Below are 288358 nucleotides of genomic sequence, written 5' to 3'. Positions count from 1 at the left end.
AAGGCAAGGCAGGGTTAGCCCTGCTGGATGATGGCTCCATGGATATCCAGGTGCCATAGGCTGGAATCTTCCTGCTACAGAGGTCCCCTGAATCCCTGAATCTCAGATGGCCTAAACAGTAGGAGAGCAACACTGCATACTTGCCTGGCTTTGAGCTGTCGCTGCATCCCAACATCCATGGTTTATCAGCCACCTGGATAAACCACCCACGGGTAACTGGGAGTTGACTGTGTAAGTACATAGGGAGAACAAGGAACCTATGGATGGGACTCGGAGAAAACAGAAAGTGAAGAGCATTGACAGAGCTAGTCAGTGGTAAATTTTGAGGATGAAGGTATGGCAGAGCTTCTGCTCTGCAAGGTCACTTCTTCCTGGCCAGAGACATGTGACTGTCTGTGGGCTTCTGTTGTGCAACATCACTGCTGGGGGGCTGGGGGCTTCATCCAGGGCAGTCCTATCTGGAAAGAGAAACTTCCCTCCTCCATCTTCTGTTGATGCTATCAACAGCCCTGTGCTCAGGATGACCTCTGGCGGGGTGAAAGCCCTGCCATCAGTCATCACAGGTGATTTGGAGAAGTCTGAAAGTAAGCAACCCAATCACTGAATTTTTATTTAATAAATCTGTATTAAAACTTCCGTGTCCTGACCTGTGTGCTTCTCATTTCCTTATTTGTAAATGGCAAAATCACAAAACTTCCTTGTTCTGGGATGAATGCTTTGAGACCTGCTCTCATTACCAGAACCACTTAGGCTAACTGCACCATCCTGGCACTGCAGAGTGAAAGGGGTTCTTGAAGACGTTCTGGAGGAGATGATTGCCTGAGATGCCCTCTGTGAGATAAACACCAGGATCCCACTGGGTCCTCTATTCACCTTCCAAACATTACACATATACCACACCCTCCAGAGAAATTCAGGCAGCTTGAAACTTGGGGTGTTCACCAATACAAGAGAAGCCTGAAAAGGTTTCACAAAGCTCCCACCCACTTGAAAAAAAAAAGAATACCATATAATTAGTGGAAATTGGCATTGAATGTTGACTCCACAAAGTGTAATAGAGTTTTTCTCTCTCTCCCTGCCCCAAACTGCTCCAAACAGTGTTTGTGTGCATCCTGACACAAAATGACACAGTATGTCATGATTTTTCAACTATATTTTATTGAGTTTGCATGCATTTCATAAATTTTTATTAATTCTTAGCACTCTGCATGTTAGCACAGAGATTATGATGGCAGTTACTAAAAAAAAAAAAACCCAAACCCACCAAACCAAACCCAAAATCTATTGCTCTTTTAAAAGCAGTACTTTTAATTAAGCAGCCAGTGTGTAGTTGAAATCGTGTGCCATGCAGTGAATAGCTGGCTTGCGTGACTCTGTAAATCCTGACAGAGAAACTGAGCAGCTCACCAGCCCTGAAAGCCCTTTATTGCAGGTACAGCAGTCATTTCACCATACACCGTAGTTAACATTCAGGAAATAAAATTATTAATATTATTTAAATATTTGGCTCCATTTAAGAAATTTTAACTTTGAAACAGAGCCGAACCAGATGCTGGCTTTCTTCAGTGAGCCAAAACCAGCATATGGCCTTCCAGATCTGGCTGCTCCCCCAGCTAGCACCACATATTATTCCTTTCAAGGAAGGCAAGCCCAAGAGGTAGTGCGTTCCTTCTCCTTCTCTCCCAAGGCAAAACTCTTCAGGATCTCAGCAGCAGGATATTTGCCTTTTCCTACTTGCTGATTACTGCAAAAGACCCCAAGAAGTTTGTAGGTCAGGCCTCTGTATTGCATGTTTGTCAGGGTGAGCTAATTGTGTGGAGTAGATTGATACTTCCCCTCACTTCTGTGCATGGAGAGCAGGACTGTGATTTTCCCGATGGAAAGAGGTCTGGCTTGATCTGTCATTGTCAAGCAAAGTCTTGGCTATGTGGGATCAGAAAAGTGCTCTGTGGAAATGGAGGAGCTGGCTTGTGCACCCTCTCCAGATTCACGGAGGGGCAGGGAAGGGAGCTTCACTTTCCAACTCCACAGATGTGCTCTGTGGCTGGGCTCGCCCAACCCATGCAACATTAACCCCAGAAGGTCTCCACTTCCAGCTGCAGAGCACTGTGATCTGCTTCAAGGACAATTTCTCATTCCCATTCAAAGAGCAGAGGTTCTGCCAGCAGCCCTTTAGCAGGTCAGAGGAACCTTCCCAAAGACAGGTGTGGGTACAAGGCTGTAGAAACTGTGAAGATTCACAGCTGCAGACTATGAATCGCCATAAATTGAGAGCAAGTCACAAATACCTAGTCAACCTCACATGTGTGAGGCTTGATCTTTCTAGGGTCCCTGCCTAAGGCCCAGTGCCCATGTCACTGACACCACTGCATCCTCAAGCTTACAACTTTGCTCTTGATTCTGGTGGAAATAAATCTGGTGAGATAAATCTTGTACTTACCTAGATAATCAGGGCGTGGAAGAAATTTGTGTCAAGAGGACAGAGCCAGGCTCTTCTCAGTGATGTCCAAGGACAGGACAGGGGGCAATGGGTGCAAGCTGAAGCACAGGAGGTTCCATGTGTACATAAGGAAAAACTTTTTCACTGTGAGGGTGGCAGAGCCCTGACACAGGCTGCTCAGAGAGGTTGGGGAGTCTTCTTCTCTGAAGACATTCAAAACCTGCCTGGATGTGTTCCTGTGTGACCTAATTGAGGTGATCCTGCTCTGGCGAGGGGTTTGGACTAGATGATCTCCAGAGGTCACTTCCAACCCCTGGCATTCTGTGATCCTGTGATGATTCTTGTTTGCACTGCTTTTATCTAAAGGTCCAGTGAACAGAAGGGATTGAGCCTGTGCTTGAGAAAAGCCCCATTCAGCAAAGCACTTCATACATGCTGAAATTTAAGCCTGAGCCTCATACGCTGTTCACTTCTGGGCCTGATAGAGGGGACAACCATTTGTATGCACCAGGGTGTAAGGTCTTAAAATGATGGAATTGTGTAAGATACATTCAACCTGGGTCAAGTCCAGAGGGGAAACAAATCAATAAGTGAAGTTTATTATAGATTTTCTTGAACCTTTTGTTTGGCATTGTTTCTATACAGGAGAGGAAATCCAGGGTGCCTTAAAGTTGCTCCAGAAAGAATAAATCAGTCTGCCCATTTGTGTAATATTCTTTGCATTTCTGAGCCCATCACAGAATGGGCTTTTTATATATTCATGCATGCATATATGGCTATGTATATATAAAAGTTCCCTGAAATACCTTTGCTTGTTTTGTAGAAAAAGTCAAGTACTTTTCAATCATTTTTTAGAATGACAGATTAATATTTTTTATTATAAAGTTTTGGAACGAGAAATGCAGGTTTAGTGTCATATACTGATCTAGGTCTTTGTAAACATGTCTATGCTATGATTCCACAATTTAATTTTGTCAAAGCACCACATTTTCCAGGTAGAAATGTGGGCAACCAAGGCCCAGGTAAAGGGATAATTCTACAGTATTAATTATCTTACACCACAGAGACAGCTCTGTGCAAATGATGGTTAGCTAAAGTATTTGGTCCAAAATACATTTAAAAAATTGACATTAATGGCATCTTTCACAGGAGTGAAAAGTTATTGCTATTATTACCATAAAGTACGTGGAGTGCAGTGCTTAGGAGAACCTAGGAAGCGCTCTGGAAGAAGAGACTTGTTACCAGTAATATTGCAGAGTTTGTAAGGAAGAAGATGAGATTTTTTTTAGAATATCTTTTACATGTCTCTCTTCTCAAAATCACGTGCAAAATAACAATAAGCTATCACAGGGGTTTTTTATTGTTTGCTGTTACTGGGAGTATCCAGACTGATCCAACACAGCACCAAGAACTGTACAGCCACAGAGAGAGATTCAATCAGTGCCTCATGGCACACATATCCTAAAGAGGAAAAAAACAAACAGGCAATGTGAGCAGAGGACACAGGAAGAACTACAGAGCAATAATGTAATGCTGAGGGTGAATCAACAATGAAGATATGTCGCCCAGGCAGGAATGGATGTCCCACATCTCCTAGGCCTCAGACCGGTACCTTCTACAAAAAACATTCTTGGTTTGTTTCCTGGCCCCTCTTAGACCTACTGCTCATGTTTTGAATATGTCCATAGATTGGTTCGATGACTGTTGTACTGATCCAGTGGAAAACACTCTAGATACAGCAGCAGAATTTTCCAAGACACATAAGGAAAAATATGGCAGCAGATGGTGTTGGTCCTCCCATCCACCCCTTTCCCAGAAGAAAGGATGCCTCAGACCCTTAAAACAACAATATACACCAGGTGTATGACCAAAAAAATGGTGGCACTGGCATAATACCAGCCTTTGGCATGCCTTCATGGTGCCTGCCTCACATCTGGCTGAAATGGAGCCTGTGGTGGATCAAAAAGGTGCTCCTCCCAGAAGGACCATTGCTCTTTTCTAGAGCAGGACATTGGGCTGTTCCTTGCTAGTGCTAGGAGGAGAAAGGTTCACGTTACATGAAGGAGAGCCTGGCTGGCCAAAGGAAAATCTTTAAAACTTATTAAAAGAGGTCATGTTCTGCACTGTGGATTGGGGCCTGAGGCTAGTGCAGCAGTCTGGCCAGAAACCAGTTCCTCAGAAACGAACACAGACAGCACCTATAGCTGCGAAAGAAGAGGCTAGGAAACTTCCCCTAAAATGAGATAACGACAACACAGCAGAAGCTTAGCCTCCCATCTTCCATGGGAGATGAGCATTGTTTAAGAAGATACCTCACAGCTCTTGGGTTTATCAAGGCTATCTACAGAAAGAGGCCTTTCACATAATATTTTACCTGGAATCAGAAATTACAAGAACTTGTGGATGCCAGGCAGTCAGGTAGGTATTTTTTTTGGAACTTTGTAAATGCTGGCTTCAGGCATTGGTAAAGTTTCAAGCTAGTAAGACATTCCAATGTATTTACTGGTCCCTATTGATAACCCAAAGTCAGCAGGTCATATTTTACTCTGGCATAAAGACCTTCCCCCCCCCGCCCCCCCAACAGGTTGTGTTCATATTAGTTTCTGCAACATCATGTGAACCGCTTTGTTTTATAACTTATCCCTGTTAATTATCACGTTAGCAAAGCTAACCTTTCCCCAAATCCCAGGATCATCTGTAGCGGCCAAGGTATTTATAACGCAGGCTCTCCAGTACAGTAGTTGATTTTAATGCTAAATTATACATTTTTGTAAGCAGCTTTCCCCTCAGTTCTCACCCACCTTCAGGAGTGTTGGATGAATGCCATTCAGTTCTGCTTTCAGACAATAAAGCCTGGTCTTACAGGCTCTGCCTTCACTACAATTTTAACTGTGTCAGTCAGAATCAAATATTAGGGAAAGACTGAGGGGAAAGATGTTAGCCGGGACCAATCCCATTAACTTCAATACTTCTTCCCTGTTGTAAGCTGAGCTGCAAACTAAGCAGAGCTACACATGAATCTCACCCTTGCCTGTTTAGAAAATGTCGATTTTATTTATTTAATTTTTTTTAAAAACTTGGTTTAACCTTGTATGCGTTAACCAGGGACTAGAATTTTCCAGAAGGGAACTGTTTCCACTAACATGGTTACTCCTCCAAAGCAGATAGTGGCAGATGCATTTTTCCTTTTTCTCTCTGCTGGACAGACCCTTACGAGGGATCGCATTTTAAACTCATTCCACTGTATAGTCTCGAGTCCTTTCCTCAATCATGCGCTCCTCTAGCAGTTCAAAGGGTAACATTTCAAGGGTTTCGCTCGCCTCTCCCCTCAGTCTCAGCAGAAGTTTGCAAAATCGTTTTGAAAGCATTTTTCTTCACAACAGATCTAAAGATGCCCGATACTTCAGTAATCTGGTAAATAGCAAATAAAACTCTTGGGCATACTCCCTTGATACTTCCACTACTTTGAAAGACAAAGGCAAATTGACTGCCAGATGAGAGTTCTCCAGTACATAAATCCTTGTCTGCAAAGCCACAGAAACTTTGCACAATGCCTTTATCTTTCCCCTCTTTGACTGTGGTGATATAATGGGGACACTGTGTTCAAACAGCTATTTGCTGGAAAAACTGCAAACACTCCAAAAATTAAACCTAGCACAATTGCACCCAGGCTAATGAAAGCTGGGAATGTTACAGAGGTGACGCTCTCCATCTTCGCGATGAGGGTGCATTATGGGACCTGTCATTCCCCGGCACTCCTGGCTGCCAATCTACTGTAGGGAGCAGTGCTAACAATACCCAGCGCCTTCCCGACCGCGGGGTTCGTGTCACAAAAGGGCAGCAGGCTGACGAACAGGGAGGGCTGGCCGAGGGAGGGAAAGCGCAAACACACGATGATGCCACTTGAGCGGGACTAACGTCTTGAGCCTCTCCGCCTTGGGTCTCAGGGCATTGATAACTGCTTTAACACATGTCCTCAGGCGGGACAGCTGACACGCTGGCTGACATGGGGAGCTCCTGCTAAAAGATAAAGGGGAACGGGTGCTTTTTGTCTGTATTGTCAACTACTGTTGCAACAAACTGTTATACAAATACTTTAATTACCTGCTTCTCCTCCTACCTCTAAGGGAAATGGGCCAGAGACACAGGCTGGCAGATTTCAAAATACTTTTTCCAAGTACTGTATAACCATACAGATGCCATTTTCTCCAGCATTTATGAGAAAAACCAGTAAAGGCAAAGCTACCTGTGACAAATAGGTCAAATAAGCGATATTATTCTCAGATGTTTCGAGGGAAATTGGTGTCTATCCAGAATTTGCTCACTTGCTGAACCCTTGACTCTAACAGCTGAAGGTGTGCCGTGTCAGGTGTCAGAGTTCATGAGGGTATCAAGTATGACGCATTGTTCAGCACATCATTAATCTCCCGAGGAACTCCATCTGCGGCACACAGCCCTGCGCACCGGCAGCGAACAGCGGCAGAGAGGAGCTGATGGCCAGTGCTAGCACGCCAGGCAACTGGAAGTCTGGATCAAACAAAATTAAGCAGTCTTCTGGCCAGGCTGGGCTGAAATAGGCTTCAGCCTGAGGCTGGGTGATGTGGCAAAAGCTAATTAGAGCTACCCTTAGGAGTAGGAGTCAAGACCTCTGAACTACGGGAGGGACCCCTCCTGTCTCCTGTGACCAGTGGTTGTAGGAAGACTTTCACTGACTTTGAGGTGCTTTGAATTTGTCCCTGCATTATCAAGTTTCATATTTTCAAAAGGACCTCAGAATTGTTTTAGGAAATGATGCAGACACTTAGCAACTGAAGTCATGCAGGAAGTCAGCATGAGACCCAGGGAATGACCTCAAAGAAAGGGAGTTATCAACCACCGTGACAGACCTGGTATCTTGGAAGGCTTAAGGCTGAGGCAGCGTGTGTTTTCAGTGAGGTATGTTAATAACAACCAGCACTTGACCTCCTCTGTTTCCGATACATTCACCCAAAAAGGCTTCCTCCTCCTGCTTTACAAAAAGTCGGGGTCATATGGGGGTGATGCATCTGCCTGACAGTTCAAGCATATGGATTTAACAAGGGGTGCTAGATATTCCTGGGACAGGGAGCCCAGAGAGGAGGCTGTACATGGGTGCAGGTGTGTACTACGTGGCCTTTGGGGCTGTGGACAGGTCCGCACAGAGTAAGCACCCAGTTGGCTTCCCACAGATGTGTAGTGTGGTCTGCCCACAGAAGACCAGTCACCTGGAGTAACAGAGGATTAGGGACTGACACACCTCTTCAGCCCACGGATTTGTTGACTACGCATGAAATTTGTTCCTAGTTCTCTGTGATTCTGGGTGACTGTTGCAAGACTGACAGCCTTTTCTGATAAACCTTGTAGTGGAGTGTTAGCATTGCGCTAGGGCCTCTTACATCATCCTAATTCAAAAGCTAAAGAATAGTGAGATGTCTGCCAACTAGCCAAAATAAAAACAGCAGCAGCAGCCCTAGTTACCATTCATTCCCATATATGCCACAGCTCCATGCAGAGTGTCCTGTGGCTGCTGCTGCTGCCTACAGCACCAGTGCCCAGCACAGGCAGCCGTCAGGTAGCGGGCAGGAGGGGCACTCTTCAGGGCCGACATTCGATTTGATGCTCAAGGCAGGATGATGCACCTCTGTGGTCTCTGGGTTTGCCGGGACAGATGAACTTAGAATCTGTGGGTGGACAGTCCTCTATGTCCCAGTGTCGTAACAGGATCTTAATTAAGGCTGCAGTTGATTTTTTTGATTCCCAGATCCCCACCGATTCACCTGTCACAGAGCCCTCCTTACTCGCACACTCAGCGACTGGTTAAGCTTTTTACCAGCTGAGTAACTGTGGTGGGAGTTGAAAGGAAGATCCTATCCAGAGTGCTTCATCCTAGCTCAGGTGAAGAGAGGCCACTGTGGGACAATGTCTTGTCCTTGTTTCCATATATTTATTTAAAGTATTTTGAAGAAGGTATCCAAGGGAAAGAGTGAGAACCTTTCTCTGTATTTCATAAATTGAAGTACTGAGGTATCCTTGTGAAATCTGTGCAATATGAGCTAGGGAGCCTGCTTTGGCAGGGGGGTTGAACCCGATGATCTCTCGAGGTTCCTTCCAACCCCTACAATTCTGTGATTCTGTGATGTCTCAAATCTTGAAGCAGGAAATAAAATTAAATTTGGTCTTCTAGATCCCAACAGAGTTAAAAATGATAATCTATGGACTAAAGCCACCATGAGTCATTGGGCTGAGTACCTTACACTCTCATCTTTCTTGCAAAGAAAATGGGAATAGCATCTCCCATCCTCTCTAAATACTTTTCTTTCACAGAGTTACTCTTTGGTTAATTTTCTTGTAACTAAATGTTACAACTTGGTTAGAGAATGTTACAGACCACTACATTACCTCTCACACTTACACAATGACTGAAGAAATATATTTGGCTTTCTGCTTTGTCTAGTAAGAAAGTTGTTACCTTGTTGACATTTTCTCAAGGAGCAAAACCCGATGAAACAGAATTTAATGCAAATGAGGTTTTCATTAATGGTTCCAAAGAGAGAGAAAAAAAAAGGCTCTTTAAATAATCTATATTACAAGCACACAGTAACACTATAACTTAAAATAATGAAGTAAAAATCATATAATCTATAGTGGATGATGCCAGAAAATACGTTTATGTATACGTTTCTAGTGCAACAGGTGTCTGGTACTGATCAAGGGTATTTGAATTTACCTCAGTTTAAATGTTTGAGAATTATTATTATGGTGACAGCCCGATGCATAAAGAGAGAGTCATCTTACACCAAAAAAAGGTTACTAATCACAACAAAGCAGACAGACAGCAAAGGACTTAAGGATGTATTGAACCCTTCTTCCGTATTTATTGGGAAAAGATGTGCTCATTAACAGTGAGGATTTTTTACCCTGAGCATCCTTTTAGCTTTCTAGAAATCTTAGCAAGAGGGAATATATTCATGTAGGAAAATAAACTCAGTTTCAAGTATTCTAATGGTGGGCTAACTTCTTCCTGAATCTGATGGGCTGTTCCTTCTATGCTGCAGCAGAGGTTAGCACAGAAAGACAGACGAAAGCCTGGGTAAAAGCAGCAGTACATTACAAAGCCACATGCTGTAAGGTTCCTCAAAGTGTTAATCCATGAGCATGTAATATGATCTTAGCCCATTTTGGTGAGGTAAGTACTTTATGGGCTTTTTTGTAAGTGTCCATTCTCAGGTATTTGGACTATTCAATTTCACAGTCCCTCAGCATCTAGTGAACTTGGAGGACAGCAGGGCTTTAGGAAGGGAAGGATGTTAATCACAAACTGGACACTATTACATCCAAGAGCCACAATACAGCAGCATCAATCACCAGCTCTTGTGTATTTGGAAAGCAAGTCCACAAAGTTGCATTGAGGTGGTATAAACCCATCTAAATCCAGAAAGACAGCTCCTCACTGGGTGTAACTTAGAAAAATGGCTCAACAACACCCTGTCTGCTTTGCTTCAGTACTCCATCTTACTTGGATTTAGTCTTGTTTCACTTCATCCCTGCAGATGCTCAAGGCGCTGTTTTTGCCTCCCTTGTGAAGTTTTTGAAGGAAGGGAAGAAAATACACTGTTTATCTAGCCAGCTATCAAGAGAGACTGCCAGGCAATTACCCGTCGGAACCAGTTGGTCTCATTATGAATGTGATGCCTCATTGAATCAAATGTGTGAGCTTCTACAGCAGTTGAGACATTCTCCAAAAGAAACATTTATTGTCAGATCACCTTTTGGGTCACCATCGCCGGGCGCAGGGATGGCACCACGTACACAGCGACAAAAGCCAGTCAGCGCTTTGCCCAAATGTGCAGCCAGCACTTTTGTCTGAATGAGCCTTTCCAGTTCCTTCCTGCAGCCCTGGAAAAAGAAAAAGCAAAGCAGCCATTGTGCAGGCACGGAGGAAAGCCACCACTCGCGCCCAGCACCTGTGCAAGAGCTCAGAGTGCATTATACTTATTCAAGTTTGCAAATAAGGGCCGCCACTGTGATTCCTGAACAAAAGGAGCTATTAAGATAAGCAAAACTCTTGCTCCCTTTCCTGCCAGCTGAGTAGCATCCTTATCCCCTGGGTACCTCGGGAGACTCCCTGCGCCCAGCTGGCTCTGCCCTCCACAGAGGCAGGGGCGAGCTGCTTGGCAGCCCAGGGTTGGAGTTCAACATTTCCTCCCTTCCTGATCTCATTAGCATGAGATTCAGACAGAGCTGCTCCATTCAGAGCCCTGGCCTCCACTTGGTTTGGGGGTCTCTAATTCCTGTTTCTGGCCACCGTGCAACCAAAGAGAAAGCAGGGGGTGAAATTATCTGACACTGCTCCTTTTTGAGGGAAACAATGACTGCTGGTAGTCAAGCAAAATGCCATCAGCTAACGAAGCTCTTATGAAAAGTACACATTGATATTTTGGTAAAGCTACATCCGCAGGAGTTAGTATTTCTCCTCCCAGAACAACTTTATGGGGCACAGCAGACCAGGAGGTAAATTACAACCATCCCAAAGTTTCTCTTGCAACTGAGAAGTTGCAAATGGGTAGAAATGGAGAGAAGGATAGCACAGACATTACAGTCCTTTAAAATCCAGTGTCTTATAATGCATGACTGTGTCTTTTTCACACTGAATTGAAAAATCATTCATGATGATGTTTTACAGCCTCATATATGCATTTTTAATATATATATTTAAAGAGTATACATCTATCTTTAGAGGATTTTACAAACGTCATCTGGTAACCTCTCCTGCAGATTAGGACATGGCAGCATTTCTCTTTGGAGAAAGAAATGAGGAAATAGAGACTCATATGAAGGTGTGACTCTCCTTTCTCCCTAGCTGTTGATGAAGTCAACATCTGGCTTGGATATTCTTATATTCTTCTTGTATTTCTAAGATAAGAAAACAGATGATAAAACAGTTACGTGACTGATACGCAGATCTCTAACCCAGCATCGTCTAGTTCCTGGGAGGTAACCGAGCTAAGAGCTGGAAAGCCCAGGTTCTGTGCCCAGCAAGCCAAGGTGCTGTGCACGAGTTTGCCTCCCCCACCTATTTGGACTGCAGACCTGCTTGGTAAGGCACCTTCTCTTACCGTGTGCAGGCTGCCTGGCATAATCAGTGTAACGAGCCTGTGCAGCGTCATTCCCCATTACACTGCAGTCTATGCTGTTAATGCACAGTGTTAATATACTCTGTACACTCCGCTAACAGACTGATGCACTGTACTGTGTTACGCACTCATTTCTGTTTCTACATAGATGAATGTCACTTAGTGAGATCAATGTCTCATCAGGACAGATCTCAGGCATGACAAGTGATTAACATTGCTCAAGAACTTGCCCTTCTTCTTCCTAAAACCATCAGAGATTGATTTATTTTCCTTTGTTGCCCAACCTTTGCTCCCTCAATCAAATACAATCACCTTTCTTTACTTATGTATGCTCATCAGTCTTTGGCACCTCCTGTAGGTTCCCCTTGCTTCTTCAGTCCTGCCTACCTTTGAAATGTTAGGACTGGCTTTTGAAAAGGGTGTCAGCTTCTCATTCAGCTTCTCAGAGGAGCAAATCACCAGTGAACTAAGGAAAATGTGTACCTTAAAATCACGCTACTTCTATTTCTGCCAGTAAACTCACAGTTATGGCTCTTTTGACTGCCCTCCTTCATGTGACAGTTGCTTAAAGGCTCCTTGAAAACAGAAAATAGTTAAAAGAAAGTTGCCACACTTTAAAATGTGTAACTCCATTGGCATAAATCTCCCCCATTTGTGGAGGAACCCAAGTGCTCCATTAACACCATGTGTGAGTCCCCGCACCCCTGCTGCAGCTCCTCTTTCCTCTCTGCAGCTCCTGCTCACATCAAGGCGCAGCTTTTTGCTATTTAAATAGGCTCCATGAGGAACAAGGCAGCTTTCAAGTTTTAAACAGAAAAGCAATCTTCAAAGCATCCCAGAACCTGCTTCAGGTAGGAATGCGAAGGGATGGAATAAAGAGCGTGGGAGGCATGGTATTATTTTGGAAACAGGGAAATCCCAATTTTATTAACAACTCCAAGGAACCCAAATCTTTCTGCACCTGGGATTTTCCCAGGTGGGATGGGGAAATGCATTTTTCCATACCTGGATGTAGGGCCAAAGTGAAAAATTCAGGTAAAACAGAATCTTTCTAGTCTGAAAACCTGCTCATGCTCATGATATACCTGTGCTTTGTTTGGGAATAATTGCTTCAGCACTATCACAGTTCTAGATTTTGCTTTGCCTTTCTTGTGACTACCATATGCTTTTCTGTTACATGCCTTGCTAACCAAAAAATATTGCAAAAATAGTTTATAGCTTGATACCAGCTTACACAAAACCATGAAGTCTGGTGCCTGGTAGCTTAAGTGGTACCTGAGTGTCCCATGGTCATGGTGGAGAGCTCTGACTCTGATCTAGGAATTTCTGCCCCTTTGTTACCCCCTTGGCACCGTTATATAGGGCAGATGCATCTGATGAACTGTACCAAGGCTGGAGGCCCCTGTGTGGGACTTCCCCAAGATGTACTGCCTGGCATGGGAACTTGCATGCACCCTCAGGTGTTGCCACTGAAGAGGGTGGTTCTCCATTCTGCTGCTGCTTCTCAGTGTGTGAAGGGACCCCAAACAACAGGAATCCTCTGTATGTTCATGATGTATTGTAATGTAACAACCTAAAGTCCATCTTACTTCTCGAGAAATGGACCATAAGCCGAATTGCCTCACTTGTCTCACAGCCTGGGGTAGCCCTGCCTGGTCCTCCATGTAGGAGTAAATTAATTAATTAATTAGTTAATTAATTAAGAAACAAGGTGAGCAAAGAGTAAGGACTTCCAGGAACAAAGCTTTTGAGTTGTCGGAGACTCTTTATTGTCACCCTTGGTATTTAGAGCCGGTGCCCACAGCACACCTGTAAATGCAGGATAAATGAAATAAAGCAATAACAACAAATACGTGCATTTCAATTACTAAAATGTTCCCATGCGCCGGGCCACAAGCTTAAAAAACTCCCATCTGTTTATTTAATTGCAGTTTACCGGGATCATGGTAATTAGAGATAAAACAGATCTGTCAGATTATCCGGTTTATTTTACTGCGAGAGCGGTAACTTAATAAGAGATATTAACATATTAAATTCATCCCGCCCTAGATCTCAGCCAAAATGCTGAAGAGATAAGATGTGTTAGTGCAGTTTGCCTTCATAATAAAATGGTTGGTATCTGCTTCGTTTTGGCTCCCAGTGCTACGGTGAGTCATGTTAAGAAAAGGCTGCTTATTTTTTTTCCTTTCCTTCTTATTTTGTCCTTGTTTTACCTGTAATCCCAACCTCCCTGCATTGTTCAGAACACCTCCTGACCATATTGCCCTGGATGTAATTAACCGGGGCGCACAGCGCCTTGGATTCCTGATGCAAATCATCTCCCAGAAAGTTACTCTGGATCGAACTGCTATTTCCCAGAGCGCTCCCAATAGTATTTCATTCTGAGCTACAGGTTGCAGCTGGTCTGTCTCTCACTGTGTGCTGCTAAGTGCTTAGACTGGCACTTTATTATCAGAATAGAACAAATCTAGGCTAATGTGTGTAGTATAAAGAGTCCCAGGGAGCCAGGGCTCCTCATTCTCCAACCATTCTTTCCAGTTTTTCTGCTGTTGCACTCCGGATAATTGCAGTTTAATTGGGTGACATGAAATGAAAACTGTGTCCACATTATCCAGGATTATCTCTTTTTCCTGAAGCCTGCCACCAATTGAAAGGAGCCCATTTATCAGCCCAAAGAGCTGTGCTCGGTTGCTTTTACGAGCTGGGAAGAGTGTGAGAACAGGCTGGAAATGGGAGAAAAGGACTTGACAGCTAAGAAAAATTATTTCAGTTGTTTATCACAAGGAAAGTTTATCTGATTCTTTACAAAATGATATGGAGGCTCAGAGTGTCAAGCCATGAGTAATGAACATTGACCAAGTTTGCTTCCTCAACTTGATGTGCTCAAACACTGCCTCCCTTTTGTGTGGGCACAGATCAACTTTAAAAGCTTCTTTCAGGCAGCATGAATGCACTTCATTTTACCAAAAAGAACTTTGTATTGATAGCTAGGAAAAAGGAAGGTTGTTTAAAAAGGAAGGGTAGACAATCAGGACAAAATGAAGAGCTTTCAGTTTCCATTATGAGCATGTCGCTCTATTCTTCTCAGCTGTTTATACATTCCCAGCACAATAATGCCTCTTTGCAGTAATATGTTTCCCCTTTTACACTATTCATATTGAAAAAAGCCCTCACATCATGACCACAGTAATAAATACTATAGAAATGTGGGTATAATGTCAATTTGCATTCTGTGAGAAGATCAAGGTAAACCTAAAGGCCAAAAGAATATTCCACTAATGCTCATTCATCATTCTACAGTTCCAGGTAACAGAAGGACCTTGTCACTACACCGCACACCCTTTCAATTGCTAGTGCATCTGTGTGAATATTTTAGCCTAATGCACTGATTGTTAAATAGAAAGAGCAGTCTTTGAAATTGTCTACTGCACTCAAATCCCTAGCTGCACAAGGTCTGGGCAGGAGTGGTTTCTATTCAGAAGGAAATAGAAGGCTTTAGTTCAGTAAGCACACTGTGTGTGTGAAAGCGACTGAGGATATTAGGAGTTATTAAATTAAAGTTTGCAAGGAAAAAAAAGCTCATGAACTATAAATGGCTACTGTAAATATGCTGTAAATACCTCACATAGATGAATGAAACCACAGTAGTTGTCCAGGCACTTCTGATTATAAATCTAACCAAGAGAAGGGATTTGAATATGTACATACTAATAAATATCATCACTTATGCCTCCTTAAATCATCGGTCAGCTGCATTAATTAACACCTACAGCACACCTCTATAATAGAAGCACACACACACGGAGGTAGAGCACAGCTGACAATCTGTCCCCCTTGCTTGAGCACTGGCCTGCGCCCTGCTCTAAATATCCAAAACATTAATGTCAAAGCCAATCCCAAGTCCGTGGACAGCAAATGGAAGGTCCTTTCTTCACAGGAGTGGCCCTGGGACCATCCCATTCCATGTGTTCATTGGTGATCTTGGCCTGGCAGGGGGGTTGGACTAGCTGATCCTAACGTTCTGTGATTCTGTTTCTGGGTGCTGGGTGCTCTCTAAGAAATACAAAGACCACCCAGGGCTTGCATTTCCACTTTCCTTTAATACTTAAATGTCATGCTTTGCATCTTAAAGATGATCTCTAGCTATCAAATGAGACTTGATGCAAGGGGCTTTATTCTGTATTTGCCCTCTGGGGGTTTGTACACGCATCTTCAGGGTTTTGAGTACCTACTGCTGTTGGGTATGTGTTCCTGGACAAGGTGAAGCTTGGGACCTATCCAATGTGACAATTTTGGCTTGCCTGCTACTGTGGTAAGTGATACTCTTCTCAATGTTTGGAAAGAGAGAAATAAGTATACCTCAGGATGCCACAGTCAAGGGTATTTTGCACTCAAAATACCTGGTGGAGATGTCATCTAACATGAAACCTGTGCCCAAAAGGTGGTTGTTCATTTCGTGAAAGTCAAACTACTCTATATCCAGCCATAGTCCAGCTAAATTCCTCTTTCCCTAGTCCTCTGTCGTAAACATTTATCCCTTTGGTTTAAATGAAGCTTATAAGACCCATAATCTGTTCTGCCTCTCTAGAGGCTAGCTGTGGAGGCAAACCACAAAGAGACTGGAATTTCAAATGAAGGTGCTCAGATATTTACTATTAAAATGTCACAGGGTAAACACTCGGCCAATTAGGAGCATAAAGTGCATAACCCTGGGACAATGTGTTTTTAATGTTTGTGGATTGCAGTTGGACAGCCTGTGTCTGGCCAAATCCATTCCTGTACCGTCTCCTCCAGAAAACATATATGTGCTGAACACTCATAAACAACCAATCAAAATAGCCAACCCAAACTAATCCACACTGAGAAGTCAAACAAATACCCTCTCATTATAGCATCTAGCCAAATACAGGAAGGTGAAACTTGTCTTTATCCACTGGAAAGGCACACATTCCTAACTGGGAAGAGTGGAGAACATTTATCAGGGCTGGATATTACATGTCTCCCAGGCAGCATTCTCTTTTTTTTGTGAACAACAGATTACAAAAGTTACTTCCTCCTCCTGGTCTGTGACTCACCACTTTTTTTTTAAAGATCTGCAGGAATTGTTTGTCACTCAAAATTGTATTATAATTTATCTCTTCTTTGCGGATCCATATTTTCTGTACCTCAGAATAATGGAGGTCAGAGAAATAGTTCCACAGCCCTCACAGCAAATTTTTACTGAGCTACAAGGAATTTAAAAAGAGAGAGCTGAAGCCAAGAGGAACAAGTACAATATTGTACGTGTTTCCTTATGGGCCAGGGAAGGTTAGGGGCTGCTCAAAGTCATTAATTGCTGGTTTTTCCCTCACCTTTGTACCCACCAGGCCATCAGAAGGTGGTCATTACCTTTTATGGCTGACAGAGTGTGTAGGGAGGTTCAGCTGACTCTCCTTTACAAAGCCTCTGGGGTTACAAATGCTGGAGGAACTGATGAGAACACCAGGAGGTCCAGGAACACTGCCCGGGAGCCTTCATGCTGCCTAAGTACAAATAGTATGTGAAGCACGGTCACTCCTGTGTACAAAGATGCAAATAGGGTGTTTACACTGCTGCAATGGATTTTTGGTGATGTTTTGGGGTTTTTCTCTTATCAAGGTGAGCAGCCTGTTATATGATCAGTGATGGGAATTTGACTTTGGTTTTTATAGATATTTCAGTGAGAGCCAAGCCAGCTACGTGCCATTGTATTTCTCTCGTGCGTTTTCAGTACAAGTAAGTTATGTCAGGAAAATCTTACAGTTATAAAAAGGAGTGTGGAAAGTCTGTTTACATGCAAATTAAAGGTGACCTGCAGCTATTTGTAAATATGCTCCAACACATTCCCTTACGCTCATTACTCAGCAAGGCAATTCCATTTCATTTGGTACACACCATCCTAAAGAAAAGTAGGTTGGCCCATTCATTCCACTTCTGCTTGGTGAGATATCATCTGAGATGAAGAGAAAACAATTCTGGGATTATGAAGGACAAGTGGCAAGATAATTATAGCAAGACACCTATTTTAGCTTTGTGAATGGCGGCGTTATAGGTTTTGCTAGCCCAAACTACGTCATTTATTCAGAATTTCCCTGTTTCTACTTTAATGGGGATAGTGATCCCTAAGAACCTTTCTTGCATGTTTCCTCATCTTGATGAAATCTAGCTATTTTTCAGAATATATTTATGTAAAATCCTTTAACACCCTAGTTTCTCTTACAGAGCTCGGGAGAGTGCAAAATTATCCCAGGCAGCCCCACCAATGAGAGTGAATCATAGAATCATAGAATGGCCTGGGTTGGAAGAGACCCCAAGGATCATAGAGCTCCAACCCCCCTGCCACAGACAGGGACACCAACCTCCAGGCCTGGATCTACACAAGGTTGCCCAGGGACCCATCCAACCTGGCCTTGAACACTGCCAGGGACGGGGCATCCACCACCTCTCTGGGCAGCCTGTTCCAGCACCTCACCACTCTCTCTGTAAAAAACTTCTCTCTAGTATCTAATTTAAATCTTCCTTCCTTTAGCTTTAATCCATTCCCCCTTATCCTGCCATTGTCTACCCTTTAAAAAAGTTGATTCCCCTCCTGTTTGTATGCTCCCTTCAGGTACTGGAAGGCTGCAATGAGGTCCCCCCGCAGCCTTCTCTTCTCCAGGCTCAACAAGCCCAGCTCCCTCAGCCTCTCTTCGTAGGGGAGCTGCTCCAGCCCTCTAATCATCTTCGTGGCCCTCCTCTGAACCTTCTCCAACACTTCAACATCTTTCTTATATTGGGGGCCCCAGACCTGGACACAGTACTGCATATGGGGCCTCACGAGGGCAGAGTAGAGAGGGACAATCACCTCCCTGTCTCTGCTGGCCACCCCTCTCCTGATGGAGCCCAGGATACCATTGGCCTTGTGAGCTGCAAGAGTAAAAGTGAAAGGTAAGTGGTTTGTTGTGTCACCAACCCATGGATCTATAAATGAAGAAACACGGGTCTCTTGATGTAGGAAAAAGCCCTGTAAGCATATTTCACCCAGTCTTTAATTTTGAATGACCACTGTCTGCAAGATGTATTTTATTATGATGTGTAGTTGCACGACTCTTTGTTTTGCTGAGCTATCTATATTTTTAGCTGGGTTATCTTTCACCTCCAGTTCAAGAGGTTGCTACTGAGAAGCAGAAAGAGACATAAATTGCCTCTTTGTTTAATGGATTTCTTTAACTACTGACTGTACCCTCAAGTCCATGGCCTGTCTCTACAGATACTCAGGATTTTCATTAGAGTTTTAAGAGTCGCTCAACAAGGAAGTGTGAAATGACCAGACTGCACTTATGAAAAGAGATACTATTCTGTTTTCCACTTATAAGAAGGGCTGTCTCCACTTTTTAATAATTAATGAGCTGAGTCAAAAGTGTGGAGTAAGGAAATCACCGTAAGGGCAGAATATTTATCTCTAACATTTATAGGTCTTTAACAAGCCACCATCATTTCTTGTAAGTTATCCTGACTTTCACAAGGTGTAAAGCAGATGACTCTTCAGTTTCAGAAGTATTTGCTGATGACACAGCAGGTGTGACATGCCTTTCATAACATGTCTTGCCTGTCTTTGTAGTTGACTCTTCACTAGATTGCGTGCAAACTCTCTTCAGCTAAATTACAGGTGCTTCCCGAGAACTGGTAATGGAAGCATATCCAGGAAGAAGACACTCAAAATAGGGCAAAGAAAGGAGAGCTTCTACAGGAGCCACACTTGCACATCCTACTTCTGTAGGACAGCTCTGTACAAGAAAGGTTTCCAGGTGACTTTAGTTAAGATCTTTAGGTTGGCTCTGGGTTCTGACTTCAGCTTACCCACTTCCAGTATTGAATATGCCAAGGTATTTACAGCGATGGGAAGAAGAAAGGACTTTGGTAACACCTCATTTTGAATGTACTGTTTTAGGCATAACGATCATGACAATTCAGTCCCCTGCAGCCAGAGAATCATTAGGAAAAAGCGATTCTGTTCTTATCTAAGGACCTAGAAGAGACTGGCTTCATTAGCTGCTTGTAACACAACGTGATTGATCTCCACTGTTGATGTTTACCCCTCCGATATGTTTACAGAGCAGAGTTGCTTCACCTGAAGAGAAGGTTGGCAAAAGAACAAATAGACTTAAACAGGTAAACTTTGCCTGGGAAAGAGGGTTCTCTGCTGTCAGATGGCAGAGGGTTTGGATCAACTTTTTATTTGGAAGAGGGTAGGCAAAATGCTTGCAGCACTTGAAAGGGAGCTCTGTGAGCTTATTAAATACATTATGAGGCTTGCAATAGCAGATGACTGAACTGAATGACTGGTCCCTACCTGTCCTTTATTCCAGCATGTTTTTTTATCACCTTCCTTGTTCCTGTTTTCCACGGTTTGTTTCCTTCTTGCTTTTTCTCTCTTGCTTGTAAGAAGTCAGGTGATTCAGAGGAGAAATAAGGAGATGCTGTTGGATGATACATGATGGCCTCAGTGCCCAGGGGTCTGAGTAAGCAGTGCCCAGGGGTCTGAGTAAGCAGCCAGCAATGTTCTGCAGTAAGCCATGGTGCTCAAATATCTCGAAATTTTATTCCATCAGTGGAAGGTACTCAGGGTACCCCTTTTTTCCTGTCACTTGTAATGGCACAGAGCATGCCTGCAACATGAGAGGGCAAGATGTTTCCCCATCTAGATTGAGTCAGCTGACTTCATCATAGGCAGGGGAAGGTAAAGACAACTGAGGCATTGTCTGAAACAGTTCACCAGGAGAGATAATAGAATCATGTTGTCACTTAACTTTTACACTCTAGACACCTATCAAATAAGAATTGCACTGAAACCAACAATCCTCTAACAAATAGCCCCACAGACTGCAAATCTTACAATATCTTATTTATATGTACATGCCAGAGTTGTCATACTTGCTTCAAACCATGAAATTCGTAAATCGGGATTTGAAAAGGCATACATTATAGCTGGTTTCAGATAACAATATTATGAGTTAGTGATGAGAGGGAGCAGGTTGGCCAAACATCAATCCATTCCCAAACTGGCCTTTCCTTTTCTAAAAAAAAAAAAGAAAAAAACATTAAAAATATTAAAAAACAAATGCCTTTATCCTTTTTCAACCAGTTTCACATTTTTAAGGATTTGAAGGCAGTTGACTTTACAATTCCGCACATAGAAGGGTATCCCTGCTTGCTCCCTTCATCTCAACTAACTGCAACCATCTGAAGTCTATAGTGTTGATGTCTAATGTAGGCTGGGTGTTTGAGATCTCCATTGCGGTCAGTGGAGATCATGGATATCATTACATAGACACGAACATCTAGTGTCCTTCGAGCCTGATGATATCTGAGATATCTTCATAGTGCTGGCAGGTATGACTAAGATTTCTGGATACTGGGAGTGGCAGCTGAATGGATGCTCCAATTGCCTAAATTAGACGGCTGAAGCCCACCCCTAGTCGGTACAGTCCCTGGATTCCTCCTTGCCTTCTGAAGATCTCATGCTGAGAGATGCCTTCCATTTCCATGGACTCAGCTACCAGTTCAGATGCAAGGACCTTTCCTCTTTCCAGTCCTCTATGCTTCCCCACTTCACTGGGGTAAACTCCACTGTACTGCACAGCAGCTCACAATTATCACGATAACTTCATCTTGTAATCTTTTTTTTTTTCCCCAACTACACCACTTGCTCCCTTTTTGGTTGAAAATATCCCCTTCTGTTTCATTATCAGGACCCAGAGACACAGAGACATCCTTCACTTTTCCCTCTCTGCCTTCTGCCATACCTACACTGCCTCCATGTTCGATGGTTTCTCTTTTCAACAATGTGCTAGGTTCCTTCCAGTAGCCAAGGTCCTAAAATATCTCCTAATTTTCATCCACAGTCCTAAAATATCTCCTAATTTCTGCATTGTTCTTTGAAACCTGCATTACACCACTCCATCTCTATCTGAGCACTACTGCTGTTAGGAAAAAAAAAACAACCCCAAAACCCAAAGCCGTCTCCTTGGACAGATCATTTCATGCCATTTACCAAGTCTTTTCCTTTGACCTCAGCTTCTAACAAAATTAAGTGGAAATTTCTCACGCTGACTTTCCTGGACCTCAGTCTTTTTTTAGCCCTGTCATGTTCCTCTTCATGTTCTTCATCCTGGCAGTCCTCACCTTGCTAGTCCCTTTATTGTTTTTTTCCAGACACATAAATGGTGTCTCTTACCAGACAGTGTTAGTAGTGACCTTCTACCCTTTCCCCCTTTCTAGTGTCGTATGAAAATCCATTTGTATGAAACAACCACAGACATTGGGTCACAGTGAAAATGTTCACTGTCCTTATGCTGTGTCCTGGGTGTTAATGGAGAAGGTTAGCCACTTGCCTCGCAGAAGGTTGAGGTGGCTCTTAGGAACGAGACCTCTGAAAGGAAGCTGCCTGAAATTGAGAATAGCATGGAAAACTAAACATTTTTGGTCAAAGCCATGAAATGCATCACACTCTGAAACTGCTGTGAGATAGTCTCCTACTGGGCAGTACAAGGGCTGGCACTGTCTTGTGACCATCCTACTCAGTGGTCAGGGATTGCCTCATACTTAGGATGGGTATGATACTCTATGTCATTTCCACCATGAAGCCATTTCAGTGTTCTGATGGGAGGAAAATATGTGACAGTTATTGAAACCCTACTGGGATCCCATAGGTCAAGAGAGGTTCTTCTCCTCTGCCCTGGTGAGACCACATCTGGAATATTGTGTCCAGTTCTGGGCCCCTCAATTCAATAAGGACAGGGAACTACTTAGAGTTCAACGCAGGGCCACCAAGATGATTAAGGGAGTGGAACATCTTCCTCATGAGGAGAGGCTGAGGGAGCTGGGTCTCTTTAGCGAGGAGAAGAGGAGACTGAGGGGTGACCTCATTAATGTCTATAAATACGTAAAGGGTGAGTGTCAGGAGCCAAGGTCTTCTGAGTGATGGCCAGCGATAGGACAAGGGGCAATGAGTGCAAGCTGGAGCACAGAAAGTTCCATATGAACATAAGGAAAAACTTTCACTGTGAGGGTGACAGAGCACTGGCACAGGCTGCCCAGAGAGGTTATGGAGCCTCCTTCTCTGGAGACATTCAAAACCTGCCTGGACATGTTCTTGTGTGACCTAATCTAAGTGATCCTGCTCTGGTGGGGGGGTTGGACTAGATGATCTTTCGAGGTCCCTTCCAACACCTTAACATTCTGTGATACTGTGATTTAAAGCTAGATTTGTGATGGAGTCTTTACAGGCTTCCAGCTACATCTCTGACTGCAATAGGTTAGACATCAGACAACATGCATTAATATTATTGTGAAATTTGGTGATGGTATTCATAAGCTGGTTTTAACAGCAGTTTCTTAGCCTGTAAACTCATCAGAACAGGCATTGCATTAGTGTCAATAAACTTGCCCAGATGAGGTCAAAAGATACTTTTTTTTTAAAGTGTTAGAAAAAAATGATTTAACTCACATTTAAAAGCTCACATAGCCTGGGCAAGTAACAATTTACCATTGTAGCTACTACAAATGAATCTTGTGCTCCACCTTTCCTTAATTTTATTATGTATGACAATACGACCTGTCTTTCACTCTGGGCTCGTTAACACTGTGTCATCCTGGGAAGCGCCTCCAGATTGCTGACTACCACTTGGGAACATCGGAAGAACAGGCTGTTCCCAGTCCATGCTTTCCGAGTTATGTGCCGCGCATGCTGGGACAGGACTTTGGCAGCGCGGGAGAATAGTTTGGTAGTGGAAGCATCTGTACGCCTGCAGTTGGTGTTTGCCTCAGTACTTGCAGTGGTTTGACCATGGATTGAGGCCAGATGCTCACCAAAGCCACACTATCACTCCCATTTCCAGCTGGACAGGGGAGAAAATGCATATTGAGAGGCTTGGGAGTCGAGATAAGGACAGGGAGAGATCATCCCGCAATCAGCGTCACGGGCAAAACAGACTCAGCACAGAATAAAGCAAAGAAAACTCTCTAATTTATTACCCTGCACTGCACACCCAGTGACACCAGAGTCGGGTAATAAATGTGACCAGATCTTAAAGCACCTCCCCCCACCCCTCCCTTCTTAGCGGACTTCACTTTAGTCATTATTTCACTCCCTTCTTCACCCCAATTGTGGCACGGGGAGGGGCAGGGAATGGGGGAATGGGGGTTTCAGTCAGCACCTCATGAGCTGTTTTCCTTCTTAGCTAGGGGGGGGACACACACACATTCCTCACATACTTCCCCTGTTGCACCATGTGGTCCCACCCATGGGACACAGCCCTCCCAAACTTCTCCAACATGAGTCCTTTCCCACGGGGCTTCAGCTCTTCACCAGCTGCCCCAGTGTGGGTCACTGCTATGGGGTGCAGTCATAAATCACAGATTGTCTCTCAGGCCCAGACTGCTCCAGCCTGGTCTCCCACGGAGCCACAAGCCCCCCCAGCCTCCAGCAAACCTGTTCCAGCGTGGGTCTCTCTCTCTAGCTCATCTCTGTGTCTCTGTCTGTCTTAACAGGCTGCAAGTTCTGGCAGAGGCTTGCTCCAACGCAGGTCACAGTGTGTCTGTATGCCTCCCCCTGCTCCAGCATGGAGCCTCTCCACGGGCTGTAGGTGGGGTCTTGGCCTTTTCCATGGGCTGCAGTTGGACATCTGCTCCACCATGGGTTTCTCCATGGGCTGCAGGGGCATCTTTCTCTGCAGCACCTAGAACACCTCCTCCACCCCCTTCACTGGCTTTGGTGTCTGCACACTTTCTTACACCTTCTCACTCCCTTCTCTGGAGGCAAAAAGTGGCTGCTGGCATTTTTCTCTCCTAAATGTGATTCCCAGAGGTGCTGTGACCGTTGCTGATGGGCTCAGCCTTGGTCAGCAATGACTCCAGCCTTGAGATGGCCAGTGTTTGCTGTGTGGGGCCTGCAGAGAGCTTCTGGCTGCTTCTTGCAGCAGCCACCCCTGCAGCCTCCCTCCTCCACCAGAATCTGGCCACACAAAACTACAACAGCACTCTGAAACATAACTAATGTAGGTTGGTTCTCTTGAGCTTGTTGTGTGGAAATCTGCATTATTGTTTTCTTAAGACCCCACCATTGCTTTTACTGCCCAGAGACCACCTGGATGAGAAAAAAGCCTGTGAAGAAAGCCAAGCTACCTAAGAAACGCCACTCTCCCATTCAGACTTTGCCTCTAGCTGGAGGATAGCCCTTGGGAAGTACCAGGTCTCATCTGTTCTCTGCTGAGCACCCGTTGTTGCCCTGCTTGGGCAGGGACTCTCAGGCACTCATCAGCGTATGTTTGGGCTAATGTATTTCAAGAAGGGGGAAAAAAATGGGCTGCAAAGCCCCCCAGCTCTGCTTGTGAGTTACACAGCAGATATCTTTGGGGGTATCCTGGTAAACAACGTGCACAAGGACTTCCTCTGCCACAAGCATCTTTGGCTCCTTATTGAGAAGTGGCTCATTTTTCCACATCCGATAGCTATTCCAGAACTTCATAACTGTCAAAATCCTTTGACTTTTAGCTGCAAATTAGCAAGGATCTGCTCAACCCTATTTATTCTTGTGCCAACATTGTCCTTTAAACCACTATTCTCCCGCCCGACGCGTTACTCCCCCGATGTATTTACAGAGAGCAGACACATCCCGCCTCAGCTTTGTTTAGCTGGGCCAGGCAAGACAGGCACTTGTAAAATCTTCTTTTAAAAGTTCTTCATTTCCCCAGTCACCCGAGAGCCCTCCCTCTGTACTCGTTCCCAGCCACTGCTGCCCCCCTCTCACCAGCCCCTCTGCCCGCAGTCCAGGCGACCAGCAGCCCGACCGCCTGCATGGCAGCAATGGCAGCAGCTGCAACAGCGTGAGTTTATTTGTCCCCATTTGGCACGTCTTTCCTTGCTCTTTTACTGTTCTGGCTTTAGTATTTCTCTGCATTTACTGTCAATACCTTGGCTGGTGCCTTTGAGCTTTTTCTTGGCTTTTTTTTTGCTTTCCCCCCTTCCTCCCCCTGTTTTTTTCTTGGCTGCTTCACAGCTGGCAGCTCAGTTGTGAAGCTCCGACCAGCTGACATACCCAAGTCTTTCCCCTCCTCGCTTACTTCCAAATAGGAATCTCCAAGCTGACAGCAGAAACTCTGGTGAGTAATCTCCCAGCTCCCACTGTTGCATCGTCTATTTCTGTGTTTTTCATCGGACTCCGGCACCAAGTCACCCGTTTTGTTTTTGCAGGATATCCCACTCATCCTCCCTATTAATGATACTGCCTAATGAGGCCAAAAATCAACTTCAGATGGTGCTGACCTGATGTAATTCCTACAATAATTAAATTCTTTCAAGATTGATCTTTTCTGCATTTTGCACTGCTGGGTGTATGTAGCAGCCTGGGCCCAACCTAGGAAGAAGAAGAAGTTGAGGAAATAGTACATCAGCCTTTCTTGAAGGTCTGTCTGCACCCTAGGGCAGGTGTTTCCTCTTCCTATGGGTCCTGGGGCTCACAGAGCTGGAAAATTCAGCCCTGGATTCAGAGGAAAGCATAGCTAAAGGAAACAACTTCCCAGGACTGCTACTGCATTCCCACTTTTTCCATATGAAGAGGGGAAGAGGTTTTAGTATATCAAGCTATGAGCAGATGCAGAGGACCAGATTCTCTGGGTTAGCAGCGAACTGTAAGGCAGCTTTTCATTCTCTTGATGCTCCCCTTGGATTGTGCAGTGAGACTGAACCTCTGCAGATCCTTCTGCAATTAATCTGTATCAGGCTGCAAGTCCAGATACTTTGCTAGCAACTGATAACCACCTCTCTACCAACACTTGGACTCACCCAAGAGTAGCACCATAATGAAGGGTGCTGGTACAAAACCGATCACTTACATGAGCTGAGTACCACAGAAGGGTTGCAGCAAGAACTGGAGGCTGCTTGACAGCATTTGAATTCTCAGCAGCTGTGACGTTGCCACCACACTGGACTGAAGTGGTTTAATTTTTATCATGGGATCATGTGACCATGCATCAGCCAGGGCCATTTGTAGCTGTAAGTATCCAAAATATTGGCCATGAGAGGGAAGTGCAAATGTTAAAATACAGCCAGTGACCTTCTCAATCAAGTAACTTTGTTCTCAATGCATATAAGGCACACAGGGTATATATGTCATAGGGATTTTAATTATATTTCTAAAACTGTGGCCATCTGGGTCCAAATCTTGGCTTAAACAAGAATCAAAAATTAGTTTGGCAGTGCCCACCTCTTGCTTTTCCATCATGAGGACTGCTCTGCATTTTGTGCATCCCAAAATGTACAGTGCAGTTTGGGAGCTGGTGGTGACTGCCCCAGAGAAGCATGGCTGGTCTGAAACAGCAGAGGTTTTGTAGGCAGGTCTCTATATGTGAGCTCATGCGGTTTTGTCCTTATGTAGACTTCCTAACCGCCCACAATCAGCAGATTCAGACACCAAAATCTAACAGAAGAGGATGTAAAAACACAGTTCACCACTGGCAGAAGTGCTGTGTGAGCCGTTGCTGTTGTCAGGGCTCAGAATTCCCCTGGGACACCCACCCACTGCCCTGGTCATGAGCACCCAAGGCCTGTTTTGGCTCAGCCCAGGACACCCTGAGCTTGCTTCCAGAGCAACGAGATGAGGAGCAGGGTGCTGCAGGGACACCACAGCCAGCCATGTCACGCCAGTGGGTGGGGAATTGAGGATCCCACCAGGAACAGTAAAGCCTAGTGGTGCTCATGGTAACCGAATATAAGCTTTTAATTTCTCAAACTAAGATTTAATCTGGTCTGCCAAAATTAGCATCAAGTTGGCTGATGTGTGTAGCTTCAGGTGAGACCAACTTTTGGAAGACAGAAGAGCAGCCCATCCCCAGATCACTATGTCTCCTCGGCCTCCAGCCACACCTGTAAACCTTCCCCATGACATTGGTCTTCATTTACCTGAAGTACTTAAATACCTCAGCACTCACCATATGCTCCACTTATAAACACAGGGCAACCTCCAATTAGCTTGGAAAAAACAGAGGCAAGATAACAACTGCAGACACGACGACAGCCGGTGTACAGATAACTGCCCTGTTAAACATATAACTCGGTGTATTCCACTCGCTGCTGAAGAAATGGTCCATCAGCTTATGTCAAGTCACTGCAGGGACTGTTTAGCTGTCGCCTCCCTTTCCACCCTCGCCGGGGTGAGCAAGAGGGTAATGGAAGGGGCAGTCTCCTGGGACAAGCAGCTCCCTCCCACCGACATGGCCTTCGGAGGCTTTCCCAAAACCCTTTGGAAAGGCAGGTACAAATTAAAGACAAGCTTTTCCTTGGTTGTAACAAGGCCCTGGGGATTGTTGTTAGAGCTGCAAAATCTTTCCCGCTGGCCTAAATAAATAAAGACGAAACACGTAGAAAATGGCTTCAAGAGCAGGATGTCAGGCACAGGAAAATTTAGCGTGGCAGTCTGAATTGCTGTGCCATAAGAGTGCAAGATTTTTTTTTCCATAATAAATGTCAAATGTGGAAAAAGCTAGCATTCCCAATGACAGCCTACCTTCCCTCAAAAAAAAAAAAAAAAAAGGAATAGTTTGCCAGAATTAGGGACAATTGCTGAGATCCTTTTTCAGACCTACTCCCACCGAAACAGAAGCCCCATTTTCCCTGAGCGAGGCCTGCCAGGTCCAGATGCTTGCACTCTTACCTCCTGTCCCCACACAGACATACAAATTCCTATTGACATCAAACAGCTCCCAGCATGATCATTTTGAAAGCCAGCCTAAACTTCTCATCGATATTAACTCAAAACTGCGTGTGCATCATGATAAAGAAAACCCCATGAGCGATATCATTTTATTAACTGAAATAAAAGGTTGGAGAAAGAATTAAGATAAAGAAACAGCAAAAGCAGAAAATGTATCTCCTATTCTTAGGGAGTCATTCAACCTATAAATGGTCTGCAGGAGTCTCTTAAAACACATTTTTCCAATCTATTTGAGCTACAAGAACTTGTACGCCACGCAGCTCTGCATTGTTGCTACAGGCACTTAAATACCCAGCCATCTTCTGCTTATCCTGATGCTGGTCCCGTTGCGCCGCTCTGCAGAAGAGCCCTGTCACCTCTGTCCTGCTTTGCGTAGGGCACGCTTTACGTTGCCATTGCCTAATTTTTCAGTAAGACTTGGGGAATCAAGGTGTCACTGGGTCTCTGTTTTTGTGTCAGGGCCAACAAAGTGCTTGTGCTCAGCTTTGTGATGAGGAGGAAGATGAGGAGCTGTCTTTAAGAACCAAATACGTGGTGCAGCATCCTCATATACCTACACGTCACGGCTCTGTCCGAAGAAACTGCATTGCTGCCATAGAACCAAAGAACAATTGTATCACAAAGTGTTTTGTCGTGACCAATTGTTCTCATGGAACTCAGCTCTTGTGTTCTGTCAGAGGTGATTGCTGTGGGCTTCAGAAAACAAGGTGAAGGAAAAACCTTCTGTTTGCAGGGCAACGGGCTGATCTGACACCCTCTGCAATGGGTGGAAGGATCCCACTTCTTTTCAGGGTGACTGGGGTAAAATTGACTTTGACTGAGAGATCCATCAGACCACAATTTTCTCTTTTCCAGCCCAGGAGTGAAATTAAAGGTGTATAAATAAACCCATAACTCAGCCCGCTGTCTTGCAGATGTGAATTTCCTCGACACTTGTTGTACAGGTAGCTTAAAAATGCTGAAGCTAACCAGATATTTTTGTCATGACTTAATTCTAATCTTTCAGGTATCATAAAAAAAGAACAGCCGGAAGATATGATATATGTGTCAGAGAAGCCCGTGTGCAGCCCCTCGAGCTGTGCTGGGGCAAATGCTTGGCTGCCTCAGCGCAGCCTTAGCGCGGGAGCCGAGTGAGATCCAGTTGCTGGCTGTGACCTGGCGAGCACAGTTGTTTGACAGAGAAAGATTGCACGGTGTGTTTGGGGATCCCGAGATGGTGCCTGCATGACTCTGCTTGGTACACATTGCAAAACGCTTTGGGAATCTCCTTCTGAAAGCCGTTGACCTGGACAAGAGTCATACTCTCCCAGCGATCAGCCAAGGAGACTGGGTGTAAACGTGGTGATCCGTGAGCTTTCAGGACCGTGGGGTCTAAAGGGTTACAGCTAAAATGTCTGTAGAAAATCAGCTTTCAAATGTTATACAACAAAACATGTTATTGCTGGTATTTGAGTCGGGCTTGATAATGCATTTCAGGCTAAAATATTTCTTTGATTGTCACAGAAATATGTGGAGAGCCAAGTGTTTGCTTTCAGTGTGCAGAATATATTTGGTTGCATTTCATTACCAGAGGCTAATTGTCTGAGAAACAGTTTTCACATCCAGAATTCCTGATACGGTGCAGGGGAGGTGGGAGTGGGGGGGATGGGGTGTGTGTGTGTGGAGTGGGGGGGGGAGGCAAAAAAGGCTACTGGGAACCAAGAAGCCTTATGTTGCTGATTATTTAAGAGTGAAAGGATTAGTAGTGCCAGCGAGTATTTAGGCACTTTTTGAAAGAAATGTAGGTTAGTTCTTGGATTGATGTGGGTGCCCAGGAATCCTACCCAACGCTGCTGGAGTTAAAGCACTGTGTGTGCACTGGCTGTTTGTTTATAAATACCTCAATAGCTGTTTTCAGTAAAATATGGAAATTCCTTCATTCTGTAGCCGTTCTCTGTTAGATCATTAAGCATGTCAATACTGCTGAACAATCAAATGGGGGGGGGGAAATGGTTTAATCTGCTTATGCTGGAGTGCTTATTTATTACAATCATTCATCAACAAGACCTGAAAAAAAAAGGAGGGGGGGGAGAGGGTGTTGATTATATCCATTGGTTAAATACCGCGCGGTACACAAACGTGGCAAACACAAGAAAAAAGATGGGCATCCTGCCTGATAAAGAATTACACTGGAAGTGAAAGGCTGACCTACAGTCAGCAAATGTTAATCATTTTTACACCAAAGTGAGTGTAACGTTTCTATAGGGAAATTACTTCAATCTGGTCAGTGCAAGGAGCAGTTTGTATAATCGGATTGCAAATAAGGTTTGATCACATTCCAGCTTAATCTACTCTCTGAGCACCATTTACAGCACTAAATCAAACACTGGGAAGCTGCAGGTGCTGCTTTACAGTCATTACACCCAAGGGGCAGGGACTTGGTAATAAACAGCAAATAAATTGAAGCACTGACTTGCCTGCTACGGGGCATTTCTAATTATCCTCTAGTTTAGCTGGAAATTGTCATGCTCTCATCACAGCCTATTTTAACTGCTGCTGAATAAGTGTGACACTTTTAGACTGAATTAGCTGAGAATATGAAGAAATGCTGCCTTCTTTCTTTCTTTCTTTCTTTTTTTTTTTTTTTTTTTTTTTTAAGATGTTGGATCAGAAGTAACTTGCTGAGATCCAAGGAGGACATTCTGTTTTCATGTCCTTACACTGGAAGGAGAAACGTAGCAACTGTAAGCCTCATATATTTTAATTATGGGCTGAAGACCTGGTGAAATGAACAGCACTTGTCATGATAACTCACACACATTACCAAATAGGCTGATAAGTAGGGCTGCAGCCTCCCGTGCTGTAGTTGATCCGGGTTTGCTGGCGCGGTGGTGTTTCCCGGAAAAGTTGATCTCGAGAATCAGTGGTGGTTAAGAAAGCAGCACGCTGCTGTTGTGATATATTTAATAAGCTTAAGAAGAAGGGAGGAAGGCAGGAGCCCTTGCTTCTTAAAGAAAAATGAAAAATAAGAGTTGTTTGAAAATGCAAAGATAATTGCAATGATTAAAAGCCGCAAATATCTTTGCCATTTGTGATACCTCCAGATCCTCCCACTCAGGTTGCATTCTAGTAACTTGTCAACACAAGTAGTACTCGGGAGGAATGTTGATATAAAGAGGCATCTCTGCTGGGAACCACTGCACCATAGCAGCAAAGGTATGTGATGCACCTTGGTGAGAGGTGATGTGGTGATCATTTTCAGTGCTTCTAATAGGATGTGTGACGTGCAGGTAGCCTGACAGCTGCAGTTAAGAAGTATAGCTCATATCCAAACTAAACAGTTCTCTGTGGAGGCAGGGGGGATACAACAGGGCTGATGCTAGGCAGCTTTCTAGCTTTTCCAGCTAGAAAGAAAGTAGTTATAGCTAGCTAAGACGTATGTCTTTCTGTTTTAAAAAGAAGTAATCGTGTAAAATTCGAAACCGGATCGAAGCCCCAATTTGTGAACATATTTTTACCTAGATGTGATGCTTTTTATTAATATACTGTGAAATAAGATTCATAACCTTTAGGTAAATTGTTCCCCCTAATATCCCTAAAGTAGTGTTTAACAGGTAATAATAATGCCAGCAATTGGATTGCCGCTCTGCAAACATCCTCCTTCTGCTTGCTAATGAACACGATACAATAGAATAATCCTTAGGTTTGCATCTTTTCCGACTTCAAACAATTAACAGCTTAAATGATTTATTACAGGAAAAAAAATGTGAGTCTGCCTTTTTTTTTTTTTTTTTTTTTTAACAGATCTCAGTGGTTCACCTTTGGAAGGGGAGAGAGAGAGAGTACTGCAGAGTGCAGCATAGCTCCTCTCATCCGAGCTGCAAATAATCCCCGCTCGCTGACCTCGGCTTCCAGGCTCCGGGGAGCAAATCAGGACTGTGCGGCCACAGGGCCACAGTATTTATTTCGGTAGGGGGTAAATGGATCTTCTCTGCTGGATAAACTCAGTTGCAGGCTGGAGTGACAGCAGAGCAGGGACTGCCCCAGTGCCCACTGAAATCCTGCTGGAGTTTCTAAATCGGAGGAGCAGGGGCTGGGCAGAGAACTGGAAGCAGTTCTCAGAGGAGCAGAGAACTGGAAGCACCTGCTTTGAGCTATTTTACAGCAAGAAAAGACTAGAATCGAGCCCAGAAGATAATAAAAATAAATGTTGAAGGCCCAGAATGACTGGGATTTCTGTCTCTGTTGAGTCCAGTCATTTTTCACCAATGAACAGTCTTCAAAAGTGCGTATTTATTTGTGGATGTTATCACAGAGGCACAAAGTATTACCCTGCCCTTAATACTTGTTTCCTCCCCCCACTCCACCCCCCAAAATAGCTACTGTTATTTCCAGTGTCCACAACCAGGACCACTCAACATTAGCTGGCAACTTTATTTTATTTTTTTTCTTATGGAAATGCAAAGAATGTTCCTTTGTTACATGTTGATTTGGTATGGTATCTGCATTTAAAGTACCTCCATGTTGTAGATGAGCTATGCTTTTCACATTATGTTCTTTCTTTTGGTTTTCAGGCAAATTAATTAACATGATACAGAAAAGGGAGAATACAAATGCTGAAGCCCTCACTTTAAGCCCTCATACTCTTTTGTTCTCCATTATTGCACCAAATTATTTAATTGGGTCTCTCTGATTGTGCACAGACACAGAAAAGAACACAGTCTATTGTGAGAAGCCCTACAACCATAATGCAGTATCAAATTCAATTCCCATCAAAAGTGCTTGCTGCTAAAAGCCTGTACTGTGGCTGCAGATTAATGAAGATCTGCATTGAGCAAAGTGGTGGTCGTAGAGACATTATTTTTCTCCAATAGAAGGCCTATTCTTGAAGAACAATAAAAGCATAGAAAAGCGTTAGTCTGCTTATGGATGGAAATAAATCAAAATGAATAAGAGGGTTGATGGAAATAGTCTGAAAGCAGTAGAGTGGAATTCTGAAAATACTGTTTTTGTTTTGTAAGGATTTTTTTTCCCATAGTCTCTCAAAAATGCTGCTTGATGGAGGCTCAAAAGCCTTGGAGTGAAGGACAAATTTGAAAAATCAGAAACTAATTGCAGAAAATCAGCATTTCACAAATGCATTTTTTTCTGCAGATAAGTTGCACAGAATCCAGACTCAAAATAAGAAGAAAATGTAAAGAAGGAGGGAAATCAGTCATGCTAACTAATACACAAGTCTGACCCGAAGAACAACGAACAGCTCTGAAACAGCAGTCACCTTCACATGAACTCTTCTTCTTTCCTTTTTCTTGACAGTTTTGTATGTTAATTTTCTTTTTAATTCTTTCAGCATCAAAATCAACTTTGTGCTTACTTGCTTCAATGATTAGGGCCAAATCCCCTGGTAAGTTACCAGCAATTGGAATGTCGCCTTTGACTGTAGCTGGACAAGCTCGTGACTGTAATACTAAGCAATTTCCTTTTAGACCCACGTGGTTCCTCCATTCATACTTAACAGGTGGTATCACCTCGGCATTGCTCAGTGCTGGATGGGTTTGAACAACAAGCAGAGTACTTGGGTAGAGCTGCGGTCAGCCAGTTGTTGTCAGGCTCTGCAGAGAGGAGGGGACCCGTGCTCACATCTCCTGAGGTCGTCCAGGGAGTGGAGACAGCCAGGCTAGAATGCTGAACAGGCTGAATCTCCTCTCTGGAAGTCTCTCCTCCGCCGCCTTTGACTCATGGCATTTGGATTCCTGACTTGAGTGAACTGTTAAGTGCCTAAAAAAACCCAGGATGAATCTGAAACAGAAATACCCATTTTAAATAACACTGTAAGTCCTGCATTGCACTCCGAGCATCCCAGCTGTTCATACAATGGAATGCCCGAGTTATGTCAGTTTACTCAGGAAATGGTTCCACCTCTGCACTCAGGGTACAGGTTTAGAAACAAGAAATCCAGAAGCAAGTCCAGGACAAGAAATGCTTTATTATCACCATGTTAGGCTACTTTACACCAGATCTTTCAGGCCCAAGACACTCACAGACCTGAAACTCTTCTTCAGGAAGAACACCTGTTGTCCAAAGAAGTCATCAGTGTGAAAGCCAGAGCAGTAACAAAACCTCTTTCCAGAGCTGGAGCTGCTGGTGTGTGATTCTGTGCATTGCTGTGATTCAGAGGCCTTGTCCTCTGTAATGAACTACCCCGTCCTGAATGATACTGGCCCATTACTCAACTCACTGCTTTATATAGGATAAATCAGAGCTCATCATAACCATTGTATCATAGAATGTGTTAGGCTGGAAGGGACCTTTCAAGGTCATCTAGTCCACCTTTAAGTAGATCAGGTTACTCAGAGCTTCATCAATCCCGGCCTTGAAAGTCTCCAAGGATGGAGCCTCCACCACCTCTCTGGGCAACCTGTTCTGGTGTCACACCACCCACATAGTGAAGAACTTCTTCCTAATATCTAATCTAAACATAACCTGCTCTAGTTTAAATGCATTGCCCCTCATCTTGTCACTCCATGACCTTACAAATAGTCCCTCCCCAGCTCTCCTGTAGGCCCCTTCGGGTACTGGAAGGCTGCTCTAAGGTGTCCCAAGAGCTTTCTCTTCTCCAGGCTGAACAAGCCCAACTCTCGCCACCTGTCTTCATAGGAGAAGTGCTCCAGCCCCCTGATCATCTTTGTGGTCCTCCCCTAGACTCGCTCTAACAGGTCCCTGTCTTTCTTGTACTGGAGACCCCAGGTCCGGATGCAGTACTCCAGGTGGGGTCTCATGAGAGGTGAGTAGATGAGGGGAATCATTTCTCTTTATCTGCTGGCCACACTTCTTTTGATGCAACCCAGGATACAATTGGCTTTTTGGGGTGTGAGCGCACATTGTTGGCTTACCTTTTCATCCATCAGTACCCCCAAGTCCTTTTCCACAGGGCTGTTCTCTGTCACACCATCCCCCCTATTGTCCCTCAGCCATTGAGTGAAAAGAGATGCAGATTTTTCTTAGGTGATGCTCAAAAGTATGTCTTGAACCCACCTTACAGAGTTAATTAGAATTTCAGCAGTCACCCCAGATTTGCATTGCTGCTTACTATGAGTGCATTGGAGGTGGAAACAAAGTGGAGATGTGCTTCTTGATCTGTATTTTACCCTGGATTATGTCATAAAAAAGCATGAAGTAGTTTTTAATTATACTTAGCAATTTGTCATTACTCTGAGCTCTGCTCTTTCTTTTTATTCATTAGTATCTCCAAGTCCGAGCTCTGTGTAGATGAGAATAGTTTCTAGAACAGTTCCAAGAAGCCACGTCCCTTGGCTGAGCTAAAATAAACAAAGTCTCAATATTTGAAAGGTCCCAGACCCAATACCCTTTACCCTCTTAGAAAAACTGCCCTGACTGCTTGATTTCCAAATTTCTATGGAAAGGAACCTGGCTTAGAGACACTGTTAGAAATTGAGGGAGTCCAAAGACAGGAGAAACAGATGCTTCCAGGTTTGTCACCCCAGAGGCCAAGAACACATATGAGGACTGCCTGCCACTCCGGGCTTGGACATGGGCAGTTGTAACTCTAAAACAGATCTGTGCAACATGTGCACTGCAACTTGATGATTTGAAATACCTCATCATGGCTACGGTGTCCCATGTCTGTTATGTGCAGATCTTTGCATGGAGTTAAGAGCCCCTAAATAATTATGCTGAATAAAAAGGCCTGAAGATGTGAGAGAGTTAAGCCACAGCACACATCGCTTTCTTCAGTGAAAGATTTGATGCCTGTGAAATGCCCTGTGGATCCATGCACAGACTGGAGGAGAAAGCACAGGACTAAAGGGAGACAGGCGCTCTCCTGGAGACACAGCTGGAGGCCCAAAGCACCATTGCTTATACATCACTGATTGACATCTCCGTGTCAGCACTGTACCATAGGCCATGTGTTGGCAAAGGGAGCCTTTCTGAGGGGGTTAGACCAGTTAACACTGACAAGCTGATCACATTTTGCAGAACAAACAACGTAGAATATTTGGTTTACTGCTCCTTTCCTAGTTAGTTCTTTCTTCCTAAACTTTCTCATTTTGGTGGCTGATGTTAGCAATCTACCTGAAGTCTGGGGTTTAGGCAGCATCCATGTTCACCATCCTTTTCATCACCACCCTCTCCTCACCATCCTCTCCCCAGAGACCTGAGGTGCCCGGGGAAAACCCTGTCACGGAGGAAGGCATGCTGCGTGGGTAGTGCTGCTCCCAGGTGTTCACCAGGACACGCAGTGAGGACTCAGGAAGCCCAAAACCTCTGGGGACTGAGAGGGTCCTATGTGCTCAGAGAGTGACTTATTCTCCCATCTCCAGCGTAAGTATAATAGCTTTTTCCTGCACCCAAGAGCTGGTTGGACGGGCTCTTGCACAGCCTGAAATGGGAAAAGAAAGAGACTGTGTTTTTTTCCTAAGGTCACCAGGCTTCAGATTGCAGTGATCCTAGTTTTTTGTATCATACCCCTTCTCGTTTTTCAGATTCGCTGCCCAGCACTGTGAGGTAAAAAAATGGCTTGAACAGTGGCCAGTCTCATCCTATGAAAGTTTATTTTTCTTAAAAGTTTTAATTTTAAAGGTGGAAAAACACTCAAAAGGAGGTCATAAAGTGGTACCCAGCCTGTGCTAGTAGAAAGGGAAGCAGGTTTGGGAGAGGGCTGGGAACAGGACTCTATGTCACTGCCAGGGGGTAAGTCCCTGGTCTGAGCTACAAAGCACCCACGCGTTGAGCTTGTTGGGCTATGAGCAGCTGCAAGACCTGACTGTGGCTCCTTGTGGCTATGCTTCCATCCACGTCAGATCACATGGAATTTGTAATCCCCACAAGCCACGCCAAACGGATTAATTACTTTGGGCCGCAGTATTACTGCGGTAACCGATTCTGCATCCGACACCTGAATACTTCTGCCGAACCCTAACCCAAACCCAACAGAAGACGAAGTGGAAGTTCCTCGCCCCACTTGTTTGATCAGACAAGAAAGCCAGCTGAACAAAAAGTCAGACGAAAGTATATTGAACTCATACATAACTCCCTCACCTTCTCGTTGAAATTGTGGCCATTGGGAAGCAGAGGTGTGAAATGACACTTGCAGATCTATACGCCTGCTGTTGTTCTAGCAAAATGAAGGTAGGAGTGGAAATGCACCCCACACTGGGAGAGAACACGTAGCCTTCACTGCAGCCTAACTAATCTCTCCACACCAAGTTCTTGAACATCGCATTTCTGCTCTCAAATTATTTTTCTATGAATTCTTCTGCTAAGCTGTGGGATTTGAGGGTTACCAACCAAACTTTCTCATCGGGCAATTCCTTTCCTGGGCAAAACTTCCCTCAAATAAATGCTGTGAGCATCGCATGCCTGCTCTGTCTTCGACACATCTGTCTCTGGCAACAAAGGCACTTTAGACATAGTGAGCTTTGCACTGTGTTATAACTTTCATATTACCCTTTGCACAGCCATTTTACTTCAGCTGCATGCTGTGTATCATTCATTGCGAGTTTACTTCATTCTCTGGATTCATAGCTGATGCTCTCTGGACCATAAAATTTCAGCTGCAAAACCAGAACATCTCATTATTTCTGAAATATCGAGCTTGTATCTTCTTGATAAATAATTCCTACTAGTATAATGTATCAGACTAAAACATATTTTCTGAGGCCAGTGAGGTTAAAGCGGCAATCTCACCTTTTTTAATTTTTTTGCCCTGAAGACAGTGATTTCCATATATAGAGTGACCCCGGTTTGTGTTGAACATGGGGAATGAGGATGAAGCATGAAACGACACATATTGCTGTCAGAGATTTGAAATGAGGCCTGCTAACCTGTAGGCAGCCTTACAGGACTAATCAGTCCCTCACATTACCAATGTATTCAGATTGCTGCGCGCCGCAGCCAGCAATGGCCGGGGAAGTTTGCCTTTTTTTATCGCTGCCATTGACAAACATTACATTTTAATGTGATTCTTCCCTTCCATCCACTGTCTAAAAAAGAAATAAATATAAAAATAAATAAATAAAATAAATCTTTTGACACCATATCTCTGAGACACTGGTCTCATCTGGTTTCCTTGATGCTTGAAGAGTGGGTGCGACTGTGTTGATTTGCTTTTGAATATACATTAGTCAGCAGTGCTTAAACAGCTGATAACACTTCTTTTTACTCTTGTAGCTGACAACACAAACTCTTTTGGATTCTGCTTGTTTCTTAAACTTTGCCTCTGAAGTTTATGGTAGGCCAAGTCACCTGAGCTGAGCTTGTTTGGAGATGATGGAAGGTTTGTGAGCAAGAATGAAAGCCAAAGCCTGTCTTTTACTCATGAGATTTCTATTTTTTTTTCATATATATTGGTCAAAGCATTAAGAAAAGAGCCTTTTGAATCCATAAACTCCTGACTTTCCCACTCAGAGCACACACCCAGCAAAGACTGGTTTTCCCCTTTTGTAAGACCGAAGTTTCAGTGCTGATAAAATGTAATTTCCATAATGCTCTTTCAGATGGCTGTTGTACTGGGTGTTATTTCATCTACAGGTAGCGGTACTCCTTGTGTTCTTGGTACTATGCGCTGACTCTCCCTTTCAAGGGCTTTTGCAAAGACATCAAAGCAGAAAAGGAGAAAAAACACCACTAAAAATCCTAGCGAGTTGTAGCTGCCCAGTATCCTTCAAGTGAGGACTACATTGCCAGGCTTTTGGAGTGGAAAAGGTGCGGTGGGTTGAGCTGGGGCAAGGGCAGTGGTCATACCCCTCCTCTAGACCCAGTCCAACCAGAAATCCACCTGGAAAAGTACTGTACTATCTAGTGTGATAGTCCCTCTCTTTGGATTCCTCCCATCCCTTCTGCAGGATTCCCTGTGGGTCTGGGATCTATGAGGGTCACTCACTGATGGTGTTCTGGAGCATCCATAATGCTAAAAAATTTTCTGTAGGATGTTTTGCACCCTTCATACTTGGAGGGAACTCCTGCAGGGTGGCTCAGGACACAGTGATCCACCCTCTCTCCCCCATCCTGGGCTTTACATTCCTTTCCCCTCCCTTCTTCTGGCACCTGTGCTCATCCAAACCTCCAGTGAGCTAGCTCCAGGCACAAGACTAGCTGAAGTTTAGCTTGGGATTTAAAAAAAAAAAAAAAAGGTGAATGGAAGCTTAAAACTGTTGCAGAACCTGATCCTAAAGGTGCTCAGCAGCTCTTGGAGATAATGAGCATCCCACAAGTTCAGACCCAACCTTATCTCGTCCTGGAAAAAAGGTAGATGAGATGTGCTAACCCAAAACAGTGATTCCCTGATTTGGTGAGTCCATAGTATATCCTTTAGCATGGTGCAGGGGTGCTGAAACGGGCCCCAGGAAGAGCTGCTCTGGAAATGGCAGTGGTATGGTTTCACCAGCACAGTGCTTTAGTCTGGTAATCCCTCCTGAAGGGAGGTCAAATCCATAATTCTAACCTGGTACTGTCTGGCCTAACAAGGCTCTATCAGGTCATAGCTCTCCCTGAAGTCCTGTGAAGCTGCCAGCTCTGTGGGGACATGTTGAATAATGCCAGAGATGTTGGATGGCACAGCCCATCCATGTGCAGACAACCACACTGAGCACTGGGATCAGACACGCCAAGAGTCAGCCACGGTGTGGATGCTCCCCTGGATGCTCCTCAAACTCCCTGCCTCTGTCTGGAAATCATCTTCCCACATACACCTTGTCACTGTGTGTCATTTCTCAGTGCTTCATCTTCTCTCAGAAGGATGGACCTGGAGGCTCAGTTTACCACGAAACTCAAAAGCAGCTCTGGGGAAATGTCTATTCCTCATGAAACAGAAGAAGAGAAAGTTCCCACTGAGGTTTTACATGGGTGTTATTTCCCCCCCCCCCCCCCCCCCCGTGTGTGTAATGTATGTAGTTGAACTAATTTTTTTTTTCTCCTTGAAATAAAAGAGCTTCAAAGGCAGTTTAAATAAATAAATAAGCTTGATGAAGTGATAGAATTTTTCTGGAGGAGAGATCATCAGCAAATTCATTTTAGAATTTCATTTTTTTTTTTTTTCAAACCATGGCATCTTGTTTTTAAGAAGATGTTTGAAGTCTTTGAATTTGCCCCTTGGACCCATTTAAATCTAATTTCTAATCCCTTAGTCTCTGTAATCATATGAAACCTCTATTTTGGTATTATCATTTCATTCCTAAGTATTTGCCAAATACATACTGTATCATTAAATATTTGTCGTATAGTTGTGATTAAGATGTAGAGCCCTCAAAAGAGGTTGATAACAGTTTAAACAACTTCAGAGTAAATTAAGGGATTTAGAGGATTAGAAAAGAGATAACAGATGTTAAATGTGTATTTTTTTTTCAAAGTTTTGTTGATTTTAAAATACCTGCCACAAATAATGAGAAGTGGGAGTTGTTCTTCCATGTTACATTCACACTTTCCATTCTCCTGCGTGTAAAAAAATACCCAATTAAAAATCAAGTATCCCTACCACCGTTCAGCAGGATGTTTTACCTCAGCAGGATGTTTCCTCTGGTGAAGGTAATAATGTCTGTGAACCAAACTCCACCATTTAAACACCTGACAAAGTTCACCTCTCTCCAGTGAGGCAGAAGGCAAACCTGCAGGCCCCTGGACCCTGCAATCCAGGATAGGGAGCAAAAAACCCTCCTCTGCAGCAAGAGCATTTGTGTTCATCCTGATTTAAGTAAGGGCTTCAGGCATCAACTCACCTAGGGTTACGATGGCTCTTTGAGGCAGTGGGATGCCACAAAAGTCATCCCCCAGAGCTGGGCAGGGGCAAAGGAGAACAGTAGGATGGGGAGAAATGACCGGGTCTCACCTGGAGTGGCACCGGGCCACAACTCAGGCACGTTGCTATACCCGTGGGAGTGCTGGGTGATGCTACCAGGGGCTGAAGTAGCCATTAAAAACTAGATGGGGTTTCATTTGGTGTCCTCGGCACAGGTTACTCTTTTGTCAAATTACTGGGAGGTTGTCTCAAAAAGAGCCTTCAGGGCTGAACTCTTGATGTATCACAGAGGTCTACAATTTTAAAAGCTCGTATAAAAGCTTCTTCCCACAGAGGTTTCATTTTATCCATGTGAAGAAGTGGGTTTTCAAACACTGAGAGAGCTTCTCTCAGCCACACAAGCAAGGCAGCTCTTTGAGTTCAGGCACTCAGCAGATTAACAGTTGTTATTATTATATCTTACAGCAGCAGCCATAATGTGAGGGATGCTAATGCAGAAAGACGGGGTGAATAGTTCTTATCCAAAAAAAATGCCTGGAGTCTGAAAAGGTAAATACAAATAAGAGAGTGCAAAAGGTACCTGGTTGCAGATACTTCCTTGCACAGACAAGGGGACTTTTCATGGATGACCAGGGTGAAGATCCCGAACAGAGCTGCTGCTCCATTGAATGTGATCCAAGACCAGAGCTGAGCAGTTTTGAACTTGGAAACAAAAGTTCTTGCCCAGCAGCAGCTGGAAAAGCACGAGACCACACCTGAAATGGTGTGTTTATACCAGGTGCTGTTTTACAAGACAGGCATCAGAGCAGTAGAAACAGAGCAGAAAAGAGCAGCAAGTATGAGAGGAGGCCTCAGGTGTTTCAGCAGGAAAGGGAGGTTAAGGGAACAGGCGCTGCATTCGTTGCCAAAGGGGAGACAGACAAAAAGGTCCGTGCAATGCTAGAGATGCTGAGGAGCAGCAAAAAGCTGGACGCTGAGGATGCAAGAATGGAACAGAAAGCCAGAGAAAAAGAAGACAAGGTTTTTGCGGTGTTTCTGCACACTCTCTCCCTATAGAGGGTAATTAGTGTGAAGAACACAATAACCCACAATAGTCAGGCAGCCCTGGATGTGTTTACAACACAATGGTTTGCTGCATTGGCAGGAGAAGCTGCAAAGCCTCTTGGAAACCCCCTTGTTAAAATTCTCCCACCAAACTGAGGTTTATATGACAGAGATAGAATCAAAAAAGCTGAGACACAAAATGCATTTCAACTAGCAAGGGACATAAGGGGATCTTCTACAGGACAGAAATAAAAGGAGAATAAAGGGAAGTGAAGCACCCATTAGTAAAAGGCAAAGAAGAGCAACTAAGCAAGCGATGCAGAGCAGACTGAAGTCTTCAATATCACATACAGCCTTCTCTCCCTTTCCCTCAGCCCCCTTTTCCAAAAAATGCAAACTGGGCCCAGTTATTTATCAAAATTAATTTTTTAGGAGGGAACAGGGCCTGCAGCCAGGATACCAAAATCATGTGGCATTGCAGAATATTTCTGTTGGGTAAATACCCATCCTAAAGGGGATGCAGGTCATGCTGCAGCACTGAAGGGATTACCCACAGGGCAATGCTGAGCTACCAACAGGGCGAACCTGCTGTTGGATATGATGGTGACTCTGAAAAGAGATTTTGGACTCCTAATCTGGGCTCTGATCTCCACACCGAGTAGGAAGTTAAGCGTGGAAGTGCTGAAGTCCTTTATTAGACCTAGTTCACTGCCCTTATTTTTGCTGGTGTGTTAATTTTCTAGGTTTATGGGCTGGTCATACAAGATACTGTGGTGGAGGAGAAGGTGTGAACTTCGCATAAGTCAGCTGTCCTCCAATAACTGCCAGTGCACCAGTTCTTCCCATGGGATACATGCGGGAGAACTTCCCCCTCGGCAGGTAAATGAGGGGTAAACAGCCAGCCTAAAGAGGGAGAATTTTCTGTGGGGAGAGGAGCAATTTAAGTGAGCCAGCTTTGAGGCACGTTCACACTTCAGCTAGCTGGCAGTCATAAGTTCCTGAATCCATATCCTTAGCGCTAGGATGTAGAGGAGTATTTCCAAAGGACGTGTTTTCCCTTGTTGTGTTCATCAGGCTGTACTTGAGGAGATGGTCTGTCAAAAGAACTGCGTGGCTTAATTGGCATCCCAAGGCTGTTAGTCTTCATTCCTTGATTATGGTTACAAGTGAGCATTTAACTGGTAACTCATGAGTTAATTGTCTAGGGCATCTCAGCAAAGACATTTCTGGCAGAAAGGAGTAGAAAGTGAGAGAATACAGATGCAAACTTTTGGAGAACCTTTAGCAAAACACCAGAACCATGCTTCGAAAATGAACAGGATGAAAATACAGCACTGAGACTGATTTCCAAGCCAAGTGACCTGGAAGTTGAGTCAACACTTTGGACTACATCCTCAGAAGGATGCATACAGTGGTGTGTTGGAGGAATTTTACTTTGCATCCTTTGGACAAATCTGCCTTATTAAACTCATACTTAAACAGCCCTTTCAGACTGCAGCACTCCACTTGGTTTGGGTTTTGTTTGGTTTTCCCTCAGGTGCCTGTGATATTATTTCTGAAAACTAAGTAAAGTTCTTGCACTTTTGTTGTGATGCCTCCTTGACAGCCTGCTGTCAAAATCAGGCACCGAGAGCTTTTTGCAGTGGTAGTTACTGGAGCCATCAAGGTCTTTTGGAACTTGTCTGGGGCAGCAGGGCATTTCTTCCCCCATCACTTCTAGCCAGAAGCAGGAGGCTGATGATTGCAGCACCTTTTTCCATGAGAGGAGGCAGATAGCTCATGGAGGGGGCTGGCAAAGCTGAAAGCTGTATTTTGCTGCCCGGGATGTCTGGGTTCAGGCAGATGATTGTGCGGGAGCCTGGGGTGAATGGGGTGCCAAGGCTCTGATGGCAGCTGCTGGAGATCTGGTCAGAGGGGCCGAGGGAGCTCAGAGTGGGCAGGCACCTCTGTCTGAGCAGAGCCTTGGTGTGCACACTTTGATTTGGAGAAAAATCCCATTCCTCCAGCTGCAGCGAGCTGCATCCCACCCCAAGCTGGGCTCGTGCCAGTACAGCCCCTTTCAGTCTCCCTCACTGTGTGTGCTTTGCTATTCTCACCTTGCTTGTGTCAGTGGGAGACTTTCTATCTATTTCAGCAGACATGGAAACAGGACTTGAAAGAGCAAATCTACCAGTAAAGCCCCCATTCTGGCTAGCATGGAACAATTTGGAAGGGTGCTGCCTGCTAGAGCAGTGCCCCCTAGGTGAGATGTGCTCTGTGGGCTTTCTATGTTGCCAACCACTTATTGCCCGGCTTCCTAAATATCACACCCTGTCCTGATTAGATTTGCTGGTTGCTACTCTATTTAGTTATCCCTTTGTAAACCAACAATGACTATAAATTTAGGTGGAAGTGGCAACAGCAACCTTTTTCACCATGTGGGGGGGGAAAAAAAAGCCTGTGCCAGCCGCTGGTGATCTGTCTGGGTAGTTTGTTTTATTGGATTTTGTGATATTGAGATGGTTTGGCAACTGTTGGCCTGTCAGATTGAGAGGTCATTCACCAGCCTCCATCAGAGATTTAAAGGCACTGCTAGGAAACTCCTTGTGTCAATTTGACTCAATTTGCAAAGTAATGAGTTAAGCCCTCCCAATGTGTTTAGGGTCAGCTCAGATCTATTTGGGAAATGTTTGACTATTAGCATTTAAAGCTTCAGATGTGCCAAGCCCCGTTTCCCCCTCCTGCTCCCCAGCCCTCTCCAGGTTGCTCCCTCCTTTAATTTCCCTGCAGGTTTTAGAAAGGATGCATTAAATTAAAATCACTAGCTGTTTTGTGAGCAGTCTTTTGTGACCAGTAATGAATGTAATGAGTGAAAAAGGAAAGGGAAAACAGGATGATTAAATGATGCTGGGCTGTTTTTCACCCAGCAGTTTGCAATGTGACACAAATGGACAATTGGGGCTTTTCTTTTCCCATTAATTTGTATCTGTGTTTGCACTTGTCACATAAAAAACAGACTATTTACTAAAACATGAGGTAGGTAACAGATGCCACCTCCTTTGGAGCTGAACCTGATTGACCTTATGTCTGCTAGTACAGTTGCGCAATGTTATTTTGGATTTTCTCAACGTTGGGCACAGCCCCAAGCGCTATGACAGCTAGACTTTACTCTTGTGTGCCTTTAGAAGGGTTGGTATCTTGCCTTTTATAAAAACCCACCGTAGTAATTTTGAAAGAGTTTCCCTCCAGGCATTGAAGAGTAGTCAGGATTCAGATTTTTTTCCTAACTGCCGGCAGAACCAAGAGCTTTCCTTCCTCAGATGCACGTTGGGTTTTTTCCATGATAGGTATTAATAAAAAGCTTTGGCAAGTAATAATTTTCTGAACCAGGGTGTGCTATGAGGTTAGTCCTATTTGAACAAGTGAGTGTGTATGTGTGTGCATGTGTGGTATGTCTTGGTTAAACCAAGTATCTGGATCTGAAATCCTCTGATATCTACGTTCATTAGACCGTTTGGGGACTACCCTGAGAAACAATTTCTGCCTTCTCCAAACATACTCAATTCCTTCTTATGGTTTTCTCATTTCTGTGCCTCTCACAAAACTGCCCACGGCCTGGGAACAACCCAGACCCAGGACCCTAGCTAAGCTAAAGCGAAGGCCACACAAGCCTACCTACACGATTTAAAAGTGAGGTGCTGTTCTGTCTTGGTAGGATTCACACCGAGGCTTTGGGCACGAGTGGGTGTAGAGTTCTTGGAAAGTATCCCATGATACAAGTGGGTGTAGAGTTCTTGGAAAGTATCCCGTGGTACACTCCAGCCTGAGCTCCTGGAAACGAACATCATAATGGTTAAATGGAACTGTATAAAATGGTGCCTATGGGAACAAGAGCATGCTTTGTCTGGTGTTTCACTAGGCATGTATTTATAATCACAGAATCGTAGGGGTTGGAAGGGACCTCAAGAGATCATTGGGTCCAACCCGGTGGGTGCACTGGTCTCTCCTCGGGACCTAACAGGAGGCTGAATCCAGGACTAGTCTGGCTGAAGCAATCTACAGTCAAGGTCAAAATGCCTACAGAGCACCTTTGTGATAATTCTCACAGGGACGCAGAATGGGAGCATTTAACACAGAATTAGGGGAAATAAGCTGAAGCTGGACAGAGTGTGATGGGTTTAAAAAATGAACTTGGATCCACAATGAAAACAGGTCTTTTTAACATGATTGTTTACGGCTGCTGCACCGTGCGAAATGATAGGTTCTGTAGCTGCGATGGGGCTCTAATGAGAGTCATCAATGCCAGAGACAAATGACACATGCAGTCAGCCGCAGTGCTTTAGCAACAGGCAACCTTATCCTACTATTAAGTAAACTCTTCATCCAATTTCCATTTCAATTTTATAGTTGCTGCCGACACAAGTCATTAAAATGCACAAGCTGGCTTCGCAATTATTCATTCAAATAACACTTAAAATTGTGAGGGGGGTATTCTTGCTCTTGAACTTGCCGAGCTGCCATCCACACCTCACTGAAATGCTCCTTGAAAAACACACCGATGAGAAAGTGGCCTTTCCATCCTGATTTGCCTCCGCTTAAAGATCTGTTTCTGTTCACAGGAGGAAAATGAACTCTCATGCAAATAAGGCAACAACGGTAAATACTTTTTGTTTTGTTTTTATTGAATGGGAAAACAAACTTTAATTTGAATACTAAACCATCCAGAATATCTAGCTGAAAACATGTTTTTATTATTTACATTCCTAGGTTTGGCTTGTTATGCTCCTGGCATATCTATTCATATCTCTTGCAATATTTTTTCATTTCATATATTAATATTTAATATTCTTTATACATTGTTCAACCTTAATGGTTGTCTAATTTCTGTTTTTCATCCACAGAGAAGCTATTAATTTATGAGCATATAGGGCAGTAAGTAATAATTTGCATGAATGCCTTGAGCAGATATGCTTCCATAGGCCTCCCATAGCATAGACTTTGGAAAGAGTGATACCATCTATTGGCCAAGCTTCAATGAATGCTCTTTACAAGAAGAAGAAGAAGAAAAAAGTTTTTTAATCCATAAAGAAGTCTACTAAGTGAAAAATCAAGAGAGATGACAGGAACTGGATTGTTCCTAGGGTTTGTTTGGCTTTTTTTTCCCTTTATTAATGTGTTAAATATATTCCTGTGGTTTAGAAAGCATCACAGAAACTGAAGTTTTCTGTACATCCTCAGGATTTACAATGAGCATTAAAAAAAGATTCTCAAAGACTGGCTGGCCTGCAGGGACATCCCCACTCCTGGTGTTCCCAGCCATCGTCTGGGACTCTATTTTCAGAAGGTCAGTGATAATTTATACCCTGTGGTAAGACTAACTTCTGAGTCCTTCTTCCACAGACAGATGTCAATGTAAAGCACTTATAATGTTTACTATATATTACTGTCCCCAAAAGACACAAATTAAGCAAATAAATGAATTTATTTTGCATTCTTTTGAGTATGGGGTGGAGAAAAAACATTGTTTGTTGGCTAAGTCAGCTCATTAGAGTGAAGCTGCTTGCTCTGAAACTTCATGCATACAAAACATTTCTGATGGGAGACCTTTCTGCTGGACTGGAGACTAAAGGAAATTTCAAATTTTTTGCAAGCACACAACATCAACAGCATTTTCTATGTGAATGTGTTGAAACTTTGTCTTCAACTTGTTTAACCCATCAAGTTCTGATTGCATTTTCTTCAGTGCTTTTGTGAATTAAAAATTGATGTTAAGAATTTGAATGGAACATTAAGAAAGGTTTTAATAAATTCTTGCAATATTTTAAAAATGCCTTTTCTTTTTCTAAAAAAAAAATAAATTGGCACAGTATTAACAATAGCTCCATGACATGATGTTACAGTGTGATCAAAGCACATTTCAAAATGCTGGATTTTCTCGTGGAAAGGAAAGCCTGTATTTTGACAGAATTTTTCTGGAAAGTTGGAGCTCTCTACTTGGTGTCAGTGCAACTGAGTAGAGTCCTGCAACCACAAAGACTACACAACACAACACAGGGATAGAAAAGGAAGAAAATGCCTGGTGGCTGACAGGTATCCACCGAAGGTTGCCCAAGTCCATTTTCCCATAATGTTTAAGCAGAGGAGCTGATCTGTACATTTCTTCTCCCGTTATAGGAGTAAAAAGCAGTCCCCTCCACCAAGCAGAGTTACTCCTGCGGTGCATCATCTGTGCTAAGAGACATTTCCAGAACCTTCATTTAGAAACTGGAGTCCGTATCTTATATGGAGTTCACAAAACTCATCGGGGGGTTGGACCCGATGATCTCTCGAGGTCCCTTCCAGTCCCTATGATTCTATGATTCTATGGAAAAATAAAGTGGCGGTGCATGTGCACTTCATCTTGGCTTGATTTGTTGCTAGAGTGCGTTCAGGCAGAAATGCATGCATCTTTTTCTTCAGTCATCCGCTGTTCCTACGTAGTGATAACTCCAGTTCAGTGACAGAACAGTCTGGTTGTATGCATGGGGGTAACAGAGCAGAGTCTGGCTCACAGACTGCTCACCATCCTAGCTTTTCACAGAATCACAAAGTTGGAAGAGACCTTTGAAGATCACCAAGTCCAACCATTCCCATCCTAAGCTAAACCAGATCCCTAAGTACCTCATCTACCCTTTTTTTGAACACATCCAGGGAAGGTGACTCAGCCCCCTCCCTGGGCAGCCTGTTCCAGGCCCTGACAACTCTTTCAGGAAAACATTCGTTCCTACCCAAACAAGCAGCTGCCTGTGTCTGAGTTGTAGATCTGCTGGGTTGAGTCACGAGGGTGATAAAGGAGCTTTTAGGGTGTTCTTTGCCTGACCCATCCCAGGCAGCTGTGTTACCACACATAATATGCTGGGTGTACCCCCTTGACAGAAGTGTGTAGGGAACAAGAATCGCTGGTCTCTGTCGCGCTAATACGATGAAGTTCATTAACTTCCTTTGACAAACCTTTTAACCTGATTTTCCTGGTGTTTGTGTGCTGGGAGAGTATAGAAGTCCAGAAGCAAAGTCTTGATTTAGTTGCTTTGGTGCTTCTGCCTGGTGTCTCAGCTGAGTTCAGTAGTCATCCATGTTAAAGACATATTTATTATTTTTTTTCTTATTGTTGAATAGTAAAAAAGAAGAAGTACATGGTAGAAAATGCAGTTGAAGAAAAACTATCAAACGAAAATTTATCTTCATAGTCATTTTCTACTCAATTTCCATGGTTGAAGAACTAAAACTCTAGTATTAAAGTTCTAAATTAAGCTGTGTATATCACTGTACTAATAGTACTGGGTAGCATGTATAATAATCTGTCACATTGCTTTTCCAACTAATCATTAATGAATTAATGAAAGGGTTTCACTGGTTTTGTACTGTGTAACATAATGAGATATACAGTATTTAAGGCTTTCAAAGATTTAGGACTCTATTAATGAAAAAATAATTATTATCCTACAACAGTAATTAAGTATAATTTGCACGGAACTAACATTTTCTAATCCGTAAACATTAGCGATGTCAACAGTTCCTCATGGAGCTCTGCAACAGTTTTTTTAAAGGAAGATGAATGGGCTAATGTGCTGGCGAAGAGGGATGTGGTTCAGAAAACTGGTAACTGCATCTTAGGCAGAAGGCCTTCGGGCAGATCTGGAGAGGCACATCGGTGCCTGCAGATGCCTATCTACAGCTTTAGGTGCCTAAATACCCCGGGTCCTGGGATTTAGGTGAAATGCAAAAAGAATGTGATGCATATGCCAGGAGTGATTTACAAGGTGAAAAGGGAAGCAGCCTTTTGCATTCATTGTTCATATCCTGGGGACTCTGAGGAGCCTTTTCTTGTGACATAAAGAGCTGTCTGAGGGCAGTGCTAAGGACAGTTCTTGGAAAGGCATCGATTTACCAGGGGTTAAGTGGCTTTCTTTTGCAGCGGTTTTCCCAGGAACACCTTACCTTGCCTCTGTTGCAGGCAGAGAGTACGTCCCATGTCATTTGTGGTGTCTTACTTGAGAGGCAGCAAATGTAAGTTGTCCTCAGACAAGTTAACATCAGATTGCAAGGGGTAGAAACTACCATTTTGTCTGTTTTGCCACACCCAAGAGACACCGGCTCCATATCGCTGCTTTTCAGCACAGGCATGCCAAACAAACACGCAGGTTTGCCTGCATCACCTGGACGGAGCCCGCACCCAGAGTCATGAATAGCACCCACAGATGGTGTTTGCAGGGCTCGTCTGTGGCCTAGCAGGTAATAGATGGAAGAGACTACCATCAGATGGAGTTTTTTCCTCTTTCTGTGTGGCTGGGTGACAAAGAAGAGCAAATCTTGCTTCTTCTGCCACTAACTCTCTTAGCTAAAACACTAACGGCCTGTTTTGAGGGTAGGAAAGTCAAGAAAGTGAGTTATACAGTTCTTAAAAGCATCCCTTATCCTCTTTCTGACTTGCAGTTTTAAAGACCTAAACATTTGCAAACATTACCCCTAGACAAGCTTGAGGTTATAAGTCAGGAACTGAAGGGACCGTGGCAGTGACTGGCGAGAAGTCAGGGGGTGTCTCTAGAGCCAGGGAACTTACAGGCCACGTGAATCAGGCCCTGCTCCAGCCGTACTCCACACTTGCCGTGCAACCTGGGGCAAAATGTTGGGCCTACGGAGGCTGAGACACCTTAAATCGCATTACCAGCTGTTGAACGCTTGGTGTTACACTATAAGGCCCTTTAAGTATTTTGGAGATTTGCGTGCAGTTTTGAAGGAATGGCTGATTTATAACCACGTGATGTGCTGCAAAGAGTATGCGCAAAGGTCAAATTAATAACTGGCAGAGAGGCTAGTGGAACAGAAGACTGAATAGAATTTGCGATTTTATAATCTTGTGATATGTTAATTTTGTGTCTTTTATCTATGTGCATTTTATTAACAGACAACACTACGTTTGCATTGCCACTTCCTCAGTGAGAAGTGCATGGTGAGGGAGGAAGAGAAGGCTATAGGAGGTTTGGAGGTTGATTTAATTTCTTAGATATAAGTCAAGGTGGATTAGAAAATAGCTTGTGAATAGATTTTCCCTGAACGTTCAACGTAAGTTTTGCAGCCTCAGAGTGAAGATCTGAAATCATCTAATAAAAAGAAAGAACAGGAATGAATAAATAATTTAACCGGTTTTAAGATGGACTTAGCTGATATGGTCTCTCTCTTCCTCAGTCTCCTGGGCTTTTTTCATGACCTACCTCCCTCGTTTACAGCTTGTCAGTATTATGTTTGCTTAGCTTCATTCCCCACATCCATCAGGGCCCTCACATAAGCTGCACACGGGGAAAGGACATTTGCATGACGTCCTCCACCCCCTTCCTACATTGTGCTGATAATCTGGGATCCTTCCAGCACCTTTTGTCATCAGTTTTAGGATGCTTGTCTACCTCCTGCTCTCCTTATCAGTCAGAAAGTCAATTTGTGTGTAGAAACTAATGTAGTAAAAAGGTTGCTCTCAGTTTTCTGGAACAATTTTTTTTTCCATACATTTTAATCAGTCTACTTTAATTCTTAAAAAAAAATATTCTGCTATTCTGTATATGGGGAACAAAACAAATCAGAAAAAAAAGTGGACTTCAGTAGCTAAATCTTTTCATGTCTATATATGTGACTGACCAGATAATCATAAAGATAATTATAAAATCTTCTAAAATATCAAAACACCAGGAACAGAAATGTGATCTTCCTGGAGATCTGTGTGTTTTATCCTCTGTCTTTAAACAATCTTTAACCAAACTTTTCAAGGGAAAAAAAAAAATCTCATCTGGGAGTAGATGCAACATCTATCCGTTAAGGGCCTTTGTTCTGGAGTGTCCAAGTGGGGAAGTCTAGACACAATGAATATTTGACGGTAGCTTTCACTGTACTATAGCTGTGGCCCTTGCAAAATGTGCAGCTATCATCTGGTAGATGGGAACTATTTCCTTATTATAGACAGTATTCTTAGAAACTTTGTGTCATATGAATGCATAGAATGTATAGCCAACAATACATGTGCTGGTTTATGCATTTTATAACAACACAAACTTACATTGTAAACTTGTTCCAGCAACATTAAATGACACTATTGTTTTATTTTTCCTCTTTCTACTTGTGTTTAAAAGGAGACACTGAAGCTAATAAGTGGAAATTGCCTCAGCATCTCATCTGTCACCCAGTCTCTGCTTCCACTTATTCACATCAGTATGAACCCGGAGGCTCTGTGAGACCAGAAGCAAGGCTGGCACTATTTTCCACAGCTGAAGAGATCCAGCATGCTCTGCCACTCCAAGGCCATGTTTTGGCTGCCTAAGATGGAGAAGTTGGATGCAGATGCGAGCACTCACATCTGTAATGATGAGCAGGATCGATGAGGGCATTAATTCCCCCAGTTGTTTAATGCAGTGGACGTATTTCTCTAGAGAACTGAGTTCAAATTCAATTTAGAAGACAAGTCAAAATGATGGTGGCCATATTTTTCCCTCCCAAGGAGATATCTATCTACCTCCAGCTACCATGACTTAATTGGCAATATCTTCTCAGGACAAATCAGATCTGAGATTGATAAAGACTGCTGGGCACTGAACCTTGAACCTGGGCTTCCTGCACCATTCCTTACACTGACTGGTGCTGCAAGTTCTGTATAAGCATGAAATCCATATACATTACCTCAAAAGAAAGGAGTGTCTGCTGGAAGGGGTCAAACCTGCATCAACACTGACAACAGGAACTTTCTGTTGGTTTTAAACCCAATTATGCTTACATTTAAGTCAGCCCTTTTCCAAAACGGTCTACTAACTTTTAGGGTCTCCACTGAAACTTGTAGGAGCATGCACCTGACCTCTATTCCCCAGTTATCTCCTACAGGGATTTGAAGACACACTTGAACATAGGCTTACACACAGTTTTAGCACACAACTTCCCTTTTGGTGGGCCCCAAGGCCAAAGAAGGGAAGAGGTGACCATGTGCTTGGCTCCTTCTGCAGGCGGTTCTCCTCCAGGATATATGCCCAGCTCCGAAACCAGGGTCACCTCCCTTCTTTGAGGCCACCTCACTGTTTCAATTTGGGAATGACTGTGGCACTGACGCTCTAAAAAATGCCAACCATGATGTTGAAATCCTTGTATCAAGCCCTGCTATCAAGACACTGAGTGTTCCTTAAACCAAGAAAACCACTAAAGTAAACAACAAAAGGGTTTGGGTTCACCTCAGACTGTAGAATTTTCCATTCTTTTAAGAGGTAAGATGAATACTCATCCTCCTTACCCCCAGCTGCAATCGTGGCTCTGATCATCATTACTGTGCCGATGCTCCATGTCAACCTCTGTGTAGATGGAGCTGAGTAGGAAGGGGAGAAAGTTTACTTCCTTGAGTTTCAGACTTTTGGCACTAGCTGTTAAAAAACGTGTTTTATTCACTATTTGCATGTGGCGAGACATTCAAAGGAGTCTTAGCATGCAGGAGCAACAAAATTCAATCTTCAGCATTCATCTGCCCCTCCAAGAGAAGGACTATGTCATCTCTGGGTTCAGGAATATTAAAAGATGTGAATTCCTAGCTCTAATAAAAAGGACATTTCCCACCTAGTCTCTCTTTCGATGTACAAGGGTTGTGCTTAGCAATTCAGTAAGACCACCTTGACATTTAAACATATGTCACTCACTTCAAAAATGTGTCTAGCCCTCCACCCTCCTCAACCCCCTGGCCTCTATGAAAAGGAAACTGAGCCTTTTAAGGGCATCTGTCAAATGTCAGGCAAGCATGCATAATCTGCAGTGTGCTCCCAGGGTAACTGCTGAATAGTTGCTGCTAAACCCTTCTGAAACTAAGGAAGGAGCTAGACCTGTTGAAATGAAGTACAAAACGGGAGGAACTTTTAAAAACGATCTGTTGGTACAAATGCAGAGCCCTCCACTTTGAGTCTGTCGCTCGTGGCAGCAGACTACTGCAGCACACATTCATGATGCTGGCTGTCATAATTAATTTCTTGGCAATCATTGCTGGGAAAAGAAAGTTACAGAGAATTAAGCCAGCACAAAGTACCCACCACCAGAAGAGGAGGAAAAAAAAAACCATTTAGTGAAGCCTTTGGGAAGACCCAAATTAAGCTTGACTTTCTATGCTGTGTAGCTTGTTAACCTTAAACTGTGAAATTCTTGAGAGAATGAGGCTGGAGTATGAAGGGAACAATTGCAAGCCTTCCCTCCATACTGAAATGAAGTGATTATGTGTATCACCGTGGCACATAAACAACAGAGGTGTTGAGAAACCCAGCATTTCTAAGATAATAAAATAAATGGGCAGAGGAAGTTTTCCTTAGCGCGTGATGATTTATAAGGCAAACTAGTAGCCTTTTAATCTATTATTCTTGGTAACAGTTCCCTTCCCACCCAAAGATGTATTTATATATGCAACGTATCCAGTAATATCCAGTCAGAAGATGAATGATTTATCTCGTAGTCTGCAAATTACATTAACAACATAATTAATAACTTAGATATAAAAATGGTGTATGTCAGAGCAGTATGTCATGTAATCAATGGCAACAAATCATTTTCTCTGGTGTTTAATGATTCTTTCAAGAGGGCGAATCTATAAAAACAGAAGAGTCAATCAATGAGGAGGTTGCAGACATTGTGTGTCCTATTTGCAGACTTGAAAACTAAGGTTGCCTTTATTGTTTAAATTTTAACTATTGGAAATCAATCTGGGAACATAAACAGAAAGGAAAAAAAACCCTATTAATGGCAAAAAAAAAAAAAGTTGGTATCTGTAAAATCTCGTCAGAATTGCCAGCTTTCTGGGCATTGCTAAATGCTGATCACATAAAACATTTATGAAACCATTATCACTTGCACAAAAGCACAAACATGGGCAGTACATTGAAAAATTATCTTTTGAAAAGGGAGTGCTCTTCCTCCAAACTATAATATACCACCTGGAAGGGTGCTACAAAAATCAATGAGCTTTCCTGACAACCCTAGTTCATTTCCAATGCCTTCTGCTGGTTAGTCAAAGCCCACCTCATTCATTCTCAGGAGCAAAATAAGGTAACTCATTTATTTGTGAAGGCCTTCCATTGACTGATTCCGGGTGAACATTTGCTCAACTTGTTTCTGTAGGAAGGTGATCTGAACACGGTGGGGAAAAAGCTCTTATCTAGCAACTGCTCTAGACTGCAAGGTCCCTCCTTGGTTTTTGGCAACATGCTTTTCCACTTGCACTGACTCATTTCAGCTGAACACCCTCATTCAGAAGTCAGGGCTGTAATTCAGGAAATGCTTTCATGTTGTTATGACAGACGGATTTTTTTTTATTCATTTTTCACTCTAAGATGGAAGGAATGACTGCCTTCTGTGTAGCTTGGAGGCACTCAGAAGCCTAAAAAAAAAAAGAGAGAGAGAATTAATAAGGACTTCATGCCTTTTCTATGCTATCTATCTGGAAAAACCAGCTTTTTGCTATGGGGCCCAGGAAGACAGCAGAACCTGGAGCTCCAGATCCACACAAGTGCTGAAGTATGTGTGGGTGGGTCTCATCTTTCCAAACTTTAAGATAGATGTCTACAGTGTCCACTTCTGGGCTGGTTATCCTACTATTTGCTAGCAATGGCAAGATATAAGCACCTAAAGGGTGCACTTCGACAGACCGATGTCGTTGGTGGGCACAAGGATGAAGTAAGTAGTCGCTTCCAGTTGTATCTAGAGCGGCAGCTTCAGGTGGAGAAGTCTTCAGGCTGTCTATGGGTGTTCACCCCAGCGCTTCTTGTTTGCCAGGAGCTTCACAGTCCTAAACGCCTTTGTGAATCTGGCCCATAATACCTCAGAGAGGAGCAGGTTATGATGGACCTCCCTTGTTATGCTGATCAGGAGGGCAATCTGCAATGCTCTCCTATGATGCACAGAGAACAAAGTTCAGCCTCCACCTACTCCCAGCCCCACCCTGTCCCCTGCCTCCTTGCTTGCTTCTGGCCATGGAGGGTATTATAGCTTGAGCAGCTAGAGAGTAATAATTACTATTTGTGTGCATTCTTTTCATTGCCAAATTTTTTAGAAGCTACTCTTGATCTTGTTCAAAGCATGACGCATGGAGGGTAACAACTCCTAGGACAACCAAATGGTGCTATTTAGCAGCCTAAGCCTCACTTTCCAGTTGCATTTGTATGTATTTGTACGCTTCCCAAGGCGAAGCTGGAAACCAACTTTAGCTGTGCAGTGACGAGCTTGGTGGGAGGGTCCGAGGGAGGGAAGGGGAACAATAAGATTTTAGATACCTAGAACAGGGAGCACAGGGTTAGACAAGAATAACCCACATACACCGAAAGCCAGAGACAGCAAAGGATCAGTTACACGTTGAGCCTCTAATGATCTGCTTACATCAAAAGCCCTTTCAAGGCACAGCAACATACCTGCCCTGCAAAGGCTCCTGAGCTACGGGATAATGTAATCATCCGTACAATATCCTTTCTCTTTTGTGAGTAGTTTAAGCAGAGAAAAGCAGCTGCTTTGACTCTAGCATTAAGCCTCATCTTGAACAATAACTCGGAACAATAATGCCACCTTATTTGCTAAAATGTGCCTTGCATGTGTGTGTGTGTGTGCATGCAGAATGACCCTACCTGGGATATTTAGGCACTCCTCACCCAGCTTCAGTATTTCTTTTCCTTCTTTTCCTTTTAATTTTTGATTTCTGGGGCTCATTGTGCAGTTGTGTGGGAGCTGGGGCGTAATTCTCAAATCGGTTGGATTCATCTTATTTGTTTCACGAGCAGGTATTTAGATGAGCTTTGTCTCCCTAAACCTCTTAATATAAAGAGTAAACTAGATTGCCTGTGAGTGTATTGACTGCGTTAAGAATGCTGGATTGTATTGCAAAGGAGTTCAGGCCTGTAATGTTATCACTCAGCAGGAATGGATCCCATCAGAAGGCACATGGCGTGCCATGACGTAGCCAGCCTTAGACCACAAAAGCAGACTTTTCTCTGTGAATTAGACAAACCACACAAAAGGCAACAATAGCTAGCATAAACACTATTTAATACTATTCACAGGCTATTGAAGAGATGGGCGTTGACTAAGAATTGCAGCAAAGCCAGTACATTGTTGTCAGATGAAAGGACGCCTAATGAACAGGAAGCATCATTTGAGCAGGCTGACAGTAACCATATAACTGCAGGATTGTGGGACTGGCATTTACCCCATGGGTCTTTACAGTCAAAAAAATAAAGAGAAATTAAAGCATAAGGAATCCTTTTTTTGTAGGCACTTAAAGCCCATAAAGCAACACAAGAAAGTGTACAATTGTCTTTTCATGATTTGTCTGTGCTTCGGCTAATCATGAAAAAGAACTTTCGGGGTGCAGTAACTATAGGTTCTCTGTTGTAAAATAAACCCTCCAAACAATAGGAGATTTGGATATTTGCAAATTGTCCCAATTGAAATAAGAACTATGGGTTTGTTTTTTTTTTCTCTCGGCTATCTCAAGCTAAAGCCTAGCAATGGTTACCTTAGTCACACCAGGGTGATAAACAGTTTTGTACTTGCCTCAGCGACCAGGCTAAGTAAAGGCTCTTGCAGTGGTCCTACTTTATTTGCTGATGTGCAACAGTAGAAGGAACCCAATTAAAAAGATTCCTTTCTGATATAATTATTCCAACTGTGTTCTGCCATCCCCATGGTCACACAGAAAAAATAGCTTTATAGTGTTTTCCCATTTTATGATTTTTAACCTTTTAAATCATGTATTTAAGATGCAAGTGGGATACTAAAACTTCCTGTCGAGACTTCAGCTGGGACAGAAGGGACATAGGTTCTTGGAGAACGGAGATCTGAGAGTTGAATTTTGTTAGTGAGAGTTTTTCTGAGCATGACTGAAAATATTTTAGGACTGGCATGTTTCAAAATGTTCTTTGGGAAACTGACTCTAGAATAGTGTCCACAGAAAGACCTCCAGGCCACTGAGGCCTGTTATTTGGCAAAAGGCTGTGATGAATAGCATTGTGGCCAGGAAAAGGATATTATTATGTTCTGAAACTGAAGAACTGACTCTGCTGTTTGCCACTGCCTGAGCAGGGACCCTGGAGTTATATACATAGAATCACAGAATCATGGAACATACTGAGTTGGGAAGGAAACCATCAGGATCATCAAGTCCAAATCACGCATATACATATATATATACATGTATATACGTGTGTGTGTGTGTGTATGAACCGTGAGATCAGCTCCAGTACCTTTGATTTCCCAGCAGCCTGTCCAAAAGCTCCCACTTTTGGACACTTCAACCACAGAAAGCCCCAAACCGTTTTTGGCACTGACGCGGCGAGTAGGAAGCAAAGTAAGTTTCGAGTAACAGAGAAGTATATCCCGTATCATGATTTGTACCCCTCCTCCACTAGCCCCTATCAGCTCTTTCAATAGGTGCACTGTAATACACTTACAGAAAAGAAAGGGAAAGCAGGTGTCGGGGGAATGAAAACCCAAGATCCTTTTCCACATGAAACAGCTGTGAAAAGGCAATCCGTGTTGAACTGTGTTTCAGAGGATTGCAACTAAATTGCCCCCTTAAGGATTTCATTTTCTTTACAAAAATTCAACTACTTGAAAATTAGTTCTACATTAAAAATTCTCTGAATGAACAAATGAGGGATCCAGCCAGCTCCCTGACTCACTATCAGTCCAATTTACCTCGCCCACGCAAACCTTTTGATATGTTCTGAATTAGAGCATCGGTTATGCAGTTGACTTTCTAACGCTGTTTATTAACTGACAGAAGGAGACCAAAAGAAACGCCGAGATTACAGCACGCTGTGTCATTACACTGTTTTTAAACATCCCCTTTATGTTTGTATAAATATATTTAAACATACATTAGAATAGAGAAGACGGTTTCCACCAATGGAGTCAGAGCGACTGATCTGTCTGGTTGCAGGCACATGTAAGATAGGATTACAAAAATTCATTGAGCTTGAGCTGGTAAGGTGGTGAGTTAACATTTAAGGGGGCACTGCTAAGATTTCCCGGGCAGCACAAAGCAAGTAGGACGTGCATGAAGGTGATGGGACAAATAGCTGATTTCAGCTTTAACCACAGGGTGACTCGTGTAGTTTCTCATACATTTAAGGCTGGAAAAGAAAAACAAAAAGAAAGAAACAAAAAGAAAGAAGAGAAATAGAAGTTTAATTGAATGCCATGGATGCAGCATAATGCAAATCTCACAAATAGAGCATAATTGGTTTAGCAGAGAGATCCAATGCCATAAATAACCATTCATAATCATATACAATTAACATATCAATAGTTCTTTTTTGGAGTTATAGTCCATAAGCTAAGTTAGTTCTTCACTAGAAAAGTCTGGCAAAACCAAGCTGTTAATTAAGCCCTTTTCAGAATTTGGTGCCACATTTCGACTCCTCCACAAAAATCTGAACCTATTATAGTGTCCCTCTTCTTCACAAGCAGAAGGACGCATTCTTTTGCCCATTTAATACCACATAAATCTTCAGAGAGGAGAAAACCAGCGATCTCAAGCCTTTCCACTACAGCTGGCTGGCTGAAGTTCCCCGTGCTGTAGTACAGGACTGGGACGATGTGGCAGAGCGGAGACTTCGGCTTTTTGCGCAGCATTGAACAGAGCTTGTGCTGATGGAAGAAGACTTCATGATAACCTGAAACAGTCTTAAAAGAAACCATTCCCAGGTGAGGTTTTATGTACTTTAGGTGATGATTAGAATAGGTTAAATATCCTCTTTTCCTCAGAATTAATTAGTGCCCCTCTTCTGTGTGTATTAACAATAATTCAATCCTGACCTCTCAGCAAAAGAAAAGAGCTCATTAAAGAATGGCAAAGAGCTTGCCAGTTACCTGCAAAAACTCTGAGAGCTTTCTGAGCACTCCCAAATTAAAGGGGAATTAGGAAAGCTTTAACCGGTTGCACAAAGGGCTGAAATTTTCACCTCAAAACTGCTTCAAAGAAAGGTGGCTCTCTGAGAAGCTGGAGTCCCCACTCTGCTTTGAACAGAAGACGTGCAAGACAGGCTTGCTTTCCAACTTTTCACCTCTCCTGGGGTTTGCCTTTATTATTGACTTTACAAAGCATAACTCTACAAAACAAACACTGCCCCCTTCTTGACCAACTGCTGTCAAGCGGTGGACCTTCTTCCACCCTGACCCCTCTTTCTGCCTCCCCTTCCAGAGGCCACTCCACATTGCTTGATCAGTTCCCACTTCAGCAGGTCTCCACTGTCTTCACCCATTGGAGAGGAAGGTGACTCCGGGTCCCTGACGTGCTGCTCACTTCCCCCTTGTTCAGCCCCCTGTAATGTGAGTGTGGGATAATGCTGGGTTTGTTTCTAATTTGCTGATGTGTTATCTTTTAATGAGAACTCCACTGAAAGGCCTGGGAGCAACGCTGTGGTCTTGAATGTGACAACATTGGATCTTCCACTCATTTTCACCCTCACCTACAAATCAGTCAGGCAAAACCACGAGGAACAATATCTGTATTTATCTCCATTGTCACAACAGGGTTTATTATTAAAACTGCCACTTTTTGAGCTGGCACCCATGTCACCACGAAGAACATAAGAACACAAAAATCTACCAGGATCCTCCCTCAAAGGAACCACATCAAGCTCCAGAATCAGGTATATTTTTAAAAGAAAAGATGCCTTTCTTGTCCGTTGGATGTTGTTACATTATCAGCAAATCTGTTTAAACAGAAATAACAGTTAGCACAGATATCGTAGGAGTTATAAAACACTTTCTGAACTACTGTCCTTTCCAGACTGTTTGTTGAAATGAAATGGGACTCCAAGACAAAAAAAATGGAATAATAAAATGTCACCTTTCACCCCCTTAATTCTAATGCTATACTCGGGTCTGTGGGCTTTCTTACCAACATTTCATTAACAATGCTGTGGGAGGAATAGGGAGTTTGATTGATGGGACCAATGTTACACTGAGCTAGTTGATTATTTCATATTGGATGTCATACAAAGATATCTAATGGCACTTAAATCATTAGCTAATGTAAAACAGAGACCATTTAAATCATGAGATAATGGGTACAGAAGCTGTACTAGTGCTTCCTAATCTCTGAATCAGCTGAACTTTCAAAACCAAACTCTAAATTCAGCATGTCCAAATTCTCTAAAACCAGATCAGAACTGGCAGGCATGGAGCAAACAGCAGCCTGCTAGTCAACACCGCAGCCTTATAACCACAGATCTGTGAGCGTAATCACTTGCTAGGACTGCATGGCATTCCTTATAGATTTAATGTGGGTTTTATCTTCAGGGGTAGAATAGCACACATAGAGGAGTGTATTCCACACACGTCTGTGCCTGCTTGGCACTCTGTGTACTCTACGTATGAACGAAGTAGACAGGCTCACGAGTAGGCCTTAGCAGCACTGCCAACAGCCAGCACCTATGTAAATTCCCACTGACACGTTTTTATGATCATCGCCTGATCAAGGAGACCTTGAGGGGAAGGGAAGGGAAGGGAAGGGAAGGGAAGGGAAGGGAAGGGAAGGGAAGGGAAGGGGAAAGGGAAAGGGAAAGGGAAAGGGAAAGGGAAAGGGAAAGGGAAAGGGAAAGGGAAAGGGAAAGGGAAAGGGAAAGGGAAAGGGAAAGGGAAAGGGAAAGGGAAAGGGAAAGGGAAAGGAGAAGGGAAAGGAGAAGGGAAAGGAGAAGGGAAAGGAGAAGGGAAAGGAGAAGGGAAAGGAGAAGAGAAGGGAGAAGAGAAGGGAGAAGAGAGGAGAAGAGAGGAGAGACCCCTGAAACAGTGTACACTCCTATAACAATGTTTTACCGCTAGCTGGAGCTAGCCAAGCTCTGATTTTATACTTGGATAAGATTTGCCCCCACTCCTGGACTGGAGTCACACTCAGAGTCTTTATTTCACTGCACCTGGTATGTGGGCACAGCAAGAGAGCCCTGGCTCTGCTGCCCCTAACAAGCGGGGCTATTCAACGAGAGTCCTTCGACATCCTAACCCTCAGTCTGGGACGGGCCATTTTGAGCACTTCTGTTCAGACCTTCCTTTTGTCTTAACTTCCTTTCCTCCTTAGGATTTTTTTTTTCCTTTTTCTTTTCTTCCCTCCTGACCCCCCCCAAAAGAAAAAAAAAAAAAAAAGGACACCGTGCAGTCCAGAAATTCCCTGCTCCTTGTGTTGCATGTCTGGAATCCTAACAAGTCAAACCACAGGAGTTAAGCCAAAAATTTGAATGGAGACAATTAAATTCTTCAACACTTGCAAAAATTAAGGGCTCATAATTTATACCGACTTTAAAATCCACCCCATCTGTTAGTACATTTCTAACAATGTGATTTGTCACAGTAAAAAGTTATTAAATGAAATGTATAAAACCGAGTCTCATACTGGTTTATGCATAAAAAATATTTTATTATAATTAGTCACCTGAACAAAGGATGATGAAGCGATTATAAACAGCAGCACTTGCAGAATTTACACACACACAGAAGACATAGCCCATGCAGGGTATTTTCTCCAACGAGGAATCGATTCGCACGGAGTATTTAAAATGGGAAGTTTTATTTAGGTAAAGCCACTGCCTTCGAGAAACAGCAAGTTTTGCCAAAGGAGAGCAGCGATGTATAGTGTTGGGGCCTGATTCAGAGTCAATTAAAAGGCTCCTGCTGATTTCAGTGGCTTTCAACCAGCTTCCTCAGCGTGCCACTATGCTGAAGAGGTCCCTCACTGAGCCAATAGAAGGAATCAATGGTCTTTTACACTAAGAGAAGAATAACCCACCCGGATTAAATTGATCTCACTGGCTCGACTATGTAAAAAGTTCACATTAAAGCTGCCCATTATCATATGAATAAACAAACCTTTCAAATGCTGCTATTGTTTTTGCCATTTCCATGTTGTTTTGTTGTGGGTTGTTGTTTTTTTGTGGGTATTTCCCCCCCCCCCCCCCCACTTGACACTTGCAGACACACCTGTAGTATTTTATTTCTGAGCTGGAAAACAGAAAGCCCTTCGGTTAAGGGTAATACTTACTTCAGCTGTGGGGAGGTGTTATTGTTTGTGTACAGGCTGAAGGAGAAACTGCAAGAGTAAGAAGGAACTTTAGGGATATGATAGTAAACCTAGATGTAATTAAAGGAGATGGGGTTTGTGCCATAAGCAGAAGCAGCAGTAAAACAGAGAAACAAAAAGAACAGCCAGAGTGGGAATGATGAGGAGACCCATTTCTAAACTGACTCAACCAGGAGACTGTCTCTGGCGGTCATTTAGCAAGAGCCACTGATAGTTACCGAACAGCCTTCTCAGGGGAGCAGCTCTCTGCAGCCTCCCGAAAGCAACAAACGACCAGACAAAGCCATTCAGGATCAGAACAGATAATAATGTCTGTCCTTCTAATTACAGACCCGGAAACTTAAACCTCCTCTCCCGCTCACTGCAGCTATAGTCTCTGAAGTTTGCTTCTGCTTTCGGGCAATTAGGATTTTGTTTGTCATGTTGAAAAGACAAAATCCAAAGAACTTTTGCTGGAATTCCTGCAGGGATTTTTTTTTTATTTTTGTCTTTTTTCTTTATTTATGCCTCTTAAACTGAGAACTTAAGTTATGTAAATTGAAATTGCCGACTTTATATTACGCTTGTGCATGCTCTTTGTTTCTTTAGTCAACTCTTGCTCCTATGATGTAGGAAAAGAACAGGCTGCAATAAACAAGAATCAAATTTTCCAGCAAGTAGCACACACAAGAGTGTTAGTGCCGTCCTTCTTTTTACCTATTTATGCTCAGAGTCTCAGCGAATCAACATTACCCACGGCTAAGAGCACCGTAGCCCAGAACATCGCTGTAGTGGCTCCTAAGCAGTAAAAGAATAAGTGACATTGTTCGTAACTCAAACACCAGTACCACATTACACTTCCAACATTTAAAAATAAAAACCAGAACCCCAAACCCTTCATTATTTAACTTAAACAATGAAATTGTTACTGTGTCGCTTGAAGCCCTGCTTTGCTCCCAGTGTCTTAAACATCTTTTTTTTTTTTTCCTGGAGAGTGATGAAGAATACATTTTATAAGACACAGATACATGCAACGCAAGGACTTTTTTAGATCAGCTCCAGGATTGCAAGTTGCCGTGAAATGAAGGAAAAAAAGGAGAGAAAGAGAAGGGATTGTACCAGGAAAACATGTAGAAAAAGCAGTTCCATCTCACTGTTTTAGGTGAGTTACAGGGAGGCAGTTTTAAAAGGCTGTTGCTTTCTTTGCCTTCCCTGTTACCTGGGAAATGCTCAGAATAAAGAGGAAGAAAATGCAAAAATGCCTCAGCTTGTGCTAGCAAGCCAGAGCGGTGTTGACAGGATTACAGAAGTTGCCTAATTAATTCCTTCTTTGCTAATATCCACCCCAAGAACTCCACTTTAACTGGTAAGCAACCGCCAATTCTGGGAGATAAAGTCAGGAGCTTAATACCAAATCTGACTGCTCTTCTTTCCTGCTGGGGCTCCCCTGCCACCAGGTCTGCCCCTGCATTCAGCAGGGCTGATTTTGGGGCAGGGGCAGCCCCCCCATCCTCTTTTTCCCCCTCAACTACCCAGTAATGCCACAGAGGTGGCAGGCGAGGAGCGACGGCCATCAGCCCTACATCCTCCCCAAAGGCAGGGTGACCTTCCTCTTCCCCCTCTTCCACTGGGGCTTGGAAATGGAGAGGCATAATTTAGCTTTGATTTTTAAAAAAATTCTTCTTTAAGGGACCAGGGATTGTTCATCAGGTGTGTCTGTGGGCTTTTGGGAGGTTCGCTTTCCACACAGCCTCATGAGGAGAGGGATGGGTGTCCCTCCCAGGGGATGCAGCTGATGTGCTATCTGTGTGAGTCTCATACTAAAACCAGGTCTGGCAGTGACCAGCAGTGAGATTTCTTATGTGGCTTGAATGAATATGCACATGACTTGTAAATTATGGCTGATTCCTTGGCACATTATTGGTGATAAAATCCCAGTCCAATGTTTACACATCCAAAGAGGCAGAAATTGTGATGAGTTATGTTATTCCCTCCTTCCTCTGTTATTAAAAAAAAAAAAGGAAAAGAAAAAAAAATAGTAGAAAGTTTTAATAAACCTGCTTTTCTGAAACAAAAATTAATTCCAGTCCCCTAGAATTTCCCAGTGACTTGATAGCAACCATTGTGTACCTTTATCTCTTCCTTAAAGGAATAATAAAAAAAAAAATCATCTTACAATTCACAAAGCTGCCCCAATTCATCACTATACTCATTTGCATGTACATTTTATTCCCATTCTCCTACCCTTTATTTGTGTCCTCTAGATGGTTAACTCCACAGGGAAGGGATTATATCTTTTCTTTTTTATACTGCTCTGTGCCTAATGCTTCCCTACCGGTTCCTTTGGACACTGCCATAATATAAATATAAATATTTACCACCACTGCTAGCACCGCAGAAGAATGATCCTGAATAGCTGCACAACCATAGGCGGTAGAATTACAAAGGCCCTGCTCTGGCCGAGGCCTGTGAATTGCTGTTACCTATTGATCTATATGGGAGCGATACCTGTAAGACCCACAGCTGTATTGATCTATAGGGGAGCAATACCTGTGAGACCCGCAGCTGTATTGATCTATAGGTGACCAATACCTGTAAGACCCGCAGCTGTATTGATCTATATGTGAATGATACCTGTAAGACCCACAGCTGTATTGATCTATATGGGAGCGATACCTGTAAGACCCGCAGCCATATTGATCTATATGGGAGCAATACCTGTAACACCCACAGCTGTATTGATCCATATGGGAGCGATACCTGTAAGACCCGCAGCTGTATTGATCTGTATGGGAGCGATACCTGTAAGACCCACAGACTTATTGATCTATATGTGACCAATACCTGTAAGAACCGCAGCCGTATTGATCTATATAGGAGCGATACCTGTAAGACCTGCAGCTGTATTGATCTATATGAGAGAGATACCTGTAAGACCCACAGCTGTATTGATCCATATGGGAGCAATACCTGTGAGACCTGCAGCCATATTGATCTATATGTGACCAATACCTGTAAGAACTGCAGCCATATTGATCTATATAGGAGCGATACCTGTAAGACCTGCAGCTGTATTGATCTATATGTGACCAATACCTGTGAGACCCGCAGCTGTATTGATCTATATGTGAATGATACCTGTAAGACCCACAGCTGTATTGATCTATATGGGAGCAATACCTGTGAGAACCGCAGCCATATTGATCTATATGGGAGTGATACCTGTAAGACCTGCAGCTGTATTGATCTATATGTGACCAATACCTGTGAGACCCGCAGCTGTATTGATCTATATGTGAATGATACCTGTAAGACCCGCAGCTGTAGTGATCTATATGTGAATGATACCTGTGAGAACCGCAGCCATATTGATCTATATGGGAGTGATACCTGTAAGACCTGCAGCTGTATTGATCTATATGTGACCAATACCTGTAAGACCCGCAGCTGTATTGATCTATATGGGAACGATACCTGTAAGACCTGCAGCCGTATTGATCTATATGGGAGCAATACCTGTAAGACCCGCAGCTGTATTGATCTATATGGGAGCGATACCTGTAAGACCCGCAGCCGTACGTACGGGTTAGTTACCATTACTCCTCGGCGCTATCAGGGCTCGGAATCACTTCAAACTTAGGTGTGCAGTAGGCTACACACCCCACACCACATGAATTATTCTTCTGTTTCCTGGGGCTCACCATTAATAAGGGGAGAAATGATAACCTCTGTCTGGGAAGCCTGCTGCCCATGCAGCCCCCCTCCACACCCTCCTTTCATTTGCAGAGTGGCACTGCTGAAAGCTGGCAAGACGGACTGCGTGCAAAGCCACTCGGTAATAATGGTGCAGCACAAGGGACTACTTGTACATGACTGATTTTGTTCCTTTCTGCGCAGCTCCGAGCCGTATACCAGGCATTACAGCCTGGTGTTACAGGGAGGTTATAGACTTGCCACATGGTAAAAGTCTTCGTGACCCCCAACTCCACTTTCCGCAGTGAAATCTGCCGTTTTCCTAACGCACGCCGGCACACGTGTCCTCTTAAAGTCAAACCCACACTTGAATTACAGGATCAAATGAAAATAATATTATGGCAGGTGTCTCGGTTCCAAATTGTTTTTCTTAGATTGATAGCAAGTTTTTACTCTAGGAAAAAAAGTCTGCCTTGCCAGTATTTTCTTTTTATTATACAGAGTTTTAGGTAGAACAGCTGTACGAACAGTGATGGAATTTGCTTTCTCCTTTGATCTCTAAAATGGGTCCATCTCTAACTGCTATAGTTACAGCTATAGCTATAGCTGCTCCTAAGTGCTGGAAATCAGGTGGTAATCCTTAGAGGCAGACACTTTCTTCCCTACCCAAAAACTGGGGCAGGTGAGTTGCACTCGGAGGGTCTTCAGCGGATGTTGATGATTTGGTCTTCTCTGCAAAGCCCCAGGCTGATGTTATCACACCAAAACCCACAAAGTGATGACTGGACATCCCTTTGTCTGTGTTGTCTTGGTGGCTTTCTGACCACATGGAAGCCTCTGTTCCTCAAAACAAGCACAGGGTCTGGATTTGCCTCTCAGATGAAGATGCCAGCTTGAGTGTCCCTGTTTGGATGTCCTCAGGAAACAGAAAGCTTAGTGTAGTGCATGGCTTCTGCTCAGTGGATAGACTTTACCATGAGAAGAAGATACAGAGGCTTATGGACAGCTTTCTTCTGCTTAGCAGGAAACATCTGCACCACGTTTCCCTTTCCTGAGCTTTAGATGGCTGCACAAGCCAACTGTCATGAAGTTTCATCATAGTCAAGGGAGAAAAATGTGCACTTTTTATGGAGAAGTTCATTAAGATGTCTCTTTCAGGCTGTGATGAATCTCTCCCCAAGCTGCTTATTTCTGTGTCTCATTCATGTCTGGGAAAATGCCACCTCTACCTGGCACACCCCTTTCAGAGGAAGAAGTGTCTCTAACATCATAAACCTGCACACTTTCTTTTTGTCATCTGTTTCTAAATTGAGAACTATACACCAACCTTACAGCCTTTGCAGCAGTATGAAGTAAAAATGAGTTGATTTACTCAAGCAATACAAGCTTATTGATGTTTGCCACTTGCTTTGTCCTTGTCCTTAGACTGCCATTGAGTCATAGACTCATGGAATGGTTTGGATTGGAAGGGACCTCAAAGACCATCTAGTTCCAAATCCCTGCCATGGACAGGGACACCCTCCGCTAGATCAGGTTGCCCAAAGCCCCATCCAACCTGACCTTCAACACTGCCAGGGATGGGGCAGCCACAGCTGCTCTGGGAAACTTGTTCTAGTATCTCACCAACCAATCTAAACACACCCTCCTTCAGCTGAAGGCCATTGCCCCTCGTCCTATCACTCTGTGCCCTTGTAAACACTCCTTCTCCCCAGCTTTCCTGTAAGGCCCCTTCAGGTACTGGAAGGCTGCTGTAAGGTCTCCCTAGAGCCTTCTCTTCTTCAGACTGAACATGTTCAATTCTCTCAGCCTGTCTCCACAGGAGAGGTGCTTCATCCCCCGATCATCTTCATGGACCTCCCCTAGACTCACTCCACAGGTCTCTGTCTTTCTTGTACTGATCCTGCTGCCCATGTTGCTGACAAAGATGTTAAGCAGTGCCGGTCCCAATACTGACCCCTGAGAAACACTACTTGACACTGGTCTCCTCTTGGACATTAAGCCATTGACAATAACTCTGTGAGTTTGACCATTTGCTATTTGACTATTTGCTCTTAGTGAAGTCATGTTGGCTGTCACCAATCCTTCCTGTTTTTCATGTGCTTTAGCACTGTTTCCTGGAGGATCTGCTTCATGATCTTGCTGAGCACAGAGGTGAGACTGACCAGTCTACAGGCCCATGAGTCTTACATTTTTCCTTTTTTAAAAATGGGGGTTATGTTTCCCCTTTTCCAGTCAGAGGGAATTTCATGAAATGGCTATGACTTCTCAAATATGGTGGATAGTGGCTTAGCAACTTCATCTGTCAGTTCCCTCAGGACCTATGAATGCATCTCATCGGGTTTCACGGACTTGTGTCCCTTCAGGTTCCTTAGATGTTCTCAATTATGATCTTCTCTTACAGTGGGCAGTATTTCTTTTTCCCAGTCCTTGACTGCCCTCTGTGTCTTGGGAGATTTAGCTAGAGCACTTGATGGAGAAATTTGAGGCAGAAAAGTCATTGAGTACTTCAGCCTTCTCCATATCCTGTTTTTGCATTGCTTCCTGGGAAAAGTTGTCTTTCTCCTCCTCAGTGTTCTCTTACATTACTCTATATAGGTAGTTAATAAAGTTATCTAGACTGTACCTCAGATGCTGTGGCCATCCCAGGAGATATCCTAAAATTAACCAAAAATGAGACTGAGAATACATTTTTTTTTCTGTCAAGTTAGATCGATGGCTTGAGTCACAAATGAAAATTCATGACTTTTAAGTAGTGACCCAACACTCTGCCTAACAAGAAGCCCTCCTATTTGATGGCTTATTCCATATCTATGATTCAGTACACAGGGTAACAACGTTTGGCTTTATCAGCTGTTAATGAAGATAATTGGTGTCTGTCCAGAGTCACTAAATATCACTTAACTTTACCGTGAGGGTGAGTTTGGCTACTAGTTTAATTTCTCAAAGCTAGTGGAACTTAGTTGCATTATTTTATTAGCATTTCATTAGCATGTCTAGATGATTGTTTTTCAACATGTTCAACCTAGCGTTTGAGGGGGCTACAAAACTATTTGGAAAATCAAGTCACCTTCTGTTTTGATGACAGAAGCCATGTCCTCACTAAACTTTGTCTGTGCATCGTGATGCTCCCAGACCCCCGGTGGTCACGGTCCCCCCAGATTTGGCACTGATTAGTGTATGCTGGGTCTCCCAGCAGGACCAGGTACCATAGGCGGCCAGTGCGGACATCACGCCCCGGGCTGGAGTCAGGATGCAGAAGGGTGGGTACACACCACGCACAGGCGCTTGGCAGCACTCCCAGGTCCTGCAGTCTAGACGCAGCCAGCGGCTTAATTAACAGCTGAGTAAAAGTTAGGCTGAAACTTTAATGTTCCTCGAGTACTTTTGTTGTTTGCTGGCAGACTTTCCGGCCCGTGTGGAGGAACACCCGTGTACCGACGTGCTCCAGGCTGACATGGCTGTCTGAAACAGCTCACAGAGAGTTGCTCTGGTGGGATTCACAGCCTAATGAGAGGTGTACAGGGTTGTGCCAGCTGTTTTGGGGTATTTTACCTGGCTTCCATGACCTCTTCACCGTGGGTATTGGCAGTCATGTGTCATACCTCCCAGCCCACATGGACATCTTCAATGCTTTTAGATATCTAAAATCATGCTCAACACATGTTCAGACACTTGGGTGACTTGCTATGTGACTTTTTACCTAACTTCCCTGCATTCAGAGACACCGAAAGTTCCTGTTCCTCGAAGACTAGTTTTGGTACTGAAGGTGAGTACATGCACAAACACGGGAGCCAGATCAATGAGATGTACAAATGTTTAGCCTTTCCTTGTTTAAGTATTAAACAAATTGGTACTATCAGACCAAGGAGGAGGCTCAGCTTTGGGTTAGGACTTTGTTTTGCTGGGTGCTGTGCAGTCTACAGAAACTTGCGATGTTTTTGCTCCAAGGAAAAGGTGGGACCTGGAGAAAGAAAAAGATTCAGTGTTGACTGATAACCTTAAGATCATCACAGGAGACACTTCCCAGGCACTGGAGAAAGTCCCAGGGTACCTGTGCACAAAGTTAACGTGGAAAAGAGGAAAGTTTTGCCCAATCAAATCTTATGTGGATTCTACTTAAAATGGACATGGAAGGTTGGGTGCCAACAGGTTGTGAAAGCCCTTACCAGTGAAAACAAGAAACTTTTTTTCATGCAGTAGAAAAGAAAGAACAAGTAGGAGAGAAAGAAAAATGCCTGTCTAGGTGGGACAGGGGCAAAAAATAATTTTTGAAGTTCACAGAAAAGGAAAATGCAGGATTTGTCCTTGCATGGAAAAGCTGGGCATCCTGGGATACAACATTCTCACCAAAGGTTGTTTTTCCTCTTAAAAATAAATACTTCTCCTTTGTCCCTTATGCTCCTTCTCTGCATGTGCCCCTCAATAAAGTTCTCTGCAGAGGGCTACTGGATGAAGCACATTCCCTGACCTGAGTGGCAGAGCTCCTATTCTGTGAGATAGGGCAGCATCTTCAGGTCCCCTTCCCAGCTGATATGCCTAGAAGCATTTGTGCCTTTAAATAAAAATATTATTAAAATGCAGTTTGTGCTTTATATGTTGCTGGTCTTATAAAACAAGCAGATGCCACGTGGACAACAGAAAGAGCTTGGACAGTGGTTTCGCAGAGTCACAGAACTGTAGGGGTTGGAAGGGACCTGAAGACATCATCAAGTCCAACCCTCTCAAGTCAGCTCCCATTTCAGCTCCCACTACACTAACACAAGGCTCTCTTCAAGAATGTTCCAAGAAGAAGTAAATGTAACCCACTGATATCCTTAAAAATCTTAAATCTTTTCTGTTCTCAATAAATTTCATTAATGTTTCTTAAAAGTAGAAATCTGTACTGTTGTAGCTCTCTTTGACCTTACCAACACACAGACAGCCAGGCAAGGAGACACCATCGTGTCATCCTCTCTGAGACCCTCTGTCCCATGGGCAATGTGACTATCCTGCACACATTCCTGTGTGGATTGGAGAAGATATCTTTAAAAACCAACCAAACAAACAATGAGCTTCGCACACATGAGTTTTAATTTGGATTGTGGAAACCACAACGTATGGGGAATGCTGTCGTCTGCACAGAAAGCAATGGCTCCTCTGGTTTTGTATGTGAAAATCAGACTTAGCTTTGTCAGAAATTAGACCAAAAAAGGACTATTTTTAAAGAAAAATGCATCAATGAGCTGTACTTCAGTCAGAAAAAAAAAGAGCAGCCATTTGATTTCCATTAATACTGCCCATTCAAAGCCTGTAGTGAAGACTTCCTACTTTGCCAGACAGTTGGCTGAGTCAGCCATGCCAAACTCGGCACATATTTAAGAGATATACAAACACAATGGATTAGTGGTATTTATATTTTACCCTTCACCTCTCACGGGGGTCACGTTCTCAGAAGAAGGTGACATCATTGTGAAAATTTACCCCGCTTAAGCCCCAAGCAACATGTCTCCTTATTTAAAGATCAGATTATCCCTCCTTCATTGTTTTGCGTTTGATTTTGTTTCTTTTCTCCATTTTGGGGAAGGGCAGCTCACTATTTTGAAGAGGTGATGGAGCATGTCAGGATTTAAGGAGTGAAAGGGAAGAGATTGGTTTGGATTTTCTGCCTCTCCTTTGTGTGCTCTGAAGCTCAATATACTTAAAGTGGTGACTGCAGGTACATGGGCAGAAGAAAGCTTTTGTGCTCTTATAAACCCCAGCCTTCGTTTGGACTATACCTCTATAGCCAGAAGACAGGAAAGAAGTTCAAACAGGTTTTTTTTTTTCAGCCACTTTCCATTTCAATGGGTGTTTATTAGCAATATTGCCTAGTCTCAAGTGAGATCAGCGTTTTAAAGTGCTGATAGGGAGCTTGATGCACATACAGATAACACAATGCAGAGAGCAGTAGTCACTACGGATGTCCCTCTTCTACAGAAAACAGGAGGTCTAAGTCCTGCTCACATCTGAGCTTATAATTTGCTGCAAAGGGTAGCTGGGTGTTAATAGATGGGAAATGACTGCAACCATATCGACTCTCCCACTGACTGCTAGTTTCTTACCCCACTAGACACAGACAAGCTCCTTGACTTCAGCAGGTTTGTAATCTGGGTGTAACTGTGGAAAACACCTGTCTTTCTAGGTCATCTCTATCTAAAACTAGTTCACAGAACAAGGAGAGCGAATCCCAGCCCCACGTCATGAATCAAAGGGGTTTCTCAGGGCAAGACTTTTTAGCAATTTGAAAAGATATCGCTAATATTAATTCATTGTATTTTATATTAATGGATGTGACAAGCAGAGCAGATACAGTAATTTCAGGAGAAAACAGTTTCAAAGAAATATGGTTAAGCAAGTGACTCAGTGAGATATTGGCAATTCTGAGGGGAACTCGTGTCATTGACCATATGGAGGTGACAAAGTATCACCTCAATGCACTGTTCAAAGATTAATATGAGAATAATATCATCTTAAATGTCTGCTGAAAGCACGGGTTATAATTATGTGAATATTTTGGATACTGTCTTCTTACTAAAGGTGGGTGAATACTGTCATGAATGTTTGATTAGACATTTAACTGGATTTGCTTCTGCCACTCTCACACCTCCTTTACACTCACTTTCCAAGCGCCGTGGTGTATTTTAATTTTTTCTGATATAGGCATTTACCAAAAAAAAAAAAAGAAGAAGAAAATTTCAAGGTCATATATTTAAGTATTCATTGGAAAAGGCATTATAATTTAGCATGCATGACTATTCATGCTAGAAATACTTGTATAATTATCTCATTTGAGCCAACAGTGAGGTTTGAAATCAGAAAAAAAAAGAAAAATTAAGAGTGCCCTTAAGAAAAGCAACTCCTTTGGTACCTTCCTAGTCTCACCCATCCGTCCTCTGATCGGGTGGATCACCAACAGGGAATCAAGACTGGGGAAATCTCCATGTGCATTTCGATCCTGGTCTTGCTCCCACACAAGTCAGTGATAAAACTTTCATTGATTTCAGAAGTGCTGCATCAGAGGCTTCGCCCCCACAGGCATTAAGGAAGGGAAGAAGAATGGCTCTGTACAGGGTGTGTGACCCATCAGGATTTACTTAGGAGAAAAACACATTAACAGGGACTAACAAACACTTGGAGATATACCTGCTAGCGTGCGTTGATCTACATCCTGCTACCTCCTATTTCTTTGTATCAAGTTCTACATTTTTTCTGTATGTAGAAACTAATTTGGGCTGTTGCAGATCTGCAGTGCATTAGGCAGTGTGTAACCTAGCCCCTGTACTGGTGGGCACACACACGTGTCTATTTTTATTTATTTAATTTTTACTTATAATCGTTTTTCTTTTCCCTCTGAAGCCCTTTTTTTTTCCTACCAGTTTTGCTGAGGTAGGAACAAGTTCACCAAAACATGGCCCTAGAGAAAAATACTTCTTCAGGGAAGGTGATGGAGAAAATCTCATGATGTCACTTTCAGTTTGATGTGTGCAATGTGTATTACATCTACAGGTATTCCTTTTGTTTGCCACCTTTAAGTTTTTGATATGAGGGGTGGCGTTTCTGTGGCTATTTCCACTCTATTAATTCTTGGAGTAGCAGTTGCTTTGCCATTTTGCTCCCTATCAATAACACAGGCTTTCCTTCCTCTGAGCCTTCAGGGATTTCATCTCGCAGAGTTCCTGAGGTTTGGTTTCTCTAGGTAAAGTACCCTTTTTGTGCTGTTCCCACCTGAGCATCCAAACAATGTTCAGAGCGAGAGGAAGGTGAAATTAGGAGTGAATCTGCACATTACAAAGTCTGTTTGAACGGGTTTTAAGGGAAAGGGCAGAGAGTCATGTCTGGTGAAGGACACCTGGTCAGGCAACATCGGTACATCAGCTCATGCATGATATCCCTGCTCTGGCTTGTAGAAATTACCATGGAGGGGCAAAGTTTGAGGATGCTCATGGAGGGCAGATTTCACCCCTGTAAATCAACCTGCTACATATCTAGTGCATGCATGCATGAACCTATACACACAAAGAAAGAATGATCTGACTTCTGGGAGTTTCTGAACAATCTGCTGTGAGGTATATCCTCCTTGCCCTCTGTCAGGCCAGAGACTGAGAAACAGGACCCTCATGAAGATGTGGATGCTGAGAGAGCAAGGGTCTTGTGCTTACAGCTCAGAGTCACGATCAGGAGTCCTTTAGATCCTCTTTCTGCACCCTAAAAGGAGGGGTAAACTCTTGCAGACATTAACAACTGCAACAGTAGCTGTGGGAATGCAGCATTTGTGAAAATAAAGGCTTCCCTTCTATGTTGTATTATGGGAAAAGATTAAAAAAACCCAAACCAAACAAAACCCAAACAACCCCCAAAACCTAAAAATACATGAAAATAGCTACATAGCTGATGACTGGTTGAAATACTACCCTCTGCTATCAGCCCAAAGCAGCCCTTGATGCGAAGGTTCGGGAAGGTGCAGAAGGAGAGTCTCCCAGTGGTGACATGAGGAAAACTCCAAGTCTGATTCAGACTGCAACCAAATATGGAAATTGTGCTGATTCCCCAGAGAACATGGCAGTTGTCGCCAATAAATACACTGTCGAGGCCTGACGTGCTCCGGTTTGAGTAACCCACCCACCCATCCATCCCAGGCTCATACGCACCCTGAAAAGCTTCCCAAATTCTCTTTCCAGGGCCTGATCCCTGCAAGGGTGGAGGGACACAAATAACCTCGCTGCATGCCAGTAATCCCATTATCAGGCAGGATCAGGCCCTGATGCTGAACATACCATCTCGCCGGTTCTAATCAAAATGCAAATGGCTCACGCCGCCTTTGGGTTAAGCAACAAACACCAGGAATACGTTGAGACTCCGTATTCCACCGAATTAAGAAATCTTGGAGGGTCCTTGTAGAAAGGAGGTTGCATCATTATATTTTCCTGTGTTCCAGTTGCGTTAGCCATGTTAATGTATGGCAATTTCTAAATCGTGTTTTGTTCCCAAACCCTTCTATGTTGTTTTTTTTTTAACCAAAAACATCTCTATCATTACATTTGCATTTTAAAAGACCGCGGATGTTATACTTACAATGGGTATTATTTACATTTCAGATTTCCATATATCTGCACCAACTGGCTTTGCAGGATCTCTGATACAATCACGCTCTCCATTATCCCTCGTCTCCTGCTACAAAGATAATCCACGTTACCTCCAAACTTTGCTCGTCGTGCTTTGTACAATAACTCGTGTCTTACTACCCCTCACAAGTTCGGTGGCTCGTTAATATAGCGCTTACAGAGAGGGTGCACTACATATTGATCTAATTAAACGTTTTTGAATCGGGACAACAATAGTAATGGGATTAATTATTGTAATTTGTGCAGCAGAAGTATATACATAAATAGGCAATCTTTTCCCCCCATATAGCCGGCAGAAAATGAATTTCAGACATTAGGACCTGAGAGACCAGAGAGCTACAGCTGCTGAGCTAGTGTCCCTCCCATAGTCCTGGCCAGCAGCTCTGACATCCCTGCACAAAGTAATCACAGATCACAGCATTTAATCACTGAAAACAAGCACTCCAGAGGACAGCAGTGTCAATATCCCACTCTCTCATTATCTGTTTGGATTGCACATCCACACTGTCAGATAAACAGAGTGGAAAATTAAGATTAAAAATATGGTAATTTCATTTCAGGCAGCAGGCACCACTCACTGCCCCTATTATGCTATTGATTACCTCTGAATTCAATTTTTCTTTCAATGCAAACTTTAATCTGTTTGCTACCCAGCAATTCAACTCCCCAAGGGCTATTTGAGAGTAAGTAACCATTTAATCTGATGCTAACTGAAAAATCACCGTCCTTAATGAATTGTGTAAATCATTCAGCTCTAAAGCACCTTTGACTTCTATTTCATTTTTTATTTTCTACTCAATATAGGAAGGGATCGGCGTGTGAATAATTACAAAGTAGCAAGTATTTTTAAATAGAGCAAATATGATAAAAACCCTATTATAGTGGGGCATGTGTAATGAACAGTACTTTTTAATTTCAAAATAGCTATTCATTAAAAAAGAATGGGAGATTAAAAAGAGAGGCTCAAAGCTCAAGGTAAAAGTTGATAGACATTGTAATTACATGGTTAATTTCAAAGATTTATATGCTGTTATGATTTAAAAGGAATTTTTATGACCTGACATTTTCATTTGAGAAGATTTTTTATTTAAAATTAATCTTCTAGCTCCTATTCTTAATTATTTCTTGGCAAGCGATAAATGGGAATACAAAAAATGCCCTATATCAAATTTTCAGCAGAATAAATGCATGTGAATTTGTGAACAGCAATAAAGTGGTCCTACTTACCGTAGTCGAATCACTTTACATTGAAATCCCAGGCTAAAATAAATTCTTTGTGTATGGAAATTATTGACACTTTTGGGAAGGCTCTTAAGCTGCAGAGTCACACCGTGCTTTTTATTTTCCCAAGTCAGAAATTCAGGACACTTTGGCTCAGCTGAAATTGCCTTTCTACTTTGCAATTCAGTTTTCGGCACACCTTTCCTCCTCCTCCTCCTCAACTTCCACGGCTTGCTTTTGGGTTGTTTTTCTTCCCCCCCAGCTCCCCAAAAAAGGGACTGGCAGTCTAGGGAGGGATTTTGTCTCCCAAATTTCCTCCAGCCTTGGTGGCGAGGAGGGAAGCCAGGGGCGGACTCAGGCCAGACACAGGCTCAGGTGCTTGTTTACAGCCCGGCTTGTGAAAGCAGGGGCACATCCCTGTCCCGGGCTCTCTGGGGCTGGGCAGCCTGTGCCTGGGGGACGCTGCCCCATCCACATGTTCAAGGTTGTTTTCCTCAAGACCGGTGGGCTCAGGCCAGTGCTGCCGTGCAGGCATTTCCTTGACACCGTTGACTGTGCCTTTTGTTGAGACTGAGCTGGACACGCAGGGCAGCCTGCTATTAAAGCAGCCCGGGACCCCTCTAATTTTCCCAGCACCGAGGGAGTGCACCCTGTGACACACCAGGCAGGGGTCCTGCTTCTCCCTTCACAGGGTCCCATGTGGGATGTGGGCTGTGGGGTGTAGGAGGCAGGATGCTTTCTCCCTCACAGGGTGGCAAGCAGCATATCCCAAAAATGTGTCTCCCATGGATGGCCACAATAGCAAGCCTGATGCTGGCCTCCGTTCCAAATCCCGGTCTTGGCTCTCCCTCTACAAAATGGATCAAGCAAAAGCATGTGGGGACTGGGGGGCTTTTTTGTATGACACCTGCCAGAAGGTATGGGTCGCCCTTCCCTCCTCTCCGCAGCCTCCCCCAAATCCACATGGCCCTGCTGCTTTGCTTTCAGATGGAGCTGCACAGCTGCCAAGGGAGACCTGCCAGGTTGGAGGGGTTGGCAACATCTACCTTCTCTACCGCAGCAGCAGGTTGAGTAAGGAGAAGGATGGGCTTTGCCTTCCCAGTGCTGCACAGAGGGAGCCTGGAGGCAGCGGGGCAGGAGCCTGGGGCATTTTGCTCCCACACCACTGGTACCCCAGTGAGCAGGAGGAGGCAGCACCTGCTTTGCTCCCTCACCCAGGTGAGCAAAGTCGTCTGGCGACCGCTCAGGACAGCACGCTGCTCCTGTCGTCCTGCCGGTGTGTAAAACCTCCTGGGAGCGCCTCGCTGCCCCCAGCCCCAGAGAGGCAGTGGGGATGGTGGTGACAGCAGTGGTACTTGAGGCACCACAGCGGGTCCCTCATGGCCCCATTGTGTGCACATGGGTCCACGTGTATCCACATGCCCTCAGCATCCTCCCATCTGTTTGCACAGGCTCATCCACAGCGCATGCAGGGTGATCGGTATGTGATAAATTGCAAAGCTGCATACTAAATTACGGTTTTATGCCCTCCAGATATAGTCACCTGCATTTTCTGTCCCATCTCATACCCTTCTCCATTGGCTTTGCTCTCCCTATTCCCAAGCACAACACAGCTAACAGCAGCTGCCATTTCATTTTTTTTTCTTTTTTTAATTTGACCCACAAGGCAAAAAAAAAATCCCTCCTATCCTACCAAATCCCAGATTCTGCAGGTGGTTAGAGGTCTACATGTACTTCATGTCCTCAGCTAGCCTAAGAGACAACCACCACCGTTGCCCATGTCTCCTGCCTCCAGCTGACACCCAGGCTCCTGGCTGCAGCAGGCATTAGGTGGGGAATCCTATACATACAGCTACTGCAAATGCCCAAAGCCATTGGGCTAAATCCTCTTGTCAGGCCCCCCATGACTTCAGGACAGCAACAGCCAAGGCTTACTTGGGACCAGCTGGAAGATTTTCCATACAGTAAATGGGGATGTGGAGAGGTTTCCTCCAAGCCAGGAGGACTTTTACCTCTCCTGCAGGAGGCTTGCTTGTCATCCTGGAAATTCCTGAGCTTTCTCGCAACATAAAACCGTGACAGTGTGATGTACGGCGAAAGGATTTAAAGTTGGAGGGGGGGGAAATCCAACCACCTATTCATGTGGTTGAGTTGCACTCTCGTTTTCGCTACAGGTACTGTACAGAGTTGAAGTCAATAAGGTTACCAACATGAAGAAAGTGTTGCTGGTGTTTACAGAGCCCCGAGTCATCTGGCGTTAGAGGGAGGAGGCTGGAGTGCCAGTAACGTTATTAAAAACTCTCTGCGATTGTTCCAAAATATTTCTTTAATAAAAGATCTCATACACAGAACAGCCCGTGTTGGGGCAGAGCATAAAGGTTCTGCTGGCACTTGTCTGGGGAAAGGATGCGTTAACCAGTGTCTTATGACCCAAAGCGGGATTGGAAAAAAGAAATGTGATACCACACAGAAAGTGCTTCGTGGAAACACAGTCGGACTGGGAGCCAGCACGGGCTGCACGCCTGCCTGGCAATGCACGGCCCTTAAGCAGCCTCATTCTCCCATCACAAACGCTCCCACATAATCACAGGCACCGGGCACTTCAGATTTAAGCTGAATTTTGAGCGGTTTCGCACCGCAGTTGCCCGCTGTGTCTTTGCTTCATTCTCCCAGCAGAGGCCCTGGTGTCTCCCACCTGAGCTGTTATCTGTGTGAATAAAATTTCAAAATATTACATTCAGAAAGAGGCTATAAATAAGCATTTTCAAATACTTAAATACTTAAATAATATATATAAATATAAATTTAAAAAAATATATAAAATTAAGTCCAGTTAGGAAAAGCCAGCACAAAACTCATTCACATGAGGGAGACCCTATTTCTAAATCGCTTCTGAAAATGAGACTTAGGCTCCTCAGGCTCCAGGTAATTTACATTTTTCTAATTTAATCCAAAAACCCCTGTAAAAAGTATCAAAATGATCCTCTGATATGGACATGCTATACAACACACCCATCATGCAGAATTAAAAACCGTGGTCTTTTCTCTGCAGAAAAATATAGGCAAGTATATAAGCATCCATAGATATATAAAGACATGATAAGTGCATAGGTAATGCACCATATATATCTACGAGAGAGAAATGTTGTGCTGTGCAACCCATAGGCTGCACGTGCCCGCTTTCTGCCATGTGTGTCCCAGCAACATACGATTACACATGAAACACATGCTATGCACGCTGTATATGCTTTATGCACATGCCCTGGGTGTTTATTAAAACCTGAAATAATCTCTGTGAATGGAAAAGGAGAATCTTCCTCTCCCTGGTTTCGTGTCATAGGGGAAGGATCCCCAGGCAGACAAGGAGAGGGGCTGTGAGCAGCTTTCGCCAGCCCAGGAGAAGACATTTTTCTGGCAGAAAGAAGCACGAAACTGTCCCCTGAGTTTCTCCTTCTCTTTAGGATGTGTTGTGCCTGCACACAGCAGATCCTCATTGGAGCAGAACTTGGCTTTTTGGTCTCCTGGATGCCGTGCCCCCTCAGCAGCCCTTTCCTCACCTCTCCTGTTGCTGCATTTCAGAGTCTCAGGGAAAGAAAAAAAAAAAAAAAAAAAAAGAAGTTATTAGATTTGTGCTTTCCAGGTGTGTCTGTACCTCATCTGACTTACCAAAGCTTGTCTAGGCAAGAGGCAGCCCAGATCCTCTCAGCAAAGCCCCTTGCAAACAGGGAGCTCTCACCAGCAGCAGCAGCCTGCATTTTTTGCATGTGCTTTTTCTGTCTCTGAGCCCTCAGCCCCCAAAATGCATGCAGCCAACCCCCTCCCCCCGCCCCCTCCCCAACCTGATGGACACGCTTGCTTTAAAATGAAACACAGAGGAGGTGACTGTCTGCCTCCGCTCTTGTGCCTCCTCCAGACCTGGCCCTGTGATTTTTACAACATCCCGTCCCCAGCCATGACTTACAGCAGCTTGGCCAGAATTACAGCCCCAGCCACCAGCCTGTGATTTATTTCGTTTGTTTGCTCGTTTCAGGTGGTGGTTTTATGGTCATCCCAGGCACCAGTGGGATCATTTTAGTGGGGATCAGCATCATGGTATGGCCAGGATCTCCGCCCAAGTGCTGCCTGTACAGACACACACGTGAGCAGTAGTCGAGGGCCCAGGTACCCTGGTGTGAGATATGCCCCTTATAGAGTGAAAAAACTCAAACTTCTTCCTCAGCCTTCTCCAAACCCCCCACGTATTGCACAAACAACGTGTAAAGATCATCTGCTAGCCAGAGACCCCTGATGGAAGTTCCTACTCCCTGCAGTACCTTGCCACAGACGTAGCGTATAAGAGCAGGCTTCCCAACACCCTTCTGCCTCACTCAGGGTGGAACAGGGGTTCATGGAGACAACAGGCAGCACTGGTTTAGGTGAAAGCTCCGGCACTGCAATCTTTTAGGTGAGCAGAGGTTCCAGGCTGCCCTGTGCTTGTCTTATTTCAGCTCAGGACTATCAATGTAATAGGAAAAATATGTGTGTGTATGTGCACAGTTGCCTTTATTTGTCCTACAGATTTCTCCTCTGGGAGCACAAGAGGGTTTGTAATGGATCCCCTTCATTACAGTGGTCAGTACTGATGGTCTGTCACCGTTGGAGAAAAACAGATGCATGCAGAGTAATTTTAAATAAATATCTTTTACCACATCGGTGCTGAAAACTGCCTCAAAAGCTGTTACGATCCATCACGGCAATGAGCACTTACGGACTTTTAAATCCACAAATTAGATGTTGTGCACAGGAACTAGAGGCAATTACATGCAGCTCGATGTGTGGAGCCTCAGCCACACAAACCCAGCTTCAGCACACGCCTGCCAGCACCCTAAAACCCAGAATTTGCTTCTTTACGTACGTATTTATTTACAGGTGGGGAGCTTAGTTTTTAAAACTGTACATATAATAAAGCTGCATTCTGAAAGAGGGACAAAGACTAAATAGTCTCTAATATTTTTCACCCAAAAAAAACCCTCTCCATGAGCTCTAGAAGATTAGGCATCCTCAGCACTGTAGTTTTGAGTTAGCAGAGACCGCAGGTACACAGAATCACAAGGTTGGAAAAGACCTTTACAATCAAGTCCAACCATTCCTGTCCTATGCTAAACCAAATCCCTAAGTACCTCATCTTCCCATCTTTTAAACACATCCAGGGATGGCGACTTAACCCCCTCCCTGGGCAGCCTGTTCCAGGCCCTGACAACTCTTTCAGTGAAGAACTTCTTCCTAACATCTAACCTGACCCTGCCCTGGCACAGCTTTGTGCCATTTCCCCTTGTCCTGTCTCCTGTCACCTGGCTGAGGAGACCATCGCCCACCTCTCTACATCCTCCCTTCAGGCAGTTGTAGGTGGTGATAAGGTCTCCCCTCAGCCTCCTCTTCTCCAGGCTAAACATCCCCAGCTCCCTCAGCTGCTCCTCACAGGATTTGCCCTCCAGCCCCTTCACCAGCCTTGTTGCCCTTCTCTGCACTTGCTCGAGGACCACAACGTCCTTCTTATGGTGAGGAGCCCAGAACTGGTCACAGCACTCAAGGTGGGGCCTCACCAATGCCGAGTACAGGGACACAATCAACTCCCTAGACCTATAAACATGTATATGTGCACACATAAAGTCACACACTCAAACTTCTCACCACTAAGAAAACCTGAAGGGGGGGAGGGGGGGGGAATAAATAATTCTGCACAGGGAATTGCACAAAATTTCATTTTAAAAAATCGCATCTGGGTGGGAACCTCCCAGCTTAGATACCTGCAGAGTTACCACACTTTTATGACTAAGTCCTAAGCCTCTACAAAACATTTAATTGGAAACACCTACAGGCATTTAGAGGTAAAACAATGAAAAATCACACCCTTGAAAGGAATAACATCAGATCATATTTTTGCAAGGGTTTCTGTTAGGTATCTTAGCTCCTGGGTCTGCCACACTGTGTTTCCGCTGGCCAAGTCCAAGCAGCGCAGTGGAGGATATCACCATGAGTATCACGGAATCACAAGGTTGAAAAAGACCTTTACAATCAAGTCCAACCATTCCTGTCCTATGCTAAACCATATCCCTAAGTACTTGATCTACCCTTTTTTTAAGCACAGCCAGGGATGCTGAGTCAACCCCCTTCCTGGGCAGCCTGTTCCAGGTCCTGACAACTCTTTCAGTGAAGAACTTTTTCCTAACATCTAATCTGAACCTGACAGCACCAAAACTTTTCTGGGTCTGAAGTTTGCCCATATTTCTCATGACTTACCACTTTCATGATATCAGTGTAATGCTTTCCTTCTGAGAACACAAGTGTAAAGTGGGAAATGGGGCAAATTCCTTGCTTTGAAAAGCATGTGTTTCTCCCTGTCTTTTCAAAAAGCTTTGTCTAATCACACAATGAAGCAGAAGCTGTGAAACTTTCTGTCATTACCTAAAACCCAAAAATTGGAAAAAGAGGGGAAAACACCACTCAGTAACCCACTGAAATCTTTGACAAGGGTGCGCTTGCTTCATCCCTACTTCCCCAGAGACCCCTGGTTTTACTGGCAAATTCTCCAAAAGTGGGCGAGACTTTGAGTTTTGATAGCCCTGTATCTGGTGGGGGAATCAGGGCAGTCTCAGAAGACAAAAAAAATCCAAGACTTTCTACATGGCATTGGGCATGGAAAACCCCTGAGGGAGGTGGAGGGGAACTTGACTGCTTGGAAATGGGATAGAGTTAGCTGTTTCAAGGCTATTTAGGAAATAATGTCCAAGCTATAACTGAGGAGGACATGCTGAAATGGATGTTGTGCTCACGGCTGATCCTTGGCTTCACAACAGACACGAAGGGAGAGGACAAATTCTTGACTGGAAAATTGGGACATCAGTTTTGAGAAGAAATGAATAGCAGGAAACACAGGTGAGGTTAATGAAATGCTACCTGGTAGACAACTTCTGGTGTATAAATTAAGGAGCTGCTAAAGGAAATACTTCATTACACAACGTGTAATTAATGTGTGGGACCTTAAGCCACAGATACCACTGAGACTAGAAAGAGAGGATTTAGAAATGGGCTGGTATTTAGATGGGTGGCATGACCATTGAGAGTTGCAGTACCTTTGCTAGAATAAAAACCAGGTTACATTCCAATGCAAGGAGTCTTGTCCTACAGGGAAACTGCCTAAAAATGTATTTTGCATTAAGTCCATGCCTCGTGGCTGCAGAGGCCTTTGAGGACGAGCCAAGGGCCACCACCTCAAACAAGAGTACGATACCGCGGCTGGGCAGGCTGGTATGATGTCGCTCCTCAGCAGCACGGGCTGAGCATATCTGCACGGGCTCGTGACTCTGGCCCGCTTGCTGGTAGCCACCTGCTCCGCAGTGCTGCATCAGGGACCTGCCCTTGACCTCCTCTCAAGGCACCTGAAAGGCTCCAGATGAGCACTCCCAATGGCTGAGCCTATCTGAGGGGGCTGAAGAACCGAGAGATGCCAAGTGGAGGTCTTGGGACAGTAAAGGACAGGCATGAAGGTCAAGGCCACACCAAAAGTCAGTCACATACAGCCCAGACCATTTTTCTAACTCACTAATGAGAATTGAAAAGCAAGCTTCCTGTAAGAACAATTAACACCATAATTCTCCACAGTGCAATTTCTTACCTCGTTCTCCACCACGTACAGTGTCTGCATACACGATTTCAGACCGTGCACAAGACTACCTGCACCAGCATTTTTGGTTTTTTTTTCACCATGAAGACATGTGAGGAATGTTACGTCAGGGTGACATTACTTTGCTGCCTTTCCTCCTCCTCTTCTTGTACATGGTGTGGTAGTGCTGTCTAGCTGGACTTTATTTTGCTGAGCTACTGCATGTCTCAAACATGTTTATTGCCATACAGGCAATAAATAAGTATTAAATGCTGTACAAATAACAATAAATATTAAATCTACCAGACCACACTTCTGGAAACCTCAGCAAAATGTCTTGGGAGTGGAACGCCTCTGCCATGCGTGTGGCTTGCTCTTGAAATTAAGTACATGGATGAGCAGTGAAGGAATTTATACAGCCAAGAAATGCACTCCAGAAGACTGTCACCTTCCAAAACAGATCAAAACATTGGTTCGAATGATAAGAAGTTACATCAGTGTGCACCCTGATACCAAATAAGTTCCCCGGGGACATCTCTGGGAATGTCTAAGCTTCGCATTGAAGCACAGCAGGGAAATCTTTACATGAGCAGCAGATAAGGTGGTGGAGCAATTGAGAGCAGTAGAGCTGCCAGCAAAGCTGGGCTGAGAGGGGGCAACTGGGTTGCTCAAGCACGATGTTGTACTGACCTAACCCTGCTGCTCCTGGTTTCAGCCCTGATCCCCAGCACACCAGCAGCTGCAATACACGGCCAGCCTAGCTGACCACAGCAGATGAGCCAACACATCACAAAAACAGGAGCCCAGCACCTAACAAAACCAATGACTGGCACAATGGCATTGCACATACTCCCTTTAGCATTTGCCCACCATCTCCCTGCTCTCACACAATTTGACTGCTTCTCTACACGGTGACTCGCCTTAACTGAGGAGGTGGGAAGATGGTCCCCTCTAAGGTGCACCCAGCATTTTGTGGTTAAGGTGCTCTCTTGGCAACTGAAGCAGCTGGCTCAGGATTCCCATACAAGTTCCTTATAGCTCTGCTAGGTGTCTGAACTCTTGGGGTGCGGGCCATGGGCCTGCACAGCACAATGCCAAAATGCTCTGGTAACATCTTCAGAGAGGGATTGTAATACCAGGGCTAATTGTCCAGGTGGAGCACCATCTTAACACACCTCTGAAGCACCTGTTCAGCAGTGTCCCTGTGCTGGTTGACACTACAGTATGCCTTTCCCTGACTGCTTGCTCTCACACGCTCTCTCCCAACACCCCAAAAAAGATGCTGGCTAAGAACCCCAGCATCTGGAGTTGTCTGACCACATACCAGAGGTGGTACCTAAGCTCCACCTCACTGCTCTGTGTTTCTGTGAGCTTGCTTACACAGCTCTCAGCACTTTACACAAGTTGCTGTGAATTGTATCTCATCCTCCAGCACTGAGACAGAAGCTTGGGACTCTGGAGCATGTGGAGCAAACACTTGTCTCCATCCCCAGGCCTAACCCTACATCAAAACTATAAACAGGTCACTGCCACAGATATATTAAAGCCCCAAAGATGGACTTGCTGAAGAGTTTTAAATAGTGCTTTGAGACTAATGGATGGCTTCACAGGGTGAAATATGCCAGCCTGGAGTAGATCCTCAGCATATAAAGAATCAATGACTGTAAACTAGGAGTGGAAATTGGAAGAGGCAAAGCACAGTGCAGAACTGAAAAGAAATCACTGAGCAACTAATGTGATAGGGAAGGAATTGAAATGGAGAAACGCATCCTATTTCTGTGCCCAAAACAGGTGAAAATGTAAAGAGGAGATTTTCTTTAAAAGAAATAATAAAAAATTTAAAAGTAGTAAAGGAGTTTCCATCAAAAGAAAAAGGTTGAAGGAAACCTTTGCACAGCTATGGGAGAAAAGAAAAAGGTGGCCAATGATCATGCTGCAAAGGAACTTGCCTTCAAATCTGAAAAGCGTCATGATGATAAATGGAAAGAAGTTAAACATCCAAATGCTATGACTATCCTCAGTTCTGTTCTGGACAGATGTTTGATGTATCATATCTCTCTCTGACAGAGACCTGAGGGTTCTGAGCTCTTTTTTTTTTTTGGTTGTTTCTTCTTTTTTTTTTTTTTTGTAATTATTTAATATTTTAACAAAACTTGTACAGCTTGTCATGCCAGCGAGGTATTTTTTAATTAAAATGAAATGCATGCATGTGGGGTGAGCCAGAGTTTATGAGGAGCTTCTTCGGGGGAAAAATGAATCAGTCCAGGATTTTTCAAGAAGGACTCGAGACTAAGCTCGAGCTTACTAACTCGGGAGGAATGTAAATTAGAGTGTACCTACCAGGCAGGGAACCCTGAGATGGGAGTCAGGCTTCCTTTGCAGAAGGCGTCTGCAAGCAAAGCATTTTCCAGCAGCAGGGGCAGAGGAACGGGATGTGCCGTCGGTGAGATGTAGCATAGTGAAGCCGGAGCCTGGTGACGGTTAAGGGACCTGGGTAAGTGCCGTGGGGCTAGCGGCTGGTGAGCACGCTTCCCAGGGAAGGAGAAGGGCCACACTACGCACATGCTGCTTGTGGACTTGAAAAGTGTGGCCAGTCTGACCTGCAAAACTTCAGGCGGGTACTTTTCCCTTTATTCCACCTAAAAGATCGTCTTGCTGCCTGGATGGAAGCCCTCAGGAATAAGCTGTCCCCTTGTGCTGAACATTTTCTGAGGGTGTAAAAGAAAAAGCTGCGTTTACCAGGCCTGATGTGTTTGCACCGCTTCCCTCTGCATGAGAGGCTGTTCATACAAAATAATATGTAGTATTATGTATTTTTATATGCAGTGCATTTAGCATTATACTATATAATGTTCATACAAAATATATAGTATATCTTCCTGTAATCACAAAAAGGAGTCCTTATTGTCATAAAATTACAACAGGAGGTGTTAAAAGAGCCCTACGTTCAGCTTTCCAGCACCAACACTGCTACGTTTTATTAGGACCAAACCTGCAGTTTTCCCATCGCCCTGATTCCTGGAGTTTACCAGTGAATTTGTCTCTGAGGGGGATCTCTGGAGACATTCAAAACCTGCCTGGACGCTGTCCTGTGTGGCCTGCTCTAGGTGATCCTGCTCTGGCAAGGGGATTGGACTAGATGATCTCCAGAGATCTCTTCCAACCCCGACCCATCTGTGGTTCTGTGATTCTGCTCATCACTGAGCAATCTGACTGAGAAATGGCATTGCACCTGAGTGTAGCACAAGGATTAGAGACTAATGAACAAGGGAGATGACGCTTGTTTGTAAAGGCAATTGTGTATAACCGTGCACTGGGAAAGAAAAGAAATGTAACTGATGGTAAGAGCAGAAGATGAGAGGTATAGGCTTGTTTCTTTCAGATTCACAGAATTGAAGGGGTTGGAAGGTTCCTCCAGAGATCATCGAGTCCACCTCCCTCCTCACAACACTTAACGAATGCTACGAATATATTTTATTTTCATATAATTCATATTAATTTTCTGAATATATAATGCGGTTTGTTTTCTCTTGTCCTAGTAAATTAATGTCTTCCTCGGGTTTTTTTTGTTATTTTCTGTGGCTTTTTGTTTTTTCTTCTTCCATTGATTTAATAACGTGATAGACTTGTAATAAGCAGTTGTCCTCTCTGAAATCATTCTTGATAAACAATACATATGAATCATCATTTTTCAACCTTGTTCTGAACCATTTCAAAATTAATAGACTAATTAGTAACCTGGTAAATTATTACCATAACCATTTTAAATAAAACCAACCACTTTGGTGTGGCCAGAAATTGCTACTGAGATAATATCCATGACAGTCTTTTGCAACCTTCCGCCACAACCCGAGACTTGAAAGCTTCTCTGCTATGTGCTGAAGCATGCTCTTGTGGTGGGACCCAGAGTGCCAAATATGAAACGGTGACTCACATTCCCGGGGATCCGGCGATCCTCTCCTCAAATATTTTGCATAGCTGGATCCCTAGTCATCCCGCCTAACTTGAGGCGCCTGGCTGAGATCCACGGAGAGGTGCAGGCGCAGGCCCTCGCCCCACCAAAGGCACCTGAGGTGGCAAAACTCCTCCAAGAGTCGTCTTGGTATAGGGACGCACCTGGCCTGAACTGGGCCTGACATTCAGGTGCTGGGCAGGGGCAGGGCAGCCTGATTCCAGCTTCGGCCTAGCTAAATTTTCCTGGAGTTTTTTTTGTTCTTGGAGGGCTGGATATCCCCCTCCTGGTACTACATGGATACCCAGCCCCTGTCCTGGATTTTACCACCTTTTCTGAAGTTTTAACTCTTCAGTGACACCAGCATCTGTGTTAGTGCTATACCACTGAGAGATTTTTTAATGCTGCCAAAAGCATGGTGACAGCCACTGTGTGATGATCCTATATCCAGCTTCATCTTCAGTCTCTCCCCACTACCCAGGGTGCTAAACAGATTATATTTCTATCCATCTTGCGCAAGATGAATGTTTCTAAACTGGCTATCCCAGTCTGCAGCACTATCTGCATCCGCAGCATGCATATTTCTATTTAGTTTCCCATCCTTTGGGAGTGATTTTTGCCTTACCCTCCCCTAAGCAGCAGCCTCTCTGGAGGTGTCTTTTCCTATTACACCTTCTCAAACACTCACCTTTAAACCTATGTGCAGGTGGGCAATGGGGAGCTTCTCTTGGATGGTGACACGCTTCTGCCCGCTCAGGGACTCCTCTGCGTACTGCTCAGTGCCATGACTATTTTACACCGTATCTTAGGACAGGGCCGAAACTGTCCCACCAGTTCTGCTGCTTCCACAGTCACAGCAGCACTGGTGGCACAATGAAACACAAGCTCTGCCTCTGTCACAGTCCTTGCCTGGTTACCTCCAGGAGTGACCCCCCACCTCCCGCTCAAGCCATCGCAAAAATGGCAGCTTTCCCATAATGTCCTTCATGTTGCCATGGTGGAGGAGAGCAACCAGCTTTGACTTCCTCTTGGTTTTGCTACTGAAAGCCCAGAGTGCCTCAGTAGTGGCATGCCATGTGCTGGGAGAGGTCTTCCTGCAGACTTTTATAGTTTTTGCCATTATTTTGCCAGCTGACTTCTTGGTAGCAATGACCAGGAAATGGCTTCCACTCCGTCCCCGGCCCCAACCTTTCCCCCCCCCCCCCCAACCCCCCTGCCTTCCAATTAATTTAATCAATGTAATCAGGCTACGAATCCTTTTTGGTACTTCCTGTGGGCTCTAATTTTTTTTTCCCATTGGTTGTCTCTACAAAATTTTTAAAATATCCTTTCTCAATACACCATCTGGTTTTCCCCATGTATTTTATAGGAAAAACTCATGCAGGAAAGCCTTCCTTCCTCTCTCCTTCCCTCCCTCCTTCCTTTCCTCCCTCCCATCTATCCATGGCATCTGTCCGTCCTCCTTGCCAAGTACAAAATCCCTTGCTGCCAGCTCTCCCAGGCAGTTTGTGACCCTGAGCCTTTGGACATACCAAGGCTGCTCACTTGATCCCGGCTGTTGCTCAAGCGTCCTGTAGCCACGTGTCCTACCATTCAGCCCCATGTGATACTCCCAGGTGTCACAACCGTGGTACCTATATCAGGTAATATGCAGCTATCTACGTGTGTGTGTACATTCTGTAAGAGGCAGGATTTTCTATCACAAAGTCAACACAAGTGCTGTGTGCCGTTTCCATCAGTGGGTTCCACATAACCAATGACCAAGGCAGTGATATCTCTTGCACTTTGAGAGTGATGAGGCAAAACCAGAAAACATAATTTGGCAAATTGGACCAGAGTCACTTTGGGGGAGGGACAGGACCTTGTTCCAGCATATCAGCAGGTACAAAATGAGCTGAGCACCTTGCACAGGAAAATGAGAGGAAGCTGTGACAGCAACAGCAGCTGACCACCATCTGGCAAGGCCCAGGCTGTTGCAGAAGAAAAGGCACCGCAAAGCTCCAGAGGAATTTACTTCAATGGACTCTCTGGATGGAACAAATCCTTGCCCTTCCATGTGAACCAGTCACCAGAGTGTCAAACAAAACGTGTGTACATCTTCAGCTCCCAGGACTCATTTCCTCCTTTGACTACCTGGAAATATGACTATCTTGTCAGGATTTCCATTTTGAGTCCTTTCTTTCATATCATTTGAGGGAGAAACCCATCTCTTAATGAGATTTCCACAGTATAACTTTAGCGACAAAGTCCCCTTCAGGTTTTCCACAGGCTTACAAAAGGTGATGTGTGCCTCTCTGGAAATGCATTGCCAGGTTTCTGTGGGCACACTTGCATGCCTATATGTCTCCATTGGCAGCACCTACAGAGTCAAAGGCAAGTGGTGTCACTCAAGGGCTGAAGTCTCTGGTCCCAGCTTCCCCTATGTTGTGGAGCAGGTGGTCATGACCTGGAAAACTTTATGTGGGAGTCCATGAAATCAAGCAAGAGAGACAGAAAGAAAAGTTTATATGGTGTAAAGCACCCTGTATATTCCCTAGAAAGCATGTGCTGCTCACAGCAGGACTGCCAAGGAGCAGATGACATTTGCAGACTTCTCCTGGGGAGCTGTGTTGGGTCTCTGTACAGTCTGGGAGGAAGGAAATAGGAAGACAGGTTTGTTTTTGTTTTGTTTTTTTTTTTCTTTCAGCTTTCTCTGAATTAGAATATGTAATTCCTTCTCTTGGTAGAAGGTAAACTGTGGTCTGGGTAAAGGGGTTTTGTACGGTGTCTGCTTCTCCTTCTTCCCTCTCCTTTGATGCCACACGCTCCTGATCTTGAACACCAAGATATATCTACACATGACCACATACATTTGAACACTCATAACAGCATAAGGAGAGATTATGGTGAAGATTATGACCTTCTGGTATTGAATATGGAGAAAATGAAGATTGACAGACTAGCACAATTCATGCTTACTGCAGGCTGGCCAAAAAGAGCTCAGGATCAAAGGCTGTGGAGGTGTTGAGGTGCCACTTGGCCTACCAACTCAATTACTCAGCACAGCTGGACAGAAAAGGCATGGCAGAGAAGACGGCATCAGTGTTTCCAAGTTCTCAAAGGCTAATTGTGGAGAGGGTAAAATCTTTTGGGAACTATTTTAAACCCTGCACATTGTGTACTCATTGTCGACCAAAGAAAAAATAAATGCCATTGATACACTATGGGACACTTCCAAGTGGGTGTAATTGATGCATAAATATACCCAGGGTACACATGGTGAAACCTTTTACCTTTTCAGAGTTTGAAGGTTTCCGTTGCATTTGTAAACCTGTCCATTTGCACTCCAAAATCCTACTGTAACACCCATATGGCTGGGACCCATGATCGTCACACAAATGAAGAGGTAAGTATGAGTTTTGTCCCAAATAACTGAGACATTAAGGACCATAGCTCAGCGTCTGAGAGCAGTAGGTCATTTGGCATATTTAACACCAAAGTAATGTCTTTCATGAAGTTACAACATTGATTATAAAGCTCTTAATTACAGACCCATCAAGCCCAGGAACAAGGCTTTCATATCTCTCAATCAACTAAAGGAGCCTTCCTGACTGCGGCAGTGTCTTCAAGACAGATATCAGAGCTGAGTGTGGTCTGAGTGTGGTCACCAGGAGAGCAGCGCTGCGTTATTCATAGAAACACGGCAGGTATGCAAACTCCTGCTGAGTTTCCAAATCGCACTCAGCTTTTCCAAGAAGTAGTCCTGGCATTTATATTTATTTATTTAATTCAGAGAGGAAAGGGACTCCCATAAAACAGATCAAAGGGAAAGGGGAGCTCACCGCTCAGTCTAAGGATCCTTTCCTCCTTCCTTGTCCTTTCAGCATAGGGAAAAGTGACAAACAAGTTCCTGCATCTCCCACGGCGAGGTAGGCAAAGCACAGCACCTGAGAGACACCATATCAAAGGGACAAGCATGAGGCAGTGCTCCGTGTCACAAGCACTGCTTGGCCTCCTTTTACCCCAGCTGGTACCAGCTCTCCAGGTAGTGTCTTACAACAATTTACTCCCATGGCTTTCAATGGGAAGCGTTAAGGCATTCCTTTACAGGAAGAAGAAAAAGACCTCAAAGTAAAAGGGCTAAATTACCTGGACACGCCAAGAAAAAATATGAAAGGATGAATTTAAAAGATACTGCATGTCATGTTGGGTTCTGTCATCAGATGACACTGCTGCTGGCCCTGGAAGGTTGGAGCAGGACCTTTCTACTCAGGGAATCGGCTGAAATGAAGCCTGGGACAGTGGGACTCTGTGGTGCCAAGTGAGTTTTGATGAGTCTCAAGATCAAAATCTCCATGTTTTGGTGCTAGTTTTTTTCCTCTCCTAATTTTGAAACCAAATGCTGTGAGACAATCCTGTATTTTCTGCAACTGGTTAGAAAAAAAAAAAAAAAAGAAAAAGGAAATGATGAAGAAAAGGGAAAGTAAAATAAAGAATTTTCTATGACAGAAGCAGACAGGGTAATATATTTTCCTCCCATTTGTGTCCTGCAGCCCCAAAGGTGAGGGAAGTTTCAGCTGCTACTTTAGGGTCTCCAGCCAGGGCAGTTCATTGGAGACACTGTGAGATGGAGCTGGGAAAAGAGGTCCAGATCTATCAGAAAGTCTTTATGGCATTGAATCTTTATACCTGATACTGGCGCAGATGTGGTGGCCATGGCAAAGCCCACAGCCCCCCCAATGGGAAGGCATCCTACTATGAAGCCAACCTTTTTCTGGAGCTGCCAGGTCAATAGGAAGGTGGTGGGCACCAGGGAGCTGGAAAAGCAGGGTGAGGGATGAGCAGGAACGTATCAAAGACAATTACATGTAAGTAGTCGTTTTTTTTCCCTAAGTTTTCTCTTCCTCATTCTGCAATGGAAAAATCCTGAGGGATCATGGATGGAACATAAAAAAAATGGATAAAGGAGAGGGCTTAATTTATAGGGGAGCTTGAATTTTTAATCCTGTGCCCCAAAGAAACCACTGCCTAGGCAGCCAAATCCTATCTGCAGTGACTAATGAAGGCAGGAGGTACGGCGCAGACCCCCACAGCAGCCCCATCTATCTAAGCTGGTGAATAAGCAGATGCTTTAGCCTTCTCCGCCCAGGAGGCTGAAATTCCCCTCATGAAGGGCCCTCTAACATTAATTGCAGAGACACAACCTGCCTTTTTATAAGACAAATTAATAATTTCCTTAATCCATCATCAGGCAATGGAAGGCTTTGATGCTTTAATTCCTTTCCTGTGACCATGGCAACAACAAAAAAAGGAGGGAGGGGTGTTAATTTTCTCATCCATGAGAATTTTGGCAAATAGTGCGTTAGCGTTCTTTGTCTGTAAGTGAGTCTTTGCTGGAGAGGAGTCCAGAGAATTACACAAAAGGTAGGTGACAAAATCAGGTCCTTGGGACATGATGGTGCCATGATGGGAGGGAAGGCAAAAGGTAGGCTTTAGCAATCCTTCTCTGGTCAGAAACAAAATGCAGAGGGGCCACAGTGTGACAATTATTCACCCGGGTCCCATCATCCTTGAGGGAGCTCACAAAAGTGTGGTGCTGAGGGTGTTGAAGGCCACTGATGCTTAGAAAGGGAGACCCGTTAAAATTAGCGTGGGTTGGCCTACCTTCTCCAAAAGAAATAACCCCAAAGGTTCGTAGTCTGCAGTGCAGGCAACTGTAGCTCTGAAATTGGGTATTGCACAACAGTGCAGTGCAAGCACACACGTGTGCATGCATAGACATGGATGTGCCTATGGATACACCTACACTGTGGGTCCCGCGTCCATACCTCGCAGTCTGCTGCGTATTTGCATGCAGGCACTACCAGATGCTAAAGAAGTTTCTAGCACCAGGATGGCAAAGCCTTTTTATGTGATGCACGACTTGCAGATGAATGGGTAAACATTCCTTTCCCTCCAAAACACTTGGCCTCGCCCATATGGCCCCTGAAGAGTGGAGCCCGCTCCGTGCTACACCCCGTGCTACCTAGGAGAGCGTTATCCCTCGTGGCCCAAAGCTGTGCCAGGGGGTGCACCCATTTCACAGCATGCCTGTCTGTGGCACAGAACTCACACTCTCTGTGTGTCACAGACAAAACCTCCACGCTCTTTTGTTAGGAGCACAGGCCCACACCCTGTGTCCGCAGCCTCATTCTTACAAACCCCATGGGTCAGAGTAACACAGGGCACGCTCCTGCTGGCCGGGGTTCAAAAGGGCCATGATTTCACCCCTGCGGTTCGAGTACAAAAATGCTCGCAGAGCTGATACCAGAGGTGACTCCGCTTCTGGAGCTGATGTTGGTTATTCTGCAATGAGGAGAGGCTGGATTCCCAGCACGTGAATCAGGCTGCATGGTCTGAGGGAGGCTGATTCACCCAAGTTTGACTTCTCCAGAGTGAGTGGAGCCAAGGCTTTGCCCAGGTGAAGGTATCAGGGCAAGGATCTAACATGCATAATCCTCAAATTGAGCATGCCGTTTGCTGGGAGGAGTCTGCTACTGCGAGGAGGCCTTGTCTCTTCAGGTCTTTGGTGGTGGGGTGCCTGGTCTCCTCGGAGGAGATGCTTCTCTGAGCTTGCTCTCTTTTGTACCTTGGGTGTCCAGCTTGTGCTTTCTAAGACACACTGCTGGCACATGCTCCTCCTTCCAGCCGCTGAGGCACTGAAAGCACGATAAATGCTGGATAGTATCTGCTTTCACAGGTGTTGGATGAAAATGGTTTTCGCTCTTGGCTGCTTTGGAATGTAACGTGACTACAGGGAGACGTGGGAATATGTTCCCAAGCTTCGAACGGGCGAAGAAGTGTCTGAAGGGCACGTCTGTATTCAGTGCTGAGCACCCTCTGAACAACTTTGTGAATACCTTGGTGACAAAGGCTGGGACACTTCCCTTCTCTGGGGAGCGAGCCTCATTTGCTAAGGCTTTGATTGTCCATGTCAGGACTCAGCCAGTAGGCACCGTGAAGCTAAATTTTACTAGCTTCATGAAGCAGCCTTCTTGAAACAAGAGTCCATGCAATCAAAGGAGGAAAGCGCCTCTGAAAGACACTGAGCTTGTTCGGCTGCTCCTCAGGGTTTCCTCACCAGTGGGACACCTCCCCAAGGATCATGTCCTACACAACTCCATAGTTTCTCCAGACAACTGCTGCCTGTTGCATTTTTCTGGATCATTAAAACCCAAGGCAGTGCTTTGCCGGTAGCGCTGAGAAATAGGAAATTGTTGTTGCAACCCTGCATTTCATAAGGCTGGGGAGAAATTTCCAAAGAGAATTCTTCATCAGTCCTGAACTAATGGGACTTTGTTTACGTTCAAAGAGTAAGAAAAGCTCGTAAAAAAAGTATCCTACCTCTCAGGGAACCAGAGGTGCAGAAAGTCCCTAAATTATACAGTTCAGAGACAGGACTCTCAAACAGCAGTGTAACTTGATGGTGATTTCTCTCAGAAATATGAACACCCACATGGTATTAAGATACCTGCAAGTGGTTCAGTTATTCCGACATTGTGAGCTGAACTTCCCACAGCAGAATTACAATTAAATGCATTTCACTTTCACTGGGTGCTTAATCTGCATGTCTTAAAGCACATGTGGGCCCATTTAACCTCCAGGGAACATTTATTCACCGAAGATGGCTCGTCACTAAGTGATCCCACTTCAGCTCAACATCTCACCTTTCGTACTTCATTCCAGCTCCAAAACCCAGATATACAAAAGGTGCATGCCTGTACCCTTCTACCAGCACAAATCCCAAATGAAGATTTTGAGTGTCCCTACTGGATATCATTTAGATGAGATGCCCATTTCAAAATCCAGAGTGCCCACAGAAGATTGGCAAACAAGCCTTGGACACTCGAAATGCACTCAGAGTGTGAGCTTGAGTTACACAGTGGAAGTATCCTCCGAGCACCCACAGCGCAGAGCGTGGGTCTGTTTAACACAGGACTGTTTGTGGCAAGGTCTCATGACACTGTCATGTTTCTGTGAGCTGCAAACAGGGACCAAGGGTATGTACCTGTGGGACTCAGAGCCCTTTGGAGCCAGTAGGCAACCTATTTGCTTGGCTGCGTGGGTAGAGCCAACGCACCTTGTAGTTTAGGCAAAACGAATGTTCTCAGGAGAACGGAGAGAGGCACAGATGTATATTTTGTTTACTGTTAGGGAGATTAGTTTTAGCACATGTGTGTGTGTGTGTGTGTGTGGGCTCAGGGGATTAGGCATGATTGTGCATTGACGGTCAATATTATTTGCATTTTATCATCTGCAAATGATATTAACACAGAAGTCATGACGCAATGCATAGCAAGTTTCATTATCCCTCATTAAAGCAGCTCTCCCTTGCAAGTGCAAATGTACTGGAAGGCTGACCTAAATGTAGGAGAAGCTGAATGCTGATCCTTATCTTAATGAACAAATACAATTAGCCAAGTGTAAGAGTGTCAGGTATTGAAATGATCCTGTATAATACCTTCTTTCTTTTATTTCACTGCGATGAGCATCTCCTGATGGTATCTGAACAGCATCTCATCACAGCACCTGGCAAAAACTACCCGAGGGTCCATGAAGCATCAGTTGGTCGAGGCTCAGAGCAAGGGTAGCCAACCATTTCTGCTGCAGTACACTAGCCTTTTGGGACAACCTGGGAAAGGTTTCTATTTAATGCCTTTCCGCTTTCTTGACTGTATCCAAGAGCGGAGAAAGGCTCATTCCCCTCTATAAGAGCTGGTGTCCCGCATGTAGCAGCGATCCACACTGAAAAACACATCCAGATAAAATAGAAAGGAAATAGCATGGCTGAAAAAGACTCTTAATTTATGGGAATGAAGATCACAGAATCACAGAATTGTAGGGGTTGGAAGGGACCTCAAGAGATCATTGGGTCCAACCCCTCTGCCAAAGCAGGTTCCCTAGGACATATCGCACAGATAGGTGTCCAGGCGGGTCTTGAGTATCTCCAGAGAAGGGAGACTCCAAAGATGTTAATGAAGGGGCTCAAAGGGGTCTTTGCTATCCTCTGTGGCCTTCTCTTGACAACACTGTGGCAAGTACAGTGACATCCTTTCTTCATCTGGGTTGTCTGATCTCCTTTGATTTGCAGAATCTGCTGCCATAAAGCCAAAGACTTTAGTCTTTCAAGAAGACCCTACTGCTGAATTGGCCTCCTGCCCTCTGGAGCAAGGTTTCTGCCTAGAAAATGAGGAGGAGAATAAAAATAGATTTCCATAGATGGAATGTTTTAAAAACAGGTTACACACAAAATTTTCAGGGTTGCAAAATTGCATTTGCATAAGCTTTATTTGTATAATCTCACCGCTGAGTACACGTTATAGGAGTTGATGCTGATCCAGGCTTGGCTCCATTGATTAATAGGTACCATATGCAATGTACTTATGCTTTGGGAAGCAGAGACATCTTCCCCATCAGTTAGGGCAGGGGACATTTTTCTTGATCAGAGCAATGGAAACCTGAATCTCTGTGTGACTGCATCAAAGAGGCATCCGGGATTCTCTGGGCTTTTCCAGCCAAAGAGCTACATCAGGACTGACTGCCCAGACACTTCCAAATGAATCCTGGGAGTGTGATGATTATGACTACTTGTGCAGGCTTATTGCTAGGCTAAAGTCTTCTAAAGTTTTCAAAGCAACAAAAATTGTCTCACCTGCTTATGCAATGAGACAAGCACATCCTGCTCCATCCAGCCTTTTCTTCAGAAAGCCAAGTAATTTTGTCTGGATTTGACAACATGATTTAACTAGAGAAATTAAGGCTAGATTCAGGAGAGGCTCAGGCACCAAAATCCCTGATTTTTAGGTGATCTGGCCTCCAGCAGCTTGTAAGCCGCACTCAGTCTCCCTATGTGGTTGAATGGCAAAAGCTGGGTGCTTCAGAGTTGAGCCCAAAAGAGCTGGCAGGATGCAGTGGGATCTTCTTGAAGGGAGCGTGCAGCTGCCTACATTCAAGCAATAGGAAAAGTGGAGGACGAGGGTGTATCTACACGCAATACTCTCTTGCACTAAAAGCCCCTTGAGGCTGGAGTGAGGCAACCCTGTCTGCTCGGGATCCATTGTCTGAAATCTTCTCCTGGAGATTGGTACCTACGCCCTTTCTTTCAGAAGACTCCACACAGATCAGCCTTTTAAAAACAAAGCAGGAAGAAGAAAAGGTGGTGATAGCTTTTATTATATAATGCCTTGGTATTCAAAGTATACGCTGAGGAAGTGGGAGGCCTGGGTTCCTCACCCGCCTCAGCCCGAGGGGCCCAAACCCACATCTCCCACATCCCATGAGAGTGCCCCAACAACCAGGCTGGAGGCTACCTTGGGCGGAGGATCCTCCTCCACCCTGGCTTTGAAACTGCAGCAGGGCTCTGCAGGGAGGAATGTCAGACTCGGGAGGGCAGAGGGGGCGGGTGCGTGAGCCTGTGAGAGCGAGGAGGCCGCACGTGCCTGAAGCCGAAACCTTCTTGCCCTGAGCCCCGTCAGCAGAGATCAGGAAGCCCAACACTGTCTCCTCACTCCCTTGATGTTTGCTGCCCAAGGAGGTCTGCATGCTGACCATGGGCTACGGTGTCCAGCTTTCTCCCCTCTCCTTGGCACCATGACTCTAGAAACAGCTTCTGGCAAAGTGGCACTGTGATGAGTGCAGAGTCCTCCTCTCTCCGCCCCCCCCCCCCCCCCTACCCCCACACCCCAGGCTTCCTGGTATGAAGTGCTCTCAGGAAACTTTCCCAGAAGGCAGCAGCTGAGGTCCTCCTTTGCCCCTCTGGCTCAACAGGTGCCCACATGTGCCATCTTTTGGAGCTGGAGCTGCATGGGGAGGTACTGCATGGGGCTATTGGCATCTGCTGAGCCCCTAAAGACGTGAAATACCACTTTTCTCCATGCCAGGGAGGCTTAGGTGGGCGTGAGGCACGAGGCTGCCTGCGCTTGGCAGCTCTGGAGACCCCACAAAGTGTGGCTCTGGGCACCTGGGCAAGCACCAAGGTAAAGAGTTGGGTGTTTCTCGGGTTTAAGAGGCAAACACAGGGTTAAGTGACAGTAGACTTGACTTTTCTAGGCAAGCTGCCCATACACATGGACTTCAGTTTGGTTTATACCCTTTGGTTTTGATCCTACCTACGGCAGAGGTGGTTCCTTTCTTTGCATGCTGCGTGGCAGGTGGGGAATTGATGTCCCTTCCCTCATGTTAGGCAGTAAATCAACTCCCTCCCTAAAATTCCACACTCTGGGATGCCCAGGTGAAGCAAAGTGGGAAATGAAGCTCTTTCCTCAACGTCAAGGCAATGGGTTAGAGAAGAGGGGCACACTAGGCCTGATTCACTCAGTTATGATACGATTAGATGTTAAAACTCTTAGCATGGCTGATATTTCTCCCAGTGTAAGATCAACTTTCCCACTAAAAGAAAGAAAAAAGGGGGGGAAAAAGTAAAAAAGGGAATTATGCAAACAATTTAGCAGCAGGGGCCAGCCTTTATTACAGTTCCCTCAGGATGGGCAGATAAAAGCCCTGAACAGCTACCAACAACAGTAGCCACAGTTACAGCAACAAGGCTTAAATATCATGTGAGCTTGGCAGCTCTCACCCAGCAAGGAGAAGTCACAGAAAGGCACGTCACACAAGTATCTGATAGACGCTTGCTTCAGTATCAGTTCCAGGGAAAGGATAGACTGATAATTGCTTCTTTAGGAAAAAAAAAAAACAACCAACAAGGCTGGAAGGGAAAGCAGCCTTTCTGGGAAATCCGTGACAACAGCATTAGCAGCTCCGACTGGTTTGTTGCCCATTCCTTTTGGCAGCCCAGATCTACCAGACTCTGTTAAGTAATCATTGCACTCACAGTCATTAGGCTGCAGCAAAGGCATCCCCATTAGCCAATTAACCAACCCATTAGGAGGTCCTTGTAAGCACTGTGGGCTGTTACACCTTCCTCACAGAGCACCCAGGATCTCTGAGGGCCAGTTGCTCCAGCCCACGCCCTGAAAAGAGGAGAAACGAGCAAATTCTGGTCTGCGAGACAGACACCTCCAAGCAAAACCTCACAGCTACTTCCTTCACACTCCAGGAAACTCTGTCTAGAATTTTTTACTTGTCAGAGGGCTCCTCCTCTTCCAAAATGAGCCCAGCCACTCAACATGGACAGAGGCTCAGCCAGCCAGTGTGCTCCTAAGAATGACAGGTGAGGAGAACAGGCTTCAGCCTTGCCTGGCACGGGATGAGCATCTCCTCTTGCTCACTTACCAGCAGCCCCTGGCCTTCACTCCCTACTGTCACCAACCAGAACTGGCTCTGTGCAGCATCTGTTGCACCCAGGCAAGTCAAACCACTGCAGGGAGAGTCCTTCCAGCCCGCTCCATCTCGGCAGGCCACTAGTTGCAACTAGTTGCTCTCTGCGTTCCCTTAGCATGTGCAGAGGCACCTTCCCACCCTCAAGGCTGCAATGGTGCCTGTCGTTTGCTTCTTAGAAATGGCAGCAGAGACTTTTCTGTAAAAAAATATTTGAAAAATGCAGATTCCCTTCCCTGCTGTGTTGATGTGCATGCAGGACGTGACACGCCGCTCAAGTAAAGCTGGCTTTACTGACAGGGATACTCGCAGGAACGAACACACGCATGCCTGCCCCAAACCAGCTGGGAACAACATTTTAAATTCAGAGAAATTACTATTTACACCGACCAATACAGAGACAATGTGGTGCAGTTCCTCTGAGCTATGATGAATACAACTCAAAAAACCTCAATAAACATTAGCCCTATAGATAAATGTGTGATCTACACAGAAAGCATCAATGTAATGGAGAGGAGAGGAGAGGAGAGGAGAGGAGAGGAGAGGAGAGGAGAGGAGAGGAGAGGAGAGGAGAGGAGAGGAGAGGAGAGGAGAGGAGAGGAGAGGAGAGGAGAGGAGAGGAGAGGAGAGGAGAGGAGAGGAGAGGAGAGGAGAGGAGAGGAGAGGAGAGGAGAGGGAGAGACAAAGGGAGGAAGGGAGGAAAAGAAAGAAAGAAAAGAAAGAAAAGAAAGGAAAGAAAGGAAAGGAAGGAAAGGAGGAAGGAAAAGAAAAGAAAAGAAAAGAAAAGAAAAGAAAAGAAAAGAAAAGAAAAGAAAAGAAAAGAAAAGAAAAGAAAAGAAAAGAAAAGAAGAAAAGAAAAGAAAAGAAAAAAGAAAAGAAAAGAAAAGAAAAGAAAAGAAAAGAAAAGAAAAGAAAAGAAAAGAAAAGAAAAGAAAAGAAAAGAAAAGAAAAGAAAAGAAAAGAAAAGAAAAGAAAAGAAAAGAAAAGAAAGAAAAGGAATGACTGTCAGAAGGCGACCTGGTTGTGGGAAGAGGCACTTAATTCCCTGCATGAATGACTCACGGTGAATTACTCACGTAACTCCACTCGTGGAAATCACTCCTCTGCAGAAGTGCACACATGTGAAATCAACCAAAACACAGAGCGGTCCATATTCCTGGTACAATGCTGTCTTCTTGCTGGCACGGAACAAACGAAAATCCTCTCAGCTGGGCAGAGATGGGGGGTGGGGGGGAAAGAAATCCTCTTTTTTAGTATCCTGGCAATGTTCTCAAGAGACAGTTTGACAGTGCTCGCTTGCCCTATTCATGCCTGGCATTTATGTTAAAAGGAAAGTCTGGGCCTGTAATATTCAAGAGCAAGCTCTTGTTGACAATGAAACTTTGACTAATAAATCTGAGGCTGTGTTTCCCACCCAACTCCATTTAATGCCATAAGGTAATTATGGTCCTTTCCTGCAAAACACAGAGCTCTGTGGAGAATGTCAACTGGCGTGAACACTAACTAGCAAGATGCGTGCTTTCTTCAGGCTACTCTGAGGATAAATAACTCCTTCCTTTATTTGCTATCTGTGGTTGAACTGTGAGCTACAAAGCTTTGGCGTACCTGCTGAGGGTGGATGCTATACCCTGTTTAATATCTTCATTGACGATCTTGATGAGGGTATAGCATCCACCCTCAGCAAGTACGCCGATGATACAAAGCTGGGAGGATTGGCTGACACGCAGGAACACTGCGCTGCCATCCAGCGAGACCTTGACAGGCTGGAGAGCTGGGCTGGGAGAAACCAGATGAGGTTCAACAAGAGCAAGTGTAAAGTCTTGCACCTGGGGAGGAACAACCGACTGTATCAGTACAGGCTGGGGGATGACCTGCTGGAAAGGAGCTCTGTGGAGAAGGACCTGGGGGTCCTGGTTGATGACAGGTTGGCTATGAGCCAGCAGTGCGCACTGGTGGCGAAGAGAACCAATGGGGTCCTGGGATGCATCAGGAAGAGTATGTCCAGCAGGTCGAAGGAAGTGATCCTCCCCCTCTACTCTGCGTTGGTCAGGCCCCACCTGGAGTGCTGTGTCCAGTTCTGGGCTCCATGGTATAAAAAAGACAGGGATCTCCTGGAGGGAGTCCAGAGAAGGGCCACGAAGATGATTAGGGGCCTGGAGCATCTCCCATATGAGGAAAGGCTGAGTAAGCTGGGTCTGTTCAGCCTGGAGAAAAGAAGGCTTAGGGGAGACCTAATTAGTGTTTATAAATATCTTAGACTTGGGACGCAGGGGGATTTGGCCAGCCCCTTTTCAGTGGTCTGTGGGGACAGGACTAGGGGCAATGGCTGTAAGCTGGAGCATAGGAAGTTCCGCACCAACATGCGGAAGAACTTTTTCACAGTGAGGGTGACGGAGCAGTGGAATAGGCTGCCCAGGGAGGTGGTTGAGTCTCCTTCTCTGGAGATATTCAAGTCTCGTCTGGATGCCTATCTGTGTAATATGAGATAGGGAGCCTGCTTTGGCAGGGGGGTTGGACCCGATGATCTCTTGAGGTCCCTTCCAACCCCTAAGATTCTGTGATTCTGTGATTCTGTGAAACAAAGGGAACTATTTTTTACTGTCTCCCTGTCCTCCCTTCTTTATTTTCCTTCTTTAATTTCCCACTCAAGTCCCCCCCCCAAAAAAAAAGCCATCACTGCTTTGTAGGACTTGTGTGCCTGCCATGATCTACCAGCCACACTTGAGGCATTAAGTTCCAGTGTTAGAGTGAGCAGGTGACATACAAGCCCTTGGCTGCATAACCTGGGAGCTTTCTCTCTGGGTCCAGTGAGTGCAGCCAGTGGAAAACCTTGGTCTATAGGGAGACTCGCTGCCCACACATGCGCGAGAAGCAGCTGGGTACAGACAGCATCTCATCCAAAGCAGAGGTCCATGCAGCAGTGACAACCCCAAGGGGCACAGCATCCTTGGGGAGGCAGGAGAAATGCATTTGCTTTCATAGAGCTGCCTGATGGCTAAAGCACAAGCCCTGAGGGAGCTGCAGCCTGGGCCACCATTGCCCAGCCAACACGACAAACGGATCCTGCATCCCAGTGAGACCCAGCCCATGCTGATGTGAAGCCCTGGTGTAGAGTCCCCATCTCCTCCTGGAGTGTCTCCTGACAATAACTGAATAAAATGTGTAAATGCTTCCTGGAACAGGGGCCCGAACCTGGGATGTCCTTTGTCCCACTGGAAACAATCCCCCACTTCATTAACTCATAGTGAATATTCCCATCAAGAACATCCTGAATATTACACTTTGGTGATGCAGAAGACAGTAAGACCCAAGGGGCTCATGCTAAGGAAAGCCTGCAACCCTTGTCTCCTGCTTCCCTGCGTGTGCTCCAAAAAACGGGCTGTCCCACACAGGAGAGGGACAAGAGCTCTGGCCCACCTTCTAACCCAGCCATGTTTGAAGAAAGCAAGTATGATCCAAGTACCCTGCACCAAACCCCGCTAGTAACTTTGTGTGGGACATGCTCTGGCTCATGAATGGAAGGACCACTTCCAGTTCCTTCTCTAGGTTATTGTACTTTTGAGCACTTGCTGGATCCATGGCTAAGATCCACAGGGATTTCTGCATCTCAAACTGGACGAAGCTGTCGATTTCAGGCCATGTCAGGAGTTAAGTGGGGCCAAGATGCAGACAGTGAAAACCTGATGTCAGGGCTCAGAGTAGGACCCTGTGCTTTAACCCATTAACACTGCCCCAAATCCACAAACCAGCTTTATACATCGGGCTGATGAAATTCGTGCTTGTTTTGCAGGCAGATTCAGGAAACACATCTTTGGCTTTGCCATTTACCACCAGCTCTCCTTCAGGCAAGCGAACAAACCCGCCTCAGCCCTTTATTTACTGAGAGAACGGTTACGTTAAGAGGGGACCACACAGATTTGGTAAGTGCATACTTCAGGGGGATGCTGCGCCCAGCGCAAGGGACTGTTGTGCTGTGATGACCTAAACCAAATTGACTTCCAGGCAAGTAAGGCAGCTGCATGGTGGTTCAGAGGCCAACTGTTCGTAAAAACATGAGGAATTTTAAACACGTGTTTCAGCATCACAGAATCACAAGGTTGGAAAAGACCTTTAAGACCATCAAGTCCAACCGTTCCTGTCCTGTGCTAAACCGTATCCCTAAGTACCTCATCTACCCATCTTTTAAACACATCCAGGGATGGTGCCTCAGGCAGCCTGTTCCACATCCTGACAACTTTCAGCGAAATTTTTTTTCCTAACATCATGTAATACACAAGGATAGATGATGATCTGCACTGCATCCAGTCCCAGAACCTGCTGCACTGGGGCATCATCAGCAAACGCACAATTCAGCTCGTACTAAAACCCTGCAGCACAAGGGCAGCTGCAAGGGCTTGGGACAGTTGGTAGATATACGGAGAAACTCCAAAACACGTGGTTTTAGAGTGTGTTGGTAAATTAAGGCACAAGCTCCTCAGACAGAAGTACAGGAGTGAGAGAGAACACCAGATTTCAGAGCTGTGCTGCTACACCACTTCCTTTGTGTCCTTGATAACCTACCAGCTCTTGGCTGGCCAGTCCCTTGAACTCGCAAGCTGCTTCAGGCTGAGACCATACCTGATCTGCCCTTGCACGACTGCTGCAGTTCTTCCATCAGAGTTTTTGAAAATCTAGTTGGATCCCTTTTCAGCACTTATCACTGAAGCAAAGCAAGCTTGATATTGTGATCTGAAAGTTCTCAGGCTGCAGTTGACAGGTAAAAAAACCCGGGCTGGAATGGGTTATTCTGTTACACCTCACCCAGTGAGTTGGTGATGCCACGAAGGGGAGTTGGAAGCTTTCAGGCATGACCTGACTTAGCTCAGTCGGGCATCTCTGCCTTCAAGCACATGTCTGCAGTGACGACAGGCTCCTGCAGGCTTCTGAGAAACACCTTTTATTGTATGACAGGGGTTGTCACGTGAACGTCAACAAGAGAAATCATTCTGCAGCAATACCAAAATCAAATTTATTACACAAATGCAAAAAAACCCACCCCAAAACAAAACCAGAGTTAAAATGATGACAAAGCAGCGTGCTGTTACACAACGTAAAACACACACAGAAAGCCACATTGTTCTGCTAGTGTCAGATGCTCATCTCCACCACAGGGAAGAAGTGATTTCAACTCTTTCTCCCCTGCCCTGACATGAGGCAAACTTTGAAGTCAGCTATTTCCAAGGGCCAAAGCAATACAAAAAGCAGCATTTTCAGGAAAGTTGCTGTAGTTTTGGATCTTCTATCCCCTTCTGATTCATTTAGAACATGTATTAGGGAGGGTAAAAGAGACCATCAACATCACTTAACCAGCATTACTGACGGGCAGAAGAGAAGGTCCTTCTTCCACAGGGCTGTACAGATGGTGTCACAGAAGAAAGACATCACCCACCTGGCAAATGAGCTCTGGTTCAGTTTGCTGAAGAGAACTTTGCCCTTAAAATAAGCGAAATGTGAGAGAACCCAACCTTGAGAACTGTGCTTGCTTTGACTCTCCTGGTGGTCCTTTCAGGAGGGGTGGAGCAAAGAATGAACATTTGAAGAACAGTTCTTGAAATCCAAAGCAGAGCCGGTTTCTAGGCTTTTACACCAAACAAACAACAGTTCTGTAACTGGTAATTTTCAGTATTACTGTATAAAATTGTGGGTTTTAGAAATAAGACCCTGGAATACTTTTAAGGCACCTCATGGTGAAGAAATATTTTAAAGGCTCGAGTATCTCAGAAGACGGAGTTCTTTTTCCAAGATCCCCAGAGGAAGAATGTAGCTTACGGTAACCAGCTTCGCTATTTCCATATCAAGCACAAACATTCTCAAAAGTGGGGGTTTAGAACTATCTGAACTTTTCTTTTAAAAGGAAACATAAAACACCTTGCTGGAATGACATTTTGTCCACTTAACTGACCGAAAGACTTCCATCAAAGGCAGGCCTTCCTCATCCTTGATCTGAGTGTTTACATTCAGGTACACTGTACTTTACTCAACTGAAATGAAACACATCAGTCAACCTTAACCAACAGTCCTCTAATACAACCAGCCAACAACGCCACAATCAAAAACATCCAAAGAACTATCTCCCAATTCAAGTATTTTTCTTACTTTCAACCAAAAGCTGATACAAGATCAATGACAGACACAAATGACTCGCTATCAGTTGTTCCACTCAGCAATTTAGGGGTTTCAAGTGTGATTTTGTTAAAAAAAGAATTGTTTCCTCTTATATTGATATTCACTACCTACCAGCACACGTGAAGAAGCAGAATCAGCATTTTCAGAGATACCTAACATTTTTGTGTGCATTCAAAAAAAGCTACAGGATCAAATTAACTCTAGCTAATAGGCTGATAGCTAGATCTGTCAGGGTCTCATACCAGTGAGTCTGCAGCAGCCAGCGTTTTGGAGCTCTGCTCTGAAATATAACTTACCATAGATCCATTTCAGAGCTGAAATGAACTAAAACTGTAATTATACCCTTGGTTTACGCATGCATGTCTCCTGGGTTCTGATAAAAAAAATATAAACCCAAGGCATGTGGCCATGAGAACGCACTGTTCTCTTAGAGTATTTAAAAGTCTCATACATACTGTAGTATGAGAGATGCCTATTTGGAAATAGAAAGAATTCACTGCTCTAAGACACAGACAGACTCTGGGTATGGCCAAGCTGCTGAGTAAAAAAGGTAAAACAAATGAGCTCAAGTGCTAGATTCTATTATGTGTCCACACTGCCTTACTGGTCAGCTCATTGTGAGGGCTGTTTTGGGCTACTCCAGCTACTCCATGACAGCCTGAGCAGAGTTTGGACACGGTTCATACCATGGGTCCCTTATGAAAAAAGGCAGTTACAGAGAAGACCATACAAGGTTGAACTTATGTCATCCTACGCCCTCCCCCAGCATGATCCCACATGACTTTACACACTCAAACACTTCTCTATGTCCTCACATGTCTCTGCAATAGAACCACGCTCTATGGAGCTGCAGAACAGTCTTAATCTCATTTCACACAATTTGAATTGAAGGGAAAATCACAAAAAAACCACACTAGATGATCATTGTGTACTAGATCCCTAAGTGGGCTGCATGAGCCCGGAGAAGACTACGGGCCTGGAGATACAGAAAAGGAAAGCAGACGTGGCTGGTGTGCTCCAGGAAGGAGTAGCCATAAGCACCACTTACATGAGCTGATCTGTGCCACGTGGCCTTGGGACAGGCAGCTGTCCCTGACCACTTGCTCTTTAGCACCAGCTGTAGTGCACGCCTCATGCTGTGCATCATCGAACGAAGCCTCGTGGGATGTGTCATCCTGTAAGCTGCTACACACTGCAGAAGCAGTGTCAGAACCTCACCAAAGCAAGCTAGGGACAAGCGCCTTTCAATTTGCAGCTCCCTGCCAAGGACTGAAGAGGATGTTACCAACAAAAGCAGATGCCTGACGTTGGCCGCCTCGCTGGCTGGTGGGACTGCAGGCAGCAAGAAGAGGTCCTTCCCTCCATCCCTGCTGGGATCTCACAGCAGGGCAGCAAGCCCCACATCGCAGGCAAACTGCTGCAACAGGGGAATGAGGATTCTGCCTCTCACAACTGGGCTAACCCTGAGCAGGACAAAGTCCTTCTAGGTGAGCCTGGTGCTGAGTGTGGCACAGGCCTTGGCCTCAATTTACTTCCCAACAAGGGAAGCGTTGTTTGAATCAGTTATTTGCTGGTAGAACTGCTTGAAACGAGAAACATTTGCGTTTGCCTTACTTTCAGATGACAGGGAACACAACAGGTTAGTAACATTTGCCTTACAAAGGTAATAGCAAGCATCGTTTTTTCAAAAAGCACAGTATTTTTCCATGTCCTGAAGAGATCCGCTGCCTTTTAGAGTCTCTTCTGTGCCCTTTACACTGTAAGATAAATAGATTTCTTTTCTGCTGGACCTCAAAGAGTTGGTATCTCACTAAACATGAAAAAATCTGAAGAGCAGAGTACTTACTTTTTTTTTTTTTTAATATATAAAACCATGGGAATAGTGTCTTTGTGTTAAAGTGCTTTGCTGAATTAGGACATATCTTACGAATACCGAACGTCTGTGTCTCCCCTCTCCCTCTCTCTCCCTCGCTGCATTCCTCTCACTATCAGCAACAGCCATTCAAAACTACAGGCTGTACTTTCCTACCTGTTCTGGTAGGATGGTAACTTCAAACAGCTCGAGTTCAACAGAACCCCCAATGCAAAACTTCAAATATACTAAGTTTAGGTATTTTTTAACATATATTTAACGAATTTCATCGTGTACCCTGCAGTTACAGCTTTGGCTTGAAGGCACAAATATTAAGGCACAAATAAATGCAAATAATGTATACATTTCAATGTGTTGTGTGGAAGATAACTTTGTACTACATGGTATTTAGGTATAATGACATGTCATTCAAACGTTTCCTCAAGTTATTTTAATACCTTTTTTCCTTTGATAACCTGGATAAAGAGAGGAATGTATGTTAAATTATTTAACTATTTCTTCAGTGCAAACGTGGTAATTTTCATCCAAAGTACAGAAGACTGAGATTGATTATTTTTTTTTCCCCAGCATTTTGATTTTAGCAAAACAAAACTAGTATTTACATCCATCTTGAACAGCATTATTTGACTTGTTTATCAAAAAATAACTGTGTAGTACTTTTTTGGCTATTAAAAAGCATTTTTGGCTTGTTCGATTCTTTTTTCCTACCAACCTGTGTAGGTACTTAGGCCAGGCAGAGAGGCAGTGGTACGAGAAGGTTGAGCTGTACCCTACCCAATCTTCTGGTTAGACACAGCCATCGTGCTCAAGCCACACTGAGAAAATATTTTGTTTTTTTGCTTGCTCTCAAAATACCTCCAAAAGGAGGAAAAAGGACGCATTCCAATTTTTAAAGTAATCTCCAAATACGCACCCTAGACCTGCTAGGTGTCCTGCACCTGTTTAAATAAAAGAGATCTCTCACTACCACATCACTTCCAAATAAAAACCCAGTCTGCCTAATTTCCTTAGCAATACAAACACAATCAGTTGGAAAGGAAAAAAAAAAAAACATATTGCACTGAAATTAAAGAAAGAGGGACACCAGAATTTTTTCTTCTCAACATTAAATAGGAAGGATGTCCAGTGCAAAGAATCGCCCCCTCCCCTTCCTCTCCCGTTGACACTTGCAAACGTTGCCACTGAGTTCAGGTGGCCTCATGTTTACATTCTGCGGAGAACAGTTAAGGTCACTAGGAATCACAGTGCAGTTTCAGTTATGCATAATCCTGAGGAAGAATCCAAGGAGGAATCTGTGGCAAGCTGACCGTTCTGAGTGATTTCTGGGTAATTCTTACTGAAGAACACCTAGGAAAAAAATAGCAGGTTCTGTGAGCAATTAGGCACCAAACACCTTTCAGTTTCAAAGAAAATTTCTGGAGATAAATACGTGTCCTTAAGGAATTCTGACAGGAACTTCAGGTTAGTGGCATTCAATAACTGTGGATGACTGAAAAATTAGTGAAATTACTCTATGATCTTGCGTTATAACAAAGCGTGAGAGGAACCCCACTCAACCTGTAGATCCACTCAAATTCTGGTAATTCAGATAAATAGATATGTTTTATCGCCTTACATTAAACTGATAAGTAAAATCATTTTACTAGCTGAAAACATGGAGATAAATTAAAAACAGGGTGACAAAGAAGCTGTGAAATCCTGCGTCTGCACAAGGGTTTCTCATTTTCACACAGAAAATGAGCACAATGGATTTGGATGTTAATATCAGGTTGTAATCCCTATATTTTACAAACTATGATTGACAACCATTGAAACTTGGAGGTACACGTATGAAATACCCCAGCGTTTAATTTGTGCTGCCGAGCAGTTATAGGGCCTATAGAAATGCGATCTCTGGATAGCGAACCACAATAATGAAAGGAGAAGCAAAAGCTTTAACAATGACTCAACCAAGCAACTTCTCTAAAATGTAAGATGATACCAAATAATAGGACAGTTCTTTGCCAAGCCTTTGAGTTCCTGAATTCTACCAATTTCTAGCTCAACTAGAAGAGATACAGGTTTCCTGATAAATGTATAATCAGAACATAAAGGAAATGAAATGCTGTCAAGTTTCACTGTTCCACAATCATCAGTTTTTAGTAGCTGTATCATATCTCTGTTCCTTGACAGATGCGCATAACAAAATGAAATAATGTCAAGACTTGTGTGCTCTTATCTAAAAATGTGTTTGGGTGAAAAAGGACTTCAAATGCAATTTTTTTTTTTCCAAAGAAAAATGTGAAAAGTTTTGTTTGAGCCTTTAAAAACAGAAAATGCGCTATCTTTCTGAGGCTGACACGTGTCACGAGTTAGGTCTCATAGTCGAGCTGCTTTGACTACGGCTTAGGAAACATTTCTCCAGTTTATATTTGAGAGTGTTGTCAACAAAGTTCAGTTTGTTTGATAATAATGTCCTTTTCATATATATGAATACATGTATAAGACAGGCGAGATGAAAAAGAAATGTTCTATAGAAGCATTCCCCCGTAAGTGCTGCTGTCACCTTTTGTGCATGCGCTTTAATGCAGGATATATGCATCACTTTAATGCAGGATATACGCATCTTTCCAAGTTTCAAAGAATATTAAGGTCTGATCTGAATCAACAAAAGACCTGGGAGTCCTGTTAAGAGGCATTCCTCTGTAACCAGCCACCATTGGATGCAACAGAGGGAAGCTAATCGGGCACCTGCCTGCACACACACACACACACACTGCAGAGTCGGCAGCCTGAGTTGTGTATTCCCATCCCGATCCTGGTTTAAAACATAAAACTTTGGCATACTTTTAATGCAGCTTTTGAACATGATATATATATATATATATTTTTTTTTTTTTCCTTAATGGAAAGTTAATAGAAAACCTTGGCACATTACTAGAGACGTAATGGAACAGCAGCTCTTTTTCAACTGTCTCATTGCAATTCTTCCCCTGAGCCCAATCCCTCAAGACATTAAATGACCCAGTCTTTATACAAGTTTCTTCCACTGCCAACAGAGCTTCAACCTTTTTAAAAGTCATTGTTGACATGAGATAACACCTACCATTTTAATATTTACACATCTGTCATGGCTTTAAAATAAAGTATTTTTCCCTCAAAGTACTCAAAAATTGATTGACAGAAAACCAGTCCTATCCTGATGCCACAAAGCTTGTGGTAAAGCCTCTCTCAATGCTGCCAACAAGGGCACAGAGAACACATCAACTTTTTTTTATCTGAATACCTGAGCACCTCTTTATTTTTTCCTTTTTAACTGTCTGATGACTATTTCTCCCTTTCCCATAGCATCTTCTCCTAATAGCTATCTGTACACCGAACAAAGATACAAACACGGTCCTATGACACCAAGCAAACCTCTGCTGCAGTCAGGCTCCCAGGCTGGATAATACATATTCAGCTGGCTCCAGTTTCAGCTGTGCCTGTGTTGGGTCTTTTGCCATCTGCGCAAAAAAATGGGGATACTGAGTGACCAAGAGAGAGGCGTAAAAGCAGCAACGGTGATTTGATTTGGAAGTCTGAGCTAAGGGTCCAGCAACAGCTCCATCATGCAACACTCAGCTAAGATGGCCACAAGAGTTGTTTTTATTTAAAACAAGGTTTCTTCAAAGATGCTCGAGTTAAGTCTTCATATTTAAGGTGTGTAGTCCCTCTTCATTTGCACTTAAGGATATATGCCGAATCCGTACTGTTCCAGGAAAGGCATTTCAAGTCTCACCTTACTGAAAGAAGCTCTTGGTACAAGCTTGTTCTGCGCAAGATTCAGGTCCAGAATGCAATAAATCAAATAATCATTGCCAAAGCATGGCCACATTCCAAACCATTTCACTTAGCAACCCGCTGCAACGCCTTTTGAAAAGTATGTATATATGTCATATTACCATTTCTTTTTATGTGCAGCACGCTGTTTTTCAACAACAGGAAAAAAAAAAGAGCTGTTCTTCATAGAAACAGTTCTCAGTAACCGCAGCAGAAATGTGGGAGCAATACGTGCAACAGCCTTAGGAGTGCAGAAAGAAAAGCCACTGGAATCAGCTCTTCTGACTAAGCAACTTCTGAAAGCATGCGTGAAGCACAGGGGACAGCAGTAACAAAAACCTTGAACTAACATCCAAGCCCTTCAAACAGAAAGAACTGTAACTGTGCTGCTGGTAGCTGCTGACTAGAGATACAGTCTCTTGATTCCCATATTTTTGGGCTGAGAGTGGATAAGCACCATGCTTTGCATTCTTGGCAGATGCTAAAGCTTGTATCTGCCTTCTAGCCTGGGAGTTAGCAAACTTTTTCATCAAACCACATTTCAGCAGAGACTGGTTCCTGGATCTCTTCCCTTCCTGTACAAAATCACATAACATTGATGTGGTAACTGCAGATGACTATATGGGCAAGTAACATCAGGCAATTATTTTTATATATTTTGAATTTTATTTTAATGCAATTGTGCAACTGGGGAGGGCTACAGGGAAGGAAGGAGAGACAGGACGACACAGCTAAATTGCTACAGATGACAGCTGGGCAGCCTCACCTCTTGCCATACCAAGGATTGTGCCTTAGGAAGCCGGCCTTCACTTTACAGACAAATGCCAGTCACATGAACATGAAGGTAATCTGTTTAAATTTCATTTATATAACCTCCAGGTTGTCATCCACATGCCACAAAAAACATGGCTAACCCATTCCTTGTTAGTAGCACAATGTAAGCGGCTACACTGCAACAGCAGAGGAGGACAGCAGGACTCATCACATAGTCTACTTGAGGACAAAGCTGTTTCTTCAGTTTTGAAATTAGCGAATTTAGAGTGTAGACTCCCAGCTGCAAAGCTTCACTTGAAAAATTCTTTAATAAAAAGTTTCAGCAGCTCTAAAAAATTCTGGGAATATCAACAGGCACAGAAATCTCTTCCCTTATCTTCAAAAAGTCCAGTAAAATAGCCTCCAGACATGAGCATGCAGCCTTCATGGCAGCACATTTCTCTTTTTTTTTTTATCCAACTTGCTGGAAATGAGTCTATTTTTACCAGGAAACAGCCAGACACCTGCCATTTTGTTTCCCGCCTTTGTGTGTCCCTTCCCATCTACCGGTCTCGTTTCCCAGGAAACCGCTCGGAGTTTGTGTTCCCCAGGCACCTGCCATTTTGTTTCCCGCCTTTATGTGTCCCTTCCCGTCTATCGGTCTTGTTTCCCCAGGAAACCGCTTGTGGAGTTTGTGTTCCCCAAGCTCCGCTCCACACATGCAGGAGCCAGAGGAGAGGAAAGCACAGAGGCTGGAGACAAGCCCTTGGGAAGGCCCTCTTGGGTCGCTCCATGCCTAACGCGAGTGTCCTGCTTGCAGGCCGAAATGTGACATTAACGTGACTGTGAAGCAAGCTGCTGCCAAAACTGAGAGCTGCCAGTCTCATCTGGAGCTGTACTGAAACTTCACCAGCACAGAGAGAAATAAAACCCTGCTCTGGACATCCTGTGTGGTAAATTATCACAAAGGAAGAAATCAAGCCAAAAGCCAGTTGAAATGAGTTCCCTCAATGACAGGTCATTTTTTCTTTTTATCTTCTTATCTCTCCTTCAGCTTTCCATCTGAAAAGTGGAGATGATATAGCCTCACCTCAGAGGCATATTATGAAAATTAATCCATTGATGTTTCTTAAACACTTTGATTGCCAGAGGAATGCTCACAATTACATTAATAATTCTGTACTCAGAGTAGGATTTGAATAGTAAGCAGTAAATCAGGCACAGAGCCTTATAGGGAACAAGGAAGAAAGAAAACATTCAACAGCTGTTTCTGAATTGAGCCCTGCTCGTCCTACGTGCAGGACAGAGCAGGACAGAGCAGCGGTATGAGAATGAAGGCAAAGCACAAAAACAGGAACACGATCACACACCATAATACAATGCACAGGTACTACACCTTGAACTAAAATTTGATGGTCCCCTTAAAAAATATAGAAATTACAGATAAAGGCTGGAGTCTGCAGCCCTAATGTATTTTTACAGGAAGTTTTTTCCAAGATCAATGCCCAGCAGAGGTATGTCATCTATTACTTACTCTTATCATTGTGTGTACATACAGAAGGATGCAAGAAACCCAGTGTCTTTCAGCTCGGGGTATATAAACACAATTATCATTTGCAAGTGTCTGCATATCCCACTAAAAAAAGGCATTGAAAAGGATTCTTTAGTGGAAGGCTAAACAAATTCTTTAGCACAAGGATAACTGTAACACTGAATATGCTAACTTGAGATAAATGAGCTGCAGAGACAAACTTAATCACTCCTCCCTCTAAAATTACCCGTTTTGCTGTTTCCATTAGAGAAGCTGCTTCAGTCTTGCCCACTTGTTGCACCATTTTGTAAAAAAGGCCGTCTTGTTCTTGCAGCAGAATGTAAGGTTCACCATATTCTTTCAGTCTTCCTGCATCTAAAACCTGTTAAGTCAGCAGAAACCAACATATTAACATAAGAAATTAAAACCCAAATGTCAGACACTATAAGCAAGGAGGGGGGATGTATGCACTTTAAGTGCTACGGTAAATTTTGTATCCTGAAAAGGAAATACGTCCTCTTCCAACTAGCATAGTACCTTCTTTGGTTTGTAGTCCTGTCTTACGATTTTAGAGTGCCCTACAGCCATTCCACCTATAAGAATCCAATGCAAAGTTATGCAGAATATGGAAATACAATGTTTGTGAAGCCAACAAAGCAGATTATAAGATTCATTGTGTAAGAAAGAAACAAAGAAGCCTAAAATGGGCTCTGAAGTAAACTGCTGTGGGTGAAAAACCACGCAATAACCACCAAGACGGTTAAGGGAGAGTAAGTAGGTCTCTTGGATTAGAGTAGGTGAAGATGTAATTAAAGAAAATGAGGGTGTTGCTGAAAAGATAAACAATATCTAGCATCAGTTTTTGCCAACTACGAATTAGAAATATACTTACCCTGAACCTATCCTTTCTACATAAAAAAAAGATGATGTGCAACCAGGGACATAGGCACCCAAAAGGGAGGGAGAGGGAAAAAACAACAGAGAAATTAAAAAGGCATGAAGTCAGTAAGCCCCATGAGGGTATAAACAGTCAAAAATACCAGAAAAAAAATTGACAACAAGCTGGTTGTACCTCTAAGAAAATATTCTCATACCAGTAACTCTACTTAAGGACTGTGGGGTAGCAAATCTTGCGCTTAGGTTTTGAAAAGCCTTATGGGATCCATTCAGGGAACTTTCAGACTAGCGTATATATTCTGAGGTATGATGGCAATTTAGTTAAAGCAATCATTAAAACACAAGTAGCAGACACACAGATCACAGGTAGAATTTGTTCTCTACAGTTCTATCAAAAATAAACTGTATCTCACTGATCTGACACAACTCTTAATGCACCAGAAGAGAACTAAAGGATGAATGGTTTACATGGATTTCCAGAAAGGTGCCTGGTGTGACTACACAGCTACACTATGAGGGAAAAAATTCTTTCAAGAACCTGGACAGAAAACAGAGATTAGAAATAAAAAGTGCTTTCTTCTTTGTGGACAGCTGAACAGGTAGGAACTGGTGGGAAGCACATCGTTTTGGTCTACGTGGTAACTACACATGTGCTGGTCATCAGTGAAAAAGGAGCTATCAGAAAAGTGACAAACCTGCAAATGACACAAAAATGTGCAGGTAAGTCTAGACCAGAGGAGATTCAGATGCACCAAACAGAACGAGAAACACAGTAGCAGGAAACAGTCAACAATGACAAATGTACCAACTGGCTAGATTAATGGTATTGATTCAAGAAAGAGGTTTGGGTATCAGTCTGCAAGTTCAGCAATTTAGTCCATATGTAGGAGCAGTCAAGTTAAAAAAGAAAAGAAAGAATTTATGTGAAAATACAAAGTAGTTCAGAAAATATATAAATATTTTCCTATATAAATAAAAACCTGAACACGCACGGTGTCCTACTGAAAAAGATACTGACACAACAGAGGGACTTCAAGGACTGGTAACACAAGTCATAATTGCAGTGTACATACTTGTGAGAAAGGAAAAAAACCCAAGAAAAATCTAAAAACTGGACCGCTGTTTATTTCAGGAAAGAAATGAATAAAAGGTATTATGAGGACAACTTCCAAAATAGCAAATAGTTTGCAAAGCTCTGTTTGAAAGAAGAAACTCCAATAAGCTTGGAGACAGACTGAAAGTCCTGTGAGGAAACTTTCAAACATGCACTTTGCCCATGCAGCTCGTTAAAATAGAACATTCTGATGGCCAAGAGCTGGGGAGACCTCCAGGCGGCCTGGACCCTGCTTAGTGAAGCAGGACAGCTGAGCTGAACCCTTTGCTGGTACTCATCCTAAAACTGCAAGCTGCCAAGAGGGCTGTCGACTTGTTTGACACTAAGGGAAAGGCGCCCACTCCTCTGCTCTTGGTTCAGTTAGGTCCATGGTACTTGAATGGAAAAATAACTCAGCCTACAAGGGCAGCATCGTTACTTCTAATTCTGTAAATTGCCTGCACAGAGACCTACGAGAAACTATTTGCTGTTTTCAACGGCTCGGAACTTAGAACATCCATCTTATACTATGATTTTCCCTTGCAAGCCGTCTCCAGTGCTGTTTGGTACACAGCTGAAGAAAGCGCTCATGGAAAACAAAAATTAAGTATCAGTAATACTGCAGAGCACAATATATATTAATATACAACACCACAGTATTTCGCCTGCAAAAGTATACTTGTGCACATGGTGATTTTTCAGTATACTTAGTCCTGTCCCATTTAGTTTGAACATTTAAGGATTAATTACAAATACAATTTTAATCACCATCTTTTATACACTACAGTATATGTCACAGTTAAGGGCAGCTTCCTTAAAAATGCAATACATTAATTTATCACATAGAGTTCTACATAATAAGTAAATGGGGCTGCCACACCACAGGACACCTTTTGTGCCTTGAATAAGTGTAGCTGGGTTTTTTTTCAGCGTAGCAGATTATGTAAACCGGTCCTTAAGAAAGAAAACTAAAAGCATCTTCATGACATGTGCCTACAACAGAAAAGTAGAGGGATTTTAAAAATTTATATTACTGCGATATTAGAATTTTAACGTTAATTTTGCAAATATCTGAAACAACCACAAACACGGACATTCTGTCTCCTCCAGAGAACCTGGGAGGGAAAAAGGAAAAATTTATTCTTCCTTGACATGTTTTAAACAGCCAAGTCAGAAGATGAGCGGATCGGAGAGATATGTGTGTCTAGAAAAATTCCATTCACACATTAAACAAATCGTTAATCTATTTATATCCCTTTCCTGGGGAGTAAAGCCAAACTTTATTTATGAAAATAGACAGAAGAAACACAGGGAAAACAAGCCATGTTGCCTTTAAAAAAAAAAATCTGGAAGAAAAAAAAAAAGAAAAAGATTGAAACTGAACAGACAACATCATTCCTACAAGACAGGAATTCTTCCTAAAACCTACTAGTGAAAAACACTGTTTCTACTAACTGCTGTTGGCTACAAGACAACGGAGAGAATTTAAGCTAATCTACTTGGTAGTTACACATTTATATATTTATACATTTATAAAAAAGCGCTTAGACAAAGAGATAGGTGCTCTTCTTCGGAGAAATGCGCTCTGATAACATTTAAATAAATAAATAGGTACTTTGGCTAAGGCTTTGCATACTCTTACTCACTGACTCCAAGCCAAATTAAAATCATTAGGACTTCAAAAAGCCAGCTAATCATTCAGGAAAGGTGGAATCTGGTGTTTACCAGCCACATGTTTTCTGATCAAATTGCATGCAACCCTTATCACTGCACAATATGACCAAATCGAACCCAGATGCGTTCCAAGGCAGTTGTACCAGTGGAACTTGTACAGAAAAGCCAGAGAAGCTTGTAGCTGGTGAAATCAGATTGGCACCGTGATTATGGAAGATGCAGGCAAGAGCACGGGACTCTGAATCAGACTGGGATTTCATTACAGAACCCAACACAGATATTGGGAGAGGGATTTTAGAGAAACCAGTCAACTTTTCAGCTCCTTAGTCTGACCTTTTGTGAAATAGACCAAATAAAGTCTCACAAAAACAAACAGAAAAAAGCTATATAAACCTAAGAAGTCATTCATAAGCCAGGGCCAGATCCTCTACTGTCTGGCAGTGACTCCTCTTTTACTTCGCCTGCATTGTTCTTGCCTTTGCAGTTGGGTCCTTATGACTTCAACAGAACCAGAGCATGAGTTTCTACCTGATCCCAAATTCGCAGAATTTCCTGAGTTGGAAGGGACCCATAAGGATCGAGTCCAACTCCTGGCTCCACGCAGGGACACCCAGGTCAGAGCAGCTGTCTGAGTGCATTGTCCAGACGCTTCTGAACTCAGCCAAGCTCTGTGTTGGGACCCCTTCCCTGGGGAGGGGGTTCCGGTGCCCGACCACCCTCTCAGCAAAGAACCTCTTCCTAACATCCAGCCTAAACCACCCCTGTCGCAGCTAATCTGATGATTCCTGCAACTAATCTATATTGTACGTCTGCACAGGACTTTGGTAAAACAAATGTTAATTTTGTAAGTGAATTTCAAATCTTGTTTGTGCATTAATGTAAGTTAAAGGAGTGTCATTATCCACAGAAAGAACACAGACCCTCAAAGATGCTGTAACAAATACCATGTAGTTATGGCTATCCATAGACACAAAAAAGAAAGTTCTAAATCCTGCATTTTCTAACTTTCAGCAAGAAAAGCAGGCAAACCAAGAGAACAATAGTTATAAAACATTCTGAGAAAAAAAACCCAGTCCAAGGTTGGAAGTGTTCAGCAACAGAGGAGGGGGGCATGGGAATTTATTTCAATTATTACTGAGGAATGACTAGTATTCCTATTCACGTTCATCTTCACCATAAAGCCAGAGGGAAAATGGGACATTTAAAAGTTGATCATAAATGTTTTTATTTCCTATTCAAAAGGAAAATAATTCAAGCAAATTATCTCCTAGGGGATACATCTGATTTAATTTAGACTTGGAGAAGACATCACCAAACAACAAAATTATTATTAAAGTTCAAAACTCTGCTAGGAGTGCAACTTTGAACAATGTTTTCCTCAGAGAGCATACATCAAGATGATCTTCAATACAGTCCTGGGAAGAGGAGAATATTCAGGAGATGCTTCTGGTTACATCATATTGTAAGAAATATATTTACCCAAGACAATACATAGCTTTGTGGGAAAGAGTCAACAGCCTGTGCTCTAGTTGGCATTAAGTTCAGATGCAAGCATGTTCTGTCTCTTCCGTCTCATCATGGTTTGTCAAAACAGATCAGAAACATGTACATACTTCTCTGAAGAATCACTTATAAATATCAACCTATCTAAACAGGTTTGCGAACATCGAAGAACACTGAGAAGGCTGCATACATAATTAAGGAACCATTTTAAACTTTGGGGTTTCTTTAAGGGGTTTTCTTTTTCCCCTCTTCTTTTAAACTTCTGATGGTGGAGCTTTTTTAGCTGTCTTTCAGACTTTTGTTTTGTTTCATTTTTTAGAGTTCAGGTTTAATCTAAGTATTCCCCGGGCTCCTTCAGGGTTCCTACACAAATTGCCAGTAACTCCAGACAAATTTGGTGTCAAACAACACACAATTCACACATCATGTGTACAAACAAAGGAGTTTACCTTCTTATAATTGGAATTACTATTTTCCAACATTCCAGAGTTTAACTTTGCTGTAACAATGCCAAATCTGCCACTCGTCACTGGGATTTGACATGTAGCCCCTCCCCCAAATACCTTCCTCTGCTTCACAGAAAAGGCAACTTCAGACAGTTTGTTCTGTAACCAGCAATAGTGGGTTTCTTTAAACTGAAATCAGTCTTGAGCTGTATCTCTAGAAGAACTGCATGTGCTACACTGCCCAATAAATTGTTCGACATAAGTTGCCTTTACTTTTCTTGCAGGGACTTAAAAATCTCTCTCCTTTTTCTCCATCTGATGGCACCGCACTGTAGGCTGGCTGGAATGTTGGGGGAAAAATATCAATTATGCAGTGTAGTAATGAGTCTTATTCTACTGATAATCAATCAGGATTAACCCCTTCTGCATCTCATTGCAGGAAAGCCTGCTAAGCAGTCACCGTTTCTTGCATGGTTCAGTTGCCTCACCTCAAAACATCTGATATACCAGTGCAAGTTCAACCTTCCCCACAGAGAGTATGAAAAGACCTCATGCCAGTTTTTACCAACAGCTGGACACCCTGACAAAAGTCTCCCTTGGTCAATCAGTAATGACTGTTTCCATCACTGTAAAGCCATGTTTCTCAATGGGATTGCAGAGTGGCTCATGCGTGATCCCGAAGTGACAGAAGACATACTTCAGCTTAAGAAATCCCACTTTTTAGTAAAGCTTTTGAGGGTCTTTGGAAGTTAGATAAGCTACAAGGATATTATACTTTTCAAGAGGTTAAGGGATATTGTTGCAGATGGCTGGGCACGTCTCTTGGTTTTATCAGTTTCTGATGACAATGAACTTGTGGCTCAGCTGCCAGGCAGAGTTTTACCTTATCAGAAACCGTCCGCTCAAAGCATCAGCCACCAGCATGTCCTGTCCTAATTTGCTTTAAAACAGTAATACAGTATTTCTGAGAGCACAAAAAATCATTCTTTAAGATGCCTTACTATTTCTAGTATGGTCTGGATTCCATACCACTGTCTTCAAAGAAACATGATCCGACCATCCTGTCCTTATACTGATGGAAACACATCCACACATAAATGCCTGACGGAATGTGAGATCAAGATTCATCAAATATTGGCCTTGCTTCCAGCAGGAATTCAAATCCAGCTCTTCATTTGAATGCTCCCAGCTGAACTACTGCCTCAATAATTAACTGTTTTACTTAGGCAAAAGAAGAATCTTGTTGGGCAGGCCTTTCGATATTTGGAGCAGATTTAAGAACTCAAAAGGTTCCAGTGTTTTGGAGAGCTGTGGATTAAAACTGGCAAAGAGAATCAACAATCCTAGTACCTTTTCAAGCTTTCGAAAGATCTTGACTCAGTTTAGAGACAGTTGTGCCAGGTGTGATATGTACAACTGCTGCAGACACTTTCATTCAGCTAACAACACTTACTCAGACACATGTCCACAGCACACAGCTCAGTATTTTATGCAAAACTTGGCCTAAAAATCACTATCTTAATGGTAAAGATGCACAAATCACTTAGCTTTGAAAACAATATTGGTATTTGTTGAAGTCTATTATTAAATTCCAAGAAAGAACATGGAAGGATCTGGTTTTCCCTTGTGGTTTGCTTAAACATCACCTCCGTGTCAGATGATCTGAGAACAGTGGAAATTGCTTTTGTTCATATTCAAAACCAAACTGATAATTTCTGAAAAAAAAAAAAATCACCTGATAATTACTCAGCTCTTCCAGACACTCTGCAAGTCTTGTGTTACCGAACAAAAGGAGAAACATCAGCTGGCCAGATGGGCTCCAATACAGCCAAAGCCAAGCAGGAAGGCTGGCATTAATCATACCCAGCATCTGTTGGAATGGCTTAAAAACTCCAAAGAGACTCCCTGAAATTTTTCATCAGCCCTTATAGTTAAATGCTGAGATCTCTCCTAAATTTTCATGTGATTGTTTGGATCCTGAAAACATAGACATGCAGGCCCTTTACGGAACATGCACACAAACTATGTTTTTGCTGTGCACATACTGATATTCAGGTATCTTGAGACAAATATTTTCTACCTCCCCTCTGCAAAGCACCTCAGCTATCAGCATTAACTTTAATCTTCTGCTCCATGCAGGCCCCCTTCTGTGACTATCCTTACCATCACATTTCTTTACCCAAGAGTTTGGTCCCACAGCATGGTTGAGATTTTTCTTACATTGACTAAAACCCAATGAATTTAGTTCCAATATTCCCTAGCCTGTATTTTCAAGAAAAAGGCCTGGTCAAAAAAGCAGTTTTATTAGTGATTATGTCATTAATTTAATAATGACAGCAGGTGCACAACTATGAATGTAGCAACTTTACTGTGGGTTACTGGAATCAGATCCACAAGGTACTTCAAGGTTTACTATGAAGAATTAGGTGCATAAGTATCTTTGGAGACCAGATTCCTAGTTTTGAGTATTTGGCTTTGATTCAAGCTACTGTAATCCAGTAAGCTCCCTATTCTTTTAAGAGAATAGACTTCAATAGCACAAGTATAATATGCAATAATATTTCACCACACTCAGGATACTGGACTAACACAAGGCCAAAATCCTTTCAGCACTGTGCTCCAGAGCGAAAAATATACCCGTTTTATACCCTTGCAGTTCTCCTACTTTTGAATTTGCAAGGACTGAACAACAGCTCTGAATGCAGCCCTAATTACTTTTACGGAACTTCCATGTTTAACCATTCCCAGCTCCAGAAAAACCTAGTCTTGCCCAATGACCTGTCTTAAGACATCTTACGGACTCGAGGGCCTGCATCTGACAGCAAGTAGCTCTCCAGGAAAGCAGCAGTCCTACAAAATGAATCAACACTAATGGTGATGTGCAGAGTTTTTGCAAAGAACTAGGACTGCATATTTATCTTGTGACATACATAATCCTCCCTAAAGGGAACAGTTAAGTTTTGCTGAAAACCTATTGTAAAACCTATGCAAAAACTATTTCTGTACCACAAACAGCGTGGCCAGCAGCAGGGGAAAAGTGACCCTGCCATTCTAATCAGCACTGGTGAGGCTGCACCTCAAATACTCTGTTCAGTTTTAGGCCCCTCACTAAAAGGAGGACACCGAGCTGCTGGAGTGTGTCCAAAGAAGAGCAATGAAGCTGGTGAACAGTCTGGAAACCAAGTCTTGTGAGGAGCAGCTGAGGGAACTGGGGTTGTTTAGGCTGGAGAAGAGGCTGAGGGGAGACCTTATGGCTCTCTACAGCCACCTGAAAGGAGGCTGTAGCCAGGTGGGGGTTGGTCTCTTCTCCCAAGTAATTAGTGACAGTACGAGAGGAAATGGCCTGAGGTTGTGTCAGGGGAGGTTTAGAATGGATATTACGAAAAAAATATTTACTGAAAGGGTGGTCAGTCATTGGAACAGGCTGCCTAGGGAAGTGGTGGAGTTGCCATCCCTTGAAGATGTTAAAAAAAAAGTGCAGATGTGGCACTTTGAGACATGGTTTAGCAGCCATGGTGGTGTTGACTTGCTGACCTTTAGAGGTCTTTGCCAACCTTAATGATTCTATAAGTCACATCAATTTCCCAGCAGTGATATTTAAATGTAGCAAAAATAATAAAAAAAAAGCCACCCAAAACACATGCCATGGACCAGCATTTATGGCTTTAACTCAGCACTAGCAACCTAAGTGTACCACCACTACCATTCTACATTCTCCACACCTCCAGCTGAAGTTGGGCCACTGCAGCAAAAGCTTCTGTGAAGGTATCAGCAGGGCAGCTGGGGCTCCCCCACCCCCTTCAAGAGCTCTGCTTCTCACTGGGCTGCAGATTCAGACTCCCTCATGCTTATTCTCCCTCTAGCTCCATGACACTTATGGCAGCACAGTGCTTCAAAAGGAAGGGTGGAGGCTGGCCTTAATCTGACCACCCTGTATATGCTGGTGGGTATGGCATCTTTCTGGGAATGAGGAGCATTGCATCCAGACCTCTGGAGAGAAGAATCCACAGGACAGATGTCTGCACTCCCTGGAAGAACACTGCCATCCCTAAGCTAAGGAAGGGCAGCACAGCCATCACTATTGTATTTGTTTAGGTGTCCACTGCATCATCTCTGATTGGATGGATGAAGGATACTAATGTGCAGTACTGTGTCAGATTCCAGAACTCTAGAGAGAAACAAGTGCTCAGACCTTGTCTACTGCATAGCATTTTCTGTCTAGCTGTAGGTGACACCCCTTTCACCATGCAGACTGTCAGGATCTCTCTCCAGAGTCTCCCCTTTGCTTCCAAGATGTTTACACCAATTTTTGGTGGACTGACTGCCCTGTTGAGGCTAGATGTTTACGTGGTGCCTGATTTACGAGGCTCAGGTGTTCCATCACAGTATATGTAACGTAACATCAGGAAAATGGGAACAACTGAACTAGGGAGGCTTACCAGAAAGACGTGGGAAGTAATCTTCTACTGACCAAAAAAGCAACTCAAGCCTGGCTGTGAAGCACGTTGTATTGTTACCCTGAACATTAGTCACTTCAGAATGTAACCACAACAGGTTTTCCCATAAATAAAACAAATCTCTTCCCATGATTCTCTTAATCAAAAACTTCCCATTTGAATGACAGTTTTTAATTACTAGATTAAGTTCTGCTTGCATAAAGAGTTTCCATTTCAAAGAAGTATGGCACTGATATGGAAAGTCTCTGTGGAGAAACATCCTCGTCATTGGGAAACGCACACGTTTTGACTACTCTGTGGCTTTCCTATAGAGAGACCATGGCGTAGTGTATGGAGCGAACAACTGCACCAGGCTCTTGCCAGGTGCACATACCAATCCACTATGTCCCTGGGTGCTCAATTTCTGTGTTTCTGTTTTCCCCTCTGTAAAAACACAGTTTCTAAAAAGTATTTCTCAACCTGGAGAAGGAAGCAGAGAGGAGGGGGAGGAGTAGGTGATGGGGATTTTATGAGATCCCACTGGAAAGCTTGGGAGTGGTGCTTCTTGGCTGCCCCAGGTTCCTCCTGGCTGGGCTTAGTGAGCTGCAGATACAATTTAGGTAAAAAAGCCCTCACCCTGGGAAGGTGAGGACAGGATGAGGAAAGCAGCTGCTGTGGTGGTGGAGAAGCTGCAAGAAACAAGGGGCCAGCAGAGCAAGCCTGAGCTGAGCTTCTGCCAGGACCTGCCATCACATAAAGAACAACTGCAGCATTTATCCCACTGTCCCCTTCTGCTGGGGATCAGGGTAGCTGCCTGTGCCAATGTGCTGAAATGGGAACTGCTAGCATCTAACTGGGGGAACTACAACTTGGGTTCTCAAACTAATGAAAAAAGAGGAATGAGAAAATATCCGATGGGACTCTGGAGTAGCACAGAGGGAATAAAAGAGGGGGCGAAAAAAAAAGAGATCTTGAAAACCGCTGGATTATAATTTTATGGTAGTATTATTTGACGGCCTGACTTAACAAGTCTTTCCAACTTTGGTTCCAAAGATTGTATGGATACTTCCCTATCTCACCCAGGTGTTTGAAGTTTAATTAATTAATGTTTGTAAGGAGCGTTACAATTTCCAGATGAAAGGTCCTATGCAAGTGTAATGTAGTATTACTCATTGAGGTGATTGGGTTAGAGAGTATCACGTTACACAATACATCTCTTCCCTCAATGATTTGAAGCGTTTGAAGTTCTGATAAAATGTATTTATCACTAAGATAGATATAATGGAAATACTCTTAAGGCGTGACCTGGATTATGAAACCAGAGGTATGGTTTTGGGAATGGAACAAACGAGAATTAAAACAACTCCCCGGGCCAGATTTGTCTACAGTTGTATAAAATGTATTCTGCTCTTCCTTTTACTCCTCTCCAGTAGGCTTTTCTTCTCTTCTAAAATAGAACCGGTTATTACCATGGGTGTGAGCAGACATGCAACAGTTCATGTTCAGTTCCTATTTCCATACTCATTCAACCTGACATTTTCTCAGGACTTCCTCAAAATTCTTTTCTGTTCTTTTTTTAATCTTTAGATTAACCATAAAGGTGAACATTTTCTTCTTTGGAAAGTTCTGCTTTCACCAGCAATCAAATGGGAGTCAATATGCTCAATACAGGGTTGACATTCAAAGCTATTTAGATGAGGACAGGGTAAAGGACTAGAGCAGCATCAACTTCATGACCCTCAACAATGCCAGATGCAAAGTTCTGAAATCTGGAACAGACTAACCCCCCTGGGGGAGTAACTGCCTGGGCACCAGTTGTGCTGAATAAGAGGTGGGGTCTCGGTGGGCAGTAAATTGGACCAGAATCAAGCAGTGTGCCATAGGTATTGACAGGAGTGCAGATCAAAGGAACTGCTTTATGCAGCGCTCACCAGATTAACTTTCCTCAAAATCTGTTCCAAAAATAACTTTGTTCATTATTTGTCAACAGACAACTGTCAATATTCCAACTGCCTGATTCCATCTTTGTTCTTCTTTCCTCATTCTCTAACCAAGTTACCATGATAGCAAGCAGCAGAGATTAGGGATGGCTTATAGATAAAGGCACTGCTGAATCCAGGGGTCTTGGTTACAGGAGAAACAAACCCAAGGCTTGTAATAATACCAAGTAATGGAAGAACAATGCACTTCAGTTTCTGCATTTTTACTCTTAAAAAAGAATCTGCATCAAGTTAACGTTCAGACATGATCGACTTGCCAAATTTTAAAATACACTCAAAACTTCCTATAGCTGTCTTCTCAATTTTTCTGATATTTAAGTAAATGATTAATTAATTAAATGATTAATTTCCATGAATGCTGTTAATGGCACTCATTAATAGCTAGTCTTCTAGTGGGATATTCTTTTTCCTTGCATTTTTAAACACACATTTTTCTTGTTCTTCAAAAATTCTGCTATATTCCCAGTAGGAGTTACATGCCTGAGTAAACCAAGTAATTAAAAGTGTAACAAAAGCACACCTGCCATAACTGTGATCATTCTAAATATGAGATCATATTTCTGATTTGTCCAGAAACAGAATCAATAAATGAATAAGGATGTAAAAAAAACAGGTTTGTGAAGGGGTCACATATCAATTTCCTCCTCTTTTAATGTCCTACGGTTCTCACCCTGCTCTCTCTCCCCAGCAATACAGAAATACATAAGACAACCAAAAGGGAGCAAAGGAAAAAGATGAAAAATAATTACAAATTACTAATGACTGTGGACTCAAAGGCACATCATCTTGCAAATCTATTCCTTAATACTCTAAAAAGAGGTCAAAGGCATTCAAAAAAGCCTGTAATAGACAATGTATGAACATAAATGGACCTTCAGAAATCTTTATAGTGGCTAAACTGAAATAATATAAGGTTAATAATGTACAGACTCTAAATATGCAATGCAGTAGCTATATAGCTGTAATAATACTGCGCAGTCTGGGGAGACGGGCGATTTCCATGCTTTGTTCCAATGATTTTTGACAAAAAACAATGCTAATGAAACATCTAGTCTTCACTACACCTGCATGATATTAAAGGTAAATAGGAGAAACCATCTTCGCGGAAAGGGCATTCTGCACATAACATGTTAATCGTAGTTGCTGAACCAAAACCCACAGAAATCCCTTTGGACAGCTAACAAACACACAGAGCTATTAATTAGGTCACAGTTGTTTCCTCACAAGCCTTTTGTTCACTTTAGTTGTAGAAAAACACCAACATATCCATTAGACCTGTGGGGAGGTATTCACCAGTGAAGAAAATACTTATTTATTATACGCTAAATGCTTGCAATTATATGACTACTTATGGCAGTTCTGCTGGTTTCTCTCTTTGTAAGTAAACTATAATCACTCAGTTCACAATCTACCCCATTATACCCTGCAGAACACCACTCACCTCGGTAGATCCAATTGTTTCATTTTGTATACTTCAGGCAACCACCATTGTAACTCAATCACAGATTTTAAAATGTTCTGAGCACCCAGTAAAATAAAAAACAACACCAAACCCACATCATGGAAAGAATTAACATGCTTCATTTTCACAGAACCTAAGTTGAAGAATGTATTTTGTGAAGGTTACCACCAAGAGGTGAATTGCAATTTCTGCTTGAAGCCCAGCTAAATTTGAGTTCCACTCATGAGCACTGTTTGCCCACAAAGTCTGTTACTTCATTAACTGGCTGTGAAGAAAACATTTGCAAAGGGCTGCTGATCCTACTGCAGAAAATTGCAGAACTGCAGGCTGCACATCGTTTCAAGGACACAAACCAGCTCCTTTCCTGAGAGCCTAGGGAAGGCTACTGCCTTTAGGAAAATAATCAGCAAGTATTTCCTAATTTATATGTGTGTACAATGCGGCATGGGGCAGATAAGATGGCAGAGAGGGTATTCCTGGTGGCAGAGTACATCACTGCTCTTTTGGGAACAAAGATGGCAGAGTCTGCTAGATTGGTTGTGCTTCACCTTTTCTGTATTAACCTTGCTTTAGAAAGCTGGCCACGTTCATTACCTCACCAGTCTCGTTCCACTTCTCCCACCACCACACCCTTGCCCCAGGGCAGCTGCTGCCTCCTTACCTCCTGTCTCCTGCCCCAGAACCTCTACCACTTCCTCCTCACACGCCCCACACCACCAACTATTGTCACTGCCTCCCTCAGCCCACCGAGACTGAATTAATAAACCTGACCAAATCCAGCTGACTCTGTCCAGGGCCTCCTGGGTGTGTCTGCACAGGTTTCTAGCACAGGCAGAGTTTATTTTCTCAGGTCTGCTGCTGCACTTCAGCTGCAATGGGCTCATACCTCGCAAGCTCAACAACCACAGGGCCGGACAATGTAACAAGTCTTGTCAGGTCACAACTTCTACAGTTTTATGAGCTGCCAATCGTGGTAACTAGGATAACTAGGTTAACCAGCACAAGCCTAAAGTACAACTTAAGCCTCTGCCCACTTTTGGATCAAAATTACTAAGAAAAATAACATTATTCTTCTTTTTCAGAAGAAAAAGCCCAACAACAGTTATCTGTCTTACCATAATCCTGTCGCTGTCAATAATGGTGTTCAGGCGGTGTGCAATGGTCAGCACCGTGCAGTGAGCAAACTTTTCTCTGATGGTCTTTTGAATGAACTCATCTGTTCTGAAACACAGCAAGAGCAAGGCAGACAAAGGTGAGAGGTTTGCATGGGTAACCGAACGGCAGGCAGGTTCCATGACTTCATCAAACAGGACTGTATAGCAGGAAACATACTTATGAAGCCATTACAGTCGTTCGTCCTCTTGTTATATGAGGTGACTTGGAGGGATATCATGAAACACACTCTAAAATCTATCCTCTAATACTTGAGGAGGAAATACTTTCTGCTTGCAAGTAGAATGATAGGTTTCATTTCAGGAGACTAGTTTCCCAGGTTTTGATTACAGAAAGAGAAAAATTCTGTGGAGTCTACAGAATTCCTACACCAAAAAAAATTAATCGTTGTTTTCTTTCAAGCTTTAGTTTGTGAAAGGTGTGAAGAAAAGTTGGTGAAAGTAAATATCCTTCATTGCAAATCACCTGAAAAGCAAACATAAGACAATCTATCTATAACTAAGGTTCTTGATTTCAACTCCAAAAGGGGCTTGAATGGTTGGTAAACTAAACTAGGACTGGAGTAGCCCAAGGAAAAACAAATGCTTTTGATTTACAGAATATGCCAAGTTTAATAGGAATGCACAACCCGATGAAGGGGATAAAAGCTTTCAAGTTCAGAGCTTACATGAATTAACAGCCTAAGAAAAGGCTATCAGAAGGAAACACGACTCAAAGAATGAAAACTAAGATAGAGCACGGACACTGGGTTTGACTGCAAACTGCCACAGAGCTGAGAACCACAAGAAGGAAATAAAATTACACCAAAATATAAGTAAGGCCCTAAAATGTTCTCTAGTTGTATAAACAAGCATTAAGGCAAAAGATGTGTGATACTAATAAAAACCAGAGATTGTTCAAGTAACAAACTGTACAAGAGAAGCGCCAACACCACCTTAGAGCACACCAGCCAGGCTTAAATGTGGAAATCTATACAGTCCTCTCTTCAGCCAATGAAAGGGAAAAGGCAGGGCTGGAAGGTGAATGGAGCACTTGAATTAGGCAGCCATCAGGTGATGAATGCCCTCTAGAGGCACCTGACAGCCCACATTGCACAGGAAGCCTTGGATCCCAACCTGGGTGCCCAGCCAGGCCATGGGTATACTCACGTATTGCCTATCAGCCTTCAAAAACAATGATGAGTGGGGACAATGCAGAAAAACGAAGAGAAACTAAATTTCTCATCCAAGATAAAAGGAAGACACAGAGAAGTAAAAATATACTGGGGTTAGTTGTACAAAGTAAGCTCCAGCCTGGAAGCCAGGCACTTGAAGCCATGGGTCTCATTTCCAGGATTTCTATTAAAACATTGAATGGTACTTTTATATGTAACTCCTGGAGAATAACAAATACTGTAGAAAGGGTTAAACAACACAAAGGAGGTATCTGGATAAACTGGTATATTTAGACAGTCATGTTAGCTTCAACCAGCTGCTTGCAAAGCCTTAATTCTTCTAATCGTTAAAAGTAACTGGAAAAATCAAATAACATACAAGGAAGATTCATGCAACACGTCTTCCTCTGACAAATGATCATTTTTTTAGACAGAAGTAGCACTCTACATTGAATCTGTCTGCACACGATAAATATTTGGTATCACTTCATAAATAAGCAAAAAGAATTGTTCTGATGCCACCACATCAGGAGACATCAACAATAAAAAGTAGACAAAGACAACTTTGGAAGAGCAGGGGTGACTTAGAGCAACAGAGTAACCATTATGTTTCCACAGCAGAAAGCACAAGCTCATGCTCTGAAGGACTGAGTATAACTTCTGTTACAAACTAAGTTTAAGCAATCAGCATGACAAAGGAATAGACAGATCCCTGCCAATGACCCGATGAATCATCAGAGAGAAGTAAGACATGAACAGTTAAGTAAAAGTTCCCATGCATCCTGACTATCATCTTCATCTGGGGACAGAAACATTTAAGCTCTGTCATGAGCTTAAGAGAACTGAGTTCTGGGCCACGCAGCCTGAGAAGGCTTGGTCCTCCTGTTCCTACTTCCTGAAAGAAGCTAAAGAACACGGTGGGAAACGGGTGTTCCTCAACTCCTCCTTTTGAACCAATGCCAGTAGCAATCAGGGCAAGAGGCAGGAGGAGAAGTCAGGACAGAGCCAGGCTCTTTAACTCCGTGTGTTAACGATCTCCGTAGGAAAAGGAAGACATTAATGCCCCACATCACAGCAATACCTGTGCTTTCACCCCCCTGTTCATGCACCTATCTTTTTTTCCTATCTTCTCAGCAATGCCTCGATGACCTGAGTAATCTTACTTTCAAAAGGAAAAAAATCAGGGCCACGCAGGAAACCATTCATTAGGGAAGAGGCTTATACAGACAGCTGGATGTGTTCTCTGCAATGGCTGGAATAGCAAAGCAGAAACAAAAGATTCAATACTCCCTAGACTTATGTGAAGGAAGCTTTTTTCTTTCCTTAAAGTCAAGCTCAAGGTGAGGTTTCCTGCAGAGCTACTACAGAGCACAGAGAATCACAGCTTGCTCATGGATTTTGAAAACAAGTTTTTAAAGGGCTCAAAATGGTTTGTAAACTTCTGGTTATTCCTACTGTTATCTGAGGAGAATCCTTGAGCAGCCCTGTCCTCTGCATTCATTTATTACACCTTCCTTTATTATGTATCTTCCTCATAGCACCACTTCTTCCTACATTTTCAATAGAAACTGTTTCTTGTTCTTAGATAGCTACTACTGAACTATTATCTTAAACAGGTATTTCTTGAATACGAGCTTATTCCAAACAGGAAACTGCTGGCCATATTGTGGGTATGACAAATCTTCTCAAATGAGACTGCAAAGTAATCAGAAACAGACCTAATACCTCCATCTTCAAATAGCACAGTATGAAATCTCATGCATACATAGCCACTGATAAGGACTCAACCAGATCCTCTCTAAGGCTCAGTAGATTTTGGAGCAGTTTTTGGGGTGGCAGGCAGAAGCACCACTGGTAACATCCAGAAAAATCTCAGGAAGAAGGCAGGAAAGACAAGAAGAATCTAAAAGACTAACAAAAGGACCCGTGTACAGAATTATGTAACAGAGCGTAGAGACTCTAACACATGCCAATTAGAGCTGTCTACCCTCTACAGAAGTGCCAAAGGAAGCAACATTCCTGACCTTTTTTTCCAGGGCATAAACACACTCTCTGTGGCACTTACCCACACTGAGAAATAGGCCAGATAAGTGCCAAGTGATTCCATCACCCACCTCAGTGGATCAAACCCCATCATCTTTCAGGCATATTAGGAACCAAAGATGAAACCTGAATAGCAAAACCAGGGCCTGCTGGATGACAAAAAACTCAACCCTAATCTGATTATATGAAAATGGGAACCACGATACTCCCCACTGCAAGGCACAGCACAATAAGAAAGCACAAAAAGGTGGAATAGCTGTCCCACTGGCACCATGGGTTAAAGATCTAACACCAAGTTTCACAGCAAGCCAAGATCTGGTGTAACCTAAATTAGTTGACTGTGTAAAAAGAAAACTATCTCAAGAGCAAGGATAAATATGACCTGAATGAGAAGCAACCAAGCTGCTGAAAGGAACCCTGGTTAAGTCATTATCTTTAGTCTAATGCCCTCCTGGAATTGGCCTGGAAACATATCTCACACTACACAATTCCTGGGTGGCTTTGGATAATTTCTCCAAAAGACAGTTACAGATAGCAAGCAGCTAGATGTAATCCAAGATTAAACCTTGCAAGGTTAAGCTGGCAAATGAACTGAAATACGTGCAATGGCTGTTTTTACCAGACTCAGTGAGCGACCAATGTAAAAACGTGGCAGTGGATTGGTCCCAAAAAGTTGTGTCCTCTGTAAGCAGTAAAAACAACACCACGTAACGACGTAGCCAGTGAGCAGAAAGCTTAGTAAATTCAACTTACTCAGTGTTTTAAAAAAGTCTCAGTTACCAAGGGTTTTGTTTCAGTGCATCACCAAAGCGACTACAGAAAGATTTCAGCTCTTCCTGCTCCAGATTTCATACAACTTTCTAGAATGGTTCAACTGCTTTAGAATGCCTCCACTCCTCGGAGTGAGAATGCTGGCTTCAGGACCGAGGAGATAAGATCAAATTAAGTGTCTGTCACCATATAAAACACCGCCCAAGTGGTCTGACTTCGGGCAGCCTTCCTCACGGGAAGCTCCTCCTCTCTCTCACAAATATGTGGTCACCCCTGCAACATGCAGAGCAGCAGCAGCCACAAGGAGCAAGGGGTTTGATAAGGGTACACATGGGAATTTGAAGATCTGAGAAGGATGAACTCCAAATTCCTTCCCTTTACTCCTTTGCTCAGCAAAGCAGACAACAATGGCCTAGCTGACCCAGAGAGACATGGCGGGGAGCCCCTCAGCCCCGAGGAAGGTACACTGCACACCTTTCACCCTGCCTCGTGCCACCTCACTCCTCCTTCTCCTTCTCCCAGTCCCAACTGCTGCCTCCCTTCTCACATTTGCTTCCTAGTTGAACTGGAGAAGGGACACAGTTGCAGCAGCAGATGAGGCAAAGAGATCAAGAGCCAGAAAAACAAAAAAAGAAACAGTATCTCCAGAGCTGGCGGCAGCTCCCCATGGTTTCCTACCCCAGGTGCTTGATACGATGTGTGCTTGCCACCGGGCTAGAGACAAGGGGGCCAGGTATGGGTGTTGTGCATCAGGAGGAGGAGGAGGAGGTTTTCCTTACATGCCAAAAATGCCTCCCTAACTGCTCAGTTAAGCAACCCACATCAGCATTTCCTGATGAGCATCCTATCAGATTGCACAGCTGAAAAATACTTGGCTCTAGTTTAGCAACACATTAAGGAAAAGGTAATAATGACTGTAATGCAAACTGAATTCAAAGAAGACGTTCCAAGTTATTATTTGTATTGTTATGCCTAGAGTTGATACAAACAAACATTTACCTTATTATAATATATATTGCAGCACACATTAATCAAGATCAATTAAATGGATAGTGTAAGTTGAGAACACACACATGTGAGATGCCAAAATAGGGAGGATGGGTAAAATGGAATTAAATTTCCACAGCTATGATTAATCACAGTTAATCTATCAGTGTGCAGGCAAAAATAAACTAATAGTCAAAGGAAAAAAAAAAGAGAGATAAAAAGAGAACCTCTGGGAAGGGAAAGCACTTCTCTAAAGCTTTTAGAAATACACTGTCAGCTGAACTGCAAAGCTACCCCAGTGGCACCACTTCTCCCCCAAGAAGATGTTATAAAAATGAGTCACGCCCAGATGACATACAAAATCCTTAATGCATCTGTTTGAGGGACTTGCTGTGTTATTGTCCTCTTTGGACTCGGAGTTCTCCCTCAAGCCATAGTTTGTTGGAACTATATATTCAGCTCAGACTAATTGATGCAGTACGTTTGCAGTATTGTTTCCAAAATATTTCCACCAGTGTTTCAAATGTTTCAAAAATTAACAGTGGGGGTACTTAGCTATTGGAACAATTTAACAAGGGTTGTCATTGAATTTTTTTTTCTATTGAGGTTGGATGTTCTTCTAGAAGTACGCTCTAGTTCAAACAGGAATGAATTCAGGAAAGTTCTGCCGGCCCGAGTTGTACAAGACAAAATAATGAATGATAAACGAGTCCCTCCTGTAGCTTTAAACATCTCCAAATCTGTTTTGCAACTCCTGTGTTTAGGACAGTTTGCCTTCCCCCAACCCTATTTTATCTATCTGTAACTTACTATGCTGGCATCGGAGCCATCTGCAGCGATAGCATCTCATAGACAGAATTATCCAGTTTTGCTTGTAGCCATTTTTCACCTTTCTAGGGTTTTCTGTTGTTGAAAATTAATAAATTATTTTTTATTTATTTGCTAGGGACCCTCCTTCCAGAAATCATTAGAACTCAACTTGTTTCATGGCTATTCTAATGTTACTGATGTGCGTTTCCAAGGAGGTTTTTGTCTGCTTGTCTATGGCTGCAGGATAAATAAACTTTGAATATTAATTTTCCTACTCTATGGAGTGCACTGAAATGAGGGATATTTTGAGCATTTAGTTTATATCATCTGCTCTGTAGCCAAAGCTCAACCGCCCCACTTTGAATAGACAATTATGATGCTATCATTAAAAACATAAAATAGGAATACAAACTACAAGAAATCCAAAGCGTTTACATTCATCGCTCCCGTACAGATGATCCTATTAGAAGAAAAAACAGCTGATCTTAACATGCCAGATTTTGTTTTTACCTTGGGTCCACATTTGCTGTTGCTTCATCAATGATAAGGATCCGATTTTTTTTTAGAACCGCTCTGGCAAGACACACCAGTTGTCTCTGACCAACACTAAAATTAGACCCAGATTCTGCCAGCTGCGTCTCCATTTTATTAGGCAGATCTTCCACAACATCCTTCAGTTGCACCTGTTGACATGTCAACATATTGTAGGATGAGTAACTCCCTTTTAAATCAGCTATTGTGTGTCTGATGACACAACAATAAGTATGTGAGGTTTACCTTTTATATTCTGACACAAAATGAGTAAGTGCCAAGTTGGATTACACAGCGTGTCAGTTATTAGAATTCAAAAAACATTAAAGCACATTGTTAAGAATCTATTAATGTTCATTAAAACCAAGATATGAATCAAAATGTAATCAAAGCATCATCCCAAAGGATATTTTTTTCATAAAAGACTTGTATAGCAATATACATGTCTACACACACATGCACAAACACACGCATACACAGGGCGGTCTACCTTCTCCCATCAACAGCTATGCCCTTATCGAACCTGATGGAAACATCTGAAACCTAAAGCACACAAGCCCTGTAGTGTTATTTGGCTTGTAAATATTAGATGTAGATTATTAGATTTAATAAGTCACCTCTTCCAAGGCGTTCCACAGCTCTTCATCGGTGTATTCATTGAAAGGATCTAAATTTTTCCTCATAGTTCCAGTGAATAAAACAGGCTCCTAAAACCCAATAAAATTAGTGTTTCATTATAAATGCAGGTTTTATATTGTGATAGGTGATTTAATAATAACCAGAACTAGCCTATGTCAACAGCAGCATAGAAGTATCTGACAACAAGCTATCTTTTATGAAGACCAAAAGAGTATTTCCCAACAGCACACAAAGTCTGTATGAAAACAGTTTCCCAACAGGACAGGTCTGCAAATTCCTGTACACAGTCAGGTCAGTACTCAAATGGGCATTTACATGCCACTGCTTTGATGCCACAAGCTATATATAAACTTACATGAAACCACTGCTATCCACCCAGTATTGTTAATGAAAACCAGCAACTAACACTGCCAATAAGCTCACACTCCAAAATTACATTTGGGCAGTCTGGAAAATTTGGTTTTGAAGTACCCGGGCCAGAGAGGAATCAAAGAGCTCCCAGTGCCTTTCTGGCAAGTTTTGTTCTGTTTCAGTTCCCGTTCAGACCAATAACAGATCATTAATCCAACTGTCACAAATCCATCCACACTGAAAAATGTAGTGCTTGAGAAGATGACTTCTGGTTCAGAAGTCCTTAAGCAATTTATCAGTGCTCACTCATGTGAGTTGCCAGTGTCATGCACTGACATGACTTCAGGGCTAAACTCCTCTTAATACCACACATAAAGACAACAACAAGAAGTCAAAAACTATAACAGGGCTAATCATAAGCGGAGACCATTCATTACGTTGTCAGTCTGGAGAAATCTCATGCAAAATGTCTTCTTTCTTTTCCCCTCCCCATGGAAATAAAGTCTAATTTACACTGGGTAACTTCAGCTTACCCCGAGTTTAACCCCTGTCACGATTCACGCCCTACCTAACCCTAACGATGCCCAGCTCCAAAGGGCTACAGCAAATCAGAACAGAATTTAGACCTTAACCCTTTTATTCTGCCTTCATTTCTAAACCTCTCTGAGCAGTATAAAAGGATTAACACAGGGACAGAACGTGCCACAAGCCATGTGAAAGAACACGCGCGTTTCCTGACATAACACGCTGATTACTTGAAAGTATCTATTGCACTAGCAGCACCTCACTAAAAACCTGTTGAATGAACAAAAGGATTTAGAAAAAAAAATAAATTAACAGGTTAAAGAACATTTTTCTTCAAAAACACAGAGATAACAATTTGTTTAACAATACCTATTTTAATACGCCATTTGGTGTGTTTTGAAGGTATTGTTACGTTTATTTTCCTTTTCATTTCATTTTTACAGCTTGGCAAAAGAAGAGGCTGAATTCATAAAGTGTTCATAACTATTATAAAAGTCCTAACAACAGACATGTACTGCAACAGAAGATAAGGATATTTTTTAATTACCATTTCTGACACAGATTATTATTTAAAATAGTCTGGTTTACGAGAGGAAAGTAATAAGACAAACCTGTAAATAATTGTTGTAAAAATGCTTGCAGACAGGGAGGCAGACAACATTTGCATAGAAAAGATTTACAAACACTGCCTTCACACAGCGCCATCCAAGCAAGCAATTAGAAGCCTAAGCACATTTTTATTTCTCCAGGTAGGTATTTAAACTTACATATAAGAAAAACTTCAGTCTTGCCTCATCGCTCTCTAGGAATGGTTCTGGTTAGCATGTTTTATGCTATAATTTTAATAAGCATCTCTCCCTCTGGTTTCTCAGCTTCCCACATAATTACGAAGACATTTGCTGCAAAATAACTCTCTGATGTTACATTACTATTTCTATTAGTGACACTGCTACTAATGCAGCACCAGACAATGGCTATCACTATGTTTACTACAGTACGAACCTTATTCCAACCCCTCCTCTTCTTACTATCACCCCAACAGTTTTGCATACTTTAGAGGCAACAAGTCCTCTCTTACGTGGAAGAGAAATGCTACCTGCTAGCCTTGGGACACTTAAACCCCTGTCGGACCAGGATGAAAAGCCTATCACGTAAATGCCAGGAGTCATGGAATTCAACTGGATTAAAATAGTTTCACAACTGTGACAACAGACCACTGTATGAAAAAAAAATGTATAATTAAATGCAATGAACTTCGAGCATCTGCATCGCTCAACATATAGAAACTAGCTGACCAGCAGTTTCCCTGTCTCACTCTGGTTTATTCAACTGGGTTGAATTCTTTTAAAAATCACCCACAATAGCTACGGGCAAGGCTTTCAAAAAGCTGTAGACCTGGAATGAACTGAGGGGAAAAGAATGATGCACACAAACAAAATATTAGAACTTAAATCCACATAAAGTCCTCTTTACATACAAAAGACGACTAGTTCCAGTGAGTACCTCTGCTGTGCAATAACAAAGCCTTCAGCATGCAGAAACAAAAGACATCCTGCGTTAGGCAACAACCTAATTGCTGGGGGGAGTACCTCTATTTTTATTTTTATTTTTTTAATAACAGCATACCTGCTTCTTTTCTCTCACTCTTGTTCTTGTGAAAGAAAAAAACCCAAACAAACCAAAACAGGTAATCAAGAAAGGCTTAGAACAGCTGTTCATTACCATTTTTATCAGATTTTCAATTTAAAGAAAATAATACACTTTGAATGTCAGCCTGCCAACAGGCTAGCAAACATTCAGATACAAAAATGGTGTAAAGATCTGTTATAAAATATGGAGATCCAAGAACTAAGACTATACATGGCAAATATATTCCTCTGGTTTCCAGCCAACCAGAACAACTATCTGCCTGCTAGAACATCCCAGACAAATTACTTGCCCAAAGCATGACTTTGCACTTGCAGGATATGAGCTTCTCCCTCACTTTCCAGTGGAGAGCAAATGATCATGGAAGAGATCAGAACTCTCATGAAAGATGACAAGGGGGAATGGCTTGATTAGATTTGGAATGGCTTTAGATTAGATATTAGGGGGAAGTTCTTTACAGAAAGAGTGGTGAGGTGCTGGAACAGGCTGCCCAGAGAGGTAGTGGATGCCCCATCCCTGGGGGTGTTCAAGGCCAGGTAGGATGGGGCCCTGGGCAACCGTGTGTAGCTCCAGGCCTGGAGGTTGGTGGCCCTGCCTGTGGTAGGGAGCTTAGAACTCTGTGATCCTTCGGGGTCCCTTCCAATCCAAACCATTCTAAGATTCTATGGTAACCTGCACAGGCTCTGCCTTCAGGAAGTTTTGAGCTTATACGTAACCCTGCTTTGATTCAATGTCTCATTCCAAAGACCACGGAAGAGAAGACCTGCGACCTATGGGATTTCTTCAAACATCCCTTCAGCTCCAGCACCAGAGATGAGGCTGTTCCCAACACCATCTTAGGTTGCTTGCCTGCACTGCAGCCTTTCCTGCATTCAGCTTCTGAAGCTCACCAGGTTTTTGTTAATGGATCATAATGACCCACTCTTTTGTCCATTCCTCTGCCTTCCTCCTGTCCAACCTTCCCCAAACAATGGAAAGCCTGGTAGCTCACTTCTAGTTGGCACATTCGCTCTTTCTAGATCTAGCCTCAGTCAGTTTGTGCAGGGGTGACTAGAGAGATGAAATCAGTCCCTCAAATGCCCTTACTAAGGAAGCTTCAGGCAAAGCATCAGGCAGGAACTGCTGCCAACAGATCAAATTACTTCAGAACTGCTGAAGCTGGGAATATTCCTGACATATTTCCTCTGCTCTTTCCCAGACTATAGGAGGTATTGCAGGGTACTGCTAACACCTGCTCACAAGTATTCCAGAGGAACAGACAGAAGACAAAAGTAGGAACAAAATGCTCCTGTCCCCAGAGCTGATTCTGTTTATCTTAAAATAGTCAAGACCTTACTCAAGTTAGAGCAATGTCTCGCTATAGTTTCTGTGTCTACTGCATACAGGAGATCAGGGGGAACATATCCCAGCAAAGCATTTTAAATCATAGAATCATAGAATAGAATACCACAGCCTTAGGCTGAAAGTGTTTCTAGCAGACCAAGTGACTCTCTTACCTGAGGTATAATCGAAATCTTCTTCCGCAGGTCATGGAGCCCTAGCTCTGACGTCAAGTACTTATCAATCCAAATCCTTCCTTCGGGTTCCGCCAGGCGGAAGAGGGCTGCTATCAGAGAGCTCTTCCCAGCTCCAGTTCTCCCCACTATTCCAACCTAGACAGCAGAGCAAGCCAAGCTTGTACAATTAAACCGTGAGCTTCTCGGGATAAATTAGTATGTCAAGTGACAGTTTTACAACATCACAGGATTTATAGTAGAACAAGCACCACATAAAGCTTCTTTATAATTAACATTTTTTCAAGAGGAGGAAAAAAACCTCCCCCCAAATCAGTTTGGATTCAGGTGACATTTGGATACCTAACAATTTCTTGGATTGCATTCAAAGGTAAAAGATTTTTTCCTTAATGTGTGATGTTTTATTGTGTAAACAAGATAAAGTGGCTTGGTGCATAATGTGAATCAAAGTTGCTAATTTTTATACTAAACCTGGTCTGCTGGGTGAAGTTAGGCAAATCATTTCAGGCATGCACCTACTTCTCAATCCAAAACAGGACTCCCATAAAGCACTTCGGGAACAGTGTATGAGCAGTGTACTCATTTTAAGTAACTGAGACTGATTTTGGTTAGTATGGCTAAGGTAAAGTACTTCAAAGCAGTCTAAAGCCTAACTCTAAAGCTAAAATAAAGCCAAAACTATCAGGAGGATTATAAACTGTATTCATGCTTCAGAGAGCTTCAACAGAGAGGACATAAGCATTGAAACTACAAGGCCATGTGAGCAAGCTGCAATTCCTCTCTAAACAGGAGAAACAGTGAATAATAAAATCACAGTGATTCAGGCCTCTATATGTACCCAAAGAAAAATCATAAGCTCTATGAAAGGTGAAGAAATAAAGCTTTCAGGGAAAAGAAGGGAGAGACAGTGCAAAATATGGGATTGCTAACTTTAATGACAAAGAGTTAAGACCTTGAAATATTTCATATGAAAGCAACACTTGGGAGAAAGCAGGCCCATTAATAAATGAGGAGATATAACTAATGGTGATTAAATACTACTTGAACAGCAAATTTAAATTTTTTTTTTATGTTGTCTTCAGGTGAAGGATTCTTAGAGAAAACAACGTACAGTAATCGATTGTATCAGAGAAGGTGATGGGCGTAACCCCCCACGCAGATCTGATCTGGCAGGATCTGTTATTTCCTGCACTCCTTTCTAATCGTTGCTTTTCCAGAAAGAAATCAACACACTGGAAGGAGTTCAGAAGAGTTCAGCATAAAATTAATATGGGATGCAGATACTGATTTGATGAGGAAGGATTTATGAGGATTAAAAGTGTACATAGCCTGGCAAAGTGATTGGGGTGCAAAAGGGAAGAAGAAGCATGAAAAACTCCATGAGTATACGTACAGACACCAGAGGGCAATTACCCACTGCCTGAGACTCAGATGTATGCAGTAATGACTGCTGGAATGAAATTAAGCACAGGAAACATTACATGGAAGAGCAAGGAGAAACTTTCTAACAGTCAGAGGGGCTAAGCTCAGACAAAGCAGCAGTGCCCACATTTGATCAAAAATAGACAAAAGCCTAAAAAAATTAAGACTGTGAGGAACAACTTACACTGCATAATCTAAAAGGTATTTTCTCCTTCTATTTTCCAGTTCAACAATTCAATCCAGCAATTCATTATTATACTATTGTATATAGACTAATTAACATTTATACAGTGCTTATTAAAGATACAGCCTAATTTAAGCAAATCTGTTAAAATAAATGATAAAATGTCTACTCTGCTAAATTATATCAGTGAAACAAAGGAAAAATAGTTCTGAACAGTTACACTACAGCTCAGAAAGAAAATGCTGAATGGAGAACACAGACACCCAGAGTTGTGAAAACAAAAGTTCAATTGTTCCTCTGTAAATGTCAGTGATATAAAGTATTGTATTAAGGATATAAAAACGTTAAAAAATACATTGATACTTAAAATAAAAATGCAGCTGCTCTGCATATTGTCAAAATTCCACTTTCAGTTTGGCATCAAATGAAAGGACTATTGCTCTTCAGTATTTAAAGGAATCTATTTGTATTTTTGGTCCAATTGACTAGAGGCTGCTGAAAATCGACATGAATTTGAAACAGCTCTCAGTATACACATTTAGTATTATTTTTTGGGTGTGCATTGTACTCTTCAGAGGCTCATGTTCATAGCCAGTGCAAACACAGCCATGGTCTGCAAATGGAAGTCTGTCCCAGCCACCTAACAGCGATCGCACGGCCAGGATTCTGCTGCCCGACGTAAGCCGTGCGCGCACGCAGGAGTTACACCTGCTACGCTCGGCTCATCGTTACTCAGGCGTCACTCGCGCTTCAAAGCAGAGCTGCACAAAAAATGAGGGTGAGATTTACAGCGTGTCAGCTACTCCACTGAAGCTGCCTGTGTCTTTGTTATCCCTCAGGCAACCTCCCTTTCGTGCTAAGCTGGGGAGAGCATTTGCGCGAACAGCTGCTGTGCCGTAAATCTAGGCCCTCACCCTCCAAACTTCTTAATGTAGCCATACCCTCAGATTTAGGATCTGTCAGGACAAGGTGCGTTTAACAAGCTATTAGTCAATGAGCATTCATAAGCACCCTGAAACAAAGGTAGTGGTGTTTAAACCCAAGGCTGCACATGCTAACCGCCTTCTGCAGCTGTAGTAGCTGAAGAGGTTAATCACAGCCAACTGTTTGCAGAGCTCCTCCTGTGAGCACACCTCCTCCACTCTCACCGCACCTCCAGCTTCCCAAACCGGGGCGCTGGGGTGGCTACAGGAAAAACTACAAGCAAGGCAGAAGTTCAAATTCATTTATCCTGCCAGTGGCACTGCAGCCACAAGTCTGTATGAGCCAGGGGTTACACTCTGAACAGGCATAAGAGCTCTCACTGTCAGAGCCGCACAGGCAGAGTATCTGGAAACCTGGTTCTTCTCCATAATTAAAACCAATATAAGGAGTACAGATGCTTGGGAGATTTACACAGTGGCAGTATAATGCAGCACTGTGCAAAACAAACCCAAAGGCCTTGGCAATAGTTTCTAGCTGGGCAAATTCACTTCAGGAAGGAAAAATCACAGCACAACCACTCAGCAAAAATAAATACCTCCAGTCATACCTCCTTCTCTTGCCCCCACCAAGGACTGAGTCATACATTGCTAATATATCTTGCTTCCTTATTTTATTTTATATTATTTTATTCAATCTTTATTTATTTAATTTATTTTTATTTCATTTTATTTCATTTCTGTGTCTCACTAAGAAACGTAAATCTCTTCTGCTATTACACTGGAGGGGTATGTAACAGCTAGAGCGATGGCTCACAGGCAAGAAAAGTAGAGAGTGTATAAACATCCCTTTTGCTCTTTTTCTTAAACACCATTTTTAACTCACCCATACCTAATTCCATGAGATCATCTCCATGCAGCAAAGTTGGGTTGAATTCTTGTAACATGCATGTTATTAAAAAGGTCCACTTGAGGAATGAAACAGGTTTGGGACTGAATGGAAAAGCATGTTACAAATGAGGCCAGGGCAATGATTGTGGAGAGTTGAACCAGCCTCCTAGGGAAGATATCCTAATCGAAAAAGTACACGTGCATTTGAAATGTAGCAAAGCACGAATTAACACTGCAGGGCTCTAATTTAATTTTGTCTGTGGGGGAGACCTTCCCTGCAGCACTCTTTCAATAGGGATAGTGTCAAAATTGGGGAGGAAGAGTCAAATTTGCAGAGGAGGAAGAGTTTTATTTCTACGTTTCTTTTGGCTACCAATCTAATTAATGGCAACAGTTAATTGGATTGGTAGCCGAAAGGAACTGAAATAAAATCCCCAATTCTAAAGTTCTGCAACTGATTTGTATTTCTTTCTTCTCCCTTCCATTCAGGGCTCTGTGCTAGAGCATGTACATCCCTTACTCTCAATTGTCTCTGCTCACCCTGTCTGTTGATGTCTTTCGCTCCGTTTACGTTCCCTCTATTGGATCCCCAATTTCCTAATGCAGCTCCATTTCCTTTGGATTGGAACAAACAACTTGTGCTGAGTTTTGAATGTCTGAGGCTTTCTGACACAACTCAAATTTTATCAGGAAACTATGAAATCTGTTTAACCCTTTGTTTTGACAGACAGAAGTTTCATGTTTGCAGATGCTTTTATTCTACACTTACAGGAAATAAACAGGCTCCAACTTTTGTTATAAAATATGACTACAGCTTGTTTTTTAAAAGAACACTTATTAATTTCCTAAAATCCATATGATTATAACTTATATTATCACACAGATTCACGTCAATTTATCACCTTCACTGAATTCCCCTGAGTGGCCCAAGAGAACCATATACATACCTTTTCTTTTGGTTTAATGACAACAGACAAATGTCTTAAAACCAAAGGTCCATCTAGACTGTAAGTGAAGTTAACATTTTCAAATGCTATCATTCCTTGGCTGGGCCATTCTGGTGGTGGATGCTTGTTGGTCTCCCAAGGAGCTTCTTTTTCAAGTTCTGTGTATTCCATTACTCTTTCTACTGATATCATCTAAGGGGAGGGAAGAAGACATATACATACACATCAATTTCAGCTTACTGCAAATACTGCATGCATATATGTGTGTGTGTGTGTGTTTGTGTGTATTTTTCCTATAAAGATTCAATGGCAATTATTCCAGAGTTTTTCTTTTCAGCACAGATGAGAGTATTTGGTACCATCCTATGCTTATTTCATACAACTGAAAAAGTGGAAAGAATGCATCTTATGTTCTACTCAGACCTGAATCTGTCAAGGTACATAAATCCATACATAGGCATTCACTTCTAACCAGTGGGATTAATTACAAATCTAGCTATGTACATAAGTATTAAGAAATCTAAGCTTTGAGAGTTGTCTGTCAGTCTTGGCTAAGATGACACCATTTCATTGTGTGTTGGGAAGACAAAGGTAGACATGAAACTGCCGTATGAGCACGATAGCTACTTCCACCAAGTTCATCATCCCTATTTTGTCCTGCTCATTACCACCATGCTCACCTCCTGCAAATCTTTTAAATATGTTTGTTACAAGCAGCTCCACAAGCCAAGTTAACTGTCACCTTATTACTACTGACTTTCATGCAGCTAAGCTTGCTTTCCCATGTATTTTATGCCAGATATGAAAGAAATTGCAACATTTGCTGGTGCATCTAATCTTACAGGAAGGAAGAGAAACAGAAGCTGAGCTTTCTAGGCGTTTTTTCGTTTCACCCATACATCTTCTCAATACAATTAACTGTATTTAATGGCAGCCACTCACAGATGGATTCTGAAAGGTACCCATAAAGATATCCAGTAGGCTTATCCTGCTTGGAAGGGTTTTAAGGGCAGACGTCACCAGGCAGCAAGTTCTCCGTTGTCACTGCCACCTGCCCTTTTCACATCACAAAATAAGCTCCAATGAAAAGAGTACAAGGAAAGAACAACAGAGTAGAATAGAGAGGAAATGTTCTTGCCTCCCCCAAATGTAGCCAGCTTTTAGTAATGAGGTACTTTTGGTGGATGTCCGCCTGTCAAAGAAGTTGATGCTAATAATCATAGCTCCATAAAATGACCATGAAAGCCAGCTCAGAGAATGGCAAGCCTTTTTCCTCCAAAGTATTTCTGAATCACAGCCTTCAAGAGAGCAACACACTATGCAAAAGTCCCAGAGATTGACACTTCCAAAACTTCCCAACTGGTATGAAAAAGCCTGAAAGCTTTCTTCCCATTCCTCACTGAAGTCTGTCACCACTAGTTTATTCATGTCTGAAAAATGCTCTCAAGAAGCAATGTGCTAGACAAAAAAAATATATAAATCTAGCATTCTTATTAATTTTATCTGTTATTAAACACAGCTCTGGAACTTTTACAAAAGGGCTACATGTATTTCCTAGACCGTGGTCAGCAAATCATAATTACAAGTAAACTTTAGCTGTCAACACAAAGCAAAAAAAAAAAAAGGTTTATGCTCATTATGTTCTTTTAAAAGTCTTTTTTCTTATATATTAACTTAAGAAAGTAAATATGCAAACTAGAACATGCCAGTAAATACTGTAAATTGGTAGACAACATTTTACTTCATACATTTTGGAAAACACATAATTCTCTCATTTGAATATAAACAAATAAGTTCAAATATTTGTTAACTTACAACAAATTAGAGAAGACATAAGCCTTTACAACAAATTAACAGGGCCCTAAAAATGCCACGGGGGATATAAATACAATTTTAAAATGCAATAATAAATAATAATAAATTAAAAATCCCAAATCCAAACTGAAATTAAATTAAAAAGATCTTACTTGCAGAGAGGGATTGCTTTCCTGTAATTTTAGCAAGTTGCAAGGGAATTGACCACAGTGCAACCAGACAGTCTCCTTTCTGCTGTAAAGGGTGATTATAAAGCCTTCCTTACTATGAATGAAGAGGGACAGTCACTGGGCACAATTCAACTGAACAGACATTCAAAATCAGTCAGACAAATTATACCCCAGAAGAGGCTATTTTTCTTTATGGACTGTTAAGTGCTGCCTCAATCACTTGCTAAAGTACTAACGTCCTAAGTTAATTAAGAAGAATCCCATCCTTAAGGTCTCCCTCCTGTCACAGGGAACCAAGAGGTAAAAATGAAGAAATAAACGTTACCAGGTTTTCAACTTCAGCACTCTGCCTAACTCCCCACTGGAACGTTCCCATGAGGGTGATTGCGTAGGACAGCGCCAAACCAACCTGCCCCGCGTTCAAGGCTGCAGAACAAATGAAAAACACAATCAAATAGGTGCACTGGTAATTGCACAAAATCCGAGTTAACTTCACTTTCCTGAGGTTACTTATATGATGGAAGCATCACAGCCAGAGTTTTGTTTGGTTACACCATACATGCCATCTGTTCAATGAGTAACTCCAGGCAGAACAGCTACTTGTGGCACTGTTTTTTGGGGGGGTGGGGAGGAGGGGAGCAGTGGTACATTTTGGAAATTGTCTGTATATTTGTAAAAGAAAATCCCAATTCTCCTTGGCCTGGCATTTTATCTAAAAACTGAAGTTCAGCCTCCAGACTGTACTTAGATAGTATGTTAGGGTCATCCTTATCTAGATGAGCTTTAGTAACTTTTCTCTTTCTTCTAAGGGAATTACATCAGCCCCTAAACCTAAGCAAAAAACGAGTGTAAAAGGATTACAAAATGAGTTACCAACATTTACATCACCTTTGTAGTTCTGTAAGTGATCAGATAAAATAACAGGACAGAGTATTTCTTCCCCTTGTTATGTAAGCATTTATTGTGTTCAGTGGGTCTACTCTCCTAAAATAAATTAATTCTATCTGTCCTGATATTAAGCATGATTGTCTTCTGACTTACTTGAATTTTATCCTAGCATAGCTCTATTGACTTCAAGAGAGCTACTCCTTATCCAGAGGCAATGAAAGATTCAGGGCCATTGTTTTGACTTGTCTTTTTGCATTCTAGTAACAGCAAACCTAGCGCAAAATTTTCTGTGTGGAGCAGCACAGAGTGCTCAAATTTTAAAACACACATGCATACACAGAACTCATCCAAAGGAAAAAGAAAAGAAAGCAAACCAGGAAATTAGCACTAATTTTCATGTCCAAGATAATTATTTCTTCCTTCATATTTTAGATGACTATCTCATTCTAGTACATCTAACCCAATTACACCCTGGATGATGCATACACTAATGACAGCTCATGAGTGACAGTGAACATAAAATGTGTTATTATGAGGTGATTTTCTGTCTGGAACTGGCCTATCCTGCTGATCCAAGATATTAGAAGAGTATCCCTAGGAATTTCAGCCGGCCTTTTGGCCTACTGTGCCACGTGTAGAAAGGAAAAAAAAAGTTGTTAAGAAGCAGCTCTGTGGGTGTTTCAGCATGAAAAGCAAAGCCCTGCAGGCCCAAAAAAAGGCAGTCAAATTTGAGGAAAAAGAAGATTTATTTGTTGCCATTGCTCTGAAATCTCAAAAGGGAAGACTACAGATCTGCAAGTTCGTTTGCACATTTGGGGATGATGGCAGATACGTGCCCAAGATGCGAAGAAGCCTGAACTGCCTCCACTATTTGCAGGAAAACAGAAATAGCCCCATGCCCTAGACTGAGGAAAAGATCATGATCTAGAAAGAAACATTTAATTTAATTACAGTCCTTAAACAATTAGAAACAACAATCTATGAAAAAGAATTAGACATTACTCTACATGGTAATTACTGGGTGAACTTTTTCTAACATTTGTACTTACTCTTGGCAAGAAGCAGGGAACCGAAAGCAACCACTATAACGAAGATGGCACAGATGGCATCCAGACGCACAGCAAACCACCTCGAGGTTGTCAAAAAGAGAAACCAGGCCTCTGAAGTGTGTTTTACAAAGACATAAGAACGGTGGATTATTAGAAAATGAATCTGATCAATTATTATCACGTTAACTCATGTTAATATTATAAGTTGGTTAACGGAACCCAGTTTTCCACCTTCAAGTGCGCCCCTGTACAGACCGATGATGTTTGGAGTATTGCCTGATTTTCTTGATAGGGTCTAACCCAGTTTTCACACTAATGGCAACCACAATGGCAACCACAGTTAGTAGAACATACAGTAATAGGAAAGAGAAAGAAAAACAGTCAAGGACTGAATCATGGTCCATTTCTTTAAAATCAAAAGTCTGTTTTTTTAACTGCAGTGGACTCGGGAGTCTTAAACAAAAGCAGACGTACAACTACATTTGCTGTAGCTGGACTACAGTCTACGGGCTTTTAGCTAGAACATATCACAACACCACTGTCAGAGCCAAGACTTCAGAAGGCAGCTGCAGCTGGTTAAGCTCCCAGAAGAGCTACTCAATGCAGCCTGTGGAGTTACAGAGCCATTCAATTGACTAAAGGCACATAGCTACTTTTGGGGAAGCTCACAGGTGGACATCATTGCACACTCACATCCAAACGTTCAAAAGTTTGGTGCTAAATTCCACCCAGATAGATCTGCCACAGGACAAGATATGGGAAACAGAAGGAAAAGATATTGCAATACAGAAGGGAAAGTGTTTGAATTCAGGGCCAAAACCAGAAGTCAAGTAGCCATAACAAAGTATGGCATTATTTATTGCTAAGGTTGCAGTCAGATGAATTGTTCCAGCTGCAATCAAGTCATAGCAGAAGGTTAACATTCCAACCCTTTCTGCATTGCTTGTCATTATTCCATGCTAAAGGCCAGTGCGCTGCTTCAACTGTTGCACTGTTCCTTAGACCAGCCTAGGAAAGATTAAAAAATTTAAAAAAAAACCCCTCCCTTTTCTAGAAAAAGGGAAGAAGTAAGCCAGATCGTTTTTGATAGCCAGATTACACAGTGTAATCAACAAACCAACCACGAGAACTTTGTGTAACTTATGGAGGGCAGCAGAGGGGAAGTGCAAGGATGAACAGGTTGCCCAGAGAAGATGCAGCTGCTCCCTCCCTGACAGCGTTGAAGGCCAGGTTGGATGGGGCTTTGGGCAAATCCCCCCCAAGGCAGGGGGTTGGAACTAGATGGTGTTTGAAGTCTCTTCCAACCCAAACCATTCAATGGTTCTATAGCAAGAGGCAGCCTGGTAAAGTCCAGAGCTGGTAACCTCTTAGTCCTATTTACATCAACTCTGTGTATGCCTGACCACACATTCAGCAGCTGGTTTCATTAAACAAGACATCTGACACGGTCTCATGGACAGTCATGCACCTAGGTACATGGAACAACGTATGCAGAAGAGAGCACTGCATCAAATCACAAACCTAGTTCCAGAAATTGAATTCACCATGATGATGTAGGTACTTGTCTGAAATCCAGGAGACCACTGTTCCTGGAAACTGCCTATAGCAGCTTCCTGGTGACAGGTATTCTTCCCCTCTACTCTGCTCTGTTGAGACCTCACCTGGAATACTGTGTCCAGCTTTGGAGCCCTCAACACAAGAAGATGCACAGTTAAAGATGGAATCCAGGTAAATGTCAGAAATTATTCTCTAAATATTCAGACATATTTTAAAATGTTAATCTCAGACATTGTTAAAACATATGGGTGGGTATCTCGAATTTTATTACAGCCCAAAGTAAACTCTCAAAATCTAGACAGATAATAATGTTTTTGTTCTAATAGAGAAATTTTACCCTAAAGAGACAAATGCAAAGCTCCCACTGATTTTAATGTACATTCCATACATGTCGCTGAAGGCATAAGACATTCTCCTACAGAGCAAGGTATTTGATTTTTCACGTCAGTTCATCACAAACCTGAGTGGAGGTCTTGGTGTGCATCAAATAATTTTTGAAATCTTTCCTCTGCTTTCAAAGCCCGAATAGTCCAAAGTCCCTGGAGGGATGATGACAAGTGGGAGAACACTGGACTTCGAGCTACAAAGGGAAATGAGAGTAACTTAGCAATAGCTCAAGGACAACATTTAATTCTTTCTGTACCGCACTAATCTTTAATCCTACCACTTTATATTTAAATATACAAGTTACTGCACTGCATCCTTTTAGAATAAACATGCAGTATCTTTAACTAAAGCCCGCTTATACAATTAGAATCAGTCAGACAGCCAGGCAGATTAATTTCTATAAAAAATGTCTTACATTTTTAACAATAGCTGTCACTGAAGAAATTCTTTGAGCTTTATTAATGACACGAGACACCAATGTTTGTTACTCATAATGCTTAATATTTCATATCACAGTCAAGCTAAAGTCAGGCACGAGAGTCAGATTAGGTCAGAAACTCCATTAGGATGTGCATGCAAGGTCCCAAAGACCAGAAATGTAGCCATGTTCTTAACTTGCTTTACTTACAGATACTTAAGCTGACCTCAGCTTTATCATTACGCAAAACAGGAGTTAAGTGTGTAATTCACTAGTTGGGAACCAAGGCAATAAGGAAGTTATTTGCATAGCAAAAGAAAAGGTTCTTTGATGGATTGTCTACAAAATACTAGCATTTCACAGAATAATAAGCAGGGTTCAAACCACCATCAAGTCCCGCCAAGCTACATACTTGTGGATTCTAGACGTTTAATATCTCTTGAAGTGTCTAAAAAATATCGCCGAAGAAAAATGAAAAGAATAAATAGTGGAATTAAGGGGATGAGTATCCAAGGAATCACTGCCACAGCCACAGCCACCACACCAAAAATCTGTAGGAGAGTCTGCAACACAATAGAAACAAAATAAAAAAACTCTTTGCCAGAAGAATTTAATTTAGAACAAGTACAAAACTACTTAATGCTATTGAAGCACTTAAGTATTTAAACATAAACTCCCAAATTTAAGAGCAGAGGCATTGTATAACATATAAGCAACATCTATTTTTAAGCAACTTGAATTTACAAGAATACCTAATTTGACCAACTGTGCAGTTTATAGTTTTCTTCTGCATTGTTCTTTAAGAAGTGTCTTTACAAACTGGTTGACTGAACGTTAGCGCCCGTCTTTGTGGACTGTTCTGTGACTGCTGTCACACAGCAATAGATAATAAAAGGAACAGACTACTAATCTTTAATGAACCCAGGCTATCTGGTGAATCACAGGTAAGTTTTTTTTCAGTCCAGGTAAAAAGTAACTGTTGGAAGACTGACTTATGGTTCAAAGACTTGACAGATGAAAGAGTGACTTTCAACACTGGCTTCTAATTTTTCCCTAAAAGCAACTTTGTCCCATTTAGAAGAAAACCAGAGAAAGTGAGTTTTCTCTTCCCAAGGGACTGCACTAGGAAACGTTACAAATGAGAATAAAATGCTAAACACTGCAAGAAATGTCCTTCAAGAGGCTAGTTGTAGCAGGTTTACTTCAGAGTACAAGATGAATGGCTGGGCTAAACTTGAATATACTCTTAAAAAAACAGATATAGTATTGAATGAAGCTTTGTTGCTTAGGAAGGTGGACACTGGCCTGAGTTTCTGAATTAAATCTCCCATTTCCTGCAGACCACACCTTTCACATCAAACTTTCAGTTTGAATACACTATGAAAAGCATTATCTGCACACAAATTTCTCCCAGAACACCAGCTCCGTGTGTCAGGAGTACAAGCACACTGAAATCAGAGCATGCCCCTTCACTCTTTAAAAACGGGAGGGAAAAAGCCTCCAACAACCTGTACAAAAAGAAATCCATCCCGTACAAACCCCAGACAGCTGAAATTCTCCCTCAACACTCAATTCCTACATTATTGTGATTAACAAATTCCTTAGAAATCATAATGTTTTCTAAAATGTCTCCCCTTTAGGGACTGCAGAGAGGCCACCTTCTTCATCATCACATACGACACACAGGTAGATTCCAGCTGAACTTTGCAGCTGCCTGATTTCTGGATGCCAAAAACACGTTAGTGGCCAGTGGGTCCCAAGAACGTGTGCCTGGCAGCACAAAGGCTTTCGTCACTTCATCCGTGCACTGAGTTGGAAAAGTTAAGTAACACAAAAGCTAAGAGACCAGAGAGACACTTGGATTTTCAGACGCTTTCAGTGGATGTGCCTATGAAACACTGAATTTCCTGTTAGTCTTCTGTTAGCAAACCCTCCCGCCCCCCGGCTTTAAATCCTAAACTGAGCACAACCTCTTCCCCTACATCTGGGGTTTTTTAGGGTTTTTTTTTTTTCTCAAGGCTTTTCTGACTTTACCCTAATCTCACCTGACCAAACACCTTGCTGTGTTACAGCTGCATGAGTCAGCACAATTTAGTCCTCGGATTCAGGCAAGACCTTAGTTCATGACAGAAGATTTATCGTCCTAACAGCATTGCATCTCACAGATCGTGAAAGCACATTACAGGGTCTCATAAACCTATTAGGGAAAATAGCTATAGGGTAGGTATGGGGTAGGAGCTCTGAAGGAAGCTGCATTACCACTACACTGCTCATCTGTGGGTTAAGGTGTTGACAGCATCATGTTGTTTGACCTTCTAGATACACACAGTAGATTGCAAATGTTTTACCTAGATTTCATCACGAGGAGGCAAGGTGGCAGCGAGAGTGCATGGTATTTCACTTGGATCAATTAAGCACACGGTTATGTCAGCACAAAGCAAAAACAAAGCCTCGCCTGACTCCTCATCACTGCTGCTGTCAGCCCTTCTCTACCTTCTACTTCTCCGGCGTTCTGTACAACCCTGTAAGCGTATTTCACTTTTACAAAAGGTGAGGGCAAAGGAAATAATGATTCCCAACGTCCTCCAAATTTTCTCCTGTCTGGACCACTGTCTTCCCCAGTGCTGCTCACTGTCTCTGCCAAGCCTGCCAGCCAACCACACACTAGCTAATTTCTAAAGGCCCCCTTCACCTCCATCCTCATCAACAAATGGAGATCGAAGTCCGTTCCTTCCTTCTGACAACTCAGTCCCAAATCTGCTTCATATGCCTGCTGCCTTCCCCTTGTCCCCCCATCACCTCCCAGACAGCCACAAAAAAAGCAGTTTCTGAAGTACTTCTGTCTCCCCGTACCATCAGCCACAAACCTGAAGTGTTGAGGAAAGCTGCTTCAAGGAAAAGAATTCTGATTAAAAAAATGCTGCTTAATAAAAAATAAAAAAGCCAAACCAAAGTTTTAGTGATGATAATCTACAATATGTTGCAAAGTGCCGGTGGGGGTGGGAGTGGGAGTACAACTATTAGGATCCAGCTAATGTAAACAAAGCCTTGCTACGGTGAAAATATAGGGAAGGAAAAGATGGTTAGGATGAGTAAAGTAAAAATCTGGCACCGCCTTTGGAAGGAATTTTAGATGAGCCTGCGCCACCTTATCATTATAAAAATTTATGATAGGGTGGATCAGTCATGTGTGTTGTTTTTTTGGAAAACCAAACTTGCATATAAATTAACTCTTAATGAAGTAGTCTGAAAGCCAGACACAACCATTTGCAGGCTGTAATCATGTAGTTACTGCGTTGAGGTAAGGCAAAGGTTCTAGCTCCTGAGTTTCACAAGAGAAGACGAACCTCTTCAGCTGGAGACTGCCCCAACTTCTAGTAGCTTCACCGCATGCAAGCTAGAGGACCCAAGATCACCATTGAGCTGTTGAGAACAGCACATGTGCAGTCTGACTGCTCTCCTCTCTGCAGACAAGCAGCAAGCTAGGGATTTGGTTTGCAGAGCAAGAAGTGCTCAGCCAGAGATCCAGACCTTGTCCAGCAGAATCGGCTTCCGACTGAAAATGGCATGAAAAAGCTACGTCGTGAGAATTCCCTACAGGAAAGAATCATGGCCTATAAACCTAACAGCTTTTACTGTATTTCTTAATGTTATAATTTATAAACCTTCTGTAATGACTGTGAAGAAAACAGCAATCACATTACAAAAAAATAGGAGCTGATTAATTACATTTTACAGCTAGCCTGCACAGTGCTGGAAACACGGCCACCTCACACAAAAGGCAACAGATGCACAGGCTACCAAAACTGCAAGGATCTGAAGGGAGAAATCTGATTTTCTTTCTACTGGAGCCATATAGTCCATTGTGCACCTTTAAATTTGCTTCAGTTTCCCTGGAGAAAGAAGACTCTCCCACTCACAGATTACACATACTCTGTCCCTTGAGTATAGAAAAGCATGTGCTGTTTCATTGGAGTCATCCTGTTGCTTGCAAGAGTCTTTAGAGATTTCCATCATGCTTTATTCAGTCACTCCATTCACTGGATGCTTATTTTTCCTCAAGATATCTCCTGTCTTACTGGAGCAAGCATACCCTCCTATAACCCTCTGGGGAAGTGAATGCTCTGATCAGCACATTCACTTGCGAAACAAGTGCTTTCCCTTCATCTTCTGATGACCTACATACTCATACTTCTTACAGGTGCTGAGAGCGATCTCCTGGAGTTTCCATCTTAAAGAGTTCTTAATTTGGGAAGAGCAAGGTATTTCTCTACCACAATCACACTAGAGAAAAGCACTTCATGTGAGGTAAAGAAAAACGAGAAAAAAATCTAGAAAAACATGGGAATTGCAAGCTATCAGCCATACACAGCTCACGAGCCATAAGCCTTTCCCTTGTTGCAGAAACTATACATTTATATACTGTTAGAAATCTTAAGCACCACAAACTGTAAGCCATTTGAAATCATTTAATAAAGCTGAGAGGACAAAAATGCAAAAGTAAAATTTAGAGTTCAAGATGTCTCATAAGAATGTTTACCCTTCTATCCTATAGATCACTGCCCTTCCCCCTATTGGTTATACCCAGAGCTCCATTCATGTTTGGCTTAAGTGTTTCTTTGAAAAGGGCACCTGGCCTTCATCTAGAACACCATTATGAACCCCTCAGGTCTGCTGGCACTTTGCTCCAGTGGGTACTTAAGAAAGTACCTATAAAACACCTCTCCTGCCTTCTCTCTAACAAGCTCAAGAGACAGATCTTTGGGGTCTTCCATCCTCTCCTGTAATGAAAAAAGAAGCTATGCAGTTTTGTTTGTTTGTTTTTAAACGGATCTTACAATGTATTTCAGCATCTCTTATAAAATATAAGGGGTACCATGCAGTTCCCTGTCTGTAAGTTCCTAGTGTGTTTTGCAATGCCAGTCATACCACATAGGTTTGACAGCTACGATATAGTACCTAGTACCACAGGAACCACACCATTCTCGACCTGCAGCTGGTGACCTTGTAGGATCCCAAGGGATGGGATCTGAGACTCAGAAACCTTAATGTGGGAGTCTACATATGACCTACACGATGAAACTCCTGTCTTAGTTTAGAAGTTTAGAAAGTGATTTGTCTACCCTTTAAATTGATACCTTGTGACCCTGTAGCTGAATATTTCTCTAGAGTCTGCTAACTGTATTGACTACACGCCCTCTGACTACAGCAAAGTAAGCATCTAAACCCCAACAAGCAGATACTTAAAAGTTTGATGACTGAATTTGCAGTCAAATTCTACCGAAGAACTGCAGGGATCCAGGACTAGTTTTACCAATATTTAACCAGAAGTCAAACACATCTACCCTGCCCCTGTTCGTAACTCCTGCTCCTTGGACTCCAGTATAGAGTCACAGAATGGTTTGGGTTGGAAGAGATCTCAAAATCACTTAACCCCCTGCCATGGGCAGGGACACCCTCCACTAGACCAGGTTGCCCAAAGCCCCATCCAACCTGGCCTTGAACACCTCCAGGGATGGCACATCCATCCAGTATGCACTCCCAAGGATTATGGCCACAAAGCCATTCTGATTTAATAATAGAAACAGTGCACATCGTACATACCCTGGATTTCAAGTTTGCACCCTTAACTCCATTAATTTAGGGTACTGTCAGCCAGGCCATGCTGTCTGAAGTAAAGCCAGGTCAAGAAACTACAAAACCCCACTCTGTTCACACTTGTTTGGCATCAACTCTTCCTCCTCCTCTCCCCCTGACTCAAGCTGTTTCCTCGTTGGCTCTGCCAAATAACTGCATGCACAATCAATCCCTAAGCTGGTTTTGACATTTGTTTTTTCCTAGAACACTTCCCTTTTTTTTTTTTTTTTCCCCTCTTTCCCCCTAACCACACTTTTCCAAACCAGACTGTTTGGACTGACTGTGCCGCCGCTCTGCTAAAGCGCAGCCGCAGAGCCGGCTGGTCACACTGGCACAGCAGAGGACAAGCTTCCCTGGGGAGGGGACACTGCAAAGAGCAGCTCACGGTGATAAACACTTCACTCAAGCCAGTTGCATCCAGAGCAGCGTGGCAAACCACGACATACATTTTTTCCAATTTTTGCTCCTTTATTACAAAAAAAAAAACCCAACCCAACCAAACCAACATGAAACATCCAGATAGAAACCCTTCATCCCTGTCCTATAATCCTATAAAAATAGGATTAAAAAGAGCTTTACTCCATTTTACTCACTTAAAGGTGAGTAAAACCAGGTTGGATGGGGCCCTGGGCAACCTTGTCTAGATCATGCCTGGAGGTTTGTGGCCCTGCCTGTGACAGGGGGGTTGGAACTCTATGATCCTTGGCGTCCCTTCCAACCCAGGCCATTCTATGATTCTATGAAAGAGGTTGAGTTGAGGCACACAGTTGTGTCTTTAATAAGATGTATGGGTTTTCTTTTGGAACTGGTTCAAAAAAATACATATGGCTGTTTATAATATTGCTTGCATCAAGCTCTCAGGAACAGATTTGTCTTAAGTGAAAAAGTGGTGAGGACTTATGAGTACAGGAGAAAAAGTGCTGCATATAACTCCAATATTTAAAAAAACATGTGGTCCTTTTCTGAAGCAACTGGTGAGAGCAATCCTTGACAGGAATGACAGCTCTCACTCAACAGCAATACAGCTTCAGCAAAACGTGTATTCATGAGAAAATTTGGAATACAAAGACACAGTTGAGAAAGAACTGAAAATTGTCATTTCAGAGAAAGGAAAAAGTAACACCTAAATATTGCCTGCTCTAAAACCTTCAAAAACAGCAAGCCTGTCTTACTGTCTCAGAATCCTGCTCTTTGCAATCAGTCGACAAGAGGTTACCTGATGAAATCTGTGTGTCACTGCAAGTGGGCCGAAATGTCTGCCAGAAATACCACAGATATACACTCAAAACTCCTGATCACACCTTTAACGTTGTTACCTTTTATTTCTTCTTGTCTCTGTAGCATAGTCTTCCTAGATCACTGTTATTCCAAGTGAGCAAGCACACACTTAGCTCTTCCAGGCAAATGTTTTCCACCAACACGCTCACTCATTTGATTTGGCATGCATTTTACCATGAAGTGAGAAGAAGCCTTAGTATTTGTTCAACATCATGGCAAACTCTGTCCAATTGTTCCTTAACAAGCACTGCCACCATCCTGTTGTATTTAAACAGCATCCTGTCATCACTAATCTCTTACCCTACAACAAGGGGCAAGAAATAGGCTTTCTGAGCACCATGGGCCAAGAGGCTTAGCTATTTTATGCAGGTCTTGATCCCAGCAGCAGCTCTCACCCCACCCCACCCCCCCCCCAAAAACCACAGTCCCTATGTTGTCTGAGACTTCCAGATATTGATGCTTTAGAAACAGATCCATAATCAAGCTCTGGACTTTATGACTCTGCCAGGCATTCAAAATCCTCGTCCTTTAAAACTCTGCATTATGTTCCTAAATCTGCATTATGTTCCTGGCAGGGCCAGGGAAGCTAAGTTACTTCCAGCTAATACAGATTTTTTAATGGAAACACAAGATTTTATGAGAGCCAAAGCTATGGCTCCTCTTCTGCATCTCTGTCTGCAGCAGCTCCTGTTCATACCCTCTGCACATGGAAACCAACACTGTCACACAAAAAAAAAGGATGGAGCCAACACCTATTCTTGTAAATGCCTGTGGACAACGTAGTTTTGTATTTATAAGCAGTAAAAACGTGGGGACCACCTTAAATTTCACAGGGTTTTTTTTTTTTTTTCCCCTCAAATGTTCTTCTTCTATTGCACCTCATACCTACTAGGCACTTCTCCACAAAAGTGTTTTCAGGGATTTGGGCAGCAGTGCACAACTTTGCAGTAAGAATCTATATAAAAGTGTGAGGTCCTCTCCTTGCAGTTAATATGGAGCTAGTCATAGTTTTATGCTGATCTCCCTATTAAAATGATATAAAAAGTGAATACACTTTGATGTTCAGCAGTGGTGGTCTTCTCCTGTAAATGTCAGCAGTCCCTGACTGTATTCTTATGCTGTTTTTCTCCCATGGAACAAAAACCCCAATGCAGGCACACGAAACCTATTCACATAAACTATAGCACTCTTTGTACCATGACAAATATGTTATATCTTCCTGTGGAACACCTCAGATGCCAAGCATAATTTTACATGGTAGCTTGAGGAAACAGCATTAATCAGTGAGAGTGTAGAACATGCATACACACATGCTTTGTTTTCTGAACAGCTCTTGCCAGAACCTGCCTGAAACAATACAGAAAAACGTCTGGCACCACCCAACCTTCCCAGAGTTACTCTTCTTCTCAGGTAGCGGAAAGCATCCCTTTCCATTATATTAATTTAGGAGTTTTGTGATTTCTGTGTAAACAAGGACTCCAACACCCCCACCAGCAGCAGCACCACCAGTAAGTGGGATCACTTTGTTGGCTTTTGCATTTGCTTCAAGGTTCCCAGAACAATTCATTTCTGTGTCTCCTCTGCCAAGTGAGCGGCATTTTTAAAAGGAAGCTAAAGAACGGCTCGACTATTTCTGCTTCCCTCCTACCCCTTAGAAGCCATCTCCAAAACTTTTACCTGGCTATGTCAGCCCAATACAGCCCCAATGAGCACACACCCTGATGAAATCAAAATATTTAATTCCATAATTAACACTACTACAAACAGTGTGTTTCCCATTTTGTTCTTCGCTTATATATTCAGCACTTTATATGCAGTGGCTGATTCACCAATATTTATCCTTGATCTTCTCCCAATTCACACCCTCCTAAAAGCAGTTTTTTCTTTCAGTGGCCATCGCCTCCTTTCCATAGAAGTGGCACACATAGAACAAAATAAAAAATGATAATAATCAAGAACTATCTACTATCTATTTCTGTAGCTATTAGGCTGCAGAAGGCAGTCATACAAGCTGATACAAAATGATGGAAAAAATGAGTATTAAAAGGACTGGGAAGGGATAGACCTTTTGACACACCCCCTCCTCCCCCCCCCCACTCCCCCCCCCAGTACAAAACTGTGAATGCTGAGGTAACTAAACAGGGAAAGGACAACAGAAAGCAGCCAGGTTCCCAGGCTCTCCCCAGACAGAATCTCCCACTGCTGCTGCTGGGGAAAGACCACTGACCTTCTTGGACAGACAACTGCTGTGACCCTGCCTGGCCTTACCTAATGTTCTTATGGCCTAGTCCATTCACCTGCCTGCTAAAATACTGTCCGCTGTTCCTGTGAGGAATTCCTCTGAGCTAATGATGATGTTATCCTAAGCTTATCATCCATGCTGTGTGTTATTTCCCACCATTATTCCAAATGCCTAGCAAGTTTTTTCTTACCACAGATGCTGCTGTCCACTCTGCTGCTCTGGCTTTGAGCTATATGGCCTTTCCTGCCTCAGGCCTCTTGTCCCTCATGGCTATAACGGCAAAGCAACCCCCTGCGCTTCCCAAGGATACCTCATTTTCGACCACATGACCTCTTCTCCTCAGCCAAGCTTTAACTTTTTTGCCAGAAGTCAATTCTGGGTCTTTCAGCAGCTTTAAAAGCTTTGTACTATGTCTGACCTGTGGTCTCTTCTGTTAAAGAGAGTATCAGTTCTTCAGGAACAGCTCTTCAGCCTTACAGCTATTACAAGCTTTTAAGCATTTGACTGTTCATTCTTGCTATTCAAAATAAACTATTCATATATTTATTTTTAGGTGGACTGACCACAGTACTAGTACTTCTGTAAGTTCCACAGAAGCCCCTCTGCTCAAGTTAAATGAAAACTATAAAAAATATTAATGACTACAGCACCAGATACTGAAATAAATAAATTGACCTTCTGTTCTTCTCTGGGTGTACTTTTTCATATCAGACACACAAAAAAAATGCTTTTTAGCCTGTCTCTGGGGTTTTGTTCCAAGCTTCTCCAGAGCATTGCCACTCTGAAAGGGTTACAAAATACTACTTTCCTATTGTGCTGGTTTGGCTGGGATAGAGTTAATTTTCTTTATAAAGGCTAGTTCAGGTTTATGGTTTGGATTTGTGCTGGTAACGGCATTGCTAACACAGAGGTGTTTTTGTTATTGCTGAGCAGTGCTTGCACAGAGCCAAGGCCTTTTCTTGCTCCTCACCCCACCCCACCAGTGAGTAGGCTGGGGGTGCACAAGGAATTGAGAGGGGACACAGCTGGGACAGCTGGCCAAAGGGGTATGCCATACCAAATGATGTCATGCTCAGCATATAAAGCTGCAGGAAGATGGAAGGGGGGATGTTTGGAGTGACAGCATTTGCCTTCCCAAGTCACTGTTAGGCATGATGGAGCCATGGAGCCCTACTTTCCTGGAGATGGCTGAACACCTGTCCCCCCATGGGAAATGAGGAATGAACTCCTTGTCTTGCTTTGCTTGTGTGTGCAGCTTTTGCTTTACCTATTGAACTGTCTATATCTTCTCTGAGTTTTTTCACTTTCACTCATCTGATTCCCTCCCAAGGGGGGAGGCGAGCGAGGAGCTGTGTGGCGCTTACAGGCCCACTGGGGTTAAACCACGACACCTATTCCAAACAAACTCGACTCACAGCTCCTCAGCACTACACGCTGTTCAGTGATCGCTCAAGCTCCAGGAAGCTTACTGGTGGTCTGACATTTTCAGCAACCACATTTTAGCTAATCAGCACCACCATCAGATCTGACTCCGTTCCGCTGTTCCCTGCAGGTACAGAACCCACTGGCATCCCAAGTAGTAAAAGGAAACATCCTTGGCAGAGAACAAGCATTGTTTCCTGTGGTAAGCACATGCTCATTCACATTTTGTTACACATATGCTCCCAGACCATCAGGAAGACTTTTCATACCTTTATCACAAATCATCAAGCGAGACACACTTACCAAAGTTAACTAACTGATAAACTGGCCCAGTCCCAAAATTCAGCCTTTCTACTGAGGAGAAGAATGAAAAATTATTTTTCTCAGTATTATATTTAAGAGAAGGATCAACAATTGAATTGGGTACCAAAGGCAGCACGTTTTCAATTGTAGGAGGGAAACTCTAAACCCATTACCTTAGCACACAAATGACTTTCATAGTAAGAACGCTCTGCTTGTTTAAATGTTAGACTCATTTCAAAACCCAATAAAAAACCCAAAGAAAACAAGATTTAGGGATGTGACTGTGGAAGCAAATGCAATCACTCAGCATCCTATTCTTACATAGTGCAGGAATAGCCATTATGACCTACTTGAAAGCACCTTTTTCAACACACAAATTTTTCTGTTTCAAGAGTGAAATCCAAATTATTTTATTTTTTTTTAAGTGATACCAAACTATCCTGTAAGGTAGATGTAACACAAAGAGGTATAAGCTCTCCAGTCACAATTTGGCATTCAGTTCCCAGCTGAACTTTCATATTTTGCTGTATGAACTTGCCCACACTGAAGCCTCTGTTTTTGAAGAGCAAACTCATCTGGAATTTCAAATCGGTTGTAGAGTTCACCAGGCAGGCACAGTATTTGCTTCAGCAAAAAACCCCTCTCTTACATCATGCATGAGATGCACATGAAAGCCTGACAGCATGTTTTTATTAGATATGGTCTTTTTTTTGCTAGAGATAATTCCTTGTCCCACATGTTTGTCTTGGGCATAAATATACCTAATGATTTAACACACACAGGCCAACTATATGACTTCGTAATTCAAATTACCTCCAAGTTGCTGCTTTGCTCTTGAATCAAAAGTGAAATCTCCAGTTCTTTTGCTGAACAGTGAACTTCTGCTTTATTTGTAAGCACACATTGTCCTATCTACAGCATATCAGTAGTTTAAGGCAATCTAGACAATTTGTACTTATCACCATTTGCAACAGGATTGTTACAGTCTATGACTGACAGCAGAATTAAAAGATTTCTAGCTACTGTGAAGTGTTAGAAATGTTAATGATCTCCAGAAATCTCATAAAACACTCACCAGTTTGAGCTACAGACGTTAAAGGTTTCAATAATGCTTAAAGTCAGGTAAATGCTTATAAATAAAAATCCCCACTGACATTAAAAGCCAAAGTCTTGTATATATAGAAAGCTGGACCAAAAAAAAAAGGAGAAAACTACAGAATATAAGTTCTCTTACATCAAAGTATTTCTTTGCCAAGTGTCACAAACGAAAAGCAAACAAGAGAACACCTTCCAACATACATTTAAAGAGACCAGGATGAATGGAATCTCCCTCCAGAACTTTTACAAATTCCACCTTAACCAAAAGAGGGGATATTTCCAAACCACAAACACTGGACTCCCATACAACTGTCCTGTGCTCTAGTCGCTGAAAAAGTACTGAGAGTGACCTGAAGAAGAAAACAGAGAAGCTAATTTGGAGAAGAAACTACTTAAACCTACTGAAATTTGATATTTACAGGTTTTGGCCAAGACATACCAAAATACTGCAAGAAAAACTACGTTTTTGTCTTCCTACCACTAACCCACAATATGTGCATAACGTTAGAGAAAAGAAGAGGAAGACGGCATCTCATGATGTTCCCGTGTTCTGGATAAAGAGAAGTCAGGATTCCACTAAGTGAAAGTTAGCTTTATTTATCCCCAAGTACTATATTGGAAACATCAGTATTCCACACTTCATTGAGGAAACAGAAGGAACAGCCCAGTAACAAAGGTATTCACATTTACCACATAAATGGAGAACTATAAAACCTAAAAGGAAGAGAGTTAAGTAAAATATGAAGGGCAGGAAAGTGGCAAGCACAAAAAGGGAAGATGACAAAAAGCTAATGAAATCACATTTTTCAGTATTATTTTATTTTCCTTCCCTTGTTAGATACAATTAGTCAATTGTAGACTAATTAGATTAATCAATTCTTACTAATACTAAGTAAATACAAACTCTAAATTATTTAAAAAGTTATGTTATGTTCCCACACAAATTACATTTGTTACTGCAATGATACCTGTCTCCTTGACACTAATATGTGGGGAATGACATGCTTACCTACTGAGATAAAAATTCCATGCACTAATGTAAATAGAAAATAAAAAAGGGGGGTGGGAAATGACTGGACTGGATTCCATATGCCTGCTGAGTGAGGCCAGAACTTCAGCCTTCCCTAGAAAGCGAAGGTCCACGTATAAGAAAGAATCCACCTCTTAGCAGCAACTCCAGACTTTATATGTTTTATCCTATACATATACTGCCCTCCATCTGAATAATACACAGTCTGTATTATGCAAAACACTCACCCTTACATTCAAAGGGATGTGATGACAGGTACAGAGTAAAGACCAGCAATAGCTATGGCGTAGATTATCCCCACTGCTGGTCACCATCAAGAAGACTAATTGTCTACTGGGATTTAACAATCAAGGCATTCAAGGACAGAGGAATGAACAGTCAATAAAGAACAGCATTATTTCAACAAGTGTCTGTGCTAAACTCACAGCTCCTGCATATTAGCCTTGGAGACTTGTGCAACCAAAGCATCCTCTTCCTCCTCAACCTCCCTTCCCTCTATTATTTTTTGGGGGGATGGGGAGGTAGGATGATGGCAGCCAGGTAGTCAGGATGGACAGTGTTTTGTTTGGTTTTAACAACACATTGTATAGCTCCTTTTTATTTCAAAGAAAACAGCAAAACTGAAAGCCTGTAGAAATATGAAATGATGACACCAAAAATTATTTTTTAATTATAATTAGAACTCAGAAATAACCAATAAAAATATACATCTATTATCTTTCTTTAAGGTTTTCTTGGTCTTTCATTATGCACTAAGAATATGCACTGTTGAGAACATGCACATCTTGGAAATGTACAGTTAGAACATCTGTTCCACAGAAGTTCTGTAAGATTTCAGCAGTCAAGTGCCACCAGGCAACTGGGTTTTCTTTTAATTTTTTTGTTTTTCATTTAAATCTCAGCAGAGCTGCAGAACCTTGTGATCTAACCATCAAGCAAAACTACTGGTATTCAGCTGAAGGGAAACCAAAAGGTGTCTCCATGACACAGGTCTGCTCTACATACCAGGCTAAAGAGAACATGCTGACATTTAACAGAGGTCCCCCACAACAGGTTATTTTCTCACAATATATTTATGATCATATTTTAAACACACACATGCAAACACGCCAAAAAAACCCTGTTCTTCAATGAATAAAGCTATCTCTTCAAACTCACAGATGTATACATACATAACCTAACTAAACTGGAAAAAACAACACAACAAACCTCCCAGGACCCCATCTCTCAGAGAAATCACAAAATAACAACGTCATTGTTAAACTAAAAGATCCTGGAATTCCTTCTACACACTTTCCCTGACATCTTCAGACAATAAAATGCAGGGGTCAGTGGTACTGAAACAAGGAGCGGCAGTTCCACTCTTGTGCACATACGAAAGCAAGTGACCCAAGCTATTATTCCAGTCTGAGGCACTTTTTGTTCCTAATATCCAGATGCAGCAGCTTTTTTTTTCCCCTTTTCTTTTTTTTCTTCTTTCTTTCTTTTTTTTTTTTTAAAGAAATGACTGTGGACACCTCCTTCACATTTTCCTTTTCTTCAGCATTTTCACTTCATAAAGCTGCAGTCAATGTGTTTTGTGTGTGGTGAGAAGGGAATGGCACATTCAGTGGTGGTCTCAGCCACAGCCTACATTGGTGGCTCAAGTAGTCTCAGGATTAGGTCTTTGTGTGTGATGAAAGGAAATGAAAAGTCAGTTATTTAAACTCAGTCAAGCTGTTGATTTTGGGGAGGAAAAAGGTTTTGCAATTCAGTTTTCCTCAATAAATCACTGCCCTTTTCCAAGGGCAGCTGCAGATAGTTCACATGTTCACAGTGTTCTCCAGAAACAAAACAGATCGTGATTTTTTTTTCTCTCCCTCAGTCCAACACAGGGTAAGGAATCAAAATGAAGGGGGCCATCACATTAAGTTACTCAAATTCACTAGAAACTAAAGCAGAAAATCAACTCCGTTAACAGGTAATAAGATCAGTGAAGAATTAAAAGGGCAAGAAACAACAGAGAAAAACACCTCTCTAAAATTTATCATCATAATTAACAAATAACAAAATGAAATACATTTCACCACCCTATGTATTCAGTGTCTACAGACCTAATTTTCAACCTGCAGCTTATTAGTTTGGGTACTCATCCTGCACCACCTGAGACCACAGTTTAAAGATGTTAAGCCTCTGTGTATCTATCTCCAGTTGAAGTGAGATTTAGGTACTAAAATCAAGCCTTTGACAAGGTCTCAAAAATATTTCAGCATCGAAAATACTGATCACTTTGGAAGATCTGGGCTAATGTACATAAAATACTCTTAAATGGATCGGATTCTTAGTTCCTAGTACACACTCCTTAAATTCTTTTATTCTACCCTTTAACTGGCCTTTTACAAAATTAATACGGTGTGTTTTGTCAGTGCTGAGTTGAGAGAGGCACTGCTATCCATTTTCACCATGTCACTTTAAACTAGAAGCCCCAAACCTACAAGCAAACTCCACATCAACAGAACCTTGTACTCTCACAGAACTTCAGGAAGGAGGAACAACCGAGTCAACTCAGTTTTAACACTGAGTGAATCAGCTGGTGTTTTCAGAGGCGCCTAAGAAAATTAAGTAACAGCATCTGAAAAACCACCTGACTTCACAAGTCCCTTTGGACTTATAGGATGATCAAGTTTGCACCAACTAAAGAAAACATTTGTGCAATTATTTGTGTTTGGGAAGCTCTTTGAGGCTGTTGTCAAGCCTGTCCTCTGATTAAACTAACAAATATATAAAATAAAGCATACATATGTAAAATGAAGTAGATGTTTAAATCCTCTTAGAAAGACTTAAAACACAGTAATGGCCTTCACACAAGCAGTCCTTTACCCGAGGAAGCTGTAACTTGGTTGGAAAACACCTGACAAAAAATGTAACTCAGGATAGGAAAAAGAAGTGGAGGTGAAGAGCTGAGGCTAAGGAGGCTGACAGTACTATGGCACATAATTAAAAATACGCATGCTGACATAAAAAATACCCAACCAAATAACCCCATCTTCACCAAGGAAGTTCGTTCAGCTTTCTGACTACCTGAATCAACCAACAAGCAATAACTGCTACCTCATTTTACAAGCATATCTGGTGCCACATTTAGTAGAAGTAACAAGTATCAGAGTGAACACAGCATTGCTTTTCATTTTATTTTTTAGGAGAGCTGGTAAGGAACCTTATGGGCAGCCAGAATCCATTACAGAAGGCAAGGCCCAGGCTTAGACTGCAGAAAAGTTTATTTTTTACTTTAATGACCTTTGAACTGGACTGCAAATGGACCATTAAAGATATCTCAGCTGAAGTGCCTAACTTAACCAGTGGTTTCTTCTCAGTTTTTATACTTCACATCTACCCACTGAGTTCTGCTCAACAGCCACGTAGTCATACAATGCGCTCTCATAAAAAAGACATTTTTTATTTATTTATCTTGTGGATACAGCAGTAACTTCAACAAAACAGTAAGTCAACTGCACTAACGTGACACATCTCACACTGTTAAAATTCCTGAGTTAAGAAGGAAGGAAGGAAAAAAAAAAAAAAATAGGACTGCCCCCTCCCACTGAGGACTGCCCCTCCTGCCCCATGTCTCTCTGAAGGCAGGTGTGCTGTATTTTGGTGAACTTAAAACCAAAGAAAAAAAGGTGGGCAAGAAGCTTTAAACACAGTGAGACTTGCTACTTTGGGAGCTACTGCAAAGCAACAGTTTTACAGAATCTAGTCATGAAGAATCCGTGAGGTCTAAGGTGCATTTTTGTGCCTGCCACACACCTGCTACTTCTGCTTTAACAGGTAAGCCTACAGTGACTATCCACTGTTTCTCCTTTGCCGACTCAATGGAAGATGGAAGAAAAATCAACTCTTTTAGTTCAAGGAATTAATTTTCATCCAGTATAGCTGTCTAGACTAATCACGCTCATTATGACTGTAGTGCAGTGTATAAATCTTATTAGGCACTCTAAAAAAGGACATTACCAGTTTTTAGAATTGCCTTAAAAGCTGTACTCAGCGTAATGATGAAATTCTCACAATGAGCAGGCGTTAATTATTTATTTACAGGTATTTAAATAGGCTCATTGTAGCTTTTGGGTGTCCAATCACATTGCAGTTACCCGTACAGAAATCATACACTCCCTTGCCAGCAGAGTAAAAGGGTGGAATGCTTCGCAGTGATCCTGGCAATAACGTAGAAAAAGGACCACTTCTTCAATGCAAATCCGCTCAAGAAAAGCTTCTACACACAAAGTAAGATGAACCAGTTACTGCATTGTTTAATAAAGTTTCACTTGATTCCTCCTGACAACCATTTAGACAATGAATGTTGGGAAATGTCTCTCAAAGAATCAGCAACAATGGCTGGGATCAGAGCTTTTATATTTAGCTAATACTGTTTTTAGAAAGGAGAAAATATTTCTTCCTGAAGGGATTATACCAAGTCTTATAAAAGACACCTGCAAACAAAACAAGTGACAAAAGATCTCTATCATAACTGATAACAGTTATCCTTTGTTAAAATCTGTGCTGCTTCAAAATAAATATCACATCTTTGCTATTGAATTTCAAAAGGCATCCACTAACCAAAAAAGCTTGCTGATCAAGAACAGCAAGTTTTAGAAAACCTGCCAAGAAGGAAGTACTCTTCTCTTGTGGAGAGCAGCACATCAGCAGTCAGCGTTAAGTTCCTAATTTTTTTTTTCCTGATACCAAATAGGACCAGGGAGTCAGGACAGAATCTTTTCAATGGTACACTGGACATGTACCTTCTACTTTGTTTTTTTTTCTGAAAAGCAAAACTTTTCACTTAAAATACAAACTTTAGAGCTCGATAAATTACTCAATAGCCAACTTAAGAAGCATGCAAAGCAATCAACATGAGGGGAAATGTTTTACAAAACACAGTTTAGCGTAGGAGCTTGAAAGAAGAAAGCAATCACATCCAGAGCAACAGCCTTCATTCCAGACCAGTTAAGTTTGGTAAGCAGGTGCAGCCTCAAGTATCGATACACTGGTAAAATAAGTAGGTTTTCCAATTTGCTAGCAGTTAATGAAGTCCCCTGTATGTGCCATGCACACAGGTTAGCTCCTTCCTTAGCTTTCTTTTGGAGCAAACCACTTGGCTTCCCCAAGGGGTAAAAAAAAAAAAAAAAAAAAAGTAAAGAGTGTAATTCTCAAGACAGTTTGCTTCAGTGTCTGCTCTCAGAAGGAAGCATGGACAAGACCACACCAATTTTGGCTCCCTCTGCTTACACAGGCTTCTCCATCTTTTTTCCCCAACAAGTTCTGCATCCTCAGACAACTCCAAATGCCTCTAAACTGCATGCCGGGGCATGCCAAACACCCACTCAGTTTCTTGCCATATAAACACCACACAAGTGGGCTGCAACACAACTCTCCTGCTGTTTCACATGCACAGAACTCAGGAAAAGGGTTAATCATTTTATCTCAAACTGTTAGTGAGCAGTACACAGCACGAACATATGTACAGTCTGCTGTAAAGGGGACAAGCCCCTCTGCATTGCTCAGTCTAATGGTCAAGGAGCACTAGGTAGTAGAGATGGTTTTGATTTTGTGGACATAAATCCTATGCTGAGAGAAGAGGATAAGGATTTCAGGACAGCCTGAGCTTCCAGCCAAAAAAAAAAAAAGGCATGTATATGTTGTCCCAAGAGATCAGAAATAAAGCAAGATATTCTGTCTAACACGACTATTAATAAGACTGAAGAAAATCTGTGATCTGTATAAACAGTACCAAACAAGTAGTATTTGTGTAGAAAGATGTTCATGTTGCAGAAAGAAGAAATCTGTTCAGGCCCATGAATACAAAATCTTAATATTCACTACAAGCAACTCCAAAACTCATAAAAAAATCCCAACTGTTTCAACTGTTAAAATACATCACCTTCCTTTCTTCCCCTAAATGACATGTGGCACTGCCATCCTTTGAAAAACAAATACACACCTCAACAACTTCACTAAACGAGGAAAAAAACTTTATCTTAAAAGAATTTCTACTCCCTCCTTGGAATGACTTCCCCCCTTCCTCTATTTTCAAGAGTTCAGCATTAACAACATGATTAAACTGCTCAACCCAAAATGCCTTTGGTTTATTGTTGAAGAATTCCAAATAAGGTTTAGATCCTAAGTAAGTTCTCTCTCAGAGACAAAGCAAAGTTAGCCACAGCACCTTAATAAACATTTCTGACTTGAGCATGACAGGTCTGATCTAAGGGGATCGTTTCTTTCTCTGGCCTCCATGATTCTGTGTATTCTGTGATTCATGTTATTTTGATACAGTACAATCAATTTTTTTGCAGCTTCATTCTTCTGCAATTTTTTACAAGGAAGATTAATAGCAACTGCAACAGAAAAATTACCTTGATGTCATATATAATCCTTTATCCTTTCATCATCATCAAAATCTTAGTGCTTTGTCCATCTTTCTTGTCTGCAGCAACTTATTTCACTTGCTCCTATTAAGGCTATTATATTCACCCTATTACTACTAATCTTTTCTTTGTAAATAGCCACACCTATTTTAATCCAAAATGGTGTGGTAAGCACTTGATTCTTTGTGGAAGTAGACACGTAATTAGGTTAATCTGTGCTATCTTTTCATGTGAGTTGATTGTTTCTTTACTATGGACATATTTCTTATAACAGCAATAAGCTTGCCAGATCGCTGGGAGGCAAATCAGGAGCAATTTACCAAGCATGTAGCTACTACGAACTGAAATCTTGACATAATAGCGAGCTGTGTATAGCCACTCCTACCTGCCAGTTATTACTCATGTCAGCTTTCTACTGACACATTAAATTTCAACCGCACCTTTCTTTCACAAACAAGTCCTTTCATTCAACTCAGCCACCACGTCTGCAGCAAACAGCAGATCTTCACCAAAGCATTCAGGAACCTCAACTCGGAACGCAGCGCCGAAGACTTGGACAGCAGCAAATGAATTACCTGCATGAAGTCCAGAAACGTCAACGGCAGCAAGTCATCCAGGTGGCCAATATCTTTGGAGAAACGATTCAGGATCCTTCCTACAGAAACAGGGTTGGAGAAGAAAAAGAAGCAGAAAGTAAATATAATTCCTTAAAATATCAAAATTATCTGAAAGACACCATACTTCACCATTTTAGTAACAATGAAAAGGAAGCGGCTAGAATCTAAACATAAAAAGGCACTTTTCAAAACCACCACGAAGGGGATCTTTTACAACCACTGCAGTACATTTTGAAGAATAATACTTCTTTACAAATGCCTTTCATCCGATAATACAAAACTTTTACTTAAACTGCTAGGAAAAAATTACAACTGGCTTTGAAGATACTGGTCCAATAGAATTTAACAGGTGAAACAGATACTTTGTATGCTCGAGGTCTGCAGGTAAAGGTTTACAGTTCAGAGAACTCAATCCAAGTTTCGCCAAGTAACATCAGCTAGAATCTGCCCCTAACCTTCACTGAAACTCACTAGTTCACCTGTGTACCAGATAGATCAGAGTTGATCTAACTGATCCATCCCAGTATTTCTGTTCCCACCCTTTCACCATTATACAGGGATTCACATCACAGGCATTTCTGAGATAAAAAAGGTATGCATTCATGCAGCTTTGTGTTCAAAACTTTAACAATCCTCATTTTTACTAAACCAATAAAACAGTTTTTGATCTGCTGTCAGTGAGGCATTTACATTTTACTATGTTCTCAAGTTCTGAGTAGAAAAAAAAAATCAGCTATAGCAAGAGTTCTTTTAATACCTGAAGTCCCAATGCTGCTATCCATAAGTGGAGTAACATCTTTATCAATCGATACCTCTACTTGACAGGGAAGAGGTGAAACTAAGGATGGGAACCTGGCCCTTTCTAAGGTGTGTAATGCCCGTACATGCATTTGCATTGCTTTTTTATCTACATCTATCTTGATTCAGTTATTACTTCTAACTGGTACAAACACATTTATTGCACTGGCAACAAAGTACTACTTTTTTTTTTCTTCTTCTTTTTTTCCTTTCTTTCTTTTCAAAGGAGCTCATTAAACTGAAAGTAGTTAAATTTGAAGTTTCCATGGAACGCTTGGAGACATAATTCAGAGATAAGAGCATTAACTAAAGTAACTTCTGTGGCAACCATCATTCTGGTTTTCTGTTCATAGCTGTCTCGGCATTACGAGTTTTGTTGCATAACATTGATTTCTTTTTTAAAGGAATTTTTGTTCCACACCAAGCAACATGCAAAACATCCTCTCCTCAGGCCTAGGACACAACTCTGAAGAGAGATACTGGTAGCAAACAGCTTGTTCTGCAGTGCTTTACTACCAAAGGCAGTTACTTAGGCAGACAAGAGTAGGATTCATCCTATTTTTATGCTTTGCATGCAGAAAGGAAGGTTATATAGTAGCACAAGGCTCAGCAAAATTTCTTTCATCTGTTTCTACAGGGAATGGCAGCTAGGGACATTCCCTTTCATTTATTTTATGTTGGGGTAGATACATCAGAAGGAACTCCCAGACAGTTAAAAAAAAAAAGTCTTTTCCTGTGATTTCCTTATGCAGAGATTGGTCATGGAAGAATGGTCTAGCACTACTGCATGAATGCCTTAGCTAAGACCTCTTAACATCTCAAAATACAACATTTCAGGTTACTTTCAAATGGAACAAGACTCCATTGGCAAAAGAAAATCATTCAAAAGACGTTAAACGCTTCTTTCTGATGGGACATTCCCAAGGGGCCTGTCCAGGAGGAGCAGAGCAGGGAAAAAAGATGGCACAAGGGATGGGGGCTTCAGGGTATAAGCAACCATCTTGTCTCCAGAGTGACCTCGCATAATTCTACAGAGTCAGGGGCAGAACGAGGGGAGGTGGCAGTGCCAAGCCCGTCCGTAAAACACTGCGAGACCCACCAATGACAAGGTCACTCGGGCTGGTTGCTTTCCATGGCCGCAGTGCAGGTCAGCTCAAAGCTGGCACCTCCAGGAACCAAGCGGTGCCTTCCTGATCTCCCTCATCCCACAAGTGGAAAAGCACATCCAAACTCATTCCTGAGAAAGTGCTGTGCTTACTTTTCCACAGTATGGACAAGGCCTTAAGGGCCAGAGGAGAGAAGCCATTACAAAATGCTTCCTGTCAAAAGGAATTTCAGTTCTGGCAGTAGCTTGGAGGTCAGCCCTTATTTCCCTCCCCTGAGGTTTCTACTGAAGAATCACCCATTAAAGTTGCTCAAGGAAAAATTTTGCAGATTTCAAGCCTGGGTTTGGGTTGGGGTTTTTTTGCAATTGTTTGAATAGACTATTTCAGTCGGAAGGGACAGTCACCTAGTCCAACTGCCTGACCGCTTCAAGGGCTGACCAGAAGTTAAAGCCTGTTGTTAAGGGCATTGTCCAAATGCCTCTTAAACACTGACAGGCTTGGGGCATCCGCCACCTCCCAGGGAAGTGTGTTCCAGTGCTTGACCTCCTCTCAGTAAAGAAATGCTTCATAACATGCAGTCTGAACCCTCCTGACACAACTCTGAACTGTTCCCACACATCCTAACACTGGGTAACACAGAGAAGAGCTCAGCAGGGGACTGTGACAAACTCCAACCATTTCCTGAGAAAGGTTCAGTGTTGCAACAAGAAGCGCTTTAGGCTGCAAGCATGATACAGATCTGTCCTGGTGCTTTGCTGGGGGTAGAAAGTCAGCATAGATATCAAGGATACTTGCGTTTACTCTGCTCACCAAGAGCAACTGTGGCAATGTTCTTCTCTACAACAACACTTCTGCCAGTGAAGTTCTTTGAGGAACACGGTAATGAATGAAAACTTCACTCACTTGAGCTGGCCTCAGTAATCTTCTGCTCTTACTCTCTCTTCCATATATCCCCTAACCACGAACTACTCCAGTTCCCATTGGTAACCAAGCTGGTAATTAATTGCCACGACTGTATTTTTGGCAATCACCTTATGAAATCATTACGTACAACAGTGTTTCTATAGACTCTGTTCTGACAGAGCTGCGAGCTGCCACTGGGAAAGTGGAAATTAATCTGACATTATCGATAAAACATGAGTACATCTTTTAATCTGCCTAATCCTCTTTAAAATGTAAATAGAGTAATTCTGTAAAATGACATGGACTAAACTATGAGTGAGCAAAAGAAATGGTATACCAAAAGGACAAACCTTGAAAACTGCAACCTTTTACAGTCCACCTGATACAATTTAAGCAATTTAAACAGTGGGGACATGAATCAGCTCTCTCCCAAATAGACAAGTGAATCTGTGCTAGCAGATCTTATTTTTTTTTGAATTTTCAAGTTATTGAAAAAAGTAATTTATGGTCTATTTAGGACTTGCACATAGTAATTCTGGAAAGTGACACCTGAAGTCATTAAGCCTACAGAAATACCTCGCTTCTTGCTAAAAGGTCCACATCTCCCTCCCCTAAAATCAATCCAGCAACCATTAATGCTTTTCTACTTTTAAAAGCAAGTGACCAAACCACCAGCCTTAGCCCCATTTTTGCTGATGCTGGTTTTCAGGGACATTACTCCAGTGACTGTGTAAGAGAAAACTCAGGCTGGAGATGTACTTCAGATGCTGTTCATGTGGCGATAACTGAACTGGCGTTCTGCCCTACACAGAAACAAGCTACAGTAACCCACTAAAGCAAGCAAGTTCCCTCTCCATATACCAGAGAGAGCAATGCACCTCCAAGCAGAAGTGCTGCGCCTTGGAAATACCCACAAAATGCCCCATAGCCATCAGGATGTTGCATCCAAAGCGATTGCTACATTTATAAGGATGTCTACAAGTAAATGAGTTCTATTTCGCAAGGTATGAAGAAACAACTGTTTCCACTTACTGGAAGCACCGTAAATCAGTGGCTTGCTTATGTATTACCAAGCATGCAAGAGAAAACATTCCAGATATTAAAGTAGCCATCTTGAGTCAGGACTCACAAGGCTTACAGACTGCAGTTCATACTAGTTTGCAAATCTATCTTTTGGGATGGTTCTTCAAATTAAAGGAACTGTTGCACCTGCTATTCAAGAAGGGCAGGATCCAAACACCACCCCCACCTGCCCCCCCCAATATATTTTTCTCTGTCCAAAGCTTTTAATATCCTTCTCTCCCAAATCTACAGACAATCAACACTGCCTTCTCACCATACTTCATACTTCTCAATGTCCCAGGTTCCCTAAGCAAGCATTTCTGTGACAGAGAAACATGCCATGAGACACTAATTCTTCAAACTAGTCCAGTATATTTAATTTATCAAAATTTTCAACTCGCTTGATATTTGCTCCCTTTACTTATCCCAGTGAGTTTCAGCCTGGGCTTCAAAAGCAAGAAGAAAATACTGAAACTAAAACTTTCAAGGCAAAGGAAATTTCATGAAACCACCACCAAAAAAAAAAAAGTGTTTTAAGAAAACCAGAACTAATGTTACAACAGCATCAAATTTTGTGACTACTATCTGCTGTTTTAATCACTCTCAGGCTTCCACATGGTGTGCAGCATCAGTAGCAAGCTGCAAAACGTGCTCTCTTCAGCAGTCCTGTGTTTGTTTTTACATCAAATAACTTAATCAGAACACACACTGTTGTTAGATTTCTTCCAAAGTAATTAAATAACTATTCAATACCAATTAATCACAGTTAAATAAGGGTCTGTCACCAAAGTGCTATGTACACATTTCAGACTATTTAATGGTCAAATACTTGGCAGTATCAAAGTTAAACAATGATTCATTAAACCTCCTCCACTACACAATAGTTAGGCTAAACTTGAAGTGAAAGAAGCAAACCTCTTTTGTTCTCCATGAAAAAAGACATCAAACCTCAGTATGTGATATTCTTTTCTTCCTCACTCTGTAAACTGCTTTAATTGCATGAATCAGAATGTGTTCAGGTGCTACATACCCACTTTGCTTCTGCAGGTGCCTGCTGATACTCTGGAACAGATATTCAAACCTATCATCCCAATAATGAAAACACTTGACAGTGTGCCACACCTATTTAAAATGTTTATACATACTTCACGATGAAAGAAATATAATCCAAACTGAACCAACACTTAGTATGTAAACACCAGAAAAGAAAAGGTATTTTCTTTTTTTTTTTAAACAAGAAACGAGGAACCTTCACTGGAACAGCCAAATGCCACCAATAGCATTTGGTGTTGTGCAACCTAAATTCCAAACATCAAGGACCTTAAGAGCAGCAGGACGTTATTTCTAAACGTATTTGACATTTCTAGTATAGTATGTTGGCCAGGGCATTCACTGAAATACTTCTGGGTAACAGCACCAAGTGGGCAGATCAATTTATATATATATACCTTGCAAAGTTTACAGAGCTTTTACCCTCAGGTGTTTCACTACAGGACACAGAAATACTTCGTTGCTACTTCTCTAGTCAACTGATTTGCCTCTCTGGAGATGCGAAAGGTCCTGCTCAGGATAGAAAGCTTTGGCCACTGGTGTTTGTGTGCATATGGGTGCATGCTCTGGGAATTTTTCTACCCTCAGATCAAGCTAACCCTCAGTCCAGGGAATTTTAATTGCATCACTTTAGCTCAATAGGCAAATGTTATTAATAAATACTGCTTTGCATACTAACACAAACTCCTTCCACGGCAGTTGGCCTAGATTCCCTTTTTCACATACGAGTACACTGCGCTTACCGGGGTGGGGGGGGGAAATAGATTCAAAACCTCTTGATGTGCTCTGCAAGAGCAAAGCCAGGAGCACTTCCCCACTACTGCCCTGTCTCCACAAAGAAAAGTTAACAAACGAAGCACTGTTCTCTCCCACTCCTTGCTGCAAAGTTGCCGAAACTCGCCTGAAAGCAGCTCGAACCAAATGGGTTCAAGAAGGTACTTGGGTCATACTAAATGTAAGCGACCCCAACCATGGCTGAGCTTTGCTTGAAGGCTGTCATGTCACAGAGGTGCTCTTCTCCTCCCAGACAGCTTTAATTTAGAGGGACTGAAGTTAGAGAGTACAAAGCGCACACTTCACCGCTATCTACTTTACTGAGTGAGGAGGGGAAGCCCCCACCCTGCTACTGACATCACTTGCCCAGGCACCACTTGACCAAGGTGACCAAGGTTTCATCACCCCCTTACCCCACCGAGCCCCGGAGAGGCAGGCACAGACTCTGTGCCTCAGGTTGTGTATACGTACAGGCTTACCCAAAAGAGAGAAACCCTGTACTCCCAACAGTCCCTATTACAGCTTGTAACGCCACAGTGATTTGAAACATACACATAGTAGTAAAATAATGCTCAGAGGCGCGTATGTGGTAACGAAAGCACACTCAAAAAGTAGGAATAAAAGAAACAACTGCACAGGACTGGGTAGGTTTAAACACCCATTGATTTAACTACACTGAATGTTTCCCCTTCTGTCTGTGGTTATGAATCGACAGCTCCTCACGTATCTTGCTGGGAAGCTACAGCACTCAGTGACTGATAAGTCTTTACCCATGCTCACTTCACACACACACGCAGAAAAAAAAAGAAAGAAAGAAAAAAAAAAAGAGAGAAAAAAAGAAAAAAAAAAAAAGTATTGCAACTACAAGCAGCCTTCCATTTCATCAAAGCAGCAACAAAGTGGATTGTCCATATCAAATGTTGGCAGGAAGCAGACATTACATCAACCTTGTAAAATACAACTATGAAATCAACAAAATAACTAAAGATGGATTACCAACTCTGAAAGGAATTGTAAGTTTGTGAAATATTTCTTCAGAAAGAAATCTGGAAATGCATCTCCTGCATAGCTGTCAATAACTGATCTACTCTGGCTTTTCTTCCATATTTCTACAAAGAAACGTCAATAGGTCTGTTATCTTTTTTAATATACGTTTAGCACCACATGTCCACACAAACTGCCATATACAGCATTACTGTCTTCCCCACAGGCATCCTATAAATATAAATATTTATAGGATAAATTCCCCCTTTTTTTTTCCTTTAGCAGCCTGAAAATGACAGGAATATTATCACTTCCTTAGACATTTGCAAATGGGCACAGTGGTGCTGGGCCAAAATATGCTGAGATCATAATATCCATTTATCTAAACTGCCAGCATGTAATGAATTCAGGTGGGATGCCTTCTATCCAAATTAATTTACTACTTGAAAAGGACTTTTTACACGACCGCTGTCAAACAGGAGAACAGTCAGCAAACGAGAAGAAAACGTGCACACTGCGTTTGATCTTATTTTTAAGTGTAGGATTTAAAGAAAGACGGATAACTATGACAAGAGATAAGGATGGAAAACAGGCTCCTTTGCAAATGTATTTCTATTTTTACCACTGATGGAGACATCTACATTACCTAGTATGAATACATTGATCTTAACTGTACAGTTGTTTCTTGAGCTTTCCAGTCCACTAGAAACACACTTTAATGACCTACCAATGAGAGTTGCCTTGCCTGCAGAAAATCAAAATAGGTCCACAGAAGTTGACCTATCCCTTTGCTAAATTATGTGGTACAGTTGATTTGTCTTTTTGCCTGGGTGTACTCAGAAAAGCACGTGTATTAACAGCTGTTATCACCAGCCAAAGTCTTTCTCCTCACAATAAAATGCAGAGAGGATATATAAAGTCTTCATTTAGAACAGAATGACACAAAGAAAAACATCTTGATTGGGGGGGAGGGAAGTGTAACTTTCCTTCCTTCTCAAATGGTTTTCATGAGAAATCTCAAAATACCTTCTGCATTGTAACTGCTTTCACATTACACATCATCATCAATTAACCAAGCTGACCACAATTTCAGCAGCCAACAGAATTTGCACAACAGAATTTAACATCAGTGCTGTATTATACTTGCTAACAAAATGATCTCTTACAAAAGCATGATAGATCTGGGATAATATATTCATTAGGAACTTCCAAATTATTGATGCCTGCAATGATACTCCTACACAATAATTAACACTCACAGATTTTTTTTTTCTTTTGTAATTTATTGTGGAAATCAGAATCAGAATCAAAAGAACAAACTTCTGGCTAGATATAAAGTTTTATCCCCTAACTTGAGTACAAAACTACACCTATGCTTCATAACTGGACTGACTATTAAAGCAGAAACCTGCCTGCCCACCTGCTCTTCTCCTACCAACCCCTGGATTTATAGTAAACCTTTCATACATAATTGTGTGATGACGATCACCAGAACAAAGAAGCTAAGCTCTAAATAACCTTTCCACACCTTTAAAACTCACTTTTATTCACTGGAACTATCTTAAATTATCCTGAGTTTCATGAGTAAAATCTACATTTAAACGTACTGAAACACATAAAAACCTAAAACTGAGCTACTAACTCTAATATACTTCCAAAATGTAGTATACAGCAAAAATTAAGCTGTGCTGCAACAGAAGCAACAAGATATTTTTAAGTCCAACTGAACCAGAAGTATATATAGAGGAGGGGGTACAGGAAGACTCGATGCTGGCCTCCTTCTCCCTCCTGAACAGAAAAATAAATAAATAAATAAATGATAGGTAACCATTTACAACTTCTTATCAACTGGCCTTTAAAAGAAGTCAAGTTTTACACTACCTACAGAATTTTCTTTTGATTTACACCACCTTCTTTTTCTACTCCAGACATAAACTTGGGCAGCCTTGTGTAAATCCAGGCCTGGAGGTTGGTGTCCCTGCCTGTGGCAGGGGGGTTGGAGCTCTATGATCCTTGGGGTCCCTTCCAACCCAGGCCGTTCTATAAACTTACCTACTTCAACTTCTCACCACAATATAAAGCATCCCTGTAATAGAAACCTGGAATAGTAAATATGAAATACAGCCCAATACTGGCTTTTTACTAACAAGATTATGAATTTAATTCTTTGTTAAACTATTTAACCACACCCACTTCTGAAAGCATTTGTGTAGTCTAGTTCTCTTTTCTGCTATAAATCCAATTTGGATTGAAAGTATGTCCCAAGTTTTGTTTTGCTGGAGGGGGGAGCTTACAATGAATTAAACTGAATGCTACAAATCAGGGTGGACTAAAATATCTGAAGAGTATTCTGTTGCTGGAATTTCTACATGAAAGGAGAAAAACAGCTTTTTGAACCACTTTTCATTTTCCATACACATAAACATAAATCAATACGAGGATTAAAATAGAAAAAAATTGAAATATATGTCACCTCTCTGGTAAGGTTTTTCCAACAAGTTTTCCTGTGCTATTTATAGTAGCAAGCCTAGATTCAGAATAGGCTTTAAATACTGTATTTCAGAAAATATCAGAAGTAGGGGAAATCTCACACAGTTCTTGCAAAATGTACTTGTAATTGATAATTTTCTTACTATTCCATCTCCTAAAGATAATTCACTGAATAAGCATCTTGCCTTTTTCCAATGTTTTTCACACCCCCTCCTTCTTTTTTCCAGGATTTGAAGTTAGAAGGGCTCAATCATCACCCAGTCTAAGATGATGATAACTAAGTAGGATATTACTGAATATAAATTCTTTGCATCCTGAAATCTTCATTTGAAACAGATACCTGGCTGATACAGGTGTCATTCAGAAAACCAGTACTATCCTGCATTTTACCAATCATACATATTCAGATCTCCTCCCAAACACTGAAGAGATGACTCTGATGTAGTCCATCCATTTTCTCCCTTTTCTAAAAGCATGGAAAATAATTCTATAGGGACTGTTGCTGACAGAGACAGGTCAGGACTTCCAGCCTCTACCTAGCCTTCAGGTTTGAGCATAAAGCCTTCAGCCAGCTCAAAGAGCAGAAAGATTTCATGTCTTCGTAATCTTCATCTTCTGCTTGGCATGTTCCTTTGGTTCGATCACTTGGTTTTCTTTAGCATTAGTTTCTTTTTGTTTTGTTTTTCAGTTTCCTCCTCTGGAAAAAGTGAATTGTTTGGCAAGTATAGGTTCTCTCTGAAGTTCACTCATCATGCACCCATGCAATGATTCCTGAAATACTTTTTCCTTTTTAATTACTTACACCATAAAAAAAAAATCCACTGCAATAACACGAGTTTGGCTATCCAGATGAGACTGGGTAATGTTCAGTGTGGGGTTTTTTTCCTGTCTCAGCTGAAACGTCATTACTAATGAACTTGAGAGAAATTTTGGTATAACTATCAGAAAATTAGAACTGCATCTCTTGGTTTGCTGTGCAAATAATCCAAGCACTTGCTTGGAAAACTTGCTTTCTGTTAAAAAAGACACATCCATCCCCCATTAAATTAAAAGTTTTCCTTCCATTTAGGACATTTTAAACCACATGTTAGAGAAGCACCAGAGAAAATATGGAGACAACTAGATTCACGACTTAGGTACCATTTGCAAAACCACAAAAGAAGCAGCTACTGGGAAACTTGTCAAGAGAATCACAGAATCACAGAATCGTAGGGGTTGGAAGGGACCTTAAGAGACCACCGGGTCCAACCGCCCTGCCAAAGCAGGTTCCCTAGGAGAGATCGCACAGAGAGGCATCCAGAGGCCTTGTTTACAAAGGTACAGCCAAGCCCAGGGGTCAGGACACTTAACACGGGAGGTGAAGGCTGGGCAGACGCGCAAGAGAACACGTTACTTCTACCCGTCGCGGGGTGCGCGCGCTGAATGTGGGTCGCCCACCACCTCCCCAGCCAGCAGGTTAATTGCTGCACTAGAGGCAAGTCTGCGGTAGGCCTCCTTCAGTCGCTGCCCTGGAACCTGCTCCCCCGCTGGATGAATCAGTAACTATGGCACCGGAAAAAGGCGAATCAGCGGCTGCCTGAAGGCTACGGCAGTCAGCATGGGAGGGACTACAACTGGATTCAAATCCCTTCCCCAAAAAAGTTGGGTTGTTTTTTTGGTTTTTTTTTTAGCCTACTTTAGGGCAAGGAATGGATCCAATCCTGGCGAGCAGGCTGTAGGGTATAAGGAGGGATGACTTCACCTCCTCTTCGGTTTTGTTATTGGCACCAAATTCCACTTGCAAATCTTGCCTGAGAAACAACCAAAAAAATCTTTTGTCTTAGAAAAGCTGAAGGCAACCACAGCCCAAGAGCTTTCTTCAAGCAAAGAGTGCTGTCCAAGGGAATCTAGATACAGCCTGACAATGCATTTCTTTGGGCCATCAGCTTCTGGGGGGAAAAAAACAATAAATCACTACAACGTAAACTTCTTTACAACCTAAACTATAATTAACAACACTGAAGTGGGAATGCGGTGTATAATATCCATGCAAATGAAAGAAAACCAAAATCTGACCTCTTCTCTACTGTTTTTTATATTCCTTACGTTAAAAGAAATTTTAATAATTAAATGATTAAATGCTAAGCACTGTGCGAAGTTATATTGCTCTGCATATGACTTTACTGTACCCCCTCTGCTGGGCAACTGTTAGAAAGCTTCACCTTGAAAACAAAAAGAAGAAACTTAGTAGGAGAAGTAGCTGCTGACCATACTAAAACACCAGTAGTGTATAAATCAAGACAAAAGGACCTTAAATGTTCATGTAGAATGCCCCTAGCTTTGACAGCTGAATGCTAGAGGTTAAATTGTTTTAAAAACATATGCTTACATATCCATCACTTAAAGTTAAAAATCTAGCAGAGGCCTAAAATCTTCTATTTTCCATGGCTCATGACACAAATACATTAGCAGCAATATTTCTTGACTTTTCTATAAGGAGAGAAAAAAACCCCTCACACATCAAGGAAGAAAAAACAGCTTCAGTGAACAGTCATTCAAGCAAAAGTGAATACAATTTACAATCTAGCTTGTCTTAATTCAAAGACAGACTTCGCTGTGAAGCTCTGATTTACAGCTCTCCAGCGCTATGAACTCCTCAAATACATAAACAGGCAAAAATAGAAGGGAACCACCCACAACAAGGGACTTGTGAGAACACTGCTGCTTGCGTGACAGATACACCCCAAAGAGGATTAATACATCTGAAGCGGGAGGCAGAGCCCCCAGTAGGATGCACGCTGGACCATCACGTAGCCAGCAGCATGCCCTGCCCTGAAGAGTCTGTTGTGTCAGTTACGAAGAACCAACACGCTGACTATAAACAGCACAACAAGCAGAGGGAAGATGTAGCAGTAAAAGCTGGAACAAAAAGTTGCAGGACAAGATGTGTGTGTTTCAGCCTTTTTTTTTAAGTATGGGAAAACAAAGGGGTCAGGGAATTAATGAGTTTCTCCACCCATATGTTTAACTACTGCCAGTGTAAAGTTGTACTGTGGTTACAACAATCCCGGTGTATCCTGAGAGATGATTTTAAGGTGAAGAAGAGCCAGACTGTGGATGAACTTTACTTCACAGAGAGCAGGAAGTTGCAAAGATGTAAGCATGAAAGATAAGCAGGCAAAATGATGATGGAGGGAGGAAACGCAGGAGTGTGCCAACAGTTACCAGGTGCAGAAATAGTAAAAGCTTTGAATGGGAAGAGGTCTAATGCTTAAATAAAGCCACACGCCCTTCTACACCTCCTGCTAGACTTCCTCAAAGGATCTGGGGCCATAAGATCAAGAAAAAGCCTCCATCTGGCCCTGGGGAGGAGCTGCAAGACAGAACTGTCAAAAGACTAGCTGGCACTAACAGTCAGGGAAGTGGCTGAATTTGGGATGTCTGGATGTCAAAATTGCTTTGTACATATTAACCTGAATTTCTGCCCTACGCAGACGGGCCGCTTGCACATGGCCTCTCCTTCACCCTCTACTTCATTCACTCCATACTTGCTCCCCACTTCCTCTCTTCCCCTTTCTTTCAACGTTGCTTCATCCATTCCCCTTCCCAATGGAACAGCACATGTCCTGGATACAAACAAGCGTGCTTGAAAATGAGGGGAGGTTATCCCACACACAACCAAGGCAGGAAGGCTGACACAGCAAGGCACAGGCTAGGGAGCATGGAAGATTTTGAGACAAAGCAAGTGAGAACAGAAGGTGGCTGCAACACTTAAACTAGAGAGGTGCCTGAATTAACGTTTTGGAAATGCAGAGTGACAAAAAGAGCCAGAGAGGGGAACTACAGTAACTACACGTGAGCTGCAAAGGCAACAGGAAGGGTGTTTCACACTGAAAAACATGGGAAACCCTCACAGCAAGTGAGAGATCAGTTTCTGAAGCAGTTCCCAAATTAGAACTGAGGAAGCCAAGTGGCCACCGTCACCTGAAGGGAGACTGCAAGGTGCATCCAGGACACACCATACGCATTAGCCCCAAGCATTTGATATATACAGAAGTTATACTTGGTTGCTCTTAGAGAACAATTCAGAGGATTTTAGTTCTTGTTTTAAACTGCTCTTACAAGAGCATATTTCACTCCACTAACTACAGGGGCAAGTCAGTTGAGTCTTGTTAGTCTTTAGACCCTACTCTAATTAGCTCGCTTAATTTCATTCACATGGGGTCTTAAGATTTCACAAAACCAATTAAGATTTCAGCTAGAGGACTTCTCCGTAAAAGTTTTCTTTTTCAAAACATATATGGCTGTCTCTGGGTCTTAACAGTTCCCTTACCAACAATTCACTCTGTTTCTCCCACATCCATTTTCACCTGAATTTGGTTTTGGTTTTTATTTTTAAAACCAGTAGCTTCTCTGCTGGCACTATGCTAGATATATCAGGATGAACCAAGTTCCAGGACTGCAAGGAATTGGACAACTACAGGAGCAATGCAAAGACTACGACAGAAATACCTATCTTTCAAGTATCTGTATCCAACATATAAAAATCTTCTCATGGACCTAAAGTACAAGTTATATTTTGGAATAAATACTACAAACTTGGCAAATAATCACTGATAATAAATGGATCCCAAACGTTTTGGTAAAGGCTGTTTTAAAACAACTGCTTTGCTGGTTTTCTGTGCTAAAAAAGGTATCTAAATCTCTGAAAAGGCAGGATAAAAATAGAAAAATACACGTATAATAATGAAATTAAATGACATAAAAATATCTGGTGTTTTTCTTTCCCTCTTCACAAAACAGCATGAGCACAGAACTTGATTCTGGATCAATCTGTGGATACATCATTAATATATACAAAACAAAAGTATAACTTGGGCCACAAAAACCCAACAAACCCACAGAAGGCAAAATTATGTCAATAACCAGACCACTATTAATATCACAGTATTAATTAGTAACAACTGAGCATTGTAGATATTTAATTATAATATTTAGAGAACAAATGTAGGCTCTGACAGTTTTCAAAATGTAGTTTAACTTCGGAATGCATATGAAATGCATCCAATAAACTTTTCATCACAGCTGAATGGTATTTACAATGCTTCTTAACTTTCTGAATGTCTATTTTGTCCTTGACTGCCTCTGGAAAGGAAGTCCTTAAATAGCAACTCACATTCCAAATATGAACGTTTAATTCCTAAAGTTCTTAGTGGTCAACTGTCCAGTGGTGATGTTTTCAGGAAGAGGTCATGACCACATTTCAGTGTTCGGGTCACTCTTAAAAACCTTTTAGGGACTTCTGAACAATGTCTTTGCTTACTTTTTTCCAAAGAAAAGAGACCAAAACATCTCTTGACATCTAAGTTTTATAATCTCTCATAAGCCAGTATTTTCTGGAAAACTGTTGTATCACAGTTGATACAGAAAACACTGGTCATACGAATCAGAAGTCTCTAGTAGAACGCATGAACCATGTGGTGAGGTCTATTACACCTTCCAGAAGGTTCCTTACCTGAGTGGGGTACTGCCCTCATATCTGCAGAAGTCAGTCCACTTGGCTTAATTAGGACCTCAATCAGGTCAAGACATCACAAATTACCTGATCTAGAAACTTAAATAAATAATGGGAGAAAAAAAATCCCAACTCTGGGCACACAGTAAAACGACATAACTAAAGCGTTACCACTTGCATGGGTCAGCCTTCCCTCCTCAGTGCATTCATACACCCAAAGGACCATTATATTCGGAACAGAGATCCTGGAAGAACTGAAAGGTTCTGACATCAGAGAATTTAAACTAGCTGTGAATCCCATTGAGGAGGTATGACTCATCCCTGAGGTTTAAATTAGATTATCAACCAAGTGGAGCAGCACTGTAAATCTACAATGAAAGACGAGTGCCTACAGGAAAATAATTTTTGCCCCTAGTGGCAGATGCCTGAACTTTAAAGGATCTGAGACTAAGCTCTTTGTCAAGCCTTCCTGACAGAAAACAATTGGAATAATTTCTTTAGTTGGTCCAACTTTGCTCCATATGCCACATGCAAACAATATCTAAACCCTGTAAAAGAAAGTATACTGTCACTTCTAAACCAGTTGAGGATCAAACAATTCACAGAAACCAAGACTTATTTTGCTGACAATTAAGCTCTATCACCAAGACTCGAGATTCAATGAAATTTGACAATTGTGAAGAAAGAGGCTTTTGTCTAAGTAAGTCTGAAGCGTTTGGAAGCCTCAACAGAAAATTGGAAGACTGAACGAGATCGCAGTATCAGAGCCTTTGAGGACAGTCTAGAATTCACTAATTAAAATAACTGTCTGCCTTGCTCTGTTTCCTCTGAATTGCTTTGGTATTAGGGCAGAAAGGCATATAGCAAGGGGCCAACCTGGTCTAAGGAGTAAGTGTTATGTTATACATACATCACACTTCCTCTGCCACCAACAGCATATATTGCCTATGCTGCCAGTCAAGCTCCCTGACGAAGAACCACCACCCCTTGAGCGATGAGACGAAAAGACAAGTAAAAATCATTGCTGTACACCCCATCTGAGGGGTGTGAAGGGCTCTTTAAGCCTTTTTCTTCCATGCTGAAAGCCATCACATTTGCTTTGTGCTAATTCATTCAGGTACAACCCAAAGAAGATGGCAAATTCTGTTGTTTTCTAGCACGGAGAGTCTCTGGCTGGAATAATATTCCTGCCTCTCCTTCCCACGGAGTCAAAGAATGAATATATTCTTCTGTTTTTCCAAGAACCCGAACTTGTTCTCATTTGGCCCATGTAATTGAAAAATACATTAAGATTTCTATTCAAAACACCTCCGTGCCTACTTTGCAATTAATATAAAGCAGTCAATAGGCATTTGAATGCCTTGCATCTCATGAGAAGTACAAACAACAGAAGCAAAGGCATTAACAAATTAAGCGGTGCTCTCAGAACTACATTTTAAGCTGAAAGCATCTCAGATCATTTCAGGACCTTGGGATTTTGTATTTCACAAAATGTTCATGTCTCTATCAAAAGTACATAATAACAGTGCTTTATTGTGTGGTTAAGGTGGAAGAACAATTAATGAAATCCTATTTTTTTTCCACAGGAACGTTTCTATTTTTTTTAAGCAAACAAACACTTCTGGAAAGTGTCAGATTGGACCATTTCTGCTCTCAAACACTCAGCAGGTGAACAAAATCATCTGTATAAGCCCTCATAATCTTTGAGAAACACTTATTTCCAAACAATCACTTCTAAACACAGTTTCTTAAGCCTTTGGTAGTAGCTGAGCAACACTGGTTATTAAATTGAGGTGCAAGAGAGTTTATTTTTTCTTATCTCAATTTGAAAAATATGTTGGGATTGTTTTTTTCATTTTTTTCTGTTGGGGGTTTTGGGGGGTTTAAATATAAGCAGCATTTAGTGAACAGCTTTGAATTCAGTACTAAACCACACTCGTAGCTTAATTATGAAAAAAGATCATTGTCGCTACATATTTGGAATATTAAAACTTGTCAGCTTTATAAAAACCTCAAGGCACTTTTTTCTCTCAAATTCAGTTTTATTTTGAAAGCACTCCTTAGATAAGATTTCTTAATATTGGAACAAGCCTAGTATAACTAGCTTTCTGTTGAGAATATTGGGGGGGGGGAAAACGTTGTCTGTATACTGTTAGTTCCACAGGAAAAAAAAAGATGACACTTTTAAAGCTAAACCCATCTCTATTTCACAATTCCGGTGTTTTCAGTTTGCAAAGGTTTCTGCAGAGACCTTTTGTCCTAAATAAGCATCAAATTATTATTTTTTTTTTCTCCAACTGCAAGGGAACATTAGCTGGCTAAAGGTACCTAACGCCACCTCTTTCTTAAACCATTTCACCATTTTTCAGTCAGGAATTACCAGAAATATCCTGGAAAGCTAACAGCAATTGTTTACTTTTGGCCAGTTGTGGAGACTGGGGCGAGGGAGAATTTTCTTTTGAGAGGAATGAAAGAAGGAAGAAAGGAAAGGAGCATTATACTAACATCAGGCAAAGCACATGGGGTTTATATATATAAAAAATACATATATTTATATATATATATGTATTTTTAATATATTTGCAACATAGAGGTAAGTGTGTGTGCATACATAAAAAACTAAATATTAAAATTATAGTTCATTCCCTTCTCTTAAATGTAGTGGTAAACTCAGAGGACTGAAGATGTTAAGATACCCATCCTTAAACACATAGACAGCTAGGTACCCTGAACCCCCATACTGTAGCAGGTAGAAAACACAGCTATTCTCCAGTGAGATTTAGAGCAAAAGCTTAACATTGGTGCTCTCAATAACGCCCTGGAAGAGCCTGCCTGTCTATCATGCACCTGGTAAACCTAGGCTAATGTAACCTTTGTGAATACCCTTCTTTGCCTGGTCATTTCTCATTATACATACACCTCATACTGGAATCCCAAATGGCTAGAAAATACAAATAATCATGGATTTGAAGAACTTCTATTATTTATGCCAGAAAACTGTATATTTTACTCACTGAACCCATAACCTCTATTACTGAAAGGATAATCTTACCGTAACAAAGATGCCATTTATACTTTACACTTAACAACAGCTTAACCAAGCGATTGCACCACACAGCAAATCTGGTCTGAACAGGCATAGGAGCCCCAGCACCTCAGTTTGATTTTAGTTTCTCCTACTGTAAACCGAAAGAAAGTCAGGCTGCTAACTCATAAGACAATGCATGATTTACTCATGTTTACAGGTCTTAACAAATACAGAAGGCTCTTCATTAAGGTGCTGAGCATGAAGGACCTATTCCCCCATTTCAGTGAGAGGGATGAGAAAGCACACACAAGTGATAGGCAGCAGCAGTGCTCCTGAAACTGTTCATTATCCCACGTAATGAGAAGATCACTGCATACAAAACATTTAACATTCTAAGCTAAATCTCTCTAAGTGAAGACACACACTCATCACTTTCTTTCTAAAGCCCAGCACAACAAGACTATAAACCTGAGTGCACTGGAAGAAGAGGTGAATGAGAGAGTGTAAAGTTTATTTACAGCTTTAAAAGTTTACATTAAAAAGAGAGAATGGGGGAAAAACCCAAACCAACAGTGAGCAAATGCCCATAACATCTAACCACTTACTGTTCCCTGGGCATGCCCCAGAAAGGATGGAGCAGGAAGAATATTCCTGTATGACTTGTAACATCTTAAAAACAGATGTAGGAACCCTGTCTGAAAATTCAGACTCAACTGTATCTGGTTTGGGTTGTGAACATTCAAACTCATGAACATGAAATTATGATGAGAAATGAATACATGCAGGGACAAAGGAACACGTATTCCCCATGAAGGGAAGCTTACCACAAAGCAGAGGGCTTTTTCTTGCCTACACACGAATTAGCAATATTCTGCATTGCATCATTTGCATATTAAACAGACAATAACTTAACTGAGAAAAAAAATAAAACAGGTTTACCACACACACACACAGAAATTTCATCCTATCTGATAAAAAGAAAACCGAGGAACAGAGGAGTTAGGCCATCTATCTATCCTCCATCTATTACACCTTATAATTGCCAGCAATAATGTCTGTGCTCCAAATCTTCACCTTCTCAGTTTTCTATGCACCTTCAGATTATTCTGCACTCTGCTCCCAACACTAACAGAAGCTAGTGAAGATATGTGCTTGAAAGAGGGCAGGACGTATGCAGAAAACAGTATAATGGGGTACGGAGAAATGGAAGAGTATCATTCCCAGACACATTAAACAGAGGGTAAATTCATGTACATAGTGGAGTCTCCTTCTCTGGGGATATTCAGGACCTGTCTGGACACCTACCTGTGTGACCTGTCCTAGGGAACATGCTCTGGCAGGGGGGTTGGACCCGATGATCTCTCAAGGTCCCTTCCAATCCCTGTAATTCTGTGATAGTGGGTGAAAACTGACAAGGACCATACCGGTGGACAGAAAAAATCATGAAATGAGGAGTTTAACTTTGATCTTCCTTTTAGTCTACAAATGTAACAAATGCTGCACAAGTAGCACACATGATAAAAGCTCAAGTTGGAGGAGTACTAATGCTTATAGTTATTTTTTAACTGGCAAATGAAGAAGGATATAGGGATGCTGCAACTAGAAGACAAGGAGGTCAGTAGTCATTTGTGAGTCTTCAGTAGCAGTGAAAAGTCCAAAACAAAACCAAAACACCTCCTTAGTATACAACACACTTCTACTTTGAACCAAATAGTTGAGAATTAAGGCTTTGACACCTTTCTCCTATATACCAGCTTCGCATACTGGCTCTGTGAATACAATTTCTTACTCAGCATTATGTAACAGCTAAAGCAGCCTCAGCTTCTCCAGATGCTTCAGAAATTTCCTCATTCCACAGCCTCTCATTAGGGACCACCACAACTAAATATTCTGCTCAAGCCGAAATCAAAAGCTGTACCAACAGAATACACAGCTGAGAATCACCTCGGATTCAGTATGTTCAGCATGAGCCAAAATGTAAATGAATATTAAAACAAACCTCCATGAACCTGCAATTTCCAGTTTCAAGCTACCTACCTCATGGTTGCTATTGACACAGGCAGTAATTAATGTCCATTATATACTACTATCCTAATTATAGGACTGGACTATTGTCCAGTAACTAATAAAGCAACCAAAAAAAATGTTCTTCATATGCTTGATGCTATTTTAAAACACTTTGTAAATCTTTCAAGACTCGTAGCTGTCAACACACACTGCTTGTCATAACTCTGCTTCCTCCAAGCAGAACATTATCTCGCCTAAAATGACATCAGAAATCAAGTCCAGAAGGAGGTCTGCATCTGTTTTCACCTTCACACAGAACAAAAGTCTCTGACAAAGTACCTACTGACTCTGACAGAAAAAAGAACACGGGCATGATGGGGTGAAAACAAGTAAGTAATACTGTATTGTACTATTCACAAATAGCTTAGTAATTAACTCTATTGAGGCTGTAGTGTTTAAACTACACACTTCAGCACACTAAAGTCAAGCTCAATTCAGCATCCCCACTTCCTAACTGTTAATTTCTATCCTTTGGTTTTTTATTCTGGATTGCCAGAACAGGCAGATTCACATACAACAACCATTCTTTTCTACACTAAAATTTTAATTTTGGATCGAGAAGTGCCTTTTGTTTCCAAATATTCTCCAAGATCACCACAGGCACAAATTAATCTTCACTTGTTGCATAATCTGCAAGATGCTGGCAATCTGGGGGTATATATAAAAAAAAGGACTAATTAATTCACCCAGATGCTGCAGTGCAGATTACCTAGGATCATCCAGGAGAAAGATTTCTGTGCAGTAAAGAGCAGAGCCATTCTGATGAACGGAGTTTGCACTGTGACAGTACTTGCTTTAATTTAATATACAGTTATTCAGATAAAAACAAAACACAAACACCAAAAGGGGATGGGTTTTTATTTCTGCACACACCAGCAGTGTCTATCTGTGTCTGTGTTCCTGTAAGAGCAATGAAAGGTTACAGCAGAGGAAAGAGCCCAGAAAAGCCAAGAGCCTGATGTGTAGGGCTTGCACCTAGGATGGGGGAGCATGTGCTCAAGGTCCATATGCTAAATGAGAGGGAGAAGATGGGGGCTCCCTTCCCCACACTCCTGCTCTCATCACCTGGATATCCATTATTCCTGCCCTGCTCTTCCCCAAAAACATGTTTTGGAAACACTTCTGCCTTGTTCCAATGTGGAATGAATGTGAGTTTTCGAAAAGTGTTTCCTTGTATCCCAAAATTATACCAAAATTACTCATTTTCCACCCATAACAGGCATCCACTAACAGCAGGAGAGGAGGTCCTATCCATGCGGTGCCTCCAATCCCTCCAATCCACAAGTCACAGCAGCATCCAGCAATTTTTAAGCAGATTAAAAATAGCAAAAAAAAAAGTATATATTTAAAACTGTTATTATCAAAACCAAAAACCCCCTCCATTCTCCAGATTATCTCCAAAAGCTTATTTGTAGCTGCATCTCCTCAGCTATGCCCTCCTTTAAGCCCCCTTGCAGTTTTGCCTTGATATCATTGCAGTGTCTCCCTGTTTTCAAGTGTCTCCAACCACCATTGCCTTCCTCCTTGCCACAAATCTCGTCAACAGCCTGCCATCTACGCCAGACTAAAACATAACCCCATCTTTACTTCCCTGCTACACTTGCAGGAAAGAGAGGTCTCTGCCCAGCTTCTGTGCAGTCTTTTAAAGCCAAACACTTTTAATTAGATTTCTCTGTCTTGGTCGACTCCTCCATGCCTCCTTTTTTTGCTTGGCTGAGGTGGGGCAAGAGCAGCTCGCTCTGTGGTTGCATTAGCAAATGAAAAAGCCGAGGCTTTGCAGTATCTGGGCCGGTCAGCATTTGGTCAGAAATGAGTTTCGCAGCAGGCCGTTTTCCTCACCGGGGGATCTTAATGTGAAGGAGATAGAAAATCTCTGTGAAGGGACGTTGAAATCTTGTGCCAGGAAAGCAGGAGACTGCACTTGGAAGTGGCTGTCAGTACAAGCTTCAAGCTATTTCCCTATCAAATAATGTCCCGTTCCCTCCTACAAACAGCTTTTCTGTAAGCCTTTTAATTTTATCTCCCGTATTAAGCGTAAACGGGGTGAGCACTGACTCAGTGAACTGAAAATGTAATGGGCTTGTCTCATCAGTTTACGGCCAAGTTTCATTCAATTACTGTTGCAGAGAAAAATAGGATAGAGTTGAATTGAGTTATGCTAATAGATAATAAAGGCAAGCATAACTCCAGAGTACTATTTACTAACTTTAAAGACTACTCCTACGGCAATCAACTTTATAAGGCTCCTGACGGAATCATAATGGCGATAAAACACGTGGAAGTGTAAGACTATTTAAACTCTTAACAAAAGCCATGATAATACTAACAGTAACTCCCACAAAATATCATTTAATAATCACGCCCTGATAAGGTTTAAAGTACATATCGCCATTGTTATATGAAAAAACATTAAAGTCTTTTTTTTTAACACGTAGCAACCTAACAGGTTTTAATTACCACACCTACCTCGGTGACGAGCTGTTCCACTCAAACACTCAAACATAATATTTACAACGTTGTGGGGTTGTTAAGGATCTCGATGATTGATGGAACCTATTGTGTTGCCATCTTAATAACAACAACTGCAAGTGATTACCAACACAGAAGAGAGAATCTGCGTTTTTATTTTACAACAAAAGGCTGTCCTATAGGGACTTCTTTTCAACGTAAACTAACAAACCTGAGCCCACATGAACATGCTTTACAGCTTGGCACAGAGGGTAAAAACCCCAAACCCTCTGCTGCTTTAAGGACAACGTGTTTATTTTTTGCATCAGCTTAAGAGAAGACGGAAGCTCTCAGAAGAGCTGGTGTAGTTTTTTTACAATCCCGCAGAATTCATCTTGACCACAAGGAAGTATCTGAAAACTGCATCAGAAAGATAGCATAGATCTTGGTTCCCCCCGCCCCCCCCCACCCCCCCTCAAAAAAAGAGACAGCAATTGAGTCATTGAGTCAAATAGGAATACAATACATTTTCTGGCATGGCTACTGAATATTTATATCGGTGATGAATGAGGCTACAAACGAAATATTTTAACACGAGGCTTTGCCTTGTTAACTGCATGAAATGCCAAAACACCACCTACTGTAAATCACAGGGTTTAAGACCAGTATTTCTTGTTTAAACATGCTACTTGTTCAGCAGAATCACTTGTGTGAACAAGCATACATTAATGTACACTAACTAGAGCAGTTTCACTACCCAACTGATAGAGTATAATTTAACAACCTCATTATCAGCATTGTAATTTTCAGACTGCTGAAATATCACATTTGTTGCAAATATTATATGGTTTAAACACTTTAACCACATTGCCCATTTGACGCTTCTGTCAGATAAAATGCAGATAGGCATTTGTGCATTGATGAACAGGCTTTTAATCCTATAGAGAAACTTTCTCTGTCAAATTATAGGTGTTTCAACACTTGATTTATGAACACTATAATTAAAATCCTTATGCCTTAAAGAAAAACAAACTCTTCGTTATAACAACAGCTTGCTTTCACATTTTTATCTTTTAATATTTGGAGTTTGCTTTTATGTGCTGCAATTAGCTATCAGTTTGGCATGGCATTTCTGGCTGCCAAAAGAGCAGAAGATTTCTCCTTACAGCCTGGTCAAATCTCAAAGTCTAGCTAAGCACCCAAAGGGATCAATGCCTATTAAATGCTTCCACAAGGCGTCTATGGGGAAAAAGAAATTCTGCTAATTTAACAGGTAGAGGACAACTATCACACTATTCAGTGCTTTCAGTTTATAGGAAGGCCAGAAATGCTGTAATGTCTGCCAAAATATTTCTCCTCCTTCTGTGAACTGTCAGAACCAAGACTTCGGGGAGATGCCATTAAAAAAAAAAAAAAGCAAAGGAAGAAAAAAAAAGCTTGATTTTCATATGCATTTCTGTCGTGGTTCTGGTTCAATTTGAATTTTAGACAGACCTCTGGAGGGGTAAGAGATTCCTATTTTATCTGAACAAATTCATGCATATCATTCATTCTTACAGCACCCATCAGCACAGCAGCAGCAGGTTTCAGTTTCCTAAACTCAATGCAATTCAAAATTACACACAATCTCCACTAAAACTACCATTACTGAAAGTGATGCAGTTACACATTAGCATCCCTTCTCTAAAGAAATCTCTGTCCACAAATCCCAGAAAAGAACAATTCATTTACAAGCTAAGCGAGTAATCTCAACTCAAATCCTGAAGCTTGTCAAAACTAGAATCTCCTAAATTATCAATAAGAAACTAATTTCAAGAAAGGGAACTCCCAATTCAAGTCCTTCTTGCTGAAGTCCTGGTCCCTTCTACCTCGGTTTCTATTGAACTTGTTTTGAAATGTTACAAACATCTTGAAAAAGAAATAATAAGAGAAAGAATGGCTAAAGAAGGTGTCCTTGATGGTACCAAAGTGTCAGACTCCATAGGGTTATCTGACTTTTGGCCACTAATTATTAAGACAACAAAGTTCCTGAGCTTAGCATTACATGAAACTGAAAAGCTTACCAAGTAAAAGATAAATAGAAAATATTATACTTGCAGATAATGAGGACAACTGAACGGAACCACATTACTATTGCTCAGTGGAGAGAGAAAATTCACTCCTGAAATATCATCTCTAAAAACATAACAGATAAATTTTGTTATCCTTCTAACAAGCTGTTGTAATGCTAGACTAGGATAAAACAGATCATGCTGCCCTCTTGTGCTAGACGTGCACAGAAATCAACCTCTTTATTCCTGTAAGTGACACAGTGACACATGAAGAGGAATTTATAAAGCATTCATTATGAAGTAGAAAAGGTCCACGTTTCCCTCCTTACAGTTGCCTTGACATGCACGCAATTCCCTTACTGGCATATGGATAGATGAGCAAAGTTTCAAGAGACTCAAATCCTATACTCCAAAAAATAAACAAGCTCTGTCAACAAACACAGACAAGTCAGATAGGATAAAGACCAAAACACAACCACTTAATCTCTACCTTCCCATCAAGCTTTCACTGCAGCTGTTGAAGTGATGTTGTATAGATATCTGCTGATAAATTTGAATTTCAGTCATAAATATCTGATCTCTCTCTCTGAATGCTGGGTAACGCAATACACCGTAGTCACTTCGGATTATCAGCTCAATACAGCTAAGCGCTTAAGACAGTCGGTTACTAGTAAGGTTCTTTCAATGCAAAACACACTTAAAGCAGTAATAGATGCCTAACTATTTATAGATCTATCCTGAATTACAGAAAGGTGAAATCTGTGTACATACAATTATTTTTGGGAGGAAAGGGAGAAAGGAGAGGGGTTCTCATATTCCTCTTCTCTCTCTGCTATGTAATCCAGGTTCCAAAAATACATTCAGATTCTTGTATCATCTGGGTGAGATGCTCGTTACTATTCTCTTTACAATCTTCCCCTCCCTACATACTGCTAATGCAAGCTGTAAAGAGAGATCTTGGGCTCATGCCTAAACTGATTCACAAAGCACTTTTTTTTTTTTAAAAGAAATAAGTCATCTCATTTTTTTCCACCACAACTGATTGGATCTACACTGTTGGGAGCTGACAGACATGTCATGATTCACCACGTATTTCCATTTCCTAACGTCGACTCCCTGATGCTGCTCATTAGGCTGTTTCCCCAGTAAGAACTATGGAGAGCTTTACTTAAGTTTCCACCCTCGACTTTGGAACACGGGTCACCGTGTGCTCAAAATATTGGACCAGAGCATTTTTCTAATTGCTGATTATTTTGGGATAAATAACACAGCAAAAGTCAGTTCAGCAATCGCTTCTGCTAAGGTCTTAGAGACCTTATACAAATACTGAGAACACACTGTGTGCTTAAACGGCAGATCTGGCACTGCAGTATCAGCTCTGCTAACGTGGGATATGATAGCTAAGATATGGCTTGGCTATTACAGTCACAACCCTAGAAAAAGGAGCCTTTAATAGCTTTCAATTTCTTGTTAGCATGTCTTTCATAGTAAGTAATATTAAAAAAGAAGGAAAAAAAAAGGAAAAAGAAGGGGGAAAAAAAGAAAAACAAGGGAAAAAAAAAGACTTCAACTTAAATAAATCTCACCCCAATGCAGAAAATCTGAAGTTCTAAAAAGATAAATAAACAGTGACAAACCACATAAAGCAGACAATGAAACCCACGATGTTAAAGACAGAATTTCAGAACTGCTACACGCTGCTATTCCGAACAGCAGCATCGTCTCTCCTGTCATTTTCTTTTTCCCTTTTGAAAAAGGATGTATAGATCAGAACAGCAGTACCTTTGCACGATACCCTGACCAAAAGAAAGATAAAGGGAGAGAAATACATGCACACTGAAGTCAATCTTATATTAATAAAACAGCTGCTGATAAATAGAAACACACATCTCTGAGTCACGACAGTGTGTGAATACCAGCCACAGGCAGGTTTTATGAATGTCACTTCTACAAAGCACTGCTAATTTGAGCTTCACAGTATGTTACAAAGCAAACTGTTATTTATTACTCTACATTGTCCCTGATGTTTACTCTGTAGTTCTTAGTTTGTTATGATGAGACAGGTTTATGGGCATTCTTACAAGATGATTACGTATTCCCTCAAAAACAGAGTTAACGCATATACTGCACACACACACACAAAAAAAAGAGGGGGAATGGGGGGGAGAAGAGAGGGAGAGAAAAGGAAAATCCCTGCCTATCTGACAACAAACCCCACCAGTACTACGATTTCTTCTGATGTATGTGCTCCCACGAGCTCTCCACTAACCTGTCTTCTGAGCACATGGCTTCACTCCGAATCCTCTGCAGTGGCCCTGAATTTCCACCACCACAGGCTCACCGTACAAGTAGGCCACACAACACAGACTTTTGGGTTTTTTTAAAGGGGAAACTGTACATGTTTAATTCATCGCGTTATGGACGTGAACCTTTCTTCCATGAGTATTTTTCCTTGAAAATATTAGTAATTTCTCTGAAACAATAAAGCCATCCCTATACATCCTTATAAACATCAAATGGCCTCCTGAAACTATGAGAACAAATCAATTTTCCTTCTCTTCAAGGGAGTGAAGACCATCAGATTTCTGTTTCTCACGGAAAACTGGCTTTTTTACCTCAGCACCACCCTGCTGCCCCACTCTCTTCACTCTGCTCCAGCTTCTCTCTCTTTTGAGGAACATAAGGATCTGGATTACAGTTGCAAATCGCACGCTTCATGCTTGTGTGCATTTGGAATAGATAGCAAGCAAGCTACACAGTTCCTCAAAACTGAATTGCCACATATGCTTTAAATTATTTTTTAACAGTGAAAATAATTATTGGGGTTAAGCTTTCCAAAGCACAAGAAAGGCATCCTCACAAAATGCATGCATGTACATTCACCATATAGAAGATATCACTGTATAGATGAATCAGAACAACAAAGCAACTAGCAGGTCAATGCACAGCACCAAAGCCACGGGGTAACTCATTTCTCATCTGATGAGAGCAAGATCAGCCATCAATAAGTGGTCAACAGTCTGACTTTTAAATTTAAAAAGACCACACTGTTACAAGATTTTACATAAAAGAAATGGGAAAAACCCCACAAATGTGGAAAAATATGTAATTGCCCAGAAACAGTATATTTAATGTAATCAATGAGTTACATTAAATGTTGTGGTTGTTTGTCTTATGGGGTTTTTTTTATTATTAAACTTACCTATAGGATTTCTGTCAAAAAACAAGACAGGAGCTTTCAAAATGGATTGAAACATCTTGTTGTGCAAAGTCTGACCAGAATTAACAAGAACTTGAAACATCAGAAGACTTCTTATTATGCCAAACAGTATTGTAGCCACCGTTAAACCTGAAATCAAAACCAAACATAGACAGAGCATGCATACAGATATGGATCTTTCACAAGGAAAAGAATTAAAAAATAAAACTGAACTAAAACCACATTTTGTTGACTTCCGCATACAGCAAAAATGTAAACTTGAGCCTGGGGCCTTAGAATGAGCACAGAACATAGATGTATTTGCCAGTAACTTCAGTCACTATCACATCAATGTAAAGTATTTCTCTTTTTCAGTTTGAAAGAATTAGTACTTTATAGAAATGCTGGAAATGTCTGCCAACCCATAAAATAAATCTGTATTAAAACCTTTTGCATAACAGCTCTGCTAAGAAATTCATTTCACAGTGCCGTGTATAATTGTGGCTTGCAGAGGTCACTGTGAAGATTCAACATTTGCCAGCAGGTATTAACCAAGTAATATATACATGGCTATTTAGAGACAACCTTGAGTTATTCTCAATCAGTCCAAACCACTCATGCCATTCTTCCCCTTGTAAACCACATCAAATCATTTAAATTATGTGTATTTCCTGAACGCAGTGTAAGATACATCCCTTATGCCACGTGAAAGAGAGACCTTCTAGAAAATTGGTCTCTAGACTGTTTTCTTTCTTCTGGGCACACTTCCTCTTACAAGACAGGGGTGCTACAGGGCAAAAGATGGAAACAAAGAAGGCAGAGATTGCTGCTGCTCTGTTTGCTGTGTGTTTGCTTCCAACATGCCTGCCCAAATTCTCAGTCAATGAAGGGGAACAGCTAAGGTATTTACCTGACATTTGTCAGCAATCCAGGCTCCAGGTGATCTGCTCCAGAAACGGAGAACAGCCACCACCAGCAGCTCAGGCATCGAGGACACCCTTACATTAAGCCCTAACTACCAACATAAAACACTGCCTATTCCAAAGACAGGTTAAAGCAGGATGTAATTCAGGTAGGGAATCTGAACGTTTCAATATAAAGGTAACTTCTGCTGTTCTGTTATCTAGAACAAATTTGCCTTCCGGGATAGAATTTTCCCCAACATGGTTTAGGTTATACGGTCAGAGAAAGCCAAGTTTGCCACACTTAATCATACTGTGCAGTCCACTGGAACGGCTCGTGAAATAAGACATTACAAAGAGGAAATAAGTGCCAAGTTTATCTGGCTCCTAAATTGTTTTTTTCCCAGGCCAAGCACGATGTTTTCTGTCAAGCGCTTGGATCACGTGGATTCACAAAAAAAACACCTAAACAAAAAATCCTCCCACCTATCCTCTCACCACTCCTCAGAGATGTTTCTGAATGCCTTTAATGCATATTCTTCTGGTATTCCACCTGTTTCTCAGCCTTGTCATTTACATCTCCATCAAGAAATTACCATATCGTACAAAACTTTACATCACTAGGAAGTGAAACCACTTATCTACGTATGAGTTTTCTACATCAATTTTTACTACATTTCAGAGCAGCATTTCAAGATGTTTGGATGCCCAAACACAAGGATCAATGCCCTTTTCTGGATATTCAGAAGCATATGACTACATATTGAAATGGTGTTTAATGTCCTGCTTTGCATACAGATCTAAGATGATTTTAAAAACTGGTTCCTTCGCTACAGCACTTCAGAAGGAATGTAGCCATGCCAAGTTTTAGAGCAGCGCAGAACGAAGATCTATTTCTAATCCTTCTTGCCCATCCACATAATGACTGAAGATTTAGTTCAATGACCTATTAGTATAGACAATAACCACAACTGTACAGTGACTGACTCTCTGAATACTCAATTCCTAGTTTACTTTCCAGAATCCAGGCAAAGCAAATTAAAAGCCTACATTCACTGTTTAGAGCCTGTTAGTTTTTATTTAATTCATTCCAATTAATTTAGTCATGAAGCAAGGCTCCTAATCTGTTAAGGCATTACTCAGTTACTGCTAGAAATCATATTTCCCCACATTGTTATTGCTTCACACCTCTCAAAACTGTTTATTACAGTAAGATAATAAATAGTTCTTTAGACACACACACATGCATGTGTAATTACCTGCATAAATTCCCAAATAAAAACTAAGGCCTAGATGTTCGGTCTCATTTAATCCATTATTTCCATTTGTGGTGACATTCAACTTTTCTTGATGATTTGCCCTGTGGAAATGCACACAGAGATAAATATCATCAAATCACATTCTGCAAATATTCATGAGCACGTTTAACTGTTCCTGGATTCAACTCTGCTGAAATCTTTAGTTCAGAAGATCCCATGTACTGATGTTGTCATGCATCACACCGTGAGCAGAAGCCATCACAGGCTACACTTCACCAAAAAGTTGAAAGTTTATTCCCCCACATAAAATGAGCAAAGATCAAGGATATTCTGAAGTTTCCTAGAGCAGGGGTTTCCCACAACTACCACCTATACAACACTGATTTCTATTAGACAACGAGCACTTCACTGAAAGGGCAGTAACAACTGACTAGTTATCATCAACTCACCAGTAAGAGAGCCACCAGTCCTGGAGCACGTATGCAACCTTGAGTAAAAGAGGCAAATACAAGAGTCCACTTACAAAATGAAAAAAAAAAAGATGAGAAAATTAAACTTTTTTGCTATTCTTTCATGTTCTCTGGGAAAACATCACATATTCAAGAAAGTATGCCACCCAGTCTTTCAAGACCAGCAGCAATTTGCAAAGCACATTAGAAGGTGCATTAGAACCCTCTACAAAGAAAGAAGTTACCTCAAATTACCTTACATGATAGCAAACTAAAGGAAAGCAATATACTTAAGCAAACAAAATATAGTAGCTCTTCCTAATGTATGTTAATTGCACATTAAAGAACTCATTTTTTCAGTTCCTAAATTTGCTCCTAGAGATATTCCAAAATGCTTTTTGATTAACAAACTTTCTGATGTTACCAGTCCAGAAATTTGTGTTTACAGGAGATAATTACCAGAAACAGGGCTGAAGGAAGATGAGAGAAGAGAGAAAAACTTTTCCTGCCACATTCCTCCTGTGCTGTGAGGTGTCTACAAACCTATAACAGGGTTATTTATCTCAGAATACACCTCTGTTCACGTGAATTTAAAGTTCTGGCTGGTCTACTGCAGAGATTTGATCTTGCTCAGCTATCTTTGCAACAGACTCAATTCAAGGACAACCAAAAAGGAAGTAACACGTCTAAATACACAGACTATTTTTTACAGCCAAGACTAATCATTTCCATGAAATGAATTTAAGCTTTCACAGCAGGAAACAGAGAAAAAGGCAATAAGCTATCCTCACGCAGCTCCCTGAGCTCAACGTTTCTTTCAGTAAGTTTCAAAATCATTTTCCTTGTTTAAAAATTCTTTTATGTAAGTGCTGCAGCCTGCATTATGCACAATATTTGCCTATCCTTTTCCTTGCTTTCTTCTGCTAAAGAGCAACCCTCCTTCTAGCCCTTTTTATAGCCTGAACTTACCAGCAGATGGGTTTCTCTTTTAACTCTTCTGTCAGACTGTGTCATCCCATACCCAGTCAATCTCTGTACCCTCCCCAACTGGAAACACACTGATTGTGCAGATTTGTTACATACTACTTTATACACCTTATGTTTTTGTTCTCCATCTCAAAAAAAAAGCCAGACTGGTTTATGATTTCTGTGCCATGCTGCCAGGAAAATAATTACTTTCATAAAGTACTGAAACAGTTGACACAAGGCTCAGTGCAAGACCTCTCAATGCCGTACCGAAACTCCATGCTGATGTATAAAATGTGATCAAACATACTACAGAATTATTAAAGAACACCATGCTCCCAAACAGTTCAGATAAAACATCACAGTAACAAGCATGCACTATGTTAAAAAAAAAGGCAAACCCAAGCACACACAATATTATTTGTCGCTCCCAACAACTCACCTGTGCCAAAATATTGAGTACTAACAGTATAAAAATGACAAAGTAGTTTGCTCCTGCAGTGAAATATTTTCTGTAAACCTTAAAGCTTATTTTTCCCTCAGAGCGACTCTCATCTGGTACTGCAGCCAGTGCATTTTCAGCCTGAAAAAAACCCAAACCAACAAAAAAGAATGAAAAACATCAACCTTAGAGTTGTAGATTCAGACTAAGCCACCTGAAAGTCATGGTTCAGAATCCAGAAACAATTAAATAAGATGAAGTGATTACACATATAAAAACTTTAAATATCAGAACTATAGCTCTGACCAAAAAGAATTAGTCTCAGTGCACTAATACTGTAAAACCTACTCTGCAAAATCACAGAATCACAGAATTGTAAGGGTTGGAAGGGACCTCAAGAGATAATCGAGTCCAACCCCCAGATGACACTGTGAGGACTTTATTTTGCATTGCATCACAGAATGTCACACGACTTCATTTACAGCCAGAAGTACTTACTCTGTCTGACTGCTAAATCACGTTTTTCTTTTCTTACACACTACCTTCAGTCCTAACAACTCTGGAAACTAAGGTCTTGACTTGGAAAGATTCTGTTTTCAGAATGCAACTGTGGGTAACCTTTCATTTTTGGGAAAGTATTTAAAGTAAATACTCTTCTGGAAGTATACACTAATATCAATCAACATATGCCTAGTGTAACAAATTACCCATAAAGCTCTAATCACCTCCTTCTAAGTACCAACAAAACATCTGTTCACAGGGAAAACATGTAAAATGACAAATGGGAAAACATATTAAGCAAACAATGGATGGGGGACACTGAAAGACAGAAAAGGAAAAAATGAGTCAGGCATAAAGAAGGTAAAATAACTATTCAAATGAACAAAATTCTGGTGGGTTTTGTTTGTTTGTTTGTTTTCAGGGGGGGTTGTGATAGAAGAACTAGTGCCAGTTCAGTGGACTCGTGACACTTGACTTTGCTGTCAGCAGATATAGTTATACAAGAGCAGTGGAATCAACAAACCCCACTTAGATGTGACCACCTACTCCCCTATAAATGAAAAGAAGCCTATCTTGGCTTTTTGTTTCTCCAGCCCACACCCCCGGCACCCCCACATTCAACAGCTCTACTGCTATTAAAAAGTTTGGCACACCTTTGGGGATTTAATCATGGAGTCACCAATAGGACACAGATAGTAACAGGTAAGCATCCTGCTCTTCAGCATAAAGCCATTCCTCCAAAAAGGTATGAAACCCAAAAGTCTGTAGTTTTTTTTAAAGTCTCACTGCTTTTCATTATAGAAAACATAAAGAATTAAAATATATCCATAACATAAAGGCAACACAGTTCCACATGTTGGTGGTGCAGTGCTAGCACAAGACTAGCAGGGTTACAGGACTCCTGCACCGTTTTGGGTGAATGCAAGCAACACCAGCAGAAGGTCCCCTCTGGTACAGAAGCCTTATGGGTGCTTTTGCACTGGGCAGGCCAAGAGATAACAAAGCTGGCACCACAGAAAGCTTTCTGTTTTCACCAATGGAAGGGCTGGGGAGAACAGTGCAGTGGGAACCCCCAAAGTTACACCTCGAGGGCCAGCTCAAGGTCATGTGGGTACTTTAACACTACTGTGGACTTTGAATAAAGGCACCACTTCTGCACCCACTTCCCAGAGCTGAGGATTTCAGGGAATGTATTCATTTGAGCTCAGCACCGCATGAGCAGACAGAACCGACCCAATCCAGGGGTACTGACCCTTCGAAGCACCGCTGCCAGAGGACAGGACGAAGGCAGCACAGCATGGTCTCTCTGCACACCTACAGGAACACTTCCTGCAGACCGAAGAGCTGGTGCTGAACCCGAACAAACTCACTCTGCTGGGTTTGGACAGAAGAGCAGAGCTGCGGGATGCCTGCCCTCTGCAGCCCAGGTGGCAGGACTGCCAGCCAAGCCCAGAGTTAGACAGATCCACCCCGGGCGAGCTCTTACCTGCTAACGCAATCCAACAATCCCTGAAATTCAAATGCAGCAGGGAAAGCCCTTATCACAGCTCAAGTTAAAAACCAGCCAGACAAGACCCGAGACATGTCTATCCTTCGAGCACTCACAGGTGGTTGTTCCACTGCTCCGTCTTTCTGTGAGTGGGCAGAAGATTCCTGGGACCAGACAGAGGACTCGGAGAAGGTTCGGCTCCGGGCAGACTTCAGGTTGGGGGTTCCTGGAACCGACAGCTGTTCTATCTCCTCATCTTTTTTCAAAAGGGAAGCAAAGTCGATGCCAGATCTCAGGAACTCTGAATAGGTACCTTTCCCCACCATTTTACCCTACAATTAATATAAGCTTTGATTATCTTCATTATACACTTGCTGTAAAGGACAGTTTTTCCTATCTGCCCCTGCTGCCTCTGTCGCTCTGAGCACGCATCCCACTGCAGTAACGGAGTTGAAGCCTCTACCAGTTCCTCGTTTAGAATAGCACAAAAAAGCTCTTCACCCTCTGCTCAGCAGCTAACCAGGCCAAGGAGTATACAAAAGACCCAGTTACAGCCAGGTGAGAAGCTGCAGGAGACAGTCATGCAGTTTTAGAACAAGCTGCTGGACTACAATGACAGCCACCAGTCTTTTCATATTACTATTCGCTAGGGGCAAGCAGCAGCTTAATTTTCTGGTCCTCATAAAGCTCTACAAGGAGCAATGCAGATGATTTCCCCACTTCCTACAGCTCTATCATGAGCTCGTTTCTAGGAAGCTACTCTAACTTTTAAAAAGAGATCTGAATGAGAGGAAAAAGACAGCTAGTGTACATCACCACCTGTCAGAAGTACTTCCAAGTACTTCACTACTCAACCTTAAAAGAAATAGTTACAGCTTGTGCATTTCCCCTCTACCCATGCATGTCTGGTACAAGGAGGTTTGGAAGGAACCAGTTTCACTGAAGGCCTGCTTGTTCTCAAAGGTTACCTGTGACCATTTCTCAGCCTTAATTTTAAAAAGGGACTGGTTGCAAAATCAACATAGCTCTTAATTCACGGAGAAGTGTAAGAAACAAGAATAAAAGCAAAGCATTAACATAGTCCGAATTCTCTCACAGCTTTATACATATGTTAAGATAAAAATGTGGATGATAAAATTCAGAAACATATTTTTAGATAAGGTATTCTAAGAAAATCTTTTAAAACATACACAGTCATCAGTAGGCAGAAAATATATTTACAAGCAAAAAGAAAAAAAATTTTTTTCATTCTTAAGTTACAAAGCATGTGAGATTTAGAAGTACAGACACTGACATCACTTACATCTTTTAAAATTAGAATCTGATTTGCAGCATGGAGATATTGCAACTGGTGAGTGACCAAAACAGAAATCTTCTGATGCAAGGCCTGACAAATACACCTGCAAAGAGACAGAAAAATTAATTAAAAAATGAAGTGTCCCAAACAATTTTGACTATTTCTGGAAGTTATCTTCTATTCAATTATACAGTGCTTAAAATAAGGGAAAAAAGATGTCCAGGCTTATTACATTCATAAAAACTACACTTAAACATGTTCCTTACTTAACTTTCTAAGTTTTCAATGTAGAGGAAAGAACTTTTGTATTTCTGGTCTGTGGTGAAAGAGGTGAAAATGTATGTCATAGGCTGAATTGCAAAGAGGGTAATTTAACAGAAATTAAACTAATGGAAATAGAAAGCAGGGCAGCACACTGTGGACAATTATGGAAAAATACAGCCACTAAGTTTCCTGAGATGAGCTTTCAGAGGAGCTGTAACAGTGAGCCACTGAGAGTTCTGGAGAAGTAAACAGTACTACTGAGCTGAGCTACAGCCCAGTATTTATTGAGGTGGAGGCACAAGATCTTTGAACCATCTCTGACTTCTTCCCATGGAATCAGGCCTTAACTTCCTCTCCAGTACCTTACCTGCTTACCCTAGAGGCTTCCCCAGAAGTCTGGCATTTGGAAAGAGAAGTGAAGAAGGGACTGGGCAACACTAGAATCAGTTGGGAAGTGCAGTTCAATCACAGTTTTAGCAGAAAAGACATCTAGTATCTTTTCAGCAGAGCCCTGAAAGGGCATCAGAGACAGAAACAACCCACCCAAAAAACAGAGCAGTGGAGCAATGGTTTACAAGTGTGGAGTCTGCAGGCACACTTGTCACGCACAACGGGATCAGCATACGCACACCTGAGTAACCAACAGTCTTGTCACCGTCATCCCTGTGATAACACAGCAGGGTGACAAGCCCTTCAGGAGGATGACCCGTTTCTCACCTACTCACTGTCTCAAGAAAACAAGGATAATGGGTATTGTCTAGAACTGAAGTGCCCAGTGAAGGTGTGTACACCCGCATTTCCCATTTGGAGACGGAGTGCCTTTTTGAAGACTGTCTCAACTCACTCACACTGTTTGGTGGCATTGTGGCCCAGGAACAGGACTGCTACACAAAGCCAAGCAGGAACACAAGCTCTGGTAGCACCTCTCATTCAGCTGACGAGGAATGATGGCCACAGGGCCAGGCTGCAGCAGGCTCAAAGCAAAACCTTCTCAACTGCACAGGGACCTTGGCATCGTGTATTCTTCTCCACAGATCCACTCCTGTTCGGCTCATTTTCACTAACGTGAGAACTCCCATATGCTAACATGACACAGGAAGGTGGCACTCGCCACAAAAGAGAAACAAACAACACCCACACCCCCACACTTCTCCCCCCGTCCAAAATTCTCTCCCCATTCCCAAAACCCCAAACCAACCCACAAGAAAACCACAGCCACCCAATAGTACAAATTCAATGCAGAAATGCACACACACAGGAAGGGGACTAGGATGAAAAAAGAACATGGACTCAACAGCAAGGATATCCAATTGCTTACTGGGTTTCATACACTCATGTTGTATATCCAGCTAGCTGCCTACACAGCCTTTAACATCATTTTATCACTCCTACAAAGACTGCAGGAAGCAGAGTACTATAAAATGGTGAACACTAGTACTAGTCAGCATAATTACAGGCAGAGAGTATATTACAATGTTCCCAATAAACTATGCAGTAAAATGAAGTTAGAAGCAACACTCTTCTTGGGAAAGTTATACGCTTGTTATGCAGCGCCCAAGAAACAACTAGAATGCCATTATGCCATTCTTAGGTGGCCAAAGTAACAATTAAGCAATGTATTTGCAGCAGCGTAACTATTTGAGCAGTTGCAACTATTTATACACCAGGGTGTTTGCGGGAGCATTATTCTGGCGTTGGTTACTGCCCACCCTCTGAGCAGCCACTAACAAGCCACACGGCAACTAGAGCAGGAGCTGAAGGCACACAACAAAACATAACCTTCAACACAACCTGTCCAGAGAACTGGACAAAGATCAGAGAGGCTACAAGGCCTATCAGGAAAGCTGCCAAAAGAGAATAGATCAGGTATTCACCATGAAGAGATCGCACTTCCCTTTACATAGTCCCACAGCCCATACACCACTTTGATCACTGACTTTTCTGTGTGCCAGATGTATGCCTAACAGCTTACTGGGACAAACTACCCACTAGAAATTCCTTCTAAATGGCTGAAAACCTTTAAATCTTGATCCTGAGAAGGGAGGGGGAGAAGTGGGTTATCACAGCATCAGGGCAAGCCAATTAGAACTGTCAGAGCTGTCAGCACAGCATCCCAGTCTGATCTTGATCTCAGGAGAGAAGGCAAAAGTGATCTCTGTGGAAATATAAATTTCCACCGATACATCAGGTCACTCAATTGAGAATTTCTAAAAAAACAACTACTCTGGATTTGATACCTATCTGGGTAGAAAGAAGCTAGCTGAATAGTTTGTTGATAACAGGTGAGTAGAAAAATTGTCGTCACAATTCACTGGCATGAGCACAGGGAGGAAAAATCGCAACAAAGAGCGTATACTTAGATCTATTACTGAGTTAAACAACTCACTGCTCAGACAGCTCACTAGAAAATTTTGCCATTTAAAAATACTGTGTCATCATGAAGCACAGAAGTTGCAAAACTAGTAAAATACTAAGTATATACTTAATGTCTGTTTCAAAACGTCAGCCTACTTGGGCTTCATGTTTTAAAGCTTTATTTATTTTTTAAATACTCCCTCTGCCATTTGACAACACCCATTCTGCAGCTTACAGTGAGCATTAAGTTTGCACGGTGCCTTGGTGGCCACAGAAAGCTGAAACCAGAGTTCAACGAGAGGCTCAGCGAAACAGGTGATAAAAAACCTGGCACAAAACCCTGAGAGCTCACAGGATTCTTAGTAGCAAAAATTTGGCATTGTCTTAGAATTGAAAAAAACCCACACCACAACAAGAGTCCATAAGCATTTATGTTTTAACTAGTTCACTAAGGCTTTAGTTTTCATCACGGATCTACTTTTAGATGTAGCTGAAGAAAAGCAACCAGCCATTCTAGGTGAACTACCCAGTACCAGGTGAACTCCTCCCTTTCTCACTGACAACTCAGAGAATCCCAGGGAAGCCTGCCTCAACAGGGGACACAACTGGTCCAAGGTTTGACATCCGCTGCAGTATGCTCAGAACTGCCTCTACCCTTTGTACTTGTTGTTTAAGATCCCACGAAGTTCACATCCCTCATGCTTCTCCATTTCTCTCTCCAGGGGCATCCTCTGTTAGCTGGACTGCACATTTAATGCATGACAGCAGGATGAATTGCTACACAAACCACAGCTGCCATCGCCACACTTAAATACAGAGGCACACACAGAGCCAGAAGAGATGCAGACAAAGAAGACCCAAAGGTTCTTCAGCCCCCTCAGTACTAGGAAAGATGAAGAGACTATGAAAGTTGCATCCTCTTCCCCAGGAAGATTTAAGTAACAATTCCCAACAGATATTGGATAGGTTGTTTTGTATGTTTGTTTGAAGATCGACAACATAAGTTTCAGCATCCTTGAAAACATATTCCAGAGAGAGGGTACCTTTACCATTACAATTCTTTTTCCCCCCTCTAAAGTCCAAGTTTACATCTTCTAGTACAACTTAAATCCACTGCTTCCCAGAGGATAGTAGACCAGCTTTTACCTGTGTGCACAGTCTCTTTATACAATGTCTCTCTTTCATGCCTCTTTTTTCCTCCTTTAGACCCAAAAAAATTCTCACACATCCCGCCTCCCCCCAAGTGAGAAATAGCTTTCTCTTTCCACACATCTACACCACACACACACACACACACACATAGTCCCCACCACCTTAACAACCAAATGTTCTTGATGGGCTACACTGGAGCCTGAAGCTGTTCTACTTTTTTTGGAAGTGCACAAAATTGAAACATTATTCCTGCTGAGACCTTAGAGGTACAAAACATAATAGGAGGATTACTTTACCTGTACTGACAGATATATCACTGGTCCTAAATCCCAGGGCACAATTTTCTTAACCAGAGCATGATGTTGCTGACTTGTACTAGATTTGAAATCTACAATCTGCACCTCCTTTTCCATAAACCTGCGGCACTACTGATCCCTGCTCACTGTTCATGGAGTCAACACTTCGCACTTATCTCTGCAGCGTGCATCTATTAATTCACATCCTGTAACCAAGACTTTCCAAGTCCCTGTCTGTCTCCAGACCTGCCTGAAGCACTGCCCAGTGTTCTGTCATCTGAAAATGTCACATCAATGACCTTGATTCATCATCAGGAATACTACACTCGGGAGAGATCACTCAAGAAATTGTTTAGTTCTGTTGAGCTGAAAGAATGCAAAGAATATTTTGAGTTAACAAACCTAATCAACTGTACACTACCACCCTTTTTAAAAACTCATTGCACTTTGACAGCAAACTTCTATACAATTAGAAGAGAATTTGCTTGAGCTTTGATACTGCATGCTCTGCAGTGCAATAGAAGACACGTATTCAGAACAGAGTCCACAACAACTCAGTGATCCCTCTATGCAAAGGCAGCATCTTGGAACTTTCATGCAGACGAATCCTCATTCGTTCTTCCTTCCCTATCAGGTTTTCTTTTCTCTGAGACAAGTTGTTCTTTAATCTTTTTTAAGTTTTTATCTCCAAGAGCCAGTCTCTTCTTTAATGATTCCACTTTCTTCCTTACCGTTCTTTTTTTGCCTCTCCTTCCTGGAAGTTCACATGCAGAAGTTTAACTTTAGTCAATAGTTATATTTGTTTCAATGGGAAGAACCACTGAAATGAAATTAAAGCACATGCAGAAGTGCTCACAGGCATCAAGTCTTTGTTAAAACTTGTTCACTTAGTACATTTGCTTTCCTCTCCTTTCCCTTCAAATGTAAAGTGGTTTAGAACAATCCCCCAGTTGTTTTTTGCTTTGAAATTTAAAAAGTTTCAGCAGTGGGTGGGTGTGCTACATTTGCCAAAGACAAACCCCCCACACCTACTTCTACTATGCTGTTTCTATTTCTATGCTTATCTTTCATGTAAAAATTAAGTTTTTGAAAAGACACATTGTAGGGTGATCACACATGGGCTTTTCACTTTCTGGGAAAAAAAACATCCTCAAACCCCAAAGCAAACAAACAAAAACCCCAAACCCTACATGTACCTTTTGAACATACTCCCTGCAGTAAACACAATGAAGCTCAAGGAATTTCAATTGTATCATCTAAATTTATAGGTGTAACAATTATAATGGACACCATTGCTACACACCATGCCTGCTCCCTTCCCTCTCTCACAGAGGAATGTTTGGTTACCTCAGATGACCATGGAGAGACTTTATCTTTAGGGACAACTGGTCAGCTATCCGAATCACTCTCTAGTCAGCCTCAACATATGGTTATCCCATGATCCAGTGCCCAGTTACGTGTCCCTTGAGTCCCTACAGGAGGCCATCACCTAGTGCAAAGATGCTCCATCTGAACAGATGCTGAAGTTCATTGCTCTGCTAAATGCAGTGATTTCTCCCACAGCTTTTCTCTAGCTCCAGAACTAAAACCAAGAGGGGAAAGACAAGTGACCACACACTCAAAGCAATTTATTGTTAAAAATAATAAGAAAAAAATAATTGCAGAATTCTGTCTGATAATAGGAATGATATACCACTCCCAAAGTATCATCACAATTTTAGGTCTGATTTTAAAAGATTCCAAAACTGTCCTGTCAACTCTCACAAGCACAGGGGAAGAACAGAAAGAAATCGGTCTGATAATCAACTGAAACTGGCACACAGCACCTCTCACCAGAAAAGACAGAATAATACCTAAAGAATTATTCTGCAAGGACAGAATAATACCTAGAGAAGAGCATGTGGCCTGAGAGACTGATGGAACATAAATCTTACTCTTAAAAACACCACTTCTGAGTCAGTATCACTGATGAGGGATAATTTGTTTTCTCTCCAAAGGTGATCTGAAACCATGTAATCTATAGAAACAGGCTTACAAAGATGCACAGGAAGAAAGATGCAGGAAGTTTCTTGGGATCCAAGCATGACTGAACGCCACAGGCTATTCCAAACAGTCATACCAGGATATGTGCTGCTGTATGTGTATGGCTGTCCCTCATTTCAAAAGATTAGAGGTCTCAAAATACTACACTCGTTAACATTTAATGAAAAACTATTTTTTATCTACAGATATATGTATGTTGTCATACACACACAACTATAGACAAAAATATGGGACTACACTGGTACCACCCCGCTGGGAAAAAGCCTGAAGCATACCTACTGTTAACTATCACAAGAACTCACAGGAAGAAAGTCTACAAACACCACAAAAACAGGGAATCTCCAGTTTATACCTTATTAGGACCCAAGGAATCTGACTAGGAGAGAGGAATTCTTTGGAAAACCGGCTTTATCTGCTCCATCATCCACAGAACAGCTTGTCTGTATTATGGAGAAAATCTTAAGAGACACAATCCCTTATTAATAATGTAGTGGACTGTTTTCCCACTGGAACTGTGCTACTCACATTCACTCATTTCCATTTGGAAAGTATTTCTATATTTTAAACTGTTTACTGCTGTAGCTGAACAGAACAGGGCAGCAAATGTAATGAACCAGCCATCCACAGACCATAGCTTCAGGCAATTACATACCTATCTTTGATGTAAACACACAGACTAGACACTTCTGAAAAAATTAAACATTAATATAAAATTACAAGGAAGAAAAGGGAAAAAAAAGAAAGAAAAGAGCGGGTGAACTGAACAATATCCACTTCAGATCCCCATTAAATAAGCCCCAGTTTCTTCCATCTTGTCCATTGTGTTATGCCTCGTGGTTTGGACTCCTGGGGGCAGCTTGAATGAAGTGGTGTCTTGGACATTCCTCATCACCATGTTCTAAGAAACCATTCTTGCCCAAGTGCTCTCTCTTTTCCACATTTCTAGCACTATTCAGGAAGCATTAAAGAACATGCCCTGCCTTGTTTTTCAAAGCAAGCTACTGAATGTAACACTCTCCCTGCTACCCACAGCACCTTTTATAGCTGCCATGAAGGTCCCAAAAGAGAACATCTGTTTGTAACAAAGCCCTCCCTTAAGATCTTGAACAGGGAGGCACTGCTCAGTTCTCCTTGCCACTACTACTCCACCCAGCCTATTTTCTCGGCTAAATGCTTTCCTTCTATCTGTTTTGCTCAAACTGATCCAGAGTTGGGAAGGAAGATTAAACAAAAGCCCAGGGAGAACTCCAGTTATTTTTTTGAGTTTCAATTCCTCTGAAATTTATTCCTTGTTCCTCTTCACCTCCACACACTTATCAGCAAAACATATGCTATGCTCACAGAGCAATGGTTTCCAGCTCCTTTACAGTTTTGCCTGTGCAAAAATCCAGTTTTGCAGTAGGGTGCAGATGCTCCCAATGTCACAGGTCATATAAAAAGTAGAATAAATTGAAGAGACAACCCAACCTCCTTTGTAAGGTGCTGCCCTACCTCCCTATTCTCCAATTTGGGACAAAACCTTAAGGCTTACAGGAAAGACAGGTTAAAGGCTCAGATGGGTGCACTTGCAGACTTCAGGCACTGACACAGTAAGGTGCTGGAGTTGTAAAGCAATCTTGTACAGGAACAGAAAAGCAGCAGCTAAAGCCTAGACAGCTTCAACAGGCATTAAAAGGATTTCATGTGAATCTCAGAAGTAGTTGTCTCCATCTGTTAGTTGTAGCAGGTGAAAATGATCCTGCACAGAGTAATGAACGTGAAGCTTACGCATCATAAAACCAAAACAAAATGTTGATGAGGTTTCAGAGGGATCTGCAGATGTGAAACCACAAACATCAACAGGATGTGCAATTTTCAAACTCTGGCACTAAAAGCTTCCTCACGTGGGGAAGAAGAACACGTCTCAACGCCAGTCAATGCGAATGCTGCAGCCGCTTCTGCCAGACAAGTTTTTATGATCCTCTGGGGATAGGCAGGAGGGACAACAGCAAAACCAAATTAATTCACATATTTAGAGAATGGAATTCAAAGCATACAAGTATGTTCAAGAAAACTCTCTCATTTAAGGCTTTAACCCAAACCCAGTGATTTCAGTCAGTGGAGGTTTTTCCTTCCAAGACATTCTAGATTATACCTTTAGATAGCAAGAGGCACAGGCTATGAAGAAGGGTGAAACACTGGCTGGGAGTAACTGGATTATGCTCATGTTGGCTGCATGCTGTAGCTTAGGCAGTTGGAAAGAAGACAGAAATGGAGAACAGGAAATCTATTCAGAAGGGAACCTGATTTTTAGTGAACACTCCTCTATTTCTTCAGGAATGGAGAGGTTCAATAGCTATTTCTTTGATGGTAAGCTGAAACACTCTCTCCTCCCCTACTTCTGCTCTCCACAGTCTACTCTGCAGGCCATGGTTCCTCGTTTCACCTACCTGAGAGACATTTCAGCCAGTCAAGAAGCAAAATGAGAAAATCCCTGATGAACCTAAGGGAGTTCTGTCTTTTTCTTTAGCCACTTGAATTAAGTGCTTATTATTGTGTAAACAAAGCTGGGCCAAACTAAGTGATTTAAAACCCCACCCCACATTATTCTCCACTGGGTACTAATATTCATAAAACCCACCATTCACAGACCTCCATACTCATGCATGAAATCTGACATTTTCCTCAAGAAGATGACATCTATTCCCTTAAGAATCATTCTAATTAGATTATGCTCAAAACAGACTTTTACAGGGCTTTTAACAATACAGAACAAAATGAAAGAGACACTCGGAAAACAAAACGTGTGTCTTCCAAATACATAAAATAGAGGAAAAATATATGAAGAAAGCAAATGTGTTTTGTGAAGAGATCTATCTCCCCCCAAAAAAGCTTTCTCAAGTTTTTCTGTAAGGACTCAGAAGATAACAATCGTATTTTAAATAAAAATAAAGCAATAACATACTTTTCAAACAAATGTCTTCCCACTTCAGCATCTACCGCACTCAGCGGATCATCCAGAAGGTAGATGTCTGCATCCTGATACACAGCTCTAAAGGGTTTAAAGGAAAGTCAGTGTCACAAAGTTTTATATTTGCTGACTTCAGTCACTAAGATGTAACAATTTTTAAATTTTAGAAACAGCAAAAAATCACTAGCCTGGCCAGATTTACACGGGCCTTCTGTCCCCCACTCAGAGTAGCTCCACGATCTCCTATTACTGTTAGGTCACCATCTGATAATAATTCCAAGTCCTGTGAATGCAAAAGAACAGACAGCAAGATTTATTTTTCTTTTTTAAATAATTTTGACTTCAAAGACTGGCAAAGCTGCTTCAACATAACACTTTCTTCTTTGAAAAGCATTAACTTACCATCTCACATTCATATTAAATTAAATATCCACAGTTACTTTAGGATTTTTTATCTTCAGCAAAAGATAATTAAGAAAGCAGGAAAAAATAGTGAGATTTTAAAATTCACTTTTTCTACAGCTTTGCCAGAACAACATACACTACTGTTCTTAGTGTTACAAGGAATAGTTGCTGCCAATTAAGAAAAATCAAACTAAAAATCATAAAGTATAACAATAAATTATTTTTTACTAAACCAAAATGAACTGTCATAATAAACAAAACCATTACCAGCAAATTATCTTCCATTTGCCAATGTCCCTAAGAACTGCTCTAGTCTTATTCTGTAGTGTATGCAAGAGAAAGAATCACAACATTCATCACACATTCTGTTAATTTATGGGGCATGGGACTATAAGTAAGTGAACAAAACTATACAGGGATCCATGTCATATTATCACATTTCTTATTCATGAAATGCAGAAAATTTATATTAAGCTATAGAACATATTCTAAAAGTTTAGTCATAGCTTTTGTAAGATACAATAATTTGAAAGAAAACTGTGAAAGCAAATCTAACATCAACTGTGAAGTGGGTTTTTTTTTTTTTAAATGCAGTTTGCTGTCTTTTGCAGTCACTAAAACCTTAAGTTTAGACAACAGCATATGACTGAATATCAGCAGGAGACATTAAGACTCTATCTACCATGTGTAAAAACATTGCAAAGAATTTTTCATCACAGTAACCATCTGCTTTTCACCTGTGCCGCTGCTGACAGGAATATCATAACACGCTGCAGAAAACCTTTTTAGCTGTCAAGCAAAACGTCTGTTTCTTGACAAATCTGGCTTAATCCTCTTCTATATCTTGTGTCACAAACTCCTTTGCGCACAGACCTTTCAAAAATACTTTCTCTAATAAAACTACTTGGGCTCAGCAAGTTCCCCAGTATATACCACTGAGGTTCTTTTGACAGCCGTTAGCAATGCATAATACATGATCTACATGACATTTATTTTAAAGACAGCATAAAGGATATTTACAAGATGGAAGGCACAAATACTGCTGGCTTGATCGTTTGTCTTCCACCTTTTATTGCATTTGCACATACCCCTACCATGATACCAGTGAAAAGGGCTAAACGTCATTACAAAATTCAATAATTGGTAACAGCTTTTCCCAAATCTGCCTGTGCTTCACGTAAGCTACATCTCCCTCTAGTGAGAGTTTCAGGAATTACAAGGACGTGCTTACAGACGTCAAAAATCATTTCAGATACTGCTCTTAAGCACTAGGATTTATTCTGCACGCTACAAATAATAATCAATTCTATATATTACACATACCACAAGTCTGAAAGAACACTAAGATGAAAAATAAAGATCATGAAAGTAAAACATGCAGAGAAAACCATACCTTCTTAAGAGCACAGACTTTTAAAACTTTTTCATATTTTTCCTTCTCGTATTCCTTGTCAAACAGAATGTTACTTCTTACTGTACCAGAAAACACCCAAGGCTGCTGAGAAACATAGGCAACTCTTCCATTAACAGTTAGTAAACCTTTCTCTTTAGGCAGCTCACCAAGCACAGCACTTAAGAGCGAAGACTGGAAAAGATTTTAAAAAAGGAAAAAGCAATAATTAAGAAGTTTGACTGCATTAGACATGGCAGAGATTGATCAGTGTTTCCTGGCACAATGGCCTATTTTACCCTGTTGCTCCAACTGCTGCTAACAGTGGAAGAGCACTAGTACCCTTCACACAGAGTCTAGAAGCAACGTATCAAGTACTGTTTAACTCCAAACCATCTTCTTCCCACCCCAGAAGGACATCCGCCTTTATTGAATGACAGGGTCTTGAAGGGTGTGATTAGATACAGAAAGAAACTGCACATCTTCAAGTTCCTAGTCATGTTTAACAGGCTCATAAAACCCCAACAGAATGGAGTAAACATTGAGACTTACTTTTCCAGCTCCCACAGGGCCAACCACAGCCAGTAATTCCCCTCGTCTGACAGTAAATGAAAGTTGTTGAAGTGCCGGGGTGCCTACACTCTGTGGATTTGAAAAGAAGTTAGGCTTCCTCAGTAAGGAGATACACACCACCAGAACAACTCTTCAGAAACAAAACACGATGCACATAAATCACTGTGAAGGAGCAGCCCATATGCCCACCTACTCTGCCCCTTCAGTAAGTCACGGACACGATTCTTCGCCACAAACAAGTAAAACAGCCAGAGCAGTATTCAAGGAATGAGGAACCCAAAGGGAGCAGAAGCAAGGCTTCCTCCAAGCCTGCACACAAGGCAGCAACCCTGGAAACAGGAGCTCTCTGCTGGCCATCGCACCGGCATTCGCGCACAGCCCCGGCACGCCTGGTGGCTCCAAGTAGTCAGGCCAATGCTGGAAAAAGGGAGGGCTGAAGATCTCTCTCTCAGAGCCCCAGGAAAGCCAGATCTGTGGTTGCTCTGGCTGAGGCTCTATCCAAAGTGGAAACAGAAAACTGCCACTTCATTTTCCACCACTTAATCTTATGTATCGTGGATTCTCAGAGGCTTGTTACAGACAATGTAGTGGGCTATTTTTGGGAAAATACACTCTCCTAAGTTTGCTTGCTCAGTATTATTTTTAGAATGCCTATCCTTTATGTTACATTACTGATAAGAGCTTATATCCCAACATATTTTGTACCTCTATTAAGGTTGTAAAGATGCCTATTTCCAGTGAAAAGTAAGGATGCTCATGTCTTTAATAGTTATGGTAAACTACAGTTCCTAACAGCCTAGTGCAAATTCATCTCATCACAGCAAAACACCCTTGCAACAGGATTTGTCTTTACATGCATCTTAGACCACACTAAGCACAGAATCATAGAACGCATCAGGTTGGAGGGGAACTTTAAAGGCCATCTAGTCCCACCCCCCTGCAGTAAGCAGGGACATCTTCACTAGATCAGGTTGCTCAGGGCCTCATCAAGCCTGACCTTAAATGTCTCCAGGGATGGGGCCTCCACTACCTCTTTGAGAAACCCATTCCAGTGATTACCACTCCCATATTGAAGAACTTTTTCCTAATATCCAACCTAAATTTCCCATTTTCTAGCTTAAAACTATTATCCCTTGTTCTACTGCTCCATGTCCTCATGAACAGTTCTTCCCCAGCTTTCTAACAGGCACCTTTCAGGTCCTGGAAGGCCACTATAAGGTCCCTCTTCAAGGCCTTCTCTACTCTAAGCTGATCAAGCCCAACACTCTCAGTTTATATTCATAGGAGCGGTGCTCCAGCCCTCTGATCATTTTTGGGGCACTTCTCTGGTCCAACAGGTCCGTGTCCTTGTGTCGAGGGCTCCAAAGCTGGACAGAGTACTCCAGGTAAGGTCTCACCAGAGCAGAGCAGAGGGGCATAATCACCTTTCTCCACCTGCTGGCCACACTTCTTTTGATGCAGCCAGGAACACAGTTCGTCTTCTGGGCTGCAGACGCCCATTGGTGGCTCAGGGCTGCTTTCAAGCACATCACCTCCTCACCTGTATGGATAACCGGGATTGTCCCGACCCAGGTGCAGGACCCTGTATTTAGCTTTGTTGACCCTCACAAGGTTCACCTGACCCCACTTCTCCAGCTTGTCCAGGTCCCTGTGGATGGCACTCCATCCCTCCAGCACATTAACTTCACCACTCAGTTTGGTGTCATCAGAAAATTTGCTGAGGGTGCTCTCAATCCCACTGTCAATATCATTAATAAAGATATTAAACAGCACCCAGCACAGACCCTTGAGGAACTCCACTTGTCACCATCTTCCTTCTGGACGTGGAGGCATTGACCACCACCCTCTGGATGCAACCATCCATTTTAGTGTCAGCATGACTGACACGAAAATGCCAACAGGAACATACATGCATTTAAAAAAAGAAATGCAGCTGCTGGATTGTACTAATATTTCTAATAAAGGATCAAATGAAAACCCAGCTTTAAGTTTCAAGAGAGAAGAGCAAGGTGAAAATATCTGATGTACCTCTTAACACCTTGCAGACACCTTAAAACCTCCAGCTGCCCTTTGAAGCTCAAGAGGCTGAAGAGGCCATCACCTTACCCAGCACAGAAGATGCCACATAACCAAGTTTTGGGACTGTGAAAGGGGAACCTTACGACTCACTCCAAATTATTTGGAAGGAGACACAGCTATAGTACCCCTCCACACCTATGGAGGCTGGGAGAGCTGAGCTAGCACACACGTGCCAGGAGAGACACTCGGTTAGGCAGCAGTGTAGCCGGAGCTCAAAGCTGCATGTCCCCCATCACTGCTCACACAGAAGTGTTGCAGCTTTCACATGAAATCAGTCACACTGTGAGAATCCAAACTCGTGTGTGTTGTGCACTCTGTGCAGCTACTTCTGTTGCTATTACTAATTTCCACAAGGTGGCATCAACGGGGCTTTTTTTCTTTTCTCCACCTCTGTCCCAACCAGCTTTTTACCATGAATTTGGCTTCTTAGTCTGGAGTACACAGTTAGTGCACAGTTAGTGATAAGGTGGCAGAAACTCTGCCAACTTATGGCAGTCAAGGCTTTTTTTAACATAAAGTTTTAAAGGGGCAAAAGCATCTCTTATGAATCAATTAGTCTACATGGAAAAAGTACCTAAGCTTTCAGACATGCAGGCCCTCCTCCTTCAGTGCAAAGGTATTTCCACCCACACTCAGGTTTTCCAAAACACAAGACCCTAAACACATTACAGAAAATTTCTGCATATAGACCCTGTAAGAAAGTAGTAATGCAAGCAAACAGCATGGCCATAGGCACCTAAGGGTCACAGTATTTTTTGCAAAATAGCACTCCTTATAATAAAAGACAATTTGTCCTGAATTCATCACATCTATTTTTAGGCACTGAACTGAGGTGCTAAAATTAGAGCACAGGCAAATATTACAGCTAAGTTCATCTGACAGCTCATTACCACATATGTCCCAGCTCCCCTGTGGCCTGCCAGCTATCCACATCTTGCACTTCCCTCCTTCTGCCCCTTGCCTTTGCCTAACCTTGCAGACAGGGTGTTCATGGGACTCGCCTATCAGAAAACAAATCACACTAAGTGTGGTTCATTTTCCATTGCTTTATCCCTCTGAACTGGCTCATCACAGGGTTGTACACACCAGCATTAACATCAGCAAAAGGGAGGGAACAGAGTCACAGAGTATGAGGACAGAAGGATAGAAGGATGATCCCTCCAGAGGCAGCAACTCCTTAGATGAGCTTGGGCAGAGCTTTTGCATCCCACAGTCAAGGGAAAGCAGCGGTTCATCCCATCTGAGAAATGGAGAGATCACGTATTGCACAGAAGTACTACACTGCTTAGGCTCCTCATTTAAGTCAGTAAAGTCACAAGGGGTACATCTGGCCTCTGTTCAACTCCTGAATTTGAAATCTAGAGTTGCTCAGTTGAACAGACTCTTCTGTAAACTCAAGGCACATCAGTAAAACCTGCAGCATACCAGTTCCGTGCTGGTGTCAGACTAGATGGTGGGGCTCAGATAATACTCACCTTGGCAAAACAAGAGTGTGACCATGAATTAATTGGTATTGTTTATCTTTTGATAAACTGTGATACACTGTGTTAGGTTATCATCCTAAAAGTCTAGCTAATAATCCCTTTTTTAATTCCAGTGACTATGGATTTGTGGGTCGTTGGGGGTTTTTTAGTATCTCTTTAGGCACATAATCTTTAAAAATAAAACATTATCATCCAGTTGTACACTGTCTATATAGAGATCCAAAGAGTCATGAGAAACCCAACCAGGGTAGCAAGTTAAGTCAGTTACTTGACAAAGAACAGCATATTTTTATTATTCCTTTTATAAATCCTCTCTCTCAGGATTCATCACCTTTTCAGTGAGCAACTCTGCAAAATTATTTTGCATCATTGTAAAAGGATAAAAGAAACTTTGAGCTGCTCTAGATAGTTCTGGGAGAACTATTCTTCCTCCATGCACACTGCAATTAAATATCAAAATGAAAGTAACATTAACAGTTTTGTATGTGGTTTGCTGGCTTTTTTTTTTTCTTTGAATCAAAAGGAAACCAGTATTTCCAGTCATGCTGCCCTGCTTTATGCAATATAAACAGCTCATGAAAAAAAATGAAGGTGTTTTATGGGCATATTATGCAACCACTTCCTATGAATTGTTAACAGCAGTATCGGTGTTGCTTTGGGAAGAAAACAAAACCTAAGAAATACATTCCATTTTGCATTAGAATGTATTCACCATTAAGTTTTTCATATCAATTAGAAGTTGGTTGAATGTCTCAGAAAGAATTTAGGTCACAGAGACAACTCTGAGAAAATATAGCACAAGAACGCAGCAATCTTCTTTTATAGCTGAGTAGTAGGTAGATGCTCACATATTTTCACACATTTATTCTCCTTAGGACACCCATGCATGTATGGGAAGAAGGTATATAAGTGGAAATATGTGACATGTCTTATTTGCATTACATTTATATGCAAAATTCATTTGTAGATCTTCCAGGGTCTTTTATGGAAACTGCAGCTTCTCCTGTGCAAGGATACTGGCAGCTCATAATAGCCCCAACAATTCATCACAAATTGCTGCTTACCATAGCAATTGCAGTTTTAGAACAGAAAACGCAGTCAATCTTTGCCTTTCTTACAGAAAAGGATACATAAGGGATTTAGCACCTGTCTACTGTCCCTTTTTCTAGTCATTTTGGTGGTTTTGGTGCATTTTAAGTAGAGAACAGTTTGTAGCTGAACAGTCTCAATGAAAATACATGGAGTAACAAACATATGCAAGACTTTAAGGCTTGATGGTGCTTTCAATACTATTCTGCAGAGCTGGCTTAATATCATAAAAGCATTCTCATACACAAAAGGCAGAATACCAAACATCAGCATGCCATACAGAGACATTCTGCTTTTTAGACTTAAAATGCCTGCAGCGCCAATGTACTTTATGTCCAGTAGAAGTCAGTTTACCTTATCCCAATAGCAAGTTAAATCCTGAACATGAAGAATGATGTTCTCGTTATTCCCATGCAGTTGTGGCTGGAAGTGGGAGACCTCATCAAGTATCAGAAAGTTCTGCAATAAAAGCACAGGATATTGCCTAATGTGAGACTGGGAATGGGAAAGAAACCCAAGTGTGTATTTTTGGAAGCAGCATAGAGAACATTAATTGCAGGGGGAGGGGGTGGGAGTGGTGTGGAAACAACAACAAGCTGATGACATTGGATTTCCAAAGCAATGCACAACTCCTTCAACAGTGTTCCTAGAGGTGCTAGCCAGCAGTCCCAGATTTTTTAGCATAAAAGTACTACGAGACACTAACAACCCACTTGATCAAAGGGAATTTCTGAAGCAAATAGACCTTAAGAACATCCCTTAGTTATGTTTGATTCCCCCTTACACACAGAAGAGGTGACACCCTCACCGTATCATTGCATTGTTTCAATGGTGAAGGCTTAACTTCATTTTAGTTTTCCCCAGAAAAGCAACGAGGACACAAAAAAGCAGCTGCCCAGTGTGTTCCTATTAAGCACTCTTCCTGTGACAAAAATGCTGCACAACACTACCTGAGCTTCTCCTCCTTTTAAAGTCCAGGGCACTAACAAAATCCTCCTTACGCCTGCATAACAGGTTCACTGTACTTTTACTAGTGCACTTCCACATCATACCCCAGCCAGAGAACCCACCCTTCCAGTTGCATCAACGTGCACTTCTGTACCACAGCTGCACTCTGAATCACAGAGCACGAAGACCTTAAACAGACCTCAAGCAGACAGTGTTTTGAGAAAAAGATGGAGGGCCTTCATCTTAGAAGCCAAAACTAGTTAACAGGTACTGAGCTAACAGTTTGCAGACACAACGTAGCTGCTGGAGACTCACAGAAGTCAGTAACTAAGAAGAAGCACAGGGAGGATGCCAAGGCCCAGGGGAGGGCAGGAAGAATACTGCTAGGTATTAACAGGCACAGTGGTTCTGCTCAAGCTCCAACTGGTGGGTATCATTTCAGAGAGCAGTGAGAACCAAAGCACCTGAATGCAGCAGTCTGCAAACTCGATGCACATATGCACACATCTCCATCAAAAGGGCAAGGCCACAGCTCAAGCCCGAGCTCTCTGGCCAGGTGAGTGTTGCTGAGTGCTGGTTTAGCTAGGCAGGGCTAAAATGGGTATGTGTGTGATAGAGAGCTCGGGCTGAGAGGGTGGTAGACAGGGAAAGAAACTCCCAACACAGCCTCAATCAGTACTGGGGTGTATGGCTTCAGGAAAAACCTCAGAAGTGTGATCTGGATTTAGATGATGGATGAAATACCATGGCACTTATAAGCGAGGAATTGGTCTCTCGTCCTTTCTGCGGCTATCAGGAATTTCTCTTCCAGCAGTAGCATTCATCCCATAAATCCTACCGAGCCACTTAACTCAAAAATGTTACAGTACCACATATGGAAGATTTCAAATATAACAAGTACAAAGGAAGAAAAAAGTTATAAGGTTAACACCATGAATTTTAAACAGTGGAGGAAAAAGTAGAATTAAAAGTTTTAAATGCAGTAAAATAATCCAAGCCTTAGAGATTCTAAGTTCTCTGAAAAGATTCTTCCATTCTTTTTGCACTTCACGACTTGCCATGCAGGGAAAAATAAAGTTGCTGCCATCCACAGGACGCTGAGGAGCAAACATTAGCTTGAGATGTGACTGTGAAAGAGAAACCTTCATCTTTTGTACTCAGCTGAAACTTTGCCTCTTTTTTGTGTGTCTGCCCAAATAATCCTCAAAAAACCCCAATGGCTCTCACTTTGCTACACGAGGGGACCTTAAGCCAATTGCTCCACCACAGAAGAGTGGATAAGCTTCAAGAAGAGATGCAGACCAGCTCCCAGATGTGTGGTCAGGGTAAGAGGAAAACAGAACTTGGCTGACAAACACAAGGAGATCACAATATTCTTTTTGGCCACACAGTTCTGATGCACATATAAATTAATGTGGAGGAAAGGCTACTACTTCCCATCTGACAATAGTTCTTTATTGTCACCTGAAGCACTGTATCTCCTGCTTTCTTCTCTCCATCTAAGTGTACTTTAAGATCAGTGCAGAAACCTAACTTGCTCTACAAAAACTAAGAGAAAGCATCTTCTTAAAAAACAAAATGATTTTCAGTTTTGCCCAGATATACCTAGCCATCGTCTTCATCAGTTTTTCTGTGTTTCCCACTCTCTTCTCCTAAATCCTTTCAACTTACTTTTCAATAACACATCTTTGGTCAGGCAGCACTTTCCCCTTCAGTAGCAATGTGTCCATCCCTGAAAAATTGCACCACTTGGAAAACAGAAGCTAAAAGTTGGTGATGGCATCACGGATGCTATAGATTCATTAGGACAAATCACTGCCCAATAAACATCAATTCTGGAGCTGGTTTAAAAAAAAACCAACCACCTACCCTTAAGGAATCATTAAGAGCATTAACAGCATACTGTTAAGAGCATAATTCTGTGGATCACTAGGATATGCTGGAAAAGGAGACAGGAGATAAAAGGTAACAACAGATCATTACTGCCTCTGCTCAAGTGCCATTCTCCTGTTCCCAAGGCATCTTTTTCAACTATCCATCTGCACATTGGATCACTGCCCTGAAGCTGGACAAGGGCTGTATCAGAGTACAGAAAAGACAAGTATGCAACATCCAGTATTCCAAACACTTCTCTCCCCTCCTACAGTTTAGTTTAAGCAATAACAATAAATGTTACTGCCTATAACATTATGATAATTGTGATTTTCACACCTTAACCTTTTTTAAGTCGACTTTTAAAAATGCTTCTTTGAAATGCAAAGATTACCTGTTTAACACACAGCTTATCTGTGAGCTTAGCAGATTTATCAAGAAAGAAACTGATTTATTATGCTCAAGCACACAGAGAAGAAAATAAACCAGGAGATTTTAAGCTACTTTCATCAAAAAACGGCCTATTTACGCTATGCAAAGCCATATGATTACATGCAAAGCGTTTCTGGTTTTCCCGTTCTAGACTAGATTAACCTGACTTTTTCACAAATTTTAAGTTCTAACATAGCTGGCATGTTTTAATTCTCTGTTTTGATAACCTGATTTGGGATTTTTAACTTTTAAATGAAAAACACAATTTGCATTTAAATCTTCTCCTCTTGCCGTTTATGCTAACATACTGGTACATACAGCTAAGGTGACTACCTTACATACATCAAACTAAACACAGCAAACAAAACAATATCTCTCTGCCAAAAACCAACAGCATTTCTGATGTTTATCTTGATTGAACTTGTTTTCATTGCAGTGCTGAAAGCAGCCACGAGACACCAGCTACACCTGTCCTCAGCTGACAGGGCGGTAAATTAGGGCGCATGGAATACAAATCTTACAGCTCCCATCTGCCTTCTTTGTCCCCCGACTCCCAATCCCAACGTATCTGCACACATGCTGTTCTTGCTTGAAAAAAAATCTACAAGACCTCTTTGCAGCTGTGCTTTTCTCCCATATTCCAGCCTGCCCCAGAGTGCCTTTCACATCACTGCACACGCTTAGACAGCAACACATTAAGGTTTTCAAAACAAGCTATTCCATCAAAAAACCCAAACTCTGCAAAACTGAAGTAAGGCTGCTGTTGTCAGTGACATTAAAACAACATCAGAGTAAGAAAGGAAACCCACATGCCATTCAAACCAGTTACCATACCTTGATTCGCCGTATGCTAACCACTGCCTCCGATACTCTCTCAACAGCCGCCGGGAAGAACAGCGTCACTGTCAGTCTCACTGCACCGTACAGGGACACTGCAACAAACACCCGGCTTGCAGAGATAAAGTTGCCAAGCAGCACATAGGCCATGAAAGTCATGAACACTGTTATTTTGCTTGCCACAAAGAAAGAGGCTAAGTTCAGTCCTCGAAGGTAGGAGCTTTTCATAACCATGGCAATCTCCTTCCTAAAAATGCAAAATATAAACAGTCACATCAATCTCTCTGGTGAGAGTTGCCCTAAACAGCAAAATGAGGGAAACCCACTCTCAAGATTTTACTTTTATACCTTTTCTCCTCCCTTGCACCACCTCAACTCACGTGTAAAGAACTGTACTCAGAAGCAACTGTAAAGAAAGTGTGTTATATGGTAAATAACAATAGAGAAATTAAAAGACTTAGAAATTGAGGGTGGAAATTTATTATATTAAACATCCTAGTAGATATAGAAAATTATTTCAGAGACAGAAAACCAAAATACTCTTCCTTTTTTTTTTTCTTCTTCTGCTTTGGTCAAACTGGTGCTTTAAGTCAGATTCCACTCTGCTGACTCTTTCTGCATTGCACACAAGAGCAAAGAGGAAAAAGGCAAAAAACCCCTCTGTATCAGGGCCAAATACCCACGAAGTCCTCATCCTTCCAATATCAAAATCCAGTAGAGTTTAGTCACAGAACACCTGATAAGATCAACACCTGCTCTGCAGCTGAAAAAACTGGGCAACTTCCAAAGTATTGAGAATTTACCCATAGTCCAAATATCTGCCATTATTCAGTTGCTGCTCCTCAAGCTGCATCACTGGATTTGCACTATTTCCTCTGAGCTCAGTCTAAATCCTTCGTGATTTGGACCCTGCTCCTGGCTTCTTTTGCTCTAGAAACTCTGGTTTGTGATTCAAAACATACTGATCTGCGAGGCCAATTGTTCTGACAGTTGTTACTCAAGTTAAGTAGTGATTTAAGGACTGCACAGGCACCTAAGTTTCTGTCCAGCAACTGAAAAGCTGCTCGTGATGTTCTCAACTTCCACGTCAGTTAAATTCCAGTTTCTACTTCTTAATGACTCAACAAAGCCAACCCTTAAAATGATACTGCATTATCTACAATGGGGATGTCATCAGGCTTAACATCTTGATAAAGAAAAGCTATTGGTTTTACGAGTGACCCATAACAACTTACTCCTTCCCCATACATTAAAATCTTATCTGCTTGCAAAGAGATAGAATATAAATCACTGGGAAAAAAATCCCTATTTCTCTTCCCAAACATTCTGGAAATTCTCAGGGAAAATCCTGATCGTTTTGATTACCTTTCACTTGGAACTATATACTAAGATTAGAAACTCAAGTTATGACTGCACAATTTGAAGTAAATTAGGTCCTCACTTAACAGAGAGAAGGGTGCAGGGTGCGCTACTGGAAAACTAGTTAAGCAACTTTCCCACTATACTTGCCAAATTGGCTGAATTGACAGACTTTCAAAGAGTTTCAAAGACTTACTTTTCTCAGCTTAAGGGCTCCCAATCTCTGATCTCTGCTCCACAGTACAGTGAAAGAACACTTGTACGTAAACTATTTGAATTGGGTCTAATTCAATTACTTGTACAATCCTGGATGAAACTCTTTTCCCACCCTCTAATAATCCTTAATAATCCTCTCTCTATCTGTGGATAATCAGCAAGTTCTTTGTGCTACTCTCCATAAATATCAGACGAATTACAGCCTACCCACAGGCTGTATGTAATATACTACACTGTCCTAAGGCACTGAGTTCTATTAAAGGAAACTAATACGGGCAGTGACAGGAAGAACGAGCAACAGGAAGAGTTCAGATGTCATCTTAGCAACTCTCAAGGGACACTGCAGACATACTGGACAATGAATCACCCAGGTGAATTTAAGACTTTTAACAACAGTTTTCCACAGTGAAGTTAAAAAAAAGAAAGATGGCTCAAGGTGTCTTTTGGAAGAGCTTCTTTCTCTCCATCATTAAAAAGAAAGCCTGCAATCCTAATGAAGTGTTGAGCTTGGAAATCTAGTTTAGTGATGTGAATACGCCCACTGAGGAAGCTTTCAATAAAAAAATATCCTCTCTGGCTCCACGCAGGACAGCAAAGCTTTAAGCCAGTCAAGATCAGTCAGTCAACACGGGATCCTGTCATCTGAGGGAAAGGATTATGCGCGTGGGAAGAAGCTTCACAGGGAACATGAGCAAGTTTGCAAGCCTGCACATGCACAGAAGGGAATGCTTTTTTTCCTTTAAAGAAAAGGGATTCCAAATAAAACAAATTTTTTAAAAAAATTAAAAAATAATCAAAGACTCTACAACAGCCTTCTACTCATATGCCAGGGAGGCACATCCCATCAAAATTAAGCGATGAGAAATACGCACCTGAACGCCTACAGTTCCCTTGAGCGCTGAACACTCTTACACTGTCCAGTAAAAGCACAAATATTGATCTAAAAAATTAAATTCTGAAAAGTTTTAATCAGATGCTGATGGACCTGTGAAACAAAATGTCTTTGGATACCCAACTCAGCTGGTCTTGCCAGTGGAACAGCTACAGAATTTCTGAGCTGCTTTCTGTGCCAAACAACTGTCCTTTCCAACCTTCTGAGGGGGCCTGAGCAACACTTCAAAACGTATTGTGATGTATTTGCATTCCTTCAACTCTTGCTAGAGATAGTTGTTTTTTTTAAGGGCCAAAGAAGATCAAGTAAATTTCACTTTAAAGCACAAAATAACACACTTACTGACATATAAAAAAAAAATGAAAGCAGATATAGACAATACACCAAGCTCCAGGATTACCTTCTTAAACCATTCACGAGTTCTGCAAATGACTTCTCCCAAGCATACATCTTTATTATCTTCATACCACTTATCACTTCGTTCATTGTCCTTATCCTGACGTCTGTTAGTGTGGCTGTCTTGCTTCTGTAAATAGCACAAAGTAAAAATTCTCAGATTCTCAAAGGAAGAGAGACTATTTACGTTCACATAACATACCCACATAAATGAAGTTTCTGCTTTTACATGTAAAGATGATCCACATAATCATAATTTCATTAAAGGGTCTTCCTACAACAATGTCTTAAAGCTGACATACAGCAGAAAGAATTGGTATGTTTGCATTTCTGAACTCATTCCCTGTTCTCAGGAACCAAGAGCTAATTCAGTTTTCTGAAATGCATGTAAGCCTGTGCTAATACATGGTATTCCTTAAACAACATTATTTGTGTACAACCCCCCCCTCAAATTAAAAAAAATAAATACAGCTATTAAACTTAGAACTCAGTAAAAATTAGAAAATTACTTTATAAAGTTGTTTCAAAATGTCAAAATAGCAACTTGTCCCACATGGCTCTTTTGGTGTCGGTGAACAAACTGGCCTCCAATTTTGTCTTTTTAAGGTTAACTAGTTCAAGCAAAGATTACTAAGTAACAGCACATGAGCTATGAACTTGGAGAGCTAGTATAGACAGGCTTTTGTAAAAATAAATAAATATTTAAGTATTAATTGTAATTAAAACTAAATATATCTATTTTAGTCCCACGTTATGTTTGCACCGATGAACAAACTAGGATATATATATAATTAAATAATACAGTCACAATTTTAATTAGAAAAAAAAAAAGGCATTGGAAGTTAGAAGCCATGTAATGAAAGCATAAACCATGCTAATAAAGCCTATTACAATTCTGAATTAATTCATGTAGACAAACATACTTTGCACATACTGAGCTACACCAGGCATTATTCTGATAAAACACACCTTTTCCTGCTAAATTCCTTATTTCTGTATATCCCAGTGAAAGTTAAGATTCAGATATGATACGTTAAAAAAAACAAACAACAAAACAAAAAAGCAGCTCTTTACAGGGCAGGGGGTAGGGGGAGCTCTTTAGACGGGGTGGCTGGGTTTGGTCAGCTTAACCTGCCCCTTGTAGGATTTCTCTGATGCTCTGGAAGAAAAGGCCGTGGTACTTAAGTAGAAAGAATTTCAGGCGCCTGCATCATTTAAAAAAACAAACCCACTTGTCAGCACCGATGTTCCATAACGTTGGGATGGCTGAAGCAGGGTATTAAGAAATATTTATACAAGAAAACTGACAAAAGAAATGTAGGAACTTGGCCCTCATACAATCAAGGCTTATTAAAACCGAGGAAGATAGCTTAGCCCCAACCAACCGTACTGACACAGAACAAGATTATCTTTGCTAAGTCAAAAACAATTCCTCAAAGACTTTAAGAGCTCATTCTTTCTTTTCTGCACATGCACCACCACTGCAAAGTTTAGCACATGTTGTTCGTGCCTCTGCAGCAGCAAATAACTATTCTCACCTGCAATCGTGTAAACAGTCACCTGCCAGACCTAACTTCCAGGTTTGATCTCCAGAGTAACAGAAGATGATTCAAAACAATAAAGTTAATGGAGGTTTCTTTTCTAAATGGTGTGAATGAAAAAAGCTATAGTTCTCATAAACCAATTTTTCAGTTTTCCCACTGAGATGCTGATAGCAACCATCCTCTTTCAAATCACTTTAAAATGTCCAAAGGTTGCGCCGAGTACCGGTATTTTGGTTGGTTTTCACAGAATCACAAGGTTGGAAAAGACCTTTAAAATCATTGAGTCCAAACATTCCCATCCTATGCTAAACCATATCCCCTAAGTACCTCATCTACCCATCTTTTAAACACATCCAGGGATGGTGACTCAACCCCCTCCCTGGGAAGCCTGTTCCAGGCCCTGACAACTCTTTCAGTGAAGAACTTTTTCCTGACATCTAATCTGACCCTGCCCTGGCGCAGCTTTGTGCCATTTCCCCTTGTCCTGTCTCCTGTCACCTGGCTGAAGAGATTTGCCCTCCAGCCCCTCCACCAGCCTGGTTGCCCTTCTCTGGACTCGCTCAAGGACCTCGATGTCCTTCTTATGGTGAGGAGCCCAGAACTGGACACAGTGAGCCCTGACTAGACATAGTTTCATTGGGGGTTTTTTAAGTTACACTCCTCAACACTGCAAAAAGTATTTTATACCTCCATACCAGAAGCCATGGTCTCCAAGATACTATATATAATGGTTTAAAATACACAGTCTTTCAGTGCATTGATGGGAATTTGCAGCAGAGGAAGATGTGTCCCCGGTTTTAAAAATATTAAGTTCAGAGTATGTTTTCCAGTCATTCTCATCTGCACACACGCTCACATAGCATGCTTAAGAACACAACAGGAAAGGACCTGAATATTCTTCAAATTTCTGAGAAGTCCCCTCTCTGATAGCAATAATCACTCCAAATTAATTCCTCTTTGCTTTGACAAGGTGTGTTTTGTAGGTTTTAATGAAGTCTGACAGAAGTTTCTCATAATTTTTCTCTTAAAAAAAGGGGGGGGGGGCTTTAAATGAGACTATTACAGTTGCATGGCTAAGCAGTGAAAGGGTTGAGCTCTAGCGAATAAGTTTATACTAAGTGGTCTTCAGTCCAATATTTAAATCCAATATTTGAACTATTTCTCAAATGCTATGTCACATGTACTTTGAAAAACTTCTATTAATTGTGCTGGTAAAAGCAAGACTGCATAGTACCGTGCATATCCTTCTGTAGGATACCAAATCCTTTTCTGCAGACTCCAAGAGCACTGAAGCTGATTGCCTGCATCATCAACTGGTGCTCATTTATGTGTTTACAGCAGCAGGTCACAAGTACAAGGTTGAATAATAGCACAAATTAGCTGTCACACTGAGTGCGCCTGGACTTCAGCAGCAGCTTTAGTCCTTAAATGATCTGTGCATATGTAGACAAGCAGAGGTTCTTCTGGTTAACAAGTTCTTTCCCTTGCTCTGCATCCAAACAAGTGGCTGTTAATGAATGGGGGAAAAACCCAAACAACATTACAGTGCCACTGATCAACATTTAAAATACGTACCTTCAAGAAGAGATTATTGTCACCTTCTTGTCCGACCTTGGACAAGTCCCTTTATCTCTTTATGCCTCAGTTTCCCATCTGTAAAATGGGGATAATAATGCTTACCACATGGATAAGGTGCTAAGTACGTGCTAAGCATTTCAGTCATTGACTCAAACTCAAAACCTGAAAACTCAGATAAATCTAACACCAGAATAGCTTGATACTTATGCAAGTGTATTAAACTTGTGGTGAAAATGCACAGGTAAGAATATACTGGAGGCATTCTACAAACAGGTTTTATCATAAAAAGCCCTAGCATGCATGTAGCACATGAGGATAACAACTGAAGACTATATCACATTGGTTACAAATAGAAGGGAGTCTACAAGTTGGTCTCATTTTGTAAGTCTCAGCTCTCTCTTTTCCTACCTAGCCATGCAATGGTGATGCCAGTCTCAATACTTCTGGAAAACTTGCCCTAAAAAAACAACTTTAAAGTAACAGTAGCTCACTAAAAAGAGATATACTAGCTAGAAGGAACCCACTCACCCTGAATACAAATGCAAGGTAGATGCATAACATTATTCAGTGTATGCATACACTGTAAAGAAACACAAGAATATTTCTATTAAGCTGCAAAAGCCATTTATAAACTCAGGATGTAAGTAGAGCGTGATTAATTATGCAAGGAAAAGAAAGTTAGGAAACAAGAACATTGACAATAATTCAATCTTCCCACTTGAGGCAATTTTGGGGCTTTTTTTTTAGGAGGAAGTCAGAGAAAAACAAAGTTGTCTAATAATGGAAAATTACTGCAAACTCATTCTATATCTCCACAGCCTAGAAACTGAGCTAGAAACCTCACAGCTGGCATCAAAACCACAACTACCACCATTACATTCTTCCTTTCTTTATCAGTTCCTTCCCCTTTTTCCTCTCTGCATCTCTGTCTTGGCAGAGAGAGCAAGGCCTTCAAACACAAAACCTCCAGCACTTTCTACCACAGCTCCCAGGTCACCCCACGCCTTGGCTCATCCCCAGCAGGCAGCCGAGCTCCAGGCACCGCTCGATCCTCCCACCCCGGGACAGGGAGGAGAAGAGGCAAAGGCAAATCACAGGGTGCTGTAAGGACAGTCCATTGACACCGCACAGGGAGGGGATGGGAACAACAGAACTGGTGACAGAATACACAATGACAACACAAAGCACTCACCGACCCCAGGACTAGACTCTCAGCAACCCACACTCAGATCAGATCACCCCACACCCACCCCACCCCACCCGACCAGCCCCTTTTATCAGAGCGTGACATCATGTGATATCTCAGCTCACCTGTGCTGGCTCCTTGGGCAAGTTGGCTCTGTCCCAGCTGGAACCAGGCCCCCCCAATAAATCCGACTTATGGGCAGGATGACAGCACTGCCTTTGTAGTAACCACTTCCTACACATCAGTGCAGGAAGACAAAGCTCAAGGAGCTACCCAGTCCTGTGCCAAGATCTACAGCAAGGTACCTACAGAAGTGGCCCAACTTTCTTAATATACTGGACAACTAATGAGTAACAAATCTTTTCAGCATGTCTGGAAGACAGACCACTTCAAGTCCCTAAACAAGAATTCAGAAACATCACAGAAGCAACTCTGAAAAACACTGGCAAAGTTAAAGGACCACACAAGAAACCTCAGGATACAGAGGATGGTCTCAGAGCAGCACTCCACTCCATCCACAACACACATTTTAAAACCCAGGGCAGAAAGTACCTACAGCTCGACAGGTGTGACCTTACCTCAGGGAAGAAAAAAGCCTCCCAATGCAGGTCTGGACAGGAAGAAGAATAATCAGAACTGCCATTCCTGCAAGACACGAGGGGCCTATCTCCATCCAGAGAAGTACTGTTACTGCTACAGCTTGAATTGGTCCAGCCCACAGAAAGTGCAAGAAAATTGTTACCTAGGAAAACAGTTATGGAAAAAAAAATTAGCTTTTGGTGTGAGCTAAAAACATTACACCTTAATAACACAAAGCTGAGGAAGCACCTTCACCTACAGCAGGTACTGAGGTGACCAGTGAGAATTCTGCACTAGACTCAGAGACTTAAATGTACACAGAGGTGCCTAACCTCTAGGAAACAAGCAAATTACCACACAGATTTTGTTTTGTATTCATTCACCAACATTTCTCTGAGCTTAAGAAAACAGCAGGAAAATACTGGGGGGGGGAAGTATGTCTTCTTCCCATATTTTAAGAGAATATTTCTGTTCCTATGATGTTCAAGAAACAACCATAAGAAAAGTTCATAAGAAACAGTCACCAGCTGTAAACAAAAACTTAACTCAAACCCCACAATTTCTTCAGCTCCTTGGAAAGAACTGCAATACTTCTTACCTGATCAAATTTGTTCACATCATTTGACAGAAGATTCACTATTTGACCTGTGGTAGTTTTTGCCATAGCTACGTTACTGAGACGAAGTGCCTAAAAAAAATAGTCAGAACAGCCCAAATTGTCACAGCTTACCCAGCACAGTACACCCCCACACAGAAGACCCAATACACAAATACACCACTGAGGCAAAAGCTGAAGGGACTCTCAGCTTTTGCCATAGAGTATCTGTGCATAGTTCAAGAGCCTCAGATAACATGTGGGTTAGGTCAAATACTCTGAAGAAAGTCCTGAAGAACAGCATGTAAAATGAAGCCTAGGGAAGGACTCCAAGAACCAAAGCGTCATGACAATGTCTTCCTGTTGTCTGAAGGGATTAAAAATGGGAAAAAAATATAGCAAGTTACTAAAACTAAGCAAAAGAACCTGTAACTTTTCATTTGCATTGCTCTCCCTCTTGATCATCTCTTCAAAAAAGAAACAAAAAACTCTTCCTGAAGACCAAATTGAACTCAGGACAATGTTTGGCCAATTAAAAGAATTCTGATTTGAATGACATTCCGACCAAGATAAAAACCCCAAGTTATTAACTTTACACCATCAGTTTTTGCTAACACTACAAACTGCTGTCTTTCCAAATCAGAGTTAATATCCCTTTACAAATTAGTAAATATTTCCCTCATTAAAACTTTTGCACAATTCTAAGAATTCCAAATAACATTAAATGAAGCCAACAACTAGACTCTGTGGTGCTTATCACAACCCTCTGAGCCCTGCCATTCAGCCAGTTCTTAACTCACCTCACTTCCCACTCATCCAACCCACACTTTCCAAGTTTGTTTACAAGGATGTTATGGGAGATGGTGTCAAAAGCCTTGCTGAAGTCAAGGAAGACAACATCCACTGCCCTCCCCTCATCTATGCAGTCGGTCATGCCATCACCGAAGGCTATCAGACTGGTCAGGCATGATTTTCCCCTTGGTGAATCCACACCGATCATTCCCAATAACCTTCTTTTCCTCCACGTGCTTATTAACAATCCCCAGAATAAGCTATTTCATCACCTTTCCAGGAGTGGAGGTTTGGCTGACTGGCCTGTAGTTTCCTGGGTCCTCCTTCTTGCCCTTTTTGAAGGCCATAGTGACATTGGCTTTCCTCCAGTCCTCAGGCACCTCTCCTGTTTCCCATGACCTCTCAAAGCTGATTGAGAGCAGCCCAACAATAACATCTGCCAGCTCCCTGAGCATCCCGTCAGGGCCCATGGATTTGTGGATGTTGACTCTGCCTAGAGGTCCTCTAACCTCATCTTCCTCAACCAAGGGAGGATCTTCCTTTCTCAAGTCCTCCTCTCCTACCTCCAGGGTCTGGGTATTCCAAGGGCCAGCCTTAGCAGTAAAGACTGAAGCAAAGAAGGCATTCAGTAACATTGCCTTCTCTGTATCTTCCATCACTGGAATACCCACCTCATTCAGCAGGGGGGCTCGCATTTTCCCTAATCTTCCTTTTGCTGCTGATGTACTTGGAGAAGCACAGACACCCCTTGCCAGATTTAATTCCAAGTGAGCCTCAGCCTTCCTTGTTGCATCCCTACACTCCCTGACTATATCCCTATATTCCTTCCAAGTGGCCAGTCCCTTTTTCCACATTGAATAAAACTTCCTTCTTCCTTTTGAGTTTTTTCCAGGACCTCCTTGATCATTTTGACAGTCTCAGGAGGAACAATTCAAGCATCTGAGCCAAAAGAAGGTGCTCACCTGTGACCAATTTGTCTTCTTAAGGAACAGCCAGCCATTTCCAATGGCAGTGGCAATGCAATTTTAGTTGTTTCTTCCCTTCCTGCTTCAAAACTATTTTGAAGTAGCGCTGGGGTTTGATTTTTTAATTTTTTTTTATTAAAGTGAAAGAAGCCTTACATTTTTATGGCTGAATGGACCCGTCTAGACTGCAAAGTCTACAGAAGGAAATGGAAACATTGGACATAAAGAAGCAGTTTTACTTATATAAGTGATTTATACCAAAAAGTCCTGTTTTGGTACTTTTCCTTTCCCCTACCCCCAAAACACAGCACCACAGGAGCTGCTATGAAGGAAATTAACTCTGTCACTGCCCAAGCCAGTACACTGTGACATAAATACTGCTTTGACCATAATGTTTATAAATTCACTCTGAAGGTAAGAAATACTACACATGATTTCTGGAGCTGCACACCTTTTTAAACAGCAGCTGTTTAAAATGTACATTTTATTTTACTATCTGTCAATTATCTGTCCTTTTTCAGCACAGGGATCCGCTTGATTTCCTGATGACAAATTTTCCACATAGAAAGATTCCCCAAGTAAGGAAAATAGGGTTTAAAAACATGAACTCATGAGAACAGTTTGTATACTTGATGTCTTAGGTTAAACTGTTTTCCCCCCGATATAATAACACAGGCACAGTTTCAACTCTTCAATCATTATTTGCCTTCTATGCTCCCACCTCAGTGTTTTAATCTCTCCCTGCCCCAAACAGTTAATTCAAAAGTATGTTAGATAGGGAGAACTGACCATACAAAGGCACAACTTAACTCTTCAGTCCAGTAACTCCTGACACCTTTTTGGCCACTCTCTGTTTCAAGGAGCTGCTCCACAGATTAAACTGCTTTAGTGTTTATTCTGAATCCCAAAGAACTTCTAAAAGTTAAGCCTTAAAAAAAATTTTTTTAAATAATCGGCCTCCCCTAAGCAGACTTTGGTTTTAAAACATGAGATTGTGAGTCATGAGACAGATTCCACTTTCATTTTTCTTAACAAGCTTCCTGAATGCATCATCCCTAATACTTCTTATGAATCACAAAACACCTTGGAGTTTGAATACAGGCTTTTTGCAAATGAGATTTTAACTTTCCAGGAAATGACAAAGGGTTTAAAACTTAAGAATTACAAAGCATTTGAAGTCTTCTATTAAGGGTGCTGCCTCATCCAACCCATTTATCCTTGCAAATCCAAGTTTCTTATTTACTACAGCAATTAACAAGCACCACAAAAGTGCTGGTAAATTAGCATCCAGATTCTTTCAAAAGCATATATGAGGATAAAGAGAAAGTATGACCTATCTATAAGCCTCAGATAACGAAGGCAAATGATTAGAAAGGTTTATCAGTGTTCTGCTGTGACCTCAGCCTTCATCCCCAGGAGTAAACATTTATGAGATGATGGAAGATTAATTTTCCATTTAATCACATCTCTAGAAATAAGGGTGCACATTATGAACACTTCTTTTCCAAGCTTCTAACCTAATATCAACACAGCAACAACAACATCACTATATACATATTTCATGAATTTCAAACTGTGTTATGATAATCAGTTTAGTAAATTAATACCTTAGAGAGATGTTTATGTACAAGAAAGCAGTGTGCCATGTTAGAGCTGAGGTCCCAGAGGATAATTTCCAAGGTGTCAGAAGAGGGAGAATAAATATGTGCATGAAAAGCAATCAACACTTACAGTGGGGCCATTTTTACCCTCCTCACTTACTGCTTTGCTCAAAGTCTTTGCATGACCTACACCAGTAGTGTTTACCTTAAGTGGATGGTACCTATGTTTAATGGTTAAAACAACATGGATTTCTTTACACTCTAAATAAAGACTTTACAGTCCTGATTCTTCAATTAAACTTCTTTGCTGAGGTAATAACTGGCAGGTCAGTATTCTAGCAGCACTAAAGCTAGAAAGGTTTCAGAAGAGGCAAGCAGACATTTACAACTGGGTCACTTGCTCCCCAGAGGACACCAGGGACAGAATTTCATCCTGGATGTTCCTCGACTCCTTCCTCTAAGTAGTATCCATAACTTCTCTCACTTTCCACCTGACAACAGCCTCAGCACCATCTGTAGTTGACAACATCTTTTTCTTTATCAGGACACAGAGGCAGAAGAGAAACCACAGCTTACTGCACACACATCCTTGCTCAGTGGCATTAGTGCAGGTGCTCCCACAGTAAAGCCAGCACTTGATACTAAAAACCGGCTCTACCCTACCTTTAGGATTCAGCCTGACTCTGAACCGTCTCTCCTCTGCCCATTTCCCCTCTTTCTGCTCACTCCTCTCCTTCTTCCCTCCCTCCAGTAAGAGGGATGAATGGCTAAAGGGACCTGCCTGTGAAGACGCCGAGCATCCCCTCCAGCCTGGAGAGGGCAGCAGCAGCACCGCTGCCTCTCCTTGAAGTAACCTGATGGATGCCTACAGACCAGGAGGTGGGGGGGTGCAGCCTGTCTGACCCGCAAAGGAGACAACTGGCTAGCTCCATCTACAGCACTGCTGGAAGAAGATATAAATAAGTCCCACCATTTACCACAGCAGGGGCACGGGTGGAAATTGAACAGTGAAGCAATTACCGGGCAACTGAGAGTGCTGAAGCAGATGGTGACAGCCAAGCGTAACCTCCCCCTCGGGGGATACCACTGCAGGGCCAGCATCCCCGGGGAGCTCTGCCCTCTCCTGCTGTACGCTGATTGCCTTGCACCGCTCCAGCACACCGCCTTTCCCCCTGCAAGCGGGGGGCTCCCCTCCTACAGCAGGGACGGGTCAAAATCAGCAGCTCCTCCCAGGCTTTGGGGCTATTCAATTGACCACCTTCACTAGGAGGAGCGAAGCTGGGTGTTCAGACACCGCATGTGCATTTGAGGTCTGATACATATGATCACATTATCACATTTCCACAAATGAGTAGCTTAAACTAAATTACAAGCATGAAACAACTGTATATTTAAACTCCTCGGATGAAACAGTTGCCAAATACACCTGTAAACAAGGTTTGCTTACCTTCCGATAAATCATATGACACATAGCTACCCTCAGCTTCATGCCAGCCCGCTGTACATGATAGAAGTATAAGTGGTGCATTATAGCTAGAATAAGCGTGCACACAGACAGAGCAGCTGCGTAGCAATATGCAAAATTCAAAGCTACCTCATCTGAGGAATCATAGGTTTCAAAATAATTAATAATTTTTCCCAAAAATATTGGCTGAATTATTTTGAGGGTTTCCTGAAAGACAAAGAAGGGGAAAAAGGATTAACAATTTCATACCATACCATGCTGCCCAAGTTTGTAACCAGGCAAACAAGAGCCAAGTACTGCTGCCAGTCACATCCTGTATTATTCTGTCTTTATTATGCTCTAAAATGTCAAGCCAATTTCTATAAACACACAATCCAAAATATGTTCCACACTAAAACTTAGCTGTATCTTTAAAAAGAACTTCCTCAATTACCATAAAACCTTTGATGTTATAAAAATTACATGAGTATGTATTACACTTTCATTTTTAAAGATGAAAATCTGTCCACTTACATATAGCAAAAAACCGCCCCTTTTTCTATGGGGCACCCTACCCATGCATCAAATACAGCTAAGCCTTTCCAAGCAAGTCAGCGGCTTGTAATGCCTCAAAAACGACCACGCTGAAATCAGCTCTCTGTTCCATCATCTGCAGTCACAACTCAACTTTTCAGTCTCTATGGGGCTGCAGCTCTGTTTCACTTGTCCAAGAGAGTATATGAACATTACAGAACCTCTGAACAGCCCAGCATGGTCACCAGAATGCATCATGCAATCTGAGACCAAGTTTCACACTGCTGTTAGCTAAGAATTGTGCTGTCTGACATTTTGCACCACTTACCTCAATCATTGTGAAAACTCCAAAAACTAAATAGGATTTCCAGTAACAAAGAATAATGGCTTTTGTTAAATGCGGCGGTTTTCCTCTCTTTTTTGCTTTTTGCACCTCTTTATCCCAGTACCTGACAAACAAAAATGGAAACATGCTGGAGGACAGGAGTAAAATCAAAGCAACAACCTTGAATAAAATACTTACAGACTTACCATGGCCAGGTTGCCAAGGTCACTTTTACACAACAAAAAGAAAACAAAAAGGAGCTAACAGATACTTGTGTTTTGTCATTCACATAAACATATAGTACTCAACACTATGGGCCTAATTGCTCTTGTATAATTACAAACAATTCACCACTGTTGCCTACTATCACCTTTGACACATTTAGAGATGAGGAACCCTCTCTTTTCTTCCCCTCACAGTGCAGAGAGCCACTCACCTTAGTTAAGAGCCTAGTATCCTATCACCTCCTGACTGTGGACTAAACTGAGGCAGCTGGCATGTAGCCTCTTCATCTTCTTATAAACCCTGTGCTTCCCCAGAAAGGCTGTGATGCACAACCCTTTCTCATGTCAGGCCCTGTCTGTCTTCCACCACGTGCTTTGACAAGGACAAGCAGAGATGGCACAAGAGCAGAGGGAGCTGTCTGCAGCAGTCCTGCCACTTCAGGCTCCACACGTCTCTCTGAAGGCAAGGATTACAGAACAGTGGCAAAGACCTTTGCATCAGCTGCCCACAAAAAGGGCCCAGTCTGTTCACATCGAAGGCAGCAAAAACAAGGATGATTTTAACAAAAACGTATCAGAACTTAAGCAGACTTCTTAAAGCATGCTGCTGTCAGGCAGGATACTCCCCCTTGTTTCTGGAAACTGAATATTTTCTGCCAAGCCCCCTGACCTTGTGAGTTTGAAGGCTAAAATGACTCTAAGGCATGAAAGCCAAATTATTTGGCAACAAAGCACACAGTTTGTAGCATACAGTAGGGATAAGAAAATCTTTTTTAAAATTTATTTATTTTTACTTTTTTTTTCTTTACAAGGATTATAGAGTTATTGTCTAGATGCTTTTGAATCAGAATTGAAACTGTGTATATTCTGTGGGGTTTGTTGGCCCAAGAGCAAAGGCTGCTTCCTTAGCTGGCTATTTATGAACTATATTCTCTGCTTCTGGGCCAAGTTACACTAAGAATTAAAAGCCACTCTTTTTTTTTTTTTTTTGCATGCTGTATTTTCTACCATTTCCTGACTATGTGAAGGGTGTGCTCTTACTGTAAGAATCATTGGAAAGAGTCTGTGTTCCCCCACAGCAAACTCCCTGGACTGCTTTTAGATACAACCATGGAATTCGGAAAATCTCCCCAGCTACAAAGATGTTAAAAGCTGCACTCCTATGAGCTTATCGATGATGCTCTTTCTCATCTCTTTGACTCATCCAGAGCTGGACGATGTAAAGCCTGGTCATAACCTTTTATTTCTGGATTCTTTTTACTTCTTGAGGAGTTTCTCATCCCACCCAAACTATTAGGACAGTTGATTTGGTCTACATTCAGGGTCAAAGCAAGAAATAGCAAAGCCACTCTTTCCTAATACAGAGGCCACCTTGCACTAGTAGACACCTCTGCCTCTAATCATATTTAAGAAAAGATTATTTGAAGACAAAATCCTACTTTGTTGCAAGGTTCAAGATATCTTCCAAGAATCACAGTTCAGCTAAGTTATTTCACTATTAAAAGATCTTTCTGGGTCTATGACAACATGAATTGGTACACAGTCCAGGAAAAAGTATTTATAACAAAATAAAAACACCTCTTTGATGCAAGCTTTTAGATGTCCATCCACATTACTAAATGTTATCATATTTTCAACATATATATATTTATATATCATAGAACCACAGAATATCCAGAGTTGGAAGGGACCCATAAGGACCATGGAGTCCAACTCCTGGCTCCACACTGGGCCAGCCAGGTCAGAGCATGGGACTGAGGGCATCGTCCAGACACTTCCTGAACTCTGCCAACTCAGTGCTGTGACCCCTTCCCTGGGGAGCCTGTTCCAGTGCCCAACCACCCTCTCAGTAAAGAACCTCTTTCTAACATTCAGCCTAAACCTCCCCTATACACTTATATAAAAGGTATGCAGCTGTCACTTACACTTGCACAAACTCTTTCTTTGTGCTCAAAACCAAAACCAAAGAAAAAACCCTAAAACTCTCCCCCCGTTTTTATAGAGAGAAATTTAAAACAGGCCAGAAGACTCACAGTAACTTATTAAGGATTACTGCAGTAACAGCTGATGAAAAGTCTTTTTTTTCTGAGCATTCTGCAAAATGTCAAATTAATTATAAATCACAATTTCCAACGCATGTTCACTACATGTAACTTGAAAAAGTTAAGATGCTTCCATGGTAAGCAAATTCTAAATATCACTCTTAGTTCTTCAGCATTTTTAACTGTAGACCTAGTTAAACTTCACAACAGCCTCTTTTATTTTTATAATAGGAATAAAAGTTTCACCTTCGCTAGCAGAAATACAATGAAAGATAACAATTATTTTTCTCCTTACCACTGCAACTCCTCTCCAAGCTTCTCTGAGGAATCTTCTGGCAGCACTTTATACATATCATCTTCTTCAAGCTTCCGTTTATGGCCAATAATAAATAAGGGATTCAACCACCTATTTAAATACAAATTATCAATAAACTGACCAGCAGACCAAAACAGTAATTTCTTTACATATTAATTTCATTCTTATACCCCTTTCTTCCTCCTCCTGTGTCACTTTAGATCCCCACAATTGCTGCATTTTTCTCCTACCTCAAAACGTCACCCCTGTTTTACAAATGAGAAAGTGTTTCCCAATTCCTAAAGCTATTTGTGCCCCATAGCACCTTACTCCCAGGCATCTGCACAGCAAGCGGAACTCTTCTTGGCCTTAAGGCAACTGATTTTTTTACAGTGTTTCCTTATATTTAAGGAAAATTAACATTCTTTTAAATATTTAGGAAAAACAGAATGTAATCCAATGGTTAAAATATTGATAGAATTGAAAATAAAATTATAATACATAGTTAAAAGACATTTTTTGTAACTAGCATGGCTGTTCATTTACATGAGGGAAAAAACAGCTGCTGTTCAACTGCCATCTCGACAAATATTAAAGGTCAGTAATTTAAAGACAACAACTCCAATGTGAACACGGGTAAATCATGGATTATTACTAGAACTGATCTTGCCCATGTTTGGCAACATAAACAAAAAGCATTCTGTCACAGTGTGGGGGGTCAAAAAAGGAAAATACTGTCTAACAACTCCGTTTCCTTAGTGGAAAGACTTTTAAAAGCTCAGAATTTTATGACAGCTCTTGGAAAACAAATTGTAATAGCACTACTGTAGGTTTGTCGGAAAATGTGGTATTTTGTTAGGTCAATTAATACTGTCAGGGAACAGTAAACACCCCTGAGGCAGTCATGGCTTAGTGGGCACAGGGGAGTTTGGGAACTTGCAGTTTGCCACTTAGTCTGTCTCTCTAACTGCATCCACGGTAGTTGGGTTCCAAAAGAAATGTGGGTTTCGGCTCTCAGGCTTGTTTCCTACAAGTACCATTTCAATTGGCCAACACAGTCAGAACCAAGAGCTCAGACACAGACCAGTTTTGGAAAAAAAATCACCTCACACTCAGGGCAAGGTGTTCGCCTGAACTGAATTGCCTGTGAAAATTTGTAACTGCTGTTTAGTTTCTGATGCTTAATTACTCCCTGACTTCACCAACACAGCTTTTAAAGGAGCACCTGGTGCACTAGGCGAAGCCTATTATTCCCTGGAAGGCCTGCATGTGAGAATTCAAAACCAGGATGGTTTACAATTGAGGGCATTTGTTTATTCACAACCACAACAGTGGTCATGAATACTCATCAACTAGCTTTGCATTTCTTGCTCAAGCATGTTCCAGTTAAATTTGGTATACTTACAAGTAGTTTGCTGGCTAGTTTTAGAGAGGGTGGAGGGACAGGGTGAAATCTAGAAGAGGGGGCTCAGTTTCTTTGAAGAGAGAACTGCTGCAAAAAACCTTTTTTCACAGGCTCCATGCCACAACTGCATATAACAAGTGGGATTAATAGTGGTTTTCCTTCACTACTTAACATGTCAGCACAGCATTTGTGTGACTCATTCATAAGATTAAGTCTCTATCCTTAAGAGTAGCATCTTTGATGCCTAATAGCCCTTTGTAAACTCTTGGAGAGAGTACTGAAGATCTGTATATCTGAGCTGTCAAGTCCTCAATGTATGTTAAAGGCACAATTAGAAACAAAGCAGTCATCAGACAAGTCTGTTGCTTGAACTGTGTGGTCAAACAGCACCAGGGCCAAAAACTTCCCCGCAGATCCAGACAAAATGTCTCAACAATCAACTGCTCCAACCAGCAGAAGAGCTTGTGCTGTGGTTTGACACAAGGAATCTGCTCCACTGAAACATTTGTTCTTCAGCCTCAGTTCTTGCTGCCAACCACAGGTAAAAAGCAGATATGAGGAAAATAACCTCAAGGCCATTCAAAGAATTTCTGCCTACCAAACAAGAGAGACTACCTGCTTTGGGGCAGACAGTTATGGGAAACAGCTGCAGACCTCAGCTGATTCATGTGGCCAGTAATAAGTGTTCCTCCTCTTCAACATCAGTATTAGTCTACAGTGTACTCCATAAACAAGTCACAGGTCTCCTTTCTGACAGAGGAGGACAGAGAACAAGTTATCTTCCCTGATCAGGATGAGGCAGCCCTTTCATGAAAACACAGTGATAAATCCCTCCCACACCTATAGAAATGGTTATAAGATTCCACTGGCTACTACTGCCAAGGTGGTGAAAACAAAAATCGTTCTGACATTTAACAAGGACGTTTATTACAGAATCACAGAGTGGCTGAGGTTGGTTAGAAAGGACCTCTGGAGGTCATGTGGTCCAACCCCCCTGCTCAAGCAGGGCCACCAAGGGCCAACTGCCCAAGGACCATACCCATGGACTGGACCAAGAACAGCTTTTGAAAATCTCCAAGGAGGGAGACTTTACAACCTCCCTGAGCAACCTGCACCCAATCACCCTCACAGTGGAAAAGGGTTTCCTGATGTTCCAAGGAAACCTTCTGTCTTCAGATTGTGCCCATTGCCTCTGGTCCTGTCATTTGGCACCACTGAGCACAGCTTGGCTGTGTCCACTTTGCACCTTCCCTTCAGATATTTATGTACATTGATGGGATCCTTCTGAGCCTGTTCTTCTCCAGGACGAAGACCCCCAGCTCTCTCAGCCTTTCCTCATGAGATGTGCTGCTGTCCCTTCATCATTGCTATGGCCCTTCGCTGGAGTCTCCCGTATGTCCACGTATCTCTTGTACTGGGGAGCCCAGGCTGAGGAGCCCAGGTGTGGCCTCACCGGTGCTGAACAGTGCTGCCCGCTGTTGGTGCGCAGCAGAATGCTCAGAGGAAAATAAAAGATGCTTCAAAAATATACACACTTAAATAAAGCAACGCTTTTAGTCTTACTCAGAACACCATTCCTCTACTTATACTTTCCAAAACACAGTGAAAAAACACAATCAGGGCACAGGCAGAAAAATACTGGTGAGGGTGACTGCCGCATCCTGATGTCAGTTTGACCCGGCACCACAGCCGGCAGCAGCAGCAAGCACTGATCACAGCCACAGCAGTCCACTGGCAAAGTACTCTCATGAAATGATGGTCTCAAGTCTACGGGATTGCTGGGGTCACCTAGCTTACCCTTTGGCCTTAAACTACCCAAAAAACCCACCCCCACTGAGTTCTTCTAGTTCGTAGCAAATCCCTTCTGCGGCCCCACCTTCACACCAATCAAGTACTGTACTTGAGACTGGATTTCCAAAAGTAGCAGATGGACATAACAGTACAGGGTAAAAACTGCCAAAAATATCCAGATTTTCAGATTATTAGTTCCAGTGAGACCTAGCACAAATTCGGGGTTCCTCACATTTTTCCATTAGTTAAAATTTTGAAAGCAGTAATAAACTGCACTCCAAGCTCTATGATAACATTAAAGGCAGCAAGGAAAACCAGAGCATGCAGAAAAGTGTGGCAATTCATTTTGTGACTAATGTATTATAATGGACAACATGGCAAAGACTCAGCATAAGCCCACGTTTCCACAGGGTTCAGAAACAGAAACAAGAATGCTTTAAATCACCCATTGTTGAGCTTCCTGACCACTCTCCCCCAAAATACCAATCTTCAAGAGCTACTGATACAGAGGTCTTCAGAGTACAGAAACTTTTAACAGCATGTTGTGTTACTGTAGACTATACTTGAAGATCTTTAGAGGAAGATTAAAACTTTTTCTTTCCAAATTTCAAATTACGCTTGGTCCTTGAAGAGCTTTTATCCCAAGAAGGAGGTCTTCTATCTGTCCACTGCAAATTCCCAGTATGGCTGGAACAGTTCCTTCACCATCTCACTGATCTCTCCTGAACTTCACACTGGTGAGTCTACTTTCAGACAGAGACTTAGCAGATGTCCACATTCAGTCACTGATGTAAAAATTTCCACCAGGGTGCCACAGGCAGATTACACTTAGAGCAGAATGGAGACCAACCTACTCCACACAGACCGCTGTTACTCCAGTTACACACTGGTAACAAAGCAAATGAACCAAGCCCTTCTCTTGCCTGAAGGCTCAGTGAAATTCCAGCGCTGTGAGAGGACTGTGAAAGGAAGCTGGCAAATAAGGCCTACATAACCAACATCCCTGACACCTCAACTTAGCCACGAAGGAAGACTACTCATTATGAGTGGCATGTCTTTTGTCCAGGTGGAGATAAAAAGATACCACTGAAAAGCAGAATTTGTTATGAACACAGAAACCATGCAAACTGCATTATTCTTTAATTTAAAAAAAAAAAAAAAGGTTAAAACAATGAACAAAATTAAAGATGACCTAGAGAAGTGGAGGGACAGTGATGAAAACCATTTCTCTTATCCCAAGGATGGACATAAAATGGACTTGCTAACAATTTGTTGCCTGAAGAGAGAAGCAACATGGTGGGGAGGAAAGACTTGCACGTCAATCCCGTATTTCTGTATTTCCTTCTGAAGAAGCTGTTTAACTTAAAGAAAAATAGGACCCCTTGGTCACTGCCTTCTCTTTCCCCAGGGTACCTTCCTGTTTGCGAAGGATTTTGAATAGCTATTTGGTTCTTGCACATCACCTCATTTTAGTCACTCTTTAAAAACACAGGGTTCACATGATGCCTTTCAAAGAGCTTAGCCCAAATTTTTGCTAGCATGAACTACACATTTAAAATATCTGGAAGAATCCTGACTACCTTCTGTTCTGATGGGAATGCCTCTGTTCTATCAAGGCGATTAGCTGATCAAAGACATCAGTCTGGAAAGAAGCCCAGAATTAGTCCCTGTTACTGCCAGAACACTGATGTCACTAGGAATAAAGATTAAAAAATAAATTTAAAAAAAAAAAATCACTCCATAACCTGGTGCAAACTGTCCTAGGCAACCTGCTTTTGGGGGGGAGGGCTGGACTCAATGATCTCTGGAGGTCTCTTCCAACCCCTAAAATTCTGTGGATCTGTGAAACCTGAGAGATAACCAACTGTGAAACAGTAACTCACGGCATGACCCCACAAAGCTTTCCACTTCTAGAGCAGTACCTTGGGCACTGATAAAAAAAGAAAGTGATTCATTCCCGGGCCAGCAGATACACAAAGACCGCAATATAAACACTCACTTCCTGCAGTTTCCTACTCCTGGGCCCTGACATTACACACCCTGAAACGTTGCAACACGGTCAACCAGCTACGATTTACTTGGCTGTTCAGGAATGTGCAACTTTTATCAGCCATAATTAGCGCAACTCCACCAGGCTTTTGAAAATCCTCTCAGGTCTGGTGAAAAAGCTAAGGCAGGCAGTGTTTTCTTACTCTAATAAGAAAAGCGAGACCTCAAGGGGAGGTCTTAAGTCACCCCTTTCCTCATGGACAAGAGCACGTAAGAGAATCAAGCCCCGCTTCCCGAAAGGCAGGGTCATGATGCAGTCTGAACAGTCATTCTACTCTAAGCAAATTTCTTAAGTGAGAAGGATTTTAAATTAGGTTTGCTAGCATTCCAAAAGGATTTCCTTTCAGCCATGGAAAACGCCACATTACAGATAGGTACACTAAAGAAGATCAGTGCCCAGCTCAACTGGTTCATTAACCCAGGGATGGGACCTGCTCTACCTCAGGATTTATACTGTGTCCTGCTTGCAGGTGCTCAAACAAGTACTGTCCTCAGACTGCAGAGCAGGCTTGCAGAGCCTTCCAGAAACCCACCCGTACACTGCAAGTCCTTCACAAGCTCAGAAAGCCTGTCATGAAACATCAGCCAAGAAGCATCTGCAATTACATTACAAAGCTGACACAAATCAAAAACTTCCCAAGATCAAAGGATGCGTCTGTCAGGGCCCACAGGTTTCAATTGCCCTGAACAGCCCCTCAGCAGTGGGTCACTGACATAGCACGGTACTTTCCTCTGCACTAGCACAGAATTTTGCTTTCAGCAGTTTCATAAAAGCCCTTGCATTATGTCTGGCCAAGTCAGAAAAATCAGGCAACACCGTCCACTTTTCTAATTAGAAAAATCTTTTCTTTTTTGGTCCTTCTTGATTTGCAATTGCAGGCAGAAATTTAAATTCTGGGTAATTTTACAGCACCCAGTCAAAGCCACTTCCTGTACACTCCAATCGACTAATTCCTTACAGAGGAGGTTTACAATCTCCATTTTTCCCACTCCTAAGCCTATTTGCACATTGCATTACATTACAAGCATCATCTGTTTACACTCAGTGTCCAGTTATTTTTCAACAGTTGCACAGGAAAGTCTTTGTTTACTCAAATTTGTCCACATCACTAGGATTTCATCTCCTTGAGCAGCTTGGAAGGACTACTTCAACCACTAAGCTGCAAAGTAACACATATTTCTTTCTCTTTAATCACCTACTTTGGAGCTGTGTTTGGGTTTTTTTTTTTTTTGTAAAATAAGTGGGATTTCCTCACGGGACCTTTTGACTGTAAATCCACACTGCTTATCCTCCATAGCTTCCCTCAGGTGTCTACCTGCTTTGTTTCACTGTTCCTTACCCTCTTCATCACTTGACGTTCCACACCAGCACTGCAAACTCAACACTGCCGTGCGCTTGCCCTCAGACCAGAGGAGCACTGCCGGGATGGGATGTACAGACAGGAGGAGAGACACACTGACAGTGTCTAGCGTTATGTGGCAAGAACTCATAAATATCACTGCAACACTTTGTAGTCATCATGTGATTTATTTTTTTTTAAAAAAACCCCATATCTCTATTTCACATGTTCACTCATTCTCTTCAGTAAGTTGCCTCTTCCCACTTCCCTTTCTACAATTTATAAATGGACTATGTTCTGGTATTTCTTCAGATGGTTTTCAACTGGCGTTTTGGCTGCAACTTCCCCCTCCCTCCCCGCCCCCCCTCCCCCCTCCCTCCCCCCCCAGCTTACTGCAGCTTAAATAGTAGATTTTCTCACAGCAGGAGAAAACAGGAATACAATGAAATTACTTCAAAGCCATATTAAGTCAAAACCACCCTTCAGGCTTCCAGTTGCAATGTCAGACTGTATTAACCTTTGAATCTCAGCTTCATCTCATCTCCCCAGCTTCTGCTTTCTTACGGCACAGTATAAGCAGCCAAGTTGCTGAACATCCACTTTCTGATGCCGGCGGTAACTCAATTGGTATTTGATTGCACTTATTGCAGGCTATTTTCATGCTGTCCGCCTACATTGCATCAGCCAGGTATGAAATACCTAATTACTCCAACATACTTCCTGATATTCCAGATGGCAATAAGCACATACAGGGAAGCAGGGGGAGGGGTTAGAATACTGCAGCTAACATTTTCTGCAAGGCCTGGAAGCAGGGAATGGTAGAGCAGCATCACCTACATCTGTGGCATTCGAAAGACTATCGTTAAAATATTGATTCCAAGCCCAGCATCCACATGCCAAGAAAAATACTCAGACTACCAAAGATCTGATGCAAGGGTCTGGAGATTATGCCTTACAACAAAAATTTCAGTGTGAGATATTTATTGGTAGGGGCTAAGAATTTCACAGAGTGAAGGGAAAAGATTCCTTCAATTTTGCAGGAAATAATTGGTCATCCAAACAATCTTCCTCCCCTACTTCACTCAAGGCCTTGAAGAATTTTCTGGAAGTGGGGGAAAAAATGTAATTTTTTAAAAAAAACAGCACAATATACTTCTAATTCTGAAGTTTTACAGGAATCATGAGGCACATTTTGCTTCATAAATAATACAGCATGCTTTAGAGAACACATTCCAAAGGCAAACAGCCTCAGTGTTCTCTAATACTCAAGCAGCTCATCTAAGCTGCATATCTAAGTACAGATATTTACTGTATATAGCAAACACTAATATTCCAAGAGTTTATAGACACTTGCCATAATCAATATAGTCTATTTGGCACTTTTTACCCACACATTTTAGCTTCACTAGCTCATAAATGACTTTCAAACAGTATTTTCTTCTGCATAATAAAACAAGCAAAACTTAAAAATGAATTCAGTATTTCAAGAGACTGAATGATTCAAATTTGATTACAGGATATTAAATATCTGATAAATTAATTTAAAAAAAGGTGTTATCTTTTAAAAAAGTGTACATATGATCCTCAGTCTTCTTTCAATCAGTAGAAAAAAAAGAAGCAAGCATGATTTCATTCTTTGGGTACTGAAAATGTGCTTTCTGTTTATCTATGCTGAAGATGCCTACGTATTTATTTATAGAGTTTCTCACAGTATCACAATTGCCCTGCACCAGTAAGTCAGTAACTGAACTGAAGAACAGCTACCTCAGAGATCTGTATAAAGCAGCAATCTGTTAGGAGCCATCACCAATTTCAGGCACTGCCAGTGGGAACTCACACCAGGCCAGATCCCAGGTGAAGCACCAAGGCTTATGCTGCCAGCATTTTCATCCTTTACCTGAAGTAACTGTGAAATCCTCACAGGCAAAGCTGTGTGCTGACACAGTGTGGAACGTGAGCCAGTTCTTACCGCGGCACTGCGGGACTCCTGTCAGAACTTCCAAGAGAGGCAATTAATTCTTTCCCTAACTTCTTTCGATGCCAGGCAAGATACACTTACGAAGAGAGCCAAGTTACTGGACAGGTGATACTTAAGCTTACTCGTAAGTCCAACTAAATCAGTCAGTGACCCTTCTAATTCTTAAGTATGGGGTGAGGGAGGAAGAAGCTCTTAAGAGCAGCATGCAGTTATTTACGCTGCTACAAGAAAGACGCATGACTGGACTGCTTTTGGTCAGACAGAACAGCTACATACTGTGCAGTCATCACTGAAAATCCTGGCACTTAATGTCTGAGCTTACCCCATTCAGCTCACAATGAAATCCAAAGGTACTTTTTGTTTTTCACTCTTCTCCAACTACACTCCAAGCCTGAGCTGTGAAGGCCAGCTAGTTTTATCATTTTCCCTAAAGCATGTGCTTCGTAAGCCAAGAACAATGCTGTCAGACACCTACAGGTAATGAGAAACTAATCCTTTTTTCCTCGGAACTGTAACTGTGAGGATGCCTTGGGAGAAAGTTTTCAGCTCGTATCTTAAGGCTGTTATTGCCAGGGCAATTGCCACATGTTAAGTGATGACGTAAAAAGGCATCCGGCCTTAGGATGCTGACAGCAACCAGTGCTCCAAAGGAGCCAAAAACTTGTCATAGTCACAGCAAGTCTGTGATTTACTATTATTATTAAAAATAAATTATAAGCATATGACATTTAGCAGGAGTTTAATTTCTTTTACTTCTCTAAACAAAAACACTGGATACCCTTTTCAGGGTCTTGCCCTCCTTCCCATGTCATGAACGGGCCAAAAGTCATCCAGTCTTTCAAAAATTTAATTACAGCCCATGTTTTGTAACTTTACACTGAATGGATCTGATGCCTGAACAACAGGACGCATAAAAATTCAACTGCCCTGCAGTTATAACACCTTTGATATATCCAGGGAGCAAATGCTATAAGCAAATAAAAACATACCTGCTACTTAGTGAGCATGCAAGCTCAAAGATGGGTTCATAGTTAGGAAAGATACTCTTATCATGTATAGTTATTAAGAATCCCCATCCCCCACAGCAGAGAAACAGATGTGAAAAGTGCTATTCTCAACTGCATAAAGTATGGAATATAAGGCTTTTTAAACTCAAAACAACTACAACCAAATATATGTTTAAAACACCCCCCCCCCACCCAAAAAAAAAAAACAAAACACCCCACTGGACTGAATCCTCTCCTTTTTGGATGGCCCTAAAAAGAAAGCAAATTCTCCTATCCATCATTCCTACCAGCAAACTGAGCAGCAATAAAATATTTTAAAAAAAGCAAAACAACAACAAAACATGGGTGAGGTAAATTAGAGATATACCCAAGCGTTGCTAACTTTGCAACTAAAGTACCAACCAGAGCCTAAAGAAGTATGGTAAGCCTGGGAACTTGTGATTCAGTAGTATTTGGGACATCCAGAAAACAATTTGGGCTTTGATAATCCTTTGTTAATATAGGTAATTCAGTGAGAGATACAGAAAACAAGACTATTTTGTAACTGTCCTGATCTCCATACTTCTGCCATGAATAGTTTTTCATTCTTGTAGCATCCAGATTAAGATTACACAAGGAATGCATTAAAAAAATAACAACACTCACACAAAATCCAGATGCTCCTCTTTCCCATGAAGGTACTACTAGAGTGTTTAATGTTCATCAAGCTCATACTTGTCAAAGTCACAACCCATAAGCAAGAAGACAAGCTTTGAACAATGGGAGAAGAATGTGTCTCCAGCCTACACGCTCATTACCTTAGTTTTATAATTCAATAAAAACATGACTTCTTTTCCCCAGTGAGTTTGATCCTGCTTCTACCAGCCAATAATTTTAGCTTTTCTTCTGCACCACTGGCAACAAATGAGAGGGTGCTTCCTTACAACAGCAAAATTGCACATTTGGAGCAAAACAGGAGTTTACCAGTTACCCCCAATGCCCTACTTTCTACCCTCGTTGGCAACACGCAGCCAACACTGGGGATTTGGAGAGCAGAGCCGGCACACTCCAGCAACCACATGGTGGTGATTGCCACTACTCCTGGGACAGCCCTCCTCCGTTTTCAGGCTGAAAACATCTCAGAACATCTGGTGTGAGACAGCAGTTGAGGCGAAACAGTGCCAAAGCAGCGCTCACACAGCTGTCTGTCAGGCGCTGCGCACTTTGTGGAAAGGAGGAACAGCTTTTAGAGCTGCCCTTAAAGTCAGCATTATAGCTAACAAAGGGTGTGTGTATCCTTGGTCACATGTAAAACAGTATTTATTTCCAGAAAAGTGATAACCCCTGATTACACAGTTGAAGCTGCTGCAGACATCACTTGAGCTGAAATGTTCACTAAGAAAATATCAATGCTTTCTGACCAGCAGACACCAAGGGCACACTGGTACTTTTCATGACCACACACAGCACAGGTAGAAGAAGAGACTTTAAAAGCGTATTTCTACTGCTGTGAATTATACTGCTAGGAAAGCAGCACATGGGTATCTTCTAAAGCTCTTCATACCCCACTAAACCTTTTTTCAGAGCACAAGCCCTGCAGCTGTACACCACCATCTGACTGAAAAGCACGAAATCCCAATCGACCTCTGTACTTTGGGCAGGTCTGTCATCCCACAAGCACAGGCTTCCACCTCCTCTTCCCTCTGTACAATGAGAACCTACAAACGTGTCTGGGGTGAAAGGAACCTTTCAGGTGCTCGCCCGAAACTTGGGAAGTTAAGGTTCTTTGCTGCAATATGTGGAGATTGATACAGAAGGCCTGAAGAATAGGATGGCTCAGAGCAATCAGAAAGCTAGCTATGAGCACTGTGCACTTCCTTTTTCACATCTAGCTGGGTTGGTTTTGGCAGAACTACCAGTAACACCACAAGATCCCAGCAAGTAAAAGGGAACAGACCAGAAGCAGTCCTGGAATGCTCGTGGCCCAGGTTCATCCCATTCTGTCTGGATTTCCTAGCAAAGCTGTTTCAAACACGGGCACCGCTGGTGTCAAAGAAGAAATTAAAAAGTGAAAATGTTGAACACAGGGAGTGTTCTGCACAGGGATACAACCTTTTCTTTCTCTCCTTCCTTCTTTGCAGAAAGCTTGTCTGAGGACATATCTTTGACTTAAAACTTGTTTAGCTAAAATTTATCTGGGCTTTTAAAATCCTCCTACCTTTCAAAAGGGATTCCTGCACCTGCTCACAGTTGCTTACAGAATTAAAGAGGGGTTTTTTTACTTGTATTTCAGAGGCTTCCAAAAAAAGAGCCTCATATACCATGCCCTCTTTTCCTTCCCCCTCCTCCACCACGTAACACAACATGTGCACCTTGGCTCAGGCTACAAGAGGTGAAGCAAAAGGAGCAGTATCCTGAGAAGTGCTCTCTTCTGGAGGGGATCTCCCGAGACAGATGAGCTTGATACTCTCCCAATTTCACGCTGCACATCTTTTTTCCCATTATACTTCAAAGCAACCAAACTCCTGAGCCACAGTTCCTCACCGCTTTGAGTCATTATACACGCTCATTGCCAAGGTCCTCGCCGATAAGAGAACAAGCACCAACTTTGGACTAGCAGTCACCTGGTAACCCAAAAGTTTGGGGCGACACCGTTACCACTCCCTCCCTGCCTTCGCTCTGTGCCACCCTAAGCCTCCCAGAGCCAAGGCAGCCGACTGCCGCGGAAGCACGGCCAGGAAGAGCCCGGCTGCCGCGCAGCCACCACGCTCCACCGGGAAACTCCCACGCAGCCCTGAAACCACCTCATTCACGGCGGGGGAAAGCCCCACACCGAAAGCGAGATGAGGAAGCCTTGCCGAGATGAGCAATACCTGCCCGCGATCCGTTATGCAAGCGGGGAAGCAGAACAATGCCTGGGAGCAGCCCTGCACCGGCTCTCGGGCCGGGGGACCCGGGCGAGGAGGCAGGGGACGTTCGCTCCATCCCTCCCTCCCCGCAGCTACCGAGGGAATCAAACATGTGCTCGAAAGGGGAGACGGGGTCGTGCTGGGCGCCGCCCGAACGGCTGAGGGCTGCTTTTCCCGAGGCAGGCAGGCCCCCGGCTGGGCTGTCCCCAGACGGCGGCTGGGGATTACCGCCCGGCGCGGGCTGCCGGGTTCACCTCAGGCAACCTCACCCCGCCTCGCCTCGGCCGCGCTCCCCGCAGCCACCTACGAGCGAGGGGCTGCCCCGGCCGGCACGGCTGACGCGCCGGGCCCACGGGAGCGGGCGGCAGCTCGGGGCCGAGCCCGCGGTTGCAGAGTCACTGCCGGCAGCCGATGGAGGGGCGGCGGGCTACGCCAGCCGCCGCCTCGACTACACCCTCCCGAGAGCCGCGCTGGAGTACGAGCCGGGCGACCCTGAGCCGGGGCTCGGCACAGCCCCACCGCTCCGCCAGCGGGGTCCCGCAGCCCAGCGCCCAGGCGAGGGGTGGCGAGCGGCGCTAAACCCCGGCGCGGCGCCGTCCCCGCTGCCGGTGTCCCCGCGGCCGCACCTCGCGGTGCCGCTGCCCTCCCCGCCCTTGCCTTCGGCCGGGCGCTCACCAGAAGAAGAGCCGGGAACAGAGGTTGGCGTCCCGCAGCGGGTTGGGCTTCTCCTCGCGAGGCACCGCTTCCATGCCGCCCGCCCGGCGAGTGCACAGCACCGAGGCACCACTTCCCACCGCGGCAACTGCCGCCGCTCTGCCGCCGGCCGGCGTTGTTTCCGGGAGAGCCGGCACCCCCCGCCTCGTCCCTCCCTCCCGCCTCAGGACGCCTCCTGCCGGCCCGGCTCCCCGGCGGCGGCCCGTCCCAGCGCGGCGGCTGCGGCGCCGGGCAGCCCCGGAGGCCGCGTTAGGGCGGGAGCCGCCCCTTCAGCCGCCCCGCGGCGCTGCCGCGCCTCGCCCGGGAGGGGCCGAGGGCCGCCCCGCGGCGGTGCCAGGCTCCCCGCGGGAAGGAAGCGGGTCCGCCCCGCTCCGAAGGAGCACAGGCGCCGGGCGGCCGTTGCTGGAGGGAGGGCGGCCGCCGGGACCGGGGGATGCGCCGCTCTTCTCCAGCGTGTGCGCGCCCCTTGCTGAGGGGAAACATCTCCGCGGTGCGCGCAGCGCCGGGCAAGGCGCTCACCCGGCTTTTGGGGGCAGAAGAAACCCACGTCGCGAGTAGGGGGCGAGTCCAGCTGGATCGGGCCACACGCCACCAGAAACCCTTGCTGCCACCTCTCCTAACCAGGGGTGGCAGATATTTCTGTTAAAAGGGTCTTCGTTTAACAGTGCTGTGGGGAGTTTGGTGCTGCAGAGCGGAGGAGGCAGGTGTTTAATTCCAGGGGGTGGTGCATCGCAGAGATCCCTGAAGCAGCTCTCAGAAGTTCAGCAAGTGATCACCACCCCTCTCTCCAGCACCACTACCTTGGCCTACTGCACAGGGCATGGCTTGAAAAGGGTAAACTGCAGAAGACCTAAGAAAAGAGGAATGCAGGGCATACATTTGGAGTAACCAAAGAACAATTCGTCCCCATGGGAAAACAAAAAAAAGCACCATTCATCCCTGCCATGTTATTTCTCTGCAGCCTCGGCATCACAGGATGGCTGATGTCAGAGGGGAGCTGTGGAAGTCAGCTGGTTCAACCCCCCTGCTCAAGCAGGGCCACCTAGGGCCAACTGCCCAAGGACCCTGTCCAGACAGCTTCCTCCCTAGGTAGTCTGTACTGCTGCTTGGTCACCCTCGCAGTGGAGAAGGGTTTCCTGATGTTCAGATGGTACCTTCTATCTTCAGGCTGTGCCCATTGCCTCTGGTCCTGTCACTGGACACCACTGAGCAGAGCCTGTCTGTGTCCTCTTTGCGCCCTCCCTTCATTGATGAGATCCTTCTGAGCCTGTTCTTCTCCAGGCTGAACAGTCCCAGCTCTCTCAGCCTTTCCTCATATGAGATGTGCTGCTGTCCCTTCATCATTATGACAGTTCTTTGCTGGAGTCTCCAGTATGTCCATGTATCTCTCATACTGGGGAGCCCAGAACTGGACTCAGGACTCCAAGTGTGGCCTCATCAGTGCTGAGTAGGGGGGAAGATTGCTTCCCTGGACCTGCTGGCAACACTGCTCCTAATGCAGCTCAGGACACCACTAGCTTTCTTTGCCCCAAGGACACCGTTAGCTTTCTTTGCCCCAAGGACACATCATTGGCACATACTCATCTTGGTGTCCACCAGGACCCGCAGGTCCTTTTCTGCTAAGCTGCTTTCCAGCTGGGTGTTACTGGCACCTGGGACTATTCTTCCCCAAGGCAGGACTTTGCATTTTCCTTTTTGAACATCATGAAGTTCCTACCAGCCCATTTCTGCAGCCTGTCAAGGTCCCTCTGGGTGACATCACAGCCATCTGCTGTATCATCCACTTGTTCCAGTTCTGTATCATCAGCAAACTTGCTGCCTTGGACTCAGTGTTGATCCCTGATCAGCACTAGTCACAGACCTCCAACTAGATTGCATATGACTAATCACACTCCTGCTCTCCTAGATGGCTTCCTTTTCCAGCAGAGTCAGCTCAAGCCAGGGACCATTCTTAGGTTCTGATTATTCACCTCATGCCCCCAGTAGTGACCAGCCCTGTCTCTTCCCATTAGAATAAAATACATAACCAGGGAAACAATTAACAGGGCTTACATCTGAATTTTATTACAGGCATCTGTGCTGAGATAAAAGAGGGCTATGTTCTGAGCTGCACCGTAATATTGAAGAAACAGTATCAGTTCCTGCTTGCAAGACTGTCATAATAACCATAAGTCAGACAAATCAAACTTAAGCTTGCTGTCAGTGAACAACTGATGGGGCTGGCAACAGCATGCGCTGCTTGAGTGTAGATGATGTGCCACAGAATTTTGCAAGCAAGAAGTAGTACACTTGTCAACAACTGTCTGTAGATCCTCCCAGATTAAAACAAGGAAATAAGCTTAGGGAAATGGTGCAGCAGTTTGAAAGGACAGGCTTGAACAAATAGTGTTTATGTATTCCAGAACCTGAATAATGAATTTAAATCATCTCCCAAAACGTATGAAGAACAGCTCTGCCCATCAGCAAAATCTGGCAGGTTTAGATTTCTGTGAAGTGTATTTGACTAACTCAGAATTTATGACAGCTCAATGCAAGTCCCAGAAAGTTTGGGTCAGGCAGTGGAAAAAAGGAAGATGTAAATCTTAAAACTGACTTTTATTTGTGAAGCATTACCTCTGCGAAGTAAAATATCAGCCCAGTTGTCTTGCAGTGAAAGATTATCCAAACATTTCTTAGTTTGGGCAAGAAAGTAAAATACTGGTCATGAACCAGTAATTTATCTTAAGAATGCAGTTAAGAGTAATAAAAATATTAAGGTAACCGGGTTTTTTTATTGTTGTAATGGTAGGAAAAGGACAAAGAGCAAACCTTAAGAAGTACTTTTTTCCTTTACCAGCACTATCAGTGACAAATATTAACACCGCTTAATTTTAAAATAAATACTAGTGTGTACTTCCAAGTCCAAACCAAAACACTCTAGGAAGGTTTGGAGAAGGGAAAAGGAAGGGAGAAATAAAATTCAACCAAAAAAAAAGAGTATCCTGTAAGCCAAATTAATCCATAACTCTGTCAAGTGTGCATATAACTATTAGAAACATGCAGTAATAAAGAAGTGTTGAGCAATTAGTTACAGAGGTGCTCAGGAAAATCTAAGGCTGCACATGGAGAGGAAAGGGAAGGGAAAATAGCACAGTAATGAAATTAAGAAACTTTCTATTTTAGGGGGAAATAAAAGCAACTGCCAATTTATCCATTGAGTATTTTGGTATTTTGGTATGGCAGCAGGGTATTCACAACGTGGGAAGAGTAAGGTACATAACAAACGAATTGAAGTGCATTTTAGTCAATCTGTAATATGGATAAGCAGTCTAGCCAAGCCCAATACTCGACTAGTCGAATAGGGTAATGGCCAAATTAAGGCAATTGCATCTGAATTAAACCCGTAATGCATATACATTGTGCTAGGGAAATCAGTGATCACAGAGGATGTCACAAACATGCAAACACACGAGATTCCCTATTTATTCAGTGTCAAGAGAGACAATAGCCACTAAATAAGCATTTCTATGATGCATGGCCTTAATCCCTCTTTGCTCTACTCTTTTCTCATTCTGAATACAATCAGACGGTCAAGTTTCTTGGCACTTATCCCTAGAGTACGAGGAGTTCGCAAACATCTGCTTTTCTCAAAACACTTAGAAGATAATGGAGCAGTTTCGACATATTTCCAGATGGTGAATACAAGCCTGTGGATCTTACGGTGACATCCCGATTATGCAGTAGGAACCTAAAGCTTAGTCTTTCAGAGGATGTAGCACTATAACCTTTCCCTTTCGGGCAAGCAGCCATTGGTTTCAGGGCTGAACGGTTTCTCCATACCATAACATAGGGACTCGAGACAGGTACCTAGAGAACCAAGGAGAACGTGCACGAGTGCGGCTGAAAAGTCTGGGTAACAGATTTGCTGAGCACCCCGTGGTGTCACTGAGCCAGCACGAGGGACAGAATCAGATTCAAAGCTGTTATAAAGACATCAGAGGGAGTAGTTTTCCCAAAGACTGTGGTAGCACAGTGTAAAGGCTTTACAAAAGTACATTGTTTGACTTTAATTTTTTTGATAGAAGCCGGGCAGAAAGGCAGACCGTATGCCTGCCTGGCAAACCAAACAGGCAGTTTTGTTTCCTACTGTGCCACAGGCAGGCTGTCCCGCTGGCTGTGAGCCCAGCTTGTCACTATCCGGTGGCCTGACTCGTCATCTTGCTGACGTATCCACCGCAGAATAGTTTCTCATCCTTCCGCAATAAAGACAGATCTTTTAGACGTAGAACAGAAATGTCAGCGCTGCAGAACCAAGTTGAAAGTGATTTTGCTATTTCTGTCTGGTTCATCAGTATATAATACCATCAGTCTCGACTGCTCTTTTGCTTTCTTCCTGTTACCTCATTTGCAATATCTGTTCCCCCCCATATCATTTAACTACCTGTCTCAGTTTTCAACATGCCATAGTTTCTAATTTATATTAATTGATTTACTCATTGTCCTTAAGATAGGGTGCAATTCAGGTTCCTTCAAGCATAGGTTCCTTCTTTCATTAGACACAGTAGGGTATTCCACAAGTTACCACTCCAGAAGATTTCAGGTCTTCCATTAATTGTGTCTTATGTGCCCGTCCCATGCTGCTGTCTCTGGCCCCTTGGAGATAAGAGTAAGCACCTACATTTAGGTAACCAAATCTCACCCCTAACCATCTTTGCTACTGAATTAATTGGGATTTTAGGCTGGAGTCCTCTCCACCTTTGACTGCCACATGAAGGTTATCACACTGAATCACAGAATCACAGAATAATAGGGGTTGGAAAGGACCTCCAGAGATCATTGGGTCCAACCTCCCCTGCCAAAGCAGGTTCCCTAGGACAGGTCGCACAGGTAGGCGTCCAGATGGGTCTTGAATATCTCCAGAGAAGGAGATTCCACAACTCTCCTGGGCAGCCTGTGCCAGGGCTCTGTCACCCTCACTGCGAAAAAGTTCTTCTGCATGTTGGTGTGGAACTTCCTATGATCTAACTGGAAGCCACTGCCCCTTGTCCTGTCCCCACAGACCACTGAAAAGGGGCTGGCCATTTCCCCCTGTGTCCCACACTTCAGATATTTATAAACATTGATCAGATCCCCTCTCAGTCTTCTTTTCTCAAGGCTGAACAGCCCCAGCTCACTCAGCCTTTCCTAATAGGGGTGATGCTCCAGGCCCTTAATCATCTTCGTAGCCCTTTTCTGGACTCTCTCCAGGAGATCCCTGTCTTTTTTATACCAGGGAGCCCAGAACTGGACACAATACTCCAGATGGGGCCTGACCAGGGCAGAGAAGAGGGAGAGGATCAACTCCTTTGACCTGCTGGCCACACTCCTCCTGATGCACCCCAGGATCCCACTGGCCCTCTTGGCCACCAGGGCACACTGCTGGCTCACGGCCAACCTGTCATCCACCAGGACCCCCAGGTTCTTCTCCACAGAGCTCCTCTCCAGCAGGCCATCCCCCAGCCTGTACTGATATAAGGGGTTATTCCTTCCCAGGCAGAAGACTCTACACTTGCTTTTATTAAACCTCATCTGGTTTCTCCCTGCCCAGCTCTCCAGCCTGTCCAGGTCTCGCTGGATGGCAGCGCAGTGTTCCTGTGTGTCAGCTGCTCCTCCCAGCCTTGTATCATCGGTGTCCTTGCTGAGGGTGGACACTGTTCCCTCATTGAGGGATGAATATGTTATTTGGAGCAATATGATTCTTCCTAAAGAACTTTCAATTTCCATCCACATTTTCCTATCTAAATGGCACACACAGACATACAGCCAATATTTGTGTTAACTTTCATAGCTCAGTTCTTTCAATGTTTGGATGTCTGCTTATTTGCTTTACACACACTATGTTAAAAGCATTTATCCATAGCAAATTGTTTCTATTGATTAACTGCTTCAGACTGATCCAAACCAGTTTCTTTCTATTAAATTAATATTTGATGCAGTAGAAAAGCACCAGAAAAAAAGGTTGTACTAAGTTAAAACCTGTTCAGTTGCCCCTAACAATTTCATCTCTGTACTTTGTGCACAGACACTTAGAGACTGGTATTTCTGTAGGGTGATTTGGATGAGCTTGCAGCAGGCCTTCAGCAGCAGCTCCCTCTGCTATTAGTTACCACACTGATTCATGTGTATTTACCATATTGCTGTCCTGAGATCCGTTGTCCTCTCTTCTCCATGCCTGAGCAGCTAAGAGCTTATTTTACTGTTCTGGTCTCACCAGGCAAGAGACATTAAACTTCCTGCTTCTGTTCAGTACAGGTTCATGTCTTCCATTTTTAACCCACCTTTCTAACGTAGTTAATGCAGCTTCTGAAGAGCAAAGCCTCTCTTTATATTGTCTATCAACCAGTATGTTGCAGAAAATCTTGCACTTTATTTGCCTTCTCCCTATCCTGATCTCTTGCTTTTCTAGTTTAATACTGGCCCACACAGCCCAGGATAATCTCCAAGCAACGGTGAATTATGGTAGCATAAAAATTAAATTGAACTAGTTTCAGGGCAAGGGTGAGTCAGCAAACAGAAAACAAACTTGTGCAGACTGTGACTGGTGGCCTAGGGAAATAGGTATTTATTTAAATTTAAACTATTAAAAAATATATTTAAAAAAACCAGATTAATCTCTGTCATGATGCCTGATCAACACAGGCAACCTAGACCAAGGGTAGGGAGTGGATTAGCTGACCTCCTGACACCCGTGTTTTCTGTGAATGCCAGCGTCCCTGGACTCATTTGACTAGGCAAGAGTCCCAGGGTGTTGCCATGACTTCCTCACAACAAAGGGAAATATTATTTTTTAAAAACCTCTTCTCAGAACCTGGAGGTGAATGGTAGATCTCCACCTTGGGTCGTATAGGTCTGATTCCAGTGATACTGAGCTCTTGCTGTACAGATGAGGATCTTAGGCATGAGTTTTGTCTTGATTTTCTAAAGCAGCTTTTGGGGCATACAACACTGAGAAAAGAAAAATTCAAGTGCCTTTAGTAACAAAACACTGACTTTTCAAGTCACCAAGAAGATATGTAATAAGCTGGTAGCTGGCAACACTCTTCCACTCAAGTTGATAAGAGACATGCTTCCTTCAAAGCTTTTCTTGATTACAGCATTTCCTTGCATTTTCCACATTTTCCACATGGTTTCCATTGTGTGATTTCTTTCATTTTCTGTCAACCTAAGTAGGTAAGAGGAAGAGGAGAGAGATTGTAAGTGTAAGCATGGAAGTTCTCCCTTGCCTAAGGAATAAAGAAGGAAGGAAAAAGCAGCTGCTGAGTACTCAGGCATTGGCAAGTCCCACATCAAATCAATCAGCAGGTCCACCATTATGGCCCAGATGTTTCTGGTTGTTCCTGAAGCCACTCTGCTTCTGTGCTAAAATCAGGAAAATAGATATCGTATGGATGGTCAAAGAAAAACTGACCTTCATCCCAGAAAAATTCCTTTCCCTCTCATAATAACATAAACAATCAACAAGGTCCGGAAAAAAAGACACATACGTCACTTTTCAGAATGAAACTTTGCATTCAGGATCATCTGGATCCTGACTACTTCATTTGGCATTGCCAGACTTAAGTTTGAGAAAGTTATTTTTGGCAATAGCAAGTGGACAGAAGACAACATAGACAAATTCATACATTACTAGACAGAACTGAGATCTTCCTTCTGTAAGATAAAGACACAGAAAAGCTTGCTTATACTGAGTAGCATAGTGTGGCTTTTGACCTACTGGGGGTTACCAACTCTGACGGAATGTTGGATATAGTTAAAATAATTTATCTTCTTACAATACAGTACTTCCAAAAGCAAAATAGAAACTGCAGGTGTTGCCACTAGAGGTTTTCAGTCTATATACACTTTGTTCAAATAACAATGAACCTAAAAAAACCCCTGTTTTTTCATTTTTTTCTGAGAAGCCTTCATAGTATGTGCTGCCACCAACAGGCTAAGCAAAAAGCCTGATTTCACCCATCATCCTATATGAAGATGGAAAAAAAACCTAGAATACTGCCAGGTCAAATAATATTTAGAAGTCACAAAATTAAACACATAAGTTTTAATAGCAAATGTAACTCACACTGCACACTGAGTATTTAATTTCTAACTTCAATTAGAACATCACAATGCAAAGTCAAATACAATCGTGCATGCGTATACCATTAGCTTTTGGGTCCTGCACCTGGGGAGGAATAGCCCCATGCACCAGTTGGACTTGATGATCTAAAAGATCCCTTTCAACCAAGACAAATATATGAATCTACAGGTTATGGGTTGTCCTGAGAAGCAGCTGTGTGGAAAAAGATCTGTGAGTCCTGGCAGATGACAGGTTAGCTATGAGCCAGCAATGTGCCCTCATGGCCAAGAAAGCCAATGTCGTCCTTGGGTGTATCAAGATAAGTGTGGCCAGGAAGTTGAGGGAGATTCTCCTCCCCCTTTACCTTGCCCTGGTGAGGCTTCATCTGGAATATTGTGTGCAGTTGAGAAGGACAGGGGGCTACTGAAGAGGGTACAAAAAAAGGACTATGAAGATGATTAGAGGACAAGAACATCTTTTTTTTTACAAAGAGAGGCTGAGGGACTTGGGACGTTTTAGCCTAGAGAAGAGAAGATGGAGGAGGAATCTTATCAGTGCTTATAAATACTTGAGGGGTGGGTGTCAGGAGGATGGGGTCAGTCTTCTTTCAGTGGTGCCCAGTGACAGGACAAAAGGCAATGGGCACAAACTTGAATATCAGAAGTAGCACTTAAACATGAGGAGGAGCTTCTTTACTGTGAGGGTGACAGAGCACTGGCACAGGCTGCCCAGAGAGGTTGTGGATTCTCCTTCTCTGGAAACATTTGAAATCCTCCTGGATGCTGTCCTGTGCAGCCTACTCTAGGTGATCCTACTCTGGCAGGGGAGTTGGACTAGATGATCTCCAGAGGTCTCTTCCAACCCCTAACATACTGTGATTCTGTGATTTAGATGAAGGCACAGAAGATGACTGACCGGCCATTCTAGCAAGATCCTAAGGGCAGGAAAAAAGAAAAAGAAAAAAAAAAGTTGGAAAAAAAAAGAGCTGTGTTTGACAGTTGTTATTATTATTATTATTATTCATTTTTCTGCTGATACAGGGGATGATGGTGTTCTTGGTTCTCAATACTTTACTGGAAACCTAGTGACAGATGGAAAGGAGAAAAGGCAATTGCTCCCTAACAGAAATAAGCTAAGGTTAGCAGAGCCATCTTCAAAGTACGTCACATCTGACCTGGATATGAGGCACTCACCATCAAATACAGACGGCCAAATCACAACACAAACAATGTAAAATGACTGCAAACATAGTTACTCTCAGCCCTGGCCAAAGCAATCTGTCAGTGCTGTTACCACTTGGCCTTCCTTAGCTCTCAACTGCGTCACCAGGGTCTGTCTTTTTGGCTGCATCACACAGAATTTCCACCTTCTGTGATTTTAGATGGGGCATCCACAGTTTGAGAAAAACAGGAGTTTCTCTGACACTTTCGGGCACAGCTGTCAGCAGACCACCAGTTACCTGCTAACACAGAGTCCCCAGAAAGCAAGGGGTTTTGAACACATAGTCTTGGCCCACGTAACCTCCCCACCTAACCACACACCACTGGGCAAGCCTGTTCTTCCTTTCTTGTCCGCCTGACGCTGGGTTTGGGTGTTGCAAGCAAGGGTGGACTAGATATCAAGAATACAGGAAACTTTCTCTGAATCTCGTGCGTTTTGTGAGTCAAGATTTGTGTTATAAGATTTGTAATCATTATTGTACTATATTTGTGCTAAAAATCTTTATTTTTTGTTTACTTTAAAATGGTAAATTTAAGCCCAAATACTACAGAAGTCTGTACATACTGACTCTCAGGCACCAGGGTTATTTACATACCCAGTGTTTTCCTGTGTGTAGACTCTTGGAACTTCTTAATCACTGTTGCATCTGGATGACTTCTAGCAACATGTTAGATGCCATGACTAACACATGTCAAGTGTTGTTTATTCTTGCTCTCAATCTGTTTTGATTTAGTGCGGCTTCAGGCTAATATGCCCACAGCTTTGTTTAGGTTAGAGAAAAGAAAGATTGAAGCAGTACATATTGCTGTTGGAGCAGAAGGCGGTGAGGCCTTGGTGCTCCCATGCTGTGATTATCTGTTTCTCCGCCTCAGACAAATGGAGGTGGAAAGTTTCATCTCCTGCACAAGGGAGGATTGCTCTTATGGAGGGATGTTCTACTTCTTCTGTGGTGGGAATATGATTACCTTGGTCATTTAGGCATTTATTTAGATCTCTGAGGACAAGCAGCAGTGCACTTGGAGGAGGAGAGCTGAGACTTCGGCAGCTAACAAAAGTCTGTGGAAGGCAAAGCAGAGAACAGACCACAGATAGGTGTTTGTGGCACTCTGTGTTACTTTGGGGATGTGCACCTTGCATTCTGCCCTTCAGGGTGTTTCTTATGGGCTGAGGGCTTTGTGTTCAAGTGCAGGGAGTGGCCGTGGCCCAGAGGGAACAGGCAGGTAGGTGAATGTAACAAAGAGAGAAGAGTGCTGTGACTTCATATGCATTGCACCAAACTAAGCCACAGTCTCCTATTCTACAGGAGATAAGATAAATTGGTACTTGTGAGTGCTAATACACAAAGGCTTATCATTGGCGGGAAGTGAAATGTGAGAGCATTTCGTTGGTGGGTGGGTGGGAAATGTGGGAGCATTCCTGTGCCAGGACTTGAACTGGCCCAGTATAAACTCATCCCTATGCACCTTCTGCTCTTTCTCTTAAGCTGCAGAGCATTCATTACATTTTTTCTTTCTTAGTGCCCTCTTCCTTGCCAAACAATTCCTACTTCTCTGATCAAATCTTCTGCTGATCAAGTACCTGATCTCAGAGAGAGAAGCAAGGGAAATGAGGTAGAAGGATAGAAGACCGAGCATGTTAATAAAAGAGGTGAGGTTAAATATGAAAGGAGGGTTGTTGTGTCAGGTACTGAGACGGCCAGCAGATGGTGAAGTGTGGAATAGCTGCCTCGGCCAACAAGCCCATCAGGTCCTGAGAGCTGAAATTCAAGACTAAACAGACAGAAAGGAAACTCTTTAACAAATCCCCTTAGTTGTGACCAGGGGCAGGCAGGAATTGGTGGGATAAATCTGTGTGTGTATTTATAGGATAATATATAGGTGGGAAAATTTTGTGTGTGTTATCTCTGTGCATGGAATAGCTTTAGGCTATATCAGCAGTCAGACCTATAGTTCTGTTTCTGCAGCTAAAGCTGTTATTCCTAATAGGAATCTCTGACTGAGTTAATTTTCCATGAACCCACCATGATGCTAACAATGTAGATGGGAATGCATCCCCCCACAACATGTCAGCTGTGCTGATGGCCCTTCTTTCCCAGACCTTCTGATGAACAGAGGAAAATGGAGAGAAAAAAATCATTATTGAACTCTAACAATCATTTTCCTACCAGGTGATGTTTAGAAGGTTTTAGAGTTTTCAAGATTAGATAAATCACTGTCTTCATACTTTGATGCTGAGCTTCTTTGGGGGTTGACTATCTTTTTAATTCTTTAATTGTCCAGTACTGGCATGGCGTTTCTACTTTGGGAGTGGGATTCCCAGGAGCTACTTTATCACAGGAAAAGAAAAAGAATAATTTTGCCAGCTTTTGTTCTACACATGAAATAATGGCCCTTTGAATGAGTCATTTAACCTGCCAAATTCTTAAAGAGATTTTCCTTTAGTAATTTTGTAAGACTGACCTTATAGGAAGGTCATTCTTTGAAGGAAGAAGGCCCACCCAGAATAAAACAACCATGGCATTAGTAGTTTCTGCATTGGAACACTTGTGAGTAGGTGAACTGGGTAACTGCTGTCTGCTTCCTCCTGCGGAGCTGCTGCTCAGCAGGAGTGACTCAGTACACCCACCTCCTTTGTTGGACATAGCTGCACATCAACTAGAGTGAGAGGACCCAAATAGGTAAATAGGAGTAAATTGGACTTATGGAAATGAAAACCAAACTAGAATCCTACTGAGCTCCCATTAGGCTCTATAGCCTGTTTCCATTCTTTGTGCTCTCACCCCTCAGGTCAGTCCAAATAGGAAATAAATCACTAAGCATTCCTGCAGCTTTCAGCTATTCAGAACGATTTAAAGCTGCTGGGAGTCCAGGTTAGAGACAAAGTGCCACATGTTGTGACTTCTGTGTGAACTAGGTGGCCTGTCAAATAACATGCTTTTCTCCAAGCATTACAAAATAAACGTGGAGATATCATTCTGGTTGTCTTTGCCACAGGGAGGAAAACTCACTCATCAATGCAGTGGTGATAGAATATGTCCTATCTCAGTAAAAAACCTAACTGAAACAAACCAGCATTTCAGTTTCCACTGATGCTCCCTGACAGTAGCCAGTGAACAAGTTTAGAGTTTCACTTCAAGCTGAGAGCTATTACAAAAAGTGCTAAAGCAAAGTGCTTAGGCTAGGCACAGCCTTAGCTCCCTAATGGGACATTATCATTTGCCAAGCATGTTTAAGGCAGGCATACTTTGTATGAATGACATCAAGGGACCAATGCAGAGGGCAGAAAAGTGCATGTTCTTTAGCAGATTGTGTCTTAAAAAACCCCCAAAATCCCTAAATTTGGTGGCAGGTGAACCAGTAGAGAAGAAAGCAGAGAGACACCTGTGCTAGCTACATCCCTACCGACAAAGAAGAAATCTGTAGTATCAAGGGTTCCCAAGTTTGTGGCTTAACCAGTGAACTATTACATCACCCAACACTTGTATAAGGAAAGTTTAGCTGCCATGGCAACCGTTTTTTTTTTCTGGTTGACTGAGCTGTGATAAATATTTGATTAAACCCTTTTTATATATATCTCTAATCTAAAAGGGTTTTTTTTCATGAGACAGTTAATTTAAAGGTTTTGCTACCTAATCATGCAGCAACTAGCACAGTTCAGCCCTGGTTTGGATGAATGGCAGCACAATTAAATATTAATAAATGACAGAAGATAGAGAGTCAAAGAAGTTGGGAAAGTGGAAAAAGGATGCTCTTTTGGTGGTTAGATGGATGGATGAACCTATCTGATTGATACTTTTTTTTTAAATTATTTGACCAATTTCAGAGATGAGGTCAATTTCAGGTTGAAGAAAGCTTTTTGTTCAGCTTGTGAGTCTGAGCACTTTGCATTTTTAATCTTAAAAGAAATTCCAGACTGAACAAGTAATTTCAAATAGAAGAATCAAAACATTTAACATAAAAAATAATGTTTTCCTTTTCTTTTGCTGTTATTCTCAGTTTGGATCTTTTTTACACAATTCAGTGAGTTCCATAAAAGACTACTGAACATTTTGCAACATATTTCAAGAAAACCTGAGGAATCTTCAGAACACTCTTTTTCTTTTTTCTTTTCTTTTTTTCTTTTCTTCTATTGGACATATGTCCCCTTTCCTGAATTTCTTTTCATGCTGACTCAACAATAAAGTACTCTTCTACCTATCCCCACTAGAAAAAAAATAAGTTTACAATTTGCTAGACTCAAAAACTTTAATTTAGCTTTTACTAGACCTAACACAATCTCTCACTGCATTTCATTTCTCTGGGCACACATTTAAATTTATCACTATCTGTCTTTTTATCCACACCCCTTTCCATGGCTAGCAGACGTCATTTCTTGGCTCCTCTAGAGCTACACATTCATGTGTTCTTTGTAAACTGACTCCAAACCAGCCTTTCTAAAACTTGTGGCACATGGGGTATGTGTGGTTCTTTTCTGAATTAAAATTGGATGGCACGTGGCAGGTATAGGTGACTTACCCTGCTGGTCCTGCCCCTCAGCTCCAGAGGGTCACCAGATCTTTATGGGCTTACACCTCTTCTTGCACAAAGCCTTCTGTGAACTGCTGCCCTAAGTGGATCTACCAGGAGAACCGATGGACTCTGAGCAACCACGGAGAAAAGAGAAAGTAAAATGTTGAACAGGGTAATGGCTTTTATAACCAAGAATGTTATGTTTATTGCTGGATTTACACAGTATCTGCTTTAAAGGTTTCTACTCTTCTAATCCAATACAAGAGCATTTTTGTCTTCTAAAATCAGTGCATTTATAGGCCGAGGACACAAGTAACTGAAGACTTAACTGAAGCAACAGATAATGTAATTCAAACGTCCTGATTTCATTTATGCTTCTTATTTGTTGCTAAGATATAAAGCTTGGATATTTACAAAGGATACTCAGAATAGAATTTTTCTAATGAACGTGCTAGTGACAAGATTTCTTTTCATAGCTTTAAATAGTTGCTTTTTTCTTTCCCTCAAGGGTTTATCTTTTAAAAATTTGGTACAGTATTAGGTTTTTTCCTGTCTTTTGACTCTTTGAAAGTCAGAGGTCTGCTTTGTTCATGTTCTTTTTCACAAAAAAAAGCATAATTGACCTTTCCATTTTTATTATAAGCAGATTTTTCTTATTACATAAAAACATTTCTCTATCAGTCAGAGAATGCAAACAAGATCAAAAGCATGCACAATACATATTTTTACACAGACAATGACACAGCCACTTCCCTTAACAGCTACACACAACTGTCTTCATCCAGTTGGTCTTCTCTCCTGCCCAGAAACAGATCTGCCATATGAAAAACCACAGCAGATAAAAAAAACCCCAAAACTCTTAACTATTTAAACATGCATGAATTTATTTAAATTACAAAGCAATAAGAAGCCACTTACCCCTGCTGTGTCCTCATGTAGTATTGCCAACTCCTGGATTTTAATGGGTACAACAAGAAGTGGGGATGAGCTTTAGAAGAAAAATTTCTCCCCAGGTATGCCATCTTGAACATTAACTGCACATTTAACCATAGTACAAAAGATGTGCAGCCACATCAACATCTCCAACAGCAGCTGGACTCAATGATCTTAAAGGTCTTTTCCCACCTTGTGATTTTGTGATTCTGTGAAGTTTTAAAAAAGGAAGTGGTGCTCAATTAGGCACCTGTGTATGTTGCAGAGGTCTCGCAGTGACACTATCCTTGTGCTGCACGTACACCCAGCGACTGCGTCACACAGCCCCCTTGTGCCTTTATCCATCAGGTTTCATAGCAAAAAGGGAGGTAACATTTAAGAACCAGCCCTCCAGGCTAACTCCCATGGGGTTTTCCTGGAGTCTACCTGGCAGTCCTGCTGGGGTCACAGACCTGAACCCAGCCCTGCAGGTCCAGCCTGGCCAAATGCTGGCACAGGACAGGACCTTTCTGTCTCCCCACCCTCTCCCACAGTGAGCCATGTGCTTCCCTCCATGCCTGTCTCCATGCATGTTCCTATTCTTCACCCTCATCGCAGAAGGAGCTGCAGTCTGTTGCAGGCACAATCCCCTGCCAAAGCCAGGCTCTGGTATTCTTCCAGGACAAACCCATGAAGGTTTTTTTTTTCTCAAACATGGGAAAGCAAAGTTTGTTTTCTGTCAGAGATGGTGCCTTTCTACATCACCAGCTCTGGCAGGCTGTGTGTGTTTCTAAAGAGTCCTGGAAAGTATTTTTCCCTCCCCCAGAACAAGCAGCTAGGCTGCAGGGGTGGCTGCACCTCTGCAGGGGAGTGGCAGGACAACCATCTGACACTGAAAACCTTGTTTGCTAATGCCATTCTGCTGGGGTTGCCTTTGACAGAGCAACACTGCTTGTGGACTAGTAAACTAAGCAGTGCTGGGGACAAAATCTGAGGCTATCTCGGTGACACAGACTACAGTGAATGGTGTTTCTTTCTTGTGTATCTAGTCTAGCCAGAAACTAGGTAGGAGTAAGGCAGCTACTGAGTGGGTCACAGAATCACAATCACAGAATCACAAGGTTGGAAAAGACTTTTAAGGTCATCAGGTCCAACCATTCCCATCCTATACATTTCCCTAAGTACCTCATCTACCCTTTTTTTAAACACATCCAGGGATGGTGACTCAACCACCTCCCTGGGCAGCCTGTTCCAGACCCTGACAACTCTTTCAGTGAAGAACGTTTCCCTAACATCTAATCTGAACCTGTCATGTCATCTCATATTATCTTGTGTCTCAGAAGTGCAGTTCCGCTGCAGTATGTGGACAAGATTAGGGCAGAGCCAAGCTTTGAGGCTTTTGATGTACTAGTTGGTTAGAGGTGATGGGACAGCAAAGGCTATGAAGTATGGGGAATGTTTGACTTTTCTCTCCCATGTTTTTCTGTGTACTAGCTTTGGATGGCTGTGGTGCCCATGACAAGCCACTTGCTACTGGCTGCAGAAATAAGAGAAGAAGGACCACATCCAGCCAAGCACAAGACATGAGAATGTAATGTGGTTGTTGCATTAAAAGTGGTATCAGCCAAATAGCAGCAGCTAACACACACTAGCTAGCTGTTGGCGGCATGAGGTCATCACTCAGCTCTCCTTCATGAATTGGATAATTTCATTTTCTGTTTCATCTGCTATTGCTTCTGACATAAATATATCCATAACAAGCTTAACTCTTCCTGTTGCATTTGGTTGTGCAGGGCATTGGCCAGGAGCACTGTCAGAGGACAGTGGCCCCTGGGCTTCAGACTAGGCCTCATATTAATTTAGACGGTGTAACTATCTGTATGACTGTGGGCTTTGCAAACATAAGCAATTCTGATCAATGATACTTACACATTAGGCAATCCACTTGATTTCACTGCAAAGTTATTGCAAAAAATAATAAATCAATTTGCTTTTGCAGAGTTAGGATTTTAGTACATATCCTCCTGAGTGATTACAGGACACTTTGTGAGATGCAATAAACTTCTTAGGTACTATTATGTTGTGCTCCACAGGCCAAACCTGTAGGACATCCGTAGCATGCCTGAACTGAGTCTATTAGAGACTTTTCAACAAAATCACCCTACCAGAGTTTTGAAGAACTGGGCATTCTAAAGGCTTTGTTTTGTATGCATTTTAAATAGAGGGTAGTACTACTGCTGATCAATATAAAGCACCATCCATTTGGAACTGCATGGAAAGCATGAGGTAGAGATTATAAAGTAGACACCATCCTGCTGAACCCTAAGCCTGAGTTTCCAAATACAGGTCAGGCCAAACATCTTAGCAAATGTGTTGGTTTTGCTTCATCTGAACCCTGAGGCAATCAAAAGATTTAAGACTCTCTCCTGAGGAAGGTAAGAGCTCTGCTCCTATTCATACTATTCAAGAAACAGGGGAACTGGAAGACCTGCTGTTCCTTTTTTTTGCAGGAAAGAATAGGACTTCTGTTACTTTGAAACATTTGGAAATTAGATTAAAAGATTTTGCAGATGATCCAGTCATTAGAGATGCAGGAATTTTTAATTTGTAAAACTGGCCTAGTGACAATGACTCCCTCAAGACTCTGGTAGAAAGAAGCAGTTCCAGCAGCATGGTCACACTGCAGGCACCTTTTGGAAGCTAAAGGATACAGAGGCACTGAAGCATTGACATGGGAGAAAGAGCCCAAATCTACATCCAGAAAGTGAGCTCTGCACAGATTGCTTCTGCACTGTATGGCAGGAGGTATTGATTTCCCCACTCATGTGGAAATTATAAAGATGTGTTGTTTTTGCCTTAATACAACACTGAAGAATCCCAAAAAAGTTTTGCACACTGCAGAAGGAGTTTGTGTCCCAGTAAGTGCTGATAGCAATTAAGTGTGGAGAACAAACCAGATGGAAGCTTTCCTGCTTTACTGATTTTGAGGGATAAAGATAACACAAGCCTGAGCTGTCTCCATCAGCCGATGTTTAGATGGTCCCTTGCACCAAAATTATTTCACCTTTTTATCCTGTTACACTGGATAGCATCAAATATATAGGAACTGAAAGAGGAGACTGGATGTTAGGTATCTCCCTATCCCGCCAAGTCCCTTGCTTGCTAGGCCCCAGGCTCTGGTCTGATGCCTTTCCAGCGCTCCATCACCCTCACAGTGGGAAAGTTTTTCCTTATATTCACATGGAACTTTCTATGCTCCAGCTTGAACTAGTTGCCCGTTGTCCTATTGCTGGCCACCACTGAGAAGAGCCTGGCTCCATCCTCCTGACTCTCCCCCTTTACATATTTATAAACATTAATAAGGGCATCCCCCAGTTTCCTCTTCTCCAACCTAAAGAGGTCCAGCCCCCTCAGCCTCTCATAAGGAAGGAGTTCCGCTCCCTTAATCATCTCGGTAGCCCCTCTCTGGACTCTTTCAAGGAGTTCTATGTCCTTCTTGAACTGAGGAGCCCAGAACGGGACATGATATTCCAGGTGCAGTCTAACCAGGGCAGAGTAGAGGGGGAGAAGGACCTCTCTTGGCCTACTAACCACACCCCTTCTAATGCACCCCAGGATGCCATTGGCCTTCTTAGCCACGAGGGCACATTGCTGGCTCATAGTCATCCTGCTGTCCATCAGGACCCCCAGGTCCCTCTCACCTATGCTGCTTTCCAACAGGCCAGTCCCCAACCTATACTGGTACCTGGGGTTATTGTTCCCCAGAAGCAAGACTATACACTTGCCCTTGTTAGATCATCAAACTTCTCCCCGACCAGCTCTCCAGCCTGAGTCTTGCTGAATGGCAGCACAGCCCTCTGCTGTGCCAGCCACCCCTCCCAGTTTTGTGTCATCAGCAAACTTGCTGACTGTGCACTCTATTCCCTTATCCAGGTCATCAAAAATATATATTGAATAGTACAGGTCCCAGTACCAACCCATGAGGGACTCCACTAGATACAGGCCTCCAGCCAGACTCTGTCCCATTGATCAGAACTCGCTGGCTTCTTCCCTTCAACCAGCTCTCAATCCACCTTCTTATCCTTCCAGACCACACTTCCTCAGGTTAACCACAAGGATGCTGCGGGCAACAGTGTCAAATGCTAATGTCTTTGCTAAGAAAGCCATGAGCCAATCACCTGTGCTCCAATGAATAATGTATGTATTAAACATGGAGCTGATGCAGGCCTCACCTGCAGCACTTCCTGTAGCCCTGAGCAGCATGCTTAAACCCAGGAGACAGGCAGTATTTTAGACCACTCTCCAGTACTCTCTATTATCCCTCACGTATGCCTTAACCCTACAGCCTTGTGGTGCTACAAATCTCAACCTCTCCTTAGTCAGTGCTTAACAAACTTGGGCACTTTCATGGGCATTCACGACTGAGTGCTGTCTGTAGCACAACCCATGTTCCTTGTAAGATCCAACCCTTTGTTTTGAGTTCATAGCAGCATTACAGTGATATTTACTTCCTGTGTTCCGTACAGCTGATCCACATTTTCTCTCTTTGTTCTTTTACTTTGTACATAGACCTTTTGTCATTTATTTTGAAGTTCTCTGTGAGCTTTCAGTTGGTTTGACTTTTGGCATTCCCAGTGTTATCCCATTGCATCCTGAACTACAGATAAGTAGTTTAGTAGGCAGAAATAGTCTCTGTAACTCACTTTTTCCTACTCATCCAGTAGGTTTGAAGCTGTTATTTCCCTTTTTGCATAGCTGCAGGTTACAGACTTCCTCTAGATTCAAGTCCCTAAACTTAATGGAACTGATTTTACTGATAAGTCCTATGAATTCATCATCTCTTCTGTTTTCAAGATCAGGTAACTTAGCTACAAAACTTCCCTGTTTTTCCCTTTATCTTAAATTGATTCATCTTCTGACCTCTTAAAGTTTTAACCCAGAACCAGATCTTCCATAAAGCACACATCTCAAAAACTTTAAAAGTGCATCAGATCCTGATGTTTAAATTATTTGGAGAAGAACCTGTCATGTCTCACAATCAGAAATAAAATGCTTTACTGCTCCTAGGGAAATAGGAAATACACATTTTCAGTACATATCTGTAAAGCTTGTGAGCACAGGGAGGTGTAAAGTAGCTCAGGGAGCTAGATTATATCCATCTATGTCTGCCAAGGTTTTACATTACAGAATGGACATGTAGTAAAGTACTGGTCAAGAAACAGGGAGAGCTGGCACAACAGGATAGGGAGCAAAAGAGGCTAACAAAGAATAGACAGAAAGCATAAAAAAATTGTTGTCAAATCACCATGTCCTCTTTGGACTCCAAAAAGTTGAATTCTACCACAGTGATTTCAAGTTATCAGAGCTATTTACCTTATAGATACAACCACCAAGGTTTGTCTTCCTCTGCAAAATTGAGTTAGGTGGTCCTGACCATCACCACCTAAGAGGGTCCTCTTTTAAGTCACTTTGACCTAGATGGTTTCTTGTCTAGCCACATTTTCCTTCCTTATTTTTTCAATCTAATCACATTAGTGGCATGCAAGACCACTGCCTCCATTTATTTTTTTTTTCCTACAGTGGTATATATCAACCCAACTGAGTATATTACTCTTAATTTCCTTTTCACTGTTTGAATATGTAGTCATATCCTCATTTCAGTTTTGTAAGAGGAAAGTACTCAATGGTAAACATGAAAATTCCATGCTTTCATTTAAAGATGAAAGACAAATATCGGAAGCATGACTTACAAAACATTATCTGTCTACCTACACTAACACTACGTCATGTTAGTAATCAGCCACGAGAAGCAGCTAGAAAATATGAAAGGAAAATAAGAAAGGTAACATCAGCTTTGTGGAGCATGTTATCACTGACCTCAGCGGAGCTGTGGCTGAATGAGGCTTTGCTCTTGGAGCTGGACTTTGGGTGGAGATCGGTGAAGTGTCTGTGTGATGCAGCTGAGCTTGGTGGGTAGACAAAGAATTCTATGCTTTAAAATGTGTTTTGCTTCTCTTCTGTGAGTGGGATTTTGTATGTTTCCAGAGCTAAGGAGGCGGTAATTTAGTAGTTACTCTTCTCTCACAATTGCCCTTCTACAGTAAACATAAAACTCTTGCTTCTGTCAAATCCCAAATAGACCAATGATTTAAGAAGATGATAAATCATGAACCAAGACTCAGACAATGGGTATATGCCTGTGAAGTGTATTTTTTGGTAAAAATTAGCATGATTAATTGTATTGCATTGGAATAATAATGAACACCAGGAGAGAATGGTAAATCAAACAGTTGTTTGGGGTTTTTTTCACAAAGAGTGTGTTTTTCATCACTGCCAAACTGTACACACTATTGATAAGAAACAAGAGATTTTACTGACACCTGATTACAGTTGTCTAAACCAAAGTCTTCTACTTTCCGAGCCCACTGCAAATCTGTTGAAAGACACAAGGAGAACGACTGGAACATTTGGAATACATGTGTAACTTGATAGAGGCTTTGGCACAGCATCACTCAAAGAACTATAAAATACCTGCTGGAGAAGGTGTTTCCACTCAGTCCCTTCCAAATTTCTGAGAACCATTTGCTTTTTGGAATTTGTCCAGTTCTGAAGAGCAGTGATAGCTAAGGAGATTGGCAGGAGATACAGAACTTCCAGAAAGATTGGATTGCCAGGCCAAATTAAAATGTATTTTTTGTTCTGCACTCACTAAAGTAATCTCAGCAGTTTTGTTTTGCCTTGCATCTGTACACAGTCTCCTTTAAAGACTTTTTCAGGGTCCTTCCTCAAAAACACAAAAGCTTCCAGATTGAATTTTCTTAGCTGTGAGAAAAAAACCCCAATATTAAAGAAAGATAAAAAGACAGTCCATGTATGCAAGAGGAAAGATGATTGAGACAAGGAGGTGATGTTGACTCGGACACTACGAATGTTTTCAAAGCTCTGTCCCATGATGCAGCTACATCAGACTCAAAACTGTTCTCCTGATCAGCTCAAGTCACCCAGAGTGAGGACCAAGGTTTGCTTCAGGATGTCCAGGAAGAATAATGCAGGCAGTAGGCTTTTGGAATTTATCAGAGAAGCTGTTACTCCCACTATGTGTAAAGCATGGGCTTCAGTCCTAGATATTTTCCCACTGATACTGATGCACATCCATATTCAAGAGTGCATCAACACTAGCTAGTGAATGTGACTGATAGCAGAGTCCTCCCATTCCTTACCCTATCCTCCCCTCCTCCTCTTTTTCTCATCTCTTCCCTCTCCTCTCCTCTTGCTCTGCTTCTGATCCTGCCATCAGCTTGTCTTTTGAGATGAAAGAGGTGGGAAGGAGAGGAAAGAGAGAATTCCCTCAGCCCAAGGCCAGGGACCAGATGGGAGAAGGCACAGCCCTTCTCACTTCCTCTCTGCTCCTGGACCCGTGAGAAGCCAGCTCCACATAAGAGTACAAAGTGTTCATTCCTACCAAAGCTCAGCCTCTGAACAACACAGTTATCAGTTCTTAACTATTGCAACGAGAACTTTCCCAGTGATAGCATCCCCCATTCCTACCCTCACCCTTCCCAAACCAAATGAAAAAAATAAACTATAAGCATTAGCACAATGAATAATCACATAAAAATACTATCCTCCTGCTAATGAAATTAATTCAGTCTCTGAGCCTGCAGACCCCACACTGCTATAAGAAATGGCAAAATTTTTCCTCAGACATCACCGCTTCTGTTGTGAAATTGCAGGATTAATTGCATTCATAATTCCTGTCCTGAAGTATTTTTGAGTTTGGCTTTTCAGTCTGCCTGAGAACTTCTCAGCCAAGTATGCAAACATTGCTGGGACTTGATCAAGTACAGATAGAGAGGCATAAAAAACACTGTTTACAAGAAAACTTTTGTTTTGCTTTGGTTGCCAAAGTAGATAGCACCACAAAATTGAAATAGGTCAGTCCCATCATAAACTGTGAGACCACAACAATGGTTTGCTTTCCAAACACTAAGCAAAACTTTGGGCTGCTTACGTAGAAATAAGCAGAGCTCAGAATGGGAAAGGTTGTTCAGTAAATCTAAAAAGGTACCTCTGGCACGATTCCAGGGTTTAAACTCTTCAGGAGGAATATGTTTAGGAATATGTTTAAATGTTGAAAGATCATTGAACTACTTGGTTTTCAGCTGGACTGCTTTTCCTCTGTCAAAGCATGAGCAAAAGCTATTTCTCCAAGGTGGCCTCATTTCTTAATTTCCAAAGACTATTACTTCTTTGTGTTTCTAAAAATTTTATATTTGTCTTTCATTTAGGACAGTAAATGAACAAGCTTTTCTTTGACATAGGTGGCATCAAGTGTTATTTTCTTTTAACAGAATAATTTATAAAATAACACATGGAAATTACTCAGCTTCCAGTTCTAGAAAATAACGCTTTTAGAAAGTGCTCAAAAGTCATAAATGAATTTGAATTTCCAATGCAATACTGTGGAAAATATTATTAATCAGATTATTCTGGATAAAAATAACTGGAACAGGCAATACTAGACTGTAACTTTCCATTTTGGTGCCCATAATTTGACAAGAATGTTGAAAAAATGGAAATAATTGGGAAAAATAAAAGCCCTAGAAAGTATCCAGAAGTTCAAGAAAATAATGCAAGAGTCTGAAAGAGCTTAATATACTTAGTGCATGAAAACCATAATTAAGGATCTGTTATACACTGAGTGCAGTATAATATTATTTAGTAGAACACCCCAGGTTGGAAGTGACCTCAAAAGATCATCTGGTCCAAGCTGGTCTATTTCCAGTCACCAATATTAAGAGGTTGTTTAATAAAGCAAAAGAAAAGACTCTGAATGATGAGGACACATTTAAGATACTGAACAAGCTGCCCTTGAAGCAAACTGCTCAGTAACTCATTCCTGTCTGCATCTTCAGCCTCGGTGAAAAGGGGAAACTGTCAAAATGTAACCCATGTTGTGACATAGAGAAAGATGACAAGACTTTAAGAGTTCCTTCCTGCCTTAAGGTACCAAGTACTAGTAATTCACACGAGGCAGCTAGTAAGTGATGAGCAAGATGCAGCATTGCAATTCCCCTCTTATTCAGTGCTTGCCCTACTAAGAACAGAGAGTGGGTAGGGCCAAGGTCCCATCAAACAGCTTCCTGGCTACTCTCAGTACTGCATTAATCTGCTGGGTTTTACAAGACAGGTACAGCTGGGCTCAGCACACAGAGGGCTGTGATTATGCTTTACTGGCCCCTGACAGTTTTGGAAGACATTAATGTGGTTAGCAGTTCTCAGTCAGGTGTGTGTATGAGAAATAGTATGGCCAGTAGGTCTAGAGAGGTGATTGTGCCCCTGTACTCAGCATTGGTGAGGCCGCACTTCGAGTGCTGTGTCCAGTTCTGGGCTCCTCACTACAAGGACATCAAGGTCCTCAAGCATGTCCAGAGAAGGGCAGCCAGGCTGGTAAAGGAGCTGGAGGGCAAATCCTATGAGGAGCCTCTGAGGGAGCTGGGGATGTTTAGCCTGGAGAAGAGGAGGCTGAGGGGAGACCTTATCACCACCTACAATTACCTTAAAGGAGGTTTTAGAGAGGTGGGTGATGGTCTCTTCAGCCAGGTGACAGGAGACAGGACAAGGGGAAATGGCACAAAGCTGTGCCAGGGCAGGGTCAGATTAGATGTCAGGAAAAAGTTCTTCACTGAAAGAGTTGTCAGGGCCTGGAACAGGCTGCCCAGGGAGACGGTTGAGTCACCTTCCCTGGATGTGTTTAAAAGATGGGTAGATGAGGTACTTAGGGATATGGTTTAGCACAGGACAGGAACGTTTGGACTCGATGATTTTTTCCAACCTAGTGATAGTGATTCCACGTGAGTCTTGTGCAATGGACTGCCTGTCTATCCCAGAGGGCTGGTAACATGGCAGGCTGGAGGAGGCAATGTATTTGCCATACTCCATATGAGAGAGGAGTAGAGAGAGTGTGGACATGTGGAAAGAGTTTTGTAATCTGCAATGTGTTGTAATTTTAAAGAGATGGAGTATCAGGTGGAAGCTTGTGAAGACACAAAAACCTTTTCTGATATATAAAACATAGTTTTAGGAAAGTTATTCAGTAGCTGATTTTAATTTTTAATTTTCATAATTGTCACGGTATAGCCCTGGCCAGTAACTAAGCACCACACAGCCACTCGCTCATTTCCCCTGCTGATGGCATGAGGGAGAGAATCAGAAGAGTCCAAGTGAGAGAACTTACGGGTTGAGATAATAGGACACACACACAAAAAAGGAAGATAATATTAATATATATATTAATAACATATACAGAAACCAAATAATGAACAGCACAAATTCTCTCCACCTTAAGTCAGTCCCCTAGCTGCTGCACAAGATCCCCTAAACTGCCCAGCCTCTCAGCCCACATGCGCAAGCAAAGCAAAACAAGGAATTCATTCACCACTTCCCATTGGCAGACAGGTTCAGCCATCACCCTAAACTTGATGCTGTGCAAGAACCCCAGCTGCTGCACCAGGCTCCCAGCTGCCCCTCAACCTCATAGCCCACCACCATTTACAAACAGAACATGACAACACATCCCTTTGGCCAGTTTGGGTCAGCTGCCCTGGCTGTGTTCCCTCCCAGCTTTTTGGATGCCCCCTGCCTTCTTGTTGGCAAGGCAGTATGAGAAGCTGAAAAGTCCTCGACTGCTTGGCAACAACTAAAGACATCCATGTGTTATCAACATGGCTCTCATCCTAAATCCCAAACACAGCACTCTGCACTGGCTGCTAGAAAGAAAATTACCTCTATCCCAGCTGAAAACAGGACAATAATATTGTTACTTTATGTCAAAATATTTTATGTAGTTTCTACTACTGTGGCACAGCTGGACATCAACTTCCAAATTTGCAATATGTTTTCAGGCATATTCTTCATGTTTATATGTTTTTCTCTCTGTGCCCATACTCAGTTAACATGGTGCAGTACTCAGGAAGGGTTATCTGCATGTACTATTAAATATACTCATTCAAAACTACTGACACAGTCAGATGGAGTGAACTATGCATCGACAGGATTTCTGATTCCTCAGTTCTACAACGGTTTCTGCTGTTAATGCCAAGATGTTTGGCTAATGGCTTCTCAGGGCATGGCTCCCCAGGGTGCATCAAAGCAGGATGTGGCAGCCAGGGCCCATCCCACCCCCAGACAGGAGCAGGGCAGCCAGAGGTCAGCGGGGCAGTCCAGCTCCAGGCAGCTCCTTGGGGATGGGGACAGGCTGAGGCCAGGCTGGAATGCTGGCCCACAGGTTCCAGGTCTGAGTTGGGATCAGCAGGGCCTGTGAGTGGGCGCAAGCTGGGCTGTACTGCTGCAGGGCCTGTGCCCCTGCTGGGAATCCAAGTGTCAGCTTCAAAGCAGCTCCCATGGGAAAGGGTGAGCCCTGGCCATGGCATCCCCTCACAACAAGGGCTGTCCTCACATTTCACACAGCTCTGGGGCCGAGGTGTTGGGCCTGAGGTGTTCTGGCCACAGTGGGGGGACGTGGGTGACACCTGCTGGGTCCCAGCATCAGGAGTTCCCTTGGAGCTATGTCTGGGATCCATGCAGCTTTGTGACTTGGGTAGATGGTGGACCTGTCCCCAGCAGCTGGTGAGCCAGGACTGCTACCACTGAGCAGTCATTGCAGAACCCTGGGTAGCTGAGGGGCAAGGAGAGCCAAGCCATCCCTGAAGAGCCCTGGTGATGTGGGGTGAGTTTGGGGCTTCATGGCTATCCAGAGGAGTTCAGGTGCCACTGAAGGGGGTGGGTCGCATGGTTGAGCTGGGGGTTGCAGGGGCCTTGGGGCTGTGTTGGGTATGGGTGCCGTGAGGAGCCTCAGGACAGGCCTGCATCTCTCAGGCTGGGAGCGTGGCAGAGCCAAGCTCCATAGCACTCAGCACAGGGCTCAGCATGGCCCAAGCTGGCTGCGCTGTAGCAGGGGCTCCTCACGGGGCAGCTGGCAGGGCCTCAGCAGCCAGGGCCTGCCCTACAGACCCAGACAGGATCTGGGCAGCCCAGGGAGCATCAGACCATGGCGACAGCCCAGCAAACACCAGGCAGGTCCAAGGTCAAGCTGTGAAGTCAAGTTGGCAGGTCAGGGACAGGGTCCAGCTCCAGATCAGTGGCCCGTGGCCCAGCACAAGCTAGGCTGCTAGGCAGCAAGCACTGTAGCTCTGGTAAAGGCTGAGCTCTACAGCCTTGACTTAAAAACAGATCCCACCAGCTAGGAAGGGACACGGGCCCATGGCTTCCCTGCAGCACCATCTTGACTGGGATCCTCTCCCAACATCTCCGGTAGGAAGGGCGCTGCCCTTGACTGTGTGGTTTGTAAAGTGTCCCTGAGCCCTGGCAACCAAACCCCCAGGAGGGGCAGGTATACTCAGGGCCCTTGGTGGGTTTTCTCAAGGTTGCATTCACTTGTATTGCTGACATGCTTTTTTTAGCACCGTAATGTTTTTCTTCAGTGCAAAGTTTTCAAATCCATCTCTCATCCTTAATATCCCAGTAAGGAACATGATTGAAAAAACCCCAAGATTAATCCTGTGTATTTTTATTCTCCCACCAAACACTGTTGTTCAAAATCCCACCCATTCTTGGTCAAATATTCAAAAAGTGTTCATGGAAATACTGTACATGAGTAAGTAGTTTACCTATTAAACAACTAACATAAAATGCTTAAGAATATAATAAAGGATAGCTTCTGTCTTGTGCTGGGTTGACCCTGGCTGGAGACTAGGTCCATCAAAGCCTCTCTATTACTGCCCTCCTCAGCTGCGCAGGAGAGAGAAAACATATCAAAAGGCTCGCAGGTCAAGATAAGGACAGGGGGGCATCATCAAATCTTAAAGCACCTTCCCCTCTACTTCTCCCTTCTTACTGGGCTCCTGATTTCTCTGCCTTCTCCCCTCCAGTGGCACAGGGGGATGGGGAATGGGGGTTGTAGTCAGTTCATCACATGTTGTCTCTGCCACTCCTTGAGGCAGTGCTCCACATAAGTCCTTCCCATGGGCTCTTCATGAACTGCACCAGCATGGGTACTTCCACGGGATGCAGACCTTCAGGACCAGACTGCTCCAGTGTGGGTCCCCCATGGGGCCACAGGTCCTGACAGAAAACCTGCTCCAGCCTGAGCTTCCCACAGGGTAACAGACTCCTTCAGATGAATCCACCTGCTCTGGCGTGGGGTTCCCTATGGGCTGCAGGTGGGTATCTGCTCCACTGTGGACCTCCCTGAGCTGCAGGGGGGCAGACTGCCTCACCATGGTCTTCTCCACGGGCTGCAGGGGAATCTCTGCTCTGGTGCCTGGAGCTCCTCCTGCAGAGTTCTTCCTCTAGCATATTCTCACAGTTTTCTCTGACAGCAGTTGCTCTTGGTGTTGTACAGGGGATTTTTTCCCCTTCTTAACTATGTTACCCCAGAGGTGCTGTTATCATCGCTGATAGTCTTGGCTTTGGCCAACAGCAGGTCCATCTTTGAGCAGCTGGCATTGGGTCTATCAGACATGGGGGATGTGGCTCACAGGAGCCGCTCCCGTAGTCCCCCGCTACCAAAACATTACCATGCAAGACCAATACAATCTCTTTAGGTATTAAATACATACATATATGAATAAGCACAATGCATATTCTAGACACGCACCTATTCCTAGCTTGTATGAAGTTAGTGTAAATCCTGAACTAGGTACCTGCTCCATCCATATATTCTCTCTAGTGATGAACACTCAAAGTTTCTATTTCTGTGTTACAGCAATATAGCAACTATACTATGAATGACTAATAGGATTATACTCTAGCATGTAATACTAACATTATAATTGCATTCTTGTGTTGTGATTGCAGTGCTCCATAAAAAGCAACAAATTTGGAATGAGCAGATGACTGTGAGATTACCTTTTCTAACTGTGTGTGTCACCCAGCACTTTGTGAATGACAAGATGAGGAGCAAACATCTCCAGCTGCCAGTACCACTGTGACCTGATGTTGTCCTTTTGCTGTAGCAGACTGTGAAGTTGTCTATTCCCTTGGCTTTCCCCTTCCTACTGATCTTACTGCTCCTTGAAATTCCTCCCTGTGTGGTGTCCCTTCAGCATTTCCCTGCTACCTTGTTTACTCTGGGTTTCTAGGTTGTATAAACATCCCTGCCCTGCTGCAAAGGTGTCAGCTGTGTTTAAAAACTGGCATTGATTGGATGGATTTAAAAAAAAGAATATAAGTAGCAAAGGCTATTACTTGTTACTGACACAGTGTTCTACTGTCCCTCTCTACTCTGCCCTCGTGAGGTCCCATATGCAGTACTGTGTCTAGATCTGGGGCCCCCAATACAAGAAAGATGTGGAACTGTTGGAGAGGGTTCAGAGGGGGCCACAAGGATGATTAGAGGGCTGGAGCACCTGCCCTACAAAGAGAGGCTGAGGGAGCTGGGCTTGTTCAGCCTGGAGAAGAGAAGGCTGTGGGGGGGCCTCATTGCAGCCTTCCAGTACCTGAAGGGAGCATACAAACAGGAGGGGAATCAACTTTTTAAAAGGGTAGACAATGGCAGGACAAGGGGGAATGGATTAAAACTAAAGGAAGGAAGGTTTAGATTAGATATTAGGGGGAAGTTTTTTAAAGAAAGAGTGGTGAGGTGCTGGAACAGGCTGCCCAGAGAGGTCGTGGATGGCCTGTCCCTGGAGGTGTTCAAAGCCAGGTTGGATGGGGCCCTGGGCAACCTTGTGTAGCTCCAGGCCTGAGGTTAGTGGCCCTGCCTCTGGCAGGGGGGTTGGAGCTCTATGATCCTTTGGGTCCCTTTCAACCCATGCCATTCTATGATTCTATGATTCTATGATTCTATGACTGAGTCTATGATTCTATGATTCTATGAACAGAGCCAGCAACACGTCACATGAACAGCTAGTGTATTTGTGGAGTTTTTGGAAAATGGTTCAACAAAGGACTGTTGAGGTGTTTTCCCTGTTCTGACTCTGTATCTTGACATTCCATAAGCTCCCAGCTGTTTTCCAACTTTTGTCTGTTCAGTAACAGAGGAAAGAAGTTTTGATATAATGGAAAACACCATTAACAGGTTAACTTTCAACTTTGCCTTGAACTTCTTAAATGACTGATTAACTTACCTCCTGACAGTTTATAGAAGAAATGAGTGTTGTAAACAGGACTGCTTACTTCTTTCTTATCACTTAAGTATCTGTTTAATTTATTCATCACTCACCCTCTAACTGCCTAGAAACAAGACAGGGTGAAGGCTTGTAACCATGAATTCCACAAAGTCGTGCACTAGACAGGAATCAGGATAAAGGCCAAGAAACCATGAGGTCCTCCTGAAGCCCTAAAGGTGTAGTCAACAGTTCAAGTGGTGCCTACAGGCATTTTCCACTGAAGGGGCTTTCAGTGTCCCATGAGCATGACAGTGTTTGCATCCAGCCAGCTTTGCTTTTCCAGCCCAAATAAGCAGCTTCTCAGGTTGGGGGGCGGCGGAGGGGTGTGTGTGTGTGGTTCTCTACCAGTGAGAACACTCAGGGCAAATCCAGGAGGCCTGAACTTAACATCAGACATGAAACATGTCTTTGAGCTTCTCTGAGCACTCAGCTAAAAAAAATAACCAAAACCCTAATTATATCTAGTCTCAGTTTCCTCTGTGAACTAACACAGCCTTTGGCAAACTAATAAAACCCCAACAAATCCAAGCAACACTCCACCCCCATCCACCCACTCCCTAAAAAATATTTACAACCCCCACTTTGTAAGTTGGGGATTGAACAAAAACAATAACATTAGCTCTCAGGAATCTGTTTTACATATGGATCCATTTCTCTATACTCTAAAACATTTCATATTTAGTGGAAAGATATATGAAGAATTACATGAGGACTGACCCTTGCTACAAGAAAAATCTGTCACTGCATTATGTGACAGCAGGAAAAACTTCTTCCTGTCTGTGTAATATAGTCCTCGTCAAAACAACCTGCTAAGTTATAATGTTGCTCTGAAGCAAAACCACCTCCCATGTCTCTGAATCTAGCTGAATTAATAAAAAGCTTTATATTTGCCCTTGATGTGTGAGGAGTGAGCTTACTAATTACCCTGAAAAGAAATTCCTTCTTGCAGTGTAATTCTCTGGCCTGTGTAATCATACTTTGGGGCCTTCTTACTGCTGAGGTTGAAGAGGAAGTATGGGGTGATGACACAGCAGGACAGTCTTAGTAAAACTCTTCTTGGTCATTACATGCGATATCAACGGTGCTTTAGTATCCTTGATTACCTCTCTTTGAGCTTGGAGAAGTCTACAGTAAAACTCAAAGTTCAGTGCGGTGTTTATCACAGCTGTAACAGGGAGAAGCAACACTAGAAGCATCCAAATGGGAGAAAAACCCACCCAGAACTATTTAATTGTCCAAAGTGATATCCAGGGTGATCTCATGCCACCAAATAGCATACAGTAACACCAAAGGGAGGAGACACATGCTTGTCCTTCAGAGGGGATGCCAGAAGGACTGGTTAGCTGTGAATAAAGCTAGTAGTTGTCATATTGAGATGCTGGAGGCCACATGGGTTTGCAAACCTGTATGTAGGTCCCATACTTGTCTTGAGAACTCAGGAACTGGAGGTAGAATAGCTGTTTCAGTGTAGGGCTGAATCCAAGCTGATCAGCTCTGCCAAGTGTCAGTGCCTTGGACTTGTAAGGAAGTAAAATTAAGTCAGTCATATTTTTTGAGGACTTTTCATGGCCTGAGGTTGCAGGAGCTCAGTCAGTGATGGGACAGGTGCTTCTGTGCTGTGTTCATTGCACAGAGCACCCATACCAGGAGACACAGTACATTTCGCGTGTTGATCAGCAAAGATGTCTGAACAGAACATCCATTCTGCTGGCCTCAGGAGCTGCATCACTGCTCAGGGACCACTTGGTGTTTCTGTTGTTCTGGATTAGTCACTCTACAAATGCATCCGCAGACACGGCCTCTGAGATGCGCCTCTGTTGTGGAGCTGTTTGTGTGGTGGCTAGTTATGGCTGAATTAATTTCACGGTCTTTCAAAGATGTATTTTTCAAGTGTTGTGTGATCCTTCTAAAATGTTATGGTAATCTGTTAAATAGAGCTGTACAGTTTGGACTCTGAACTTATTTTGTTAGATGCAACGGTTGTAAGTTTCCAATTAACTAAAAATTAAGCATTAACTGGAATCCCTTAATTGAAAAAAATATTAAAACATTTTAATTAATTTCTAGAATTAGAAATTAGTAAGTAAGTGCTCGTAATTAGCTCCCATAAAGTTGTACCTTGTCTTTCTTTCTAAACATTTGTAATGCCTAGAGCCAGGCTTAAATCACTCAAGCATGACAATTTCTTTCAGCCACATTAACTTTCTGTAGC

The 288358-nt window shown here is 42.5% G+C and overlaps 1 protein-coding gene across 2 annotated transcripts; it reads right to left on the bottom strand.

The window, feature by feature from the left end:
• Positions 1 to 110414: 110414 nt before the first annotated feature.
• ABCC4 (ATP binding cassette subfamily C member 4 (PEL blood group)) lies at positions 110415 to 256293 on the bottom strand (the record flags this gene model as incomplete). 2 transcript variants are annotated; one of them, XM_084279539.1, is made up of 32 exons in its annotated part: positions 110415 to 110522; positions 115505 to 115639; positions 129884 to 129989; positions 136216 to 136388; positions 136854 to 136943; positions 140895 to 141050; positions 142306 to 142362; positions 145277 to 145468; positions 147587 to 147687; positions 149199 to 149309; positions 151216 to 151335; positions 151973 to 152123; positions 171550 to 171629; positions 199049 to 199195; positions 201207 to 201307; positions 201656 to 201693; positions 203064 to 203204; positions 205170 to 205385; positions 206357 to 206453; positions 215405 to 215491; positions 215599 to 215693; positions 217209 to 217400; positions 217758 to 217847; positions 222785 to 222889; positions 226517 to 226766; positions 229387 to 229512; positions 234269 to 234432; positions 234868 to 234957; positions 239670 to 239894; positions 240529 to 240649; positions 243087 to 243197; positions 256220 to 256293. In XM_084279539.1, 32 exons carry the CDS (start codon positions 256291 to 256293, stop codon positions 110415 to 110417), a joined length of 4050 nt encoding a protein of 1349 aa, XP_084135665.1. The 2 variants fall into 2 exon arrangements, with proteins under 2 accessions (XP_084135665.1, XP_084135666.1); XM_084279540.1 differs by lacking the exon at positions 142306 to 142362.
• Positions 256294 to 288358: the final 32065 nt, after the last annotated feature.

This window comes from Gallinula chloropus, assembly GCF_964237585.1.
Source record: "Gallinula chloropus genome assembly, chromosome: 1".
Lineage (NCBI taxonomy): Eukaryota > Metazoa > Chordata > Aves > Gruiformes > Rallidae > Gallinula > Gallinula chloropus.
This window is presented reverse-complemented; position numbering and strand designations above follow the sequence as displayed.